The sequence below is a fragment of the Athene noctua genome, chromosome 19 (genome assembly GCF_965140245.1).
Source record: "Athene noctua chromosome 19, bAthNoc1.hap1.1, whole genome shotgun sequence".
NCBI lineage: Eukaryota > Metazoa > Chordata > Aves > Strigiformes > Strigidae > Athene > Athene noctua.
The window spans coordinates 4,067,146-4,293,767 of NC_134055.1; the positions used below are offsets into that span (position 1 = coordinate 4,067,146).

The following is a 226,622-nucleotide window of genomic DNA, read 5'->3' on the forward strand; positions in this document are numbered from 1 at the left end:
AAAATAGCAGTAATTCCCTCTAAGAAAGGGCAAATAAATAAATAAATAAATAAAATTAAGTTATGGATGAGAACCTAATGTCATTATTACCATTACAAAAGCATCATTATTTCAAACGTTTCCTCAAAGACCCAAATGGACAAGGATTGTTTTATAGGTCAGAAAAATCAAGGCTCTGGGAATTAAGGTGAGCCCCCTGAGCTCTGCCTCCTCCTGTGCCACGCAGCACCCCAAAAGCTGCCCCGCACCACTGACAGTCCACAGCTGGGCTCAAGGCCCAGCAGCACCGATGGGAGATGCTGAGCTCGTCCAGGGGTGCAGAGAGCAACCGATGACACGGGGACCAGATTAAGGGAAAAGCAAAGACAGAGCTGAAGCAGGCAAACCTCCCTGTTGTCAGGGCAGGACTGGCCCCCAAGGGAAAGCCTGTCCCTAAACCTTATAGATGGAAAGAAACAAAAACAAGTCTTGCTGCTAATAGCCCAGATGGGACTTTCTATTCTCTGAGCGAACCCAAGACTACTGAAAGCAGCTGGAGCCCTTCCCTAGTTTTTAATGAGTCCCAGAGCAGCTTGTTTTTGATAAACCACACTTCTCCTACCATCTCCCACTGCCTGAATGTTTCCTCCTAGGCTGCACAGTCCAGTATTTACTGAGGGCTCCCCAAACATGGCTGGGGCTGGCTGCACAAGCAGGCACCAAGCACTGGCAAACATGATGCACAACAACACGGAAGGTAAAAGGGACAAAAATAGAGAGGTGGGCTGGAAGACAAAAGCAGGGCTTGGAGATACAAAACCAGTTTCCAGGTAAAGCTTTTAATTCCCACCGTCTGTCTAATGCCCTGGAATGTGACTTGGTTTGATCCCTCGCTCTGCTGGGGTTATTCTGAGCTACCGCAGTGCCCACGCATGTGGCCTTCATCTTCCTGATGGGGGAATGCTGGCTTCCTCACCAGCCCTGCAAGAGGGAAGACAGACAATTTAAACATCATGTTGCTGATTTCGGCAGTGGGACCAACAGCTCTGCCTGGAAGGGAGCAGATCCACACTGCAGGGGGATACCCTATCCCTGAGGAAAGGGAGGACATCCTTCAGAGAAGGTGAAGGTGGCCATCACAGAGTCAACATCAAAGCAGGAATGAATGGGATGATGGAGAAGAGCACATTGCCCCCATCAACAGCTGCATTTCCTCCCAGCGGTGGTGGAAGTTGTGACAAGATCCTGAGCTCAGCACACGCGACATTGCACGTCAGCGGCATGTTCTGAGGTTCAACAGATTGCTCACATCTGATGAGGGCACGGGTTGGTGTGCCAAAAACATCCCATAATGTGAGCTAGGATGTGGGATGCAGAAGCCATCATTCCAACTCCAGCCCGGCTCAGAAAAGGATCCTGTCCCAGAACAGCTTAGACTTTAAATGTTGTCCTGAACAAGGGGCATAAGCAGAGACACAGGCACATCCCAAACAAAGCCTGTGCCACTAACTCACCCTGTGCCTTGAGCAGAGCCCTGCAGCAGCCCTGCTTCCTTAAGTGACCGGGGAGACATCCATGCAAACAGAACAAGTATTCCTACAGCAAACAAAACAGTAGCACGTAGATTAAACACACATCCAAAAATACAGGCTGTCCTCAGGACACACTTCCACCAAATTTGTTTCAAACGCTAAGCATCAAATTCTGCTGTCAGTTACTCCATATTTAAATTGACAAGAATGAGGGTTGATTCCAGTTTAATCAATTTCTTTCCAAGTGAAAAGTACAGCAGCAAGCAGGACTGCACATTCCCATTGCTCACCAGAGATTGGATGACTGACCCACTGGTTCTTTATGCAACGTTTTTCAGCTCAAACCCAAATGATCTCACAGAAACCCTCTGCTCTGCCAGTGCTGCTGAAGAAGACACGAGCCTGAAGAGTACATGAAGAGCTGATGCCAAATTAAAGCCTCTGTTTGGAGAAACTACCTCTGGATCTCACATAGCCTTGAACTCAGGGGGACCCACTGCAGGCTGGGAGCAGGGAGGTTTGACACTCACCCAGAGGGATGACGCACACCAGCAGCAGCCTGCACAGCCCTACCTTTCTTTTTGCTTTTTCCCAGCCATTCTGAAACCTGTGTTAAGCCACAATGAACACCCACAGCCTTAGGCACAGGAGGGTGCCAGCAGATATCACCAGCTCAACCTGGCCACAGGGGCAGGAACAGAGGATACCCACACTGCCATCCCAGCTCTGCCAGCTGCTGGAAGAGACCCCTCCATCCCTTCAGCGTGACTCAGGACCCATATTGTCTTCAGTCCACTTGGTTGGTAAGTATGAAACATATTTCTTCCTTCTTCAAATAAGCTTAGCTCCAGCATGGCTGTGTGCAAGGGAAGAGGGTTAATTGAAAAGCAACATGTGCCGTGCTCCTTGGCTCATGCAAGGCTCTGGCTGCTGCACGGTGACCAGCAATGAGGCTGCTTCCCCTGGCAGATCTCTGCCCTTGATTGCTGGGGAGGCTTGGCTGAGCCCATCGAACGTGTTGTGGACCTTACCTGGTTAAACACCCTTTGCATTTACTAAATAAAGCAATAATAATAACGATAACTAGGAAACTTGGCTAAATAATCCTAAGAGGCTTACTCCAGGCTGTGCTGATTAAGGCTCCCCAGCAGCACCAACATCCCAGTGCATGCTGGCTCCCACTGCTCCTCCGTGCAAATAATATCTGAGGTTATCTCTGCTCACATAGGCCCTGCTAACAACCATCATTTGACCAGATTTAACCAGCAATTACTAGCTGCGAACAAAATCACTGTGGTAAAATACAGCCCACACTCTATTACAAAGCAGACACAAACAAACCATTTCAGAAAGCCAGGCAGAGGGCAAATACCAGCAAGAAAGGGTCCTCTCCCCTCAAAATATTGTTTAAGGTTCCCAGAGACCTTATGAAACACCCAACTAGTGGCAAGGGTGAACGGCGTCTTCCTCACCAGCACTTTGCTACCCGCAGATGGACCTGCAAGGGAGCTTCCCAGAGGACAGGAGGAGGTAGGGAGGCATCTGCTCTCTGTGCATCTTCAGTGCCAGTCAGGATGGGCCCAGAATAGCTAAACTTTCTGTAGGGACTGATGTTTAATGTGTAGCATATGTTGCCATTTCGATGTGAATCCCAAAATAGTTGGTGTTTTGTTTTGTAATTTTAATGCACTGGTTTTTGGAGTGAAATGCCTACCCCTCCTGTTCGGGAAGTGAATGTGCTGCACATGTACACCCCAACATACAGTTTCCAACATGCTGTTCACCTGCAAATCAACCAGAGTAGATAATCAGTTGCTGTAAATATTAACGGTATGGAGAACACACTAAATACACACGAATTCACTAGGGTGGATCTGTGCGCAGTGAGAAGAAGAAGCAGGAGGAAAATCCAACCAAATGGTGCACAAGGGGAGGGTGCTCTGCCCCGGAGCGTTACTGGCCTGCACGTGTCTCTCAACACAGAGGTTGAAGCCAGTGGGGCCGGGGAGCAGCTGGGCAGCCTGCAAGCAGGGCAGCTGCCACCGAGGCACCGGGCAGCTCTGCACTGTGAAGCATGGCCCATGCACCCACTGCTCCCCAAACGCAGGGCAAGAGCAGAGGGACCCCCATCCCACATACCCATCCGACCTGCACAGGCAAACCTGCGTCCCCAGGGCTGGTCTAGCTGCTTTTGGGAGTCTCCCAGCAGCCGAGAGGGGAGGCATCATGGGCGGTCTCTGCTGGCAGGTGGCAGCACCCTGCCAGTCTGCTGGGTGAGAAACGTGGGGTGATTCAGGTTCAGCCCTCAACAGAAACCTGAGCCACGCTCCCCACTCTGATATAGCCCCTCCATTGCGCTGTCTTGCAGCCAGCACCTACCAGAGAAAGCAAAACTTGCAGGAGATAGGGGCCAGGGCAGCCCTGGGCAAAGCAGGACCCCAAGCTGCCCCAAAACACCCTCCTCTATGAACCCTTCCCCTGCCTGCCTTCAGCCTGCTTCACCCTCGCTGGCATCCCATCTTGGGACACAGCACAGTCCAGGGCCCACTCTTCAGGGATATTTTCTCAGGAATGAGCCTTTTCTGATTTTTTTCCTCTTATTTTCTTTATGTTTCTTGGGTTCCCTCTAAATCCAGAACCTTAGCAGGGGTTTGTCATCACAAGGCCAAGTAAAATCACCTTTTCACATCACGCTGGCTCTTTTCATTATGTGCCTGTAAGTTAAACGCAGTCCCAATCCCTTGCATTCAAGGGAGGGGAGAGTTCTGCATAGCATCAACTCTTATTAGGCTAATTTTATCTGCTCTCAATGCCTTTCCAAGCTGGAGTCAATGTCCTCTGAGATTATCCAGCTGACTTGTCTTAGTAGTTTTACCCTGCTTTTACCTCTTCCCTTCCCAACTGCCTCCCAGCTGCAGGAGGATGACAACATCGTTTCTCAAGACCTCCCAGGCAGCCAGGGGCAAAGCCCGATGTTTATTCTGCAGCAGCACCTCACCCTACGCGGGCTGGGCAAGCAGCGAGTGTTGGCCTGGGGAGCTGAACTCAGGCTGGGCACCGCTGCCTCCCACACACCCAGCTCTTCGGACTCCAGAGATGTCCAGAAACAGAGTTAACACCAGCATTTAGGGCCTGGCCCTGTTGCCATGGAAATTGATAAGACTTTCTGCTCACATTTTGGTGGGAGGAGGCATTTCAGGAGTCACCACTACCTTCCAGAGTTAACACACGCGAAGCCAAGAGAGGGCAGAAAGCAGCCGAGCTTGGCGGAGGCAAGGGGAAGACTGCTCCCACCCCACGCTCTGAGAATTTGGAGCTGGATGCAAGCAGAGGGAAAAGGCCACTGATAACTGGCAGCGTCAAGATGCTGCACAGTGAGCTCCGGGGATTCATGAAATAACATCTTGGTTTTGCAGAATTAAAGAGCAATTTGGCTGCATTAAGAGAGCATTATAGCTGCTCCTCTCCCACATACACATCAGGCTAACGACATCCTGTCAAAAGCAATCCAACCAAAGCCCCCGTACGGTGCTGATACTTAGTGCAGTAAATGTACCTGTCACAGCCCTGCAATGGCTGGCGGAGCTCTGTCCTGGCTGCTGCTCCTCCCAGCTGCCGCCGGCGCAGCGGGGAGTTGTCCTGCCTGTCCCTGGATCATGAAGCTCAACCAGACTGGGTGAGCTGCGAGGCCATCGGTTGCCGGGGCCGCCAGGGTGTTTTCCTGGCCCCATCCACAAACCCGGGTATCACGCCAACCCTGCAGAAAGTAACAGAAATGAAAGAGCAAAATGAAAGAGACGTGCAAGGAGAAGGGCAAATCTGTCTCTACTACGGGGTCAGGCTGCTGGAGGGGGCAAACAGCTCCAGCCTCCCTGAACCAGGCACGGCTGCTCGTGTCTGCACCACAGAGACAAACCTGTTCTTTTGAAGGCTGCAAAAAAACCCCCGTGGAGGCACCTGCAGGAGGTACCTGAGGGAGCAATCCTGCCGGCTGGGGAGGCAGCGGGGTGATGCGCTGAGCCCTTCCCCGGGGCAGCAGCTCTGAGCTCTTCGTGGCTGCCAGCCGGCACGAAGCCGCAGGAGCAGCCGGCGACGACGAAGCCCCGCAGTGCCCCGGCAAGCGGCTACACCGGCACCTGCGGGTTAGCAGCAAAGAAATTGAGGCCACAGCCGAGACAAGCAGACTCCTGCTCGGAGAGCAGCTTTACCAGCAGCGTTGAGGAAGGCAAGCCAGCCTGCAGGATCCCTCTCCTCTCAGATCTACGGGCAGTTCAGCCATCTGACCTTATGTCACCCGACCCAAAGCGATGCAGGACAAATTTTTTATTCCGTTGTGGGGAAGCCCAAGCATTATCCTGCTCTGTAGTGAACCAGGGAAAACAAAACTGCAGAAGAAAGGATAAACCACCAGCCAAAAAAAGGAGAGATGGAAGGAGAGGTGGAGAGGTATATGGTTTAAAATACAAACATTAAAATTATACCCATCTAAGAGGGGCACTTCCCAGGTCATTAAACAGCCAGAGGAGTCACTAGATGGCCCTGCTAGTCCTGTTCATCTGATCACAGCAATGGATATTAAGAAATCCTCCGTTAGCTACTCTGCAGGCTTTTGAGGACCGTGAAATCTGCTCCAAGTCAGCTTCTGGGTGGAAGGGCATCCTGAGGAGAGCGTGGCAGCCGGGTGGCACCTTGGCCAGGCATGTGGAGAGGACTTGCCAAGACATGTGGCACCTCTGGGCCTCGCTGGGGAGATGAACAGTCCTTCCCAGTCCCGCCATGACCTGGGTGTCCCCCTTCCTCTCCGAGACGGGCTCCACTTGCCAGAGACACTGCAAGTCTCTGCCTCAGCGTAATCATGTTGACAGTGATGGGTGTAAGAGTCAGGGAACCATATTAATGAACATCGTGTTGCTGGATAATCATGACATTAGCATTATTGGATTAGAACATTTGCATAATTTGGGCACGAGCGGATACCTGCACGGAGACATATGTTTACATGAATTTACATCCATTTGCATCCCAATGAAGCTCGTCCAACTGCATCCTCAGCAGCTTTCTGGGTGACCAGTCACGGCCATTGGCAGCTCAACCCCAGGGACCACCTCCTGCTGTCAGGCACAATCTCAGGCCACTCAGATGCCAACAAACCAGCAACACTTTTTCCTCAGGGTCTTACACAGGTTACACCTCAACTGGGATAGTCAAGTCCCCTGCAGGGGTCACGAGCAACACACCCCCAGCCTCAGTGTCAGGGTCACCCAGGCTAAAAGGGTCCCCTTCCCAGTGCCCATGGACTCTTTCTGGCTCTCGAGAGCCCAGTTCCTGGGTTCCAGGATAACGAGCAGTTAAGTCCATCCTATTCACAGCTGTGAAAAGAGCTCAATAACAGTCCCAGCAGGCTGCAAAGCTTGGAATTTAAGAGGCCAACAAAGAGAACTCAAAATGAACTCTTTTCTCTTTTTTAAAAAACCCACATGACCTTTGATTCAATTACTTGATTTTACAGGAAGGGGAAGAGATTCAATTACTTGATTCCTGATTTCTTAACACAAAAATACGGACTTTGCAACCGTGGGCTACAGAAAGGCAAAAACCCCTTCAAAGATGCATTGCAACAATTTGGTGGCAACATCAGATTTACACGGCTGTAAGAAATAAGCAGTTTCCCCTCCTGGCCTCCTCAGCAGAACCTGCTCCAGCATTTGAAGTAGTGCAGTCATATCTGAGCGTAGAGTCCTGCTGCCCACCCACAACATTACAGGGCGAGAGGCGTTCAGCAGGCAGCAGAGGAGCTGCCTGACTACGTGCCCCTGAGTGTTTTTCTAACACAGAGCTGCACGGGGGGTCATTGAGTCCCTCTGCAGGCCTGGTAATTCCGAGTCAGGAGGACCAGGATGTTCAGGCTCACTCCCGGGGCATCTCCAGCCCCAGAAATTACTGCTGTGCTCCTTCCAAATGCTGACATGAAGCCAGAAAAAAGGACCAGCCTGTCGGTGTCTAAAAACCATTTCCATCAAGACTCAGAGTAACCACAAGCCTCGCCACTACTGAAAGCTTTGCAAATTACAGTGACCTATCTCTGAGCGCTGGCCTGCGAGATGGAAAGAGCTCAACCTCAAAGTGCCGTTGGGATTAAACACGCCCGAACCGATCAACAGCACCAAGAGCAGCAAATGCTGCGGGGAGCTCGGTGGGAAGTTTGCTGGAACGTGGTGAGGTGGAGCAGCCCTCTCCCCCTTTAGCTGGTGCAGATAACAATGCTGCCATGGAAATAAAAGTGCTACTCGGCTCATCTGGTATTTCCAGGGTCTGTTCACCCAAACCAACTTGGTATCTTGCCACTTCCTGCAGTTAAAGAAACTGGAAAGAAAAGGAGCATCAAGCCATTGCTCGCTTGGGGGAATCAGACCCTGGGGGAGCCCCATTCTCAGCCTCATCGTGCCCAGATGAGCCTCCATCCCATTCTGCATCTGCATCTGCCACGTCCTCGCCAGCCGGGCTGCACGGCACCTCCCCAGCGAAGCAGAGCCCAACCCTGTCGCTGCAGCACAGAGGAAGGTGAGGAAGGTGGCCTGTCCCTGCCCTGCATGGCTCCCACCTGCCTCATACAGCTTCAAAGGCTGGCATTTAGCCTATCTCTGCTTTAAACACTCAGGCTATTAAATGGGGACATTTGAACTTGTAAAAACCATGTCAAGACCCTTGGCTGGAAGGCAGCTGAGAAGCTCCCAGTGGTTTTGGCAAACTTTAATCCTTTAAGTGCATTGTATTTCACCCCAAAGTGGCTCTCAGTTTCCATATCTGGAACCTTTTACACTCATAAAGCACATGAGAAATAGAAGCAAAGCTGGCAGAGAGGTCAGAGAGACTCCATCTCAATGAGAGGGAGAATTTCACCAGAATTTCTGGCTGAAAACAATCCTGCTTGGAGGAAGAATACGTTTGCACATGATTGTGTCATTACGTGCCGATGCCAACTGCTAATGCCTAATGACTCCGTGTCACAAGCAATGAAGGCAGGAGCCCAACAGGAGGAGGAAACGTGCTGGTGCGTTACTGCCAGGATATGGGCTCAGGCAGGGGCAGAGCACTTACATTATTTATGACCACGTAGATGGGACGCTGAGTCAAGGCTGCTCGAGTGTTTGATCAGCCCAAGGCTGTCAGCATGGCTCACAGCTGGAGACACCAGATAACGGGAGAAAATTAAACCCCTTTTCCTCCCTCCCCTTGCCTCTCTAGTGGGCCTCTCTCAGAAAAGAGAAAGGAGGAAGGAAAGAAAGCCCAATAGATTAGGTCTACTGCTGTACAACCCCTAGCCCTGTGCCTCCTCCTGCCTTCACAGGAGATGTTGGATCTCCAGCAAGGGCTGTCAGGCAGAGCCTGGGGCATGCGGAGATGAAGGTTCAGGGATGCAGCCCCTGGCAGAGGAAGGGAAAGAGCCCAGGGAGCAAAGTGTCTGTGATTTCCAGCTAGGGAAGAGCAAGCACAGCCCAGTTAAGCTCCTACCTTTGCCCTGATACTCCCAGACAAGCCCCACATGGAGCTGAAACAAGGCAGCACGGCAAGAGCAGAGCCAGTGCAGGGAGCGGGCAGCTGTGCCCTCGTGGCTGAACCCCGGGCGGAGGCGCAGGACCAGCCCCTGCATGGCCCTGGCTGTCCCTGCGTGGCCGTTAGCAGACCCTGACCAAGGTGGGGCTGAGCTCCCTTGGGCATCCCTGCCCTGCTGCAGGGTGGTTGTGCTTCCACAGGCTGTTCTCCCAGTGAACAAAATCCCTTTCTCTGCCTTTCCCACACTGGTGTGTCACCCCCCTCCTTAAATACATCAGGGTGGGGCCGAGCCCATGCTGCAAAAATCTGATTCCTGTATGCTTCCCTCTCCACAGAGGCAATGAAATGGACTGCATCTGATTTCTTCCCTTCCTTTCCAGTGCCTTCACCCTCCTTTCCCTATCTTCGAGGAACAGATGCACCCATTCATAACCATGCAAAAGAAAGCGCGTATTTGCCTTTCCGACTGCAGTGCAGCTGGTAAAGCACAGGAGGGAAAATTATGTTTTGTATGAATACACAAATTATCTGCACTGATCTTATTACACTTGAATGGCAAACCGACGGAAAAAGAAAACATGAAAGAGAAAGGCATTGCTTGGGCTGCGCCGATGTAGCATCATTATTGTTTATCCTCTCCAACCACTCCATCATCCTAATCCCACCGTCTCCCACAGTGACAGGTCAGTAACAGTGATCTGCTAAATAGCGTGATACAGAGGCTGCCAGAATGAATACAGGCAGGATGCAAACCCAGGGAGGCAACGCCTGGGAGACAGCAGCACTTCTGGACGTTCTGCCTGCAATTCCCAGGCAGGTCCAGGCCAAGCATCCAATAACTCACAAATACTATCAGTGTTAAAAAGATTCATGTTACAGTGGTACCAATTAGCATCAGAGTGTGGGAATACACAGGGGTGATATAGAAACAAAGGCTCAGTAACTCCCCAACCCAAATTCTCGCAGAGATATTCATCCCACGAATAAATCCCCAAAGCAGAGCGGTGCAAGAGGAGGCACAGAAGGCTCCTCCACGCCCTGACAATCATCCCTGACACAGGACCAACGCGGTGGCTCTGGGCAGCTCAGCACCTCGTGCCGTGGGTCCTGGCTCGCCGAGGCAGCACTGGAAGCAGTGCAGAGCAGCGTGAGCAGCTCACTGCCACACGACATGGAGCAGATCTTGTGTTCAACGCCTCAGAGAGGGGCTGGGTTCGTATCCCAGCCACGTGGCCAGGTCCTCTGCAGGGAACAGAGCTTGTCCTCCCTCCTTAGTCTTCCTCCAATGCAGTAGGGAGACGAGCCCTTCTTTTAAAACTTCCATGTGGTAAGTGACCTTTGTGCTCCAGGAGGACAGGAACCGAAAACCATCATTAAACACATTAACTCCAGCACACAATACTTTGTTGAAATAGCTTTGCAATCCCTTAGGCCCTAGATGCAAAGACATCCACACTCAAGCAGGACAGTGTGGGCAGCTGCTCCCCCGTGCAAGTGGCATCTGATTAGCCCAGGTGACAACAGCTAAATTCCTCATGCTACAAGACAACACAGCAGCTCCAGCAAGTACAGAAAACCCATCACAAGGTGGAAATTCCAACAGAACACAAGTCACCTACTATCAAAACAGGGAAAATTTGGCAAGTTTCCTACTTAGCACTTACTACATCAAGGCTGCTCAATGCTGCTAATTAAACAGGTACCTTCCAGACACAGCCAGAAAGATTTATATCCCTAATTTGCGTTTCTCAGTTTATTCTTCTGTCCTCTAAGGCACCATTTTAATGGCCATGGTGTGATTGCTTGGAGGAGTTTAACTCTGCATGAGTGTCATTTGAAGATGAAGGTCTGTCCCATCGGTGGCTTGACAACTGCTCACCCAGGGCCCAGATCCTGCCCCCTGCTCTCTTGCAGCGGGGCTCAGCTGTTCACTGAGATTTTCTTGGTCTCTTGAGCTTGGCTTCACCAGTAGAAAAATACATAATGCTAGGCTCAGCAACCCTCAGCAATTCAGCTGCTGTCCCCGTCCAGGAGCTGGGTACATATGAGTCTGTGGGGTCTTTAGGGAGTGAATGAGCCTCAGAAATATTCAGGGCAGAGCTAGCAGCTGAGCCGGGGACACGGTGCAGCATTGTCACGACAAAGCAGCACAGCCTTGCAAAACAAGGACCAGTTTCAGAGATGTGATCTCTCCACTCAGCTCACAAATCCAGCCCCAAAACCAAGCCCAGAAGGTAGCTGCTCCAGGGCAGCTCCCACATATAAAGGGTTGCTCCAATAGGATTGGACAGGACAGCTGGAGGGGAGGTGTGGAATTGCAAATAATTAAAAGTGGCCATAGCCCTGTGGTAATTAGTCAGAGCTACCACAGCAGAAGTCAGTCACACTCAGAAGGGGGAAGATGTCTCTGCCAGCACCCCTTGCCCAGATGGCTCTGATAAGGCCCTGATCAGCACCAAATCTCCAGCCCCAGATAATAACTGCTTACAGTGATTAGGCTGGTAGGAGAGTTGAGGAAGGGAGATGGTGATGCCTGTTTGCTGCCTTTGGTCAACTGCAAAGTCACAGGGAAGCATCTGCGAGGAAATGGCATACAGCTGGGGGCTGAGAGAGGGTCTAGAGCATAACAGTTGCTGTTAAACTCATACAGTCCACAACAAAAATACTTTAAAACCACAATCCATCCTTCCCGGCAAAATCTGAATACATCAAGCAGAGCCACTCATTCCAGAGACAAAAAAAAAAAAAAAAGGCAATAACCCCTCCAAAATTTTACAAACAGCTTCCAGTGCCAGACAGGAATCAGTGGAAGGAAAAAGAAATGCAACAGATGCCTTCAAACAAACCCACAGAACCCCTACGAAGCACGAAGGTGAATGTGTACAGCCCTCGAGGGGGTGTGAATTTGTCCCTCAAAGGTGCAGCTCCCAGGCACTGATCAGAGCAGCACCCATGGGTGCTGGGTGGGCATCTCCAGGCATGGCTCAGCAGCGTTACCCCACGGCTGGTGTAACGTGCTGCTGCCGGCCTGGCTCCTTTCATGTTTTGCTATGAAGATAATGACAGGCAATATTTCTGCAGGGAGAGAGGCGCAGGGCAGGGGTGTATGAGGCGGTGCGTGGCTGCCTGCGTGCGCTGCCACGTGCCACTGGCAGGCAGCACATACCGTGTTCCTGCCTGCATGGGATGAAGCTACACGGCGGGATCCTCCTCTCGTGCCTCTCGAGCATCGCAGGCGTTTCTAGCACTACCTGAATGTACTGCTAATAAGAGGCAAAGGTCAGGAGGGAATGTGAATGAGCAGCTCAAGATTAAAGCTTTCCACAGGATGCTTACCCATCACCTGTCATCTTGTGCCTGCTGTAAGTCTCATTATTTGATTACAGCAACAGTCCTTCACAAAAACTTCCCCGAATTCTCCATCAGTCACACTCACCTGCAGAAAGAAGGCACTCTGGCCAGAAGAGCAGTCCCCAGCATGAAGAGGACAAAGAGATGGCAGGAAGAAATGGGAGAGGAGGGCTGGGATGTCACTGCCACCAGCCCTCTCTTCTGGAAGGAAACATCTTCTGGGAGGGGCAGGGAGGAGAGAAGAGCAATTGCTGCTAAGTTTTATTTTACAAATTAACTTCAGCCATCTGCCATTTTGTGTCACTGTCCAAACACTCTGGCTGATAGTCCAGGGCCTTTGCTGTCCGATTCAGTAATGGCCAGAAACACGTTGTCTAAACACCAGCTGGTAGCCCATTTGCTTCAGCTACGTCAAACCACTACACACAGCTCCCACAGAGAAAGCATCCCCTTTCCCCCCAAACTACAGCTGTAAAAACCAAACATGGAAACTTGGCAATTCACAGCCAGTGTTTTTTGACTCAGAGAGATCCCACAACTGACTTTCCCATATATTGGTTGTTGTCATGGCAAGCGGAGGGGGGAAGGAACAACGTAAGAGGCGGTTAGTCCTTGACACGCTCCATCCTTGGACTAATGGCAGCTCCCCAGCAAAACAATCCCAACAGCAATTATAAGGTGCTTTTAAAATGGGAATAAGCAGTAACAGATTAAAAAAACATTTGAAACCTTGAAGCTGAATGCAGAGTAGAAGGCAACGCAGAGCAGCCAGGGCTGCACACGCTCAGCAAACAATGCGGAGACGCTTCTCCACAGGCAAAGCTAAGTAAGGCCCCGACCGTCAAAGTGGAGCGAGCGGTGAGCCTTGGGAGGCTGTGGGGACAGTACTTGACAGAATGACAATCAGTGCTGCTTTATGCTTAGTGGTTACAACTAAAGAAAACCTTCCACGCAGGGGCTGAGGAGCAGACCTGTGCCCCCTGCCATTGTCAGCACAAGGTACCAAAGAGGGCCAAGACAAAAGACAACTTTCAAGTGCAAAATTCAATTACGCTTCAGCCGTGTGAATCACCACGCCACTGGCTGGATTACTTTCTTTTCTTGCTGGAGCCAGCCCAAGGATTTGGAGAGTATCCGCAACCTGGGAATGGAAAAACACACTTTTTACTGTTTCAAGAATGGCAAGCAGTTGTTACTGAGCCAAAGCTTTATTGTTTCCAGTAGTAAAAAACTACATAAAAGTTGTAAGAAGACAAGAACAACCAAATAATGTAAGAAACACAAACAACCAGAGCAGACTGAGCACTATTCACTGAGCCCTTCTTGCTCACCTTGAGTCACCTCAAAAGGAAGTCAACTGGTACAGCTTTAGGATAATATTCCAATGAAAGCTAAAAAACACAACCACAAAAGACACAACAAAGGGAAAAGTGGTCTTTAATAGAAAATATGTGCACAGAGCTGCAGATGCTCCTCTATCACATTCAAACGTAGCTAGATCACATTCTCCTGGGCTAGATCCTTCCCTCAACCCAAGAGGAGTATTTCCATAGATGACTGAACAGTTCTGGTTCAAACTCAGGTGGAATTAGTCCACGGAGGCAAAATATACAGGTAAGAAAGAAAGGTTTCCAGTCTCACTGGTAGAAGAGCAGTCCCAAACTTATCTCTGAGGGTATTTTATAAAATCCAGTCTCAATTAAAAATCAAACTGATGTCTCAAAGTGGCACAGTAAGCCATCAAGGATTGCCAGGTTGTTGTGCAGAGCAGGCAACCCACAGTGTGATAAGCAGCTGTGGGAAGTGAGAGTGTGGGTGAAAATATGCCTGACCTGCCTGCACCGCCCGGGAATGAAGCACAAGAAACCCAGGAAGAGTTAAAAATGATACTCGATTTTAAAAACTCTTTCGAACTCAGTGTAGAGTTTTTGATGAGAAAGTAACAGGTTTAAAGAAAATTGAGTCAATTTTTAAGTGTCTTTTTCCTTCTTCTTCTACAGAATTAACTTAGGCTGGCAGGCCAGGCTGTCTGAGGTGCTGCAGTAATGACAACATGAGCAAGACAGCCTTGGTAGGATTGTTAAAAGCTCCAAGGCAAGACAGGACTTTTTTGGGGCAAAACACTTGTGAAATTGAAGACCCTATAGCTCTCAGAAGAAACAGCATGACTCCAGCTCCGAAATCACAGCAAAAGCTGATTTTTGAATTTACTCTTTCAGAAATGCCTAATAATTCTGGTATTGCCCCTTTCAGAGATGCATCTGGTCGAGCCAATGGCCAGGTTTAAAAAACACATACCATGACATAAAGCATCACTCAGCAGAGAACCACCTCATCCCTTGTTCTCTTCAACACTGATGTTGTAAAGCCCACGTTCAGCGGTTTCTCTTTATGCCATCTCAAAGAGCCCACATCATCCAAAGGTTTTGTTTTCATTTTTAAAAGGGCAGAAACAGATCACAGAGGAAGAGCTGGAAGGATTTTCCCAGCCATGTGCCATAGAGCGTTAGCTGGAAAAGCAGTAAGGGAATGGTCCTCTGTTGGACCATGTTCATTTAGAAAGTAAGTCAAGGATTGATTTCCGATCTCCTGTTAAGAGTGTTCCAGCACCCAACCTCATTTATCTTCATACTGCAGCCATTTGTAAGAGCATATACTACACGCACACAAAGCTCAGCAGCAAAGGAGAACGGAACAAAAGAGTAATAACCAAGGCAAAAGGCTGACATTAACAGGCACAAATTGCCTTTAAACCCATGACTTCAGAGGGAGCTTTTTGGAATCGTTTGTTTCTTCAGCAAAAGACGGGTTAGATCCAAAGCATTTAATAAAACCCGCCGACTCCTACTTGCCTAGTGTGGGTTTTGTTCAGGCCTTCAAAGATCTAATTGCTCTAGAGATACTAGGTAATTTGATTTTTCTCATCTGTCAGGCCTTGGAGGGAAATTGTCCATCCCAGAGAATAAGCAGGACCAGGGCACACAGCTTTCTACAGCCTGACTCATGAGGATACCATCAGGCAGCCAGATGTTCAAGACTTGCAGGAAAAAGGTAAAACAAAGGCCCCGTCCTCCGTGCAAGAGATGACAAGGTGTGCATGTAGGAGGAGAATCTGCAGAACTCAACAAGATAAAGTCATCTGAAAGCTTTTATCTAATTTGGCTACACAAAGGCAGCCAGATGGGCTGCAGGGTGGTGGGTGTTCTCCCACCAGGAGCTGCAGCACACACACTGCCCACAACCCCACTGCCAAAGCATCACCCTCACCACAGGACACAAACCAGTGCACAGCCAGGAGGACCAAAAAATTCATAGTACACCTCTGTGAGCGTTTCTTTACTAACTGAAGTGTCTCCCTATCACAGAGAGAGACCTCAGTAGAAACGAATGGGAGCACAACTTCACCGTCTGATTCAGGATGCCCCCACCAAACTCACACCAACTCACGACAAGAAACACAAAGGGTGACACCCTGAGCCCATGGAAGTCAAGTGCAAATCGGAGCTCCGGTCTCACGCTTGGGATTCACAGAGAGAAACACAGCCCCGGGCTGAGAAGCAGTAGAAGGGCTGTGGTCTCCTCACACCCTATTTCAGGGATATAGGGGTGAATTTCCTTTTCTTCTGAAAACTGCAAAGCCAGGACTGAGAGGCCAGGAGCTGAACCCAAGGCTAGGCTTGACAAGTCAGGAACAACAGAGGCAGCACACATTTCTTCAGCTCCGGAGAGCACTCCATGTGCCCTTTCCAACACACACAGGTCTGGACCCCACGGCAGCACCACATAGCACGGCACCCCTCTCCGAGCAGCACCCCAAACACATGTCAGTCAGCAGAAAGGGAAACCAGACCAAACCATAAACCAGGTCAGGGAGGCAGGGAGGACAGGCAGGTGCTTTCCGGGGTGCCATCATGTTGCTGCTAATGCCTGTGAAAAACCTGGCATCATAAAGTCACCACTAGCAGCAGCAGTCATCTAGAGTGAGGTCTGCAGGAGTGGGCAAGGGGCAAGTGCTAGATCCAGGCAGAGCAGCTCCATCTTCATCTGTCAGCATCGCCTTCTGGTGCGGACGTACCGTTTGCCTTCAAAATACATAAAGACAAAAAGTTTTATTTGGAAAGCAGTGAAGGGGAGAGACTTGACAAAGTTATTTTATGTTGCTTTTACATGCTCAGTGCCATTTTAAGAGCTTCCTAAAAAAATAATGAAGAGAACGCCTATGCATCATTACTCCACAGTCTGTCAGCAGTCAGGGCCCATTAAACTTTATTAAAGAAAGAAAAGACAGGGGAAAAAAAATGGGGAAAGAAGGAGAAAGAAAGAGTTGTACTTCTAGAAGTGGTCCCCTGGTACATATTTCCCTCAGAGGGCTAAGTCAGACAGAAAGCCAAGCCTCCGCTCTCAGGGGTTTCCAAACCAGGTGACAGCATCCATGTGGCATCGAGCAGGTCCTCCACGTGACCCTCCTGCCCTCCGTGTGCCTGGGCCACGGCCAGGAGCCACAGCTGAAGGTCGTCCTTGCCCGTGGATGGGGATGGGCACAAATCAGCAATGCTCTGCTGCAGAAGGCGCTCTGGCTCACGGCAACTAAACAAACCTGAGACAATCTTTTCAGCAGCCCCTGGTGAAACTCAGGCTCTGAGCACGGGACTGGCAACAGGGAGTGCTCTAGGGCAGCAGTGGGCCAGTACTAACTTCTCTCCCCCTTCTCTGAGCTGAGGGTGACTCCTGGAGAAAGAACAGGGGCTGGTTCCAGTCACTGCACTCATGTGAAACGTTCAAGGCACAGGGAGTCCTCCAAATTCCTCCCATCAGCTACTGGCCGATGTCCCAGTTGAAAGACAACCTCCCGAGCCATAAAACCTCTCAATTTGTTTACAAAGACTCCCAAAGCCAGACTTTTAAATTCTGTATTACTGACTTCCCAAGCTCTTTCCTTTATGCTTTGTGCAAAATGCTGAATAGAAGGTTGGAAGCACAAGGAGTAAATTATCACAAAGGGCAGGGAACAAGTCTAAGGCCATGAAGGCAGGAGGCCAGACAGGCTGTCTGATCAAAGACCAAAGCACAGACCTCCGCAGTGTGAAAGAAGGCACAAAAATAGGAGTTTCATCTTCAGCAGCAAACTTGTTTCCAGATATATTGAGTGAAAGAGGCAAGAGAATGAGTCTTTGTCATTCCTCTGTCTTCAAGGAAAAAGCTTTCAATTTAAAACTCCATAAAGAATTACAGAAATAGTGAAAGTAATTTATTTTTTAGGTACTCGAGCTTTTATTCACTTAACTTCAAGGCGGACTTAAAAAAGCTGAAACTGTTTTGGTTCGACCACTTGAGGACAAAAATATTTTAATTCCTTAAAACATGGAAGGGGGCATATGCTTCTTCTGAGGTTCATAGGTACAACTGCATTGTATCTAGAATGCAAACCTTGAATCATTTCCTAATGCTGTCACTACCCGAAGACATGTTTTATTTACAAATACAGGAGGACCATTCGATGCTCTGCACTACCACGAAGGCAGAGACAGCTCAAAGCTGCTCAGCCATGAAGGCACAATTCATTTTTTTCACTTTGTGGAAGAGGGACAACTCATCCTCCTTGGCAGTGGGAAAACTCAATCCCATGGCAGGAAGCTTTGAGCAAAGGGAGGCAAACTGAAGGTTGATGAGGCAGCCAGTGCAGGAGGCAGAGGCTTGGAGGGGAGAAACTGGGTGTGGGTGAGGGTCTCTCCTCCACATCTGACCCACCCCCTTTCTTTCCTACCCCATGCCCTCAGTGCAGGCAGAGCCCGAAGGCAGAGGGAGGAGGAGCAAGGATTGCAAGCACAGCTCCTTTGCACAGTCACCCACCTATTCCACCCTACTGCAAAGCCACCCCTGGAAGACTACACTGTTTGGATGCAGCTCACATGGGTGAGGGAACGAGCAGTCAGAAAACATTTAAGCAACTTTCTCACCGAGCGCAGGAAAACAGAAGTCACCTCCCCAAAGACTGCCATGAAGAAAGTAATTAAAGAAATTACTATGCCATTTGGAGCCTAATTACTGTTAGGACAGGGTTTTTTTCCTACATGGAATGAAGTAGTTAGGCCCACTGAAGCAAAATGTTACCTCCTCATCGTCCCTGAGGGAGCAAAACAGACATCTGAGAGATGGAAGGGAAGGAAAAAATAAGTTAATGCTTTAACTTCAAAGATGCCCTGAGAATTTCCTGCCACAAAAATAATGCAGAATGGATCTGCCTGTCTCATATTAACAGCTTGCATATTTATGAGCAAAAGTTGATGCCTACCCCAGCCGGGGAGGCACTGAGCCAGAGAGACTGACACCACCTCATTTCTAAATCCAGTCAATTCCTGAAAGACAGGGCATAAGTCTCCTCTGATTAAGAGAGCTGGAAGCAGCATTTCCTGCCCATCTCTCTCAGCTCCAGACCCTTTTCTCACCTCCCCTCAGCCTCTCCCAGCTACAAAGCAAGCAGCCAAGGGGAGGTGTATCCAGAAGCTGCAGCTTCAGCACGCTAGGAGAAGGGTCCAGGCTGGACTTGCTGACCTCTGGAGGTCCTGCCAGCCAGTCTCACCCTGGGACTGCAAAGCACATTTCTTATACCCCACCATCATCGTCTCAGCTCCCAGGCTCAGCAACACCACTAACACAGCTCTGTTTAACTGCCAGCTGCTGTACCACTGTTCAAATATTAATGATTTAGACAACACATTGGAAAACAAGCAGAGATGGGGAGACTGTGATTTGTGCTCAGACGTATGCTACTCACTCACTAGCTTATCACGTGGCTGTTTCTCAGACCTCCTCTTTTAAGCACAAATCAGAGCCTTCTCCAGCCCCAGAGCCCATGCCAAGCTCACTCACGTTCCCTACCAGCAAGCTCTTCAGGTGAACCACAGAATACCAAAAAGGATTGACCCGTTCCTGAGACAAGGTTCTCAGAAGACACTGAGGACCCAGTAACTGGGACGCATCAAAGTAGAACTTGCTACTGATCTGAGGAGGTGCCTTTTGCTCTTAATTTACTCCCCGCAGCAGCCAGGTCCAAGCACAAAGAAAAAGCTCTCCATGGGCTAATGAAAAATCACTGTAAGATATTGATTATTTCTTTAATTCTGTTTAATATTATTTTTCTTCATCGTTAACAATAGCAAGGATTTTGTTCTTTTTAACTGAGGCACCTCTTAACTGTACAGCCAGAACGAGGTGAGTCACCTCCCTAGCTGGGGGCAAGTAATGGGAAAAAGAAAGACTGTGCTTCTTTCTTGTGTGCAAATTTTATTCTCTTCAGAATAAAAAAAAAAAACTGTTCAGGAAAACCAGAGCATGACCTTCCTCTTAACAGCTATCATGTCAGAGTGGGCATCTCCAGGAACCAGAGTTTCAGAAGAAGAAACACCAGACCCTCAGAAAACGATGGTTTTGAAAGGGGTTTCAAAGCAGTTGGTAAAAAAAAATAATAAAATTGACAGCCTCTCAACTCACCACTCTCTTCTGCAACTTTGGCTCATGGGCTGAGGTTGCCTAAATCCCAATGCAGCTCTGACAATGAGTCATTTTATGACAAACCCCAGGCTTCATTATCTGCCTCACCAAACCCCAGCCGGAGCCAAAGCAACACACTGGAAACGTACAAATTCTTCTTAATAGCTCCTTGTTTTCCCTTGGCCACACGACCATGATGTTGTCTTGGCCTTCAGGCTTAAAGAGCTGAGGACTATGAGAGCAGGTGCATTTGCAGTACCACTCCCTAATTCCCTGTTCTGATTGTGGCTTGGGATTTAAGGATGCTAAAGTGTTCTGCAAAGTCACACTTGAGAGCAGAATTAGAGCAGACGTGAGAAAAAGAAGTAAAAAGAAAGTCACCGGTAGAACACTTGAGGTGTTAATATGAAGCAAAAATTGCTCCCAACATAGTGTTATAAAGTTGCAGAGCCTTTCAGAAAAGCTATAGCAAAATCTCCCTTTAATGCCCCCATTCTGCAGCTGAGGATCAGCAGGTTAGACATAATCTTTGCCCCTTGCTCTGTTTTTTGGGTCAGAGCAGAGCACAGGGACTGTCCTACAGGCAGGGAGATGCAGTAAAGAGTTTTGGCAGTCTTGACATACAGCACCCATTGCCTCCACCACTCTTCAAAAAGATGAGCAGCAAGAACAGCCTCTGCTTTTTGGCAAACAGTGGCATCCAGAGGGACCCATCACGAAAAGCTCCTCACAGAGAGACAAAACTCTGATCTAAAGACGGGAAGAGGCACTGCCACCTACCCCGAGGCTCCCAGCATTTGCATACCCCAGACCTCCAGCATCTCAGAGCATGTGAACCCCTCTGCAGAGCAGGACACTTCCTAGGGGACCGAAGCACTAGTTTTGCTCTTTATTTTCTGCTCTCGTCAGGCTGCTGGCAAAGCACGGGGGCATTCAGTACTGGAGCCTGTAGGATGTCTGATCAGCTCAAAGCACCTGCTACAAGAGCTGCACGGAACATGAGACCACACGAGTCGTATGGCTGTGTAATGCTGATTACTAAATACATATGTAATGGATCGTGATTGCCAATAGTTCACTGCACAGATCACATCGGGACAGCATCTCTCCAGCTGGGCACTTTAAGTGCTCTCAGAGTAAACGAATGCCAACTGTGCTTACCCCTGCTGCTCACTCGCTGCACGGAGGCAAGCCTACATCCCAAACACATTGGAAGGAAAACAACTTCCCTCTCTCCTCCCCACCTTGAAGTGCTGAAGATCACCCACACTGTGGGACAGAGCATACACCCATGGCAAACACAACGTGGCCACTTCATGTGCCTCCCACAACGTGCTCAGGTTCCAGCTTGGCCTCTTTGCAGAGACCTTTGGTAGTCTCTAACACCGCCACACTAGCCCTGGCCAGCACCCACACTGTGGAAAGGCGTAGGCTCAAAGACAGGCCAGCCTCTCTGTAGCCCGTCCAGCCGCCTCCTGCGGCCGCAGAGCCACAGCCATAGTGTCACCCAACTCCCTGTGAGCCCATAGCAGCTCAGGAGGATGGTGGCTAGTTCCCTGAGATGACACAACACAAAGAACTCTGCCCGCTGCCACCCTCCATCAGTTCCCAAGGCTGTGCCCACCATCAGCTTCATTCCCCTGCCAGCAGAAACGCTCGCTGCCACCCCCCTGCCTCCCTCCCCTGGCCGTGGAGCCCTTCCACCAAGGCACCTGCTGCTGCAAGCACCACGTCTGAAAACAGCCCCTTCTGCAGAAAGACTGGGAACCAAATGACCCCAGACATAATAAAGATCTTTACAGATACTCTCTAGTCAGGCAACCTGTCTTAACCTCCTTAGCAGGATCCTCTCTGCATCTCAGGGACTATTTTAACTGGGCTCATGAGATTGCTACAGTTTTGGGTTTTTTAAATATATCCCCACGCTGCCTGTCGTTTATAGCTCTCCCCTGCCTAGCAAGGAGAGATCGCACTGGAAAGCGCTGACCCCTTGTGCCAAGCTTTGCACAGAGGGTTTTTAGCAGGAAAAAGGCATTTTTTGCCTCTGAGATCTTGTTTGCAGAGTAATGACCAGGCAGCAGTTAGTTCAAACAGCTGGCAGGAAAGCTCCAAAATGCTAAGTGCTGTACAAACACGCCGTCTGTCCAGGTGTGCATCCATCCAGACTTCAGCATGGCCACGCAGCACCAGCGGAAGCAGCACCCAAGGGGCCACACCTGGTATCCACCACCACCACCACCCGCTTCGATGCCGCAGGACAACCTGATGCTCCACTCCGGCAGGCAGCAGAGCCCACACACAACAGGGATCAGCTGTCTCTAACGCCACAGCCAACAGGGGCTTAAAATAAACCGCCCAGGCCGGGGCAGTACTATAATCCAGAGAGAGGACAGACAGAGCCGATGTAGCACTCATCTGATTTGCTTTGCAAAAACTGAAATTCAAGAAAACTGCAAATCTCTGAAACTTGGGGAGAGAAGGAAGAGCAGAGAAACAATTTTATGCCGGCTATTTCTAGTGGGAAGTGTGGGGAGGGGGACTATGACTCCATGTTACACCAAAGGATAAACCTGAGCTCTCTAATCCAATTTATGCCTCAACATGCACAGCACAAACCAGGCTCAGGAACAAAAGGAGTGGCAGTTCACAGGGTGGCAGGAATGCTCAGGAGGGAGCGGCACTAAATGATAACTTAAGGGGTTATTGAATAGATTAGCGGGAACTGCAGAGAGAACACATTTGCATCTCTTTCAGCTGCTCCAGATCAGATGCGATAGCAGCCTCTGCTCTCAGTCACTTAATTGTTCCAAGGTTGTTGAGGGGGAAAAAGCGTCTTTTTATTTTTTTTTTTTTCCACTGCAGAGTTCTGGGAAGAGCCATGCTTGGCTTTAAGAGCCATCTAACATCAGGAAAATTTTTATTCAGTCTCATAAAGCTGCTGGACTTCTGCTTTGCTTCAGTAAAAGCTCAATCTGTTCTGCTGCCTCTGCAGGGCAGACAGGAGGCCCTGGGCCTTTGCAGAGGGGCAGACCCAAGCTACGGCTGCTCTTGGAGGTGGGTGTAGACAGCTCCCACCCCAGACAATTACTCATGTTGCAGCATAGATTCTGCATGGAAGAGGAAAGGAGCAAGCTGTAATGCTGTGACAGCATCTGCCGTGAGGAAAGCAGCAAGGAAAGGTAATCCTGGGCCGCAGCTTTGCCAGGTGTGCCTCTGAGAAAGCTGTGCTTCGAGTCAGCCCCAAAAGCATGGATCTGCCCAGAGAGGAGGTTCAGCTTACCAGGGACTCTGCTGCCCACATCGCTGTCACACCCGTCCGCCGGCTGGTCGCTCTGGCAGCTCTCCGTGGCGCTGAGGGCAGCCCCCGGCTCGCTGCCCAGGCTGCTGCGGCTCCCCGAGAGGGTAGGGGAGTGGGTGCTCCCCAGCACCCTGCTCGTGGCCTGGCTGGGTTCCCCGATGGGTGCTGCAGGGATACAACAGAGAGATGCTGCTGTGGGAGGGAGAAGTGGGTGCAGATGCTGGGCCAGGTCTTAGAAGAGCAGCAGCCTCCCCGCTCCCAGCCGGGCACCCTCAGGAGCAGGGTCAAAACCCAGTTCCTTGCTCTGCTCCTAAAGTGGCACCAGCAATTCCAGCACCACAAAGTCAGGAGTGAGGAGCTGGATGAAGACATGCTGCCAGGCGGCCAGGAGCAGCTCCCAACTGCAAGGGCAGACCCCAAAAGGCTGCAGGCAGTGGAGTGACCCACTGATACTATTCCAGTGAGAAAGGATCAGACCCTCGCCTGGCACAGCTACAGCCAGTGGGCTGCACCAGCGTAGGGCAGGTAAGTGGCTGAGCCAGAACCCACAGTACCAAGAGCCAAACATTCAAGCACTTTACACTTCCCACCCTCCAGCCACAAGGAACAGCAACTCCTCACCCAGTCCTGCTCGGTGCTTTCTGCCTTGTGAGCCTTTTGACCCCGGGGGTAATGGCTTGTCATCCAGGCTGGAGGAACTGAACTCCGAGTCACTCTCACTGTCGCTAGAAACCACTGCAGAAAAGATTGAGGGGAGGAGAGAGACAGTTACTCACAATGTTCATAACACTTACCAAAGAGGGTGCCAGATGGATCCAAATAAAACATGAACAAATGCTGACTCGCCGATCACATTCTCCCTCTCCAAAAGGAGCCCTACCTGCAGTTCCCCCACAGCTGTTCACTGTTCCTCTCAAACATGATGTGCTTTTACTTTTTACAGATGATTTATAACTCCACCGTACACTCTCCAGCGGGGCCAGCACCTGAAGCAGATGCACGCACCACCAGTGCTTCTCTCCTAAACCTGACTGGGACCATGGAGACTGCACCACTGCTTTAATGCTCAAAGCCCCCTGCTGCAAAGCCAAGAGCCCTGTGGTGGGGGAACAGGGCTCTGCTCCTGCTAACCCCCACGCCAGGACATCAGCAAGCCCCCTCCTCCTGAAGGTTGCTGTCTCCCATGCAGGAGTGACAGGCTAAGGGCTGGGCATGAGGCTGGTTCCTGCTCTGCTGCATGTGGAGGGGTCCAGGCTGCACTGTAAGAGCGTCCACGTTTGAGTGAAGTGGAGAGAGGGGCTGGCTTCCTCCAAGCCGCATTTCAAGTGCAGCAGAGCCTCTGTGGGAGCTCCAGGTTCTATGAGGAAAACACCAGATAAATACTGACCACATCAAGTAGCAATTACACAAAGAACCAGCCTTATTTGCTCATCGTCCAGTCAGCACTCATCCCTATCAGCACACTGCCCAGAACTGCATTACTCCTCTGACCCCAAGGCTTAATACACAAGGGTCGCTCCCCTTCCTCAGGGAGACTGTTGCCCCATTTCAAGGCTGCTTTTTTTTCCCCTCTCCTTCCCCCCACCCAAATCCTCGTCCTAATCTTACTGCTCCATAGTTTCCACAAGAGCTGAAGGAGCCTCATTTTGCCAGACACAACTTCCAAAACTGGCAGGTTGCTTTCACTTTTCCATGCAATTATGCAAACACCTCTCCTGCTTAAACCAGTGTAAAAGGTAATTCGACTGCCAGCTGCTGTGGGTAAAATGAGAAAGGTGTTTTTCCAACTCCTGGGCTTTTGTAATGGCCTTATCTCAGAACAGAAATGATGGGGCTGAGGAGGAAGGTAACAGGAAAACTGTCTTTTCTTTGAGGGATTGTACCTACAGCATTTCTCTGTCTGACCAAGGCAGATACCAGCTCTCCAGGCAGCTCAGAAGCCATTTTACACAGTGGGTCACAATTCCTGGTAGAAAGCAGAATAGTGGCTCATGTGGGACAGAGTAGGCAACACTGCAACCTACAGCCTCTACTGTGGGGAGCCCCCAACTATTTCTTTATATTATAAGCTTATATTCACAATATGAATTCCCCATTCTGCTACTGAATAAACCACTTCACCCTGCGCCGTGTTACTCATAACACCCAACCTCACAGTGTTGCTGGGCGCAGGAGGGACGTGGGTGCAGAGGTACAAAGTGACAATCGTGGGGTAGCAGAGAGAGCTGTCAGTTCACCTCTCTGTATCAGCCCTAAAATTCACTATACACAGCTCACAGAGCTACAAACCCTTCAACACTGCCCAGGGCAGGAGGATGGGTATCCCTCCCCTTGCACAGGTGAGCACATGCTGTCAAATATTTCCCCCAGGGGACCTCTGTAGATGCTCCCGTATTCAGGCATCAATCTGTACTACACAGAATATTAAAAAAGAATAAATTTATTAATACCTAAAATAGCACTCTTCTGGAGTTAACATCTCTGAGGATATTAAAGCTGGCTGCTGGCATTATTGCAAAGTGTTATTGAAGTTGCCTGCCTGTGCTGCCAGGAAGAGCTGTGCAGGGTAGGCTGCCAGGCCCCCTCCTCGCTGCCTGCACAGCCTTCCCTGGGGAACCGGCTCCTCCTGCGCCTGCAGCCTTTGGGACCTCCTGGCACCAGCAGAAATGGGACCTCTCAGCTGCAGGGAAAGGGGCTGTGGAGCTGAGTGAAGCCTCGTTACGAGCAGGGGGTCTGTGCTTCTGGCTGAGAGTCCTCAAAGCAAAGGTTTGGCTTTGGGCTTTGCTGTCTTAAAGACAGCTTCCCTACTTCCCCAAAACACCCTGGGAGAGGTGGGGGACTACATATAAATATTGTTAACAACAACCCATACATACCAGTATGTATTTGTTTGCTATAAAATCCAAATCTCAGCTGTGAGAATGATTCTGATGGTCCTGTTGCTCAATTCCCTCAGAAAATGCACTGCTGTCCCACTTGGTCATCATCCTTTTTTGGCCTCCTGGATTCATAAAAATCATCGCTTCAGGACAGCTCCTTCCTCCATGAATCCTTTAAAAATGTTGGAAGCCAGGATTTATTTGGAGAATACCCCAGTGAATCAGTGGAGGTGACTTTAGCTGCCTTCCCTTCTGCCATTCAGCAGTTCAGAGAGGACCAGCACAAGAGGAGGAAAATATTAATGACACGAAAGGCACTCGCACCACAGGAGCAGCCCTGTCTGCTCTCATTTCCTCTGCTGCCAATAAGAGTATATTTTACCCACTGTGCCAATGTTTCCCTTTAAGGTAATTTTTCTCCCAAAGCTCCCAGACCTTCTGCTGGCACTTTCCAGAGCCCAGAAGTCGTAAATCTGGTGTTCCAGCAGTTGCTGATATATCAATAAGAGTCGTTGGACAGCTGTACTTTCAGAGAACGTAACAGATTTATCCCTCTCCATCTCCAGCTGACGGAAAAAAAGCTCATAAAAAAAATATGCCGAGATAAAACTTGCAAGAAAAGCAGTATTCCCACAGGGAATGGGTCACTCATGGAGAGCCTGAGTCTTTACAGCTGCCGCCAGAGCCCACGATCCCTTCACCACATAGTTCAACCTCCAAACCAGAGCCCCGTGGCACAGAAAGCCACAGAGAATGATGAGGGGCTGCCGGGATGCACCTAACCCAGCAGCAGAGGATGTGGGGAGGCTCTGCAGAGGCCAAGGGGAAAGGAGCACTTGGCTGGAGTTGAGCTCTAATATTAAACACATGCATTTGGCACGGGCACACCTGCAATGGGAAGTGCCAGCCACGTTTCTGCTGCCCATCGCAGGGCAGAGCTCAATCCCTGTACACACAAAGCCTGGCACTTCTTGCAGTTGCCAAAAATACAGAAAAAGCACATGGGCACACAAGGGCACCCTGCAGCAACAGCTCTGGACATCTGCACGCACCCAGCACAGCCACGGCGTGCTGGATGAGCAGGCTGAGCATGAGCCCTTGAGCACACACCTCCCCTGCAGCACCGTGTCATCAGCCTCTGCAAACACCACCTCCGGGGAGCGGGGAGGCCGACAGCTCCTGGTCACTGTGGGTGGGAGATTAAGAGTTTTATTACAACCCAAGTGTCTCACTAAGTGCAGCTCCTATGCTAGATCTCACCCAGCATTGCCCACAGTTGCAGCGACATCTCCAAGCAGGAGGAGGGGACTGGCCCCAACCGCTCTCCCTTTCAGAAGCAGCACACGTGCAGCGTTGGCACTGCCCTGACTTGTAAAGAAGTTGGATGACCCCCTCGGTGACCTGCCTCAGCATGTTCCTCTCTGCTCCATCACTCCGGGATTTGGCCTCCAGCACACAGAAACCAGACGAACCCTCTGCATCCCCCTGCCCGGCCGCGGCTCCTGCGCCTCCGACAGCGCTGAGCCCAGCACGTCGCATTGCTTGGCAACAGGACTAGAGCACATTGCAACAGGAGAAACCACCAGAGACCGAGCAGAGCAGCAGGCAGCCCTCACGCCAAACAGTGCAATAGCTCAGGGATCACTCTTCTTTTTTCCACCCAGATGCTTTACATTTTTTTTCTGCAGAACTCAGAGTGTGAAAGAAGGAAAGCCCTGCTGCTTATTGCTCCCCACCCCCTGATGGCCCCATCCTGCCTGACCCAGTGCAGGAACCCACCCACATTCCACCACATGGAGCAGAGCTGTTCCCCAACACAAGAAATATTACTGCTATTCTCCTCACGACAATACATTTGTGCCTTAACTAATAGCAGGGTTCCCATGGCAACTGCTTGTTTATTACAGAAAAACTAAAGGCAACAGCAAATCCCAGTGTCAGCGAGAGCAAGAGAAATAATGGGTGTGTAAAAATAAAACTTCTTCCTGGTGGGTTTGGCTATTATTCCAAGAAGCATGTTCCTGTGGTCCCTTGGTCCCAACTGCCATCCCACTCTCCTGCAACAGGAGCAGCCAGTACCCAGGGCCTGGCACTGATTCCCTTCCTTCTTAGGAGGAAAAAGGGACATTTGAGTTCGTCCCATCCCTGCAGAAAGGCAGGTCCTGGCACAGAGGATGTTGAAAGGACAACCGTGGCTCCTCTCTTCCAGGCTCTCCGGGGGCTGTGCCAGGACATGGCTGTGCCTGCGCTGGTCCCACCTGACTTGAATCCCATTAATAGCAGAGAGACAGCTCCTTCAGCACCTCGGGAGGGGAGCGGTGGGGTTAGAGATGGCTGGCCAAGATAAGGGAAACCCCAGGGAAAGCAGCCTGTCAGAGTCAGGCACGTTAAATGCCAGAGCTCATTCCTGAGAACATCCTGCCAAACAAGCAACAGGGCTTTACTCCCTGCCGAAAGGATGTGTTCAAATGAGGGCGTACGAGGTGTGAGCTGACAAATGTCATCGGCCAGGAAGAGGTAAGGCAGGCTGCCTTGTCAGCCATGGCTTTGTAAAGCTCAGTCCAGCTGCAGATTCACACCAGCAATATCACAGCTACATCATCTCCACAGGGGAAGGCACTGCCCTGCACATTCAGAGGTTTCAGATGACAAGCAGCAGAAGTGCCAGCAACTGACAGGTGAAAAAAGAGTTAAACGGAGGGGTGAGATGTACAAGTTCCGAGTTTCAGGAATGAATTACAGCCCACAGTGCCCATTGAAAGCTGTCCAGAGGACAGGTGGCCTAACAAAGAAGGGCAATAAATAAAGAAAGCACCAGAAAATAAAACCATAAATTAGTATTATCCAACCCGTAAAACAACAGCCAGCCAAAAATCAGAGCACATGGAGAAAGGCAGCTCACCACCCACATCAAAGCTTACCAAAGGCCACTTTGCTGTCCTCCACCTGCTCCTTTGCTGCTCCTGCCAGTATTTAGGGGGAAGCCTTCTCCCAAAACAAAACTCAACTAAAAAGCTGAACTAAAAAGCAGGCCAGGTCTGGGCCTAACACCTTTGACTTGTAATGCTTTCTGTATCATGTGAACAGAAAATACCTCATCAATTGGTTCATTTACTAAGACAACTCCTTCCAAACGTCTCCTGGAGGGAAGTACAACCATCTATTTTGATCTAATTTGTCTTTAATTGGAAAAGTTACAGTAGGTCTGGGAGTGCTTTCCTAGCTGGGGCCTGAAAAGAGTTTGTAAACCAGACTCTCCTGAGCCCTCTTTATGAAAAGGTTATTTCCCCCTGCACTGCTGATAAGATTTATCTTGATGTGGAAGAGTGTATGCTGCTCGTACACTGAAGAGGTCTTCTCCAATTGAAGGGATCTAATAGCAAAAGACAGAAGGAGAGAGAGACCAAACAGTTCTTCTAATCCACACCAAAAAGAAATGAAGAGAAATCAAAGCAGACTGGCAGCAGCTTTAATTCTGCAGCATCCATCCATCGCTGTGCTAATGTCCCTGAGCGCTCAGCTCCTCAGTGCCAAGCTGCTGTTTCCCCCCAGCTGGCTCCGGGCACAGCGCTGAAGTGAGCACACGAGCAAGAATGGGGTGGGCAGATGGAAGGGGAGGGGGGGGGGAAACCCTACAAGGCAGTGCTGTAAATGGGAACTGATGCAGTAGCAATCCAAGATGCCACATGCGATACAATGCTCTACTTCAATCAAGGTCTACCTCAAAGAACAGGGTGACGTCGCGCCCAGAACAGGGTGACGTCGCAGGGTCACGTTACACCCAGAACAGGGTGACATAACACCCAGAAGAGGCTGACATCACACGCAGAACTGAGGGTGATGCCACAGCTGCTCAGGGGCTGAGGCACAAAAGGACACAGCTTGCTCCTGCTCACTGACTGGAGAACAGGATCTCTGCCCACTTGCTCCAGGCCCCAGGAAGACCCCAGGGAGATGCTGGTGGTGTCATTTCTGACCCAGCTCAAAGTGACCTGAGGCATCTGCTCAGTGGGGCTCTGCAGAGCAGCAGGAGCAAGCAGCCCCATGGAGGAAGTAAGACCGGCCTTTTGTCAGCCTTGGCTGCACAACAACGTTCAGCAGCAGCACCATCCTACGTAGTGCAGCGGGAGGAGCCCCTTGGGCTGCGACTGCAGACAGGTGTCTGCTTCACGGCTCATCCCTCCCTTGGCAGCCCCAGCAAAACACCAGTGGCTGCAAGGAACAGAGAGGAAAGCAAGGGGGGACTGAAGGACAGGGAGTTCAGAAGGACTGTAGCTAGTTTGGGCCACCAATGTGCACATAAGTAACAGTGAAATCTGAAAAACATACCATAGCATAAAAAAACCCAACACTGCCCACATAGGAAACACACCACATCTTGTGGGCCATCTGTGGGTGCGTATGTGGGTTGCTGAACTTTCCGCACACACTGACAATGCAAAAGTACAATCAGCATTCGGGTCAGAAGATTAACGACGTCTAAAAGCAAGAAGGCCAGAAGAAAAGAATGTGCTTGTTAAGGAAGAAACTGATAAAGAAGGGACTCTTTGGAATTACAAAAGCAGGAACTTATCTACTGGCTGCGTGCAGGTAGCAATGTTTGTGGAAAGTACCAAGGGGAGCTGTTTTTTGAAATAAGCATGCACAAGAGTAACGCAAGGTAGCAACAAGTATATAAGGGCTTGCTGCTATTTTTAGAATGCACAAGAATATATAAGGACTTGCTAATAAAGTTTGGGCTCGACTTCCAATCCTACTGATTGTCTGTGGTCTTGTCTCCGGTGGCCTGCACCGGAATTCATCCCCACAGCCATCCCTCACCTCTAACAGAGAGCCTCCCCTGTTAGCTGAATCCTGCTATCAGCAGTAGGAGCCAGGTCCTTGTCCCCACCTGCCTCCTGGGCATACAGCAGACAACCAACCTTTTCCCCTGGCCCAGGTGAAGGATCGGCTGGTCCCGACGCTCTCTGCCTCCGGCACGGCTGGCTCGCTTTGCCAAGGCTGCGAGTGCAGCTCGCTGGGTTTGCTGCTGCTCTTCAAAGGTGTGATGTACTTGGGCAGCCCTTTGTAGAACCATGCACCAGACCTCTTCCAGACCTGTTAGAGACAGACACACACCACCTTAAGCCTGGGTTTTTATAGGATGAGAGCACAGCCAGCACTAAACAGGCTCCCCACCAAGCTCAGCCCAGCTCCTGCCTCTGAGCTACCTTGATGTCACTCAAACACAACAGGGGCAAGCCTTCCAGCCCAGAGACCAGCAGTTCCCCTTCACTCTGCAGCTACCACAGCATCCCAAATTCCTCCCCATGCCTTGTCAGGCCAGCTTCACCTCGGTTCTTCTTCCACCACTTAAAAAAAAAAAAAATTTAAAAAATCACAAATTTGAATGAGCAAGAGGCACAGATTTGAGGAGGAACAGAGGGTGATCGTGCAAACCACAGAGCTTCTTATATTCTCCAGGTCAGGACTAGATGTTTCTCTGATGCTGTGCTTGAGTCAAACACGTGTTCCCAGGCTTACTACAAGGATATTGGGATGAAGTTCCCTGGCCTGCACTAAGCAGCAGGCAGTTCAGCTTCTGCATCTGTTGCTTTCCCATTGGGAATCCACAGAAAGAAAAAGCTTCCTGGAGAGAGCAGGCACGTGCCATGGGTGGCAACAGCCCCAGGCACATGCTCTGCTTAGAGTAAAACAAGTCTTGCCCTGGCTGGAGGGGCAGCAAGTCTCCTCCTGGGCCAGGTCCCTCAGCCTGGGTCACTTTACTTCTGAGAGAGAAGCTGAGGGTGCAGGCGGCAATGCCAGGACAGCAGAAACGCTGCCCCATGCTGTACCAAACGGCACAACCTCGATGTTCATTCCACAGAGCAATTCAGGCTAAGCCAGATCATTTAACAAGCGTGCCTGAAAACCCCAGAACGGGAAGAACCACACTCAAATAACCTGAATCTGCAGCAGGAAACAGACTGCGAGCGCTAAACTGCAATATCTCCTGTAAGAACACTCTCTGCTCTACAATTCAGTTTTAATGCAGCTTATGATGAAGGAGCTTTATTAAGTATATTTAATATAAAGCCTGTTGTGAGCCAGAAGAAAGGAAAAGGATGGCAGCTCAGAGAAGGAGAAATAGCCTCTAAAAACCTAATTCTTTTGTGCCTTCCAGCAGTCTACTAATGAGCTAATGAGACAGCCAGTGCAAAAATAAGTTAATATAGTAAGAATATAATTTTCAGTTTCATGTGGGGGGTGGGGGGCACAGAAAATCTGCATTTCCGTTCAGAGTGAAGGAGATAATCAGTGTTTCTACTCCAAGTTCCCAAAGCATTTTGCATATAGTATCACCATAATGACAACAGGTGCAAATGCCGATAACCCTAATTTCAGCAACACATTTGCAATTTGCATTTAGGGCTTAATCAAAGCAGAGGACAGTGACAACACCTGGCACTCATGAGAAGTTCTTACGCAGGCACAAAAAGCAGGACATCACTGTCACCATTTCACTGATGGGAGGAGATTGCTCAGCAGGTTGTCTGGTTCCTCGTCCAGAGCCATCAACAGAGAGCTAAAATCCGTGTTCGGGGTCTTGAAAGCCAAGTGAAGATGATCTGACTTCAGAGAGGAACCTGGCAGTTTGCTTTTTGAAAGAAGAGTACCCAGCAGAAGAAAGCACAGCATCGCTGTGACCCATCACACACGTCAGCTACTGTAGGAGTGCAAGACACACGCTCATGTGCACCACAGAAGGATCTAGAAACCGGGAGGTGAGAGCACCCTGCAGTTACACCAGTGTTTTCCTGCTGGGTAACAGACCAGCAGGATGGTGAGTCTCATCCACGTGAAAAGCTGGGAAGCAAGTTCTCCAAATGAGAAATGACTGCAAGTTCTCCTACAGAGGGGCCCTTGGCAGGCAGGACACTTTACCAGCTCTTTCACCAGCAGGCAAACAGCAAAAATAGTGACCCAGCCAGCCGAGACACAAGCTGACAGGGCACGTTCCGTCCCCTCTGCTAGCATGCTGGGACTCTGCAGCATTTGGTACAGCTTGTACAACAGCACACGTCAGCGCAGCACAGAGACACTGGAAGAACGTGCTCCGCTATCCCTGCAAAACCAAGAATCGGGAAACGCAAGGTACTTTTTCAATCTGGGACAGACATCTCTACCTGGAGCTTAGCCCACTGTAACTCAGGTAATCACACGCAATGGAGGAGCTGCAGGCTGGGCAAGCCCTGGTCTCCCCTGTCTCAGGAAAGCAGGAGGCCTTGGGAGCAGCAGCACAGGCAGGACACGGTGGGCAGGCCAGGGGGTCTGCGCCCTGAGCAGCACCATGGCTTGGGGAGGGCAGGTCAGCCCCTTCTGCACACTGGGTAGCTGGGCCACAAGTAGCTTCCCTGCACAAACTGCCGGGGAGGAAGCAACCTTTTCTTACAGTCATTCTCTGAACAGACCTTGCAACATCTGTAATTTAATTTGAAGCACTGAAGAGACCTATTATCTTCAGGCGAACTACAATTTAGGCACACCATAAAACCAATCAGACACAGCAAGGATTGCTGTAAGAAAAGGCTGGTCACCCCCAGGTTTCTCACTACCCCAAAGCCAGTCCAGTTACAGAAAGTGTTAACGATTTAATACATCCAGCTCTGATGTAGTAATACCAGTACAAAAGTGAGTCTATGCATACATATTCACTTTGAATTGGTGCTTCTAATAGAGTTTGGTCTCATTACAGCAGCACTGAAATTGATTTGAGATCAGCTCTAAAATAGCTGCAGCAAGATGTTCTCCCCTATAATAATTTAGTACCTCTGCTCCCCCCAGGTTAGCAGCACGCCCCATTTGAAACGACCGCAGCTCACGTTCTGTTCTGCACATGGGCACACAGGTCAGTTTTAGCATCCATGCATCAAAACAAATCGATGTTGCTGACTGCTATTGATGGTAGTTTCATTGATCGCAAGAGTGGCCTGACAGCAAAGTTCTTGCTTGATTTTAAATTAATAAATCTATAACAGGACTTCAAGAATAAAACTACTCTTTATTAGTAGGAGTTTGCTCTTTTCAAGGAGGAGTTTTGGTCCCACCAGTCCTTTTGGCACGTAAGGTGAAATGGGGCCCCCATGGCAGCCTAAACTGGAGTTTCATCACCAAGAGGGACAGCCAGCCCTTTCAGCCTCTTGCAACAACCCAATTTTAAGTAAAGTAACATTGATCATCCCTTGCTCTGAGTGCTTGACAGAGAGGAGTAAAGATCTGTATCTGCATTACACCAGATCAGGATGGGGTGGCCCAGCATGTGGCTCAGGACAGAGCTACCACACCACGGTTCGCCAGCTGCAGCTGTCCCCAGCCCACTGTACTCAAACTGGCCCAGCCAAACACAAAAAAAATCCATGCTAAATACTGACTTCCTTCAGGCTCCTGTCCTTCTGCCTCCCCTGACACCTAAACTACCCTAAAGCAAAGTGGGGGAGAACACAGGGAAGGAGAGCTACTTTAGCAACAGACTCCATTTTTATTACTTCAAACCAAATTAACAGCCATGGCCATGACAAGTCCAGAGAGCTCAATGCCTTTTATAACCCTGACAATATTCCTATTAAAGTTGCATCAAGCAGTCATTATAGCTACAGGATGAGACAGTCAGAAGCAGATGTGTATTTTTATCTAGCACGTTCAAGTGCAGCCTGTAAACGGGGCCCAGCGGAGAAACCCTGGTGAAATGCATGTTACTGCTCAAACTTCTCCCTCCTCTTTCTCCTTCTATGAATATACAAATGCTAAAACAACTCCTAAACGGAGAAAACATTAAGACTTGCCGATGAAGAGATGGATCACAGCTGAAGCAATCATAACAAACGCTTGCAGCCCCCCCCCCCCCCCCGAGTTTGCTCACCAAGCCACACGTCCCCTAAACAGAGATGCTTAGGAAGGATCTTTGCTGCAAAACCACACTTTGCTCTACCACCTATTTCTCACCACGCAGTAGCTGTTCTCATTCTGCAGCCCCTTTCCTTCAGAGCAGCCTGGGCCGGGCTGTGCGAGAGGGGAACAGTTACCTTCAGCTTCCCATGCTGACACCAGTGTTACTGGCTCAATCCCCCAGCAGCCAAAAGGCGGGGGAGCAGGTTCTCGTGGGCTACAATGCTGAATGAAGAGAAAGGCACCTGCAAACGCAACCACCCTGGGAGGACGTCATTGCCATTGCCCTCACGCAGCACATGCCCACACACTCACTTTGTCCCAGCTCTCCACCACGGCTCTGGCACGCTGCAAACCACTGGCAGGGAGAAAGAGCAAGCGCTCTTCAGCTTCGTTATTTGCATTCATCTGCTTTTCCATAACACAGAGATTTCCAATTACATTATTTACAGCAATCTGTTGTCAACTCCCACATTCAGTACTTGAGGATGAAGAAAATTAAAAGGCAGTAAAATTGCTATTCGGAGCTTTGTTTCCGGAATAGCAGAATCTATCCCACCTCTGACCCCAACGTTTCTCAAGCTGCGATGGCTGCCAGCCTTCAGCAATTTATCATTCCCCTCTCAATCAGGCCTCTTTTTTTGCCTGTGGCTCTCTTCTAGAGGACACTATTTTGAGTCTAATCACTTGCTACCACCCCCCCAAAAATAATATGGCGGGCTATTGATGAGTTCTCTGAATTGCAAACAGGTGCACATCACTTTGATTCAATCCAGAGTCACCCAAAATAAACACTCCCCTCCATCAGTATGGTTATCTCACCAAGAAATCATCATGCCAGCAGGAATAACCCTGGGCTATGTGGGGTTTTAATGTTCAAAATTGTATGAGTGTATATGTGAAAAGGGAAGCCCTGGGGGCAAAAGAGGAGGAGACAACTCTGTTCCTCCAGCACAGTAATCTTCTTCCTCTGTATGGTTTATTGTGATAAACCAAGAAATGCAGCCAGCCATGAAAATGCCGTTTAGTGAAGGAGAAGAAATTAAAGGGAAAGTGTAGCAGAGGGGGCAAATTAAAACTTTAACAGGTCCCTGATAGCTGACACTCTCTTTCATATTCAATGGGGTTTAAAAAAAGCTATCTCCCCCCACCCTACTTAAACTGTTTTCATTATCACTACAATTTTGGATGTGTCAATTCAAATGTAAATGTGCGTGAACGCTTCCAAGAGGATTTTAATTACGATGATAGCATCGCTAATTATGGATATTAAAAAAAAAAAAAAAGTGGTAGTTCAGGAAGGTGCTTTGCAGAACCTGGTGATAACAGTCAAAACAAGGCTGTGCAGAGAGGTAAACGGCTGGGCAGGGATTTGACAAACACTCCAGGTCCCATTTGCCCTTCAGGCCAGGAGGTGACAGGCCGACTTCAGCCACATGTGACTAATTTAACATGGGCATTGCTGCCCCAGCTCTTATTAGGCTCACGTGCTCTGCCAGAGGCCTGGCAGCAGAGAATCATTCCAGCTGTACACAGGCCCATCACAGCTCCTCCCAGGCAGTTTTGCTCCTCTGACAGTCACTGCAATAAGCCCATTTTGCTGGACGACTTGCTCCCTTTCTGCCCTGCACTCTCATGGCCGTGGGTGCGTCACTGCTCTTCGCTGCCAAGTCAGCGAACAGGCTCACTGCAGACCTGTGCAATCGGGGATCAGCGTCCCTGATCATGCCATGGGAGTTCATACACATGCAGAAACAGGACTGCCCCAAGGAGCATCAGCCCTCCACACTCAGTCTCCAGAAAGGCAATGCAAGATGCAAAGCCAAGAAAGGCAATGCAGCACATGGAGGAGGGAAGAAGGGAGGGAGATTCTTGCCCTCCAAAGTGAACGTGAGCTTGACTGAACTTGCCTCTACCCCTGCTTGCAGGAACGATAAAACATGATCCACTGCCGCTTTAATTCCACTGCCCTCAGAAGACATTGCAAAGGAAAACATCCACAGGATCCTGGAATAAGAAAAAGGGGTTTTCAATAGACACTTCTGCAAACAGCTGGAACAAGTGGTATCTCCTTGAGGCCAGTTCTGGCCTAAAGCAGATGAGGTCTATCTTATTTCAGGAGGAAGAGATGCACTTCAGATGCAGGAGTATCTGTTGCTCCTTGGGGATGTTCCCTTTGCCAGAGGAACACGCAGGCTCTGTCAAATCCCAGCCATGCCAGAACACAGAATGTTCCTCCCGGTGCCTCTCTGGCAGCTCAGAGACCCTCACCCCACATGCACACGTCACACTCGGCAGCTCGAGTGCTGCCAAACGCACTGGTTTGCTTCTGGATGATTGGGACGCAGGCAGAATCCATTAATCACCTCCACTCTCCAGAAATAAGACAGTGTCAGAGCAACTTGTTCCTCATTGCTATGCAGCACAGCCTTCCCAGTGGAGGTTTTCAAGGAAACAGAAAGCAGCAAAGAACACTTTTGAATGGCTGAGGCTGGGATTCCCAAAGGGCTCTATGGGCATCAAGCATTCAACTCCAGCTGAAAGACTGATGTAAACAATAGCTTGTTACTTTGGTCTTCATTTTGACCCAGGCTTATGGACAATTTAATCATAACTGAAGCCAGCACAGATTCTGTCCACACAGCAAAAGGGGGAGATGACTACCACATGTCACTAAACTTATGCTAGCTTAAATCAAGCCTACAGGGATAAATAATAACAAGGAAGATGGGGAGATGAAAGCTTTAGCATGTATGATCAATGCCACACCCTGTAGCCGTTAGCTAGTATGTGTGAATGTCCAACCGACCATCTGGCTTGAGATCCTGCTGGGCCACAAGACTCCTGTGCTCACTCAGTGCATGGCAGAGGCTAAAGGGGACAATTTTAGTCCTAGCCTCTTGTCCCAGCCCGGTGACACTTCTTAACTCTAGCCAACATCACTTAGTCCATCCAGGTTTCCAAATGACCTCCCTTTCTCACTTCAGTGCCTGACAGTCTCCCAGTAACAGAGTTCAGAGCTTCACAAATATCATGCCCGAATAGCTTGAGCAGTGGTTCAGAAAACTAGATGGCGATCAAAGTGCTGATGTGGAGGGAATCACCTCGCTTGGAAACACACCACCTCATCACTCCCGCTGGGGGGGCACTCTGGACCAGCATCAGACACTCGCCCACTAGAGCTGGCCAGGTTTAGGGGCCTGACAAGTTGGGAGGTGTTGCCAGAGCTCAGTGGCCTGGGATAAGCCTACTTCAAGCATGTGTTTCGCTGGCAGGGGCTTGAACCTTGATCAGCCACACTGTGCATTCAGAAGGGGAGAGAAGAAGGGTGATACTGGTTTGCTACAGCATCACACAACCCAAAGTGCTTCAGTGCATTCCTGAAGCTCCCAGCCTGGATCCCAGGAAATAAAACGGGGCTGATACTTACTCACCATGCAGGGGATTCAGAGGTTAGAAAAGAGGATATCTGATCCCAAACATCCATCTGCACTCACTGATAGCATATATAACCTTCAAGAAAGAGCATGGCCAAATGGGTTTGGTCCAGAGCAGATGGCAATACAAGACAGATCCAGACCACAGAAACAGAAGACAACAAGGAACTGGTCATGAACATGAGCCCATGAAAAAAACTGGTAATTTAGTGCATGTCTTGTAATACCGTGACACCTGAACCTGCTTCAGGAACTGCACTAGTACCAGCCACCAGCCTGAGGCCCAAGAGACTCTTCCTCACACAGACTCTTAGGGAAGACCTATCAAAGCCACTTTCCAGGCATTTATTCCGATATTGCCTCAACTTCCTTGCCCTGGCTGACATGACTCAAGGCTTCTAATTCTCAATGCTTCCCTGCCTTCCCCCAAAATAAAAGCAGAGCTTGTGGGAAGACAGAGGGAATGTATGACTTGATGCCTGACTGCGTGTCCACACTGTGACCTTTCCAACCTTCTCCTGGCCAGAGCACCAGCACTACTGCAAACAAGGAAGGAGACAGACCTGAACCGACCTTTAAGAGAATCAAAAAAATAAAGATGAAGCTTAGAGCTGGGAGGTAAGATGAGGCTATTTTTTAGTTAGTCTAAGAGGGGAAAGTTCCATCCATTTTCATTAGGGAAGCACTTTGGCCGTATCTCAGGTTTCACGGAGACAGTGAGCTCTGAAGGTTACTGTACCCTAGTACACTGGCCACATGTAACACTTACTGGACAGGTTAATATTATTCTGTCCAGTGACCACAGCTCCTCATTGTTTTTATAAGAAATAAGAAAAATTATACAGTGTGGGATGAGAGAAAAATACAGAAAGAACAGAATAAAAGAAATAAAGTCAATTTTAGTCCCATACCCATCTCCCTGCAGAACACAGAAAATATCTTGACCTGCCTCACTCTCCCTTTTGGGACCTTCATTTGGAATTCAAAACATCTGGATGCTTCAGTGTATCAAATTATCAGCAACATCCAAGGAGCTGGAATGCTCTCTGCCTGCCCTGCTCACCCCCACACTGCTGCTCATAAGGTAAAGGGTGGCAGTGTCCATGTACTCCCTCATCTTATCTGAAGATGAACTTTGCAAGTGCTCCCACACAAACAATCCCCTCCTATGTAAAACCGAAGCAACACTGAGTTTCCACAACTAGTATAAAAAAACTTCAGCATCTCAAACACCTGCACAAATGCTCTCATTACACTTCAAAAAAATCGATTTAGCAGAGCACCCAGGTTTCACAGTTGGTTGCAGTGGTCAGAAATAGCTGCACTGAATTGATGTCCAAGGACCACAAGCAAAAGCCCAAAATAAACTGATGGGAACAAGTGAAAATCCTTCTGTAATCACAGAACAAATTCACTGACTTCACTTCACTGTAGAGCAGAGAGCCCTGATGTTGGCAGTGCTGGCTGGCAGACAAGAATTGAGGCAGGCCATTACTTCTTGCAGTGTAAAGTTAAGGATGAAGGATATAAAAATTTAGAGACCTGCATTAGAAGTCTCACACACTGGCAAGTTACAGGATTTTGCAGGCAGGGAGGAAAACAGACTTAAAAGCTGCAATCCTAGTTATTTTTAGAGGGACAAATATTGCAGCTATGCTCTAGATCTCTCCAGCTGTATTACAGAACCAGTGTTAGCCAAGTTTATTTGCCACTGAGCTAGGAGAAAAAGACCATGGCAGCAGAACGCAATAGCCTCTTTACTACCATAACTAGAAAAATTCCACAAAGCCATACAGGCTGCAGGGTCTGGTGTGTTTCTTACCCTCCATCCCCTCACAAACCAAAGCTGTCTCCACTGTGTGTATTCACTGAGCCTGTCTGGCCTCCAGCCAAGCCTCCCAAACCCCATCCCAAGCTCCCCTCCAAGTGCCCAGCCACAGGGAAGAGCCCATGCACACTCAGCACAGACTTGGGGCAGGTAGGCGCATGCTGCCGAGCCCCATCTCTCCACAGCTGTGTTTTACCTCTCTCTGTTCACTGCAGATCTTGCACAACCAAAGAGGACGTTTCTGGGCTCCACAGGTTTCTATTCCACACTTGGTGCAAACTTTCTGAAACAAGGAGGGGGAAGAACAAAACAAAAAGTGGCGTTAGCAACTCCCCACAACATATAGCCCTTGGGAAAGAGAAGGTCAAGAAGCATCCGTCAGAATAGTTCTGGTTTGCTTTCCTAAAAAACCCTAAACATGGCACAATTTTCTTATTTATCCTGGAGAACCACTGATTGCAGGAAGCCGTTTTAGGTCTGTATGGACATGAGACAAAGGCAAATCTACAGCACAGCCCTTGACTGCAGGACAAGAAGAGAACTGGACAGGGCAAATCAAACCCCATGACCAACAGGTGTGTTTCCAGAGCTTTTTTTTTTTAGTTCTTCTAAATCATAAAACTCAATCGCTGTGGTACGGAAAGCAGCAAGTATAAAACAAGAGCAAGTTTGTGCAAGACTGGAAATCCTCTCCTCCCTTCCCTCGCATACGTAGTCTTAAACCCCATGGTTTCCCCTCCATTTCAGCATGTGCTTGGCAGCTATTGATTTGTAGCTGCTTAGGAAGTGGGTACAACCATGCCTAAGTGCACATTTCCTGAGCAGAATGCTTGATAGCACCGCACGGCCTCTATTGCTGCACAAGGGAACTTTCATGTCTCCGCTGGCATTACAAGCCATTTACAACCTGAATCACCTAATATTATATAATGAAGCTGATGTGTATCAGGCTTGGCTTACAGCTTGAATGAGAAATTGGATGAATTCTTTGATCCTCACAGAGCAAAAGCCACTCACAAGAGGGCCCTGGAGAGCAAAACCTTGCTTAGAGAGACATGTGAATTTAATCTCCCCAGCTAAGGTTTTACAAATCCCCCTAACCTGCTCCTCCTCTGAGCCAGGAGGTCTGTGTCCAGGGACGAAGGTCTCAGTGACATCAACAACACTTCCTGAGGTGATGGCTTCACTGCATGAATAAACACACCCAACTGTTTTGGTCTGTCCCTGAATCAAGCTGCACAGAAAGCAGGAGGCAGCCCCACAGAGGTTGGTGCTCCTCTCCACCTCTCTGTTCCTGTCCTTGCCCTCATCCTCCCAGAGAAACAAGGTACAACTTATTGGGTCTGGTGCACCGATACTCAACGTGGTGTCATCCAAGCCGAGGGGGATTGCAGATGCCACCTGACCTACCCCACATTCTCCCTCCCTCAGACCAAAACCTGAGGGAGAAACTCAAATACCCTCAAAGATATCAATCCCCACACATATAGCGCATTCAAACACTCCCTCTAGTGGAAGTTTCCAAGCGATTTTATTTCTAGCCATAAATTTTGAAAGTTCCAATATAAACCGGGGCTTTCCTCCTTCCCTTCTCTGTAGACTAGCTGGAAAATTGAGCATCACTCACAACCCCTCAAAAGACGACATAAAAAAAAAAAAAAAAAATCAAGGACATTAAATGCAACTCCATTTCTCATTAAATACAAGATAAAGCACTTTCTTCTACCAGTACTTCACCTCCTATACATAATACTGATACCCTCTGCATGGTAAATGACACATTATGCTTTGTCTAACTGCTGCTATTTCTAACACATCTGGATTTGCATACATCTTTGTCTTGCCATAATGTATTTATTTCTAAGGTAATAAAAACTAATATTAAAAACATTCTTCATAAAACAGAAAGGGGAACTTAGAAAATTCATGCGGCTACAAGAAATCCAGAACCTCTATTTGTCAGAAGGGACTTGCTGAAGGTTAAGTTCTTTGCTACATTTCAGATGCATCATTACAACAATTCCTGTTATTGAATCAAACAGTCTGCAATGAGATGGTAACAGAGCCACGCTAGCAAGAAAAATATGAACTTTAAAAATCCATAATTCCCTGACAAGCCATTGCTTATTGCATACAGCACTGCACGAATGATGGATATCCCTGGATGAGAGGCAAGAAACTTAAAGTAACAGTCCACTTCATGTGCTCTGCCGAAGGGTTGACTGTTCCCTGACTTCACTTCACAACATTAAAAAGCAGGAAGGGGAGAAGCCCAGGGCACCCAGTCAGCATCATCCTGAGCTTGCACGCAGCTGAAAAGTGCACCCAAGCTGAAAGCAGCTGCAAAATGCACGTTGGAAAATAGGGTCTCACCTTAAATCAACCTGGATATGAATGCTCCTGAACTGCCCAACAGACTCCAAACAAGAAAGAAATAACCATTAAAAAAAACCCAAACCAAACAGCCCTTCTCTGGGGTTTTCTGGTCCTGGCCCTCCCAGAGACTTGGTCTCACACAGCCTCCCTAGCTGGGGGGGGGGTTACTACCCACAACAGAGCAGGGAAGTGTCTGAATCGGCTTTTGCCTCCTCATTAGTGTACGGGGCTCACAGGAAGGACGTTAGAAAGCACTGTGGCAATGTGACCTAGCTGGCTTCGGACAAGGTGAGAACAGAACCACCACGGGAAGGTGGCAGGAAAACAGCACATCCTGTTATTGCACATGCTTGAAACGCAGGAAGCAGCTAATTGCCTCCTGTCTGCCATCCAGCCCTTTGCCAGCACACAGAGCCCGTGCTCCTCTCCAGGAGAGCTGCCCTGTAGCTCCCATTCAAATCAGACCTTTCACTTCCCAGCACCTTACTGCTGCTTCCTTCCCCACCTCGTCCTAAAAAGCTACTTTCTCCCTGGCTTAGGACCCAGGGGTTCAAAGATTTGCATTTACTTTCCCAGTCACTGCCTTACAAGCAGTCTTCTGCATAACCCCTGCCTCAGCCAAGCCAAGCTACTTCCAGCACTTGAAAGTTGGCTACAGGAAAGCTGGGGAGGGATTCTTTATCAGGGACTGTAGCAAGAGGACAAGGGATAATGGTTTTAAACTGAAAGGGGGTTGATTTAGATTAGGTGTAAGGAAGAAATTCCTCCCTGTGAGGGTGGTGAGACACAGGGACAGGTTGTCCAGGAAACAGAAGTGTTCAAGGCCAGGTTGGATGGGGCTTTGGGCAACCTGAGCTAGTGGAAAATGTCCCTGCCTGTGGCAGGGGTTTGGAACTGGATGATCTTTAAGGTCCCTTCCCACCCACATCATTTTGTGACTCTATACTTCTGAAAATTGGATCCAGTGGAGGAACTCACTCGACAGCAAGGGCAGCACAGCTCATAGCATGTCCCTGCCCAGCAAGCACGTATGGAGGGATGCTGGGAGCTCAGTTCTGACTGCAAGGGGCATCCACCTCCCTTCGTCTCGTACAAGACCTCTAAACCCAGCAGGGTTGTAGCCAACTGTGGACTAGTGCAGGCCCAGCCTGGCAGCCTGCTCTGCATGAAAACAGCATCTCACGAACTCCAGCAGTGCCAGCACGAAAGGTTCTCCATCACGGCCCACATGGCTGCTTCACCACAGAGGTGCCAACACTGTACGGTAAAGGAGCAGGTTTTAGTCAGCGGTGTCCTGTGGGCTCCACGGGACATCTCAGTGACAGGGTGGGTGACACTGGCAAGTGTCTCCTTGGCTCCGGTAGCCACCAGGGACGAGTCAGCACAGGCTGCTCCCTGCCACCAGCAAGTCAAGACACACTCCTGCACCCTGAAGGTACCCTCACCTCTCCCCAGGCAACACGCTGAGACAGTCACTTACAGAGGTACCTCCCCAGGGAAAAATGGGCTTCAAGTGCAGGGAAAGCAGCCTCCCAGCAGAGGGAGGATAAGGTGGTTGGTTGCCTTGGAGATCATCATCTCCACAGCAATACAGATTAACCCCTTGGCTGCAGAGTCTAGAAGCAACAGTCGTCCCCCAGGGTGCAGACAGAACAGCAGCCTCCCTGAAAATTGATGCTGCCTTTCAAACAGCACCTGTGCAGTCCTGCCAATGACATACACAAACACAGGCAGTCACTGACGCACGGGCCAATTTGTGTGTCAGTGGTTACACCTTACACTGGTGTGGAACTTGAAGATGGACTTGAGTCCTCTGAAGAGAGGCGTTACTTGAAGGTCTAAGGGCAGACCTTGCAGGAAATAGGAGTTAAGCACACAGACTCTTACGGGTTGCCTCTGATGGCTGTACATTTCTGTCCCTTCTTCCACTCTGGAAATCCAGTGGGAATTTAAGCTTGAAGAACTCAGAGAGAAAATTTATACATGGTTATTTCTCATTTCTTCTGGAAAAAGTTGTTTTTTTCTAGTACAGGTTTGTGTACACCTCTTTTGTAAGACAAACCAGAAGGGTCTCTTTGTGAAAAAAAAAAAAAAAAAAATTAAAATAACAACAATGAAAATCCAGAGTGGGAGATGAAAGGGGGGCTGATGCACCCCATCTCAGCACTAAGTGCAGTTTAAGCACTTTAGGATCCCGAGGAATAAGATAACCAGGGTGCAAGAGAAAACCTGATGGTCTGACAGCACTGACCTAGACAAGTGGGGCTAAGATAAGCTAACTCTGCAGAACAATCTAGCTTCCAAGAGGCTTGGTGGCCTTTCCTAGACAGATCTGCTAGCAGGGACAGGCAGGAAGCTGTGTGACCAAACCCACCTTTTTGCAATCCTGACAAAAGACCGACGTGCTGCCCAGCAGCCCGAGCAGTTCACCGCAGAGCAGACACTGCGAGAGGCCATTCCCCATCACGTTCTTTCTCATGTTCTCCAGCCGCTCCACCAGGCGCCTGCGGGGGAAGAGGCAGATCAGAGGTCACAGCACTCACCTTGGAAGTCAAAGCGCGTGGTCCTGAGGCATGCCAGAAACCTGCAGCCCTGTGCTCCACCTACCTTTGCTGCTTCTGTGCAGTTCTGGGCCCCTTGCTGGGACAGTATGTACCTTCACTTCAGTCTCTGCACTCGATGTTTCCTATCAGCTGCTCTTCTCTTCAGGGGATACAAACCCCTGTAAATCAATCTACCAACACTCACCAATCCCAGAATAATCAAAACTGTGAATACCACCGAGAAGCCTGACTCAGCTAGGGGGTGCAGGGCAGACAGCTCTCAAGAAGGGCCTGATCCTATACCCTTCAGAAGTTCACTGTCACTGGGGCCACGCAGACTCAGCACACTGATTTCCTGCTTGTTGAGCAGGAAAAGCCTTAAGGGCTCAGATCAGGGCAAGTCAGACAGCACCAGAAAAGAGCAGAGGAGTTAGACTTGCCAGGTCCTGCTCCATTTCTACATATACTCACTGAAAACAGCACTGCAGGCACATGACTTGCCCACATCCCACTAGAAGCAGGAAGGCCAGACTGAAGCCATCAGACCAAAATGAGCCCAGCTGCAGTACAGGAAAGCCAGTAACTGCTCCCTGCTTCATTCGACAGCCCGCTTGGAAGGCAGGAAGCACATATGTATGCACAATGTCCATAGCAGCAGGACTACGAAAGGGAAGAAAGGCAGGATAGGCAATTAGGATGCAGGATGTGGAGAGCATGCAGAGCAAGGCTGCTGTCATAAGATCACTGCTTGGCAATCCTCAGGCATCCATTTGTCGATGGCAACAGTAACAGCCAGGCCATTTATCAGAGGCACCGAGCAGCTGCAGCCATGCGTGTGCATGAGGCTCAGGGACGAAACACAATCCTGCCATCCATGCAACCCCGTTCTCATTAGTGCTAATGTCCCATCAACCAAGTCCCGTACTGAGAGGAAGGCAAGGTCTGTTTGAAAGAGGTACTACCTATGGTGATGAGGTCAGACAGCACAGCCAGGCTGAGCCATCATTAGTGGATTTATGATCCTTGACTTCAGCACAAGAGAACTCCCAGGAGTCAACGACGGCATTTCAGAGAATGCTTCAGCACAGGAACAGCAACACTAATGCTTTCTGCAGCTACACCAACAACTGCACAGGAACGCTCGGTCCCTTGGGCTCGCTGCCCGCTTCTGGGGTCTCCCATACATCACACAAACATCACTGTCAGTTCTTGTTAGCACTCACTAATGTGCACTGCACAGGGACAGAGCGAAGCTGGGCCTGCTGGACACGGGCTGGGACTCACTGGGGTTTCCTGTCTCATGAAGACAAAACACTGCTGGGAAATGGGAAGGCAGTCAGTGTGGGATGATCACAGACACTGCTGAGGCCAGAGCTCCAGCAGGACTGAAAGCAAATGGAAATCTGCAGCAGCAAAAGGATGCCCATAAATTAAGTAATTCAAGCTAGCAAACCCCTTCCAGAGGGCTCAGCCAACTAGAACATAAACTCGTTCATTGCTCCAGGCAAAATCCCATGGGGCTGTGCTGCCAGCAGCGGTTTCTAAGCCATACTGTCCACTAGCCATGGGTGCAGCTGCGCAGCTCAGCACCTTCCCCAGCCTCTTCCAGAAACACTGGGACAGCTGCCTCAGCACAGGCTGCATTTACCAGGGACTGTGTCAGCGGCTGCAACCGCAGAAAGCCCAAAGGCTCACAGAAGGCACGAGAAAGGCTTGAGAGAGAAAGAAAACATCACATCCTTCCCAATGTTCATCACCTCCAAACAAGCAACATGGGAGGGGAAAACAACTGACCTAAGGGATGCTCTGACTGATGGAGGCTGAGCTCACGCAGCCAGGAGAGCCACTCCTCTGTCTGCACTGACCTTTCCTTCTGAGGGGAGGGGACAAATGAATGTGACTGTACCCAATGCGCTGCTGCTCGGTGATGTCCAATTTCTCTGCCTTGCGGATGACTTCCAGAATGACCTCAAGTTCCTGTGGGCTCAGAGCCTGCATCTTCCTCTGCTTCTCAGTCTGGAACGTGTGCACCGACCAGCCTGTCTGGAGCCTGTGGGAGGGGGTGGAGGGAAGAATTAAGCTGTGAAAGGAAAGCACAAAACCCCTGCCCTGCCCCACAGGCCCAACCTGCCAGGAACACAGAGCCCACAACAGCTTTGCATCAGAAAAGTCTGTTCCCTGGCTAACGCCCAAAGCAGGAGTCTCTTTCTCAGTGACCAGATCACCACGTCACTCCTCCAGTAGCAGAGTGCTACACTGCCTCTCTGTCTGCCCTCTCATTCCCCTTTCTGCTCCAGTCTGTATTTTACCACTTCATGTCCTCGCTCCTGTTTGACTCTGCCCATAAGGCAAACTAGCGCACCCAGGGCTGGCTATCTTGGGGGTACCCTTACATAGATGGGTGCTGATGCCAGACACCACAAACACCAACAACAGACTCCTGAACACGGGGATTACCCGCACCCTCCTCCCTCCAGACTACATGTTTCTAAGGTCCTCAGTTCAAACACACAAATCACCAGGCACGCTCGGAAATAAAAATTTGGCAGCTTCCTCCCTTGGTCTAAGCCCCTGCACAAGGGCTTCAGCAAGTCACTTCCCTCCGTGCCTCACACACAGCAGCTGACATATCTCCTCCTTAGCTCACTTGGGAACGGGCGGGAGCTTTCACAGCTCAATTAATTACCATTCAGTAGGGGTTTAGAGGTCACTGGATAAAGTCAGGGCTGTTAGCAGAATGCAGGGCACTACCAGAACAGCTGATAATGAGGCTTTCAGGTGAAGGCTGGAGAAGTGGCAGTGGTGTGCACTGTTCACAGTCAGGCAGACCCCTCAGACACAGGGTGACCTCCTATTTTCTAACACTCTGCAGCAGGCTGACCCCAGAGTTTCAGACGAGAGCAGAGGTGGCAGTGGCATGGTGCTGGCTGCCAGAGAAGGAAAGCATCCAAGAAACAATTCTAGCGCTTGACTCATCTCCATCCCTTTTGTCTAGGTTATGCAGTAATTTAACTTCAGGGGAAAATGAGATCAAATGACAAGTTCCTAAAACAAAAGAATGCTGGCAGGTGGGGGATGCTATCAATTATATTTAGGGTGCTGCAGAGATACAAGCTTGCTTCCGAACCCCTGCTTTCACCCAGGGGAGGGCTGGTGGGATGGCCTCCCACCACACACAGCCCCACTGCAAACACCACTCAGGCTGGCAGCTCCGAGCAGCAGCCAAGCACCGAGCCCCAGCTTAGCAGGCTCCGAGCGCACCCCAAAGGCACACTTCTGGGTTACAGAGGGGTCTGTGTGACAGGCAAACCCCTGTGGATGAGGCCAGTGCTCCACACAGATCCCATGAGACCATTCAGGCCAGAGCTGAGGCTGGAAGGAGAGGAGGCGGCTGGTGAGGACTCACTTGGCACGCAGTGCCAGCTGCCGGTCGTTGGGGCACACCCACTGGCCTGTCCCGCTGCCAAAAATCGTGTCAGCCATGGCACCAGGCTGGGGAGGAGAGGCAGGGATCACACCTGTAAGAATCAAACACAGCGCTGAGCACAGCTGCCACTCCACCCTCAAGAAAGCTCAGGGCAGCACTTGGCACAGCCTTATTAACCATCCCGACAGGCCGCTCTTCTGGCAAGCAAAACAGAGGTGATCTGCTGGCACCGCACACGGTGGAAGCAGACAGACTCTCACCCACAGACAGCGATAAAAACATACCACCGTCCTCATAAAATATAAGCCAATAAATACCTTCAAATACCTTGAAGGCAAGGCTGCAAGTCTAGATTTTATGGTACTCTGAAAAAAAAAGCTAGAGACCCTTTGTCAGTTCTGATTTTTCATTTCAAACTAGAAAAAAGCACTGTTTGTAAGAATAATCTCTGCCCCATCACTTCTAGAGCCCCAGCGCTGCAGCACTGACAAAGCAAGCCACTCTAAAGGACACAAAGAAGGTACAGTTGCTTTTTTTTACCTCTTAATGGGGTAACAAACAAAAACCCACGCGACAATCAGCATGAATAGTGGCAAGTCATTTCGTTCATTAAAACTGCCTCCATAATAGCTTGATATTTATAACTACAGCCTACAATAGCAGCTTGTTTGCATTCTCTGATGTTTAAGACAGCACCTCTTGCAGCAGATCTCCTACTGTGGCTCCTGTAACCAGCATGGTCACACCACTAATTCCTTGTGTTCAATGACAATTCCCCAGTGAACTGATCAGTAGAGGCAACGAGCCAGCTTCCACACACTCGTGGGAGAAATGCAGCCCCAAGAGAGACTCTGCAACTAAGCAGTTCTGAGTCCTACCAGCAGCTCAGGTGAACAGAAAGCACCAAGGGACAGGCACAGCCAAAAGATTTCAGTGGAGGCAAAACTAGTCTTGATGTTCCAAGCTTTTCTCCAGCTGGATTTGCTCTCCAGCAGAGCAAGTGTCTCACAAGCCCTAATGCATAAATTTCCAGGTATTAATACTTACCTTCCCCAGAACAGACACTTGCCAGCTTTGAAGCCATACCTGCTGGGCAGAGATAACGTGTTTAATGCTGTTTGGCAAACACAAATCAGATACTATAGCAGGCAAGGTATATCACCTGCCAACTGTGTGGTAGTTCCCAAGAAAACACATGTTCCAGTCTCAATCCACAGCACACTTCCTCCAGCAGTGCCCATGGTGCAGCGTGCTGCACCTACGCTTGCTATCTGTCAGCACACCCAGAACTTGCTGCTCTGTGCCAGGCTCAGAGGCATCACAGCCTGCACGGCCTTGGCCCTCTTACCCAGGCAGGCACGCAGCTTGTGCAAAGCAATCTCCCTCTCCCTACGCTGAGCTCACATGTGCCACACACGCCGCACTCACCTGCCGGCACAGAAACGCTAACCTGTATTGGAGAACTGACAGCTATCTCCTGCCAAACCCCACGTCAGCCTTGAGAGTCAAAACAGTCACAACAGACCAGTTCCCTCCTCTTCGACCATCCAATTTCTTGAGAGAGTCTGAAGACAATAGGCAGGAGAGGAGGAATTCCACATGAAACACAGACTTCTGTCAGTGCAGGGGTACAGATGTATAAAAAGGGTGAAGACTCGTAACGATTGAGCATAATGCTCAGCAGCACAGTCCAACTGTACAGCAAAGCGAGGCGTAGAGGAGATGGGAGGCTGCAGCCGAGGTCTGGCAAAGAGGGTTGAGACAGCAAGGGCATACAGAAACGTCACACAAAATTTTTTAAAACCCTTACTACATTAGTTAAGGTGATTGCTTTTGAAAGGGATGGTCCCTCGAAGAAATCCTTGAACGCTGGCATCTTCAATTTACCAACTACTTTCCCTGCTCTGCTCAGTGCCATACATGCCGTGGGCTTGCATTTCCATTTTGTCCCAGAACACCTCCTGCTCTTTTCATCTTCACGATCTCAAGCGAGGAGAGGAACGCAGTCCCCGCACACGTCCCACAGCAGCTCACACGCAGGGGAGCAATCAAGCATTAACAGCAAAAGAATACGGAGGCTCCCGCCCCCGGGCCAGTGTTAAAAGCAGATAGAAACTCCAAACAGAATGGCTAACCTGGGATTTTCCAAGCCTGTGATGTGTTGCTACAGGATTATATGCACATATAGCCCCCCACACAAATGCATATATTAAATTACTCTTCAGATATACCATGTACTCTTCCCTCCCACTCTCGCACACCTGAAGGACTGCACAGCCCACACACTCAGTGTCCGCTGGCGAGGCTGAACGCACACAACCGCACCGATGCTTGGCAGCTGCAGGATGTTTAGCACAAAACCTAGAGCTGGAGGTGAGCCCCGTACCATGGTCAGGGCAGAGGAGTTTGCTTTGCCAGCAGCTGTGCTTTCCGGGTGGAAAGCAGTGCTGAATACATCTGCCCCTCCTCTGCAGAGCTTTATCTGCTCTAACAGAGCCAAAGGCAAGTCACAACAGAGCCCATCAGCTCATTCTCAGGAGAGACCTAAACACATTCTCCAGCCTCATACCACAGTGCACTTTTCTCAGCAGGACTGAAAAAAACCAAGCAATGTCATGCTCTTTTGCCTCTTGTTACTCAGCATACGCTTTCTGTTCTCCACCATTGCCTGAGCAGCATTTGCAAAGAGAGAAGCAAAACGAAACACAGCCTAGAGATCCATCATATCCCAAAACAATCCTCAAATAGATCATTCCCTAAAATATTTACAGGAGCATTTTCTTTCGGCAGCACTGGGTATCTGCTGCTCCCTCTGATGTAAACAGGCATTGCAAGTGGCTTTGCACCTTTGCCTCTGAAAAAAGCCCAGTGTGGTTTGACACAACTACCCCAGAGAAGGAAACAAGAATGACATGGGAATGCAGGCCACAGTCTACTGGGGCAGAAACAGGAGCACTAGCAGGGCTGGAGGGAAAGGAGGAATATCTTGCACAGCCATGGGAACAATGCCACAGAGAAATGGTACCAGAATCTAGAAGGCATGAAGCATCCTCCCTCTTATCTCTGTACAGGACAAGAAGTACGGTGGAATCAGCCTAATCAGAAACACCAAGATAGCAAAAATCACGCCAGCCTGGGGAGTCACTTCTACGGGCTGTGGTGAAACATCCCTCTCTTGCAGTCAGCCTCTACTGCATTCTCTCTCAAAAATACTCCAGTTAGCACCTACCTCACCGAGCCATCCCCTCCCTGTCCTCTGCTTCTCTCAACAAGCTAACAAAGGGCAGAAGGAGCCAGTCTCTAGAGGTGAGAGAGCAAGAAAAACCCACAGCTCTTGGCCTAGCTGCAAGTACAATGCATACAGAATAAAGGGGAAGCACAAGTACAGAAAGAAAAACTTCCAAGATTCTGCTTTTTACCTGAATTAAAAGGAAGCTCTTATCGATACTCTATGACCTGCTTTAAAAACACTCCACCTGTTTGTTCCTTTCCTATGATGGAGGAAGTCATGTGAAACAAAACCTCATTAAATCCGAGTCCACCTGGCTGCCCTTGGCACAGAAGGGGAGCGCTGCAAGGAAGGAGCGCTGCCCGCGGCGAGCCAGCCCTGTGCATGGGGCCAGGAGCCTTTCGGAGGAGGCATAACTGAGCACATCTCTGCCTGCAGCTCTGATGTAGCGCTGCTTCTGCTGCCTCCATGATGAGACTTTTACTCCGCAGCCAGAGAACAAGGCACCTGAGAACAGGACTTCAGCTGTGAGGGAGAAGTCTTCTGGTGGGGTCTGAGCAAAGGGAACAGCGGCAGGGTCATGCTGCTGATTTGGCCCCACATCCCTGCAGAGTCACCACAAGACAGCAAAGTGAGCAGGATCTCACAAGCAGGAAAGCTGGGGAGGGATTCTTTATCAGGGAGCGTAGCAAGAGGACAAGGGATAATGGTTTTAAACTGAAAGGTTGATTTAGATTAGGTGTAAGGAAGAAATTCTTCACTGTGAGGGTGGTGAGACACTGGAACAGGTTGCCCAGGAATGGAAGTGTTCAAGGCCAGGGTGGATGGGGCTTTGGGCAATCTGGGCTAGTGGAAGGTGTGGAACCTTACTAACAGAGCAGTCGTAACAGGCCATGCCAAAGGTCCAGTGAGCACAGTACCTGGTATCTGACCAGCTCCAAGAGCAGATGCTTAAAGAATAGTCTTGGATCATGCACTCCCCGAGCCAGGCTGTTGCTCTGTATTTAACACCCTTAACATTCTTCTGTCCCAAATTTATCAGCTTGCTTTTTCAGCTCATGGCCACTTTTAGCATCATGTTGCTACACCAAGTCCCTTCCCCACTCCTCCACCTCAAATACCTTGACTAAATCAAATTTAAAACTGAAGGGTCTTGCTGACATTGAGGTAGTCACTGTGGTAGCAAACAGCTCCTCACAGCAGCAAAAGCACAGCCTGCACAAGCCCTCCTGCAGCTGGGCTGATTAGAGGTGCCCGTAAAACATTAATTCCTCAGAGCCCTACAAACACAAAAATGTCCTGCACAGGCCCATAAGGAACTCTCCAGTCAGCGTTCATTCGCCTGGTTATTTCAGCTAAGCAGTTTGTGTTTATATTAATTTGTTTTTTATAGGAAATTAACTAGGCAATTATTTTTTTTAAATACTTCATTTAAAAAATAAAAATTACACAGTTGGCCAGAGACAAGTTCCCAATTCCCAAGCTGAGCTGTGCTGGTGTAATTAACTCACTTGCTTTGAGGAAGTCACCTCCCTCAGGACTCCCAGTTTGCACCAGGTACCACACTGTCCTGTTTATCCTTTTAGCGCTACTCCCTCCAAGAGGCAGTGTAATTACTCTCTGCTCCATGCACCAGACCCCATTATCCCTGGGAAACCTTAGCAACTAAGTGAGTGTTTGCTCTTGTTGCTATGACAGAGGATAAATGACTAGCAGAGATAGATAAGGTTAACCCAGCTTCTGCCTCCCGCCCACCACCAGCCAGTCCCTTTTCTTCCCCAACACTAGTCGCGCAGCAGGGAGACAAGTGTGAGCAGGCAGGGAAAGGCCATTTAGTCCAGACACAAGTCTTCCCCTCATGTTTTAAAGATCCTACTGCCACAGTTGTACTTCAAAGCACACGTCTATTTTGAAGCGACAGAATAACCCTTGGGGCTGTAAAAGTGTGGCAGAAGACACAAACTTGACTTTCAAGATACAGCCAAGTCTCAGAGCCAGAGGAGAGCTGGGCCTGCTGTACAAGTGGTACCCCTAATCAGGGCTTTATAAAAGTTTTTCCTCACACACAAACCACTTAGAACTGCCCCTCCACACCTACAACTAACAGTTTGTCAGCCCTTCCAGCAAAAAGGAGCCTGCATCGACATTTCACAGGGGCTAAGCAGGTGGGAAACACGAGCACAGCAGAGCAGAGCGATCCCCATCCCCTTCCTGCTCCCCACCCTCAGGAAGGGAGAGAGCTGGGCCGGCGCACAGGGGCACAGCTGAGAAACAGCCTCTTGCCATTTCCTACTGCAACAAATCCCTACAACAGCACAAGCTCTTAACAGATGGAGAGCCCGGCGACACAAGGAATTCAGTACAATCAGACTTGACTTGCAGCTCTGCAGCTTGGGCCAACAGAGACGAGGAAAGCACAATGTCCAAATAAACATCGCAAAACCTTGGCAAGCTTTGGGACAACAACTTCAGAACCCAATCAGACAGACTTTCTCCAGGCTGTCTCACCATGAAAGCTTAATCTAAGCAGTACCAGTGCCAGCAAAATAGGGAAAACCTCATTCAGCACCATGTATTTGGATGTGGTTGGCCTAGCCCAAATTAAACAGAAACCAGCCACAGTACATAGAAAGTGAGAGGTGTCATTACCACATAAAGTCAGCTTCGAAAGTGAGGATGAGGTTTGGGGGGTAAACAAAGACGGTTCCCATACACAGGAGGTGCTTCCCAATCCTAGCAGCAGTGGCAAAAAGTCTAACTGCTTTAAAGACAGAGCTTGTTAAAGACCTGATAAAATACAATGCCCTGGAGGTCCACACCAGTCCTAGGAGTGCGAAGATAAAATCAGCTCTACAGGAAAACTGACGTACAGCACCAACAATCCTGTATTAATGAGAGGCACTTATTAGCGTGGCTACTTGATATATGGGAACTTGATACAAGAACCAGGTCTTGCCCAAGCAAAGCAGTCTTCTGGCTCCCCAGCACCCTAGGATGCCGGGGAGGAAAGCCAGCACTCTTCCACCTGCCAAGGTGTACCTTTATTTATCAGACTTTGGCCTTATTTCCTTCTGATCCCCAGCCAGGCAGGTGCAGTTGTGCAAAGTGAATAATTCATGAAGACAGCAGGCTCTTTCTGACTCACTTCTGGGGCAGGTTGATCTGGCATAGGCCTAAGAGAAGCAAATTAGCATCTAAATGGCCAATTAGAGAGACTCATTTCGCTATTCTGGTATGTTAAAAAGCTCAGTAGGCCTTCTTGGGCTGGAGGTTGGCAGGGTGGAATAGGCACCTCCCAGCCTCCAGAGAAGCATCAAATTTCTTAGAAAGAACTGGACATAGGAGGGAAGTACTGAGCACGGGCCAGCCCAGCATTCGTCAAGGAATCCCTTGCCGGAGAACTGCATGCCAGCCTATTTTATGGGTAACCTCAAGTGAACCAGTAAAAGCACAGTTCATGGCCAGCAGAGAAACTCTGCTGAGCAGCCTGACCCCAGACCTTGCCAAAAACTCGCCATCCAGCACAGCTCCCAGCCACAGGCCTGCCATCACATCTGGAGAATGAACCAGCCTCTCTCAGCATCCTTAAGCTGGACTGTTGGTTTTAGGCATCCGAGGAAGCCTAAAACACCACACAAGCACAGCCAGCAGTAACTCCAAGACCTTTATCAACCTGAACGCTGTTGGTACAAGCCAAAAGAAAGCCATGGACTTTGACCAGGCAATGGGGAGTACCTGACCTGAGCTGCACCAGACTGAAAACCCCGGTGGTGGGCACAGGGCGTCGTTCCCCCTCACACGCACAGCAGCACCCATCACGCTTTGACACAGCACCCAGAAGAACTGTGACCATTCATCAGCCACGAGATGCACATGGCTGCTCCCACCCAACGCCACGCACAAGCTCTCAAGAGCACGCTGAGGCTGGGAATTTTTTCGATGGGAAACGTCACTTGCAACCCCCCCACTTCTGGCTTGCTCCTCCCTCACACTGTTACCTTCAGGGGGCTGAATTCCACCCAAATTCAGCCGTGGGCACTTCGCCTTGCTGTGTTGCTGGGCGGCTTTCAGCAGCACCCGTGGAGCTCCGGGTGTGGGTGCCCCAGAGCCGCCCCCCCCCCCCCGGGAAAGCGCAGGCCCCGGCCACCGCGGTTTACGCTGCGGGAGCCCAGGCAGCCGGTACGCGCCAACACCTCAAACTCTGCTTAAAACTCCGCACGAAGCGCCCGCCCGCCCCGCGCACCCACCTGTGCTCCGGCCTCGGCAAAACCCCCGACCGGCTCCGCCACAGCTGGGACGCGGCGCGGAGGCACCACACACACCCCCCCCGCCGCCTCCTCCGCGGGACAACGCGGAAACGGAGCGGAAAGGGCGCGCACGGGCCGCGCCCCCCCCCCCCCCGGCACCGGCCGCGCCCCCGCCGGCACGGGCGCCCCCTGGCGGCGCCGCAGCCAAAGCCCGGCCTGGAGCGTTAGGCAGAGCCCAAACCCCCTTCAAACGAACCCAAAAACTATAAACAAGGAAAGGCGGTAGCAAAAAAAAAAAAAACAAACCCAACTGAAAACAAACAAAAAACCCCACCCAAACCAACCTGACCAAACTCCCCAAATCAAGCCAAAACAACAAAAAAACCCCAAGTCCCCCCCCCCGCAACAAAACACAAATCCACCCAAACAAAACAACCGCCCCAAAATAACAAAAAAATACAAACCCAAAACAAAAAAAACCCCGCCCGAACCAAATTGCCCCCCAAAACCCCCCAAAAACCCCAAGCCTCCCCCAAACAAAACGGAAACCCACCCAAAGAAAACAACCCCCCAAAACAAAACCTCAAAGCAACGAAAAAATCCAAAGCCTAAACAATTAAAAAAACCACAAAATGCAAACACAACCAAACTGCCCACCCCCCCCAAAAAAAACCCACCCCCCAAAGCAAAACACAATTCACCCAAACAAGAAAACCAAAACAAACAAAAAACCCTCAAACCAACAAAAATTTCCAAACCCTAAACCAAAAAAGCCCACAAAATGCAAACCCAGCCAAACCAAACTGCCCCAAACCAAAAAATAAACCCAAAACAAGAAAAAAAAATCTCCTCAAAACAAAACACAAACCCACCCAAACAAAACAAACCCCCAAAGCAAAAGAAAAAAGAAACAACAAAAAACCCCAAACCAAAATCCCACAAACCCAACCAAACCAAAAAAACCCCACCTCAAAATCAAAAAAAACCCCAAATCAACATAAAAACCCCAAACTAAAATAAAACCACACACAAACCCATACAAACAAAACAAACAAACAAAACAAACCCACCCACCCCTTCAAAAAAAAACAACCTACCAACCAAACAAACAATCAAAAACCTCACAGCAAAAAACACCACCACCACAAAAAGGAATTTTGCAGGGGGGGGAAAAATAAGTAATCAAAACAGGAGCATTCCATAGCAAAGCAAGGTGACCTGATGGGATGGGGACAACCAACGGGAGCAAGTAACTTCTGAAAATTAAAGACCCAAAACCTGCAGAGTGATGGAGTAACAGACACCAGCTACAGAAGGCTGCCTGGGATCAGCTGCAAAATTTGGTGGATCCAACGTGGATCCAGCATGAACCCAACATGGGCCCAACATAGACCCAACATGGGCTCAATCTGGACCCAATGTGGACCTAACTTGGACCCAAGTGGACCCAGCGTGGACCCAACGTGGACCCAACATGAGCCCAGCGTGGACCCAACGTGGACCCAACATGAGCCCAGCGTGGACCCAACATGAGCCCAGCATGGACCCAACATGGGCTCAATCTGGACCCAACATGGACCCAAGTGGACCCAACATGGACCCAGTGTAGGCCCAGCTTGGACCCACTGTGGACCCAAGTGGAACCAAGTGGACCCAACGTGGACCTAACTTTGACCGAGTGTGGACCCAACATGTACCTAACTTTGATCCAACATGGACTCAATGTGGACCCGGAATGGACCGAGCGTGGGCCCAACGTGCCAAGATAACCCAGCCAACCTGCTTCAGCCAACTCACTGCAGGTGAGCGAGGGACCAAGACACTCTGTGACTTTTCTTCCACTTTCAACAACTGCTTGTAACCCGTTTGCTCATGCTTCATCGCAATCGGACACGTCTCGCCTTGCATTTTGTAAAGCTGTACAAATTAATTACTGTCCTGTGCAGCACAGGGAGGGTGGGGAGGGGGGAGCAAAGCCCTTGGTGAAGTGACAGCCTGGGATCATACGGTGAGTCGACAGAAAATCACAGGAAAACAATTATCCCTTTGCACTAGCCTGTGAACACAGAAATTAGGGCTCATCACTGTCTAAATGTCCAGTGGATGGAGTGAGTAAATTTGCCATGTGACAGAAAGGGAGAGAGGGAAAAAGAGAGAAGGAAAATAGAAAGGGAAAATAAATTCTCAGTCTGTGTTTTTACTGCCTGTTCAGAACCTGCTCTTGAGAAACCTGGTGGTGCTGCAAGCCCCATCACTTCCATACATCCACAAAACCTCAGGATAAGTTCAGGGACCCTAAGCTACCTTTTACCTAAATCAAATTCAAGCCTGAGTATGTATTTTTCTTTTTGTCTTAGGTAAGTGTTGAAAAATCCATCAGAGGAAGCAGCATTTGCATTAATGCAGAGCCTGTATTACTGTGAAAGAAAGCACTCGAACATGACATTTTGCACCAGGATAGTTCTCCACACAGTCAATAATATAAATAAATTAAACACACGGTTCCGCCAACTTCAGGAAAAAGATAAATTATGTTATTTAACCAGCTGCACTGGCAACAGCAAAGGACTCACATCTCAGAGCTTGTATCCATTCTGCTGTTGAATTTGCTCTTCAGGATCCCCACAGAACCACAGATGCTTTGGAGTCCAACTGCAAGGCTGGGCCTTGATAGCTAGAAGCCACAGAGAATAAATATGACATTACATTAAAAATTTAAAAAGGCTAAATATGAGTTTTATCTTGATAGCATGAAGTCAGTTTTTAATATACTCGTTTCTCAGAAAGCAGGCACTTCCACCCAAAGAACCCTTCAAAATCTCTCTTTTATCGGTGATGGGTTTCACTGAATTATTCACCAGATCACAGCTGCCAGAGATTCTAAATACACACATGACAAGGCCTGTAACGGAGAGCAACCTCCTCCTGCAGACCTATCAGGGATGCTGACAGTTGCGCCACAGATGCCCCAAGCTGATCCAGTCTCCTTCCAGCACAGCACATCACTGCATGCCGGGAAGCAGCCTTTCTGTAACCCTCAGACAGGCACATTTCTCAAGAAAGGAAAAATAAATATCACCATTTTCAGAGAGATAAACCTGTGGGCATGAAGGTGTCCTCTGGAAGAAATACAAATGCTTAAGAGCAGCCCTATTGTACAGCAAAACAATCCTAATTGTAACAGTGCTGGAGTGCTGTGGGAAGTGGTTCCCAGTTTGGACACTGGACTGGTAAACTGGAGTCTGGGCTCCCATTCCCAGCTGTGTCCTGCCAGGCAACCAGAGCTGAGGCGTTGCACTGCTGGTCTGCTTTCCACAGGGTGGCTGATGTTTCTGGTTAGGTCACAGGTTCCTTCAGGTAAGGATTCATCATCTGTCCGTTCAGCATGTGAGGTGGACAATTAGTGTTTTAATAAACAAATAGGAGTGTTAATTATAAGCAATTTTAAACACACAGAATAACCAAAGGCCAAACTGTCTGGCTGCTAATCTCTGAAAGACCATTTCCTAGGGACACGGGCTGACAGCTGGCAAGGAGCTGCCACACAGCCAGAGATGTTTGGCACTCCCTTCGCATCGCCCGACCTCTCCAGCTCAGCCTAGCTGCTTTACAATTCACAGCAAGAAAGCCAGGATTTTTCTCCAAGCTGTTATTCTGATTGCAATCCTCTACTATTTGGTCCTCAGCGATTCAATTTGTGTTCGCCCCTCTAATTATCGTTCCTCAATAAAAAGGCCAATGATTCAGTCCCTAATCTGAACCAAAAAAAAATCATTATAGAGCACACCTGCTCAAGAATATATAAGACAAAGGAAATATTTAAAGTATACTGATGTTTCATAGCAAATTAAACTGCTTTTTATCTGTTTTAAAGACAAACTCCCCATTCTGATCCACTGCTCTTTTTGCTTGTGTGAACAAGTCTCAGGTTTAATTCTGTCTTCCTTGTTCAAGGTAAGCCTACAGCATTAACTATGACGTTTCACAAGGAGATTTCCTTAGTAGACCAGTGCAGTGGTTCTACATGGAGTTTCAGTGCATCTGTGGCACAGGAAAACGATGCACATTTCAGAGTAAACTGGTTCCACATGGCAATCTAAAGGAATTTCTCAGTGTAGTTGCATTTGAAGTCAAAATGTACACCAAGAACACACCCCCCTCTCCACCAAATAAAATCCATTTGAGTTAGAACCCAGCAGTCATGGATTTTGTATTTGAGGTTTGGGCATTTCTTTGATGTCCTGATAAAAATACATATATGTATATACACTACAACCGTGAAGATCCACATTAGGTTGGGCTTTGAACTTAGGGCTTGCAAGTTGCCTTCCTTATGTCACAAGATCTGTATAACTGCTTGTAAAATGACTAATATTTCCAATCAGGATATGAGGCATGTGCACAAAGCTCCCCTCAGAGGCACCTGCCTAGTGCATTACCAGATTTTATATTGAATAAGGGGTCATCATAAGGAAACAAATACAACAGTACCTTTACTTCATTTTACACTCAAGCTAAAATGAAAGAGGACACTAGTAATATTCAAGCAAACTGAAAGACAAATCTAACAACCCTTACACATATAGATTAGCTCTACTGCTTGAATGCAATACCATTCCTGGCAAGGGTTTACAGACTGGATTTCTATTTTATGAATTCATGATATGTTTATTTTCAAAAGATGTATGCCTCCAAGACACAGTGAAACCTTCAAAGGATTGTGGAAGGTTTGTTCTTAAATTTTTACTGTGAATTGCAGGTAGAACATCCATTGAGACTGGAGTCCGGCTGCACTGGGCACGGCAGAGTTTGAGACTTCAGACTAGACAGAAAAGGGGGACAAAGAGAAAAGCGACAGAAAGCCGTAAGAGGGTAAGGGATTTGCCTGGGGACAATGCCCCTTCAGAATAAAATTTTCTGCTGCTGGGAAGCACCTCACCACCCAGCATCCTCCTGACCAGCTGCAGCAGCAGAAGGGGCAGGTTAGCCAGGCGAACATTGGTCCTACCCATCCTGGTACTCCAGGGAGAAGCTGTCAGAGGATGATTTTCTTTGCATGTAGCTCAGGCCAGACACCACCACTGGGCTCTAATTTTGGCTGGCAAGCCAGGTTTTATCATCATAAAATTAATGACAGCCACCACTAGCTACAAGTAATCCCCTTCCCTCAGCTGTTCTCCAAAAATATTATACTCACTTTTCAGTCTGGATGAATTATTTACATCCCGTCACTGCTGTTGCTGTTTTCCTTGCCTTTTTGCCCTGTGTCACCATCCCTTTCATCCACATGCAGGCTTTGGAGACCTGCTGGCTGCTGTACAGCATTAGTAATAACCATCACTGCGAAACCCCTGCTGTTGACACTTTGAAATCAGACCATTAGCAGCAGTCGGAGAAGTGCTGCCTGCAGCCCAGGGATCCGCCGTGGGAGCAGCCTCCCGGGAGCCTGATTTCATCACAACCTGTCTGAATGCAACCGCCAGCGTCTGCCAAATTTCACATCTAAAAGGATCAGGAGAGAAGGAAAGAGGCAGGCAGGGAGCGGGGAGAGAAAGCAACTGAACCAGGATTAAACCTCATGTTATTTCCAGGGAGAAGATGACAAATAAACTGTGCATTGCTTCAGCAACTGCTGCTGGAGTTCCCACAAATGCTTCTCATCCAGGCTCACCTCTGACAGAGACACACTAATCTCCCTTGCTGGCGAGGCTGTTAAAACACTCACCACCACATGCAGCAGCAAGGGCAGGAGACGTGAGGCTTGCACTGGCCCCAGAACACCCGGGAGAGCTATTGCCACCTCCAGAGTTGTTTTACGTGTACTTTTGCTGCTCTGATGTGGGGAAAGGCCGAGTGGAGGGAAGGAAGAGGGGAGTTTCCTTCAGCACCTTCATTTGCAGAGCTGAGGTCCTACAAAGGGGTGGGAAGGACCCTGATAGCTGGTCTCCCTGAAGTGGATTTGGGTTTGATTTTTCCCTCTGCAGCAGCACTGTGCCACGAACCACACAGCTCTGCAATACTTCCCCTGCTGCCAGGGCTGTACTACCTCAGACCAGCCAGTACTTTCTGGTGCGGCCATATTCCCTCGGGCAAGCCCCAACACCAAGAAATCCAAGGGACAGAGGGGAGGAAACCTGTGCTGGGCAGGGTTACTACACAGAGCAATGGCGCTGGGCCCCTGGCCAAGCAGGCAGGCCCAGGCTTGCCGCCACCATGGCTGCCCTGGAGACCTCGCTGAGGGCGGGCACGGAGGGGAGCGGAGGGGAAAGGGAAGGTGGAAGGCAGCGGTGAGATGGAGGGGAAGGTGCTGAGGGGAGGAGAGGTGAAGAGGGAAGGTGAGGTGGAAGGGAAGGTGCTGAGGGAAAGCACTGAGGGGAGGAGACATGGAGAGAAAAACCTGAGGGGAAATGGAGGGGGGAAGGCCTGCAGGGAAGAGCTGAGGGGAGGTGGAGGGGGAAGGCACTGAGGGGAAGAGCTGAGGGGAGAGGGAAGGGGAAGGCACTGAGGGGAAGAGCTGAGGGGAGAGGGAAGGGGAAGGCACTGAGGGGAAGAGCTGAGGGGAGAGGGAAGGGGAAGGCACTGAGGGGAAGAGCTGAGGGGAGAGGGAAGGGGAAGGCACTGAGGGGAAGAGCTGAGGGGAGAGGGAAGGGGAAGGCACTGAGGGAAGATGGAGCAGGGATCGTGGACAAGGAAGGAGGCTGGGTCAGGGCTGCTGACCTCCCTTCCCTTGCTCCCCGCCAGGCTCGAGGGCGGCCGAGGGAGGCCATGCCAGGCCTGCTGCAGGGCCCCGCAGGCAGGAGAGCGGGGCGGGCCGGCGTCGGGGGGCGAGGAGCTGCCCACCCCCCCCTCCACCACAGGCCCCCGGCTTGAAGCCACCACGGAGGAAGAAGCAGCAGCAGCTGCCGCGCAGGAGCGTCACCGCCGCCACCACTGCCCGGGCAGGTGAGCTGGGCCGGCCGCTGTCCCCGCAGAGCCCCTGCGCTCCCCGCAGCTCTCCCCAGACAGCCCAGGCTGGGTCGGGGCAGGCCCGGGGAGGGAAGGGGTCATCGGGTGAAGCCGCCTGTGCACCTGGCTGGTACGTGACCAGGGTTCAACGTCGCACAGACACCAAGGGACACACAGCCAGAGCAGGAAGGCAGCTCGGATTCACCTGGCCGTGCTGGCCAGAGGATACGGTGCTCAGATCTCCCTCCGTCCTGCAGGAGAACTGCTGTGGGGATGAAAAACAATGAGAACTGCCGTGGAGAGAAAAAACAATCTTCCCTAGGAAATCATCTATGGCACTTTAAAACCTTTCAGTGAACCTGTAGCCTGTTTATACATATACTTTCATATATAGCTACAAATCTATCAAAAAAAAATGATTAGGTACCTGTAACTGCACAGCATAAGCAGTAGGAGGCATAAGACATCTGTCAAGAAGTAGGAAATATCATAAACTGCCTAAGATTTAGGATGCTCTAAATATTTAGTGGTTTTCTTTTGGTGAGCTACAGTATAGTTGTTTAAATATTCACCGTTCCACGGGCATGAGTCATGGCCCCGATTTAGCTTCCCATCAGTGGGGCTGAGTTGTCATACAGTGGAGCTGTAGCTGTTATAGCTAAAGAAAGGGGAGGTTAATTTCAAAAAATCTTCTCTGTAAAGAAATAGCCATTCATTTCCAGTATCTTAGTATAAATGTCACCTGAAAGTTTCCAGAAATTGTACCATTAAGGAAAAAAAAAAAGACATTGCTTGCTGTATTAATGGGTAACAGCTTTAAAAAAAATCCTCAATAACTAATAATCCATTTCCTGCCTAAATTGAGTGAGGCAAGCACAGTGAACTTGATGCCAGTGTTGAAGTGTTATTAATGCATTAACAGCCTCAATAAATATGTTTTACAGGTGTGAGAATTGTTTTGTTAGCCAATCAAATAAATACACATTCTTCACTTAAAAATAAGATTTTTACGCCATTAATATTTTCTTACAGATGTTTTCTTATTGATGGGCACTTAAAGGCACAGCAAGCACTTCTTTCATCATCCTCTTTATGAAATAAGCAGGAAAGCCTCAGAGGCAATGCATACATTTTTGCTAACGGCATTCATTGTTTTAACAGATAAACGTCACCACAAAACCAGAAAGAAGCAGGCCCGCTCCCCTCCATTGCTTGAAATCACAAGTCTTGGGAGGAACCCTGACTCAGGTCAAAATAATGCAGGAGAGAATCAGGAGGATGCAGAAATACACAAGGTAGTAGTATCGACTTCCACCATTTGGGACTCTACTCAAACAGATGAAGGTCTTTCTGCTCAGCTTAACGAAAGCCTTCGATGGGACCGGATTCTTGAAGATCCTGTAGCAGAGGAAGAAAGGCTGCGTGTTTATAAGATGAACAGAAGGAAACGGTACGAACTGTATATCCAGCAACATTTGCCTGCTGAGCCATGCCCCACTGTTGGGCATTCCCCATCACTTGGTCGCAGGGCATCATGCACGAGCAGTGATCTCACCGTAGGTAAAGCAGATTGCTGCAGTTATTTTCCAGAGGAGCAAGCGTGAACTGCTCCTGAATGATGAGCGAGTCTCCCAGCTGCCACCAGTGGTGTCACCCAAAATCTCTCAACACGTTCTGCAGCTTAGTACTGATTACTCACTGTCTTGTATCTGTGGAGAACACAACATTTATATTTTAAAAACAAAGCAACCTGTTAGTTAAAATAGGGATGCAACTCAGACTATTTCAACAATTAAAAGTGCTCCTTTCCATACTGCCTATTTGTCCTGGAGTATCCCTAGTTGTTGCTATTAGTTTATTTCAGAATAATACTGCATTACACCAGAGATTTTCTAACCAAAATCATTGGCCAATATGAATTAAAAATCACATCAAGCAGTAGGCTGCCTTGTACTCACCTACTTCAACTTCTCATAGTAAAGGCACATCTTTCATACAGAATGTTACTACGATATCAAAGGAAAACAGCCCAGGCCACGGTAAAGGAAGTATTTGGAACTTAAGATGGCACATCTGAAAGGAGATAATTTTTCCTGAAACCTTCCTGAAAAACACTGTTCTGATTTTTAAAGTTTTTTCTTAATGGCTCTTCAAATGGACTTTTATACCAGCAACTGATGTTTATATACAGCTTTTCTCCTGCTTAATACTTTAAACACTGCACGATACTCAAATGCTTGCACAGACTTTTGCAGGAGCAGCGGCATGCTTTAGAATAGCTTCAAAGCTCCCCAGATTCCAATAATGTCATTATGTCCAAATCTAGAGCTTTTGCAAGCAGATAACCAGATGAACAATAAAAAGTAAGCAAAAAATCCCATTATGAATTAATTAACTGATGTTCAATTGCATCCATTTCTACTCTGCCAGAGATACTAACAAAATCAGCACGCCTGCAAATTCGGAAGGGTTTCGAGAACAGATTAAGAATCCAGAAAAAGACTATAGCATGTGTCTCAAAACAATAGCTTCTAACCATCTATTTTGTTTTTATGAAGTTTAATGCATAGCACATTCTAGTCTTACATTGTGTTTATTAATGTAGCATTTGAGCCTCTACATTTTTAACAAAATTAAAAAGAAATTCCTGTCTAGTTAACTACGTGTTTTATTTGAAAAGGGTAAGTGTTTCACTTGTAGGATATGCTGAAATCCATACCAGAAACTCTCTTTAAAAATAAAACTGTACCAGATGAACAACTCACACACATACTGGAGAGGATTTTCAGTTGTCTTCAAGGCACTTTTTCAGTGTCTTACTAAACTGATGAAACCACAACATTTGGTGTTGGTTTTTTCAAAACAGTTTTATGTAGGAAACGCCTTCCTAGAATATGTAAACAACAGCAACATGTGATATAAGAGAAACAAGAGGGAAGCTGGAATTGGCAGGATGTATTATGTATTTATTTCAAAGGAAATACCATAATAAACACTGAAAAGCTTTGAATGAAAAATAAGGAGACTTCCCTAGATGATGGTTTTTAGATCATTTATTACCAATAAAGTAAAAGACAAATTGAAAATTAGAAGGGAGGGTAGGAAATGTCACAAACATCAGAACACTTGCACAGAGCTAATCAGAGCTTTGCAAATGTTGGAACATAAATAATTTAAAATGTATTTCTACCAATTAAAATATTTTTAAGAGGTACATAATTAAGTTTGCTTTATAAAAATCAGGTGCTTTATCCTAAAACCATAGTGTAAGGGTCATTTCATTTCTAACTAGGGACGATTGATCATTACAACTTAAAATAATCTTCTCTTAGATGTCTGGCAAATGAACTCATCGGAAGAGCGTTGTTGGAGCAATCCAGGGCCCGTGTTCTTCCAGCATCCTGCGTCCCACAGTGGCCAGCACCAGATGTTTCAGGAGCAAGGTACACGAAACTGCGAAGCAAGCAACGATGCAAAGGGGAGTTCTGTCCGTTTGAAACCCCACACACCCCCTCAGGGGCTGAGCTGAGCCTTCTGTGGAGTATCTTGGGGTGATGTTTAGGGGAGAATCGCAACACGTATTTAAGACACACCTAAATACTCTAGTCTGAAACCAACATGTTTAATGAGAAGACCGTGCTGCTCTTAACAACTCTGGAGCAATGCCTACCTGACTTTGGCATTCTCTGGCACCCTGGAATTGTTTTGGGATCTGATTTACTGAGGCAAATACCACAGATTAAGGACGTTCTGTTCTGAGCTAATAAATAAGTAAAAAAAACAACAACAAAAAAACCAAACCACACAAACTTAAGCCTTCCTTCGTGCTGCATTTTTAGTCTCCCAAACCATTTCAGCTCACACTAGAGTGCACTTTCACACCATCCATCACACTTGCACAAACACGCACTAAGTAAGCACAGCTCAAGAACAGGCGCCCGAGTTTCTAACTCACCACAAAACTCACCCTTGGGGCTACGCACTAGCAAAGTCCTCTTCAAAAGCAGGTCCAGGGCTGATGTTGCACCAGAAGGTGACCCACAGCTCAGAGGAGTTTTGGAATACATGGAAAAGCTGTGTCCAGCTAACTCAAGTCTACCAAGTGCTTCTGAGCTGCTACACCACACTAGCCACCAACATAAGCCACACTCCCAAAAGCAGGTGCTCCCCACACTACACTGCTCTCTGTCGATATAGAAAAAACCATCTGGGTAAAGTAAGAACCCTCTCTGCGTTATTTTCATCGAAGCAGATGATGAACTAATGCATGCAAGATCCAGACGGACTTTCATAGTATCTGAAGTAATTCCCTTTGGTCCCCAAACTCATCACACACTTGGGACTGGAGGGGTTATTCAGCAGCCTACAGACAGGCAAAGGCTGCCCCATCCCAGTGACATCCTGAATGCCAAAGTCCAGAGAGGACACGGCCCTTCGCAGTGAGCTCAGTGGGGAAGCACAGCTACAGCTGGGGATTTTGTTAAACAATAATAATTTGCCCGTCCTTTGCCACCATCCACCTCTTCACAACCCCTACCACGACAGCCTCTCACGCCTGATCCCAGCATCTCCTTCTCCATTCCAGTCCCTGTACACACTGTGCATTTTCTGAAACTTTCTAGCGACAACTCCCTTAGCGCAGACAGTACAATGTCAGTAAAAAGGAGGCACCGGTGTTTTTCCACCACCACATTGTCAAGACCTGTCTTTCCATCAACACAGGGGGAATTTTTGGCCTGATACTCTTCATTACAAGTCCACTACACGCACACAAATGCTAGTGTGCTACAGACTACAGCGCTGTAGAAGTCACTGTAAGTACAGAAGAGACATCGCGCCGTTCACCTAAAGAACTCGAATGACCTGATCCTTTCTCTGCTGCCTGGCAGTTAGTTTATCTCCTGTTCTACTCAGAATTCCTCTTCTTTCCAACTCACACCTTCAAACCGGACACAAATGCCATAGGATAACATTTTTTTTAATCGGTTAAATGCAGAATTCTAGATTTTTTTTCTGCTAGCTTTTCCCAGCTATTTCCAGGAGGTGGTGGTTCTAGAGAAAACAGTCTTATGATCTAAAGTGAAACAAATGGCAGCTCTGGCTATCAGTAACCTAATGACCTGGTGGATTCTCTGCGAGAGAGTGAACTGCCCTTGTTTTTGTGCAAGACCACAAAGCATCAAGTAGATTTCCACCTGCCAGGTTCTATCCCACATTCTTTCTTATCTGTCGCTTTTTTCTTCAGGAAAATACTTCCCATTATTTTCATCTGATTGCTGCACTGCGGGGAAGGGGAGGGAATTCATGACTTTAAAGGCAAAGAAAAAGTTCCTTACTAAGTTCTGTTCCCACAGAAAACTGCGTTCAGGCCATTCTGATGCTTAAAGCAGGAATTAAGAGCCGAGAAAGAGGTGGTGACAGGTAAGGTTCCCTTAGCCTGACCAGAAAGTTGGGGTCTGTACCCGCTTTAGCTAGTGGAGAGTTAGCACAGTACGTTAGACGGGACTGGGGTGGATCAGAGCAAGAGAGACGGCTGTCAGTCAGCATCCATCCAGGACACAGTCGTTCCCAAGGTACTCCGACGTTTCCAGCTCTATGCTGGAGAGGAACCGCCGCGTGGTTTTACGACAGTTGTAATCCAGCGTGGTGGTGTACACAGTCTTGGCGTGCTTCGGGTACACGATGGTGGTGCTGGTGAAACGCTGGGGCTTGTTGCGGGGCTCGAAGTGGACCTCAGATTTGTAACTGCGCCACGTGCAGTCTGGGACACAGATGATTGTCTGACTGCAAGAGGAAACGCTTAAGCCCACTGGCATATAGATGTCATCGATGAAGTGCTTCTCCGAGTCGTATTTAACTGAGGATGTGTACCTGAAATACAAGAGAGACGTGCCTGAGCTCTGCTCTGGAACAGCGGGTGGCATTTTCTGGCAAGCAGAGCTGTCGCGTACTGGGATGGCTCCTCAGCCTTGTATCTGCCACCTCAACACAGGAACAGCCACACCACACAAAAATGGTCTGCTGATGTCTTACTCACTCCTTTATGGGAAGAAGAAGCCTTACATCAGCAACAGCCCCAGCGTGTCACTGCTCTATCCAGCTGCCAGCACTACTAAACATCTTCTCGATCCTTGTGGCCCTCATTTTTAAGCCTGAGCTCTGGGAACCTAAGACCCTCCTGCAAACTCCAGTGCTTAAACCCAGAGGCCTAGATCCACATTTAGGCTTTGCACATAAGCATCCTAATTCCTCAGAGTGCCAAGTCCATGGAAGAACACGTTATTTTCTCAGTGCCTGGATTGCAAAAGAAAGTTTTCATCTCCTTCACACTGTGACAACTTGTGTGTTAGCTTTTCCACAGTGCTAATGACTCTAATCTCACTAACTGCCTTCAATTCCAGCCACGGCGCTGGCTCCTTCCCCACACCAGGGCATTGACTCTTTCTACCTTCCTTAGGCTTCTGTTTGATTGTATCAGCCTATCTCTGCTTGCACAGTAATCAACGACAAGCCCTCATTTCTCTCCTGCAAATCACGATGTTCGAAGGAATAGTTCACAGGCTGTGATGCAGTCCATTAGAAAAAATAATTACGCGCTCTCTGAATACTAAATTTTCTTTTAGTTCACACAAGCAGCCAGAGATGATAAGATAGACAGCGCTTATTATAAAACCGTGAGGTTATGAGAGCAAAATTCCTTTTCCCTAATAAAACAGTCCTAGGAAGATGGCTGCTTTGAAGATCTTCCCTCATGATTACCTTCTGGTTAATCAGTTAAAAGGCAACATTTTGGAGCACTGCAATGAGGTAAAAGCAGGAGAGTAAAATACAGGAAAGTCTTCCTGGAAAAAACCCATATGGGATTAAAAGAGGCTGAACACTCCTTCAGCCTGTACAAATGTCCAGGTCCAGGAATGTACAGCTGTGTGGAACAATAGCTCTGCAAATAAATTAACTTGACTCACAGGCACTGATAAGGCCTAACTACTCCTTTACGTGCTAACTCCTTCAAAACTGGCTGACTGTAACACAATATTTACCTTATTTCCTTTGGTGGTAAAGGGTCAAACTCAACTCCTTCGCCAAAGGATAAAGGACACAGTCTTGGAGGGCAGCTGGAGAGAACGGGGCTGGGGGAGAACACAGAATTCTGCAAAAAATTAAAAAACAATCCCTTTTATGTTACAATTCAGTATATTGTCAAGAAAATGCATTTATTTAGCCCCTGGTACAGAGCTGCTGAGGTTCACATCTACATGCAAGAGGATCTGCTGGTCCAAGACACAACTGCAGGTTGCACCTGCAGGTCTGAATTCACACGGGTCTACAGCATCAAAGATGTGGCAAGGTGTCTTTTTTGAAGACAAAGTCCTTCCTCCAGGAGCTTACTTCAGAGGAGCCACTCTGGGAAGTGAGAAATACAGCCCCTCGGTGCAGCGTAGCTTTCCGCAGCATGAACTATAGTTCATTTGCCGTATGAATTCACGTTCAATTTATAGGTAACGTTAAGGGAGCGTATGGGAGAGCTCTCCTTGCTGGATTTATCAGATATGCCCACGGGCAGATCACAGCAGGAAATTATTGCAGGGTGTCTCTCACCATGAGCAACCTCCTTGTTTTTGACAGCTACTATTTCAAGGCATTAAATCCAACCTGTCCAGTTCACACTCAACCTGTTGGGAAGGATTAACTCCTTCCCACGGAGCATCCCTGTGCTCCTCTGCTGGACAGGCAGCACCACAAGCCCACTCTGGCCCGGCAGTGTCCCACAGCCAGAAGGAAACCAAAGTGGCCCCGGAGGGAAACAAGTTGCTTGTGTTTTCGAAGCCTTTGCACGTGTGCTTCGCTCTCCAGGGGCGAGGGGGCTGTGAGCATCTCTCCTGTTCAACACACGGTTCTGCTACGGCCTTTTCCAGCTTCACAGCAGCCCCCCTGGAGAAAAGGGACCTTTCCTCTAGATTTGCAGTTTACAAAGTATTTGTGCCAACAGCTCAGCATCAATGTTCAGAAATAATTTTGAAAAAAAATAGAGCATCTCTATCGAATACCATTAACTGAAACCATAGTTTCATATACAGACTTTGGGTCGCTCTCTGGAATAACTAGGGTTCATTTTCCACGGGGCTCTTCAAAGTCGTGCTGCGACACCGGCCCAACCCCTACCTGGGGCAGGAGAGACAGAGGCTTCCCTCGCATCGGCGAGAACCGACCCCAAAGCCGGCGGCTTTTTAAAAGCCCCCCTGACCCCCGGCGGCCGGTTCCCCGCCCGGTGTGGGCACGGTACAGGACACGGCAGCAGCCGGAGACGTCGGTGGAAGGGAGGGAAACGGGGGTCGGTTGTTTCCGACCTGTCCCCACGCCGGCCGCCCCGGTGCCAGCCCCCCCCTCCCTCCCGGGCTGGTTTCCCACCCTCCCTCCCTCCCTCCAAGGATGCTGCGGGGCGGAGAAGCCCGCGGGGAAGCCCCGGCCGAGGCATCGCGGCCGGCTCCGACGGGCAGCGAGCGGCTTCTGCCGAGGGACCGGGCCGGGGCCCCGCGGGCTGCAGCCCCGGGCGGAGGGTCCCGCCGGCCCCGCCGCGCTCCCGGGGCGGCAGCGGCTGCATGGGAGCGGCGGGGAGGGGGAGTCGGTGCCGGTACTCACCGCGGCGGCGGGCGCGGGCGGGTCGGGCTCCGGTAGCCCGTTAGTGGCGGCGCGGTCGGGGCTGCCCGAGAGGAGCCAGGGCGGGGGGGCGGGCCCGGGGCTGGGGGGCAGCCCGGAGTCGGGGCTGTCGAGCCCCGCGTCGCCCCGCTTCCTCATGTCCGGGAGGTCGGGCACCTCCCGCAGGCTGAGCCGACCCACCATGGCGGAACCGCCCGGCCCGGCCCGGCCCCGGTCCCGGCCCGTCGCTCCGCGCCCTGCGGCGGCTGCGCCCGGGCGGCGGCGGGAGGGGCGTGGCCGGCGGCGGGGAGGGGCGTGGCCAAGGCAGGGGGCGTGGCCGCTCCCCAGCGCCCCATCCCTTACCCCACCAGTGCCCCCATCGCCTCCCAGTAACCCCCAGCCACCCCCGTATCCCCGCACGGCGGCGGGCAAACCGGCTCCCGGCCCCGGCCCCGCGCGGTTTGCGGGGGGCCCTGAACGAGCCGGTCCCGCCGGGCTCTGCCCACCGCCGACACGCGGATTCCCCGCTGGGTGTTTTGGCAGCCGGGTTAAACCCGCCCAGCCCGCGGGCGGGGGGGTACAGAAAAGCGACTGGGAGTTACGAACAGCGTCCCCGCACAGCCACCAGATTTATTAAATAAAGCGGGTTTGTTGAGACCGGGCCTGACCCCGCTGCCTGCCTGGCTGCTCCCGGCGGGCGAGGGCCTGGCCGCGGGGGCTAACGGCAGCGCAGGCGCCCGCTGGGGATGAGAGCGGGGACTGGGGAGGGAACGGGGGACACCGTGGGTCGGGGTACAACCACCCGCTCCCATTGCTCAACCTCGGCAGCCCCGGCTTCCTCGGAGAGCGGAAACAGAGGCCTCGCGGCGGCCGCGCAGCAGCAGCTCTTGCGCACAGGCTTCGCTCACCCCGGGAGTTTAACAGCACCCTTCAACTCCCGCTCACAGGGAGTTTAACAGCACCCTTCAACTCCCGCTCACAGGGAGTTTAACAGCACCCTTCAACTCCCGCTCACAGGGAGTTTAACAGCACCCTTCAACTCCCGCTCACAGGGAGTTTAACAGCACCCTTCAACTCCCGCTCACAGGGAGTTTAACAGCACCCTTCAACTCCCGCTCACAGGGAGTCTAACAGCACCCTTCAACTCCCGCTCACAGGGAGTTTAACAGCACCCTTCAAAACTCACGGCTTTCCCTCCAGGCTGCTTTTTCTCACTCCGTCACCCCGAGGATTCGGACTCCGGCAGCAGCGCTGCCACCCTTAATTGCATTTTTTAGGCAAAGCCGCTGAAGCTGAAACAAGAAAACAAAGGCAAAAGGTCTTTCTAGCACTAGAGGAGACGGAGGGAACGTTTTTTGGAAAATCCTAATGAAGTAATTACGCCATGTCATCAGATTCAGTGGGGGAATACTCTTGTGGAGGGAAAGCAACTGTCTGCAGGCAGCCAAAGTCAACACTCCCCTGTGCAGTAACAAGCAGTCTGGTCTGATGGGCCCAGCACAAGTGAACCCAAACCCCTGAAAAGAATTCCTTCCCTGCCCCAAAATTAAAAGCAGAGCAGAACTTTCAGCCGTAGGCGTCTGTGGTTTGCAGCTATGTGGTGCTGGGAACTCCGGAGACTTCCTCAAGGAATTTACATTCCTTTGAAGAAATACTATGAGGCTGTTTGTCTTTGCTGAAAAATGCAGATGGAAAGAAAAAGAACATTAAAAATTGTGATTGAAATCTTTGGGGTCTGAGCAAATGTGCTGGACAGGTGTTTTCTTCCTTTTGATTTAAACACATCCCAAAAAAGAGAGATTCTGGTCTCCTCGAGCAATGGGAAAAGTGATCGTTCCTTGCTCTAAAATCTCCCATAAAAGCCCTTTATGAAATCAGACGCCTTAGAAGGCGCTGGAGCAGTTTCCAGATGAACATGATCATTATTTCAGAGCTGCCGTGCAGCTCCTGGGCTACAAACCACGCTGCCAATAGCCGAGTTAGTGCAATCTGGGGGGGGGGGGGGGGGGGGGGGGGGGCAGGGGGGGAACCTGTGGCACCTCCCAGCAGCCGCCCCTGAGGGCTGAGGGTGCCCCCACGGCCGCTCCTGTGGGATCAGGGTCCGAGCCCAAGGGGTCTCGGTGCCTGGGCAGCGGTGCGAGGCTGCAGCCGGCCGTGCCTGGGATAAGCAGAGCTGCACCGGCTTCTGGAAATCTTGCTGCCCTTTATTTACTGACAAAAAAAACCCCTCCCACTCTGGCCCGGCCTGACACAAGTGATGATTTTTTTTGCGCCCTTCTAGGCTCTCGTTTCTGGGCTTGGCAGGGGAAATGGAGGTGTTTGAGCAGCCAAGGGGGCTCTGCAGCCCACCCTGCCTTGCACCAGCCTCAGACCCAAGGTTCTGCTGCAGCACCAACACCCAGAGCTGCAAATTCTCCTGCTAGGATGAAAAGGAAGTGTTCAACCAGAATTTTAACTGCTCTATAACTACAACACTATCGATAGCCACTGTACTCTGCCCTCTCAGAAAGCCTGTCTATTTTTAAGCCTCTCAAACCGTACCGATCTGTGCAGTCCCCGATGGCATTGAAAATCTTTTCCCATGCCTGTACATCACAGCCTGTTTGTCCACATTATTTACTTTTTAACTGCCTGCACACAGCCGGGACAAAGCAGATAGGAGTATCTTATCAAGATCCTCCTTCCATAAAGGACTTTCCACCAGGCCGGGTGTGCTTGGGTTAATCAACAACTGAACAATAGGCACATTGATGTGTTGGGGGGGGGCCAGGGCTGCGGGCAGGGGGAAGCAAATCAGAAGGATCCCATGATATTTGGTGACGATAGAAAATGATTTCCAAACGATGGGAAATGCCAGGCTGCTCCCCACAGAGCAAACCACGAATTCACCGGGCACGGGAGTCACGCTCACGGTGACGCTTCTGTGCGACGGGATCAACAAGGAGCCCTGGGAACGGTCCGGGGGGGTTGGCTGCAGGGATGAGCGCTGACAGCACGTGGCTGAAGTCGCCGAGTTTTGATCAGATTTTACAGCCCTGCTGCTGCCGCCCTCCATAAACCGCTGAGCCACAAGCCGAGGTTTTCCCATGTGCTGCAACTGGCACAGGCTGATTTTTCCCCTCCCCGTGGGATCCAGACGCCGACAGCAGCCCCGTGAGGTCCCCGTGTTGGGAGAGGGAGGGCCCCACCACTTCCCAGAGGCCTGAGCACAGGGAAACCTGTGTACTCTGGTCCTGGTGACCCCATATCCCAGGCAGAGTCCCAGCAGGGTCCCCCCCACCAGCTCACCACCACCCCCAGACACACCCCCTGTGCTCTCAAAGGCAAGCTCAGACAGGTACTGGAGCCCATGTGCTCCCACCCAGACCGTGGCTCAGGACTGGCGGAGCTGCTCGGGTTTCGAGAAGGGAATGAACACAAGCTTTAACCTAGAAATTTTTGGGTGATGGTAGCACTAGCTGGTGTAATCGGCCCCAGCGGAGCAGGCACGCGGAGGAACGCCTTCTGCCAAAGCCTTTTCTGACACAGCCCAAAGACAAACACTTCAGCTCGTTTTCCTAAGCACAGCAGAGCTGCGGCCTGATGCTGCCGAACAGCATCCACGTCTGCCACCCACCCAGCTGCAGCCAAGAAAAGGCTTGTGGAGACTTGGACATCATCACTCCAACGCTCAAACTCACGGCTGTAAATCTGGTGAAAGAAATAAACATCCGCGTGGCCTGGCGCGGGCTGCTCCTGCCCAAGGGCGGAGGGGGCAGAGCGGTAGGAGAAAAGCAAATGAGTCATTAATTCTCCAAGCGAAAGAAACTCCTCCAACGTCACGCATCGTGTGGAAAAAAGGCACTACCTCTTAATTAATTTCAAAGGAAAAATTAGGCTCTCTCCAGCTGTTAAAATCATCAGAAACGATCTGATTATTTAGGGGCACAAGGTCAGCTCAGCGCAAGGGCACAGAGCGGGACCCCGCTGTGAATGCAGCCGCTGCCTGTGGAGAGTTACTTGCAGAAGCAGCTGAAGTTGGAAAAGCCAGAAAAGAGAGAAGCTGTAGGAGAGAGCAGTGGAGATGGACAGCACAGAGCCCTGGGTCCGGCGTGTTTTGGGTGAGGTCCGTCCCAGCCCTGGGGTTTGCTGCGTGGCAGTTGTACAGAAAACACCCAGCAGATGGACAGCAGTAACCATTTAATTCATTTTAGTGTCACACTCCAACACACAGCCAGAACTACACCTTAGCCAAAAAACATAAAAAGTGGCATTTTATACAGAAAAGAAAAAAAAAAAAATCGTCCTTTATTCCCAGAGATGTAAACCCCAAACAGCTAACATACACATACAGACGTGCCAAATCTGATAAATACCCAAGAGCCAGGGGACTAAACCTTTACACTCAAAGTAAAAAAATGTGGACTTGCTCTCTATAAGTGGAACGAACTGCGAACACCCAGACCTGTAGCATTCTTCAAAGGCCCAAAATAAAAATTCGGTTTTCCTTTTATCTCCAGAATGAAATGTGGAGAATGAAACAGGGGAAGCCTTTGGGGAAAGACACGTGATGATAACTTGAACATCGCCTTCAGTTATTCATAATTTAGAGTCAATCCATAGAGTAAAGAAAAATTAATCTATAAATTATTCATCCCTCCATGGGAATAATGAATCTCTGCAAACCCGTGTTACCCCTCCCCAGCTATTGCATTTGATAACGTGTGAACCATCCTGCACATGCACCTCAAGATAATCTGTCCTTGGGGAAGGGCTGTTTGTAATCCCAACGTACTTTGAACCACCGTTCAGGAGAGGAAATAAATGAAGCAGCAGCGGACTCGGGAAGATTTGTAACACTGGAGTAAACGTCCCTCCCCACAGCTGTTGCTGCTGCTCCGCAATGGACATCACCCCTACAGCTCTCTGCACGCCACAGCCAGCCCCTAAGCCTGAAAATACATCCTCAGGAGTCGGTGTTAGCATACCTGTTAGTGCACACCTTGCTGCAGCAGCAGGGTGCACAGAGCAGCAGTAGAGAACCTGACCAGTGAGGACTGAATCTCTGCAGATTTATCCTTTCTGCTCGAATCCTGTGATCAACTCCTGCCTGTTCAAGTGCAGGCTGACCTGCCGGTGGTGCAAAGAGAAAACAGGATTTTACCAACCAAGCATCAAATTTGCCCTCCCACAGCCCTGGGGCTGAGGAGAGGGAAGGGGACCAGCCTGCACCCGAGAGGGGAGAGTGCTGAAGCATGAACAGGCAGAGACAGCGTGAGTCCAGGTTCTGCCTCAGCCAAGGATTTCTCATTTCACCCTCCCTGGTCCCAGCGAAGCTCTGGGTTTGGGTAGATGCAGCTCATTTTGCTGGAGCGTGGCTGATCCCCCCCTCCCCAGTCCCACACTCCCTGGTGAGCACAGCCCCTATAAATATAGTCCTGAGGCCCAAACCTGACCTGGTGGGGATCACGACCCTCCCAAGAAGGCATCTGACAGCATGATTGCTCCTCACCTGCCAAACTGGTACAGGACTTCTTTTTCCTGCACATGCAAGTGAAGCTCGAGTTAAAATAAAGCAGGCACAACTGGTTGATCTGCCCCTAAACCCATACAGGATTCAATTGTTCATGGTTGGGCATATGCCTTCAAAGTCCCCCAAAAAGGGTACAGAGGAGTTTGGGAAGAAATCCAGCGTTGCTAACGACGAGGTGATGTCTCCCTGCACTGCAGCTCCTTGGGGAAGCTCACACATCCACCAACCCCAACCCTGCTCCACGCTGGCTCTGTGGTTGGGCACCAGCAGGAGCTGGTCCCCCAGGAAGGGGAGCCTGGACTACCTGAAAGACTTTACCTCTGGTTCTCCTCCTCTCTGCACAGCTGAAGGTCAGAGGAGGAGGAGGAAGAGAGGAAGGCTCTCAAAATCTGAGGCTGGTACAAGCATTCTGGGAAGAAGCCCAGGCTCCCCGTTAAAGCCAACGTTTCCAGCATCTCTCCTGCCAAAGGGGCACACCCCTGCTCGGGCCATGCCGGCTGGCGCGAGAACGAGGGGCTGGTGCTGTTTGACACTTGCTCCATGAACAGCCCTTTGTGGAGAGAGGGCGAGAGGCGGTGTGGGCACTCCCATCGGGGACAGCGGCCGAGTCCAGCACACGCGAGAGGAAAAACAAGCAGCTGGAGATGGGCTCTGCAGATGTCCAGGGTTTGGCCTTTAAGCTGTAACAGCGACTGAGGCTGCCGGCTTGTTGGCAGGAGATTTGCCAAGGTGCGGAAGGGAGGAATTCAGCCCTTCCCTCCTGTTTTGAAAAGGATTTGCCTTGCTGTTTTACTGGTGGTTTATGCAGGCCACTCTTGGGAGCAGGGGAGAAATCTGCTTTGGGGTTCTCTCACAGGCATCTCATTAATTCAGTGGAGCTCCAGATGCCTGGATCCCAGCTGTGAAAAGGCTGGGGTGGTTTTGGTGGTGGTGATGGGGTTATTTCCCCCCCTACCTCTCCCCCCCCACCTCCAATATATAATGAAAAAGAGGAACAGCTCTGCAACAGGGAGCGAGCAGTAACACCAAACTCTCAGGCAAAATCCTCAGTGCTGCAGCAGGAGCTCAGCCAGGCTGGATATCACAGCCAGATATTCTCTGAATCCACCTCAACTGTTTTTGTAGCTGCTGACTTCCAAGCACCTCTATTTTCTCCACCACGTGGACCCAGAAATGTCCTGGGTTTCACTCCTGCCAAGCTGCCCAAGGGCAAACACCCTGGTCAGATTGTCCCTCGGTCTGAACGACGACGCAGCACCACGGTGTACGATGGCTGAGATCACAGGGCAGGGGAGCGACGGGACAGGGATTTTTCAGCAGCGCACTGTAAATCGTTAAGTCTGACGAGCTTTGATCCCAGTCACTGCAGCAGTCCTGAGCAACAGAATTTCCTTCTGCTCACTTAGAGCCTTTTTTTGATGAGTTTCTCCAGTTTCCGTATGCGAGAGGACTCCTGCTCAGGCGTAGGAGCGCTCAGCGAGAGGGAGCCGGCGTTCTCCGCTCCGGAGGGGGGGGCCGGGAGGCGCTGGCGGAAGAGGTCCAACATGCTGCTCTGCTCGCTCCTCTTCAGGCCCTGTGGGAGCACACAAGCAAAGCAAGACAGTTAAACTTCACTGATCTGGGAGCAGGTGTGCATGAGACCACCCATTTCAAACCTCAACCTTTTGTTAACCCACCAAGACCTGTATGTAACCCTCTGGATGATCCCGAGACAACCGAGCTCAGCCCCAGGAGCCAGAGCAGCTCTGAGCATGTGAAGTGAACCAAAAAGCTATTCTTCAGTAGCAACTCTACACAGTAGAGAGGATACATTTGCTTTAGGGTGCTCTTCCCACTCCCAAACCCCTCTTCTATATTTCTACTGAAAAAAAGTCACCAATAATCTCAATGCAGTGCTAGTGGACGACCAGAAACTCTGTGGGACAGGTTCTAACCTTCATGTCTAGTATCTTCTGGAAAGTGTCAGTGCTGCAGTCAGCAAGGAGCTTGATGTAATTGTCGACAAACACAACTGGGGGCTCGTGTGGAGCCATAACCACCTGCCGAGAAAAGAAAAAAAGAGATCAGACAAATTCTATGAGTCAAAGCCAGTGCTCAGTCAACTCAGGCACACACGTGACAGCAGGACTGGCTTCTAAAATAAAATGCTTAAGGAACGAGGAGGCTGTATGAGCTGCTAGTAACCGAGAGGTAAAGGTGAGTGAAGTAAAATAAGGAGCAGGAGGAGGACGAGGTCTCTCCACACAGCACTGGTGCTCGGACCCAAGGGGCTGCATGTCATGTTTCAAAGAGCACAGGACTTTGTGCACCCGTGGGCTGGCAGGCACCAGCACATTGTCAAAGCTCAAGATTTTATCTTGTGTGGAGAGTAGTCGAGGAGTCGCTTCAGGGACAAAGGCAGTGCTGGTGGTGGTGGGGACACTTAGAAATTCCCCAGTGGATCAGATCAGGCAGCCTGGATGCAGTCCAGACCCTCACTTGACTTGTGCATCCCTCTGGCTCCTGCTGCCCGCAGGCAGGGCGGAGGCAGCGCGTCGCAGGGGCATCTGACAACACTCTGCAGTGGCTCCCTCCGTCCCAGGGACAGCGTGGCTCAAGCAATCTGCTGAGCACTCCTCCGGCTTCGGACATGGAACCTGACAGGCGAGCGGTGCCACAGGAAGCTGCTCTGTCCTTTGGGGGCAGCTCCTCTTGTACTCTCCTCTGGGGAGAGCGGGATGCAGCAGGTGAACCCCGCCGACATCTGCCCCGGAGCTCACACCCTCTTAGTCCCAGCAATGGTCAGGTCAGGAAAAAAAATTAAAATAGCCTTGAAGCTGGAAAGATGATTATTCATTGTTATATTTTCCTTACAGAAGCAGAGTGCTCCACAGAGAACACATTTTTGATAATGCTGGGCAGCGAACCCATCTTTCTGGGGAAGGGTGTGTGTGTGTGTGAACGTGTGCCTGCACACAGGGCAGAAGCAGCACAGGACCAGACTCTTCCCTGTCTTTGAAAACATTTCCATATGTTTCCATCGACCCAGCTCACCCCACACTGTAGTCTGTCACTGAGACATTTCTTTCTTTCCCTGCATTTCAGACCAATGAAACATCATAGCCATGTATACACTTATAAATCCTTAATTTACAGCCCTTGTAAAAATCTTCTGCCAAGATGAAAAGCTGGAACTTCAGACAGTGAAGCCAGAGGAGAAAGGAAACAGCTCTGCAGGACGTGCGTGCCCTGACACCCTCCTCCCTGCTTGCACCTGCACTTTTGTAGGGCTTAGCTGAATTAATTTCTTCGTGCCATCTACAGGCACAATGATATTCCTACTGGAGTAGCTGCACTGGTATGAGCCCAGGCATGCTACTTACTGTGTGGTGGGATGGTTGTAGGCAGCAGAGGCACCACTTCTGAACCATCTCAGTATGAGGCAGGAGAGCCCTGAAAACACCAAGGACTGTATTAGCCTGTACTTCTGATGGGGTGAAATAGCTCTTAGGGAAAGGACTCTTTAATGTGCAACTTGGAAACAGCAGAGAGAGTCTGAGCACTGATAAAAAGAGACAATCCACAAGGCAAACAGAATGGCTGGAGGTGACCAACAAGATCTGGGCTCCTGCAAGGAAACCTTCCTACAGAAATATGGTGCCAGGCACTTCCGAGAGCCTTTTTTTCTCTCCCAAACCCAAGAGATGGGTACTGACACCAGCCCCAAATGCTGTGTGGGTTACCTAGACTCAGGGGGATCTATTCAGGCACCACGATTAACCAACCTGCCCCTTCCAACCAGTCAGCCCCATCACCCGCTGATTACACGGGGCACTATTTTGTCAAACAGCTCTGCGGAGCGCTGCGTGCCATAAGCGTGTCGCTGTTCAATTCCTAGTTACAGTGACACGGAGCCCTCGACTGAGGCCAGCAGAAGGACTTTATGCAGCAGCACAGCAGGCATGGGATGCCTGAAAAAGCAGTTGTGCTGCTGCTGCACAGCCTGCAGAGCTCCCCGCCCGGGGCACGGGGCTCAAAACCCATCCTTCTCCCATTCTGCTTTCATCTCAATCCCGATGAAGCCAATGTGGTAAATTAACTCCATTACTTTTCCGATTCACATATATGCTCTTTCTGCATGCAACAGGCACCAATCTTCCCTGCTCCTCTGTGAGCAGTACCAGGGTCGTCTTCTTCATGACATTTCTAAGAAAATTTAGACTTGCTTTAATGTATCTACTAACATCTCAGTCACCTTACACCAAAAGCACGGACTTGCAGAACTAATTCTGAATTCAGAATGCAAACTCAGCCATGTCATTACCTTGGGCATGGGAGCAAAGCCACACTGAGCAGCAGGCAAGCACGGAGAGCCCGGGCTCTGCACCCCCTCCCTGCCTTGGCCGTGGTTCACAGGAGGCTCTGCCTGGCAGCTGCCCGTCCTGCCTGACCCCAGGTCCCACTAATTCACTCACAGGAACATCCTCACAGCATTGTTGGTGAGCAGGGGACAATCCCATCACCCAGGAGGGTACAACTGCACAGCTCCCATGGCTTCTCCAGGGATCAAACTTAACTTCTTACTCCAGCCACACAGGGGAAGGGGAGATGGCTTTGCTTGTTACTTTTTATGAAGACAACACACTGCTTTTGGGTCATTTTCCAGGCACCGGGTCTGGAAAATGAAAAAGGACTCTGGTGAATACAGTAACCCAGACATGTTTGCACTGGCTGTTACACTAGACAGTAAACAGGTGACTCAAGCACGGCTTGGCTCCCCGGCACGATGGAGTCTGCACAAAGGCCTGGAGTAACCTGAACTGGAGGGTTTGCCCTGCACCAGACACTTACGGATGCTAGCTCTGATTTTCACAAGCTCCCGAGGGAATCCGGTGCCCCAGCTCTCCTAGTAAGCAGAACTCGAGCCCTCGGTTACCTTGAAAAATGAGGATGAAAACTCAAATGCAATGTTAAAAGAGAGTGGGGGCAAAACCAAGGCGAATAAGCCAGTTCTGTAGAACAGCTGGCAGCACACCCGGAGAGGCTCGCATACGTTCATGTGCAATAGCAGATTGCTGCATTCAAAGGAAGGGCCCCCTGGAATTTGCTCGCTCTGATTCCCAGTCCAGCAGTCTGGCTGGCAGGTTATCAAAAGTCTTGAGTTACCTTCAGGATCATTTCAGCCCGAGTCATGCCTTTCACCACTATCTTTGTGTAGCTGGCAGGAGCCTTCCTCACCACCTGGGACCCAATGGAGGGCAGATCCAGGAGAACCATCTTCAGAGAGTGAGTGTCCAGCAGTAGCTGCAATAATGAATCACACCCTGTTATTCAGGTCTCTTTTACCAAGCTCCATTAGCTCCTATAATCCAACATCCTTAAAAGTTTAACACTTCCCACACTGGAAAAAGCCCTGGGAATTGGACTGTGGGAACAGGAGGGACTGACCAAGGTAACGACACTTCAAGGAGACACAATCACTCGTGGCTACGTATCAACACCACTGGTTAACTGTAACAGAGCACTGTTCTGCTGACTTGAAATGACTTATAGCAGCTCAACATCTGGCACATAAGGCATGGATTTGCCTTTCCAGTCCTCTTCCCCTTGACAGGATACAGTGAAACAATCTCGATTACCTGGAGCTGTATCATTATTTGGATACTGAGGTCAAATGAATTAACACCATGCTTCCTCCTGCACCCAACCACCCATTACGTCAGGTTTTCTGCATTTACTCAACCACTTTTTTTATCTTTAAAAAGAAAACCACAAGGCAATACAACTACACTGCGAACTGCTCAATATCCTGCGCTCACTGGTACATTGAGACTCACAGCCTGTATGTTGGTTTTTACTAGAGCAGCGACTAAATAAGCAGCAGCCACGAAATTCAGCCCATCAGACAAGCACTGTCTGATGACAAAATGCTGTGGGGGTTAGAGTTTCTTAGAGCAAAATCGCCCCAAATACTGCACTCTTCTGATTGCACAAGGTATATTTAAAGAGGTGAGACAAGACTAGTGAAGGACAGAAATCTGAAATCAAGCTAGATGAAGAAGAGCACAATTTATTTCCACAGCAGCGAGTGTGAAAGCCTGCCGGACTGTCGGCATACCAGTATTTCCTGCTGAAGGGCTTTCAGGAGCAGGTGGAAGCCTGTTCTGGAGTGACACACGTTACAGAACCCTCCCAGTCACCGTGACCAAATGAACATTTATGGTACGGCTTCCAGCACACGTGGGAATTCACTTCAGATAGAAAGGACTGAGCTGAGGAGGCGGCCTGGGTCACACCAGCTCAAATCTGGACCCTGTTATCTGCGGCAGCGTATCGTTGCTGTGTGCTGCCGGTTTCAGGGTTTGCATGAGATGAACTGATGCCATCAATCTCCTCCTGGGAAGCCAGGAAACCACAGCACAAACGGGCAGCTCTGTGCACCCCAGAGCCTGGTGTCAGCTCAGGCTGTCATAGCTGGATTCCTGCTGGATCCCATAGATGGGAAGATTTTTCCATGGTTCCCAGGTAAATTCACTCATGTTTTGTGCGCTCTGCAGCCTTTGCACAGATGCAGCACTCGCAGGCTCTATCCCCTCACCCTATTTCCCCCTGTTACCCATTCGAGGTCCCTGGCATTGCTAACTCACTGCCAAAGCTTGCCAAGATGGAAAATTGTTGTTAAGGCAGAGACACAAACACAGAAAGTGAAACTCCACTGAACACCTTGGTAAATGCCACCCTAGTGTCCAGATTTCAAACATGATTATTAGCAAACAGCAGGAAAAGCTGTGTTTTGGGCCAGGAAAGCATATTCCACAGCAACATTTGCACCAGGGGAGAAAAACTGGTATGGAAAGATGCTGGTGGGTGACCAGAGAGGTGTTCAAAAGATGCTAAGGCAACCGAGGACCTACATGCTGCAGAGAGAGATCAGCTTCTGAAGGCCTCTGTACATCTAACCCCAGGAAGGTATGTCCCACTTATAATGAGATATATTCACTGTGAATCAGGCTAACAAAAACCTTCCCAGTCTGCTTTAAAGAAGCAAATTGGGCCTGTTATTCCAACACAGTAATATTAAAACCTTTTAACATTAAAGACAAGCCCACTGCTGGCAATGGGCTAATCACTTTAGATGCTTATTTAAAAGAAGACTTCATTTAATCACTCTCAGGTTATTGCTCATCGCACAAGACGAGCAGGACCCACGCTTCACTCATTTGCTTTTCATTAAGAAAGAGGAAGGTTTTGATGTAAAGCTCCTGTTTCATTTTGCAGACACACACTGCTCAGAACCCATCTTTGATGCTTAAAACCCAATCAGCTTTCAAGGGACCAATTTGAAGCTCACAGTAGTCCCATTAGGGATGATTCTGATTTTTTTTTTAATTTTTAATTAGCCCACAGGGGAGCAGCTGTACGTGCAGGGGACAGCTGAAAGCCTGCTTCATCCAAACCTTGTCCTCATAGTGGGGTCCCAGCCCCAGGCAGGGGTGGGACATGGAGGATCACAGCCCTGCAGCTGCACCCATGGTCTCAAGGCAATAAATACCCTGAGCTGCCCACAGGCAATAAATACCCACTCATGGGCAACTTGGAGACAGCAATTTTTGGGGACAGAATAGAGAAAACACTGCCCTACACCTCCACAACCCCATCCTTCCCGCATGCCTCAAGCCCCCATCACAGACATGTGGAGGAACCAACCTGCACTCAGCATACACGCTGCCATGGGAAACCAAACACTCTGGGTGTTACATATTCAACACTTAAAAAAGAAAAAAAAAAGCCTTGGTTGTTTAAACTACATGAGTTGAGAAACTGCCTGGATACCTGGTGTTTCGGGTCACAGGTTTTATTTTTTTGTTGTTTTTTTTTCTGGTAAAGTTTTCCTGTGGTCTCACTTCCCCTCCAAATAATGCTCCCTACATCAATTCCTTTTAATGAGCAGACATATGTATGAATAAAGGATTAAAGCTATTACTGCACAGGCCCTTTCATGGTCCACCCTCCACCCTGGCACTTCTTGAAGGGGAGAAAAGTGTAAGCACATCTCATCCAGCAACTACAGGTTGACCATACCCCAGCTCTTCTGAGCAGAGAAGCAACAGCTTGAGTTTAACCCTGGGAGAAGGCACAGTAGCAGCAGAGGGAGATTTGGGAAAGGACGGGACAGAAAAACAACAGTCTTCTAAGAAGGACACAGAAGCTTCTTGCAAGAGTTTCTACCATGAGCAAGCACACCGAAGACTGAATCTCATTGTGACACCTTAAGAGGTTTGTTGTTCCTGTGCTACTGTTAATTTGACTGACAAAGAGCTCACGCTCTTGGGAAGGTGCCCAGGACCCCTCTCCCAGGACAGGTTTAATTGTGACAGGATCACTGTAAACCTGCTTCCACTCTGCCCTGTACCAGAGTGTATCCCTGCTGCCTCAGCTGTACCAGAATTTAGGACACATAACTCAGCTCTCTGTTCCTTTTTAAGAAAAACTGCCTCAACTTCTTGGAACACATATGTGATAAATATTACAGCCAATGCAACTACTTTTTCTTACCTGTTCTGCGCCCACCATGCTAATAGGTTTGCACTTGAAGAGATGGTTAATGAACTTGGGAATGAAGGAGCTGCAGAGAAGAGACAGAAAATGACACATATATATGTCAGTATTTGGAGTCTTCTGTGGTAACAAAGCATGCAAAAACAAACCAGGATGGCTTTCCAAAAAGACACTGTAAGTGTCTGGTTCTCAAGCTGACTCCAGCCACATCAAGTCCACTAAACAACAAACCAACGCTGGGTACAATTCTTTTGCTTTAATCCACGCTGATCTCTAAATTAACTGAGAAGCTGCACACATACTCCATGTAAATAAACTGCTATAAACTATATATGAAGTGTTACAGTACAAGGTCAAGAACAAGCAAACAAGCTGTTGTACCTAATAAAACCAGCCACACGCCAGGATTAGTATAGTATTCATGGAGTGGAAGTATCTTGACTGTATCCAGAATCTACATTTTACTGCATACTAGTAATTCTGTAACATGCATATTACACACCGAACTTGGGGTCCAGCCAAGGCTGGAGGTCTGCTGGGCCCTGGACATTCACACAGAAAGGCACTCTTCCAGAAAGCTTCTGGCCAACACAATCAAAGACAAGAAAAAGTTTTGTGAAAAGGAGAACATCATTACCCTATTCTAGTAACGTGGACTTCAGGCTCAGAAAAGCGACTAAGTTATGTACACTCAACCAGGGAGAATCTGGCAAAGATGGAAGCCCAATATTTGTCACCTTGGACAATGTACTCCAGAGGGTCAGCTTTGGTCTTTTTGCTTCTTGACTTGAGGCTTTGTGGTAGTTTCATTCTTCGGTGGAGCAGCAGATGCTCCCTTCCTGCAGAAGCACTGGCTGAGCACCTGCAAGCCAAGCTCCTGCCCCACCTACTCTACCAACACACAGCAAAACTCATGCTCAGGACAGGAACAAAACTCAGGAAAACTCAGGAGGCAAACGCGAGGAGAGTGGCCAGTGCGAGCAACACAAACTCCATCTGTCAGGACCACACCACCCATACTCCTGTCTTCATTTTGCTGCCTGGTATTTTAATGTACTCTGCTTCTTTCACATGGCCTTCTTTGGCTGAATGCCTACAAGGCTCATGTTTCCGGGACCTTCTCCACGACCTGGTGGCAGGTCTAAGATTTTAATGGTTCTGTCCTAAGTTCATATAAGTCGGTCTGCTTTCTGTCCTTTTGAATGAGGTGCTGTTTACGCTGATGATCTAAATTCAGTGTGGTTTCCCCCTTGCATCTGTCAAGCTATTTCTTTCCTTCCCACGAAGCAAGGAGCATGGACAGCATCTTGTTTGTCCTGCCACCTGTTTTCCAAGCCAGGACATTTATTTTTTGCCCTTTCTCATGGAAGAATGACAAAAGCGTAACTCAGGCACAGAGCATGCCAAGCTGCTGAGCAAATTGAAAGAAATGGTTGAAGGAAAGAGTCCTTCCAAGCGAAGGCTCCTTCCTTTCCCCTTCCCTCAGACACAGCCACGACCTTTCTCAGTGAATCATCTTTTCCTGGAGAGGCGTCAAGGAGAACAATTTCAAACTACTAGTGAGAACCAGCTACTGGGCTGCCCCAAACAGCTTTGAATTTGGCCACCAGAGAAACAACCTTGGCAACAAAATGCAAATATGAAGAGGAAAACAAGCCCTGTCTCCTCCTGCGCAAAAGCATTACAGCAGAGATGTAACTTATCTGTTTTAGAAGTCCATTTTTCAGGTGTATAAGTAATTCCCAGAGGGCAATTAGAGCATGCCAAGTACAGCTGGAGCTTAGGTGATCCTATAAAGTGATCAGTCAGTAGCAGCTCTGGGTGCAGCAGCGCTCTGCAAGTGGAAGAGTGCAAGAGATTAATTGCACCTTTGATCTTGCATGTAGGTCCAACTCTCCCACCTTCTGCGAGGTCAGACGTGGAGCTTAATGCTCATGTTGTGGATGAGAAACAGGGCGAGCCTTTCTTTCTGCAAGGTGGCAGATCAGGAGCCAGAGGAACCCCTCCCCTTTTTTTAATCTTCTCTTCTATATAACCACATGGTCTCCCCTAGACAGCATTCTGTCTTGCATGAAACAATTCCCAGGCCCCTTAGGATGGCCACCCACAATCAGTGCAGAAGGGTAAAGCGACCTTCCATCCCCACATGCCTGTTATTTCACGCTGCCTTATTGGAAACAGCTTCTCAATTCCAGCAGGATAGACAAGACAAACTGTAAGATCCAAGGGCTGCTCTGGTACTTTTTTTTTTTTTTTTTTGACTAGCAGAGACCATCAAGAGCAGTTAACTGAAAAATTCACTCGAGTCTCTTGCCTAGGCTGGACTCAGTGCTTGGCTCTCTTTGCATACAGCAGGCAATCCTCATGCGAATAATACGTGCGTATTCAATGGTAATGCTCTGCACGAGGTTTCGTACTCTAAATGCCTTTACTCCCTGCACATCCACAGAGCTAGACTGGATGCCAGAATTCATTTACAGTTTCAGCTATAAAAATGAATCCAGCAAACCCTCCATAGAAGCAGACAAGTCCCCCGTGTAATAATAAAGCAGTGCAAGACAGATTAGGAACCTAAAGCACAGAAACCACAGCATCTGAGAGGCTCCCATCCAAGAGGAGTGGCTCTGCCAAAGCCAGTGTTTTCCTAATCCCCTGCACTGGTGATGCATCAAACACAATGCCTTGCTAAGCGAGGCAGACAGAGATGCAACCACAGTCTGTCGTCTGATGGGAGACGAGCTACTGCAGGACATCATCCAAAGCGTCCGGGTGTCACTGAGTCACTGCAGCTGAGAAGGGTTTTGCTTTACGCCACCCTCCGAGGTGGTGACCAGCCCTTGCAGGCTCGCCCAGGCTTAGCTCAGCTCATTGCTTCGAAACCTCCAAAAGTCTCCTCGTCACGATCGTCTTCCACCTAACAGCTCCCGCTAAAAGCACGATGCAAAGGCCAGAGCAACCGGGAGGATGCCTGCTGCAGCTACCCACCACGCCTGGCTGTTCGTGACGGACGAGCCGCGTTTCTGGCGAGGGGGAGAGCTGTTTGTTTTTCCTGTCTCTCGGTTCTAATCTCTTCCTCATTGAGGTCAGGTCACAGACTTCCCAAACACATCTCGGCCTAGCAGCCACGGCTCCACCGCTGTGGTTTTTGATTTCAAAGGATACAGACCAAGGTGCAGGGAGAACAGAGCCCCTCACCCTGCCTGCGAGTGCCTCCTGGAAAGCTTCTCACTATTTCAAGGGAGTGAGGGTTGCATATTGGTCAAAACAAAGCAAAAATGACAAATTAGGTTAAAGGATTGATGCAATTTCTGATGGCCATTTTTCTTCTTCCAGACTTGGCTCAGATCCCTCAGTTTTAAATTTAGTGACTTTAGATGCCTTCTCCCCTGTGGTCCTGTAACTCAACACGAGCGCTTTATACAATCCATTAGAGCTGAGAAGTGGCTGGCAGCTCAAAAAGACACAGGCATTACCATACAGAGAAGCACAATGCCTGTTAAAAGGTTTTTCAGCATTGCAGAGCACACAAAAGGCCAGGTATTTATATCGGGCAGGCCAGTATATTCCATAAGAATTCAGAGCTTCAAAAATATAAATGTTTGTACACGTTAAAGTGTCATAAGCATTTTAAGGTCAGTGCACCCTTACTACTGGGCTAGTTCTCCTTAAAACAGAGTTGTACAGAAGGACTCTAAATATGATCCAGCAAAAACAATCTTGAGGAACCAAATTTTCACTTCTACATCCGATCCATGGAACAGTGAATTCAGGACTGTCTCTTAGTTTTAATGTGCTGTAGATCAGAGCTGTAGTTGTCTTTAAAAAGGTTTTGAAGTGGAGCAGTAGTTTTGCAGTTTCTCTGCTCTTCTGTGGAACAAGCTGTGATGAAGGCACCCAGCTCAGATGTGAACTTTTCTCAAATGTGAGAGCTGGGTATTTTATCCAGAGTTTACTTGGTATGTGCTTAGCAATAAAGTTAAAAGGGAGGCAAATAAGCTGAGGTATTAAGAGTGTGCTGTGAACAGCTGAGTAAATGGGGTTTTTTATTTATCACCATGTTAGCGATTATAAAATTCAAGCGTAACCACATAGAAAGCTTAAGTGCAATAAATTTTCACTGAGACAGCATTTCAAACAGTGATTATGGGCAACGTCATAATATGATTTATCAGTAACTGCTCCTTAATGCAAACTAATGAGTACCTTGAGATAGAAAGGGGGAACGAAACTCTCAGGCCAGCCTCCTGGCTGTGAAGGCTGACAGTTCTCAGGGGAGGCTGCTGCATCCTTCCCTGCTGAGGCAAGAGCTGAAGCTCCAGTCTCAAACCCACACAGTAACTGCCAGGCCATACAGTTTATTTCAGGATGATTAGCTTATTATAGATGAATGAAACGTTAAGGTATTTTAGTGCGACACACGATACGCACGGTCCCGCTCCCAAGTCTACCAGCATAGTCACATGCAACACCAAAAGCAGAAGCTACAATTGGCAGAGTCCTCCTGAGGGTTTTTCTTGGGGCACTGGTATGTAAAGCTCAGCTGGCCACAGGCAAGCAAGGAAGAGTTCAAAATATCTTCCCAAAGAACTGAATTTTTGTTTCGGACACACAGCTACCAAGTTTGGATGCCCAAGAGATGCTGGAGAGCTGCACCCTCAACCCTGAATCCAGAGGCAAGGGGCATTTCTGTCTCATCTTCCAGTTCTTCCACGCTGCTCGACTTTAAGTGATTTACCAGGAAGACACTCATAATATCCTCCAAAATCTGAATGTATATTTCCCCTCTGGAATGAAATGTTTTTACACAGAAAAGCAGCTTTTAGACTGTGAAGGTAGAACATACTCATCACACATGCCCTCCTTACAGTGCTATAGCTATTTTAAAAGTTATTTTGAGGCACGTGATACACCAGATCTCTCAGTACCTGCAAGCATCGCAGCCTCTTCTCACTGGAAGGAAAGTAAGTCCCCATAGCAAGAGTCATGTCTACATTCAAAACTTCTTAAAGACATCCAACCCAAACCCTTCTGCTGGCTAACAGTAGACAGGGATCACCACAATATTTTATGGGGTGGTTCAGGCACGTGAGGAGGAACCAATCAATACAAATACCTGAGAAAATTTGCCTCTGCAGAAAACTTGACAAGATATTGAAGTATCTTTTAACCTTTCCAGCAGCTGCTGGTATTTGCTGTTCTACTCCACCTCCCTCTGTGGTCTCCTTGGATGGAGAGGGTCTTCACCTAGACATGAACAGCCACTGATGCTGCACGCTAGAAATAGTTTATCATGTAGAAACAGGCTACTGGGAAGCAGAGACCTCGACAAACTCTGTGCCACATCGGTAACTTACTTTGCAAATTTTATGCAGAACTGAGTGAAATACTTTCTCGTGGAGGCCAGATTGTCACGGATGATAGGGACATTCTGCTTAATGTGGAGAATCACTGAGGTGACATAAGGACTCTGGTCACCGACGTGTTCCACGTTCTGCCACTGCATCTGCACAAAGGGGAAAAAACAACCAAAAAGACTGTTTAACTCTAAGATTCAAGCAATAGGTAAGGAAAACTGCACAAACTTCCTGCCAAAAGATCTCTAAGGAATCATCAAGAGACTGCGTCTGCAATTCACCACCAAGGTCAAGTTCTTCGTCACTACACTGACTGAGCAAAGCCTTTCCACAAGAAGATACAAAGAAAACCCAGAACAGCCCTTTTTGCACCAGAGCAGAGAGTGATCGTGACCAGTAACCTACACAGACGAGGACCACTAGGATTCAAAAAGCTTTTGGAGCATGCCAGACTGCCTTAATATTTAACAGTTTCCAGTTTGCTGGGATGAAGTGCCCATATAAATCCTGATTACAGGCATTTGAGAAAATATCTGCAAGCTTGCAAAGTCTGGATTCCTGTATGGCAGCCAAGACTTTAATACTGGTGAGACTGATGACAGATAGATGGAAGAGGTAGAAATAGTCTTAAAGTCCAAAGCACTCTACACCAGTGTGGCTCACACTGAAAACAATTCTGGTGTATAAGCTAGGATGCCAACTTCAGCTCATCCCAAATACACGTCAAAAATACAAACCAAGAAGAGTTACTCAACCTCCCATTTTGTTTTCATTTACTGTCAGCAGAAAGGCAACAGAATAGCCCCTGTGAGCCAGATGTGCGATTCCCTTGACTTTCTCTGAGCCTTATTTGCAGTACAGAGGGAGTACACAGTGTAAGTTATGTGAAAAACAAAGAGGTAATTGGGTAAGGCCTGGCCAAGCGTCCATGTGTATAACAAAGTCTCACTGAGGAAAACAAGCATCCAGAAAAGCACTCTTAGCTCTGCTGATGGTCAGAGACTACTGCCATGTGCTCCAACTGACTGTTTGGAGATACCGTTCCTCACTCTGAAGATGAAACAGGAGGAAAACAGCTATGAAATCGGGGTAGGAAACTGGGTACGTGCAGAAGACAATTTTTTTCCTTTGAGGGGGTGTTTGTCCTCAAACTTGTTTTCTCAAGTTCTAGATTTTGCATGTAATTTTTTTTTTATTCCTGGTTTTCACTTAATTACTGCTACTTTGTCCACTGCAACCCAGCTGATTCAATTCCATCCAGACAACATGCAGCCTCAGTGACTTAATGGGCAAGAGAAGCCAAATTCTTTGCAAAACCACAGTGTCTGAGAGAGTCTGCATGTGTCCTACCAAAGCTGCCTTTATTTAAACCAACCAACTAACCCCCAACCTCTCACATCACCGGGGTAGCTAGAAGGAATATCTCTCATCACCTGCTCTACAGGTTTTTCATTCCGTCTTACTTCCATTTGGAAGGTTGCTCAAGAAAGAACTGCTTTTCTGCTCCTCATGGTACTTGTCATACCTGAGAAAAATACTTTGTGCCTGTCTCCCCAGTGGACTCACACATTCCCAGTGCTGTCCCTTCTTGACAGACAGCAATCCTCAACCAACAGACCATCCCCACGTAGTGGGAACGGCCAGAAAGTGGGATGGGACTGCTGAGCTGAATTATTGAAACAACAATAAAAAAGTAGCTTTTTCATTTGGTTGGTCTTCATTCCAAAAGCAGTGCTGTACAACCAAACCTTTAAAGCCTAACAGTAAAAATAACCCTTTGTGTGTGTGTGTTTCACCCCCCCAAAAAAACCCGGTAGCTGCACTGAAAGACATAGTAGACATACTGAAAAGTCATCAAAAGAAATACGAGCCCAACTCTTCTGGTAAAGCTTTGTTCCTGTCATTTTAAATTTATTCCTCTTTTTCCCTTGTCCTATGTTTTTCTTGGGATATCCACATCGTTTACATGCACAAGCTGAAAATGAGCCTGAAGAACAGGAGCAGCAAGGCCTCGCACTCACCGGCGAAAGGGAGAACCCAGCACGGGGGGTGGCCAGGTGCTACCTTCAGAGCTGGTTTTCACACCAAAATCCACAGGATCCTCAAGATTTTAGGGCGCTTTCTTAAAAAGGGGAGGAGAAAGGAGAAACCCTGAGGAGAACTGGGGTGGTGTGGCTAAGAGCTGCACTAACTTCTGGGCATAGTGGGGGGCTCCAGGGCTCTGCCCGGCTGGTGGTGCCCATGTCCCCACATGTCCCTGTGTCCCCAGAGAGCTGCAAGTGGGGTGGCAAGGCCAAACCAGGAACCACCAGGTCCCTCCCTCCATGTTCAGCACGGACATGGGTCTCTACCGAAGGGGTTGTTTCATGATTTAATGGAGGACAAACCAGCCTCCACGGCTCCTCGTGCTCAGCAGCATCCCACTGCTGGCTTATCGTTACAGGCTCCGGACGGGGCACGGGGAGCATCCAGGACCTTCCCCCCTGACCTCGTGTTGCTCATGCAGGAAGAGGTGGGAGGGGAGAGGAAAGCCAGTGGGTGTTGCAGGCAGCAGATATTGCTGCCTTTGAAACTGCCTCCCTCGTTTTCTGACACGAGTTTTGGGTTGCACTGTTGCACGCTGCACCTTGTTTGAGGGCTAAAATGCACTCACGCTGACTTTTAATTAGCGGCTGGCAGCTCTGATTGCTCTGCTTTTGGGGTTTTCCTTGTATGTATTGGAGAGATTATTAGAGCTCTGTGTTTAAGGGCTTGCTGTTGTCCACTCAATTGTAAGGAAGTAGGAAACTGTAGCTGTGCCAAAAGGTTTTAGCAAAATATAAAAAACCAGCAAGCGATCAATATGAGTCACTAAAATGTCCCCCAGCCCCACTTACAAGCACAGTTTTACATATAAATCGACGTTTAATTTAGCAAGTAAATCAAACCTTATCCAGTGCAATCCATAAACTTAATTGGGGCAAAAATATCCCATGCAGATTAGCAGTTCCCTCAACCCAACAATTAAAAAAAAAAAGCACCCCAGGCAATTTAAGCACCTGCTACAGATCAGTACAACACATTCACAGCACTTTGTTCTCCAGAGTATGACAACAGGGGTTTAGGGCAAATTCCTCTCCCACCCCACACCCCAGCTCCCCGTCCTACAGCCGTATTTAATCATTCTACACCTGCTGTAAAGTTTGAGTAAAGATTATCACCTACAAATTTTGTAATATGGGGCCTTCTCATCATTTACCATTTTTTTCCAGAACACACAAGGTAAAGAATCAGTGAAACTGAGCCCCATTCCCAGCTGAAAGCAATATTCACGATACCATTTTCTGTGTTAAATCTCTCAAAGTGGCCGGCAGCCAAAGTGGATTTAGAGGTTTAAGTATTTCTTAATTTACCTCTATACTTACCGAACATTTTTGCAAGGACAAAAAAAAAAAAAAAAAAAGTCAGACTCCAACAAAGGACTGAGAATGTTGAATCTTGGAGGACACCAGAGTGAAGTAAATGAAAAGAAGCGAAAAAAAGAAGAGCCCTAATGGAGTAGGGGTGTTGAGACACACATGCCTTTCCCAGTGCAGGAAAATTGGAATGGATCAGGCACACAGTCTATTCCTTTAATAAAGACTGAAATTTTACACATCCTAATACTAACGCTGTGTTTAAATAATTATATCCATTTCTTATTCAACTGTCAGAGTAATAACCCAGCCCTGAAGGAAACGGAGGAGGAGGGTGAAGGAAAAAAAAACCTCTCGCACCAAACCCAGGTCTAGTAAAAAAATCACATAAAAGCGACCGTGTCTGATGCAAATAGTGGAATGTGTGCACGAGTGACAAGTATTTATTTAGCTAATTTCATAACACTTAACTTGTTTATATATCATCAGTCCCATCACATGTGTTGCATTTTACCAGTGTTCCAAAGACAAAAATAAATGGCCTACCAGCTGCTGCTTTCTCAAGGTTGTGGTTTACTTGGGTATAAACAGTCAGAGCTAAGTGATTCAAATACTACTATGCTACGTAGGTTCAGGAGATCTAAGGAACTGACATGGCACACACACAACACCTGAAGTGCCGAGCCCTTCCTAATGGTGCTATTTTACTGGGGGGGGGCGGGAAAAAATCCCCTTTTCATTTGGAACATGTACAAGCTCTATTACCAGCTGCATTCCACTTCAAATATTAGCTGGGGGTGGTGGGGCTAGTTACAGCTGGAACACATCATAAAGCAGAAAGCTATTAAAATTCATGGCAGCAAGACAGTGTGTTGATCCTACAGAAATGGAGCTCTATGTTTAATATTTCTAATTAAAAAAATAGTTCAATCCACTTTTGTTGTCTTCACCTCTGTCTAAAGCAGTCTGGGTTTTTACAATACTTTGGCAAGAAAACACAGCTCTGCGTTTCAAACGTATAAAAGCCAGCAGTGTAACTGCAACAAAATCCTTAAGCACAAATCATATGGGCCTCTCTAGGAACAGCTCCATATGTCCTTGAGAGGATCACAGAAGCAATAGGGCTCAATCTCAATTCCATATTACCCTTTGAGTACCTCCATTTAACAGCCACAAACAAGCTGGCTAGTACAACTCCTTGTCAAAAAAAAAAGAGGATAGAAAATGAGAAGGTGTATTTGAAATTTCATGCTAACAAAACTTTTCCCAATTTTAAAGGCTCTCACTGGCATTAGGTGCGAAAAGAGAAAGCTCTGTGTACATGCAGAAAGTATTTCATTGTCTGTGTGTTTTAATGAGCTGCAAAAGAGGAAAAGCTCTAATCTGAACGACAGGAGGTTTTGGGGTGAAGGATGTATTTATAACTACAGCAACTGCTGCTCTAAGAAGCAAGAAGAAATCAATAGACAGCTAAGTCTCAAGGCAGCATAAAAGGAAATGTCAATAGTGAAATCAAGCAATCAAAGCAAACAAGAACTCCACGTGGATCTTAAAGCTCCCTCTTCCCAAAACAAATCCATCCCCTACCTTGCTCATAGCAGTCAGGGCAGGGTCACAGGCTGCATCCAGGTCCTGCACTAACAGCTGTATGCTGTTGGAGATCACACTGCAAAAAACATCAAGCGCAAGTTTTAGAATTGTACTCAGCAACACAGTGCCAGAACTGGCTTATTTCACTGTGAAAGGAGGAAAATCATCTACGAGCTGACGGTAGCGTTATGCTGTGAGTACACACGGCTAAAACTTGTACTGAAAAGAAGCTGTGAAGTTCTGCATGCTGCTCATCAGGGAGCTGCACAAAGGGCTTTAGTGTAGAGAGGACATTGTTACCGTTGAGCTTTCTCTGTTTTGACACATAGAGGGGCTGGAGATCAAAGGTGTCAGATGGGGTAACCCCTCCACCTTTGCATCAGGAAGGGGAGAAACCCCTGAGTATCGAGCCCAGACTGAGATTTGGCTTCACACTTAATCCAGTCTGCATAAAACTAACATTTTATCATCTCTCTACTCATTCACAGGCAGTGCTCTAGTTTTCACAGAAACTTGCAAAGAGGATTTTAAGAAGTACATCTGTATGAGTTCTGAATGTGTCTCCCATCTGAGAAGATCAAGGCAGATGTCTTATTTACACTACATCTAGGACTGCCGCCATCCATTGTTTGAGTTTCTCAGAGACATATACCAGACTAAAACACACATAAGTCAAACACATTTCCTTCCCTCTTTTTTTTTTTTTTTCCCCCAAACAGCATGATATTGCTTAGAGACATATTTGATGGCACCATATTACAATGTGCATAAAGGTGCAAATGATCCTAAAACAACAGCTGAGAAACACTGTCTGCAGCATCTCAGACCACCCTCAAGGGCACATAACCCAGTACTCACATTACAGACAACTTCTAGAAGTAATAAGGGACTGTGTTTCACTAAGTAAGTGCAGTTTTAAAAACAATGTAAACTTTAAATCTGCCACAGATGCCTGTTTACAACTTTGGGATTATATATGTAAGGACTGGATTTTACTTTTGGTCTTTCTCATGATGGTGGCACTGATGGAAATCGTAGATCTACAAGAAATCTGACCAATGCTTCCTCAAACCATCCTTCCTCCCCCTCATCTTCTTTGTGAAGTTCTGGGTACTAGTCTGGAGTTCATTATTCAAAATATTTTTAAGTGTCCACCTCCTTATCGAGATACGGTATCACCTCCTCTGAATTCTGCTGCTGGGCTGTGGGTGTTGTTCTTCACAGAGGTTGTCTAGACCCTTTCCTACAGCTCTAGCACATAAAGACTGGAATGGGATGCCAAGTAAAAGACTGTTCCTTCAAAGCAATTAATTTGTTTGTAAAGGCAAACTCATCCAAAATTAGTTGGAAAAATTAGCATGGAAGGTGAAGTGACTACAGGCTTCAAGTTACGTGATCCGAAACTTGCATTGGGATAAAAAAAAGCCTGTGACCACTTCTGCTGGTGCCTCTGCTTCTGCTGGGCACTACAGGATTTAGTCCCTCGGGGGATTCCACCAGCTCAAGCAAGGCCAAGGGAGCCGAACTTGAATAACCATCTCTTGGGCACGGCTGACTGCTGCAGGGTGGCTGCTGTCAGTGACCCGTAGGAAAGATTTGTGGTTCAGCACCAAAACGAAACACAACCCTCTCAGTGGAAGGAAAGCAACTTTATCACTAGTCCCCACACGTCAGGAGTCTGTCTGAAGCTGGGTCACCACGTACAGCTCTCACCTAAGAGCCACAAGACTGCAAACAGAGAGAGAAACCCATCTGTCTACAAATTATTCAAAAGAAATACCTGCTGTAGAGGGGTAATGGTGCAGCAAGAGGCGCGTTGCAAACACAAAGCATTATGACATGCCAAGAGGGCTTGGATCCTCACACAGAATAATCTAGGTTGGAAAAGACCTTGAAGATCATCCAGTCCAACCATCTACCTAACATTTGACAGTTCCTCAAATCTTTGCCCCAGGCAGCACCTAACAGTACTTCAGCAGCAGTTAATGAATCCTCATACAGTCCCTGACAGATGCACAGAAGGTGACAGACTGAGCAGCTGAGGCTGTAAATGAGCAGTATAGTTCTAGTATGGCAAGTTCTTACTATAGTAACCTCAATGCTTCAGGCCTTCAAGGGGTCTCTGAACACTGCCCATAATCTCACAACAGATCTACAGGGCAGGGGGTGGGAATCATGAATTTCTGGATTTACATAACAATATTCCTTCTGTTGAGCTTCAGGAAGAGCTCATTATTTTTCCCACATTTCCTAAAGACAATGCTTAGTCACCCCAGGGGTAAACCCCTTCCGAGTCGATTGCATTATACACATTCGGGGTGGTTGTGTGCTCTCTGTGAAGGAAGAAACACTTTCCAGAGTGTGTAGGCAGCAACGTTTTATCACTTTCCTTATGACCGCACCGAACAAGACATCAAATCCCAGAAGAAACAACTTGTTTGATGTTGAATGAGCAAATGCCAGAGAGGTTTATAGCTACAACTTACACTGACAGAAGACTGGACAAAGCTCTACACTGGAACAGACTGAAAGTCAATTAAAAAGCCTTTGTTACAAGATACATCAGGCCTGTCAGTTTAACTTTAAAGCTGTCAAAAACAGCAAATGTGAACTATACATTTAAACAATTTCCAAAACACATCATATTGGCTGCCTACGACCAACCACCTCGTCAGTCAGCCACTGTGGAAACTGAGCAGCAACTCAGGGTCGCTGGCTCCTGCCAGACAGGTCACAAGAAAACACAAAGCTCACCCTCAACCTGTCCATGTCAAGTAATTCCCATCATATGGCGTATTTTATTTCTACGCCCTAGCTACCTTGCTTGCTTTGGCTTAGCAGATACAGCAACCCTAGCTTTTGGTCAGGGACTCACTCTTAAAAAGGCCTGAGAAATATCTACAAGGAAGGGAGTCTCTGCAGCCTGGAATGGAGCCTGAGACCATGTGAAAAACCTGGATGGAGATTCAGTGGGATCCTGCCCACTGGAGCAAGAGAGAAGGAATCACAGGAAGGAAGCCTTCTGAAAAAAATCTTATTGCTATCTGGGCTGAATCTTAGTTTTAGGGAGAAGGAGAGCTGGTGATAAGGATTATTTTCACAGCTTTGCCAAGGTTTTCTTTTGTCTGATGTGAGGTGAAACAATTATTCTTTTTGCCTCGATTTCCTTCTCAAAAAAATATTCAATCTGTCAGTGGTGGAGAGGATGTTAGAGGGGAATATTTTTAGCATCATTATGTGAAAAGTTATTTTAATGAATGATAATCTTCTCTCAATTATAATCCCCAAATATAAGATTGGATCAGTCTTTTATGTCATCTGAAATGGGGTTTGATCATACTGACAAGGCTGCTGATTAACAGTGGGAAGTTAAAGCAGGAAGGAACGTACTGAAATAGCTTCCTTTCTTGAAATGTAACAGCCACCTCACAGAGCTGCCAAGATGCAAATGATGTTTCAAATGGAAACTCACTATTTCCTTTCCCCTTTCCAGTGCTCTTGTTCCTTTGGCTAGGACGATGGGGAACAACTACATTTAAAGTCTGTACTAGTGCTGCTCTTGGACTAGCTGAAGGATGACCATTCCTTCACCAGGGAAATGCCTATGCCTAGGCTGCGTATCTGGGTGGGTCCTACTGCTGGCTGGGTCCTAAGACACTGGGATCTTGGACTTGCATTACTCCAGCACCATCTGGCTGACAAATTAGGATGTTTGATATATTCTGGGAGGATACATCTGCTGAACATACATGCTGAAAGTGTCCATCTCTCCTGTCAAGTTGATTCGCTCCACTAGACTTGCATCCACTTTTTCTTTGAGTTTCTCTTCCAACTGTTAGGAAACAAAACAAGCAGCAGAAAGATCAGATTTCTTACTTGAAATGACAGTTCTTGAAAACTTATGTCCTGTAAAAGTCAACTTCTTAAAACCTAATCTGTGCCTAGGCTATATCCAAAACTCAGCCAGTGAACGCTGGAAATCTCTCCCTGTCGGACACCGTAGATATCCTGATCTGCCAGGACGGCCTATGGTGACACAGTGTCCTCAAACAAGTAACCTCCAAGGTCATATATGTAACTCCAGTATGACATGCTAATGTACTAGCTCAACACCCTGGCACCTGTCCTGCTAATAAAGACATTTTCTAACACCCTGTCTGTGCCCAAACTGCAGAGGAGGATTGTCAGTTCTAGTGGTGGAGAGGTCTTGTTGGCCAAACGTCACAGCACATCTCCTAACCCATGGCGTCTGAAAAGCACCTGAACGTAAGGGGCACTGTGGCTGAAAAGCACATCAGCATAAACACCTTCTCTCCTCACTCCACCTTTGCCCCAATATTTCATGCAAGTGTTTTTCAAAACCTATTCTGAATTACCGTTTTTCTTGTTTTTATAAAAGGGAGATCATGAACCATGAGAAGAATATTTTTCCTTTTTTTTTTTTTTTTAAATAAAAAATTTGGCTCCAAATCCAAAACAAATTGCATAACAAGTATAAAAGGACAGCATCCAAAACTGATGCTGCAAAGCAGGATTTATAAGCAAATTACTTTTCTCAGAAGTTAGAAACAGCAAAATCAATACTTCTCTTTTCTTGAAATATAGATTTAATAATGTAGAGCTCAATAATCAACGGGACACTATGAGTAGCAGACACTACTATGGATGTTTCAGTACTTCTGACTCTTCCATCCTGCACAGCAGCCCACCCCTGGAGAGGGAGCAGCACAGCATCTCGTGACAGAAGAGGGGCCACTGCTGGGTGCCCCCTCAGAGGTGCAGTAGAGGAGAACTCACCTGCTGGGTGGTCGCCAAGCAATACTCTGCAGTACTAAGGATGCTGCAAATGAGGCAGAGTTCTTCTAAAGTAAACTTAGCCACTTCAGAGCCTTCCTTTTCTTTCAGCAAACTAGTGATGGTGAGTCCACCACTGCTACTAGTGGTCCTGGAAAAAAACAGACAAAACCCCTAAGGTTTTCAGGTGTACAGACACTGCAAAATGACTGCTACATTTCAATGCCATAAAGAGCCTTTATGACCACAAAGTCCAATGCCCTGTGCAACACAGGTCAGTGTCATTCTACATCAAGCACACAACTGCTATTCTGGTTAAGGGATATCTTCTAGAAAGACAAACAGAACTTTGTATCACATCTTCAGGCAAAGGATAACTCACTTATGCACAACGTGGTAGATTAGGATGCAAGTGGAATGCAGCCTTCCCCAGCTAGCTTCACCTTCACTGCCAGTTACTCAAAATCTAATTAAAGATTACAGACAAATCTCTGTAACTATCAGGCAGCTTGTCATATTTATCTTCTCAGTCTTAAACAGATGTCAACATGCGTTGGAAACTTTGCTAACCTGTTTGAAAAACTGATCATATCAACGCAGTAAATTATAGAAGATGTGGCTGCTTTCCACCGTCTTCCAGTGATTAACGACTGTGTATCAACAAAGGACTCAGAACAGTTTAGAGTCAGGAAATTCCCTACCTCTCAAGTCTTTATAATCCAAATCCATTAAAAAAATAGGACAGTGATATTTATCTTGGACAGCAAAAATGGAGCACACAAAAAAAATGTGTATAAAGAATGCAACTGAGGTCTGATGGAGAATGCACATTAAATTTATCTTTCCACTTGTCTGGATGGAACCCTCTCCCCTTCCATCTGTAAAAGATTTTACTGGTTTCAGAAATTCATTCTGCTGCTCCCAGGTTTACAGGGGAAACAAACAGCATACAAAATTACCTGTAGTTAAGGCTGGCAAAGTAAGGAGCTCCTTTAGCCTGTATGCTTACCCACACTGGTGTAAAACCAGAATGATTTCCTTTATTTTCACTGCATTTACTTCTACGTATTTTATTCATACATACATAAAATGTTACAGAGCAGGGGAAGATGCAGGTAAGCACTTCAGCATCACACAAATAAACCACCTTTGTTATAAATAATTATATGTATAACGTTGAGCCAAGGCAGCTAAGAAACACAGTATGACCGTTACCCAAGTGGCAGGGTAAGTGCAATTTTGAAAGCCAGACCTCTCTGAAGAGACTTGGGCTGGCATTTCAAATGGAACTTCAAGAAACTGTAAATCTGACTGCTAACCAAAGCCAAATATGAAGCTATCCTCCAGGGGCCCTTAAAAGAAAAACAATGCCGTGACTGTCTATTTGTTTCTCACTGCCACGAACTGAACTTTTGAGAAAATCGTGAAGTAAATGCACTCATATTGCTGCTACGTGGTTCCTTTGACAGTGAAACATAAGTGTTCACAAATATATATTTATTAATTATCTTTACAAAGCATCTGCTCCTCATTGGAATGTCTCACCAGACAGCGCTGCAGCATTTGGGAAGCAAAACTCACTTGGGCAGGTTTCCAGAGAGAATTTTCCAGGCGTATTCCCGAAGGTACTTCTGGAATATGGTGGTCAGGGCTATCATCGGCTCGCCGGTGCTGAGCTGGGAGCACTGCACCATGCACTTTTTGTAGTACACAAAAAGGTCAGCACAGCTGGGCAGGACGGCTCCTCCCTCATCCACGTTGGGCTTGGGAGGACCTTGAGCCTTGAAGTCAGCCACAAACCTGTCAATCAGTTCACCGAGATTTCTGATGGCAGAAACAATAGAAAGATATTTTAGTATGTTGGGGGAGGAAATGGAGGGAAGAGAGAGAATAATGCTTAAAACCAGATGCCCTGTCTTGTGACACCAGCAAACACATTCATATTTTAGCAGTTGGGTATTCCAGCCTTTTCTTATCTCCGCCCTCTTAGCACAAATCTCATACAATAACGAGGACTGGACCAATCAGTAACGACCTTTCGTACTCAAGACTTTTAGTGGCAGCTTCAATCTGTTCTCCAGTCACATATAAAAGCTTGCAAGTCTGCCAGGACTAGGTTCAGCACATTTGATGCAAGTGCATAAAGCGTATGCTCAAATTTCATTCCTGGCACCAGCAGAAGTAACAGTCGGGCTTCCCATATCAGCGGCCTCCGGAGCAGACCTCGGGGAATATGGCTTTTAAAGGGATGTGCTCAAAATGCTGTGCCATTTGCCATTTCTTGGTCCCATTTGGATACCACCTGGTTTTGCACAACTTCACACATCCTTTAAAGAAGTTTTATTTAGCATGAGCGCAAAGTGCACTTCCTACTTAAACTCTTTTTAAAAGCACAAAAAGCCCTCCTATTGTCTCTAGTGATTCATTATAACCTGGTCTTTACTCAAATATTTCAGTCTTTAGGCAACAATAAACTTCACTCCACCGTTCCATCACGACAAAAAGGCTTTTTAGCATGGCAGAGAGCCAGAACCATCAATACAGAACCAAAGAAGTTCTTGATCTTGGGGAGTTCCTCTGGTCCTACTCCTCCTGAGACAGCACATCCGTGTCAGGAACCAAAACCAGCTCTCATGACACTGGAGCTCAGCTAAGTGGAATAACCTTTGCCAGATGGACTAAATTACAGCAATAAACCTCCTCCCCCAGACACACAAATACACACAACCTTCCACAAGGAAGTTCAGCTTTTGAGGAATATATAGGCATTTCAGCTGACAGAAGGGCACTCTGCTGACCAAAAGGAGTTATGAAATTCCTGAATTTTATACTCCCGTTTTCACTACGGACTTCTCCCAGCTTCGCCCCTCCCTCGGTACGGCCTTCACCTCTCTCACTACTGAGGGTGTAACGGCTGTGCCATGCCATGATTCAGGGTCCTTAAGTGGAAAGACAAATCTTAGAAGGAGAACGGGAGAAGAAAGAACTTGAACTGTTACTCCAGCAAGAAACTGAACTATCATTAAAAAAAATAAGGCATTACTTTATAGTTAATATATTATTTTTCAGGAACAGACTTATTTGACAGAATTGCAATGCTGTCCATACAAAGAAAAAAAAAAAAGAAAATCTTCTTTAAAAGCCCATCAAAGAGTTTCAACTTGAAATGTTCTGCTGCTCTTAGGCCAGCTCACAGGGTACCCAGCATGACACGAGAGTTCACACAGGGACTGCATGCGGGTCTCCTGGGATGGGTACAGCCAGCACAGTGGCTGAGACTCTTCAGTGCGTCCTCATTTACCTCTGCCAGTGAAAGGGGAAAAAGCCCCACCAACAATGAATACTTTGCCCCAGTTTCTGTCCTTTCTTTCTTTTCCTCTCGTGAAAAAGAAAAACCACTCTGATTCCAGTTTACCAAAGAACCCACAACACCTCGCAAGTGGAGAAGTGACCTGGCTCTTTCCTGATAAACTTACAGATGGCTGCACCAAAATGGATGAGCTGCTACCGTGGATGATCCACCAGGCCAAACTAATCTACAGAAACGTGCTTGCAATATCAGGGCTTTAAATCACGAAGCAAAGCTCTTTGGCTTAAGCTAGGCACATAGGTTATTGCAAAGACAAGTAGCCCCTTTCTTCATGCCTATTGCTCGCTGCTTTGAGTATTTTACATAGCTCTGATTCCACAGATACAAACAATTCCTCGGCTTTATTACAAGGACTGTAAAAACATCAGGCTGCTCAACTGATGTGATAAATCTCTACACTGGCACGAGCAATTGAACGCTGAACCGAAGCATTGATTGTATTTGACCACAGTGAAGCAAAATACACCAATACACCTCTCCCCGAAGCTGCAGGAGAGCCAAACAGATGGCTGCTGCAGGAGGGCTCACACGCGCTGCAAGCTGCGGTGTTCCTTCAGCTTCTCAAGTAAAGTAGATGTGGACGTGGCTTCCTCCATGTCAAAAGTCCCACTAAATTAAGCAGCTGCATTTCCATCTGCGCTTTGCACCATCTGGGCAACAAAGTGGAGCTTTCTTAGCATTCACCAGCCACTTTTTTTTTTTTTCCATTCTCTCAAGTCTCAGGACACAGTGAGGAATGTCAACGGCTTTTGTTTCTTTATGCTTACTCCACATGTTCTCCTCTTCTCCGAGGCAAAGTGAAACGCATCCACATTTTCCTGGCCCCCCCAAGGTCCATGCAGCTGGGATGCATGAACAAATGCAGCTGTCCAAAAGAGGTGGGAGAGCAGCACTACAGCTTCATGCTCGTCCTGATCCTAACCCGGACAAACTGCCCGTCACAGGCAGGCTGTGAGGCTGCTCGTATTTCAGCACGGAACTGATACAAGCAAAACATCAGGATATTGTGCACTAAGGCAACTAATATATTATTAAAGTACACCTCCACTGATGTCAATCAAATTTTCACAGTGGTCTCAGCTGGCCCAAATACAACATGAAGGCTAACAACCTTTGTGTGGTACAATGGGAGCACAAAGAATTCGGCAGAAAAAGCTACTGGGAGATGAAACATGAAGAAGGCAGGAGAACTACAGAAAATGAACATTTTCTCTATGGACTCTGCAAAAAAAAATCCAAGAAAATTCTCTGGTAGTGCAGATGTCGTATCTCCTAACAGTAGTATTTATTGGGAGCAAGAACTCTCCAAATCTAACCAAGAGAAAATATGAAATGAAATCATATAAAGGGAATTTTATTCTGGTTCTGGAATCCTTTCATTCCTATATTCCTCTTCCTTTTTTCTTTCACTCAACCTGTTCAGTGTTTTTTTTCTGCATCTTGGCAATCACGAGAGGAACTAGACAACTCCTCAGCAGTGTGAGAGAAGAACACGGTGCTTAGTAAGTCAGCCTGTTTAGTGATGTGAACAGTTGGTATCTGTTGGGCACTGGGGAAGGGCAATGGCACTGAGACACCGGGACACTGTAGGATAATTTCCATGGACTTCAGGGAAGCCACAGACACAAAGAGAAAGTGTCAGTTTTCAGAACAATCTGAACGCACATGTGAATTTTAGCACACTTAACCACGGCTCTGCATGATCTCAGAACTGCAGACCTGACAGAGGTCTTCCTTCGCTCCAGCAGAACAGCTTAGCTCACACATGTATGCTCCCGTTGCTCCAACGGACCACAAAGAAGAGCTCAAGACATATCCCAAAGGGGCAGAAATGAAATCTGCTTCGCTGTTAAGAAATCCGTTATTTACACTGCAGCTAAGGGTGGAAAGCAGCATCTTTAAAGTCTTTCTTTCAGGTGTCTCCTCTTAAATTGCTACAGATTTTGGCACTGTGTCTCTTTAAATGGGTATGGAAACAATTTTTCAGGAGAAAAGGTCCAGGCTGCTTTCTGCCACAGACTTAAGGCAATGATGTGCAAAACCGTCATGTTAATCTTCCTATTCAGAGCCCAAACATACAATTAATTATCTAAGCAACTCCTCATTTTCAGACATCAGCAACAGATTACTCAAAAGTTCAATCAAAGGGGGAAGAGGAGAGAAAATCATAAAGGAAAGCAATTTTTGGCAGACAGGGGCAGCATGGGGAATACTGTGGCAGTTTTTCTTTGAACTCCTTGCAGCTTGTGGCTATAAAGCTAATATAAAACATCTCAGGATTGTAAAGGGAAAGGAAAAAAAAAAAGCAACTGAAAGGGCTAGGAGCACAGTGGGGTAGAATTACCAAAACGGGGATTAAAATGGCCCCCAGTGAGAAGGGGAGAAATATTCAAACAAGTTAGTGCTCAGTTGGCTGAGGGCAGGGGGGGAAATCTGCTTCCCTTTGTTACACTGCAGAGCAGAACCTAAACCCAGCGTGACAGACCATTGTGCAAGGTTTAATTTATTTATTTTTCTTTAAGCGTAAAAGGTCGATGGGACATGGGAAAGCTTTTCCAAGGTGGCTATCTTGGAGTTTGGACAAAATCAGGACACCAGGAGTTATGCACTCTCTGCTGTGTAAGTCTTTGGAAGACAGAAAGGCATAGACAGATGAGTTACACGAGGCAGGTACCTCTTTCTCCTTTCTAGCCACTAACCTGCACTAAAAGACTGTATTGAACCTTTTTCAACTATCTCCTCTCCCAGCTGGCACTGCAGTTGATAGAAAGATGTTATTTAAACCCTGGTGTGAAACAAGATGCACAAGAAAGTATGGCAAGAGCTCTAAAAACTTCTCAGAGCAATAAGCTGAAAGCTCCTTTCATTTAAGTTATTTTGCTGCAAGTCAAAGAAGGGTTCCAGGGATTAAAGCCCCTGACAAAGCCCCAATCTGTGAGCGATGATAATGTTATCTTACAGCCAGCTCATCTACAGCAGCTTTCATCTAAGGATCTCAAATAACTTATTTCTACAAAGCAATCTTGAAACTCCTCTGCCATGAAGCCACATGTGTATTTTACAGAAAAAGCAAACCTACTATTTGTGGAAGACATGAGACGAAGGAAAGACATCCGTCTGCAGTGGGAATTGCAGAGGCAACAGAAGCAATTTCAGAAACACTAAGCCTCTTCCACAGAACGGCATCGGGCATCATTCCTGCAGGCCTTTGCAATTACAGATGAAACCAGCACCCACAGCCCTCAACACTCATTTTTGCCCAAGCAAAGGTCCCACTCATTCTAACTTTCCCGAACCATGAATACTCCTGATGAAATGAGACAGCAGACTTTCAAGAAATTAATTTTCAGCAGCTCGAGTACAGAATCTAGCACAACCCAACTGTAATACACATTCAAAAGCAAACGAACCCAAAAGAGCATGCTGGTTACTCACTTGTCCTGGGACTCAATATACACATAAAGGTGAGGCTCAAAGCACTTGGAAACAATGCCATGAAAAGGATTGTCAGGGACCTTTGGCTTCTTTGGCTGTAAGAAAATATTTAGAGTGTTGGTTTCACTGTAAGACCTAGAAGAAACAGTAATGCAACAGCACAGAAGGATCTAAGTCTTTAGAAATATTACAACACAAAAATTTTGCTGTCAAATAATTGAAGGCTTATAATTGACAGTATATAGGGGGTCAGTATGTCTGAGTCTTCCGTTCCTCTTACAGAGCTGTTAGTATTCCAAGGAATTATCTTTTCACACATAAAATATTCTTATCCTTAAAGAGAAGGCCGCTCCACACTAACAGATTTCAGTAAAAGAATCTTAATGCAGTTTGTAAATAAAACCTTGCTGAACCCTTTGAACATTAACAAGACTCCACTAGTCACCTCTGAAATGAAATGCAGTAGTTATTTAGAAGCAACATTGAAAAATCCCTACGTTTTAGAACATTAAAGATAATAACTCAAAGTTACAGACTTCATCTGGATGATTTTTATTAAGATAAACAGCATGTAATTACTGGAGGAGCTGGAATTATACAGAAAACATTACAGGACTGCTTTCACTGAGAGACATGTTTCTGGGGATGCAAAGACTTCTATTTTAAAATCACATTTAGAGCATTAAGCACATATGCCATTGGAGAGTCATCCTGTTTACTCTCATTTTAATTTGGTACTGCACTCCGTGCAGTGGCCAAGCACATCTCACTGAAGCCACTAGGACTACTGAAATGCTTAAATTTTTGCACGTTTAAGTACTAGGCTGGGTGAGGCCTTCAAGCTCATCTTTGTCCTACAGTTAGATTTTAAATATTACTTTTTTTTACTGACAGACAGTATTTCTTGTTGCTTGCCGGCAAGCTGACAATTTTTCACTGCCTGCAAAGAGGGCTGCAGTGACTCTGGAATGGAATTCTTGCCTCTCTCTGCAAAAAGCCAGGATCAGCTCCCAGCCAATAAAGATATGAATTTTTCCAGTTGAATTTTTTTTTTTTAGCATAAGAAAAGCAAAACAAGAGAGCCTAAAGGACATACTCTCCTAAATGACAGAGGAGGTGGCACAAAGTCATTTGCAGAAATAGCAAAGAATGACAAGGCAAGCATTTCTGAAGTGTTCTCAGAAATAATTAAGACTTAAAGACACAATGAATACTAACATACGGCTGCAAACCTAAAGCGAGCAAACGGTTTTATGGAGACCAGACCACCTCTACGAGACTGGCTTCATTAACCTTCTAAGAGCATGACTGGAGAATGTAAGTTTTTACAGCTTTGGGAGAGAGCCACTACCCAGCATTCTCCATCCCAGCCCCTTTGCCAGCGCTGCCCTTTTCTGCCGGATGCACACGCTCATCGGAGCTGGGAGGAAAACAATAGGTGGTAATTACAGAAACCTTCCAGTGGCCAAGTCTCCGGGATGGCAGCACCAACACAAGGTTGCAGATTCATGATGTTTACGATTTACCAGGCTGGAAGAGCCAGCTCCTAACACAGGACTGGTTTTCTGTGTGTGCGCGTGTGTCTTTGCATCATGCTGCTCCCAGCATGTCTGGTGGAGGGAATACTAAATCTTTTAACAGTAGCACTGAAGCTGTATTTCTGAGTGTGCAATCCTGTCCAAAAGCTGCAGATGTTTAAGCTATTTCCTCCTTGAGTTTGATGGAAATAATAAAAGGTTACTGTTGTCACAGTAAGGAGGTCTGCAGCTGGCCCAGTTTCCTTTCATTACTATCCAAAGTAAACAGATTAAAATGAACTGCTAGGATCACTAAAAGAGGTTCTTTTTTAACATGGATTCCCTCCCACCCCAACTCTTGTGCTCCCTCTTACACTCACAAGTGCTTGAATTCTCAGGACTAGTGCCTTGGAAGAGCTTTATCACTCAAAACTCTTCATCTTCAACCTTCCTGTCCTCTCTCTTCTTCAGCTAGTGACAGAAGATGAGATCTCCAACATGAACTTGTTGGCACCTGAAACTGAAATACTGGGGCTTGCGGGGCTCCCATTTGGCAGACAGGTGCCTGCAGGGCAGCTGCCCTTGAAGCAGATCCCAGCACCGCGTTGTGAGCCTAACAGAGGGTGTAGCCAGAGAGGGCAACCTCACCACAAACAGCATTTCAAGGGGTAGCTCAATGATGGCTTCGTACCAGCCTCCCCACGTACAAGGAGCAGAGCTGTTTCTTTCTCAGAAGCGCCTGAACTGTTTCTGGTCAGGGCAGTGCATGCTACTGTTCACTAAAACCAGCCCTAAACAGCCTAAAAAGGCTTTGCCATTTATTCCTTCACCTGCCTCCCAGCACTACTGACTTCTCCAAGGGTGTCCTCTCAGCCCAGCACTGCACACCAGATCCAACCTTCCCCCAGCCATTAGAGAGAGGGGAAAGCAAGCTCTTCACAAAAAATACACTACACAGGATGTCCCCGCAAGTTCCCAAGTCTTTGTCTTCTAGATCACTGATAAAGTCCGGCCAAAACCAACTGTCCGAGTCGAATTTTAATGGAAAGAGCAAAACTTTGCTTAATCATTCTATTTTGGGACTTTTGCTGTGGGTGGAAGGCAGAGGGCTGCCCTGCTCGTGTGAAAATCCGGAGGGGATGCAGCGCACCAAACTGCACTGGTGGAGAGCAACCACCCCACAAACTCCACAGGGCCCTGGTCACCCCTCAGGATACCACCCGTAAACGGCCCATGTACCAGGCTGCAAACTCACTGAACAAAGAGAGGGTAGTTCCCTCTTCAAGACACTTACAACAAAATGCTTAGAAAACATCCGTCTGGTGAGTAAAAAATACAGGGCTCACAGGCTTTGATATGGGTGCCAATTAAAACAATTGTGTTTATTCTTCACTCCTTCAGTGTTTGCAGAGAGCTTTGGAAACCCAGTGCTTTTACAAGTGGTTAGGTGTTGCCTCCTTTGCAGAGGCAATGGATGAAAAGCACTATAGAGATAAAAATCCCAGAAGTAATATATTTGGAGTGAAAATCTAAAACTGACACTTGAAAGTTCAATGAGCTGCCTGGTGACTCCAGACTTAGCTTGCTCGGCTGACAAGGTAAAAAATATGAATTGCAACTGCTTGCGGTGGGAGCTTCTTCTGGGATCTGAAAACCCAACTAAGCTAGTTCATCTTTCTTTGACAGAAATCCTTTAGTTACTTTTGAGCTGTTGCTGCATGGGCTAGAACAGAATCCAACTCACTCTCACGTGGCAGGATTGTCTCCGCACTATTAACTGAAATAAAGATTGCTTTGGTTTCAGTGAAGTGAGCCAGAGCAAACCACGGTTGTACTGGGAGCCTGTATGCTGCACAGAGGATCAAAACGGCACTAAATTAATTGCTGTGAAAACAAACCTTTCAAATCAACATGATGGGAAAAGCTTAAGCACCACCAGAGATTCTGACACAGAGCCTGCCTCACTGACAACTGGAGAACTTCAAAGACTTACTTTGTCTGTGTCACTTTTCTCGATCACAATCTCATCTGTCTCTGTCCCAGCTTCATCCTCCAGAAATGGGTTGGTGGAGGGAAGTGCCACTTCTGGCTTTTTCTGTTAAAAAAAGAGGAAGCTCCTTAGAGAACAGTCTGCTTTGTCCCCTCTGGCACACAGCTGCATCCATGTTTTGCTTTACTAAGCCCTTCAAAGCACTGCACAGCAGTTTGTCCTCTCCAGGCACAGAGGTGACTGCAGAGTGCCCGGTGGTGCCTCTCCATCAGGGTGAGAGCACATTCCCTCCTACTATGCTCTCGAGTCTGGTTCCCTCTCCACCAGCACACTCCATCTTCAGCACCCTCTCACAGCCTGCTCTGCTTGCACCCGGGCCCACCCGCTCTGCCTGAACCAGCCCTGGAAGGGGCTTTTTGATTAGTGCCAAATTTCCACCCTCTCAAACCACACATCCCCAAGCATGTGGTCTCCACCGAGAGGACCCGTGACAGCACAGCCCAGAAGTCTGCTGCTGCAGTGAATCCTGCATTGCTGCTCCCACCAGACTGCTTGTCCTCACCATGCACTCACCAGATTGCCACTTATAATTACAGCCTTCGTTTTGTGTATAAAACGGGTCAGATGACACCTAGAATGTTGTAGTCTCTGGACAGCTCAGAAAGGGGGAGACGATTTTCTTTTATTTCAAGCCACACCCTCCCCTTCTGATTTTTTTTTCATTTATAACAGATCCTGTGCCTACCTCTTCCAAAGCTAAAACAGCTCAGTGAAGTCAATTTCATTAAAGCTGCAAATTTCATATGAAATTTGTCAGAAAAATAAAGCCATATTCTTAAGAGATCTAAATTCAGCCAGGAGGAAAACCTTACAGGACTTCCCTTTTTAATTAGCAGCATCTACTGATCCACAGCAAATTATGAATGGGTCCATCAGGCTTGCCTCGTTGGGTGAATTATCACATCCAAGTAGGCTTCAAGACACCAACTGGACAGAGAAGCCAACCTTAAACCAGTGGCTTCTGAGCCACACGTGGACTTTGTGCTCCCAGGGCACTTAGCTGGCAGGGCTCCTGGCTGAGATTTCAGGCACAAAAAGCACAGAGATGATTCCAGAGATATTAACTGAGCTTTTGTCTTGGCTCTGCCTTTACAATCTACCAAATGAGACACTGAGAAGTAGAAGCTACCAACGCTCCTGCAAGTAAGACTAACCCAACAAACAATGTGGGATTGAAAGATGGTACCATGCGGTGAACGTGTGGTAATGAGAAATGAAGAGAAAAGAGGACTTTTAGTTAAAATGTGTCATCGACATGCAGAGACCAAACATTATAATGCAGTCACCATGCCATAATTACTTTGTGGTTCTCCGTAGCAATGTGGCTTCAGTTGCAAACAGCACAGGGCGAGGAGAACCCAAAAAGTACACAATCAGTGTTCTTTCCTTCCTGTGAGCCCTGTGCCATCCTCTCTACCGCAGCCTGCAAGAGCAAGAATCACTATCCCAACTACAAGCCACCAAGCACAGTCGCACTAAACACCCCGACCTGACAGAGAGGAGGCTGCAGGTGACACCTTTGCAGTCTCCCTTTTCCGTAGCTGTGTGTGAGGGCTTTTTTCTCCCAAAGAAGCTGCCGAGTAAAGGTCTGCTCTTTAGAAATCCCCTTACCACTGTTCCATCAGCTAGAGTGCAACCTGAGAAGCGTTTAGCCAGAAGTCCTTCAAAGTTGGTTGTCCTCTGGATTGCAAATAAAAGCAATTTCACCTCAATCTCCTTTGCTCTTGTGCGCATTATCTTAGCGAGCTCTGTCCTGAAAGAGAGAGGGAGGGGAATAAAAAAAAAACCAAACCCAAATGTGGTTTTCTATAAAGAGAAAGCTCTGAAACCTAACACTGGTAATTCAGTCTATGCCCCAGAGAGACTTCCATCACAAGATTCAAGCTAATTCCTAAGATGCTCTCTAACATCAAACTCCTTTACGGATCACGTTTCAAACACAACCACAGTTGTTTAGAGCTTTGTGGGTAACAGGACCCCAACTCCTAACAGCCAGCACACCACTGCAGCCAGGAAAGCCCGCAGTATGAAACCTTGGGAAGCTCAGTGTCTCTGAACAGGGTCCCAGAACAAAGGCAATGGTGCTCCTGGGACTGCAGCTGGCACCTCCCTCTGGTCCCCTGCCTCTGGTCAGAGACAGTCACACCACAGTCAGCCCATGCTGTTACAACTGGCCTCTAACATTACTGATTTCCACCTCTGTTACATTGAAAATGGATTTCCACATTATCTCACTCTCTCAAAAGTACACGTGGTTTTAGTGATACTTCTCAGGGTTTTCACTCTTTGCTTTTAATCATGGACAATTCTACACAGATATTTGAAGACTGCTGAAAGTCCTACGGATATACAAACAATTTGGCAAAAAGACAAGCCAACCTTTTGTTTTAAGGAAGGGGGCTCTGCTGGGAGGCATCGCGAGCTCCCCAGAGGCTCACCTCGTGACGTGGCAGAACTCCACAGCGATGCGCTCCGTCATGCACCACTCCTGGGGGAACATGCGCCCGTACTTCTCCTCGTAGTCCACCAGCTGACGCTTTATCCAAGCGTAGCGCCTGTCGATCTTATCCAGCCAGGCCACCTGAGGAAGATGGAGAACAACATCTTTAACAGCAGCAGCTGCTAATATTCAGCCTGACTGCTTAACTGTGCTGCTGTAGCTTCGCAGAGCGGCTTGGGCTATCGATCAAAGCCAACCTGACCACTATTAATAATACTCTGAATGCTAACAGTCATTCTTCAAAGTGCTTAAACACATGCCAGACTGAAAACCCTATCTTTTAAGAGCGAGTTCTGTTGAAAATGAGGATAACAGTACTCCTAAATCATGTAGATACTATTGAAAACTCGATCCAATAATAACTCATTTGATCCCACCCTCTTTGTTTCGCAGAAAGAGAAATTAAAGTCAACAGTGAGACGAGAATGCAGGAATTCCTGAATTCTCACATTCAGCTGGTTTTCACACTCTGGGGGTTGTGGACCCACAAACTTCTACAAGAATTCTTACAACATGAGCAGGATGGGATTTGTCCACCCAGTATTAATGTTTTCTGATAAAAAAGTAGAAAGGTTAATCCAAAAAACTGTGATGGAAAAATGCTATTCAGAATGAAGCATTTTAGCCTTTCTCTCCTCTTTGTCACAAACTGTCAAAATAAATTTTGATCCAAAGTTGGTTTTGTTTGGTTGTTGGCTTATTTTTTTTTTTCCAAATCCAAGATGATTACAGTAAATTTTGAAAAAACCTGTTAGCATCAGGACAGGAAGTTTAAAAATTAGCTACAAAGATTAATGCACTTCCTGGAAATCCTTTTTCCATTTTAGTGGTTTTTTTTTTTTTTTTTTTCGCCTGGGGGAAGGTTTTGTTGTTTTTCAAAGTTTTTGGGTTTGCAATTTTCAGAGTTTAATTTTTCAACTCTTTACAGGGCAAAAAGTATATCTAACATGAATTTATTTATTTACTCTGTGAGGGAAAAACATTTCCAGTGCCGATATCTGAAACTGAGATCCAAAATGGAAGGGAAGTTGTCCTGGCAGAGACAACACTGGCTCCCAACTCATCAGCCAGTCACCGCTCCTGAGCCCTCGGGTTAGAAACTCTTCACCACAGGAACCTGTGGAAACGTGAACTTTGTGAACATAGCAGAGCAAAATGCAAAATCCAAATGTAACTTGCTGAGCTTCCCTTACATCTTGATTTTCCTGGAAAAGGACCAGATACTCCGAGAGGTGTTGTTTAATAAATTTCTTGATGATTTCCTGTTTGATTCTGGGATCCAGGACATTGGCGACTAGACACGCATCACGTAGGACATTGCTGGGTCCACCAGGCCTCTGTCAAAATAAACAGGAACAAATAATTTAAGGTTAAATAGCTGAATGGGTGATTGGAAATTTTACTGCATCCAGGTTATCTTGTTTTTATCCTTTCCCATCATTCTCTTTGTGATGCTTCTGCTGCTACTTTTTATTATCACTTAGGCATCTGTTGGATGTAAACTGAGCTGCTTCTGTTTCACTGGCTGTAAAGTTGTTTTGTAGCTCAAGAGCCAGGAAGCTCCCTACCACAGAAGAGCAGGCAGCTCCATCTGCAGAAAGAGCTGTTGTCCCACCACTCCTGCAAGGCCTTTCATCAGCTCAGATATCCTGAGGAACAGCTAAGAGAAGCGGCTGACAAGCAGGACAAGCAAACCCCTTTTCTGCAAACCTGAGGGCCAAATTAACGGGGGGGAAAAAAGCAGTCTAGAGATGATCAATCTGCAACACTTTAAAGTAGCATCTGTTGGTCTCTATTGGTACAAACCGTGATATTAACAGAAAAGATGGGAAATTTAGAAACGTTTTAAAAAAGATGCTCTTTTGATGATGCTGCATGTGGACAGAGATTTGCCCTTCACCAAGGATCTGTTCCAAACAGTTTCCTCATTTCTGTACTTGACAGTTTTATGAAGAAACCTGCAGAGCTGGCACTCTGCAAGACAGAACTAGTGTTTTCTTTCAAGTAAATTCAAATTCACACCTCCTCCCTATATTGTTTGCAAACATTTGGATGCGTAATTTTGGGGAAGCACATTTGCTGCCTTAGCCCTAGCCCAGATTTGTATCTGTGCTGTCTGAGTAAACCAGAGACAGACTTGGTAGCAGCGTGTCAACACACAGCCTATGCCTGGCTTTCCCTAAACACAACACAAAGCTTCTGTGTCCAACAAATAACCAGAAACCTGGTGGAGATGCCAAGGGAAGCCCCCTCCGGTCTGTCAGACTGGGTGAGCAGTGCTTGGGGCATTCCCCACCCGCCCTGCAGACCTCACTGCAATAGATGTGCAGTGTGACAGACGAAGGGTGTCATTTCTCTCCCACATTCACTTGACAGAAACAGTGAGAAATATACCTAGCATCCTACAGCTTGGGAGACTTGTTTGCTTTCTAAAATAACTCCTGAAACAGAGAGAGAGAGATCAAATCTAGAAGTAAAATGAGATAAAAGCGGATGACAGTTACGTCAGTTTTCAGCAACACTTTTCAACAGGAGGAAGAAGAGAGGTGAGAACCTTACCTTTGTACCTTGAGAAGGAAAGGCTTCCTCAAAGTCAGCCAGGATCTGCTGTCCCAACTCATTCTGCGCTGCCTTCACCCTGAGGAGGACAGAGGACACAAGGGCTTTGTTGGTGGTACAACCACCTCTTTGTTTCATTGCAAACGTTACTACAAAGTAGACTGAAACACCAACAGCTACGTGAAGGCTCTTAAGGGACAAAAAAGGCAGCTAAAGAGAAAACATCCACACTAAGAAGGCCTGTATGTCAAAACTGGGAGAGCATTCGCTCCCTGACTGACACGGGATGACAAGCCCAGCTCAAGAGCATTGATCCCTGAGCTGCAGCACAACACACCCTAGATGCTCTTGCCTTGCTGCAATTTAGTATTTCAACGAGGGCCAGTTATTCAGCTGAGAAATCAGCAGGGTTCCTGTAATGCCAACGTGATCAAGTTATCTTTACATTCGTGTACGTTGGTCACACTTCAACAAAAGTATGTTTCTAACCCATAAAAAAACTTCACAATGTCTCAATCTCCATCGTGAACCTTTCACAGATCCAGGTGCACTGACCCACTTTTAAATGAATCCCTGTGAATGCTGTTGGCTGCGGTTTTATTCTATAAATCCTCTGTGTCTTAAGAAGCATAAAAGAGCAAAGGTACGAAATGGGGAAAAAAAAGTTCCGAACAAACCACAATCTTGCTCTTTATTTCGCTGAGAGAATAAAGCTTCCAATTTCCAGAAATAAAAGTCAATACAGTTTAATTGATACTTCTAGGGAAATGGAAATGCCTACACATACTAGAAAGAGCCAAAACAAACAGTTAGGCACTTAGATCCCTCTGCAGCCCTTGAATTCTTCCATCACTTTTTATTATACTGGAAATGCTTTAAGGTCTAAAATTGATCATTCAAAGCAGTGGATTTTTCCACTGAGATTGATATGTTAGAAAGAGTGGCTACATTTACTTTTGTGAAAATGTTTGTTCAGACTGTGGGGAGAAGACTTTGGATTTTTATTGTTGTTTAAGACTCCTCAACCTTATCAAGGAATGATCTGCTGCTTTAATCTTCCCATTTGAGGTCCATTAGTAGTGAAACACTACAAGATGACCTGACAATGCTCGAGAACAGGCTGGATTCTTTAATGGTGCCAAATGCAGAAAACTCTAATCCTTTAAAAGTGACAGCTGAAATAAAACTTTGTATCTGTGATTTAACTGTATGTATGACCCGCCTTATCCAGGATTTATTTATGGGGATTTTGTTGGAAAAGCTTCCTGCCTGCAATGTCAAACATAATTCTCACTTAAGCTCTCTGCTTCACAGGAATGTTTAGAAACTCCTCTTCCAGGTATAGATTCCCCATTAATACCTTCACAACTGTGAAACAAAAGGGATTCACTAATATGTTGAAATAGAAGGAGTGAGAAATTTAAGCAGTAAGGACGAACCCAGCCCCGCAGCCACAACTACAGGTATATCCTGCTTAATTTGTACAAGTAAGCACTAGCAGTTCATGTGAGAAAGCATCACAGAACCAAACCCTTTGATCCTTAAGAAAAAGGAGGGGAAAAAAAAAAAAAGAAGAAAAAAGACACTAAACATGGATTGCAAAATTTTATCTTTTAACTCATCAAGAAACAATAAGTCTTTAGTATTAGGAGTCACAGAAATTAATGAGTTTGTATAAACAGCTGGAAGTTACTAGCTGTGGCACTACTTTTCTTATGACCAGCTACAGGGACCTTCCTATTTGACAACAGCTGCAGCACAAGCACAGTGGAAGCACTGAAAAGAGCAGCAGCCAGATTCCTAAAGACTCAACAAATTTAAAAGAGGCTCTGTCAAGCAGTTAAAAGCCCTGTCCACAGGCTTTGTTGTTTTAGGCTCCGATTCAGGAAAGTGCTTAAGGATAGTCTTAATGGGGATTCTCATATCCTTAAATTAAGAAACTTGCAAGAATGCCTTGCTGAACTGGGATGTTAAAAAATAAATATTTTTAAAAATCTGTCCTGCTTAAAAATGTCTCAAATGTAAACAGGGAAAATGAGTTTCAGCTTTTTTTTTTTTTTTAAAATATTTTGTAAGATAGGGATAGGACAGAGACATCAAAGTAGCCAAAGGTTTAGGTATGTGTGCACAGTGAGAGGGACCCTCACTGCCCCCCCAGTAACAATCGTTTACAAAAGCAAACACACAAACAAGCACAATTATTTTTTTTCCACGAGTGTGCACCCTGAAACACAAAAACTTTTATGTCACCCCTTTACAAAGTGATTGCTTTAGGCAGAGAACACAGGAAAGCACTCGCTGTAGCCTCTAGAGATGACTGCTCCCCATGGAAAGCTGTGAGCCTTTCAATAATTCAGAATAATCTTTATGCAATGGAAAGTGCAGCGGTAAAAGCCTCGACCCCGTGCCTGGCTTCACTTGCGTTCGCCGCTGAAGGACCATTTCTGCACGTGTGTGTTTAACCACTTGCAGAAAGAGAATTGCCCGCCAAAGCTCAGCAACCCCAGGTCCTCTCAGCTGATAACAGATTTAGGATCTCTTCTCAGGTCGGATTGATAAGGGTATCTCTCCCCGACTAGATTCCCCTCAGCAGCACGCTGGGGTATCGCAGCAGGCGCCCTGGCTTCCCGCAGCAGGGAACTGCCTTTTCCTGGGGTTGCCAAAGCCTTTGGTTACCCAAGTATTAGTGATTTTTGTTTCTCTGACTTTTGTTGTATTATTAGTGGCTTTTGTTCTCCGTTTCCCCCACCTTTAAAAAAATAAAAACAAGAAAACCCACTGTTATGTTTCAAATGACATTAAATTACTAGAAACCACAATTCCTTTAGCCAAAGCTACCAGAAATCTTAAACTACGCCTGGCAGCTTACTGAGATAAAAAGAGGCTGAACTAGCCTGTTTTTCTGTGGCAAACTTATAATCATCTTTCTCCTAAATACTTTCCAGGCTTTTTTCCACTATCCACAAGGCTTTCTCGACCACTTTCATGGGTGGGTTTGTGACCACTAATGGTATGCTCCCTCCACAGACAAAAAAACAGAAGAGGATTGAGAGATAACAAAATATTGCTATTTACTACAACAAACAACTGTCCAATGCACCATATAAGAAACTGTTTTAGGAACACGATTACGAAAATATTTACATTTGGATGCGAATTGTGACATTTTCACATCAATACTCAACAGGATCAGCACAAGAAGCCAATTAATTGAGAGTTCAGTCAGGTTTCCAATGAATACTTAGAGTGGGATTTTGTTTAGTTATTTTCAAAAGGACAGAACAGGTGGAAAGCAAGATTAAAACCACACCATTAGTTTTCACAGCATCTAGGAGCTGGAACCTAAACTGAATACCCCACAACAAAGAGCACACCCAACACCACCGAGCAGGCACTTTTCCTTCCCATGGCTTCCTATTCATATTTGGCTTGACTCCATTCCCGCCAAGAATGAGAGGCTCTTTATTAAAGAAAGTAACAGAATCTGCTTGTTTAGCAGTGTATATAATAGACTTACTGTATATAATAGACTTTGGTTACTGTCACTGGCCTGTGCCAATATCTACTAAAGCATTTCTGGCCTTTGCAAACATCCAAGAGGCTTCACTTGTACCATTAAACCAAATTCATGAGATATCAAACCCCAGCAATTTCACAGTCTAAAAAAAACACTGCAAGAAGCCAGGCAAACTTCCTTTGATGTTTCATGAATCACAAAAGTATTTCCAAGCAAAGAGAGATAAAAGTCAACTCCAAATTGGGCACTAATATGTACATGTGTAGTCAAACTCCAAAGCAGATATTCCTGTGCCGTAGACCTCCCTGCAGTAATTTGCTGCCTGGATGTCAAAGCAGTAACGAGATCCCAGCAACACCCTGGGTGCAGCTCTCCTTTCGCCCCACAAGCAGCCACTTCTATCGCTACCAGATGGTGCAGCTCTCCCTGTGTAAACACTGGAAGGAAAACCCTGCCGAGGCAATTCTAAAAATAGGAGGAACAGGCTTTCTTGAGCTTTCCAGATCCTTATCTTGAAGGGAGACTAAAACAAAAGAAGTTTTCCTCCATGTCCTTGCCAGTCTCTCTGGCGTGACTCAAAACCACTGTGCCTTTTAGCAGCAGCATGAAGTGTTTTTGTATAGTTATCAGCAACTACAAAAGTATTAAATCATCATCCATCAGAAGGGAAAAAACAGCCAGAATTCTGGACCAAGGCTTAAATTATATTTGGCCTTACAGTGGCCAGTGACAGCACGTTTCTGCCCAAGGGCATTGCCACTCTGGAAGAAAATGAAGGCAGCTATCTTTCCGAGCATGAGGTTGGAATAATCGACAGCCTAAATCCAGAAAAGCACTGACATATGTTTTTATTTCCTCAATGTTCATGTTCATTTAAGCAAGTGCTTATGGTCAAATGCTTTGTTAAAACAAGGCCCCATCTCTCTCTCTAGCTTTAGGGTGGATTTTTCTTTTGCTCTGTTTCATGGATTCCATCTGGGTTTTCTGGAAGAGGTTATCTATACCATAAAGTCCGACAGATTTACATGAAAATATTACAAACAAATCATTCAAATGTGATTCCCATTGCTAAACAGCACAGACATCCAGCTGCTGTCTTAGCAAAGGGAGTAACCAAAAAAATTAATTACTGTGTCTGGAAGGTTTCTTCAAGCACCTCTGTAATGAGCAAAGTCATCTCAGGCATCAAGAAGATGGTGGTGATAGAGTTAGCATTTATTTTCTGTTTGAAAATTGCATCAGATATGGTTGTATCATTAAGAAGGTGCATCCCTAACATTAATAGGCTGTTTTCACCTCTGAGCTGTGCTCAGCACTACTACAGGCTGTTAAGCAAACATCATGTGTGTGATGTGAGAGAAATAAATCCCACTGTAAAGCAGGAAGAGTAGGTTTTGGCCAGGGACAGGGAGGGCCTTGTTCCCTCAACACCCAGCTGTCACGTCCCAAATGAGCCTCAGGAGGGCTGGTGGCTTTGTCACCACCAAGTCACCTGCTGCTGCTGAGAAGAGTTGGCACCTGCTGCTGGAGCTGTACCAAAACTCACCAAATTTAACTGTGGTAACTCCACATTAGAAAATCAAGACTGTACGAGCTCAGCATAAACATTTAGAGCAGTCAGGTGTGCTATATGTGATTTTGGGAAGACAAGTCTCAACTCTCAGCAAAACTGGGCAAAGGGAGCAGGTTTTGGTGAAAGAAACCCAAGGTGCTCAGAATAACTAAGTTTGGCAAATGCACAAAAAGAAATCCCGCCTGCCTAAACCCTTGGGCAGCTAAGCAGCCTGACAGCGATTTGGCAGCAGTAGGGCACATGTCTGGGCAGAAAGGGGCCCCAAGCACCACCACGTTGGTGTGTGTATTTCTGCTTCATGCCAGGCTGCTGAACTGTATCACAGAGGTAGAGGAAGAGGGAGGAAGCTTCACCTCAGGGTTCACCACAAACACCTACACATGGAGATCACATAAACCAATTTGCACTTCCACAGATTACTCCAGGTAAGTAAATTAAAAGCCAGTCATTGAGAAGCACAGATCATTCGTGGATTGCATCTGTACTAACCATTGTTAATTAACAGAATAGGCTGCTCAAGACTTGAGCAAACCGTGTCCAGTTTTAACCTGTTTGTTCTGACTAGAAAGAAGCTCAAAGGACCATGTCCAGCCTTCCCATCCTTGAGAAAGTGATTTTCTGCCTAATGCATTTTCTAACCTTCATTCCCAGCAGGCATGCGAGTGCTCAGGGTTTGATCGTTTTACCTTTCAGAAAGCTGTCGAATCTGAGGAATCCCCATGTATTTGTTGAAGTGCTCCAACACATTCACAACACCTTGGAGAAGGTTGGCAACTTCCCCATATTGTCTCCTCCTGGTCATAGCCCTGTAGAGGAAATTAAAGATTTACAAAAGCAGGTTCAACAAAAATCCTGGGTGGTAATTTCACAGGTTACCTCATCCCCAGTGGGTCATGCTGGTCCCTTTTGACATTTATTTTTCTAAAATACACAACTCTTCATTAACATTCCAATGTAGCATTAAAATTTCACTTAACTGATGCTAAAATAAACCAATCCAGCACACACCTAACAATGCCTCAAAAACCCCTAAATGTCAAAAGCAACACTTGGCAAAGAACATGTAAACTACTGAATGCATCCGCTTCCCAGTATGGGTCCGGAGGCAGTAAATGTTATTTCACTATAATGACCTGAGTCAAGCCATTCATCATCACACACAAAGTGTGAGTTAAAGCTTCATAGGGAGGAGAATCATTATGTTGAAAAGCTATTAGCCTTGACTTTTCTGTTAATAACTTTCACAGGGAACTGACAGAAAAAAAAATCAAGTTTATTTATTTTTATTTCATCCTTCAGGATCATTCAAATGGATACAGCAGCTTAAGTAAAATTTTATTCTGAACACTTAACAGCCCAGTGTTCATGCAGAATTTGCTACAAGCCAAGAATAGGCTGTGCCTGGGTCTTGCAACTTCACAGATGCAACATGTAAAAAACTGAATTGTCCTAGCCTGTGTGTTCCCCAAGCACATTAAAAAATCCACAAAGTATTATTAGAAACTCCTAACCTCCCTTCATACACAGTACAAGCTCTAAGGCTTCTTTAAATTTATTTTCAGAATTAGAGTAGATCTTTCCAAAAGAGAACTCATTCCAGTTTAAGACTTGAGATTGATAAAAATCTCCCCAAATCCCTGAAGAGCACATCCCTAATGAGGATACCTAACTGCATAGACTGTCACGCTTTAATGAAGCCAGACTCACTCCTTACCACCAAGAATCAACACAGCAATTCAAGCAATCAATGCTGCAAACCCTTAAATACAGCAACAGAACTTGCGGGTCACTCAGAACAACACAGAAAGGATCTGCCAGCAAAAATCAAGACTGCAACCTATTAAGAAAACTTCCTTCCAGAAGAACAAGCAGCTGCTGTCACAGCCCTATTCAGACCACTGAACCAAACTTAAGAGCTCAGCAGTGGCATCAAAGTACCACTAAAAATTCACACACTTACTCCAGGGAATCCACACCCCCCGCCAGCATGTGCAGGTGATTGAGGGTGGTGATGGAGGTGGTCAGATGGCGCTTGGCATGATCTAGCTGCTTGATATCCCGTGTGATTTCTTTAACCTAGTGAATGAAAAAAAACAAGAGTCTGGTTAAATATCAAGCCACAGCAACAAAATTTTAAGGAGATAAAAAAGGCGCTCTCCCCCCTTTGGAACTCCAAGCATGTTAGCTCTACAGCCACGTTAACACAAGGACAAGGGTACAGATTCAACACATGGTTGGCAGAAAATTACCAGGTCAGCAGGACCAAAGACAAAAATGTTCCCTCTTTAGCAAGAACTGGAAGCAAAAGTTAGTCTCCTCCACCTTTTCAAAGGCTAGAATGAAACTGCTGCTCACCATTTGTTCTGATTTTTCAGCCTTGTCTTTAATATCCTTAATTTTACCAAAGAGCTGTTGAATGGCTTTCTGGGCTTCCTCCAGGGCCTGGAAAAGAAACAAAGTCAGACTGGAAAGAAAACCTGCATCCAGTTTTCACCTTCTAAGAAATACATAGTTGCTCCCTACAGCCCCCGGGCTGGGGCAGTGGAGGGGAGCAATTTTCTTACAAAGAAAATATCATCAGCACATCAAAAGTCAATGTACCATGCTGGGATTTTTAATGTGAGTTGACCAGGGTTTCAGTATCCACTTTACAATAAAGCTCTGGCAAAATCTGATCGAGATATTCTATGAGAGCACCTCCACAATATGAACTATGAATAGGTTTAAGGTTACTGCAATAAATGTTGATGCACCAAGTGTGGAAAAAATACATAGAACTTACTCCTGATCAGTACGTATTTAGAGCAGGAAAATGAAACCTCCAGAAAACCTCTATGTTCATCATTAATTATAAATAAAAAACCCACAATGTTACATATAGAACACTGAGTGCTTGCCTAAACCCCTCATTGAATTAGCAGGATATCATCCTGTTGGAAAACATGATGCATATTTTGCTGATTCCTTGGGGTGAGCAGCTCAGCCTCCCACCCAGCCGTAGGAGAGGCTCCTTCTAGGCACAGAAGAGAGGGCACAGGTTTAGCAGGTAAAGAGGGTCGAGCCTGGGAAAGAGACATCACCTGGATTTTTCTGCTATTTTCCTGCAAGCTTCTTGGGGCATCTGGTGCCCTTCATACACCATGGTGCATCCTGACCTCACACAACCAGTGTGAACTTCACGTGGATTCAATGAGTGAAGCCACATGTCCAAAATCACATGTCCAAAATCTGACTTCTGAAGTAATTCAACACATTTTGCCTTCCCAGTCTGATAACATTTCCAGCTCCAGCTCCACTTTGCTTCCCGCTGTTAAGTGGGCTTCTATCCCTCTGGTTTTATATCCAGTCCCATGACCAAGGTTACGGCGCAAGCTACAAGCTCCTTCAGCAAATAAATTTAACACATCTTCATTTGGAAATGTATGAGCAGACTATCTGCCAGGAGCTTTTGCTGGAACATAGCTGCATTATAATAGAAGTATAAAAGTTGGAAATGTTTTATAATTCATTTTCCAGAGGGGGGAAAAAAAGTCTCCTCTGAAATATCTTCTGAATCATGCGAAAGTTAACACTTTATCTATTAGTGTCACAGAGCTATCACATCGCATGTTCACTGAGGGAAATGAACACACCAGAGTGCTGCAGGAACACCCGTATCAGAAATGAACACCATCACCTACCTCCTCATTTGGCTCCAGCCTAGCCACCCTTTAGAATACAGTTTTCTCTTCCATTTAAAGATATGTGGATTAAGTGCAAACCAAAGAACTAAAAAATGTTCCTTTCAACATATTCAGTGATAGTCTCTGTACTCAGTCCCAGACCACGGCTGCAGCACATTACTCAAGTGGGCTATTAAGCAAGCAGCAGCTGTCCTGCGTAGTCTGAGATTTGGATAGGTCTGTATAAAAAAAAGTCAACCTGAAATTCCTCACAGATGCCAAATGCTATGTTTCCCTTTGCTTCAGCACTAATGTTAAATGCTAATTTCTCTGCATGACTCCAGAGAAGTGAGAGCTGCTGATCTCTCCAAAAGAAAGATGATTTATCCTGCCAATTAAAAAGATTCTCCAAAAAGAGACATTGTCCTCTTTCATATCCAAAGCCAAGGCAATCTCAAAACCTACTCAAGGTTTGAATCATCTCGAACCAACCTGCAGGGACAGGTATTTGTTGGGGTCTCAGGCACACAGAACCACCCAGAGGCAAGGTAGGGAAGATCAGCACGAGGAGCCTGGGGAGGCCCGACACACCACACAGCCCCACCGAGCAATGCAGACACACAGCAGGGCCACCCCAAATTCCCAACCAGTCGTAGGTTTCTTAGATGCATCTCTGATCCCACTCCCTTCTCCTAGGGCTAATTTTTCAGAGTTAGGCTTGGACAACAGCCACGGCAGCTCAATACCTCCAGCCATCCACCATAATCCTTTCACTTGGGGGTGGCACCTCCAATCCACTCTCCAAGGAAAAGCGTGTGAGTTGCTACTTCAAGCATCAATACGTAGCTCAAAGCCATTTGTTCTCAACAGCCTTCAGCAACCAAGTTCAGAGTAAACAATATGGGGAGTGAGGATTTCCATCTCAGGTCTTACAGGTTTTACATTAAAATCCCTATCCACAAAGGGAAAACTGTCTTACCTGCTTTCCTCCTGAGTCAGAAGATCATCTGCTTGAGTACAGGGACCTTTTCTGAAGTTGCTGCCCATAATTCACCCTCAGATAATGGCCCAGACAAGGATTCCTAGCTGCCCACATATCAGCGGTTTCTCTTTTGCTCACTGTTAAGAAACCACACTCCGTCTGTTTCTCTAACAGGTCACAGTGCTATTTAATAATACTGCAACAAAAACCAGCAGAGATAATTTACAGGAACCTGGTTTACACCTGAAGAACATGTTCCTGCTGCTCACTGCTCTGTGCCCAGTGGAAACCAGCACACATAGCAGTGGAACTCTGACCAAAGTAAAGTGGGATTCTGTTCTGTACATTTAAAACTGCCAAAAATGAGGTGAACTGGTGTCGTCACCTGGTCCTGACACTTGTAGCTTTTACCTCCTTACAGACTCTGGAAAAACACAAGACAATGTGTGCTTTGCCCCCATCCAATGAGTTAAAGAACTGTGGTCTCCTGCTGCTGTGAAAAATAACATGGCTGGGATGTGGGGAGAGACCCAACAGCAGTTGCTATTCTCGTCAAGCTCTGTATCGCATCTCTGAGAGAAGGGCTATGTTTCCATAACTGGTAAAAATAACCAGATAACTCAACAGCAAACTTAACAGACTTGAGTAAATCAGAATTGCTCGTTTCATTTCTTTAAACTTGCTTCCAAATATTTGCTTAGCCATTAAGACATAAATCTTTAGCTACTCTCTTAAAAAAAGAGCTGCATATTCCTTATTTGAGTCAGAACACACTAACTCATCAACATGCTTCGTTTTTAAAGAATTTGCATTTAGAGATTAAAACATTTCTTCAAACAAATTGCTGAAAGTAACACTGCGTGAATTTATTTTTTTTGTTAAAAGACAGGAGGGCACCGTCAGACAGATCTGATGGGAAATTTGGAACAAAATTAAGTGTTACTTCTTGCACAAAGCCTACAATTAAACTTTCTTATGGTTCTTTTTAAAGAAACCAATAAAACCTTTTTGGCTGTAACATTCTAACTACAGCATGTGAAAGTAAAATACTGCATGTAGACAAAGGAAATAAAGAAAACTAACCAATAATGGAGAAAAACCTTCACTTTGCTGGTCACCATAAAGATAAAAAGCCTAAACACTCTAAAGCAAAGAGCAAAACCAAGGAAAAACAAACTTCGATTATAAGAAAACACCTCGTATTTCATAAATGGTGTTTATTATTAAGAGATAAGAAACTGACATCTAGGGCATGAAAGTCAGTCTAATTGTTCAAGGTGTAATATAGAAATTTATTAATGTATCTGATGGTTATTCTTTCACCTGTAAAAGAAGAGAGGAGAAGCTGCAGCCACATTGAAGGCTACACTGTGTATCGCAGAGAATGCATTTCCCTTCACACTTTGCTCCTGTTAAGACACAGAATCATGACTTTTAAAAGCATTTTCTTACTGCTTTTGTTATTATTTCATAAATAGCAGGTTTATTTTGGATAGAAATTCTAAAACCAAAACAGTATCAAGAGAATAGGAATTGCTCTTATTTCAGCATAACTGGTTTACACGATGACCAACATCCAGTAATCTTCCATCTGCGGCTTGACGCAGGGTTCACCTTGCATTACTAATTTATTGGTTTCCTTGCCAGTGCAACTGGGAAACATGTAAACGTACGCACCCCCAGACAGCATACAGAAGTTAAGTTATTGTGTTTCCTTCCCTACAACAGCAGTTCATTTCAGGGGCAGAGGACCACGAATAAATAAAGAGACTGGATACATAATCTGTTGTGGTTATGTGAAACAAGGATGTTGAAATTAAGGTTGCGATGTACTGGAAAAACACCATATGACTCTAATCAACAACTGAGCCTGCAAGCTACAATTAACCCATCAGAATTATTTATTAAACTTTATGCAACCTCTGACGTTGCAATGCCAGGCACCAGCTGAGAAATACGGCCCGGACAGGGCTCGACTGCCTGAGAGAGGCAGAGCCATCGCTCAGCAGCGTCTCAAGCTTTTTCTGTAATGTTTGTCCCCGGGGTACCCCGGCTGCTCTGACAACAGTAAATTTAGCAAAGAGGGCAGGACCAGCAACGGAGCCAGAGACTCTAGACAGAGCACTCGATACAAGACAGACCTGGGCTCCGTATCGCTTTCCTCCTTCTCCGACGCAGCGTGTCTGATCTCCTGCCCTGACACGGGTTCAGCAGCACGTCCTGGCTGCAGGGGGAAGCAGGTGACAGCAGGGCACGATGGCAGGGCACAGCGGTGTGATGGCTGGCAGGGTGCCTCTGCAGGGCAGTGCCCAGCTCCGTGTGTAGCACCTGGGGAGGTACAGCCCCAGCACCCGCAGAAGCAGGGACACAAAACACGTTTTTTTGGGGGGGGGAAACACCCAGGGGGAACTTCCAGTCCAAGATCACAATGTCTTTTTAGCCATCCCCATTTCTCAGCCAGCCTGTATTTATGCAGTGGAAGCTCCCCTGCTCTTGTGTTACTAGCAGAGATGAAATGCAGAGGACTGAGAAACCACACATGGGAGATGGAAGACTCAACTCTGCAGCACACAGCCAGACCCCAGGTAAGCTGGGCAGGCAGCGAGCTACACGGGTTTTCATCAAATTCTCCAAAGCTGAAGGGAAAAACGTAGCACGTGAATCAGCTAAAGCTCTCCAACCTTCACCTTGAGATGCAACAGGAAAAGAATCCAAACACACCAGTATAAAACAATAGGGAGCTGAGTTAAACCATGAATCACTAAGAAAAAGACTGCCTAAAATATAGCTTTACTTGGCATTATCCCAAGCAACTTCTAAGGTCAGTCTGCAGATCATCACTTGTGTCACACCTTTTCACATGGGATCTTCCAAGCAGCAAAAGGAGGAAAGAAAATAACCCAAGTGAGAGGTGGGACAAGACCATGTCTAAATCATTAGATTTAGAAGTGAAGCATCATTTAAAAGGTTACGTCCCAGCAACTTCCAGTACCAGACTGACATTAACACCCACAAAAGCAGTGTTAGCAACAATATTCAAGCCAAAAAAACAGTGCAGTGAATTATAGCCAGTCTCTCCAAATCCCCACAGCTGCTGTTGATGGACACAGCCTCCTCCTCCCCTCCCCAGCCGAGGTACAGCGCTGTCACATCGCTCCCATCAAGCAGCAGTGTCTCATCAGTGGGTGTGTTGACTTCTAAATCCCTCTTTATTCATCCTATCAAGACTCCTGTGCAAACAAATACTGAAATACTAGGAAATATGCAAACAGGAATTGAGAGGCCCGTGGGTTACTACAAAATGATGGTGAACTGGGGAAAGAGGAAAATTTTCAGAGGAAGTTTGCTTGCTTGGGAAACCCTGAGCATGGGGACTAACTGAATTAACACTGTTCTGTCCTCAGTAATGGTTAAAATACCTCAATGGTTTCCATATGCTCACTGGTGTTGTGCTAGAAACGTGCTAGTTTTATTTGATTCTAGCCAATATATATTTCAATTGGATGTTATAACTCACATCAGAAAGTTGCCCTCTGCTAAGTATTTTATAGACACTTGACATATCTGCCAAATTCACAGCATCCAAATGTATTTTTAATGTTACAAATTGGGCTGTGGTCAGGATGCTGAGAATTTAATGCTCCTGGATCAGTCTCCACTCTTGAATACAGAGCGTTAATGCTTCTTTCATTTGTTGCCACACTTACAACCCAGATTGATGAAAATCCAGACCATGACTAAAAATAAGTTCCCATCCCCAATTCTCCAAGGAGCCTCAGCTGCAGAGATTTCAAAGAAACCCTTGCACACTGTGACCAGCCTAACAATTTCTGCCACTAAAACCTCATACAAATGAGTCCCTCCAGATCGAGAAAGGGTGGAAATATACTTTGATTCTCAGTCCAATTTCATTTTAGAGAAGACTCTTAAGTTTTACAGCTAGGGATAAACCACTGCAGCTGAAGCTGAGAGGTCTTGTCCATCAGAGCAGGATGACACTGCACCACAGCTCTGCCAGCACACTTCCCTGAGCAGACAAACCTGAAGGGCTCATCACCCTTGGTTTTGATTTTAGCAGATTTCTACACGAGGAGTTCATCAAATACTACATAACTACTACAACTGTCACTAAAGAATAGAGTTTTGTGTCATCAGCTCCAATCCTAACCACTAAGGCTGCTCAGGACACTTTAAATCAACAAAGCAGATTATGTCCAACACTGCACCAAGCTTAAAACTGCTACTGCTGCCCCTTCACTTAAGCCCCCAAACTGTGCTCAGAAATCAAACCCCATGTTCTGAACAGCTGCACAAACACCAACAGACACAGGGGGTGAAGCGAGAGGTGACTTCCAGGTTGTGCTGGTTGAAACCTTGCAGCTTAACTCCCAAACTGCACTCCTGTGTTAGTCCAACGCCCTTCTGAGCTGCCATTTTTTATGGCATCGCCCAGCCCTGCACACCAGTGCCTGCCCCATGAAGAAAGGTGGTGATGTGCTGTAAGTGACAGAGGTTTTAGCGGTCTTGCTTGAGTGAGTAATTTTACATGAGTTTCAGTCATGCATCTAATTTACACCACAGTGGCATGGCCATTTAAACGTTAATTGTGGGAGTTGCACAACCTTCCAGCAAAACCTTTGGCTTCATCATGCTCATGCCTCAAGGTGGGTTACTACAGCTTCATCACATGGCTCCACAGTGGGTTACTACAGCTTCATCACATGGCTCCACAGTGGGTTACTACAGCTTCATCACATGGCTCCACAGTGGGTTACTACAGCTTCATCACATGGCTCCACAGTGGGTTACTACAGCTTCATCACATGGCTCCACGGTAGCAGGTGAACGGCCACAGCCTTCCCCCACACCCAGCCCAACACATTAAACACTATTATCATGCAGTATAAACTCCTCCATGCTGACACTTATTATTTCCCTTATCGTTCTTCTTTATTTCAGAATACCAAAGCTGTGAGTCTCCACCCTTCACATCATTTCTGTTTACACCCTGATGCAGCTGTTTCCTGCACCTCTCCATGCCCATGACCCACCTCTTCTCCAGCACAAAAGAACTGACTGCCCTGGGCTGCCACAGGCACACCCGCTCCTGGCTTACCCTCTGCTCCAGCACCCAGCTGCCTGTGTTGGTTTCATCAGGAGTGCTGCACACTTAAATTTGTCTGGGAAGTCTGTAAGTGACTGAGGGATTCCAGTGAATTTGTCTGCTGACAAGTTTGCATACTACAGGCAGCGTTTCAGTTGTATTTGCAATCTTGGAGCCACGCTTGACTTCTGTGGGGAGCACATTTAGTGACCACTCGAGTTGCATCAGATTTTGCAAGATGAATTCATGTTCAGGTTGAGACCTTCGAAGCAAAATATAGATGGGGGAATGGCCAACTATACCATGAATCCTACAAGTAGGGATTTCTGAGGGGAAACGCTGACAGTTCACCTGCTGTAAGCACAGCTGGAATAAACATTACTACGCACCGAAAATGCGAGACGACAAAAAAAGAGAAAGAAAAGAAAAAAATGAGATCTACATTCAGAAAAAAATCTCCTGCCTGTTGTCAGGATTTCTATTTTCAGGCTGGGCTTCTCGCTTTGCTGGCATCAGAGCCACTGGCTGTGGAACAGCCTGGTTTCGCTTTGCAGCTTGTGCTGCCTTCGACACCACCAGCGTGGAAGCGCGTCCTCCGCCAGCACAACACGCGACCCGGCTCCCAGCCCCGGGCTGCGGGACAGCGAGAGGCTGCGCCCGCCCTCCCGGACAGAACCACACGGCGAGGTCAAGCTCAGACTCGCTGCTGCCTTGAACCAGGCTTTGCAGCAGATGGCAAAAGTTATGCCTGACCTCTTCATACAGTTGCAGATGCCAGTGCTCATGGCCAGTAGCCAGAAGGATAATAAACAGGGCTATTTCTTCTTGGCATGCCATTCACCTGAAAGCCTTTTCAATAAACATGTTCGAGGCTAGAAAAAGCTCACTGGGTCTCTTACACGGCAAGGACATTGTTCAACTGTCATAACCCACTAGGGAAATGACTCTAAATGAAACACTTTTGATTTATTTTGGCAGCTCAACTTCTGTTTAATATTCTTTTGTAACCAATGAATAATATGGGACTTTAATCACTCGTCTGGAGTCTTACAGAATCTGTGGCATGACCTTTTTTTACAATACATAAAATGACATAGCTTAAGACACAATATTTAACTCTCATCCATTCACCATCTTAAAACATATTGAAATCTAAAACTAGTCTGTTCCTATTTCAGAATAATGACCCGTTCATCAAAAAAAACAGGAGATAATGCTTAGCCATGCAGGAGACAATGAATATAATCGACAGACAGTGCCTGCAACATCAGGGATTGTGACACAAAAAAGCTCACAAATATTTTAGAGACTTAGGCTTAATTAGTTATTAAAAGCTTAGGGTGATTTTCCTCATCTGGTCTTAGGGCTCAGGCGAAGGCTGTCAGTGCTATCCCAGCAGCAGAGTCACATCACTGCCAACCACGTGAGCCGAGCCTGGGCACGGCGGCCAAGAAAGCAGCACACAATTTGATGTCTGGAAGTGAGCATATATTTAAGTAACTAAAACAATGAGACAAAAGTGCCTGCGGTAGATCTGAAAGCACTGACTACCTTGGTTTAGTGTGAAACACAACCTGCAGCCAAACAAGCCACCTCCACACAAACAGGTGGAGGTAAGGAGAGAGGCTGAAGCAACAGTGCTGCTTATTAAGTGTGTTTGTGCAAACGACACAAAATCACCTCCCTGCCTGCCGGGCTGGTGCTGCCTGTAACCCAGCACTTGCAGAGCTGAGGAGGACACGAGCTGCCAACTCCAGTGGCACCACCCGTAGCTCAGGACACCCACCGGTAGCTAAAGGGGCACTCGAGCAGCCGGGATGGCCCCTCGGCAGGGCAGTACCCTACTGCCCACTGCTCCTGCCACATGCAGCACCCACACCACTCTCCCGTGCTCACCATCCATCTTCACCCCTTTCTTCCTCCCTATATTGATTCTGCAAAGTGTTTCCTGATCTCTATCTAAGTAAAAAAACCCACAAACTATTTCACAGACTTCCATCTACGACCTTGTCAAACCCAATAACCTGTGGGCATTTTTCTATGCCAGACACATTCTCCTCCTTTCACAGACTTAAACACTGCCAGACAGGGCAGCACACACGCAGGGCAGGGCCAGGCCAGCAGTCTGAGCCTCCCCACAGCCGCAGAGCTGAGATGTTTATTTTTACATGCAACGAGAAAGGACAGCGCTGGTTACCGAAGGATGGGATGGCTAATTGAACTGTCTACTGCTGTGCTGGGTTCAGGCTGGGCAGCAAGGATATATTTGTATTCTTTAAGCACAGCAGCTGCTGTCCCTTTTCTTGCACTGCTGTAGTTATGAAAAAAAAAAAAATAAAAATTACTGTTCTCACGGAGCAAAGAAGCAGGAGCCAACCAAAGCAAACCAAGTTATCAACCCATATCTTCAGCCATGAGAAATACACAAGGTTTTCCCCAGACCAGAAAACATCCTTTTTCTCTTCTCATTGACACTTATCTTTGTTCTAGCACTAACTGAACCAGATCATAATATAGTAGGAGATACTAAGCGATAAGCCAAGCTTTTCTTTAAAACACAGTCTCTACTCATTCAGTTTCAGTCACCTACTTTACACATGTGTGTGCACACGGCAGGAAGGGTAAGATGGACCAGAGAGAACAGAAAGAAGTTTATTTTTTTTAGATTCAAACTATAAAGCCACAAATCCATTGAGGATCTTGGGATTCCTCTGGAATTCTCAGTTTCTTCCAAAATGGATTTTGTATGAAGCTGCCTCACCTTTACTGACCTGAGCACCCCCATCCTGGTTGCACAGATAGCGTCCAGGGTTAAACTAGACTGCAGACACAGAGAATACTTTATTACAAGGACAACAGACTGACAGGTGAAGCAGCTTCAGCCAAACAACCAGTAAAGGCATGTCAGCAACTGTCAAAAAAATTACAGCTAGTCCACGCATAAGGTTTAGCAATAAACACAACGAAAGAGCGACAAATAAAACCGCACGGGGTGCGTTAAACACTCAGTGGAAAAATCTATGGGAACTTTTTATACTACACCCTAGGGCAGAGAGGAAATTATGCCACAACTGGACTGCAGCTCTTGGCAAGGTCAGCCCAGACTCCAGTTCAGCAGCAGCTTTGAGAAAAACCTTAGAGCGGAAAATTCGGATAGCACTGGCTCCCCAGAAACAGCAGGCGCAGCTTGAAGCGCGTATTGTTACAACTGAACCACGGCAGTTCCTGCACTCCCAGCCTCTCCCAAGGCAGCCGAAACAGCCCAAGTCTGGGACTCCCAAGGAAAATTTTGTTACGCCCTGCAGAGGAATGTTCCACCCACAACTGTTGTTTCCTCCCATAAAAGGATCATTAGTGAGATAATTTCTGAGGTTCATGGTATTGTCTACAGATTTTACTGAAATATCGCACCAGGAAGGGGAAGCCAAATGAGCCAGACTATTTTAAGGCTTTTGCATTTGGAGGAAATTCTAGGGCAAAATTTCAAAAAGGCAGATGCTTTGAACTGGGAAACGTTACGCTTTGTGGAGAAGGGAGCATTCCTGTCTTTAGAGCTGCTTCAATAACTCTTTTGGGGCCACATCTACTTGGTTGACTTTATTTTTAGATTCAGAATCTGCTTTTTCAGACACCTAGATACTATTTTATATGAACACGTGTATGTGATCAAGACTATTTGGGAAACAGTTTAGAAGTTAAAGACTGACTATAAAAAGCTGCTCTTACATCCCTCTCATACCTACAATTCACTTCAAAGACCTGCTCAACCATCTCAGCACCCAGGCAGGGCACAGAGGTGTTCACCCCAACATTACCACTGTCAGATTGCCAGTCAGGCAGGACAGGAGACTCGATCACAGGGAGTACAGAGGCTGGATCTGCAATTTTTGAACTTGCTATCCTCAGGGTCTCCTCTTCCTTAAGGAGCACGGAGAGCACATTCCCATAGCTGCATACTACGTACTCCCCACTGGGTCCGATGGGGGTTTAGATTGCTCTAACTGGGAGAATAACATGCAGCACTATTCAGACACGTCTCCGCTGGCAGCACTCCCTCGCCATCAACGATCAGTAAAACGTCGCCCTAGTCTCAAAACCGAGGCTGGGCTCCCCTCTCCTGGACGGCTGCAAAGGTGCAGCTCTCCACAAGGCTCCACACCAGAGGGAAAATTGCTTTGCTGGGCTCCGGTGGTAAATGATCCCTTCCCCAAAGAGAAAGCAAGCTGTTAAAGGCTGAATACCCTTAGCTTGTCTTCTAGGATCTTCCCTGGTATCAGTGGCCTCCAACACGCTACCAAAAAAAGAAATTAGATGGGTCTGTGGCAGGTGCCAGGTCCTGGTGATTTGAACCAATGGTCTACATGAGATTCCCAACCCCACGTTTGGCAGTTAAGGCTGACGGGAGGTGGGAAAGCCAAAGAATCAGCTTCTGCACCCACAGCACACGGTGCTCCCTCACCTGCAAGGGCAGTAGGGATGGCGACCGCGCGTGCGGGCAGCTCTGCCTCCCCACACTAACCTGAGGCGGGCAGGGCACAGCGAACACGGACAACTGAGAGCAGGGGCTCAGCGGGGGACACCCTCCTGGCTTCCTTTGACTTAAACAGAATTATTTATTTTTTCTTCTACCACTGCATCTGAGGTTTACGTTTCCTTTGGAAGGAAGTCAGAGATTGAAAAGATGTTTAGGGAAACTTATTTACTCTCCAGACACGAATGGCTCCTCTCACTCTGACACCATGCAGTCAGGCAATTCTGGCAAATGTTGATTATAGTTTGTACCACGAGTCGTTAAGACACCGTGACTGAAGGAAAGAGGCTTTTGCACAACACCTGCCAGGTCCAGTCTTGCAATAAACACACAGGATCCTGAGCTCCCACTGAAATTCAAGCAGCTACAACATCAGCATTCACATGCATTTTTATCTACAGCACACACTTTCAAGGACACGACAGACTGCATCGTTCCTCTCGGGTCTCAGTGTGTCAAGGGATGGAAGTCAGTCAGAAGACAATAATTGCTTTTTCAAAAGCTAGTCTGATGCAAGTACTGCACACCGCAGGCTACAGGCATCCCACACGGGAAGAAAGTGTTATAAATGGGAAAAGGTTCAACTTTTCACTGCGGTTGGTTCTAAGCTTTGTTTCAAACCTATTGCACAAGCTGGTTGCCAACTGTTTCTTAATTAATCAAGGGTGGTTTGCAGTTGTGGTTACTATGATAAGACGTAATAACGATCTTCAGCCTAGGCTTCCTCAGGGAGAAGTTCACAGGATGATATTATCTATTCATGTGTATACTTCAATCAAATTTTGCAAGGAAATAATTTGTCTTGAGGATACAAATCTCCTACAAATTTAATAAGAATAGAAGATCAGTAGAACCTAATTTTATTGTGGGACCAAACTACAAACTACTACCAGAAAAAGTAAAGAAAGAAAAAAGCCCTCTTCAGTAGCACTGACTCCCTTCCTAGCAGAGTGCTGACTTGTCTTAAAGGCACCTTGCTTTCAGTTGTTTCAAAACAATGTCTTACCATACACTGGAAAATCAAACCCTTTCTCTCCAAGCAGGAGAAGCCAGGCCTCTTGTTCTATAAAAAGTTAACATTTCTAAGCGTCCTTGATTCCACTGAGAATGCACTGGTAAAACAAAGGCATTCTTTGGCATGGGAACTGGTGGCTGAAGCTGAAAAGCAAGGTTTTCGCCCCCACAATCGGGTATCAGCAGGGTGGTCATGTGCAAAAAGCTGCCTCACTCCCCCAGCTAGCACACAAGATATGCTCAAAGAAAGCAGCACGGGGGGTGATAGGAACAGCAAATGTTTCTTCTAGGTTTCCTCTGGTTCTGGGGAGACAAATATAAAATTTCATCTCAAACTGAAATGCAATTCAAGCACTCCCCAGCGCTGCCAGATGACCCCTTACACTGCGCGTCCCTCTGACCAGCTAACGTGCCAGGTCTGAGCTTGCTGATGCTCCTTTACTGCTTTAAACATCAAGACCCAGCCACGTCCTGTTGCTCAGGCAGTCTGGTTCCAGTGATTCACAGACGAAATCCACATACAAGCATGAAAGGGCAGGTGTGGATTAAAAACACAGAAAGGAAAAAGCTCACAGCATTTTAGATTCAAACAGATTTTTTCTTACCAGCGAACTAACACTTTCCATAACTGAGTGGTTTCAGTATTTGTTAGAATCTCTTAAAGTAAGAAACAACCGTTAAGAGACTGTGTGGCCTTAGGTGATGCAGTCTGTGCAACTGCCAGCTCTGACATCTGCCTTAAAGTCCGCTGCTGCTACCTTGCAAAGCAGCAAAATGAGGGAAAATGGGAAAATTCACAGCTAAATATAGGGATATTTGTGATGAACTGCTGCTCCAGGCCACTTGAACAATGCCCTGCAGAGTCATGCCACACACACGTGCATGTTTGAAGGTTTTTACTTGGACAGGAGTTTAACTGGTTCCTTTACAACCAAACTAAACGAAAGGCAGCACAGATGGATCTGCCTCCCCAGCACCTCAGAGCAGGGTGCTGCCCGTGTCAGTCTGGACACGCTTGGGAGAACTTCAGAGGGATTAAGAAGTGAGAAAGCACAGACAAAAGACAAAGCTCTAAACAAAGCTCACTGAATCTCCACAGCACAGAGACACTTTTGTTATCCTGCAAGCACAGCTGACCTTGTTCATCCCACACCACGTTCATCCTTGGGACCTGCAAGTCCTGAGGCACTCGGGGCAATTCTCAGGCGCAGCTGAGAATTTGAATTTGTCACCTTGAATGGGTCCAAAAGGCTACAACATCACCAGCTTCCCAATCATATCCAAACTCTGTAAGTACTGCACTAGCTTCCACTCCCTCCTCAATTTCTGCAGTTGCCTTCCCACTTGATTTCTTGTCTCATCCCTGCACAGTGATTACAGGCAGCACCACTCCCAGGTATGCCACATCCCAAGCATGTCCCCAGTTTAACAGTAGTATTCAGGCAATCCTGCAAGCTTAAAACTAGTTCTGCTAGGAGAGGTAAGCATCTGACATTTTTATGAAAGCAATACAAAGGCACAGATAAGTTGAATAATTTGCTAAAGGCCACAGACTCTGTGGCAGAGAAATTAGAGAGATTAAAAATATACACCAATGGCTACTGCAGCAAGAAGTAGAAAACACAGCCAGTGCTGGTGAGGAGATGACTACCCCACCCCAGCAAACTAGTCTTAAATCTAGTGTTAAAAAGATGAGTCAGTGTTGACACTGAGAAAAGCAGCATGACTGACAATTCAGGGCAGTAATCCTCCTGGTCCAAAACAGAACAGACACAGGGGCAACACCTCAAAATCAGGTGGCCCAGGCTCAGCATTCACAAACACGGCGTGCTGCTCAGAGCTGCACTCCCAGCAAACACTTCTGTCAAGCAACAGACAAAAGAAAACCTGACAGCTAAATAAGACGTGCGGGATGGACAGGCAGCCAGTCAGCAGGCTCAGTCCCTAGCAGCTCAGGATACTAATAAAGGCTAAATAGCCTTTTATGGATCCTTACTCAGCAGCAAATGGGCTTGTACCCGTTTAACCCTGTTTGTTTTATCATTAGCTTCAGATTGGCACAAACGCAAGCCTCCTGGTTTTGCTTTTGATTTTTATATTGATTTCTCATTCCCTTCCCTTTGGAGGGTGACCAGACAGCAGGTTAAAACAGCTGTTCAGCTCACCAAACTGTTAAGTGTCAGAGGGAGCAGAAACACCTCCCTAACGACAGGCACAAGTTTCTGCCCACCAGAGCTGCTTCTCACTTCAGCATGGCAAGAGGAGAACCTCTATTGGTTTTACTGGAAATGAGACACACGTACCTGGCGGCCATCCTGTCCCACGTTGGTCTGTCCTCTCACTACTGTTCGGATGTTGTCATCCAACCTCCTGGAGAAAAGAATCTGTAATGTCAAACTCATTCTCTACGCGTCCGACCCAAACAGCCGTGAGATCCTTAAGAGCTACAGAATGGATTTAAAATAAAATGCTGATGCTACCAATGCTAAACTCACCTTTTTTTTCCCCCCTCTCTCCGTAGGACATCACTATCTTACATGATTTAAAACTCCTGATGCAAAACCAAAAATTAATTTCTTAATTTAATCGGGGCTTCTTGCATTTCTCTTCCCTTAAGCAATATTGTCCATTTTCCCTTCTCTGCTTTCATTTCTACTTTCCACATGTTAAAGCGTTGTCTCAATCATTTGGTAAAGGTTGGCAATGCCAGGCTACACAGAAAATGTAAGTATTTCCTGCACATTTGTATTGATTTTGTACTTTTAGTATCAATAATGACAATTAAAAAAAACCCGAGAGATTTTACAATTGCTATTTTGACCTCACAAATAATAAATTTTCAGCAACCAAATCTTCTGGGTAGTTTGTTCTCTCAGCCTTCAGACTGTACTAAAATTTGGTATTCGTTGATTCTTACTTCATTGTTTCTTCAAAACTCTACTTTGAAATCCATCAGCTAAAATAACCTGAAAGGCACATATTAGACAATAGGGGCAAAGTATAAAAAATAATTATAATTAAAGGGAGCCATTCTCCTCTCTGTCCTACTACTGGACTCGAGACTGACACTATTCACATCTTTTAAGATACTGGCGATAGCGCAAAGGATGTATTTATGAAGCCTCGGTGACAACCAGACTGCCTGCCACCTGAGATGCAATGAAATGAAGAAATATTTACCTTATTTTCAATCTGATTTTGTTCACCACTTCATCGATGTTTGCCAAAGACTACAACATGAAAAAAAGAAAGAGAAGTGAAACAGGGAACCTTTTGCCGCTGATACACATCAGCTGTGATACCTAACACTTTCCCATGTGTGACACTTCACAAAGAGGAGAGAAAAACTTTGTTCTAGAGATGGAGAAACAGAGACACACAGAATTGCCCCTGAAACGCTGTAGTGACAGTGACCTCCCACAGGCAACAGGGACAGAGCCTTGGCCTTCCTGGGGCAGAGACCCTCCCGCAGAGCCCAGACACTCGGGGTGGAGGAGGCCTGTATGGGGGCACTGCAGGGGAAACAGCTCTCCACTGCTGGCAAAGGGAAAAAAAAATCAAGCCAGCACCACCAGCAAACTAACCAGAAACAGCCAAAAGTTAGAAAGAAGCTGGTGCTGCAGCAGATCTTAAACATGGTAAACATTGAAGCTGGCTCACAACCCAACCTTCAGCTGCAGAAACACCTCCTTTTTGCAATAGATTAGTCCAAAACTGTCCCTGGGGGTGATGAGGGGAAGACAAAGTAGGGATATGAGCCCATAGGAATCTCATTCTTTAAATCTCAAAAGAAACAATAGGTTTCAAACACAGACAACTTTCCAGTGACATTCCACAGGCAACACCTGCCTTATTTCGCTGAAACCCCTGAGGATTCACCAATGATTAAAGCACAGCAAGTTAGCAAATTTACTGCCAGAGAAACCTCTATATAGAAAACTAATTTATTTCTATAGAACAAAGCAGGACTTTTACTGCAGCAAGCATTTTGGGGGAAAAGAAACGCCATAATGACAGCAAAATCTCATGAGACGCAAATTTAAGAAGTGATTATTCTTGTAGCCCTACTACCCATGCTGCTGTTTAAAAGAAGGAGCTTGGGTACAGGTTTAAACACACCCTCAGCCATTTACTATCAGGTTACCCCTCATGCTGAGAGCGTGACTTACTTGCTCAGTGGGAAAGAGAGTATTGATATACTCCACAGCATTGAAATCTGCTCTGTCCAGTGGATCTTGGCTTGGAAATACCTGAAGAGAGGGAGGAAAACAAATCAAAAATCCATCACTTAATTTCTGTAACTTTACACAGCATCTACTACTTCTGAGCAATGTTTCACAGCATTGTCCCAACAAGAGTGCACAGAGAGCAGTGAGGCCTCTGTGCAGGAGTCGAGCACCACAAGCTCTGCAGGTCTCTGATCTATTCAAATTCCTGTGGGTATCAGCGTGGGTAAACACAGATAATAGACACGTGGGCTTCCAGAGACAGCCCCAGCACAACCGATCACGTGCAAGGAATTCCCGAGACACACGAGCCATTAATTATGCATCCCAAACCACTGGGATGCTTTTGCCACTGTCTGTAAACGAACCCCTGCACTGAGGTATCGCCCTTCTCTCTGCCGGGACTCTGCACAGCCCTGCGGTGAGAGATGGAGGAGTTGCTTTCCACAGCTGTGTAATAGGAAACATGATGAATTAAGAAATGGTTGTACAAGTTCTCGGGAGACTTGGGTTTGCCACTTTCACGTGAAAAACATGGAGAAACAGAATCTGCTGAATGATTACTCCTACCCACGGGAAAGGGAAAAGAACAGCTGTGGTGCAAACAGATTTCATCTCTCCTCAGAAGTAGCTCAAACAATACAAATGCGGCTGCCAGGCTTTGCTTTTTGTTCCCACAGACTAAAATATGCTGCTTTCCCTCCTCTGCTACCGTATTCATTCCACATTTATACAGCCATCAGCTCGCGGTCCAAACTGAGCCTAGCAAATGTGTAGCTCACCCCGCAGATCATCCTGGTCACTGAAAGCCTTCACAGAAACCTGCATTAACTGGGTACATGCAGCATTTACACTGTTTTACACATTTCTGCAGCATAAAAGCAGTGGTTTGGGGAGACTACTTAAATAAAAGCACATTCTCCCTGAAACAGGCCTCTTTGGCAGCTTTCCCAACATTACTCCCGTGGCCAGGAAGAAGCAGGGAGCAGTGAAACATGCCTGAGGTCGTGCCCGAGTGAGGAAGATGCTCTGACATTGGCCCATCTCATGGGTGCAGCTGCAGTATCACAACCAGCCTGTCCTGCTCCGGGCTCACAACTCCTGCAGGTCCAATTAACCCCACCGCAACAAGCACTAAGCGCAGCTGAAGCAAGGGGCAGGATAGCAGATAAAGGCTCACTCAGGAACCTCCACTCAAAGTGCTGATAGAGATCAACGCTGCAGGCAGCTGCACCCGGTTGCTACTCCTGGGTCTTTGTCACAACCCATTAAGCAGAGATGAACACCCAGTGTTTGGTGGGGCACCCAGCTGGGTGTGCTCCCTGCCCTGCTCCAGGCAGAAGTCAGCTGAGCCAGTTCTGCTCATTCAACCAGAACCTGGTAGGTTTTGCCCAAAGCTAATTAAGGAACACTCAAATGAACCACAGGATTATTGGGTTGGGAAGTGCCAGTAAGGAATTGAGGGAAGGGAGGAGGCAGCATCATCCTGAACATCTCCCCTTGTTCGGGACGTGAATATCTGCCTATAGCCTTACCATCCATTAAAATAATTCAGCTACGGATGTGGTGGATTCTCCACTGCTCAAACTCCCAAGTCAAGACTGTCTCTAAAAGACATGTTTTACCTTGAAGAGATGTTTTGTGCTTGATGAAAATGTCATTAGGTAACTTTCTTTAGTTGTACAATGTTAGAAGTCACACCAGGCTTCTCTGGCTTTCAAACATACAGGCTCTATAAAGCTCAGAGGATTCTTTTTTCTGGGCTAGTTCCAGGTAAAAGGTGGCAATTATTTTAGCAATTTGCAAGATTTCAGCAAAAATTACTTAATGGTTTACTGCCAGGTGTGCCAACCTCATGCCAAGACAGAGTACCTGGGGCATCTCTTTCTTTGGAACAATAATATTCCAAAGCTGGCCCAGCACCCACAGAGAAACTGCATGACCCTCCTCACCTTCTGGTGCTGGGCTCAGCTGAGATACTGCCCCACCTACCATGGTCCACCCTAGTTTTGAGGAGAAACACCAAAAGCCATCTGCAAGCCCCAACACTCAAGAAAGTGAGGAAACATTTGAGTGATACTTTGAGAGACAGTTCCTGTTGCTGACCACAGCCTTCTACTATAAGAAAGAGCTCTTTGGGCTGACGGGGTGGCTGAAGTCAGCACCAGCTCGCTCACAGACTCCACCAGACAGATGATTTCACCCTGAGTGCTTGTGGAGTTTTGTTGGGCTCCCAGCACCACAGAGGCTTTCAGGGAACACTGGAGGACTCGGGCTGGAACATATCGATCACAGAAATGCAGCCACGGCATTTAGATTATCCTGACTCCAACCGAGCCACAGCCCGCTTGACTCCATTAAGAGGCTTTTACAGAGCCAGTGACAATGTTGAGTTAAAGACAGAAAACAGCCAGTGCCCTGCGGCCACCAGAGATGGGGAAGCGATTAATGGGAGACGCTCGGCTGCGGCCCAACCGCAGGACCGGCCCCTGCGTGGCGGGGGAAGGCGACGACCCCCCAGCACTAACGCGGCCCGGGCCGGCGGCCAGCTCAGCCCCGGGACACCTCGGGGCGGCAAAGGGACTCGTTCCCCCCACGCCAGACAGGGAGGGCGCATCCGCCCCCAGCACGGTCAGCTCGGGGCTTTCCGGGGCCCGGCAGCGGGAGGCCCGGAGCAAACCGGGGGACACCGCCAGCCCGGGGCCCTCACACAGCCGGCACCGGGCCGCGCCCACACCGGCCCCTCACCGGAGGGGTCGGGCCCGCCCCGCCCGTCCCCGCGGCAGGCCGCCCCGGCGCACCTGCTCGATGGCGGCCTGCACGGCGGGGGCCAGCTCCAGCGCCGCCTCCAGCCCGGCCGCCAGCTCCGGCTCGTCCTCCTCCATGGCGGCCGCCACTTCCGGGCCGCGCGGCACGCCGGGATGCTGGAGGACGGACACACACATACACGGCACCGGGGGCGGGGTTTGCCGGGGGCGGGGTGTCCCGGGGCGGGGTTTGCACCGGGCGGGGGCGGGGCCTGCCGCCCGGCGGGGCCGAGCCGAGCCGGGCCGAGCCGAGCCGAGCCTGGCCGAGCCGAGCCGAGCCGAGCCGCGCCGAGCCGGGCCCTCCCGCCGCCCGGCCCCGCTGTTGACAGCGCGGCGGCGGCCGTCCCCATGTGGCGGACGCTGGCCCTCGCCTCCGCCTTCTTCCCGGGGCTCTTCGCCCTCGGCATCCGGTTGCTGGGATGGGCCGCCCCGGGACGGAGCCTCAAGGACCGCATCCTCCTCAGCGGCAGGTACGGGCGGGAACGGCGGGAGGCCCCGGCGTACCCCCCCCGCTCCTCGTTGTGGCGGGTACCCGGTGGGGGAGCGGGGATGCCCCGGTGCGGCTCTGCCCGGGCAGGGCCGCCGCTGATCCACGCGGCTGGAAGGGGCGAGACCTGGAAACGCCCCCCCGCCGTGTCCCCGGGGGGGCAGCCCCGTGGCACAGCCACCCCGGCCTCGTCCCACGCCCGGGCGGGGGGCAGAGCCCCCCCCTCGCCCCGACGAGGCTCTGGGGGTGCCACGGAAAGGGCGTCCTGAGCCCCAGCAGCGCTCCCGCTGCAACCGCGCCGTGGCCGCCGGCCCCGCTCCTCGGCCCTTCTGGGGTGACGTTGGGGTTGACCCATTTCCACTCTCTCTCGGTTTCAGGTTGGTGTCGACAGTCCAAGCCACGATGGCGACGGTATCGGGGATCACGGTTGTCCTTAACTGCAAGGATGTGGTGCACGACAGGTAATTGTCCGGCGGCCTCGCTGTCCCCCCAGGAGCCCACAGGGGCTGCGCCCCACCAGCTCGTGGCCGGAGGGTTTTATGCCAAAGGCTTGCATGTACAAAGGAGAGAGGAAAAACAGCTTCACGTTCCTTTTTCCTCCGCTTTGGGTTAAGGGTTGGGCAATGCGCTGGCCACACGTGCCCCCCGAAAGGCGCTGGCTTGCTGAGACCTGGGGCTGCTCTGCCAGCACGGTGGGCTGTAACATGGGCCCGTAGCTGAGCAAAAAAACAAAGACATCATCACTCCTAACGGGGTAGGGAGTGTCCTTGCTGGAAGCTGAAATTGTTGACAAGTCAAGCCGACCTAGTGAGAACTGATATTAGAGGTGTATTGCCTTCTTCATGCCAAATGGATTCTGAAGGAGTCCAGAAACAAGAAAATCAGGATGGAGTTTGCTCTGAAGGAAAATCACATTGCCTTGTCCTCGATGCTCCGAGATAAACTGCCCCAGAAGTGGCTTTTGGCAGGAGTGATAGCACAATCTGTGTCAGAAGACTCAAAAACAGAGCTATTATCCAGAATAGCAGAGAAAAATTGTGGGAGGGAAGAATATAATTATGCTGAGCTGGAATTTGACCATCGCACACCACATTTTAGGGTAAATTTTAGGGAGGGCTGCCCTCTCAGCCATTGCAGACTTGCCTTCAATACAGTCATGTGAAATGTCCTGTCTTGCTCTAGATAGTGAGATCTATCTGAATTGCTCAGTCCCATTCAACCCAGACAGTCTAAGAAGTTACCCTTTTTGCTCTTAAATAAAGTATCTGCTCTATGGATAGGGTAGATGCTAGATCCCAGACCCCTGTGGATGGAAGGTGCTGCCAGCAGCCCTCCTTCTCCCCGGAGCTGTGTGTTCTCCCGGCCAGCAGCTCCATGCAAACACTTTGTGGCCAGAGACCTTGATTTTCTTTGAATCTGGAGGAAATACAGCCCAGTGCTCAGCAGGGAAGGCCTTGGAGAATGACAGCAAGACCGAAAGCCAGGAAGCATCACAAAGGTTGCAGTAAAATTTGCCAATTTATTTACACAGGCAGACAATCATTCTATTGCTGGCACTATAATTGCCCTCCAAAGCCCTGGGCAAGTTTTGCAAACACAATAGCTGGCCACTTCCCCTCCCTGCTTTACGTTACTTACATCTTCCTACCAAAATAGGAACACGGACAACAACATTTTTCTTGAGATGGCAGGACAGCATGAGTGGATTTATTTAGGCCCCAAGCTACCTTTCTTTAAGCCGCAGCAGAGGGTGGTAGTTTTTTCTTTGTGGTTTGGTGTTTTTTTTATCAGTGTGATTTCACTCAGGACTTTTTAAGGAGCCTGGTGTCCCTGCAGAGCAAGGCTTGCAGCTGCCTGGATTGTGCAACTGGAATTATGACCTGCTTTGGGAACAGGCAGCTGCCTGCAATTATTTCCCAACAGAAAAATGTCTTGCGGGTGTTTATTGCCTATATTAAATATTCTGCACTTCACTCTCCAAAGTCCAGACCTGGCATCTTTAAATAACTCCCAGGTCTCCAGGTGCCTTCTGAGCACTCCCTGGGTTAGGCAGCCAGAAAAGACACAGTTTTGGAGCTTTTCTCCTACCAAGCATCAGCTCTGGGTGTCCCAGGGCTTAGGGGAGAAGATTACCTGCTGCAAAGGTGTGGGATTGGTGCTGAATTCTGAGCAGTGCTGTGCCCCCAGCCCGCAGGGCACACACCTGCCTGCGGGGCTAATCAAGATCCTCCCGTCAGCGCCGTGTTTGCGCTCGGCTGGGCTGAGCCCGGTGCCCGGCACAGCCAAGCACAAAGCGGCAGCAGCGCCGAGGAGGCGTCCTCTGCCCGTACCAGGTGCCTTTTCTCTGGCGAGCCAAACCAAGTTAAATGTGAACACCTCTCAGCTTACCATCAGCTTCAAAATCCGCTCCTTCCGTTTCTGACCTAGAGACTCTCTTCTGGCTTCTAGAACACCGTGAGGTGCTCAGAGCCGTTGTGATGCCTCTGCGTGTGCTGCCTCCCCCTCAGGCACTGGCTGGCTGTAGAGTACATCTGGGTCCTCGTTCCCTACATGACCTACGACATTTACGTCATGTACCTCTGCCACTGGCACAAGAGCCTGGAGAGGGGAGTCGCAGAGACGAAGCACTCGCTGGCCAGCGTGCGGAGCTTCCTCCTGCAGGAGCGGCTGATGGTGACCCACCACCTCTTCATCCTCATTGTGCTCACCCCCGTCACCCAGGTAAGGGCTGGGCACAACTGCTGTGAAACCTGGCCCGTGAGGAGCCCCATGTAGCTACAAGGGCTTGTGTCTGGCAAAGCATCTCTGCTGGTCAGGAGCCCGTGACCCCCTGTGGATGCTCAGGGGTGGCTCCCGGCCACCTCTCGAGGGTTCACCGCTGGCTTTCTTTGCAGCACTTCAGGGGAGAGCTGGGGGACTTCTTTGTGGGCTGCATCTTCATAGCAGAGCTGAGCACCCCTTTTGTATCGCTGGGCAAAATCCTCGTGCAGGTAGGTGAGGGGGTCACAGGGCTCAGCTCTGGGGACCCCGCAGTAGTTCATACCCTTTCCCTGCCGCAGGCTGCCCTTCTCCATCAGCCCCTGTTCAGGGGGTCTCAAAGCGGGGCAGCCCCACAGCTGCCCCGAGCTCCCCACCAGTGCTGCCTTCCTTCCTGCCTCCTGTTAGCTTCCCATCCCTTTCCCCCAGTAAGCAGCATGCCCAGTGGCATCCCCGAACCGTGCTGTGTCCTGGTGCTGCCCCCTCCTGTCGGTACCTCCCCCTGCACCACGCTCCCTCCTGCCCCAGCCCTCTGCCCCTGACACTTCCCTTCTCCCTACCCTCCTCCATCCCTTCCCACCCCACTTTCCTGCTCCCTCCAGAATTCCTCCCCTCATCCCTACCTCCTGGGTGCTCATCCCCATGCTCCCAGCACAGTCAGTGCCCAGGGGAGCGATAAGGGTGCTGCTCACCCCCTGTTCACCTTCTTCCTTCCCCAGCTCAAAATGCAGGACACCCTCCTGCACAAGGTGAACGGGATCCTCATCCTGGTGACCTTCTTCCTCTGCCGGATTCTCCTCTTCCCCTTCATGTACGCGGCCTACGCCAGGCAGGTGGGAATCCCCATTTACATGGTGCCTTTCCGCATCCCCCTGCACTGCAACATCGCCAACGCCTCCCTCATCGCCCCACAGCTCTACTGGTTCAGGCTCATCTGCCGTAAAGCCGCCCGACTCTACGGTGGCTCGCCTGCCGACAAAAGCAGATAACGCCTGGCCGTGGCAGCCCAGCACGGGGGCTGGAAAAGGGTCAGTCCCCCTGCCCCCCCGGCTCCTCCGCCCTCACTGCCAGCGCGGGAGCAGAGCGGCAGCAGCGATGCCACCGGGCTGGGTTAGCTGGAAGCAGCCTCACCGTTCCCATCGCCGTGCCCGGCAGTGCCAGCCTTGGGCTAGGAGGGCTTCCTCCCCACGCCGCTCCCGTGCCGTGTATCCTCCCACCCCTGGGAGCCGGGGCAGGAGCCAGCGAGGAGATCTGCCCGTAAGCACAACATTCCTTCTGGGATCCAGCGCTGCGGCACCCAACTAACGGTTACACGAGAGGGGTTTGTTACAAACGGCCCCCCCGCCCCGCATCTTTCAGGGCTGACACCAGACACCAGCACCCAGCTTGGCGAGGCAGAAGGAACCTGCAGCCCTGAGGCCGCAGCCGAGGCGATGCTGGAGCGTGCGCAGCCCCCCACAGCAGCGCTGGGGATGGGGGGGCCATGTGCCAGGCCTGCTGCAGCCCCAACTCGCCCCTCCGGCTCTGGTTTACTGCTGAGAGCAGAGGCAGGCCCTGGGGCTGTGGCACAGCTCTGCGCAGCCTGTTCCTGACCTTTACCGACTCCACCTCTACACTACATCTGCGTTCAGCCTCTTACCCCGCGCTGCTGCTGGGCTCAGACTCATGTAAGACTCCACTTAACCCAAAGGTGCTTTTCACTACAACTACCTGGTGTCTGTGGGTGACAGTCCCTGGGGAGGGTGGCTCTGGTGTCCCCAGCAGGCTGGATGGGCGAGAAGCTTGTGCCAGGATAGAGGAACGGTGACGCTGTCTCGGTGCAACGCTGTCAGGGCAGAGCACCCGTGGCTGAAGGGCAGGATGGGGACTGGAGAGTGCTGAGTCCCTGTCTCTGGGCACCACACAGAGCCCTTTGTTGGCAGGGGATGCATCTTTCAAACCCCCTCCCCTAACTGCAGTTGCTTTTATCCACACCACATCCCCACAGTGGGGATTGGAAAGCTCAGCTGGCACACCCTGCCCTGCTCCCACTCCGGCCAACACCAGCAGCCCTGGCAGCACCCTGGGTACCGGTACAGCCCCAGCTCCGGTCGCACAGTCCGTCCCTCCTGCCCCAGCCCAGTGCCCTGCCAGGTGAGGTCTGCCAAGGAGGGAACTGGGTCAGTGCAGGAGGAACCAAAACCCCAGAGCAGGGCACTGAGCTGTGTCCTTCAAGCCCATTTCCACCTTCAGTCACAGCAAAATGGGTCCAGGTGTCGCGGCCCTCCCTGCACCGTGGGGTTCGTGAGCCTTGTGGGTGTGCACCGGTCAGAGGGCAGCAGCTCAGTTCCTTCCCTGCAGCCAACAGGAGCCAGGGCAGCCCCTTCCTCCTTGCAGCCCCCTGCATTTGCCTGGGGGGCCCTGCTCCACAGCAGGTATCACACCAGCATAGACCCAGCATCGCCCCCCTGCCCCGTGCCTGGAGACCTGAAGCCACTCTGTGCCTTTCATTCTGTTTAAAAACAACAGCTGAGCTCTGGGAGACCTGGTTTGGGTGTCAGATCTTGGGACGAACAGGGTCAAATGGGACCCCCCTGCCGCTGAGGTCTTCTCTGCCCCAGGGCCAGGCATGGTGCTCTGCCCTGCCAGGACGTGGCGACCTTCCAGGCAGAGATGTTTTGCCTGGGCATCAGTCCCTGACAGGTTGGTACCCACGGATGCAGCCAGCACAGGGACCCTGCCGTAACACCCCGGCTCCTGGCACTTCAGCTAAGGAAGAAGAGGCCAGAATCCTCAAAGGCCACCCCAACACCCAAGAGGGGCCGGCTGTGAGGGCAGCGGGAGGGCCAGCCAGACCTGGGGAGAGAGACTCCAGGCTGCAGCCACACTGGCCCTTGGCAACAGCCCCGAGGAGGACACGGTGACACTGTTCTCACCAAGATGGGCCTCGGACAAGGAGCAGCTGGCCCTGAGACAGGCTGAGCCCTGATGGCAACCAGGTGGATGAAGGCTGCTCAAAACTGCCCAAAAGCATCTGTGCTTTCAATTTCTTCTTGTCTTTAAGAAAATAAAACTGACATGAGTGACAGGCCTGCTCTGGTCCCATTGCCTTCCTTTGCCATCCCCATTGCCGATGGGCTCGAGGGGCTGTGGGAGGGTTTTCCCCAAGAGATGAGGCAATTCCCAGGGACCTGGAGCTCCCCGGCCCGAGCTGGGTCACCCCCACGGGTGCCCATCTCCCAGGTGCAGCTGAGGCTGAAGAAAACTGCTAAACCTCCCAGCACCTCTCCTCCTGCAGCCAACCCCTGATACATGCCAGCGGGTTGGGCCAAAGAGGGGCTGATGAAGGGGGCTTCTACAGCTTCCTCTTCCCTGACACCCAGTAGAAGCTGCAGTGGGTGGCACAGAAGGTGAGGCTGGGGGACATGAGTCCCCATCATGGTCCCCATGCCCAGTGTTCTGGCACTGCCCAGGCCAGCAACTCCCCAGGGATGCTCTGACAACTGCTGGAAGCAACCGCCAGATCCTCCTCGATCTAAAAAGGCCCATTTCTGTGGGAATTGAAGATCTGGAGAGCCCAGGTGGTTTTCTTGTGATCCCACATGGCCCACCGACACGTGTGGGTCTGGAACCAGGGATCCCCGGGGCTGTGGGGCACTGACACCCTCTGCCTTCAAGCTGTCCCCAGAGGTGCCACATCTACTGGCTGCGGGTCACCTCAGTCACCTGCTGGGGACGGAGTTCCCCCCAAATCTTCCACTTCCCCTGCAGCAGCGAGTGGGGCTGTGTCTCCCAGTTCTTCGGGAGTTCATGGGCCTCTTCCAAGATAAGGTCAGTTATTGCAGAAACACAACTGTTACACTAACAATCACCACCAGCTGATGTTAGGAACCACTCGCAACCCGATACCGGTGTTTGTATCTTGCTGTTTTCATTGCAAATAATGTGCCTTATGTAAGGACCAAAAAAAAAAAGTGGCCAACAAGGCATCTCAGTTTGCACTAACACTGCCCCGTTTACTATCAGGAGACCAATAAAGATTTATTTTCTGAGTTACACCACTGGCAGTCTCTCCCACATGCTGCACATTTCTGGACTTGGGGTGTTAATACATGGAGTTACCACTGCACCCCCACCTCTGGGGGGAAGCAACACACACACATATTCCCCAAGGTTCCTGCCTGTCCTGAACTCACCCACCTCACTTCCTGGCCTCCAGCAGCACGTGGCAAACCCAGCTACCCACTTGGGACTAGGAGAGGGCTGGCAACAGGGGAGCCAGAGGGAACTGATTTCCCTGATGCTGGAGGCTGATGGGCTCTCTGTATAAATCCAGACTGCCAGCAGGCAAGGCTGGAGTCAGGGGACCCGCAGCTCACCCCGGGAACAGCTGTGTCTGCAGCTACTCCTGCTGGGAAATTAGAGAGTGGTTGTTCCTACCCATCTTTACACAGCCCCTTCACTGCTTAGACAGGTTGAAAGAAAACACAGCAGGAAGAAAATCAGTTCAAAAGAGAAAAATCAACAGGGTTTGTTACAGATCTTACAGCTTTCCATGTCAGGGGTCCCCTGAAACAGGGTCAGTGCTCTCCTCTGTCATCTCTCCAGCTTCTCAGGCCGAGCAGGCTCCCAGCTTGCTGAGCTTCTGCAGGAGGGTGCTCCGCAGCGCCTCGTCCCCAACGTTGTCCGTGATGGACTCCAGGAAGTGCCTCTCGTTGGCTCTCCGCAGCGTGTTGCTGGGGGCCATATCGGCGCTGCTGAACGTCTCGTACTGCGAGAGGATCTCCAATGCCACCACCACCAGTGGCTCGCAGCAGCCCTTGTCCGGCAGCATGGCAGCGACGTGCAGCAGGTGACAGAACATCTGGATGCAGACAAAGGACACCTCCTGTGTGGGGGTCCTGTCCTCGGTGGGGGGCCCCGCTGCACTCTTGACGCAGCCCAGCAGGGCGGTGAGGCTGCCGCAGTACAGCTGGACCACGTGGAGCCAAGCCTCTGCCGGCAGCCAGGTGGAACAGCTGGAGCTGCAGAGGAGCTGGAAGCCCCGCAGGAAGAGCACGGAGAACTGGAGGGAGCAGGCGAACGGCCTGAGGTTGAGCAGGGGCATGTACTGCACGTACTCCAGCGTGTACGGCACGTGCAAGACTTGTCTCTGCAGCAGGTTTTCAACGACGGGTATGAGCCTCTTCCATTCGCTGTGGCTGCACCAAGGGAGGACCTGAACGAGGGCCACCAGGAACCCTTTGCTGAAAAGATTCACTTCTTCGGGGTTGTCCGCGTTGACCGTGAGGAGCGTCAGCATCGTCTCCCTGAGCGCTGTGGACACGCAGCAGCACTCCATCCACGCCAGGAGCCCGCTGCCCGGTCCGTAAGCTGGCACAGCCCGGGACGTCCACTCGTCCTCAGGAAGTGTGCAGATCTCAAACAGCGTCGCTGGGACCTCGTTCTTGAAGTGGTCTCCGTAAAGTTTCTTCAGCCGGAGACCGACGGTCCAGTCCAGCGAGGCCACCCTCCTGTGAAGCCAAGCCAGTGACTGGACCCACAGCTCAGGGGAGGGGGCAGTTTCTGGTCTCACCACCTCGCAGAGCTGGCAGAGGATGTTCAGGATCAAGTCTTTGGTCTCCAGGGAAGGAAAGAGCTGGTCCCTGGGCTGATGCCAGTACTTTGAGTAACCATCTAGAAGCTTGCAGAGGCTGAGGAGAAGCGGGAACGGGTGACAGGACTTGATCCAGTGCTCTTCCAAGCAGGACTGTACCCCCAAAACCTTACTGAGGATCTGCAGGCTCAGCTCAATTTGAGCAGAGTCAGATTTCAAATAGGGAAGGACAAACACTTTGGTCACCTCTGCAGGGGACACAAGTGGGGTGGCTGAGTTTGGCTGCATGAGAAAGGACAGGAACTCGAGGAACTGCTCCTCTTCCCTCGCAGTGGAGAGCCTCCCCCACACCGCCTCCTCCAGACACCTCCCCACCAGGCTGCGTGGCCTGCCTGGATCATTGCAGGTCTCCAGGAAGCTCAGTGCTGGGAAGGAGCAGAGGATTTGCGCCAGGAATGGGTGTGCTCCACGGTTGACTACAGCAAGGTTACAAACCTGCTTCACTGTGGCCTCGGGGTACAGCAGCGTGAGCCTGGCCACAGCTGCCACAGCCCTGGTCAGGCCTTCATCAGACACACTCTTCGTGATCTGGTTGAAAGTCACGTTCAGATCCTCCTGGAAGCCCTCCGTGACACTCTGCAAGTTCAGGGACAGACCTGCTCCGCCCCAGGATGCCAGGACACTTGAGATCACTTTGTTTTTGTCGGTTAGAGACAGCTCAGTGTAACACTCCACAATGGCTTGGGTCACTTGCATCTCCAGCTCTCGGCCCTCCTTGTCTTGGTGGGACACAGCAAAGTCCACCAGCGTCTCCAGCAATTTCAAAACTAGTTCTGGTTTCTGGAAGAGAGCTTTATTTTTCATGAGGCAGCTAACCCAGTCCTTTGAAAAGGCCCAGGTCTTCTCAGAAGCAAAAATGAAGCACATCTCCATGTGCCTGTCCAGCTTTTGCTCAATGATTGTCATGGCAACTGAAGACACCAGGCTGGTGTCTGAATCCTTGCTCTTCAGGCCGGCACTGGTCTCTGTGAGAAAGTCCTTGGTGATCTGTGTCAGCTCTAATACTACACGTGTCTCATCCTTAGCCAGGTCTCTAGTCTCCGAGAAGCAAACCAGGTTCTTCCCAAAGGTGGTAAGCGTGTCCAGGAGCCGGTAGCTCTCGTAGCAGAGCAGCTCAGAGCTGTTCAGGGTGCCCTGCAGCTCTTCTCCCCAGGCACAAAACAAGCTGTGGAGGAAGCCCAAGCCAACAAAGAGCTCCTCACGAGAGAGCTTGGCTGTGGACATGAAGCTCAGGCTTCTCTCTGCTTCCTTCACCTTCTCGCTCAGCCCCATGTGGTGGAACTGGCTTTCAGTGTTGCTGGTCCAGAGGCCAACCACAGAGCTGACCTTGTCCAGGTACTCTGCAGCCGGGAGGGCACTGCTCTCCGGCTCTAGCTCAGTGAACAGGGACAGCAGCTCCACCATGTTGGCCAAGCCATAGCACCTCAGGGCAGGCAGGGTGATGCTCCCGTAGGTTTGCTTTAACCCCTCCATCAGGACTGTGAGCAGGCTGGTGACAGCGGGGGGGTCATTCAGAGCGCCAGGGTCACCCTTGAACCTCTTTGGGGGCTGGAGACCATCATCCAGACAGGATTCACACCCGTGCTGATGTATGAGAGCGCTGAACGCAGAGACTATTGCGTCTTCCTGGCCCTCCTTGTGTTTCATCACCTCCCACCACACGTCCAGGAACAACCTGATGTCCGACAGGGACGTCTCGCTGGCGACATACTCCACTAAGTGCTCCAGCTGGCTCCGGCCCACATCCCGCGGCAGCGCGAGCAGCAGCTGCACGAAGAGCTGGGGCACATCGAGGGCCTTGACCAGCTCAAAGAGGATGGTGTGGTTAACGTCGGGGATCATCCTGCCCATGGAGAAGAAGCCGTCCTCCTTCCACCCCTCATCCAGCGAGGTGGCCGACGGGCCTGGGATCAGGACTTTAGCCCAGACGATGGCCACCGCCTCTTTCTTCCAGAGGCCGTGCTGCAGCGGCGAAGGGCAGCGGGCCCCGATCTCCCGCAGCGCGTCAGTGATGGGGGGTCCCACGCGTGGCCAGTCGGCTTTGCTCAGCTCCCGCAGCGGCCGCGGCTGGGTCAGCCGGGCGGCCAGCAGGAACCCGCCGTGCAGGATGGCCGTCTCCTCGCACACACCCCACGGCCCTGCGCGGAGACACCGTTACCGCGGCTCGCCCCGGCCCCGCTCCCGCGCCCACCGGGCTCCGTTCCCACCGCTCGCCCCGGCCCCGCAGCCACCGGGCTCCACGTCCCGGCGCCGCTCCGGCCCCGCAGCCACCGGGCTCCACGTCCCGGCGCCGCTCCCGCCCCGCAGCCACCGGGCTCCACGTCCCGGCGCCGCTCCCGCCCCGCAGCCACCGGGCTCCACGTCCCGGCGCCGCTCCCGCCCCGCACCCACCGGGCTCCACGTCCCGGCGCCGCTCCCGCCCCGCACCCACCGGGCTCCACGTCCCGGCGCCGCTCCCGCCCCGCACCCACCGGGCTCCACGTCCCGGCGCCGCTCCCGCACCCACCGGGCTCCACGTCCCGGCGCCGCTCCCGCACCCACCGGGCTCCATGGCGGCAGCGTGGCCGACCCGCGCCTGGCGCGCTCTGACGTCACGACGGGTAGCCCCGCCCCTCCCCGCAGCGCCCCCTGGCGACCCGGGGGTGGCGCCGCCCGCCGCGCCCAGCCCTGCCCCCAGGACCCATGACCGGGAGTCCAATTACGCGAGCCCAATTAAAAAGGGAGGGGAAAAACTCGGGTGCTGTGGGGCGCAGCCGAAGGCAGGCACTCCGACAGCCCGTCCGAATCACGCCGGGGCGCTGAAGGGTGACAGTGGCGAGTGCACGGACTCGGTCAGTGCACCAGGCAAAACCCTGCCCCCGGGCCCAAGAGGTCAAACAGGCCCACAGGGAGGAATTTTCCCTGTTTAAACTCAGAATATTCACTACAAGCACCGACGTGCCTCAGCAACTGCCAACGCTGCTGATTTCGCCCCTTTTTCTCTGTGAAACTTATTTAAGGTTTTCATCAAAGAACACAACCCAGGCGGCGTGCCCAACCCGGGCCCTGGTGGTAATTACTCCCAGTATTCCCAGCTTATTCCACTAGCAAAAGCAGACTGACTTCATTCCAGCAGAATAAACCCCGAGCTGTTACTTCTAAAGGCAGCTTCTCATCAAAAGCTAATTGCAAAACCATCAGATGCTTATTCCAAGCTGCCTCATGGCAGCCCAGCGCTGAAGCACTGACCCAGCTCCCTCCTGGAACGTGGAGGCTCCATGTGCTGCCACCACTGCTTGGGACAGCGTGGAAACCACCACATCCATAATGTGGCCTCAGTGAGAAACACACCACGGGCATCTCCAGTGAAAACCTCACCTCGACAGCTGGGGAGACATCTGGAGTGAAAACAGGGCTCGTTCCAGGCTGGAATATTCAGGTAGTTTAGCAAGCCAACTTCTCTATTCCCAAGAAACAGGCCCGCACTGCGGCTGCAGAGCTGCTCGAGTTCCCCATACGGGTCCCCCTTCCCCTCAGCCCAACACTTCACCACCGAAGCAGGGCACCCACGATACTCAGAGCCACCTGGAAATCTCTAAGCTGAAAATCAGGGACAGTTAGAATCAATTCCTTTTAAAATTAGACACTGTGATTAATCTAGCAACCTCTTTTTCAAGTATAACACCACCAGAGAATTGTGATGTTTTCATCTTAACTGATGAATCCTGGTTTTGAAGCCATGTGCCCAAACCTGCTCCTTACTGCACAGCCTGTTTTTTTGCAGGGAAGCATGTTATTTGCTTGGAAGGACAGAGCAGCAGTAAGAGACTGAAGCTTAAATCAAACAAGCCAACCAGCACAGGACATTACAGCAGCCTCTTACTGGAAGGGACAACGCAACACGTTACATGGAACTGGCAGTTCTCCAGACAAAAACCAAGGCACGAGGGAGCAGTCCAGTCCTTTTCTCCAGCTAAGCAGAAGCTTTCTTCATTTTCTGCGCAGCAAACCACTTGTCACTGCCGTCCGCCGCCATGGCCTGCACAGAGAAAAGCGTTAACGTGTTCGGAACAGCAGCCACGTCACCCCACGCCTGGTTGCTCCCGCTCACCAGCTGCCCCAAAAACCTGGCCTCATCTCAGGGACACTTTCCAACTTGGAGGAAAGCTACGCTGATGGATAAATTATTTTTTCACACACTAGTAAAGGAAAACGGACACAGAAAACCAATGTTCTCTGCTGCAGCAGACAGAGATTATCCGGTAACACACGAGCGAGGCAGGACAGTTTAAACACGACCTTCCCCACAGAGCTCCCACCCCACAGCAGAGCCCCTCAGCCATGGGAGGGTGTGTGGCTGCGCTGGCGGCACCGCAGCTCACAGGGAACTGTCTGGAGTAACTTACAGGTAACTGTCAGTAGTAACTTACACCAAAGCGCTGCTGAGGTGCCCAGCCAGACACACCAGCACCCAGCTGCCCCGAGAGCAAGGCTGGAAAACTCCAGCCAGGGTACCAAGTGAACTTTAAGAACTGACGTGTTTTCCTGAGCAAGATGGCACGACTGGCTCCTCAGAAAAACTCCACATGGAATTAAAATTGGATTCTGCGGGTGTCTGTGATCAGGAAGACAGCAAACGCGTGGCCAGCATTACTTACATCATCCAACAGTTTGTCACCGTTGGGGTCCACCTTGGAGAGATCTCTGAATGCTTCATCTCCCACGAAACAGATTTCATGCCCATCCTAAACCAAATTCAAGAACAGGTAAGTTAGATACCTGGGAGAGGAGAAAATGAAATCTAATTGAATCACCATTGCCAGTATCACTCACAGGATCAGCCAAAATAATCACTTGCACTGTGGCCTTGCCAGGTGTGTCCAAGCTAACCAGAGGTGTTAAAATTTTCTGATTCTCCTTTTTCATCAGGGCTTCAATGTGTGGCAACTTAAACAGAAAACAAATAAAAATCAACCCTAGTCAGACAAAGGTCAGATGTGTTCAAGCTATTCCCATTTACAGCTCCCCATTACCCACAACTCCACTGCATTCCCACTGCAAGAAATATAAAGTGTCTGCTCAGTACTTTTTTGTTCACATTCAAGATATTTTGTCAATACTAGAAATGAACCGAACCCCTCCCCAGCTAGCCCTGGGCAATGAAAGGGTTGAGGGAAATGTGGGTGTTACCTCTTCCTTTGCACAGGAGAAGGCAATCCGCCCAAACGCTGTCCCGTGATCCACAGCTCCTCCAACTGTCTTCAACTCCAACTTGCACTGAGAGAGGAAAAAAGCAAGCCTGACTTGCAAGGACACTGTTCTCACTGTCACGTTCACTCCGGCTTTTACTAATGTGGGTCATTTCAAAATCACCCCCACACAGATTTCCCAACAAGACAGAATTACCAGAGCAAACCACAGCTTTTAAAAAAAAAAAAAAAATACAATCAAGTGTATGCAAGCTTTAACTTAAGTACACAGAACTAAGTGCACAGTTGCTTTAATGAAGATCTTTTTTCTACTTTAAGATTTTGTTCTCACGAAACGAGAGGTTTCCATGATGAGATGCAACTCTTCAAGATCAGAACTGGAAAGTTTTCTAAGGACTAACCTGATTATCCGCATAGCCCAGCAAAACCCTTTGTTTTTCCTCATCCTTCTCATATATTTTCATCCCCAGCAAATCAGACCAGTAGTTAACAGACTTCTGCAGATTGGAGACACCCAAGGTTACCTTTAGCACAGGATCTGTAGAATTGCAATAATTTAAAGTTACAAATACACTGTAGTTTTAAACTCAGTTGTACGTTCTTGAGAAGGAAAGTAACAAAGCCATAGCAGAAACATGTTCTCTCTCATAAAAGGCCACTGAGACAGACACTTCCCATTCCAATATCCCACATTTCGAACACCAGTAAGAGCAAACACGGACACTTCACCTTGCCTGAGCTCTTCCTTGTCTTCCAAGTAGAATTTGTATCCCCCTGGGGCTTCAGCTTCAAAAATGCCAGCTGTGACTTCCTTGAGGGGCCACCCCATCTTCTTTGCATTGCTCACAGCCTGGCTGGACACCAGTGTCAGGCCCTGGTGAGAACAGAACAGACACACACAATTCACAGGGTGGAATTACAGCTGTCTGAGTCCTGCCTTCCAGCAGTCTGCTCCCGCAATGGCCAGAAACAAACGGGGTTGCTTGTTATAACAGATCGGCCATATGATCTCCTGACAATCAGGTATCTTGCTCCTATAAAATAAGCTCAGTCTTACCGTGCATCCCACATGCATTTGGAATGCACTAACCCACCCTTCTTTCACACCAAAGGGAAAGGAAAAGCAAAAGGCATTTACAATTGTGACTCAGTGCACTGTACAGAAAAGGAAAACCGAGTTCCCAACTGTTCTCCCAGGTGGCTCCACACAGCTGTTCCCTGACACCCCCAAACTGAGGGAAGAACATTAGCTCAGGGGAAACAACAAGAAAACACAATGAGATGTACTCAGAGATGAAACCTGAGATCTTCACTAGTTGTCAGCTAGTAAATAACAAAGAAATAAGTAATAACAAATAAAGGAGTGTTTTCCTACAGCAAGATCCCTCCTAGGTAACCATTCCATGTTGGATCTGGCAGCAAGCACCGGCCATCCCACACACACAGCAGCTAAGAGGTAGAGCTCCAGGATGCGTTTCCTGGATCCTAAGTGAGCAAAAAGCTGCTCTAATTTCTGCTCTTCCAACTTGGAGACAGCTCTACCAAGAATTCTAAGCAAGAAGTGCTTCAGGAACCAAACAGCATAAAAAAGCAACTGGTACAACCTATGTGCCTTTTTAATCATCAAAGTAACACAGCCTGCCACAGAATTCTGTGGCTATGTGTGGTACTTACCAGAAAGTCATTGCCCAGGCGATATTCTCCAACACCATAATTGTAAGTCAATTCTGCAACAAAGTGGTTGTCTTCTGGCCCATAGCCCACCATTGTTTTGCTCCATTTTCCATCATAAGGGCTGGAACATCCATATTTAATTGTTACGAATATTAGAAGTAAACATAAAAAACTTCAAGTATTAGTGTTTCAAGGACAAATTGCATTTCTAGAGGAAACAAATGGCACAGGTAATCCAGTAACCTCCCACCAAATAGTAGCTGATACCAGTGAGGAATTTTCATTGCAACTCGGCAGATGGGCACCCCCCAGCCAGTAGCTCTGACTGTGGTTTGTCATCCATGACCAAGAGTTCTAGCCCTTAACAGTTCACATCTGACAAGCGTAAACTGCTCATTAGCGGGAATTAGGTGACCATTTCCTTATTGCAAAATAGGAAAAGTCCACGCTTGGGCACCAGATTGTAAGATTTCTTTCACTCATGAAGATGAGAGTCTTTGGAGCTACCAGGAGGGATTTTTAACACAAGACCCCAGATAGCCCCATGTCTGCAAAAGCCGATGTAACGGAATGCAATTCCAGGGAAGCTTACAGAACATTTTATAAAGTTTAGTATCAGCCTGTGGGTGTAACACAGCAATACCTGTGTTTCAGTGTAAACATCATACCTGCGCACAGAGGGAAACTGCTGATTCCAAGGGAAGGAGTTAAAAAATACAAACCCAAACTGCCCGGTTTAGCTCCGGCAGACGCTGGCGGGTGTGTTATGAGACGCAACAGCCCGGGGAGCGCGGACACGGCACTCACCCGTTGCAGGTGGCCTTGCAGCCCTCATCGAACTCCTCGTGCCTCAGCACCTGGCGAACGGGATGGGAAAGGGGGGTCAGCACCGGGGAGAGCCGCCCCCTCCCTCCCCGCGGCCCCTACCGGTCTCTTCCGGCCGGCTGCCGGGGGTGACGCCCGCCGGAGGAGCCGCCCGCCCTCCTGCCGGCCCGGGGGAGCCCCGGGCCCTCCGCCCGCCCGGCCCGGCCCCGCCGCTCACGCTCATGCCCAGCAGTTCGCGGTAGAACCGCGCGCTCCGGCCGCGGTCGCCCACTTTGAAGACGAAGTGCAGCGCGCGCCGGGCCGCCATGGCGGAGCGGTGACGTCACGCGGCGCGCCCGTCGCTGCGGCGGTGACGACACAAGATGGCGGCTCTGGGGCGGCTGGGCCGGGCGCTGCTGCGGCCCGGTGGGACGGGGGAGGCGGCGGGGCGGCGCGGGGTGCGGGCGCTGCGGCGGAGCCCCGTGCGGGTGCTGCCGCCGCAGAAGGAGCGGGGTGGGGCGGCCGGGGCGCAGCGGAGCCCCCGGGAGCGCCCTCCCACCCTCCCCCCGCCGCCGCCGCCGCCAGCGGTGGAGTGGAGCCTGGCCGGGCTGGGGCTGCGGTACGAGAAGGCGGGACCTGGCGACAGGAGGCTGGGGTGAGGCGCGGGCAGCACCGCGGCGGGAGGGGGACGGGCCCGGGAGGGTGCGGGGTGGCCCCGCTCTGGAGCTGCCCGGTGTCACATGGGCAGAAGCTGAGGCGAATTCCGACGCTTGGGGGTTCCGGGTAGAGACTGGATACCGCAGCGCCTCCTGCAACCGGACTAAAGATACCGGGGGGACTCAGAAACAACCACGGGATGGTTTGGGTTGGAAGGGACCTTAAAGCTCATTCAGTTCCAGCCCCCCCGGCCCGGGCAGGGCCACCTTCCACTAGCCCAGGTTGCCCAAAGCCCCGTCCAACCTGGCCTTGAGCCCTTCCAGGGAGGGGGCAGCCACAGCTTCTCTGGGCAGCCTGTGCCAGGGCCTCACCCCCCTCACAGGGAAGAATTTCTAATCTAAATCTACCCTCTGTCAGTTTAAAACCATCACCCTTCATCCTATCCCTACACCCCGCTGATCAAGAGTCCCTCCCCACTTTTCCCGCAGCCCCTTTCAGTCCTGGGAGGCCACTCTAAGGTCTCCCTGGAGCCTTCTCTTCTCCAGCTGAACCCCCCCAACTCCCTCAGCCTGTCCTCACTCACTTCCAAGTGAAGTTCTCAGTGGTTGGCAAACATCAGATTGAAGGCATCCTTAGCATCCCACCTATTTTCTCTGATTAATTTCTCCTCAGAAAAGTGGTGACCATTGCCAAGTCAAAGAAGTTCCGGGATCATCACAGGAAGGTTCTGCTGGAGGGTCACAGGCTGATCAAGGATGCGCTGGAGACAGGAGCTGTGCTGCAGACTCTCTTCTTCAGCACCGTGGAGCACCTGAAGGAGCTGCCTGAGGCAGAGCTAAAACGAGCCAACTTAGTTAAGGTGAAATTCCAAGACATTAAGAGCTGGTCTGACCTCGTAACTCCTCAGGGGCTTATAGGTAAGTTGCCTTAGAAACAGTCACAACACTGCTCAAAAGGAAACTTCCTTCATACTTAATAAGTGGATAATAACTCTCTCTTCATAACCTTCCCCTAGACATTGGCAGTGTGTCAAGAGTGCAATAGTTTGAGAGAATTCCCTTTTATTTGGCCTGCTGTGGTAACTGTAAAAGTGGCTCCTAGAGTACACTGAAGGTGATCATGCTCATTTTTAATAGCAGGTTGCTTCAGTTCTGCTGGAAAATAGTTCTCCTTGACAAGTGACAAACTCTTCTCTTAAGCGTTGCTTTTCCCAGTGCTGTCTCCAGCACCTCTTCAGTGAAATGTGGGCCAACTAAATGAGAGACAGCCCTCTCCTTGGGGTGTGTTGGTCAGAAGCCTGTCAGCACTTTGTATCCTCAGGGATCTTTTCCAAGCCTGACCATGCCAAGATGTCTTACCCTGCTGCTCAGCTAACCAACTCCTTGCCCCTGCTCCTCATCTGCGACAATATCCGAGATCCAGGAAACCTTGGGACGATTCTGAGATCTGCAGCAGGAGCAGGCTGTGAGAAAGTGCTGCTCACCAAAGGTAAGAGCCTTTCCCTGGGGAAAACAACATGAGTTGGAGTAGTTTGGGGGTAAGGCAGGAAATAAGAGGTGCTTGGAAATGTTGCCAAGAGCTTGTAAGCAGTGTCTGGCCCAGACACGATTTGCACGTGTCTTACAGGGAGCAGCTGAGGGAACTGGGGGGGTTTAGTCTGGAGAAGAGGAGGCTGAGGGGAGACCTCCTGGCCCTTACAGCTCCCTGAAACGAGGGTGCAGAGAGGGGGGATGAGTCTCTTGAGCCAAGGAACCAGTGCCAGGCCCAGAGGGAATGGCCTCAAGCTGCACCAGGGCAGGGTCAGGCTGGCTCTGAGGAAGGATTTCTGTGCAGAAGGGGCTGTTGGGCGTTGGAATGGGCTGCCCAGGGCAGGGGGGGAGTCCCCGGAATCCCTGGAGGGGTTGAAGAGTCGGGCTGAGCCAGCGCTGAGGGATCTGGGGGAGTTGGGAAGGATCAGGGTGAGGTTCATGGTTGGGCTGGAAGAGCTGCAAGGGCTTTTCCAACCCAGGTGATTATGTGATTCTGCTGCGGCTGCTGAATCCCATCTTTTTGGGAGCCGCTGCAGCATCACTGTTTCCCTCCCGTCCGTCCCAGGCTGTGTGGATCCCTGGGAGCCAAAGGTGCTCCGCGCAGGCATGGGTGCTCACTTCCGCATGCCCATCATTGACAGCCTGGACTGGGAATCTGTTCCCAGCAACCTTCCCGCCGGCATCCGGGTCTGCGTGGCCGACAACAAAGACCCCGGAGCTCAGGCTGAGGTCGCGCCTGCGCTGGGGGGAGCTGACAGGGCCGGCTCAGCTCCCGGCAACCCGAGGGCTCCTGCGGAATCCAAACCCAAGGCTGCTCCTGAGCGTGAGGATGAGGAGGGAGCAGCGAGTGTCTGCGTCCCGGAGCTGGCTGCGCAGCATTACTACGAGAGCTGGCCACGGACTCCAGTGGCGGTGGTGATCGGTGGAGAGACCCAGGGGCTGAGCCCAGATGCGCTTCACCTCGCGGCCAGCACAGGGGGGACGAGACTGCTCATCCCCGTGGTGCCGGGTGTGGACAGCCTGAACGCTGCCGTCGCTGCCGGCATCGTGCTGTTTGAGGGGAAGAGACAGTTGCTGCGGAGGCACAAGCAGGAAGATGAAAGGCAGCAATTCCCTGTAGCGGGCTAAACTGCTGCGGTTTGGGTGCTGAAGAAGCATCTCCTCCCTTTGGCATGCTGTACTGGTAATAAAGGTGCAGCTTGGGCTCTTTGGTTGGCAGTAAATGAGGATGAGACAGCTGTGGCAGTGCTGGAGCTGCGCTGGGATGAGTGGGTGGTGCCTGGCTGAGCCCATGGGTGCTCTGGCTGCACCGTGATCCCCAATCTGGGGAGGCCTCGGCTCCCTCGCTGTGGGGTCAGGGCGCAGCTGCCGCGGCAGCGTTCGGGCCAGGATGCTGCCGCCAGCCTGTGTCCTTCCTCCCACAGCCCTGGGCTGCGTGACCTCCCCACAGAATGGGTCCTGCCTGGGCTCACCCAAACCCCGTGCTGTACGGAGCGGTGGGAGCAGCACACCAACCCTGCTGTGGGCGTCTGTCACCACACAGGTGCCTCAGCAGAGAGGGACTAGCAACGAGAGAGGGGAAGGATGGAGCCACAGCCATCCCTCGGTGGGGAATGGGTGCTGGGCCCTAGGGAACGAGGCCCCAGCACCTTTCCATGTCTCCCCAAGGGCAACAAGTCAGCTTGCAGCAACCCACCCCCGTGGATCCGGGCTGGGCCGCAGCCCTGGTGGCACTGGCGTGTCGACGGACGGCTCCTGGGGTGGCGTCGGCTGCCACCCGGCTTTCTGTGCGCTTAAAAATGCCTCTGCGCTGGCTGAGGCACACAACCAGGGGCTTACTGCCAGCCCCCTCTCTGCTGGCGCTGGTTTCCATTACCACATTGAAACTGGTTCTGTCATTGGCTTGAGAAACACCCAGAGCTGGAGATTCTGCCTCTTGCATGCCCAAGCCCTCGTATCCCAGTGCTGCCTGGGCTGGGTGTGTGCTCTGCTTGGCAGCAGCGCTACCTGGAGCCTGAAATGTCTCCCGCTGAGCAATTCTCCCTCCAGAGCCTATTTCCAGATCCCGTCTCATCAAATTGACCTCAAAAGACCGAGTTTTCAGGCAGAAAATTGCTGCTTTGCTCTGGTTCTCACTGGGCAGCTACAGCAGTGCTGAATTCACAGCCTGAACCACAACATCCAGTGGGGAACATGGGTTCTCCCCCTCTAAAGAAATCTACTGTCGCTATATGACCAAATACCACAGACCCTGGGGTCTTTCAAACCACAAACCTGTCGCAATTTCCCCCAAACCAGCCAGCATCCCTCAAGCACCAGCAGTGGGCGAGCTGGTTGGCAGTGGGCACTGCTCAGCCGTGTCCATGCAGCTCGTCCAGCGAGCTCTTAACCCACCAGCGGAGAACAACTCACTGAAAAGGGTATTTCCTCAGACAGTCTGCAGTAAAGAGGATAGGAGTTAACTGAGGGTTAATTTAGGAGGGGTTGCTTGAAGCCCAGCACCTGGGGGGAGGCACAGCAAGCAGTGGCTCCCAGCATTGCCGTGCTGTTGCCACATCAGGCTCGGCCAGCCCCAGCCCCTGGCCCAGGCACACACGCTCCTGGGCTCAGGGGCCAGTGGGGTGGGCAACGCCGTGGCTCCTCCAGGAGCTCACCAATCCATCACCACCACACACGAGAGCCCCTGAAACGTGCAAAATAAAGCAGGGATTGATCCGGTGCCGGGCTGGCGGCTTTCCCCAGCTCCTGCCGGGGTGGGCTGCTGCAGCACCGATGTAAGGGGGGTGGTAGAGGCCTGATCCTGCCACGGCCGAGCTGAAAGGGAAGCACGGTGGCTCGCCCGGCACCCGCTGTTGAGCCTCACCACACCACCCCGTGACGCCGGCAGAGACCACTGTGGCCGGGCGAGAGCCAGGGGAGACCCTCGGCTGGGGTGGGGTGGGGGGGTGTGCGAGCAGAGCCCGTGGGACAGGTGGGTGCAGCGTGGGGTGGTGAGACCACGCTCCCCCCTCCACGGTGGCTCCGAGCAGCTCACGGCAGTCAGCCAGCCACAACCCCGGCCGAGCCACCGCAGCGCCGGGAGGTACCGACCCCAACCCCACGGGGTCTGGTTCGGGGGCTCCTTCCCCCCTGTGGGCTCCCTCTCCCTGACGGCGGGACGCGGCAGTTGGCAGCTCCAGGGACCAGGTTATTCTAACAGTTTTATTACAAAGTTCCAATCACCATGTACAGTTTTTACAATGTTACTTTGCGGGGGCTGGGCTGTGCTGCTTGGGTTAGGGAGGTGGGGGTTTTTTTGTCAGATTTTTTTTGGTTATTTTTTAAAGAACAGCACCATGAACGTTGGGTTTGGGACACACCTACGCAAAACAGCTCAATCAACTAACATAGAGGGGAAAGGACGAGTCATACCAGAGAGAGGGGCAAGAGGGGATGGGGAGAGCACAGGGGAGAGACAAGAGGTGAGGGCAGCGCGGTGGTGGTCCTCCTCCTGGCTCAGAGCGGGAGGCAGGGAGGGAGGGAACACCCACCCGTGGCAGGCAGGCGACCCCCCAACACGCACAGCCAGCGCTGCCTAAGGCTGTCGGTGCTTGGGGTGGGAGGTGGGAAACCCACCCGGAAGGGTCTCACCCCCAGGAGGAAAAGCTCGGCTGCGCCGTGGTCTTTCAGAGGTTGTCAGCAGTTAAGACTTTGTCTCGGCCTCGTCGGGGCACTGGTACTCAGGTGGGAAAGGAGGATGGGGCGGGGGTGAAGGGGACAGGTTCCTTATTGCTTCCTTAAAGTCATTTAGTCAGCAGGGGTGGTAGGAGGGAAGGGGGAGAAGGAGAAATAAAGAGCCCCGAGAACCCCATCCACTGCCTGATGCATACGTTGGGAAGATCACCATGCAAAAAGATTTGCCTGCTAGCTAGTGCTGTGTATAAAATAATGATACGGTAACAGTTCTGGCCTGGTTATTAGAGAATATATCACCATGAAGCACAAGCGAAGTCTCCAAACGCCAACGACTCCCTGCTGAAAGTGCATCTCGAGGAGTTTGCTCAGGAGAAGGATTCACTGCGTAAAACAAGGCACCACAAGAAGGTTGGATACTGGGTCGGGCGTGAGGACACGCTGGAGAATCCACAAGCGGTGGAAGAGAGACCTAGTTTTAAATAATGTCTGTTGGCGCAGAAGCCCCCTTAGATGGGCTCGGGTTTTAGCTTGTCTGCTAGAAAGTCGCTGACAAAAGCTTCCACAATTTCGGGCGTGATCTCCTCCACATCCATCACGTACTTGGCCCGGGCTGACATGTCCAGGATGGTGAGCAGGGGCGCAGCTTCGGGCAGGTTGGTGTAATCCCGCAGGGAGTCGGTCATGTCGTCCTGGGGGCCAAAACAAGACAGAGAGAGGAGCCATCAGCAGGGCCAGGGCAATCGGGAACAGTTTGCTGCTTCCCCGCCATGGTCTGCAAACACCTCCCGAGCGCTTGGGCCTTGCACCGGCACTGCCGGGCCGCGAGCGCAGCCCCCGCCCTGCTCATGCTTTGTGTCAGAACCAACCCGGGCCGATTCATCCCCGGCTGGGATGGGACCATGCGCTAAACCAACTCGCTCCGCACGGGACACGGCCCCCAGCACCCCCAGGCTCTCCCAGCCACCTCAGAGTTCTGGGGCAGGGGCGGTTTTGGCATCAGCAGCTCGGGAGGTGAATGTGGGGACTCGCCAGCCCTCTGCCAGCACAGCCATGGCCTCGCCGCTCCCCAGGCCAACAAGGCCCGGGCGCATGCCCGGAGCAAACCAGAAAACAGGAATGGGACAACAAATGCCTTGAGCTGACGCCGAGGCCCCACCGGCAGGTCCCCAGGGCCCGCACGGGAGCCATGGGGCTCCCTGGCAGCAGGCTGCTGGCGGGGAGGGAAGAGTTTGTCCCTGCCAAGGCTGTGCAGTGGCAAAGCTGGCGCCGGGGCGATTCACCTCCCGCCCCTGGCCAAGCCCACCATGTGCAGCATCCCAAGGGGGACGGTTCCTCCGAGCCCATTTCCAAGGGCAGTCATAGAAAAGAACCGATCGGGGGAGCAGCTGATGGCAGCACAGCTTCCCCTTCCACTGCAGCCAGAGAGCGAGGCGGGAAGGGGGAGCAGGGCTGTGCCCTCGGGCCAGGGTGCTCAGCCAGCCCCCACCCTTCCCGCTCCCAGCCCAGGTGTTGGGACGCCTCATCCTTTATCTTATCCCTGCAAAGGGACCAAACCCCGTTTTTAATCAATACAAAACCAGCCCAGATGGTGCTGGGAGAGGAACGGGAAGCGCTTGCTCTGGCTATGGCTGGGGGGGGCTGGGGGGGACCCGGGGCCATCAAGGTGACGGATGAAGGGGACGTGCCGGGCACTCCCCACTTTTCGGCCCGGCCGCCGCAGGGATGTCGGGAGCGGGATGAATAGCAGCAATGTTTCAGCTACAGTTGGCGAGCCGGAGGAAAACACTTCACAGGCTCCGGGGGAGGGGGGCAGGTCCTGGACCCTCCTAAAATAGCCTTTCCAACAAGGGGCTTATTCAGGGGCGCGGGGCCGAGCCGGGATGCTCAGAGACCCGTTACAGTGGTGGGAGCAGGGGTGCCTGTCCGGAGGGGGATGGTGGGGCCTCGCTTGGCCAAGGAGGGGGGCCGGGGTGCGGCAGTGGGGACCCTTTTGTGCACAGGGCGGCTCTGGAGGGCCCCGCTGGCGGTGGTGACATAAGTGTGGAGGGACGGAGTGGCAGCTGCCACCCGCCCAGACCCCCAGCAGCACCTCGGGAGGTCTGGGGGCAGGGGACTAGGAGCTTTGTTGACCTTTACACAAAATCTTCCTCATTTGCAAGCCTGCAGCAGGGCAAAGTGCCAGCATGGGGAAAAGGGAGGCCAGAAGCCCCATTTTCTCCAGCAGATCCCTGGCTCTGAGCACTGCAGCCTGCTCATGCCCTAAATACCACTCCAGCCCCCAACAGCATGGCCAGCTCAGGAAACCACCCTCATCTGTGATGAGGTGCCTGACCAAACCCCAGGCAGAGCGGAGCTGGGACGCAGCAGGGCAACCACAGCCCCAGGGCCAGCCTCCTCCTGCCCCGCTCCCGCTCCCACCGTGGGGTTTGTCCAGCATCACCCGCATGGCACCAAAATGGGCCCAGCTCACAGGATCGGGGTGGATTCCCAGTCACCCCTTAGGGACGAGGCTGGAGCAGCTCCTGGGGTGGGAGGGCAGGCAGCACCACCCCAGCGAGGGCAGCACTGCCTGGGCCAGCCTGAAACACAAAGCCCAGCTCCTGGCCACAGCCCAGCCAGCTTTCCTGCCCGCAGAGCCTTGGGGTGTGAGGGGGGAGCGGGCAGCTCCCTCCTGCCCCCCCAGCCCCTCTCTGCCTGTCCCCAGCATCTCCCTTGCCCACTCTCAGGCTTCTCCACCTCTGAGAAAACGCAGGTGGAAGCCTTTCACCACAAATAACATTCAGCAACAAGAGAAAGGGACTGAGCCAGGACTCAGTCTGGTTTTGCTCCATAGTCCCTGGCTAGCTGCAGTAGCTCTGTGCCTCAGTTTACCCCCCTGAAAGGCAGTGACAGTGGTACCCAACCCAGCTCAGTCCTTGTACAGAAACACAGCAGGATGCAGCCCCGTGCTCTCTTCACGCTTACCTCACCCGCCACGAAGAAGAGCAATGGTGCCTCCTCTTCTTTGGCTTTGTACTTGGCAATGATTTTTTCAGCTATGGGCTGAATCAGTTGTTTCGCTGCCTCTGACTCTCCGTCATCCTCTGAATCTGTAGGGCACAGGGGTGGGGAGACAAAACAGAAGAGGCAAGGCAAAAAGGAGGTCAGGATCAAACGGATGCAAACCGGCTGGGCGCAGGCAGCTCTATCCCACAGCACCACCAGGCAGGAAACCGGAGCCGGGATGTGCAGCACGAACTTCAAAGCTGCGCAGCTCCATAGCAATTAGGGAGCAGCTGAAATGTGCTTTTCATGTGAGACAGGGAAACACGTAACAGAGGAGCAGCTCCTGCTCCCCAGACACTTCACCACTCACTCCCCTGGTGCTGCTGCTGAAGCGCAGGGACAAACAGGCGCAAAAAAAGCTGCTCTGCAGTTTGAGAAGCGTCAGCATGTTTTGAAGACCAAACGAATGCGCTGATCTGAGGCTGCCTGCCGCCCCTGCCTGCCACCCACCATCCCTCCGCCTCAGGACGGCTGCTCAGCAGCTTTTCTGCTCACGTCTCTGCAGCAGCAGCACTGTGAAGGCAGCTTTGATTTGACAGAGGTAAAGTAGAAAGAGATGGCAACATCAATCAAACGCCAGCCACCACTGAAGTTCAAATACTGAGCTGGAAAGAGGAGAGACTGCGTCCTTGAACAGCGCTGAGATGAAACAATTTCAATTCGGGGACAACTTTTAGCATTAAAAAAAAAAAAAAAAAGTAAGGAAGCAGAATAGAGGCCCCTGGTCTCCTGGTCGCGTGCAGCTCCCGTGGTCCCTGATGTAACTGCCCAGTATGGCCAGTTCAGCCCCAAGCTGGGACAGGCACTGCCCACACCCGAAGCGCTCTGCCCTTGCTGCGCACTTCCCCGCCCTCTTCTCTGCCTTCTCCAAGCAGAGGAAGGGATGCCAGAGACACTGCACGCTGCATTTTGGGGTCTGTCCTGCGTGAGAGACAGTGATAAATACACAGAGTTTGGGGGGTGTCTGCAGGGATTGATTTTTCTACAAACAACGGCTGCTGGCAGCACTCCAGGCAGCCCTGCACACTCTGGCTGACCCAGCCCTACACTCTCCCGGGGCAGATGTAGAGTGGTTGGGATTTATTCACAACCAGCTCTTGCTCAGCCTGCCTTCTCCTGCAGCTGCCTTCTCCTGGGGGTGCTGCTGCCCGCACAGCACAGGCACTGGTCTGCCAGGGGGGCGTCTCCAGCAGGACACAGGCTGGCCAGGAGCCCCCATCCCCAGCGCTTGCCTTGGTGCAGCACCGGCCTCATCTCCACCGCCAGGAGATTTCCCCGAGGCTGCACGTCTCAGTGCCGAGAGACAACCCCAGCCACTGGCCTGAGAGCGCTCTGCTTGCAGCAAGGTGACAGAAAAACTTCGCTCAGAACAAGATAAAAATAACTCTTTCCAGAGACCTGCAGTGCCGGCCTCAATCAATCACCCTCGGTGTGGCCGGCCGGTCCTCCCCATGTGAGGAGAGTATTTTTGGCTCTGTGCTCACATCCCCTGCGGGGCTCTGCTGAATAAATAATCAGGGTCAAAAGGAAATCTGAAAGGGAAGAAGTGAAAGAGCGAGAGCCATGTTATCAGTGCTGCACGGAAGGGTGTGCGAGGGTGTGCGAGGAAGTGGGACACGAGCCCTGCCCTGGGCCAGGCCCCCCTGACTGATACCAGCACGCTTGGGGAAAGGGGGGTTCTTCTTCAGCAAACCCCCACCACCACTCCACAGAGTACTCAAGGGACAGACATGCTCCCCCTGTGAGTCCATGACCGCTGGGCTCGCTCCCTGAGATGCTGTGTGCCCCCCTCTGCCTCCCCCCTGCCCGGCTGGGGCTCAGCCTGCAGTACGGCTCATCCTGGCCACAGCCCTCACCCGATTTAACGCCCGTGGCTGGCAGGGAGGCAATGAGGAGGGGGCCAGCCGTGCCCTGGGTGAGCACCAGGGCTGTGTCCCTATCAGGGAAGCTGGGGGAGCATCCTGTGTGGGTGAGCCATGCAAGAGGGACACGGACTTTGGGGAGACACCCCACAGGGAGAACACTGAAGTACCAGCAGAGCACGGAAGAGGCTCCTCTGACTGTCACGGCCCCACTCAGCTCAGGGATTCAAGCCCCAAGCTGTGGCTTCCAGCACGGAGCTCTAACCCCATTCAGAGACGCTCCCTCCGCCTCTTCTGGCGCGTCACGTGTGCCCGAGGTCCCTGCTCCGGAGCGGCTTTTCCCGTCTCTACCACCACCACTGGCTGTGACAGTGTATTTCTCATACTCCCCAACACCCTGTCAGCATTCCCCTCCACCGCTGCCACTAAAGCAGCTTTGATAGGACAGCTCCTCTCCGCTGCAACTCGCCGCTCTGACACATCCCTCGGGTGGCTGGGCAGGAGCTGTGGCAGAGCCGTGGCATGGGCAGGCTCCGGCAGAGCCCCGCGAGCCGCAGCAGCCCGCTCCCCTGGTACGGACATGGCTCCGGGTTTGTCCGACCCCTTGCACCCCTCGAGGGGACTCCACAGGGACCTCTCTTTCCCTCCCTTGTGGACATGTGAGGACGTAGCACTGCTCTTGGCGATGGAAACAGGCTGACATCCCTTCCCACAGACACCATTGCCATCAGAGGCAGGTTCTCAGCCCTGTGGCCAGCTCTAGCCAAGCTGGCAGTGGCCCGTCTCCCTTCCCAGGCTCTGCTCTCAGAGCAGCGACGCTCCGTACCCACAAAGAGGACGAGGCAGGGGCCCTCGTTCAGCTGCACGGCGTTGGAGTCTGTCAGCTCCAGCACGGGCTTGGGGTGCCAGGGGAACTCGCGGCATTCGATGTCGTTCAGCACCTCCACCCGCCCCTGCCGCGTGATCACGTCTCCCTTGGAGTCCAGGACGATGAGAGTCGGGATGCCTGTGATGGAAGAAAAACAGGGCGGGGGTCAGACAAAACGTGAACCGGCCAGAGACAGAGCGTGGGGAGAAGGGCCTTTTCCCACCGCCTCCAGCTCTGGCAGGAGCCCAGCAAGCACGCTGCCTCTCCGCAGCTCGTCCACATGCAGGAACTGGGGTCGCTGGATCCTGTTTCCTTCCCAGCAGAGGCTGTAATTCAGCAGCCAGAGCAGGACACTGAGAGACCAGCTGTGGCACTGCCGGCACCCCCCTGCCTGAGCAGAGGCAGGGGTCACTGCGGCCGACGCTCCTGGACGCAAACCCCACCACACCTTGCAAGCTCCCTCCTGCAGCGCTCGGACAGGACAGACGTACCTCCTGCATGCGAGGCAGAGCTTCACTGCCCCGTGGGCACCACCGCCCCGGCCCTGGGAGGCAGCTGCCGCGTGTCCCCTGTTTGCAGGAACACACTCAGACCTTTCTGCAGACAGACCGCAGGCAATGGCAGTCAGGAAGCGGGGTGTGTTCCTTCCCAGAAGGAAGGCCGTATGCTTTAGCAGCCACAAACTCCTCTGTGAACCCCCACACCCCTCCAGCACCCATCACTAACCACCCAGCCATCTCCAGAGCACAGGGACGTGTCTGATCGGTCATGAGCATTATTACCTGGTTCAGACACGGATTCACAGCACCCGACACTGCCAGGGGAGGAAAGGCCCCTGGACCGAGCAGCAGCTGCACGGCACCAACCACGGTGATTTGGTGCTCAGGGGCACGGCTCACCCCTGGGACACCCAATACCCACGGCCTCTGCAAGTGGAGATGGAGGAGGATCATACTGATCATAAGCATTAACACCAGCAGACTCTGCCACGTGGCCAAATTGCACACGGATGAACCCAGCCGCTGTCCTCGCCACGGTCTGACAGTGGCCGTGGTGTGGGTCCTGCCTCCACACTCAGCTGCCAGTTTCCAGATCCTGCAGGACCAAACCGTGGCTACAAGTGATTCTACTGTGGCAGAGCAACCCTGCCCTTGGCCACCCCGGAATACCCTCAAGGATCCCAGCAGACTGCCGCGCGGAGAGGCTGGGATGGACACAGGTCAAGGTCTGTCAGGGAACAGCATGTGCGGAAAAGGAGACTCCCTTGCACGCTGGTGCCAGCTTGTGGATCTCGAGACAAAACCAGCTTAATTTCCTCAGCTGGAGCCTGGAGCTGCTTGTTACCAAGCACAACACACCTCTGCCAGCCCTGGCACAGCACCGAACAGGCACCCACGGGATGGAGGTCCCAGGTTATTTCTTTCTGCAGTTTGGATCCTTGGGAAAGGGAGTAACACATGCATTTTGCTTCATTTGGGGGGGGGAAAACCAAATGAGATAATCTGTTAAATACGTCACTTTATACAAAGAGGGACAGTACAGATCTGCCACAACACATCCTTCCTGAGACTAATGAAGCTGTTCAGGAACATCCAGGTCTACTGGATCACAGCACTGGGCAGGATGGGGCTCGGAGGACATCTGATGAGGTTCTGACCCTTGGGACAAAGCAGCGTTTCATCCCGAGCTACAGGGCTGGAAAGCCCTGTCAAAAAGGAGAAGCCTTTGTAAGAGAGGCGAGCAGACCTGCAGGAAAGGTCGAGCACAGGTCACCCATTCAGATCGGCCCAGGTGACACCAGCTGGTGACCATCCCATCTGATAAAGCACCAACTAGGCTTTCCCACCACAGAAGAGTCACAGGCGAATCAAGAGGAGCTGCTCACGTTGGCGACTTCACCTGGAAAGCACACCATTCCTCTCTCATCAAGGAGACAAAGAAACATCCCACAAGGAAGGAAGAGGGGAGAGTTTGGGATTAGGCCCTGAGAGATGGGTGAAGGGACCAGTGCCAGGCACTGCCATCTGCTTCTCATCACCCAGGTCTCAATCCACTTGCTATTTGGCCTCTCCTCCTTCACCCAGCAACATCCCCCAGACCACAACCAGCAAACCAAAGCAGCTCAAATCCTCCTGCCCTCATCCAAAGGCTCCTTTTAGATCTCATTCACTAGAAATACCCTGCAGAGCCATTCTCTGAGCAGGGGGGACCCAAGGTGCTTGTCCCTGCCGGTCTCCTGGCACCGCACTCCCAACTTTTGTGCAACGGCGGGTTACTCACAAGCCCTCTGAATTCTAGGCATTTCTCTAGGAAATACACAGCATCTGTCTGTCCCACCCCTGCCTGCAGGTCCGGGCGAGCGGCCGCATTCCCCTCATTCCAGCCTGGCCCCGTGCACTGGGGCTGTGAGCACAGAGCTGGTGTAAGAGCAGCAGTGAAGGAACGTGCCCGATGGCTGGGCTTGCAAATCCTAAGGGTATGCCAAGAAAACCATTTTGTATCACAAAAAGGCTTATTCATTACCTGCTGGTATTCAAAATAGCTCTAGGGCAGGGACGGGTTAAACAGACTGGAAGGAATGGGGAAATCTCTGGCCCTCCCCTTCGAGGCACAAAGTACTGCTGAAGCCAGGAGAAGCCCTCGGTGATTGGCATCCCACATGATTCTGATCTTTATCCACTTACAATCCCCAGCCCTGTCCCAAACGCCTGCTTCCCCATCCTCTCCAGACCTGTGTTATACACGAGGGACAGGCTAGAAACGTGGGTTCAGCTGGGTACCCCATCGCGATGCGGCACACGGAGGCTGAGAGCTCAGATAAACTTTGCTGATTTGGGCAATTTAAGGGCCCTTGTTTAGACACAGATCATTGTGCGTGTGATCCCACAGCTATGGGGACCTCAAAGCATTCTACCTGATCTGTGTATGCGGACACACACCCAACAAAGCACCCAGCCCCTAAAACCTCCAACTGCAAGTACAAAACTGAGTCAGAAAACAGTCTTTAAGATACTTCATCCTGGGTTTAGCATGTTTGGGGAATACAAGTAACACATCAGAAAACTTGGGGATGGGTTTTCAGTCTGTTAGGAGGCGCGTGACACGCACTGGGTCAATTCCTGCAGCCCTTCCCCTGCATCAGAGGTTTCTCACCAGTCCCAAAGCTCTGGTTTCCCGTCTGGACCCGTCGGGTGAAGGCTGAGGCTGCCACCACCCATCTGCTCTGGACCCCGAGCAGTGCTGCCTTGTCTCCTCAGTTCCTTCCTGCACATCCCTGGCCAGGTCCCTGGGGTTGGGACACAGCCTGACCAGGCTCACAGTGGCACCCTGCAGGATCAGCCTCATTTTCCCAGGTGAACCCTGTCACTGCTCCCCCGGCAAACACGTCCCCCCCTGCACAGGGCACAGACCGGCAGCACCAACAGAACCATCTTTCACCTTCCTCACAGCCACTAACCCCAGTACTTCCCCCCCCTGCTCCCCCCCTCCACGCTCCCCCCAGCCACTATTTGTTATTTTAGTGCCTTTTGGGGGCTTTGGTAATTGCCATGAGTCATAACACCAGAATTTACTTATCAAGAAGAATCACAGATCAGACGCTCTGCAATGAATATTGTATAAGCTTGGAAGAAAATTAGCATAGACGGGCTCAGTTTGACTTTATGCATTAGAAAATGGATTTGGTTCCCACGGGGCTAGCATTTTATGAAAATGCAGGGGCCAAATGATTTGTTATCGAACATGGCAATATATTTACTTATTTATATATTAAAACCCATATCCGATATGGAAATCTCATCTGCATTGAGTCTGTTGGGTGAGTAATCAAAAGCAACATGAAGCAAACACTCAGAATACATCCACCGCAGGACAGGGGGTGGGTTTTATTGATTTTTTTTTTTCACCTTTTCAGAAGAAAGCTCCAGAAGCTTCGTACAAGAAACCTCCCATAACAGTGACTTCCAGGCTGCTCCCACCAGTCGGGCTGTGAGAGTGACCTGGGGGTGTCTGGGCTAAAGCGTGGGGCAGGGGGAAACAATAGTTTTTTGGCAGTTCCCCCAAGGGACTGCGAATCCCAAAGAGGCAACACAGAGTGCTCAGGGAACATCCAGGAACCCAAGAGGTCTCATAAGATATACAACAACAAGGGGCGATTCCTACCCAAGCTTAGAATTTAACACTGCTCTCCATCCCACTGGAAGGAGAGCTAACATCAGGGGATTCCACCTAAGGCAGGACCACGCAGACTGGGAGCTGCCCACACAACAGAGAATTGTTTCTAAGCAGCCACCACACAGGAGATGACTCTTTCTCAAGATAGTGCTGCACCCAGAAGCAATTTAATCTATAGGTGAGTATGGTACAGCCCACTGGCTGCGCATGGGCTATGAATAGAGGCATTCAAGTAAACCCAAATAAAGGCCAATAACTCAACTTACATTTTACACTGAGTTTTTGAACACTGTAGGGGCCAACACAGGACTAAAACAACAAGAGACTTGACTCTCTTGCTGCTTTCCACTGCTCAGGAACTTAAAGCAGTCAGGGAAGACAAGCTCTTCTGTTGTTTCAGCTCCTGGACTTACAAAAACCAGTGGAAACTCTCAGCCACATGTGTGCTGTGCTCACAACCCAGGGCACCACCAGCATGGTAACCTGGGCACAAAAGAGGCTACGTGCTCTTGCTGGTGCAGAGCTGCAGCCCCAAAGGGGGCTTGGGAGATGTGTCTGGGGGAAGGTAGGTCAGATTACACGGGTCCGGTTTTTCACTCGGGTGGAATCAGCACCAGTGGCGATGAGCTGAGCCCACGACATCCAGCTCTGTTTGCAGAAAGCTTTTTTCTACAGCCTGTGCAGCAGCCTGCTGCGGAAGCCTGACTGCAAACCCCAAAGTCGGCAGGGAGGGTCCCAAGCTGCTGCCTGTGCAACCTGGAGCCCCTGGGAGCAGCAGGAGGGTTCACCCCCAGCCCCTCCCTCACCTCCCAAGTGCCCTGGCCTCTCTGCAACACCCTGCTCCACCCCAGACTGCGGTGGGATAACAGCCCAGCCCAGCCTTGCAAAGCCTGCGTGGCACCTGGGGAGAAGGGAGGTGGGATGGCGATGCCTCCCGCGCAGGGTGTAAATCAGCCTGCCTCCACATTTTGATGTGACTTTGCGGGATTGTAGTTCATCCTTGTGGAGGGAGAGGTTGCCTCTTTACAGGAAAGTCACGATAGATAAGCAGAGGGTTCATGCTCAAACATGCCCAAATCCCAGGGCCGGCACCCCTGGGAGAGCAGCTGAAATGCCAGGGTAACATGGGAGCTTCCCAGCCAGAGGAAGGGGTCAGGGTGCAGGGGAGCAGCACATGTTTACACTGCAGGTCAGTACACAATGAGGAGAGAGACATTCAAGGACCCAGTGCCTGGAGTTAGAGGGAAAGCTGTTGTCCCTGTTTCCCTGGCAACAGCATGCCTGGTGCCCAAGTACACACAGCCAGACACCTTATTTACAGAAAGTCCCAGTGAAACTGGCAGCAGTCCTGCAGCGCTCGGCCGAAACCAGCACTGGAGAGGTCTGTGAGCAGGCCGGAGAAAAGATGGATTAATTTGGAAAGCTCTTGCCTCCTGGGAAGGTAATTAAGCAGCAAAGTGATGGCTATTTAAAGCAGGCAAATAGTTGTTCTTGGTTTAAGGTCAGGGAACAACAGCTGAGCGACAGCACCTGAGCTTACCCCAAAAGGGGTGCTTGGAGAGGACCCCGAAGAGGAATTATTTCTCCTGCTACTCTCTCCAGGTCCCTTTGGCAACTCTCCATCTCCCCTGCAGATTGCATTAACCCTCTGCCAGCCTGTGCCCACCTCACTGATGCCACATCAAGATGGGTTAGGCACAGGCACATTGCAGCAAGACCCTTCAAACACAGGGAGAAACTCTACATACATCCAGAAGACCTCCTGGCGAGCTAGTCACCTTGCACATCCCTGTGCTGCAGTTTATCCCCTGCAGGTACAAGGTGCCAGTCCCCAGGAGGGCTGCTGTGAGCTTTTATCATCTTCATGACTCTTTGAAGCCACCCCGACAGACAAAGTCTCTCCCCTGCCCCTGTGAGAAGCCAGGGCTGCTGGAATTCTGGCACTGGCACGTACAGTAAAAGCAAAGCCATGGTTTACATCAAACATGCACTCTTCTCTAATTCATGTCACTAACATAAACCAGATGCCATCTTCCTCAGGCTCTGCAGAGAACGATGGCCTGCCTTTGAGTTACATAAAACAGCAAGAAAATGAAATTTAAACCTTCAAGAAAAAGCAAAATAAATAAATCAGTAATTAGGCAAAAAACATCCAAGCCAAAAACAGCTTCCAAGTTTCCAGGAAGAATTAGGTTGTTTATGGAAGTCCTGTTTCAACTAACAGCCTGCCTGGCAGGTGGTAGGAATGTGAGTTTGCGGAGAGCAGAAACATGAAGCGGCTCTGCCTGGGGCACTGTGCTTTGCTTTGCTGTTTTCTTGTTTTAGTTAAACAAGAGGAGACATTACAAATATTCAACAAAAGGAGCAGAAAGGAGAGCTGTGCCTCAGCGCAGCCTTTCCTACCTTGTATGCCGTAGAGCCGATTCAGGCGCGACCGTCTGGCCTCGTCGGCGTATGGCACAGCTACCCAGGGCATCTCGCTGAAATACTGCTTGAAGGAGTCCTCTGACCTGCACAAGGAGAACAGGGCATGGGATCCAGAGTACAGCCCCTCCGCCTGACAGCCTCCTTCCTCTTCTCATTAAAAACCTGTCCTGCAAAGCCCTTTATCCCTTCTGCCAAAGGCCACCAGTAAGGGCTGCTGGGAGACGCAACCTGTGGAGAGCCAGACTGAATTTAAAGCCCCCAGTTCCTCAAGAAAGGGTCCACGGTGCATTTTTTCCCCCATTAAAATATTTTTAACTCTCCAGGGCATCTGAATGTCAACCAATGGTGACAGCAGCACCTTGAGCACCCTCCAGACCTGAGACCCACGAGCCACAAAGCGGAATAGAGCTGCTCCATGGACAGAGCCCGCTCTCAGCCCACTGCTGTCCTTGCCAACCCCCAACCTGCTCTACCCCAAATCAAATTTCCTCCTCAAATCAAACCAGCAACGCTCCCAGCTTGGGGGCAGCCAGCTCTGCCTGCACAGGGCGTTTGTTAGCGCTTCCTTACCTGTCTGCACTAACAAAGAGTATCTCAAACTTCTGGCCTGCCTCCTTGATTTTTCGGTAGGACTCCACCAGGACCCTTGTGAGGCTTCGGCACGGTGGACACTGCAAGACACAACACGTGCACAGGGGCATCACCTCCTGCACGGGAGGCCCACAGACGGCAGGCCTGGGTGATCAAGGGACTGAAAGGACAGGCTGAAGTGCCAGGCAGTAGCCCTGAACATGGCCAAGGCTTATGGCCCATAATTTGCCAACAAAACCTCTTTAGTTTTTAAAATCTGACCACTCTTCCTCTTCTGAAAGTCGCTGAGGATGACAGGCCACTGCAATGCTACAGCTTCTTCCAAAACAGGAGCATCTCAACCGCTTCAACACCAGCTGGCCCAAGGTCTTTACTCTCCCACAGAACTCCAAAGCTCGTGGGGGGATCCCCAGAGCACCCCCAGCTCATCCAACTGCTCTGCAAAGCAGCTACTACTCACCCAGTGTGCGGAGAAATAGACCCCAACGTGTGAGCCCTCCAGGGCGCTGCTGTCTAGTGTCTGGCCGTTGTTCCTTAGCAGAGGCCCTGCAACAACTTCACTGAAGGGTTTTGGCCCCCAGGGGAACTCCAGACCTGGAGGAGTGGGGATGGGGGTGGAAAGAAGACAGAACAGCAAGATGTACATGCAGCATTTACAGTTGCCAAAGGTTCCACAAAAAAATAACCTGCCTTCTGCAGAGATATGGGGGAAGTGGGGAAGGCAAGCTCTGCAGTGAAGGCATTTTTTCCCAGTTAGGCTGCACCCTCCCACGAGTCGCAGCACCTTCGGCTTGACAAAGCCTGCTCTCGTTTGTGCGTGATGAGGCACCTTTTCCTTACCAAGACTGTTTGCTTTAACAACAGAGGGCAAAGTGGTACGTGCCCAGGAATGCAGCAAACTATTTGCCTTACACTGATACTAACCATATATTTTTATATATGTAAGTACACTTCTTTATTTATATAACCTTTTATATACATGTAAAAGATGGGGGGTTTATATATATATATATTAAAAACTATATACAAACTAAACTTCCACTAACCCTCTGCACCCCAAAGCAAGCATGTGTGTGTACACAAAAAACACATGCTCTGAATCATCCGCTGCCAGCTCCCACAGAAATCGCTCTGGGTATTCAGCCAGTGAGGAGGAAACATCACAGATGGCTCAGGCCACAACGTGTCCCTGCTGCACAGTTTCTGCCACCTGAATTAAAGACTCAGTCGCTGTGCTCAGTATCTACTGCATAAAGAAATGACGGGTCAGTAATATGTGTGCATGGACAGACTGTAGCAGTGGAATGATGGGTCTGCAGAGTCCATGAGTAAGGGCACACATTTTGCTCATTTTGTTTTTTGCAAATTGGAAGAAGATGGATTTAACATCAACCCTCAGCACAGTAAACCTCAGAAACAGAGAATGGTAGCATTTTACTGTTGCATATGTAAATAGTGGGGAATTTATTACCCTAACAGAGTGTGATAAAGTCAGTGATAAAGTCCCACTCAGTATTTTGGAAGGATTCTGCTCCCAAGGTATGGACAGTCTGGGCCCTCAGTCTGTCTCCCCATGTGCCTCCAGCAGGGAAAAATCCAAACTTAATGTTTCAGTTAGCCTAGCTTTTTCCTCATTAGCACTTCAGACAAAATTCCTAGAGGGGAAATCTTTGTTCTTTTCAACAAGCAAAACCAAAACACAAGATCTGGCAGGAACGACGCAGAAAATTTTATGCTGAAAATAATACAGTGCCTCGATTAGTTAAGTATGACAATAGTTGTTTGTTTCCTTCTTCCCTCCCCCCCGCTCCCCGCCCCACCAAGGCAATTCAGAATGAGCTGAAATGAGAAGGCAGCTGCGTGCCCATGTTTCTGTGGCTCACAGGACTCCAGGTCTTACCTTCTGGGTCATCTCTGATTACCAGGAGGCCATTCCTGCAAACCACCTTCCCGCTGGAGGCATCGATAAATATCAGGGAAGGAATGTTGGAGACTCTGTACTTGTTCCACAGCTTCAGCTGTAAAAGAGATCAGGAGCAGAGAGGTAAACTTGGCAGCGTAAAGAGGAAGATGTTTGAATGTTAGCATCTTTCAGATCAGAAGTCGGAGCTAAGCAAAGAAACAGAGCTGGTGCTTTGGCAACGCGTGTGAAGGCACACGAGGGCATCTCTCCAGAGCTGCTGGGCCAGCCTGGACCTCCAACACCCAGAGAGACCCCCCACCCTCCACACCGTCCCCTCAGTGCCACAGGCAACAACACCATTTGTCTCACATCTGCTGTGGGCTTGCCTGTGAGCGCAGGTAAAGCTTCTTCTCCTGCCGCATCTGCCTCTTTGCAAGTAAAACGGGGATAAGTATCTACTGTACTTTGAGGCCTTAATTTACAAGGCATGGTCAGCACAAATATTTTTAATGCCACTGCTCTGAAGCAATTTGTAACGCTTCCCTGGCTGTTTCCTCCCCTCCCATTTCAGTGTTCATTAAACAAACCAGCAACCCCTGCCAAGACACAGCCACGCTGAAAACAAGGCCAACGCACAGAAAAACGATTCTTCGCCACAGGGGCTTCCCGGGTTTGTACCCAGGAGCTGATTAACAGGTTTGACACCACCCCGCACTGCCAGCCTCACAGCGGTCCCCCCAGCCAGGGGCAGAAGCCGTGCAGGCTGTGATAGCCACGGTTTGAGCGTCCTGGTCAAGACGTTGCTGTCTGCTGGTCGTGACATTTTGCAGTGAGCTCGGCTTCACACCACGCCGGTGACTGAGTGCTCTGGGTGTCACACGGTCCCGGGTTGACGTTTCTCAGCGTATGCTTCTGGCACAGGATAATTTGGAGCTTATCCCACGTACAGAAGCTCACTGGGACGGGGAGGATGGAGATGGTGACAGCTGCTGGCACAGCCCAGCCTGCTGGTGTGGGCTGGCTGCAGCCGGAGGAGCGGGTCGTCCCCCCCAGCAGTCACCACATTTACTTACATTTCTCCAAGCATTTCAACCTGAACAGCCCAGCAGTGAATTATCAAACTCTTAAACAAAAGCCAAACCATAGCAGAGAGCCAGAGGGGAAGGAAATGAATCACCACGTTCCCCTAAGCTCTGCTCTGTAAAGCCCCTCAGGCTCCGGGTGTTTACAGCTCGCTTGGGTTTGGAGAATAAAACCCAGAAACAGGAGAAGGGCGGGAGGGGACCCAGAATCCCACCCCGTCCCAGCAAGGGTTCAAGCACAAGAGCCAGAGAAACCCTCACACAACGTGCTGCTGCTTCCAGCAGCATCTCACACAGAAACTTGACCCAAGTTTTTTCCCAAAGAATGAAGCTACGGCCCTGCAGATCACCGGCCCCGATTTCCGAATAGAGGCGATCCCACTTCCCGAGACGAGAACGATCTGGGGAAGTAGGAAAACGAGGGCAGGAAAGGGATGCAATGTGCAGGCAGAGCAAACCATGTCCCTTGGCTTGCTCATCAGAGATCTAGCTGACAGGAAAGTCACATCTACATTCAAGTTTTAATGGCACTGTATTAAATATTTCTTTCAACACCTTTTCACAAAAGGTACACTTGAATGATTGACATAAGCCAGCCTGCTTGCAGTGGGGTTTTAGCAAAACCCTCTTGGGTCTGATGGAAAGCATTAATACTGATCTAAAAAGACTATTAACCTCCATCTACTAGAACCAAGAGAAAGGCAACGCTTTGTGTCCTGCCCCCCAGCTTCCACTTTCCAATAGACGTATTTCTTGGGACAAGCAGACTCATTCATAATGCCAATTCACAAACCACAGAAGGTAAAATCCACTTCTGTGAAGTTTAAAGGGTGGGGAAAAGCTCTTTATAAGGATCACAAGCATTTAAGAGGGTGTTGCAAACAATGAGGAAATTACAACTAGCAATTGGATCGTTCTCTTTAAATAGCTGCTTACATTACACTTCATTTTGCCAAGCCCTTTGCATAAGGGCAGCACTCCCCTTGGGGCACTACGGCGGGTCGTGGCAGTTTTGCTTGGCTGGGAAAGCAGCAGGGTCTGCACTTCAGAGCCAAGAGGCTGCATCAATTCCTTGTGCTCACAGGACAGGGCTGGGAAACCCCAGATAAGAGGGTAAGACCAAACCCAACCCACTCTTGCTGGAAGCACTGGCTGGCTGGCTCCAGGCAGGCTACGGGGTCCAGCAGACCTGGCAGTTCTTGCTAACAACTAGCCCTGGGTCTTCTCAGGATGTGTTATGCCATCGGGCCTCAAAGGGCCCCAACTGCAGAGACCAGTCTTGGCTGCCCAGACATCTGTGGCACAGGAAATTTGCAATCCAGATACTCTGTCCCCATCACATGGAGGGTTGTCGCTTCTAACTCATCACTGAGTGTCTACAGAATGCCTCAAGCAAGGCATTGAAGCTAGAGGTCTGTGTCAAAAGGGTCAAAAAGCATCAAAAAAGGTCAGCGTGACATCTGCTGCTGTTGGGAGCAGTTTGGTTTCTCCCGTTCACTGGAAAAGCTGATGGGGAATGAGAAACGCATACACTGCAGGACGAGTGCCAGAATCTACCACCGCTCCCACCGCCCTGGCCCTCTCCAGCCAGACTGGGCTTTCCAAAGCCTATCGGGCACTTCTGAAGGAAGCCTGATGGCTCCTTCTGCTGCAGGTCTGACCTGAAAGAGCAGAACCTCGATAGGAAATGGGCTGGTTCATTTTAGCTGGGCTTTTTGGGTAAGATAGCTCCCTGTGAGATTCTCACCCCACACCACGATGTTGCAGCTGAACTGCAGCTTCCAAAGACACCCAACCTCCACCTAAAGCCTCTAAACACCAGGATGACTTCACCTGTCTTGTGGCAAACTATTGTACCCGTTACTTTTTCTCAAGGTAAAATATCAAGGGTTTGCTCACACACAGGTTCTGGAAAGGAGACCAGTTCCTCCCCGGTCCTGCCCGGTGTACAGCCCCTGGTTGTGGTCCACGCAGGAAGAGGAGGCCAGAAGAAAAAAGCTGACAAGTACCTGCACAACCACGCACCTCGCAAGGGATCCTGTGTCAGGCTGGGCGTGGGATGTGGAAAGCAAATTACGACTTGCTCTGAAACCGCAGCACGATGGGATGATAGCTCCGGCAGCAGGGCAGAGTGCTGCCTCAGCAACTTTTAAAAGCTGTTTTTCCTGCCGTGAAGAGGATGACATAGAAATAACATACTCCACACTCTGAGGATTTGATCAACCATTTAAAGAGGGGATCTCTGCTCCACTTCCCAACAGCTGTTGCAAATCTGTGGGATCAAGCCAAAGCTAACACAGATGTTGAAATAAACTACGGACTATTCAGCCTGAAAGCAGCTGATCCTCTCAGAGCACCCTTCGCTCCTGGATCAGGCTGCACGCTTGCTAAACTCAATACTCACTCCAGGATGCCCACTAGAGAAGGAGCAAGGGAATATACCCCCTCGCAAGATGCTGTACAGCCTGATCAGCTTTACAAAAACCTCTCTGGCTCCTGTGCCAGTGGTTAAGTGCAGCAGTCCAGTGGAAAAAACAGAGTCACTGAATTCCTCCAGTAACCTTATCCCTACACAAAGCACCACCACGCTGTTCTGGAGGACCTGGAAACCGCAGCCCTAGGCTCCCTCTGCGACTCCATCCACCGCTGGCCACAAGAGGCTTTAAAACGATCACTTATGATTTGAGGTCTGAGGTGATCCCAAGACGTCAGGCCAGGCAGCAGCACTCAGCATCGGTCGCAAAGCTGCTCTCTGTGCTGGCGGCTGGCTCAGTTATCTCCCCCACCCTGCTGACTGGGAAATGCCCGTCCGAGACGCACACTGGAGAGAAGTCTGCAGCCAGCCGCAGTCATTTTTCCAGATCAAGGTGTCAGACAATAGGTCTCCCCAGCAGCCCACAGCTGTTTCTGCACAGGGCTGGCACCCAGCCGGGGAAGATGAAATCCCCTCCTGCTCTGTGCATACTGTGGGGAAGGGATCCCCCACTTCAAGCAGCTGCCAGGCGCTATTTTTGGTTGTGCTGATTGATTTAGCAGCCCTGCTTGCCTTCACTTACTATCATAAATCCTGAGCTGCAGTGGTTAATGCTGGCGAAGATAAAGCACAACTGCTTGCAGTGAAAGGAGCCCTGGCGGGTGGGAAAGCGGCCCTCCCGCCCTCGCTGGGGGCTGCATTTCTCCACTGTTGTGTGAACCTGGACCGTAAAAGCTCTCACGCCTCCATCTTCCATGGGATATGGAGCTGCCAGGAGACACAGAGGTTTCGGAGCCACCTGCCTGTGCCAGCAGCAGGGCAGACGCTGCCTCTGCTCACCTTGCAACCCACATGTCCGCCCTGACCAGAGACAGTCAGAGTGAGCTGGTTTAAAAGCTCAAAAGCAAATCCCTCAGCAATACGAACATGTCCCCAACGCAGACGGCTGCTGCTTTCTGCTAAACGAAATGCAAAGCCACTTCTAAAAATTCACTCTTGGAGGCAACACCCTCAGGGTCTGGGCAATTCCTCCGGTGAGAGGTTGGCAAGACCCCGCTTTTCCAACTGCCCCCTGAGTGCTCACACAACAGCGCAGCAGGGCTTCCAGTACAGGAACCAGCTCGGCTCTTGCCAGTCTCTTGTTCCCGAGCCATAGGCTGAAACACACAGTCGAAGGAGCTCAGGAGTAGTGCTCAGGTGGAAAATCACCCTTGGTGAAGGGCTGCAGGGACCGGCAGAGCCCATTTCCCAGCTCTGCCTCCAGCTGTGCCACACAGACGGGCTCCAGGCTGGCCAGCCAGCCACAGCCATCCCCACCACTCCCCTGCCACGGTCTGGCTCTGTGCAGGACCTCTCTGTCCCCACTCGCAATGTTAAATTGCAGCTTTTACATTGTCCCTCAAAGGGTTTACAAGCACCAGGGGCCACCCAGGCTCTGCAGGCAGCAGGCATGGGGTTGCAGAACAACAGACTGCTCCCTCACCCTGTTGATTTAAATCCAGTTCACGCCTGTCCCTGTGATTCAAGCTCAGCTCGGGTGAAGGCTCCTCTTCCAGCCTTCCCTCGCTGCTCCTGTCCCTCTGTGTTTAAGGGAACCCTCGTAGCAGAAGGGAGATGCAGTGTGGGAACGACACGCAGCCAAATAGCAGGGGGAGGTGTCGAGGGCAGATGGTGCACGCCAAGGTCTGACCTTGTGACACAGAGGAGACCGAGTGAGGCTTGGGGTAAATCAATGTGTATTGTGCTGTTGTTCCTCTCCGAAAGCAAATCAAAATCTAATTACAAAATACAATGGTGAGAGAGATGTCTGTGCCGAGAACATTAATGAGCTGAGGAGGGAGGATTTGGAATTGCAGTGAACAAGATGGATGTGAACGGCTGAGACCGACAGTGCTGGGCACCGGGGCTACTGGTGCACAGGGACTGGTGGGCAGCCAGGCTACCACGTTATTGTTCCTCTCCATCCCCACACTGTCCGCGATGGGAGAAAGCCCAGTTAAAAGGAACCTTAGGACCAGCTTCCCCCAGCACTCAGCCCAGCAGCGCCTGCTGTGGATGCTCCCCTGACAGTCATGTTCCAACAATATGACACATTGTGAGCAAAAAATTAAAAAATAAACCTGAAAGTCCTGCTTGTCACTTCCATCCTGTCCTTGCTGCAGCTCTGTGGTGGGAGAGTGGCCCAGCCTGGTCCAGCTTGCGGCTGCCCGTGTCGTTCCACAGCTAGTGGGGAGGCAGGGGAGACCCTGGCAGGAGCCAGCCTGCAAGCCCAGGCTTTTGTTTTTCCCGACTGTGAAACACAATGGCAAAAGCTTTGGAGCCAAAGTGGGAGGAAATCCTCTCCGTGGGGTTTTCTGGCAAGGTGGCCGCCAGCAAAGGGCTACTCTTTGTTCCCCTGAGGAGCTCCAGAGCCAAAGCCCCGGGGTGAGGGACCTGGGCCAGTCCAAGCTTGTGTCCCGCACCCCTCACTTCCTCCTGTTTTCGTCCTCTAACCCCCTGCTCACCCAGTGCTGGCAGCGCTGCTCTTTGCAGTCTCCCGGGCTCAGCTGTCCAACCGACTGTGAGCTGAGCATTTAATTTGAGGGCAAAGCAGCATATGGCTGGCGCACGCCCGGCTCGGAGCACAAGCTGCATCCTTCTCCTCCTGACGTACATGCAGGCTGACAGCCTGGATCCTCCGCAGCCCACATCTGATAGGAAAACATTTAATTTGAGCAGCACTGAAGAGTGGTTAACATGATCTATGGAGAGCAAAGCCCCAGGGCCCGGAGCAGATACAGAGGTGGCCTGGTTGTTTTACATGTGCAAGTTTCAAAGAAGCGCTGGGCTGGCAGCTTGGTTTGATCCCAGGATCAGGACAAAGTATCATTTGTCTAAGCATACAGATAACAACGTAGGCAGCAAATCATGCAGGGAGGATGCTACGAGACAGGCTGGTCTATCAACACTACAAGGATGTCTTTCATAAACCTCTTTTTTTCCAGACATTCCTCAAATTTTACTCAACAGCCCAAATACGATGCAGAATTTAAGGATGCAGCATCCTACCCAGGACTAGGAAATACACCTCTGCGCATTTCCAAGAAATGTTTTTACCTCCATGTGCACGCCTTGCTTCACTTCTTAAAAGGAGGCTTGCACGTGAGCACCTCAAGATATTTCATTAACGATTTTCTCCCTGCAGTTTTGCTTTGAGGCAAGCAGTCTCCCTTCACCTCCAGGAGAATGGGGGCACAGAGCTTGTACACAGACGAGTGCAGAACCCAGGGGATCTGATAGCACCTTGAACCCACCTTCTGTTACCTGTTTTCATCAGAGTTTTTTCACTTTCCTGGTAGGTAAGTATGACAGCAAGACAAACACATAAAAAGCACTGAGGACAGAGAGAGTTAAAGTGTTTGTGGGAAAAATTTAAGACACATGTATCATACATGGCCCCTATAAATTATGCTCCCAAATGACTAGCACTGAGTAAGAAACAGCTATGTAAACACAAAGGTAATAAGAAAAAATAATAATTTTTCTCTCTCTATAGGGAAGGGATATTTTTCCATCTGTTTATAGGAAAGGCGAGGGGTGGAGTGGCAGTCTGGGATATTGACTCGGAGTTCAGGGTCTCTCTTGGTCCCAAGTCTCATCCGTCATTGGAAGCGGGACAGCTGCCAGCAGCGCCGCACGTCACAGCCTGGGTTTCCTACCCACTGCCTTTGCTTTTGCTGCTACGGAGCACTGGTGGTAATCTCCAGGTCAAACGCCTTGCAATCCCGGATCATTAAGAAACAAACACTTCTGAAAAGCCCTGAGTTTAGAGTGAGTTCCCACCAAACACAAAAGCCTTTTAAATCTGCAGGGAAATCGGGGTGGGTTTTTTGTTTTTCGGTGTTTTTTTAATGCATACAATGAGGTGTTAGTGTGGTTTCTGTTTTGTTTTCAGCAGTTAATCCGAAAGGGAACTGTACACAATCAGACCAACAAAATGCTGGAAAACAATAGAATGTTTGTTAGCACTGTAACGCACCCAGGGGAGCGAGGGCTGCAGGATGCTGCAGTGCCGGGAGCCCAGCGAGCCGTGACCTCCCCAGGACACACCAGCACTGGGGCATCCCCCTGACCAGCAACATGGGAGACCCTTTTAAAACTACCGAGACATCTGCAAACACCCTCTTGTGCCCACTGCTGCTGAGGCACCCACTAGATTGGCACACAGCATCTTTTGAAATTAAATAGCTCATCCATAGCATCACTGCTGATGCCTTCACCACAAAAACCTCCACTCAACACAGCACTTGCATCGCTGCAAATGCTCAGACTATTTCAAAACAACCACTTTCCTCCAGTTGCTCCAGCTGATTTCAGGAGAGGGTGAACTGGTTGGCCTGGCCCTCCCTACAGCCGCATCCACCTCGGTGTCTCTGAGCTGTCGGCGCTGAATCGCCGTCTGGCAGCGCTCCTGGTCTGCAACCCAAAGAGGATTTTCATGCAAAGGTTACAGAGCTGCAGCGCTGGAAAGGCCATAACCACAGCCCCAGCTCGCAGCCCACGCTACTGGGGCAGCTCCGGGCTTCGTACGCAAGACAGGCGACAGGCTCTGCTTGCTGCTTGGGAGGGCAGCACAGCTTGAGGGGTTCACTCCATAAACGCACACAGGCCAAAATACAGCGGGAGCTAACCAGACCCAGGCGCTCTCAAGCTCCAGCTGGAACGAGCCATCCCCACCAGCAACAGCTCAGAGTTATCCTGCTCCTCCTCGGCTCCTGGGGTCACAGGGGGTCCACAGCCTGTGCTGACCCAGCAGAGCCGCGGCCCTCACAGGAGATTTCTCCTCTGGAGCCATTGAAGTCTATCCTGTGCAAACATCCCACTGTCGAAACTGCTCTGGGCTAAACAAACTGACGATGACACGTCTCGGGGCCTCCGTGCCTTCCTGACAGACTTCACAAGGATGGCTGAGCCCCAGAGCCGCAGTGGCCTGAGCCAGCGCTGGGTGCCCTGCGGGGAAGACCATCAGACCAACTCGTGACACAGGCAGGACAGATGGAACGGGTCAGGCTGCCTGGAAAATTCTCTCCTGTCAAACATTTCTCCTCTTCCTCCTGCTCCCCAAATCAAAACTCAGCTCCTCCGCAGAGAGGCTGCAGAGGCTGGAAACATAAACCTGCCCGACGTTGAGCCACTGCCCTCTGAACGGGAAACCCCCACTGTGAGTCCCATGTTTGCAATCAATCACCTGCACACACTAAAAACCAGAGCAGAACCAAGCTGAGCACAGCTCAGATGCACTCACATCTCAACCCAGCACAAGCCCGTGCGTGGGAATTTGAGGAGCCATCTCCACACCCAGCTGCTCTTTGCAGAGGGGTTTTCCATCGAGCTGTGCTCCAGCATGGCTGGAGGCATCACTTGTGAGGAGAGGGCGAAGGGCAGGGAAATCAGGAGGGGAAGGAGAAGAGACAGGGTACAGGCTGGGCACAGAGGCAGACGAGGGATCGCCAGGGCCTGGTGAGCCCGGAGGGGGCCAGGCAGACAGGGCTGAGGGGACACGGGGTCTACGACACACACACACAGCGTGTTGGGTGCAGGGCAAGCGAGGGAACCTGATCCATCCCCCGAGACGCAGCACAGAGACACAAGAGGCCCCAGCTCCAGAGCCATCAACCAGCAAGGAATGAGACAGCAGGCTGGGGTTCCCACCTCTTTATTTTCAGGCTTGAGCAGCGTGTCTTGCAACTGCCAAGCCAATTAAAAAGACGAACAGGGATGGCGATAAATCAGCATCAAGGTCAAAAAGCTCCAACTACACCCCGACTTGACTGATGGAAGTCACAACATATACAGTTTCTCAAAGGGGCAAGAGCCTGTGAGTCAGCACACGGATGAAATACAGCACCGGGAAGGCAGGACCGACCCCTGGTGCACGCAAGCCTCGGGCATGGCCTCCCTCCTGCTGCCTGAGCACGGCACGACGGCAGCCACAGTGAAACGAGGGGCTGCTGCCAGGAACCAATGACAAAGCAAATCCCACGGGGGCATTCAAAATGTCAGATAAGATGCAGCGTATTAATTCCCTCCACTGACAGCCAGCCCCAGCTGGAGGGGGAGGCTTGGAAATCACAGGCTTCAGCGAGGTGAGGATGCCCAGCACCTTGCTCTGCCACAGGGGCTTCCAGACAACAGCAAACCAGGAGGTGGCACAGAGGGCTGGATGGCAGGAGTGCTACCTCAGTCTTTTGGGTGGGAATAAGGGAGATTCTATGCAAAAGGAAGAGCCGATGGTGTGTTCTTTTATAAAACACTGAAGACTGCTGTGCGCTGGCAAGCGACCTTCCTCAGATGTGGCTGTATTTCAGCTGTTACTATATTCAGAGTTTGTAAAATGCTCTGGGATGATAAAAATTACTCCAGAAAGAGTTATTAAAACTGTTTCCAGGCAATCGATCTATGGAGACAGAGAAAGTCTGGTCTTTTTACAAGAATTTCAACTGACCAAAGGTAAGGAGGAAGTTTTGCTTCCTCGGCTCTTCAGCAATAAAAAGAGGCTAAATCAGAGGTTTATTCAATTGTGCAACACATGTAACAAACATCAGTCGCTTCCTCAGAGGCGAGCCAGACCTGAAGCAGGCAGAAAATACCCCTCGAGTCATCTGGAGTTGAATGCTTTTCTGCTTTAGACAAGATCTGCGTTTGTTTGTTTGCGTTCTTGTTTTATCCTGTTGCTTACTGTGACTAATGACCATCCAGAAGATCATCCCAGGCTAACAAAACGCACGCTGCAGGAACAGAGATTTTATCCAGGAAAAGAGCACAGAGCGTGGGAGCACGCCCGGCCTTCCCACCCCCACTCCAGCCTCAATGCTAGGAAGCAACATGTTTGGAGTTGGACGAGCCACGGGAAACGCCAAGCACATCCTCCACTTGCATCCAAGCAGCTTTTTCCAAGGATCTGCCACAAAGTTTCAGGCTCAGTCACCCCTTCCCCACCCCTGGGTCAGAACTGACTGAATGCAGCCACCAAGTCAAACTCCAACATATTCATCTCATTTGGCAGCCCTGCGGTTCGGCTTCGAGCTCCAAGCTTTTTCCTCCCCTCTCCCTCCTCCTTGTTCAATTATCTTGCTTCATCTTTATTCCGTTTCCAGGAACACTTAGCAACAGGCTCTTGCAATCAGCCACCGGCAGGCAAGGATCTGAGGAGGAGACTCTGCAGTTACCATGACCTTTTACTACACTCATGCAAATTTTAAAGAAAGTATGTGAACAATTTGCCTTTTAAGTATCCTACGGTTACATTCTCCAGGAGTTAATTCTCATTCTATCCTTAGAGACATCAGAAACACCAGATTTTATGATTTTACACTAATGAGAATAAAATCTGCAGCTTAATTCCAGTTTGCTTCACGGAACTTTTTTCTGTATTTTTTTCACGCAGTGTGCAGACCCCCGACAGGCAAAAATTAACCTGCAACATTTACCCTTGGCCAAAACTGCAGGTCTGCTTGGACACCACATGCTCATGCCCCCGACAGCCAAGCGTGGGCTTTGGTGTCTGTCCCAGCAGCCGGCCAAACTCTTCCCCGAGATGGACAAGATGTTGTTCCCTTCCTTCTCTTAGCGAGCGGCTTTTACAGATCGCCATCAGAAAGTCTCATCCCAGGCCAGCTGAAGGGTATGCCAGGAGCCAAGCGTAGCCATAGCATCCCAAGGAAAACAGCAGTTGTGATCTTGGTAACTAAAGCTCATCAGCCAAGGCAGCAAATAAGAAAGTGGCGCAGCAGTGAAGGACTCTCATTCCCCTGGGACGCATGGTGGTGACACAGGGAGAGCTCCTGCCAAACCCAGGGAATTCAGCAACATCAGGCTCTCCCAGGGCCTCTCCACCTCTGAAACAACACACCGACCACCGCGAGGCTCTGAAACAGGCAGCATTGATGTCCCTATAGATGGAAATGGATAAATAACAAGCCTGGCTTTGGGAAACCACAGCGGCAAACTCACAGCAGCCGTTTTCGCAGCCGCCTCAATGGGTGCTGGCAGCTAACATGCCGACCAGGCACTGAGTGCCCTTGCATTTTCATCAGATTTTAAACCAAACCCATAAAGCTTTCCAGCACTTTCCCTGTTGCTCAGTAATTTTCCCACATACACACACAACGTTGGAGATGCCCAGAAAGCGCACCCCTGGACAGCCTGTGCAGCTTGTGGGGCACAGGGGCGTTACTCCTTGAAATGAATGCTTTGTGTTTGGAATCAAAAAATCCTGTATTTCTTGCAGTGACTAGAAGCTGGGAGGAGGGAATGGGTGAATATTAAGACACCAAGGCAGGCAGCTCACTCCCCTCTGCTTTCTGAGCGGTGTTCATAAATACGGAAATAATTTGCAGTGCCATACTCTGGGGAAAAAACAAACAAACAAACAAACAAAAAAACCCCTTACAGATCCTTGATACTTCAGATGATCTTAAAAAGTGTAATTACTTTTTTTTAAAAAAAACCAAAAGTCTGAATAAGCATGTCATTGATCCAATTGATGGGAACAGCATCTGGAACATCAATCTCTGCCCGAGACTGCAGGAGAGCTCAAAGCAGCCAAGGTTGCCCTTGAACCAGATGCCACCCGCTTTTACAGAAACGCCTGTGGATCTGTGTGAAAATGATTAAGCAAAACTGGTCCCTTTTTTCAGCTTTATAACTCAAATCTGTTTTCTCTTAGAGGGCAGATGCTCATTACATACCCCGCAGCACATCAAAGGGCAGGAAAGGCAGGAAGGGCCAGTGCCCCACGTCCTGCCTGCACCCCCTGGCTCCTCCCCACCCCGAAGCTTTTGGCTCAGGTTAAATTGCTGAGAGAATAAAAAGGCCTCCTCAAGCTTTGGTCCCCTCTCAGCGACACTGAGGATGCCATCCAGGGCTATTTGAGCAGCAGCAGCAAGTGGCAGTGATGTGTTTCTGTAGGGAATTCTCTTGGTCCTTCAGAAACCTCCAGCTACCGCAGCACCCCAGGGAGCCCCGTTTGTGGGGTGCAAAGCTAGAACACGCAGGCCTGGCAATCCCCACATGCACCCAGGTCCAGCCAGCATCTTCCTCAGACGCTTGTTAACAAAATGAGAACATTAAGAGAGCGCTGTGCGAGGCCAGGGGTGCCAGGAGCCTCTCCATCATCCAGGAAAGTCTGACGGAGGAGCAGGAGAGGGAGGACTTGCTTGGGCAGGGCTGCTCCGGGGCAGGGACAGGAGCTGCTGCAGGCAGAGCAGAGCTGGCCCAGCTCCTGATCTGCCCCAGCACAGCAGCTTCACGTCTGCCATGTCAAGTGAGTCCTAACTACACTGTGCGTGGGTGCCAAACAGCAACACCTTCCACCCTGCCTCAAACAGGGTTTTTTTCTCATGAACAGGGCAAAATATCAGGGCTCCGACACAACCACTTCCCCTCTCCAAGGCTCTCGCATCTTCAATCCCGCAGGGACTTTTGGTGATGAACTGACTCCACTTCTACAAACAGGATTCACTCAACACCTGAAGTGTGATGAGGCTGTACTACACTCCTCACCGCAGTGCCTTTGCTCCCACAGGTCAGCCCCAAAATCCCACGTCCCAGCAGGACACCCCTCCTGTGCCCTCCCAAAACAGGATTTAATATCATCAAAGTTTCCTTGAAACTCTTCCCTGCAGGTCTGAATCTGGGATGCAGATAATATACAGTCCTGTTTGTGAAAAACTGCACAAAGATGACAAACAAAGGCCCTGAAATCCCAGAGGCTGAACCCAAATACCATGCTGCCTCTTACCTATAGCCTCCTTCATCCTTTCTTGACTGTTAAACTCTATGGGATGATGCCTGGATCTGTAATGCTTGGTTTTGCAGATCTGTGCCAGCTACAGCAAACACCCAGCAGCTTGGGCAGGCTTAGCAGGATGTGACCTAAGGGGCACCAAACCCTCTGCATTTAATGCCACACTTGATGCAAACCCCTGTTCTCAGAGGTGAAAGGAGAGTGACCGAAGAGAGGCCTCACCCCCAGAGCCCTTCTCATTTATGCTAGTTCAAAGAGCTCAGAAACTCACGGCAATCACCCACCAGTTCAGATAAGGGAAGCAGGAAGCATGAAGCCAGCTTCATCCAAGACGCAGGAGAAGGGGGGACACAGCCAGGCTCTTACTTAACAGCCCACTGCCTCATTCATCTTAATCTTTGACCACCAAGAGATGAAAACAATTTATCCTCATTCCCTGCTCTTACTGAGAAGTCATAAAAAAATAAAAGTAAAACCAAAACAAAGATCAATGTTATACCCCTTCTTAGACAATCTCCGCCTGACCTGGACTTTCTCAGCATCCCTTTTATCTAGTGGAGTGTTTTGGCTAAAGCTCTGCAGAGGAAAGCCATGTGAGCAAGCCAGTTAAAAACCTGGTACTTTCATGTTTACACAGCCAGCTAAGCAGCATACTACAAAGCCTTTTATTCCCGGTCTCTGCTGACAAGCTAGCACTGAGAAATTACGGAAATCACCCATGAATTAGGATGCACAGGGGAAAAAAAAAAAAACAAAACACAATTCCCTAGGTGGGAAATAAGGACTCGAGGAAAAGTCTGTAGAAAAATCATCCAAGATTAGAGGGCAGTTTGTTTGTACTAAAAGGGGAGAGTAAAACCACTTGAAGGTGCAGACAGCCTCCCTCCCCACAGTTTCCAATTCACCAGATCCAGAGGTGAAGACAGAGATACCCCAACAGTATCTCTTCTCCCAAATGCCCCTAATTTCAGAAAAAGCCATCCGAAAGGAACCCCTGTGTGTTGGCGAGCAGCACAAGTGGCTACAAGCATGAGCAGAGACGTGCTTCTCGGTCACAGAGGTGAACACAGACACTGAGCAACGAGTTGATGTTGACAGGGCACTCCAAAGAACAGCCCAAGTTCCCCCGTCACAGCAGGCTTCCTGCACTGCGTCGTGTTGGTTTACACACTGTGCGTGCAAGAGCCAGGAAAAATCCATCTTCTGTGTCATAACAAACCCTAAGGTAAACAAAAAGGCAAGGCCATGCATATTATACAATTAAACAGGCACGTAAAGGAGAAAACAAGCGCTGGACGTCCGCTTGCTCCTGCTTTTCGCTGTTTCTCAGTGAGCACACACGGAAACGGGCTGCAGTAAGCCCTGCACAAAGGGGATGTGGGAAGCGAGGTGTGCTCCCCCCTCCAGGAACAAACCTGCTCCTCCTGAATAAAAAGCAGAAGAGTTTTGTAAGAGAAACCAGCATTTCACAGTCTTTGTGTTGCTCTCCTCCACTGCAGAGCAGACAAAGAGCTCGCCTTGGCCCCCGTGCAGACACACACCCCAGGGGCTGCTTGGGGCTGGGCAGCTGGATTAAACACCTCAACCCAGGAAATTCCCAAGCCCAGAGAAACCAAACCAGAGCCAGGTGGTCTGTAAATCTGCACCCCTACACAAAAACTTTTCTTGTCCTTAATTCATGAAGTTCATGGCATTTGCTCTGGGTGTTACAAACTACACACGTGGTTTTGCAAGGTGGTGGGCAGACAAAGGGGTGTCTGAGGGTCCAGGTGCTTGGTCCTTGGTGGTACTGCTCGCCAGGATGAAACCAAGGGAAGAGGTCCACCTGCACCTGCACCCGCACCCTTCTACAGCACCCTAATAGAAAATACAGCTGGACTGGGTCTTCTAATGGTTGGGGACCTCTTCTCTCCACCGGGCAGAGTTGGAGGCTGAAAGGTTAAACTCTGTGCACACATACAAAGCGCTTTGGATTACTGACAATTTCAAAAGAGAAGAAAAGCCCTTCTCGGGTAAATTCTTGCTGCCCAGTTTGCTGAAGGGCATCAGGACAGCCTGAGCCAGCAGCTCTGCAGAAGGCTTCCAGGCTGCATCTGATACACTGGCACCCAGCCCGCTCCTCTGCTCCCGAGCCAACAGGGACACCCGGGTACGTGGGACCTGAGTTTGTAAAGACCATTACAACGCAGGAGGGAAAGACTTACTTAGCAACTTCTGCAGAAAGACGCTTCTACAGATAGTACAAAATAATTAATACTTTCCAAGTCTGCACTTGTTTACAAAAGGAGAGATTTAAAGCTCCAAACCCAGCCCACTTAAAAAAAAGCCAAAACAAAACCATGAGTCCCAGATCCCAGATTCTGTTCTGAATCTCAGGGAATCAGCAGGTGGCAGATTGTTAAAACCTTAACAACATTATCTCAGATCTGCAAGCTGAAGTATCTCGCCCCATTCCCCCCTCCCCCCCTACAGGAGGGCCGCAGGGAAGATTTAGCATGTGCAGCACTGGGTTGTTGTGGTTACCTTTTAGTCGACTGAAAAGAATATTACAACATATTCCCCAAGGGAGTCCATAAATAGCAGAGGATTTTGGTTTAATCCCCTATCTATTCCTATCTGGATAACATGGCATTTGGGCAAGCACTGCCAAAACACAGATTTATGGCAAAGCTGAGAGTTTGCATGGCCAACATATGCCTTCCAACCTCCAGATTCCAAGGAATAAATAAAAGCCTCTTCTAGGATACAGACAGCTCTCCAGGTACAGAAGCTTCATGGAGATACAAACCTGTTTTCAGGATTTCTGCCTCCCTCTCCCACCCGAGGTGAAAGGCATGTATACACAGACCTTCCTCAACACTAAAATCAACCGCTTTCATGGGGTGTTCCTGCTGGTACCACCACTGTATTCTGCTCGCTTTTCATTCCTTTACTAATACTTTATATTATTTATCAGCTATTACCTATCAGAGCAGCTTCAAACGTCTTTGCTGACAATGACCAAAATAAAAGGGAAAGAACTATAGAAACTGTTGACCAAAGGGAAAAGGACTATAAAAAGTACAGCTGACGAGAGCTACAGTCGTCACTACTGCACTGGAGACACCAGGGAGTCATCTGTTCTTAAAAGCTCCTCAGAGAACAACAGTGTATTAAAAAAAACCCAAAGCCAAATAGCAGCAGACAATTTAGTGCTGCTGAATCTAGTTTTCGTAATAGAAATGCTGAGAAGTACCCGAACAACAGAGTCACTGTGACACACGCACGTGTGGATGTGAGAGGCTGAGCACAGCCTGCTGCCCGCCCTGGCAAAGCTGCTGTTCCTGGATAAAACAGCCCTCCTGGATCCCAGCTCCTCACGGGCAAGGCAGGGCAGTCTGGAGAGGCTGTGCTGGGTGTGCCATCGAAGGGAGGGCTGCCTGCATCTCTGGGGCACATGTCAGCAGCAGAGCAGTGGGCAGAGACACTCACCTTCCTGCCAGAAACCTGGCAGGGTGGCAAGGGAGAGCGGCAGCAGAGGAAGCGCAGGGAGGTTGTATTACAAAAGCCATCCTGGAAAGGAAATAAAGGGAAGGTGGGGATCAAAAGGACAGTGCTGCATCCTGACAAATTATCTTCTGCTGCGGGAGCCACATCTTAAAAGCAGGTACAGAAGTGAAAAGGGAACCGGTGGAGGCAGAAAACTCAGTGCAAATGTGTGCTAAGTGCAAGCAAATGCTATTATCCCCAGCTGAAAAGCCAACCCTGTAAAGATGCATCCATTCCCAGAGGCACCAGGAAGAATTGTTTCCGACTCCATATTCCCCAGGTGTAATTTTAAATTACTCACTGGTGGGACTGCCACATATCTCCTTTGGGAGCCTGCACCACAGCCCCACGCAAAGGCACGTGTCCTGCCTGCTGCAGTGCATCAGAACAGCCAGGCGCAGCCGCAGGGTCGGCGGGTTACAAAAAGAAATACAAAGGCATTTCTGACAAAGGGGAAATGCTGCATCCTCGCCGAATCGCTGTTGTTGGCTACACACCCTTTGGATACTGGCTACTTGCAGGCAAAACATAAAGCCAACGATATTTGTTTAAAACCCACAGGCGGACACTGTGATTCTATTAAAAAAAAAAAAATACAACTGGCATTAATTCTAAAAACTTCCCACCACTGGGACTGGGATTCAAAACCAGCACTGGGCAGCGAGGCCAAAACACACTCAAGCACAGACGCCTGCAAAAGATTCCAAGGGAAACTAGTTATGTGGGTTTTATAAAAATAATAAAATAAAATGCAATGTTTATAAAGGAGGGAAAAAAAAAAAAAAAAAAAGGCAAATTCCCTAGGAGACAGTGCTGCGAACACCCTTTGCAGGTAATTTAAGTCCTGTCCAAATCCAAGGCTTCCTCAGTTCCCTGTGCCGGTGGGCGAAAGGCAAACGTGAACCCCAACTGGGCAGCAGCTGCCTCCTCCCATCCTCAGAGCTGGCACGGAAGGGGCTGTCTTGCCTCAACTCACAAGCCAGAGCCACTCCAGCTCCCAGGCTGGGCCCTGGCTCTCATGTGGTGGTGGAAAGGAAACTCTCCATCCATCCATCCATCCATCCATCCCCTGCCACAGCACCAGGATGGGACAAGACCCTGGGCTCTGACCACTCTGCTTCTCTTGTCACCGATCTCCAGATATGGACACAGTGGGCTAAAGCTGGGTGACCAGTGGGATTTACAGAAAGGCCCGGCTTCCCTTCTTCTGTGCTAAAGTCAGACTTATGTCATAAACTTATTTTTTTCATAAGTAGTTTTTTTGTAGCTGACTCACAGGGAGCTTCTGCCAGGAATTTTTATAATTAGTGAATTAGAGCAAGGTTTTGCCTGTGCATGCCTGACAACATCTGCTCATTTAAGTGCGCTGTGTTCAAAACCTTGCACAGCCCTTCCTCCCAGCGGCACGGTGGATGGGGCTCTTCTTGCCAGGCTGGTACAAAACACACCGCTCCTTCTGCAGAGAGCTCTGCAGCTCCTAATCTGTGTTTGGAGAGGAAGGAGATACATTGGAACAAAGTCCAAAGGGTACCAGAGAAGGGACAGGGACGCTAGCTGCCTCTCAAATTCACAAACCTCGCGCTGGAGCACCCCCGGGGCAGCATCCGCAGCTCTGCGCCTCTCCATCGAGCTGCATAGCTGCAAAGCCACCGTGCGTCACATCTTCCTTAGAGACAGACAACGGTATAGAGTTCCATAAAACCACAGAAAAAATAACTTCCTCAACCTCTTTCTTCTATGGACCCAGGAGCTATTTTGCCAGTGAGGCTCCAACACACAACAGTGGTCCAACCTAAAGATCAAACGCAACCCACGTTCAAATACACCAAAAGCAGACGTCTGGCGTTAGCAGCCTGAACTACACACAAGGTCCTTCCTGGATGATCCAAAAACCCCCCATTTGCTGCTACAGGTCAGAAACGCAAACAAATTACCACCTTCAGGATCGAGCTGTTCAACCTCCTCCCTGTAAGGTTTGCTACAGAGCAATGCCTGTACCCTCTGCACAGCTACTCACTCGCCCAGTCCTTTAATTTATATCATATTACATCTGAAGGGCTGCATTAAGAAAATATTGCAGTTGCCAAGCCCTGAAAAGCTAGGATGTGCTGGAAATAAGTTTTCTCTGTAGCTTCGATCTGGTCCACTTGCATAGGGTCTTTACAGCATGGCCACATACCACGTGTGCATGCTGTCCTGACACAGTTAGTACCGAGAATAGAAGATGCTCAACAAGCGAGGAATTCTTCCATTTTGGTTTTCCACTCGTCGTTCATGTGCAGCACTCGACCCTCATCACTTCACACTTTTCATGTGCTGCTCTGAGGCAGAAATGAAGGCGTCTTGCCACTGCAGACTGGGACACTTCTCAAACGATCATGAATTTATTTTCATGAAATCCGAGAGAACTACATTCACAACACCTCTGGTTTGGTTTATAGCTGAAGAAAAGAGGTACAGAGAAGCTCTGGGCATCCAGTTCCAGAATCAGCCTACAGCTCTCTTTTTAAAAATAAATAGCACCAAGCGGCATTTTAAATGTTTGACGTGCAACTTCCCATGAGATCATCCACAGCAGCGGCACTTCTGCAACTCAACCCTCAGCCTGGGGACCCGGGAAATCAAGTCCCTCGTTGTGCATGAAAAGCAATTTACCCGGCGCCATACACGAGCCCTGAGGCAGAAGCAGAGCAGGAAACCCGCCTCCTTTGCCATCACTTTACCCTTGCTGGTTTTCCATGACTTGCCTCACTCCCCTCCAAATCCTGCACCACACGGGGCAGAGGCCCTACACACGCAGCCCCATCCTTCACCGGGCCGCCCGCCCTGAGCAGCGAGGGCAGGGGGACCATGGAAAAAACCCTACGTGAGCCTGTCCTTAGAAACTGCATCGTAACGCATAGGGGGCTGAATTAAGGTTGCAGAGGAATACTGTAAATTGGATGCACATTTCTTGTTCCATTTTACTGCTTTTTTTTTTTTTTTTTTTGTCCTCCCCCTTATTTGGCTTTGGCTGCACTTCAGATTAAGCTCCTAATAAGGGCTGGAGTTGGACGAGATTTTTCAGCCCATCAGATTGCAGACTTCCAAACCATTGAAATGAGATTCAAGCTGAACTTGAATTTTCAATAGTTTGGCCTAAAGGCAAGGGTGTTAACAACAGACCTGCCAACACCTTCGCTATGAGAAATGTCTGAAAACATGTCTGCACATCAAATACTGCTCAGGCTCTGGTAGACAAAAGCCACAAAGTTAACATCTCAAATCCACTGCTGACTTGCTCGGCCGGTTCTCCTGTCAGTAAAGCTCAGACATTTTCTCTGCAAATCCAACAAACCTCTATATTCTCTCTAGGAAAACGGGTTTTCCCCCCAACAACCCTAATTCCTGTTGTAGTTTCATTATGACAAGGCAAGACAGGGGATGAGGAGAGATCTGGTAAATCAGCTGGACATATAGGCAGCAGACACACACCAGTTCACTCAACAGAGTCTACTTAAATGATACACATCACCAAGATTAAAGGTATCGCACTGACATACACAGAGCAGCAATCAGAAAACAGCCTGTCCTGTAGCCAGCTCCTCCTACAACCAGCAGAAAGCTACACTTAGGCTTTCTTTTCATTCTTAAACATATTTCTCTTTTTTATTTTTTTTTAGTTCTAACAAACGATTTTTTTTAATTTACACACTATGATCATGTGAAAGAGTTAGCCCGAACACTAAAAGCAAGGCAGGTATGATAAAACTGGAACACATCCCCAGTGCCAGAGGAAGCAGACTGTGCCCAAGCAGAGGGCAGATAACTGCATCCTGCCTCGGGGTACCCGGCAGACCCCAAACCACCCCAATTTTGAAGATACCGCAAGGTTATTTTAGCTAAAACCTCTGTTCTCAGCAGCCTTTACTAAAATAAAACTGTCATACTATGAGTCTCTCAGAAGTCCTTAGGCCACTCCTGCCTAAATGTACAAACCTAAAGCACATCATGCCTTTCACCTCCAGATTGCTGCACTGGTGGACAAGGGCTTTAACCAAGACCTTTGCCAGTACCCTGAGCAGATTTTGGTTTGGGGTTTTTTTAAGCCTTGAAGTATATTTCCTTGAGGACATGAATGCTTCAGCTTCCCCGCCACTCAAATCTTTCCTAGTCCACATTTCTAGCATGGTGGGTCTGCAGAGCAGCGTGGCCATCTACTCTTGCCGGCGCTGGGGGCAGCAGGACAGTGCAGGGAAGGTGCTCCCCTCCCTTTGATAACAAACAATAGAGAAAAGGAACGATGGTTTCTTGAACTGTATCCAAGGGAAAGCAGCCCCGTGAGAGTGCCTGACAGGGCATCAACAGCAATGGAAATTTCAGCTTTCAAAGAACAGAAGTAAATCTGAAAAAGGGGGTGGGGAGATCCTGCAGGAGCCAAGGTGCTACTAATCCCATGGATTCTTTTACAAACTCCCGCTTTTCTCTGATGAAATTATATCCTCTGCAGAAAAATCATCTGGCTCCAACCTCTTTTGGTAAGTGGAGCATAAACAGAATGTAAAAGAGCTCAAACCTGAGCAGAAATCGGGCTCAGACAGGCTGTGACAGGCAGGAGAGTGGAGGGATGGCAGCCAGACAACTGGGGCTTTGCTCTTTTCTTCAGATGGCCGCTGTGGGGTCTCTGAACCCCACGAAGCAAATCTGGCCCTTCCAACAGAATGGGAGAGCACTGACCGAGCCAGCACGGTGCTTGCTGCGAGGGGAAGAAGAGCATGGCAATTCCTGCAAAAAGGTCTGGACTTGATTATAAACTTAATATCTTTAGTAACATTTAGTTAAGCAAGAGGGAGAAAAACCCTGTGGTGTTTTTCAGCAGCTCTTAACAGGGAAGATGGAGTGAGACTGTTTTGGTATTTAGTTTTGGTCTTTCTCTTGAATTTCTGAATGAAGCAAATGCTGTTAGTAATGATAGAGAAAAATAAAAATTGCAAGAAAAGTGACTGCCCAAGCTCACGTGAGGAAGGGATTTTTCCTCTTCTACCTCTGTGGCACAGTGTCTCATTTGCTCAGCTGCAGAACAAGTTTCCTTTCTTTTCACAAGGTTCCTGTTCTCAGCACCCCTCCGGCGATGAGCCCACTGCACCGACACCCCACGTGTCACCAGTGGGCTCCGGCCAGTCTTCAGCAAGGCTGATTGTAATTATTTAACAAGCAGAGGGAAAACAGCAGGCACAGCTTGCCTCGGTCCCTCGTCTGTACGTCACTGAGCAGCTGTAGGTGGACACGGGCAAAGCACCATCCTGTGCACTGGCTGCTGGGAGCTGGGAACCGTCTCGCCGGCTGCAAAGGTTTGGCACAAACATCCCCACGGATGGTGATTCACGTCCACACACCGACGCCTCTTCAGTGCCAGCATGCACTTCTGCATGAGGTTGGTCTATCCTCAGGGCCAGCAAATGCCATGTGAGAAGCACATGCAGAACAGCAAAGGCAAGACACAATCTGTAAGTGCGCTAATTGCTGGAGTAATTAAAAAGTAAAAGCCCAAACTAAATATCAGGAGTCTGAGCATCAGCAAAGAACCACTTTCCTTCCCAGGAGCTGGCCTCACAAATGACCTTTCCCACCAAGAACCACCTCCATAGGCCTGGGCAGCTGTTTGAGCAGATGACGAAAAAGTGTAAGGAATTTTTCTTTTCAACAGATTTGACCTTATTTTCTCTTCAGTGTGGCAAAATGAAAAGATATTTCTATTGAGCAATTGAGTTTTCCCCACAACAGACACGAGCTGGCACGTTCTGAGCATTTGGTATTTCAATCCCAATTAAGTAAAAAACTAATTGCTGCACCTACGGGTTTCTCAGCTTCCTAAGAGGAAACGCTTTATACATACACAGATTTTCCTAGCTTTACCACTGCATACTTAAGACGTGGATTGAGGGATGAATCACAACTTCAAATTCTTCACTACTAAGCCTGGCAATCAACACCACCACTTTCTGGCAAAGAAACCCTAAAAATCCCTGATCTTCACCCCTGATGTTATCTGCAAATAGCGATATGATTTACGTCCCGCAGGGCACTCCTGCCCTGTGAATCCTTCACTGTGGAGAGCGCTGGGGCAAGGAGAGACCTGCCTGTGCCTGGCAGGTCTCCGCCACAGAAGCAGCTGTGTAACAGGGTTTGCTCTGCATAATCCCCGCTCCAGCTCTTAGGAGCTGAGGGGAGCAAGCAGCCAGAAATGCGCTCAGACAGAGATGATAGCCACCGCAGGTAACCACAGGCTTTTATACAACTTACTCTCCCCCAGCCACGGGCCAGGTGTAAATCACATCTCCAGTTCCAAGGCGCAAGAAGAAAAGGCACCATCATGAAGTCAGGAAGGAGGCACGCGAACGCTGTGCACTGACATCTGGGTGATGGGCACCCCTGAAACCAGACAGGCGAATCTCCAGCTGGCCCCGAGCGTTCTCGTGTTTTAACACTGACCCAACCCCGTCAGTTGGTTTGGGACAGAGACTGAATCCACGGGACAAACTTCTGCCCGTTTGCTTTGGTCCTCTCTCATCCAAGCAGCCCAACACATACCAGCTGCATGAGCTCCATCAGAATAAGTCCTTTTGTGTAAAAGAAGTGAAGTTCTCAAACCTCAGTGCGAAGGCCGCCAGCACACCTTCACATCTCTTGGACGGACCTCTGGCTGCTGCTGAAAAGAGATGGGCAGCTGTGGCAGCCACAAGGCAAACGTGACCAGGGCTCCTGCCAAGCCACTGGGCAGAAGCGGCTACAAGGAGACAACTAAGGACCAGCCACTCGCAGGGAAAAAAGAGCTCTGCAAGCTTGTGGCCACACAAAGCCACACATCGTGTAAGGCACAGCCATGGAGGGGTCTCAGCTTCCCCTCCCCATCTCAAACCTCCGTGCCAGCCCGGCCTGTCGCTGCACGTGGGGCAGCCACCCTCTGCCCATGGCACGAGGGGGACACCTCCTTAGATAACCAGCTGTTATCCATCTGTTAAGGACCATCCATTTCTCGTGTGGTTGTCCAAACAAGGCCCACCACAACAGACCCTGAGCCGCTGGCACGGCTGTAAGCTCTGCCTGGGGTTATTGTTTAATAACTAGAGGGGTGACCACAGACAGAGGTGGTATTTGGTGGCCTCTTAACCTAGAGATTTACTGGGTTTTATGTAGACGACCTCACTTTTCAGCTGTGAAGACTGCAGCAAATCCTCGTGGAGGCAAACATCAAAACCAGAACGCTGGATGCGGCCCAGCACAGGGCCGCCGTTCGGCCAGCCCGAGCCAAAAAGCAACATAAAACATGCAGGGCTCACAGGGCGTTTCATTTTTAAAACAGAGTAAAATCTGGAGCATTCCTGTGAATCAAAGCTGGGCTGTCTGGAGCAAAGTGACTTTCCAGTCAAGGAACCGCTCCCCACTCCAGCCTGGTCCTTGTGCTCCTTCCACCCACCCATCCCTCTCCCTCCCCATCTCTCCATCTGCTCCTCCCACACTCACTGTCCCTCTGCCAGACGGCTCTTCCCAGCCCAGGAGGTTCTCCCCAACCCACCACACCACCATCCTTCCACCTCAGGAGCCTCTGGCCCCACGCAGCGACAGGGACATGCCTGCTGGGAAGGGCAGGGACAGCCACCCACCCTTCTGCTTCACAACATGGCAATTAACTGGCTTGAAAACTGCCTCTCTAGGCAAAAACCCGTCCTGGGAGGAACCAGGCCAGCAGACATCTACTTTGTGCACCACCTCAGTGATAAACACCTTCTGTCGAGAAGGGCCCTGGATGGTCCTGTCACACACAATAATTAAGCCATCAGTCGGGAGACACAGCAAATTAACGCAGATGGAGGTAGGTAAAGGAATGAAATTGTTCCACTTGAATCCCCACAGCTAAACAACACCTAAACCAGGTCAGATCTAATGAGGAAAAAACTTATAAAGATTCAAGAAATCTCATTTAACAGTCAGCTTTCCCAGCATTTGCCAGGGAAGAAGAAAACCAAAGACAGAGAGCACCCAAGCACACACTGAGCCAGGACGGACCAGGCTCACGAGAGGACAGAAAGTCAGGGGGGGCATCACTGTGCTGGCGTGCAGGGGCACACACAGGATGCTCCTTTCTTGACCATCAAGAAAGAATTGCAGTAGAGGTGGCCTGAGGGTCTTTGAAGACAAAGGGGAGACAAAATTGCTGGTACAGCAGCCCACAGCTTTTTCCATTCCTTTAAAAAAGATGGGAGTCAAAGCTGTGGCAGACATAGGCAGTCCCTGCCCTTAGTATCCCACCATCTGTACTACTCTCTGAAACTCCCCTACTCATTTAATTTATTGCTGTGCGTCTCTGCCAAAATCAAAGACCTAAATATCAGTAATCTTGATGAGAGGCATCCAGCTGCTACAACCCATTGTGGGAATAAAGCTTATTTGTGCAAACTTGCATTGAGAAAGCTGGGCAGCAAATTTTTCTACAAAAAGCTTCCCATGCTTTCAGATTAGCAGATCAAGCTGCAGGCGTTAAGACTTTTCCTCTTCTCTATCTGTGAAATCCAGCGCTTAGGACACAAAAATGGGTCTTTTCTAACCGTGGAACGAACCAATTTTGGGAGTGCACGGCAGGACGGCGGCAGCAGCAGGGGGCAATGGCTGCAGCGGGCAGGGATGCTGAGCACAATCCAGGGCTCCAGTTCACGTGCTGGATAGGGCTGGTGAGATGGGGCTGGTGAGATGGGACCAGGAAATCCCAGAGGTGGCTGCTGAGCCCTGCTCTGGTCACACGTCCAGCCCCCTCCCGCCTCAGTTTCCCTGCCCGTGGGACGAAGAGAGCAGGACTGCCCTGTACTGCCTGCAGCCATTTGCAAAGCTCCTGAGCTCCCAGACTGCAGGGAAGAGCTCGTTAGAAGCAGTCTGTAATGTAACAGCGATGTGACATCTGCCTTATAGCCACAAACCAGAATTTAAAAGGGAGCACCCTAAAAAATAAGCTTGGGGAGTCATCAACCTCTCAGAAGGAAATAAGCATATCTCCCTGCCCTCTTAAAACACCAGCTATCAGTTGATAAAAGAAGTGCATTCCTGCAAGCTAAACACCCAAGCAGTACTTGCAAGGCAGGATTTGTAGCCTGGTTGCCCTTCAGTTCCCTTTGAGAGTGACAGAACAGCAGCCAGAAAAACCTGGGGAAAATATAAACAACATTTCTAACGCCCTGGTGATCTGTCCGGTGCCAAAATCCCGCCAGACCCAAGTACCTGTGCAAGGATCACAGGGCTGCTGTCACCCAGGCCCTGGGCTGCATTTGGAGTGGTGAATGGAAGGGTGGGGGGGGTCCCTCAGTGGGACTGGAGGCACCTGCAGCTCTGAGACTCCCTTACTTCTCAGGGGCTGAAGTAGTCACGCAAAGGAAATTTCATTTGCTTCACGGCTCCAACAGCAACCCTGGAAACTGTCTTCCTCCTGCCCCATTACCTGGCTTAGTTCATTTGAAACCAGTTTTACCCTTGCTGTCTCCCTCCTGGTTGAGTTCTAGTTGTCTTACTCCTGCACACAACAGCTGCAGCCAAGCAAAGAGAACAGCCTGGGACTCACCCCTTACCCGGGACCCCCAGCGAGGGGCCGGGCAAGTGGATGCTGAACCATGAACACGACAGCACAGCCTACACCAAAACTTCCCACGCACACCCCCAGCCCAGTGTGCAACCTCCTAACCAGCAGCGAGCAAGAGGGGATGGAGCTGAGATATGGGGGATGGCAACACTGATAAAATCACTGCGTTTCTCCTCCTTTTCTTTGGGAAAGGCAGAATCTGAGCGACTAAAGATGGGGAGAACCAGCAGCTGTTCAGATTCAACTGCTTGGGTCTCGCTGTTGTAGCTCCAACTCTTTCCCGACGGGTGGAAAAGATCTCTAGCTTTTATTCAAAGGCATTGCCCTTATGGATCTGCTGAAAGGCCCTGCATTCAGAACAGATCCAGAGCATCTTACCGACATTTAACTAAAACTCACAGCCCACCCTGGTGGGGGAGGGATTATGAACAGCCAGTCCACTGGCTCAACCAGCAGCTCACCAGCACAGGCATCTCTTTCTCCCGTCCAACCGAGGCGTTCAGCTTTGTTGAGGAGCACAGCAGTCCCAGCCTCACCAAGCTACTAAACACACCCCAAAAAGCACGGAGCCTGTGGGGAGCCATCGGAGCAGAGGGGAGAGACCGGCAGCACACTCCAATGGGATGGGACAGGCAGGCAGGGGCTCCTCTCCACCAACAGAGCCACGGCAATGAGATGGGTTCAGCTTGTGCCAGAGACGCAAAACCATGGTTTGTTACCCCTCTGCAATTTAAACAGCATATATTTCCAAAGCACAGCATTACTGGGGACCAGTTCATACATCTGACAGCCCGGGGAAGTAGATACAATGGAAAACCACTTTTTGGTTTTTTTCTCCCCCTGCTTACCTATGGGGTGAAACTTTTGCTGGCTGAATTAAATCATTTTAAACAAAAGTAAGTTCAGACATCTGCCTTTGCACAGTGTCAGCTGCAAGAAATGAGCTAACATCCAGATGCAGTGGCATGTCAGGATTAGCCCAGGCTGGGGCAGGAATGCTTCCATGTATGGAAAAATATTGGAGCAGTGAAACCATAAGCTCGGAGCAGAGCAAAGTGAGAGGCCCTGTCAATGAAGTCGCGGGCTCAGGTTTAGAGGATTTAGCAGCTCAGATCCGCCACAAGATCCTCAGCATGTATTACAATAAATTTCACACTTTTTCCAAGAGGGACTCCCACAGCAGTGCTATGAGTTGCGAGGGTGAGATCCTACGCCCGTCTGTTTGCTCTGGAAGCGGGGCTCGGGCCGCTGGGTACCATTAACGCTCTCCACTTGGGGCAGGGGCTGGGGTGTTGATGGAGAGGTTCTGGCGAGCACAAGGCTGCCACTCGCACTTGCCTGCCCACCCATCCCTTGGCAGCTGCCTTCTGCACAGCAGTATTTATAAAAGCCAGCTTTGGAGCTGGCACACGGGACCAACCGGTGGTAGTTCAAAAGAAAACGCTGAGCTGAATCAGCGCGCGCTTCTGCCAACGCCGCGGCAAGGGCAGCGACTGCCGAGGCACGGGCAAGAGCCAGGGCAGTGTTCTCTTCAACCAGCCCGGCACAAATCTGGAGGGCTCGTTTGTCAGCATCCTGAGTTAACACTAATGAAGTAATGGCTATGACTTCATCTCTCCAGTGGGAATCTCTCAGGAACGAGGGAGAACTAGAATTTCCCTCTCCAGCTTGCTCACGCAGTTGCAATTCGTTTCAGTTGCCTTCTACTCTCTTCTGCAAACATTACCTAACTCTCATCCAGATTCTTACATCTTTTCTGTGAAACATAAAACAATGCCCCTTTCTCAGCTGTCAAAGCCCAGCCTTGTAAAGATCCCTCCCAGCAGGATCTGACCCCGCACAGTGGCTGCCACCCCCTCCCCAGAGGCCAGCCTCACCGAGCCCCTCCTCACGCCTGAGGATGCCACCAGCTATTTTTTAAAATAAAAATCTTGGCAAATTCATTTTAAATAGGGACCTTTGCGCTTTTTCTCCACTGAAATATTTTAAAGTCAGGTTGGATTTAGCCACAGTGGCAGAGACAGACAGGAGTTTCTCCCCTTGGCTGGGCAGGACAGCTTCAGCCGCTGCAGATCTCCATGGGTGCAGAACACACAGAGCAACGTCTCACACCGCCCTGCTGCCACAGTGCTTTGTCTGCCTGGGGAGCTGCCGAGCCGTGGCCCCCTGCAGCCCCGCTGCCCTCCTCACAACAAGCCTCGGGCTGCCAGCTTTGCCCTGCGCTGGGTTTGCTTCCCCGCTGAAGTCGCTCTCCCTCCCGCACACCGTTCCAGTCTCGGCAGTGGCCATGGCACCCATCATTTGAAGCTCATCCTCTAGGGAGCAGATTCCCCCGCAGGCTCTGTGCCCAGCGCTCCCCACCCCACGCTCTCCCGTGCCCCATCGGGGGCTCCCACCTCTTTGTTCTGAGGCCAGAGAGGGGCTCGCTGGGCTGCAGGCAGAGGCTGATCAGATTGCAAAAGCTCAGCTAACGCCCTGACGCAACCGAAGCAGCCAGTCACTCACACTAAATAAAGACCACAAATTCTTTACATATTAATTGTTGGTTGCAATTGTTTGCGGTGTTGAAAGACAGACATGAGAATATGCAGAAACCATTCCTGCATCTTTTTAGTTCCACCCTTCCATTAACTGTGTGTGCTCTAAGCCAAATCAATAAGACACTACATTTTCTTTGGAAAACTGAGATGATGAAAATCAGCTATCATACCAGACAGTCATGCTGTAATCTGAAACACTTCTATAATTCACTTTCCCACAAGAGAATTTAATGTCTATTTGCTTACTTCTCAATCCATCCTGCTCCATTTCTCCACTGAACATGTCTTTAACTTACGACCTACGGGTTTAACTCTAATTGTGTTTTTCACCCACACAGCATCAGCAGAGAAGCAGCAGTTCCAGACAGCAGAGAGGAAGCTGCCCTGTAGAGCTACATCAAGGCAGGATGGGGGGAAAGCCCTCTCTCCCCACTAAGCACCCCAGTCCCCAGCTGGGGCTCCTGACCCAGGAACGGAGAGGAATTAATGTGCACAAAGCCCAAGTCGTAATGAATCCGAGCACCCTCCCCGTGCTGGCACTACTCCCCACTCTCCTAATCATTATTATCTGGAGATGGCATGAGCACAAAGTGATCTGTCTAGAAAAATGTTTCAAATCTATCGTACATTATGTGCCATGGAACCAGTTTAGAGAATGCACACAGCTATAAAGTCGTGATTATTCAGTACTCAACCCAGGCTGAAAGCTCAGGAGTCAGCTTGTTATTTGCTGAAAGCGGGGGGCCTGAAATTATCCATGAATAGTTCAAAGCTGCAGTTAATTCAACATCTCTGCTTTCAAAAGCATAAAAATCAGATTCCTGGAGTGTGTAAGCTTTTTAAAAATGACAAACTACTAACTGTCAAATCAAAGCAGCAAACAGAAATCCACATGGCTGATAAGACAAATAGTTGCATTTTAAAGAGTAATTAAATATCACTTTGGAATATTTTGCTTGGAACTTGTTTCGCTGATAAAAAAATGGGGAGGAGAAGGAGGAGGAAGCAATCAGCACACACCAACGAGCTTCTCACCAAGCAAACGCTCAGGCACAGGCGGCTCAAACTTGTTTTCTTGAATTCAGAGTTCAGCTCACTGTATCACAGCCTCCCATACCCTCTCACTTTCCCTATATCCCTACATTTCACATGAAAACTCTTATCAATAAGGAGCAGGCAATTGCTATGCTGAATCTGGCTTGCTGGGGAGGGGGGTGTGTGGGGCTGGGGCAAGAATCCCCTTGGTCTGATCCCCAAGAAGCACAATATCTTCTGACTTGACTTAGATTAAAACCATACCCCAACTTCCATGCTGCGAGCGTTGCTGAAAAAAACAGGAATGCAAAACAGAGAGCTCTACCCAGATGCAATTCAGGAGAAGTGAAACCCTACCCCGGCCGCATGAGCTAACCCCACCATACGCCGCTGTGAAACATTAAAAGTATGTCCATGTGAAAGGAACAAAAAACTCCCAAACCCTCTGGACTCTCTCAAAACCCATACCTGCTAACGGTGACCTGGCAATGAATTTCACGCAAACCTCCTCAGGACTAAGAAATACCTGTAGGCAATGGTACAAAAGGATCGGTTTGAGTATTAAACGAGGAGACGCTTTCCTGCATTTCAAAGTAAAACGTTATCAACCCACTTGAAGAAGCCACCGTCCAAAGGCAATGCAAACCTGATGTCAGTTTTTGGGATGAGACCTGCAGAATTTGGTCCAAGACTCAACTGTGTGTGACCAGCAGAAGCTCCCACTGCTTCCCCCCACCATGGAGCCAGGAGGATCTGATAATGAAAAGATGTCCAAGGACCTTCAGAGCAGGCCCTCAAACGTGACCGAAGGGTGCAATGAACAGTGCAGCAGATGACACATCCACAAGACATTTAAAACACCAATTCTCCCCCAGGAAAAGTGCTCGGGCAGGCCACCCTTTGGGTACAGAGGAAAATCTAACCTTCAAGGACACCAGTGATTTTTTTGCAACTATTGCAGGACCAGGACCCAGCCCCCAGACTTGCTGTCTACCGGCAGCAGTGGATGCTTACAGCAATTTCACCAAAGGATGAAGATCTCGGCAAGGAGAAACTGTTAGTTGCATGGAGGGTCACTGCAAAGCTGTATAAAACACACTCAGAAATAATCTGGAAAAGTGGCATCAACAACAACAAGAATTAGGCGATGTTTTCGCTTCGATGTCATCCGCACGATGTGGAAATACTGAATAGTTTATTCCTCAGTCATAAATAAAGTTCACTGTTGTACTTCTGCAAAATCACACTGAAAAACGCTCCATTGTTTTTGCACTTTCTTTTGTAAAGCTGTTACATTTTCAGCCCCTAAAAGAATGTATTTTCGGAGAACCGTGCACTGATTACTTTAAAAAGTGAAGTTACTCTGCTTAGTTCTGCAACCTGAGAGCAACAAATGAAATTGTCAACCATGCATTTTTAAATGAACGTTTTCATTTCAACATCTGGATTAAGATGCCACAATGAAAAACAGCACACAGGCTTCTCTCTCTTCTCTCCTTTCATACATCTCCCAATCTTACATTTCAGAACCAGCGAGTTTCAAAGCAAACAAAGAATCAGTTGGTGCTGCTAATGCCTCGCTTCTTACTCAATACCCTTATGTCATGAGAAGACCATATTTTTCAAATCTACGTCTCCATGAGCCAAAGATTTCATATACATTCCCACCCCAGAAATATAAAGTCAGGAATACAGCTGAAAGTGATTACCTAGATGTTTTTATATGATGAAACTCAAAAGCTGCTTCAAGTGATTTACAAAATTTTCTGTTAGACAAATCCCACATCTGTGCTGACCACTTGCCTCCCAGATCTCAGCAGATGGTGATTTCAAACAGAAAAGTTACGAGTCACTGAAAATCAGGGCATACCTTAAACTGTAATCAAGGGTTTGAGGGTTTTTTCCCCCCTGGAAAAATGTGTATAGTCTGATTTAATTACATGTCTACCTCCTTTCCACTGTTTCTTGCAAAAACTCTACCTACAAAACTATAGTAGCCAGTGTCTTATTAGGGGAGATCCCCACAGCAGACAACCTTTTTCAGTAGAGGGAAAGAAAGTGCCATTTTCTTGGGAAGGGGGGGGTGGAAATAACATAATTTAAATTAAAAAAAAAAAAAAAAGAATGAGTGGGTTATTTGTTGTAAAAGACTGGACAGGGATATCTGCAAGCAAGCAAGAGGTTTGTCACATTTTACCCATCGATTTAAGACCGCTGCTTTATTGGCGGTGCTGAGGTAGACGTACTCCCAGCACAGAAGGGGTGTTCTGTCCGTGTCCAACTGGGATCACCTACCACAGTAGTCAAGCTACTAAAACAACAAAATTCAAAACTACCAACTTGTTCCTTTTCCCCTCCTTAGGACGAGGCAGAACAGACGTCTTCTTCACATGCAGAGAAAGACCACATGCCTCTGCCACACAATTCAGCAACAGACACATTTCATGTGAACATGGGAGAAAAAATACATACAGCAGGGTATACAAATCCAACATTATAAGATAGAGGAAAACCACTCCATCCCAACCAAAGTGTATTTACCAGCGTGAGCAAAGAGAGCTTCAAAGTGTTTTCAGATACTCGACTGAATAATCTCAGAAACATAATCAACATGTTTTGCATTTATTTAAAACCAGAGCATAAGTATTTCAGCTCCAGTGGAAACGGGTTTGCGTTCCCAAGAAGAATGTGGGCAACACTCAAGCTGATGCATAAAACCAGCAGAAAGCAAACACAAAGCAAGAGGCAAAGCACAGACCCTATGCCACTGCAGCGCTGCATGGATGCACCAAGTAAGCATAATTAGAAAAGACAAGATTAGAAAGAATGAGGAACGTGACTGGGCCAAGTAAGCAACAAGTAAAAACAAAAGCAAAGGCGAATAAACAACAGCAAAAGATAAATGGCTTCCCTCCCAGTATGGACTCGCTTGCAGCATTTTCTCCTCCACCACCCCAACCCTCCTTTCTCCCACTCCTATGTGGAACATGTGAGAGGACCTACTCATCAGAGAATGTGGCCAATATTTTTTTTTTTTTTTTTTTTTTTAGCAGAAATGACCAACATGTCCCACAGCAACACAGTGCAGCAGGACAGCGTACTCCTGCTCTCCTCCAAACGCCTGCGAGCTGTAAGCGTTCGAGGGACACCCAAATTCACCCCGAGTGTGGGTGGACTTTGCAGCAGGGATGGTCTGGAGCCGGCCAGGAGAAGGCTGGGATCCTCTCGGCAGCAGGGAGGGTGCTGCCCCGTCGCGGGTGCCGACAGACACCAGAGCACGTAGACAGATGGGGGCTGTTTACATTACCGAGATTCTCAGTAGCAATCAGGAATTAAAGCTGTTATTAAATCAACCCTCCAGAACTCGAGCAGATGTTCGTGCAAACAGATAACAACAGGGTGATGTTAAACCAAAACCCCAACCGAAACAAAGACATGGAGCAGCATCTCTCCCCCATGTTCTGCTCAGCAACGCCAGGCATTATCGGAAGACAAATCAATTATCAACAGCTACGTATAGCTACCCAAATCCGGGGCTGAACAGCTTAATTGAGGGATGTGTATCACGAGTTAAAGGCCTCCAATCTCATTTGGCACGTTACGGTTTTGTTCTTGAAAAGAAGCCCAATAATAGGGCTGGCTGTGGCTCAGACGGAGGCATAATGCCATCCTCCTCATTAATCAAAGGCTTTCCCCATGTCCAGATGTTTGCTGACTTGTACTGCTTTCTTTTATTACTGGTTTGGAGACAGAAATTGCTCTACGCTAAAGTTACTCAAATTCAACTGGTTGTTGCAAGACACGCAGGCTGTTAGTCCCCGGTAACTGCACCCCGACATTATTGAGTTACCGAGGCATTCAACAAAGAGTGGTTAATTTCTTCGACAACTCATACTAGTTTCAGCAATAACCATATGAGTAAGATGCTGTTTTACTTTTGGGTCTGGGAATTTTACTGCAAGCCCAGAAATGAGCCTGGTTTTTAAGACCTATCAATGTTTGATGCCCAGGGTTTGGAAGAAGGAAAAATCTAAAAAAAAAAAAAAAAAAGCAGAATACACCAGAGAAAGGCAATGTGCACACTGATAGATGTTTCAGCAGGAAACCAGGACTGTAATAGCCACGTTATTTAATAATTCTGAGTAACAACAGTGATGTTACAGCCAATATGGGATAGGAAGCCATCTCTCCCCAAAGCTTTCATGACCTCAGCAGATAAAGTCACCAACCCACAATGGGAAGGCGCTGGCTGGAAGGGACCTCTGGGGGCGTTTGAGCCCTGCAGTCCCCGGCACTAGACCCTGCCCAGCACAGCTTCGCCCAGCCAAGCCTGACACCTCTAAGGACAGGGTCTCCACAGCCTCCGGGGGCTGAGGCTGACAGCTCAGCTCCCTGCCTGACATTCCCATCTCTCTCTCATCTCTGCTCTGTATCTGTAAGATCCCTTTTTTCCCATAAATCTATATAATTCTCTGGGGGTTGTCTCACAGAGAGTTTAGGAGTAGCCTTTAGTGCAAAGGAACCATAACTCAAAAGGACTGCCCAGATTTTTCTAATGCTGTTGTTTTTAAACAAATTAAGCCCGCGAGGTACTGAACATATGCTCGACATCCCCAGCTCTTGCTGGCATGTTTTTGAAAAACAGAAAGTTTGTGCTTTTCTGGAGAGTCAGGTCATTAACCCGACTATTTAAAAATCAGCCTATTTTACAAGGAAACTTCTAACTGCCTGAACTACAGGTTATAAACCTCCTGTTTAGAAATCTGATATCCTGACATAATTGCCCTTATAACTTACAAATAGGTTCTCTGTTATCCATAGATTAAGCTTCCTCCAAAGCCACATCACATCTGCTTAGTTTTGAAAATATACAGCATGAGCTTCAATTACTTAACACTCCGCACAAAAATAATCCTGAACTTAACTCAGGGCTTCTTGGAATAAGAGTTTAAGACCCCATAATCTTTTTACTTCATGTTTTCTTGCAATCTAATAGATGGAAGTATTGGCCGACATGTAAAATTAATGCCACCCTCCACTTCTACAATTTCCCAACTATTTAACTACATTGCAGTGGAATTTTTAAAGCAAATACGGCAAGCAAAAGTCCTACCACCTAAATAATCTGAAACGTCCTGTAGGGAAATGGCCAGCTACTAATTGGAACCACAATCTTTTCACGTCCCTGTAGAAAGAGGGCTTGGTTTTCAAGAAACCAGAATTAAGCTGTAATTTCTCTGAAGGATGAAGCTTCTGCTGCAACTCTCCTCGTTAATGAAACTGATCTCAGACCCCGATCTGTGACCACTCATGCAAGCTCCCAGTTAGAAGAGTCTGGATTTCAAAGGGGCAAACTGGGGGCCTTCAGCAGCAGCATCCAGGCGCACGGCGTCCAACACCCGAGAGGTTTTGCAGAACTGGGGGCTTAGTGACAAAAACCCGCAGCAAACGAGGGGAAAAAACAAATCTGGGCTCCGAAGCAGCTACGCCTGTTCTCAGGAGAAGGGACAGCACAAGGCGCAGGCAGGCAACAACCAACTTTTCATTAAACGCCTCCTTCGCCTGACGAACAGCGCGAAGTGCCGGCAGAGGACGGTTCAGAGACCCACCCGGGGAAAACTCAGCCCTCTCACCCCGGCACAGCCTGGCAGAGCCCAAACGCGGGGGGTGCCCCACGGGGCCCAGCCGCTCCCCGGCCCTGCCGGTACCGGCGTTACCCCGGCCCCCACGGCCGAGGGACGGCGCCTCGAGAGCCAACGCCTGCCCGCTGCTTCCCGCCGGCAGCCGCAACCACTCGCCGGAGAGATGTTTAGAAATGGCACTGTGGGGCACCATCTTTTTAATCCTTACTCAATAGCTTCCAGAGATTGGATTTGTAAAGAGGTTTGGGTTTTTTTTTTTTCAAACGTTGCGAGGTTGTTGGGATCTGGAAGCCCAGCCATTGCCTTCCTGCCCCTCACAGCCTTCCCTGTCTGGTCTGACAGAGCGGTTTTTGTCCGTGGTCTGTCTCTCGGATCAAACTCTCCGGATGAGGGGCTGTAGCTCGTGGAGTACCGAACACGCCAGCTCCCAAATGACACCAACAGCGACGGCCACCCCGCCGACTCGCCCGGCAGCTCCCGGCCGAGCCGGGCTCCAACTCGCTCCCCGACCACCGAACGCCCCCCCCCAACACGGCGGCGGGGGCCGCGGCCCCTTTCCGCGCCCAGACCCCCGGAGCAGCCCGCGGGGGCCGTGCCGGCGGCCCGTGCCGAGGCCCTGCCTCCCCCCGGCTGACCGCGGCCGCCCGAGCGGGGCCCTGGCCCCCGGTTCGGGCTCCTCACCCGCCCCGCCCGCCAGCCCCGCTGCTCGCGGGGAGCCCTCGGGATCCGACCGCCCCCCCCCCCTTGAAACCGCGACCCCCAGACCGGGGTTTCCCCCCTCCCCGTCTCGCACGGAGCCCGCGGGGTTTCCCCGCCCGCTGCGGCAGGCAGGCCCCGGCAACCGGAGGAGCCGGGCGAGGCGGCGGCGCCCCGCGGGACGGCAGCCGACCCCCCCTCCCTCCCCCCAACCCCGCCGCCTTCCCCCGGTTCCCCCCCGGGAACTTTCTGGAAGGCGCCCACCCCACGCCACGCGCCCGCCGACACGCGAGAGCCGCCCCGGTGCCGCGGGGGGGCCCCGGCCGAGCCCCGCCGCCCCCAGACAAAGCCCGGGGCGCGCCCCCCCCCGGCCCCGGCCTCACCTTGCGGTGCTTGTCGGCGAAGGGCAGCGCCAGCCAGGGCATGGCCCGCACCGCCTCCTGCCACTGCTGCTGCTCCTGCTCCGCCGACACGAAGACGATCTCGAGGCGCTGCCCGCCGGCCGCCGCCGCCTCCCCCCTGAAGCGCCCGTAGAAGGCGGCCAGGCTGGCGCCCAGCTGCGCGCAGGGGCCGCCGAGGCTGCAGCCGAAGTAGAGCCCCACCAGCGAGACCCCGCGGGCGGCCAGCGCCGACACGGCCACCTCCTCCCCGTCCGCCGCCACCAGCACCTCTCCCAGCACCTCCGACAAGGCGCCCGCCATCCCGCTCCGCTCCCCGCGCTCCGCTCCGCTCCGCTCCGCGCCCCGCTCCGCCCGCGGCGACACCGGCCCCGCCCCGCCCCGCCAGGGGGCGCTGCCGCCCCGCGCGGCCCCGCGCCCGCCTCCGCCAGCACCGCCCCCCGCCCCGCCCCGCCCCGGCCCCCCGGGGTCCCCGCGCGTGGGGTGCGATAACCCGGCCCCGGAGAAAACCGACCGCAAGGCCGAGGCCCCTCCAAGGTCCGGTTGCTCCGAGGAGCGGGGAGCAGCGAGGGATGGCCGTGCCCCCCCTTCCCCCGCGCTCCGCCCCGCTGCAGGGAGCCCGGTCACTGCCGAGGGTCGCCCCGAGGCGCAGACCCCGAGACTCAGACCCCGAGACACAGACCCCGAGTTGCAGACCCCGAGTTGCAGACCCTACCTCAGACCCCGAGTCACAGACCCCGAGTCGCAGACCCCACCTCAGACCCCGAGTCTCAGACCCTGAGTTGCAGACCCCGAGTTGCAGACCGCACCTCAGACCCCAAGTCTCAGACCCCGAGTCTCAGACCCCGAGTTGCAGACCCCGAGTTGCAGACCCTACCTCAGACCCCGAGTCACAGACCCCGAGTCACAGACCCCGCCTGAGCCCCCACTCCCCGTGCAAGTGTCCCCTTCTGCACACCAGGCCCTCCAAATGGGCGGCTGCAGCCGGGGGCCGTGAGGGTGCGGGCAGCTCTCCCAAGGCCCACAGAACCAGAGCCTTTCCCTGCCTTCAAAATCTGGGTCAATGTGTGATTACCCTTGGCAATGGCGAGTGGGAGAGCCTGAAAGCCAAACCAGACAGGTAAATGGGGGCACCCCGCACTGCACCGTCTGTCTGGGTGCAATACAGAAAGGAAAGCGAGCGTGGACAGCAGCACGCAAACCAGGCTTGAAAATGTACTCGCTCTTTGTAACCATCACCCGCAATCTGCGAGCCCGCAGAATCCACCGCAGCACGGACCCGCAGCCGCTTCGGCCTGACGTCCGCGTGTCCGAGCTGCAGACCCTGACCCGCCTGCCCTCCCCGCCAAACCCCCCGCACACGACCTCCCGCCCTCCGCTCACACCTGCCGGTGAAGCAAAATAAACGTGGGAGCGTGTGCGAGGGCCCAGAGGACGGGGCTGAAGGGATGAGGTTTGGAGGCTTTTGGTTTGGAGCGTCTGCAGGTCCTCTCCACGGAAACACACGGGGAGCGACGTGTGCGCAGGCTGGACACCTCCTCTATTTTACCTTTTGAACCCCAAACCAGCACTCTTAAATCTTACTAGCTACTGTAAAAGGTACTTTTTATTTTTACAACACTTCCTTATTTGGCTTCTCATTTGGCTGCTTATTATTGCTGCTTTCAATTGTATTTAAAATCACTGTATAGCATCCAGAGACATTGGGGGATGCCTTATAAATACAATTAATTATCATTATTATTATTACAGCTTTACAATCTCTCTTTTCTTTTGCCAAGACCTGCTCCCTAGAGGTGGTTCAAAGCAAGCGGAGTTTTGTCTTGTTTTTATTTGTCCTGCCTTATCTGCCTTAATTAAGTATTTGGGTTCTTCAGGGCAGGGAAGCTGTTTTTTTAAGTCTGCAGCCCTGAACTTGACCAACCCGTGTGGCAATATAAATATTTTGTTGTAAAAATAATATTTACGACTGCATTTAATTTGTCTGGCCCCATTTTTAGCGAACAAAGCAGAAGGAAGATGGTCTGAAATACAGAACAAGTAAAAGACATTTGTCTCTCTTGAACATTAAAATAAAATCAGGAAATAGCTGTGCTTACCAAACGCATGAGGAGTGACTAAACCGAGGTCAAGCCATGTAAATGCTTGCAAGGGTTCCCGTTACAGGTGGATGTCTGCCCATGCGCAGGCTCCGCAGCAAAATGATGGATTCAGGATGCCCATCTGAGAACCAGCTTGAAACACGGGAACTCAAGAGGCAGGACGACATCACAGGGCTTTGAATAAGCAGATTCTTGTCTAGAGAGCGATGGTGCCAGCCAGCACTTCCTTAACCCCTATTAGTTTTTTTTAAGTACACTTTTTTACACTGCATCCCCTCTGACTAGCATATATTGTTTTTTTCACTAAAGTATTTAGCAAATATTTTGCCAAATCTTGCCAAATATTGGCCAAACACTTGCATTTGCCTGGATTTGTTTCCCCCACAACCAGTGCTCATTAGGGTCTTGTCAGCAAGAGAAAGAAGTCCCCAAATACTGGTGAAATGCGGCAGGGTGAAAGTGCGGAGCCCGAGGGTGCTGCCAGGCAAAGAAAAGAATGGCTGGAAAAGGGGGTCCCCTCCCACTCCTGGCCTCCCCCCCGCTGGTGCTGGCCCTGCCAGGAGCGGGTGCAGGTGCCTGGGCTGTGGGCAGGCCGGGGGGTCTGTGGGGCCCCCCCAGCACCACCCAGGGCAGCCGTGCCTGGCGAGGTCGGAGCTGCTGAGGGGCTGGAGCTGCCCCCCCGAGCTCCTCCCTGTGCCAGCTGCAGGTGCCCATGGAGCCGGGCCAGCAGGCGAGCCCCAGCCCGACCGCTTGGGAGCAGAAGTGGCAAATTGAGTTGAGTTCACACTCGCTGTTTCAATTGAGGAAACTCATCGGGCTTTGTGGCTTCTGCCCAAGGCCGATGATACCGAGCTGTGGGGATATACACTCATCAGCTTGAGCAAATTAAACCCGTGGCAGCAAAAAGAAGAAAAGAAGGGTAAGCTCAGGGTGGTTTTTAAACAGCAGTAGCGGAGTTACCCTAAAGACACAGTGTAAAAGAAGCCATCAAAGAAAACTCCTATTTAGCAACAGCAGAGAGCGACAATCCTTGGGCAGGCAGCTTTCCAGGTCACAAAAGGCAGCCCCGGGCTAGTTCCCAACACACGCAGCGCTTGGAGGACGCGGCAAGGCAGCAGCACTCGGATGCCCGGCAGATGCACAGCAATGCAGAGGCACGGAGGCCGTGCCAGGCTTGCAGGTGCCAGTGAGATGCCAAATCTCTCATTGCTTTTTTCTGAACAAGCTACAGCCTTTGGACAAATTCCATCCACTGTAAACATCAGTTTTGAGCTTCTCTATAACCCCTCTTACAGAGGCATGTCTGCAATAGCAAGCTGGGACAAACAATGGGGTGAATAGTCCTGTTTATACGACTGTCCACGCCAAAAAATAGCAGTTATGGGCAATAAACACACCCAGGATGATTAGAGACCACTGAGAGCTGCCCACCCCCAAGGCCAACCTTTTTGGCAGCCATGTAACTGCAAGTCCTGTAACCGCATCAGTGCAGCAGCTGCATCACCAGCCAGCGCCATTTAAAACGTTATTAGACATTACATTTTTTGAGATTATTGAACATTAATTACACCTTGGAGATGCAGGCAGCAGTGCAACACCAGTTCTGCTGGGTCTGAGGAAGCCTCATCAGTCTGCAGGATGGACTTGAGAACACTTAGGTGGGGTTAAACAAAAAAAACATCCCTGTGTACCCAGTAAAGAGGCTACCCTGTAGAAGAGTCACTATGGTCTAAGATCATTAGCATGTTTTGCTCATGCACTCATTACTCCAGAACACAGTAACTTTCTTCGCAGCTGGCTCATCATGCAAGGGGACCTATCTGAAGACAGCTGTTCTGGTTTGATCTCTGTGTTGACAAGCCCCAAATCCATGTGTTGTACCCACTGACAGCTCTGATCATCTGATCCTATCGCGCAGTGCTTAAATAAAAACTAATTTGTTTGCAAAAGGCCATTTACTTTTTAATTTAGCTGCATTCTGAAGTCCACGTTGCACAGAGGGGAGTGGATTTTCCATGTTATCTGGCCACCAGCCAGTAGCAAGGTCTCTTAAAAGAAAGGGACACTCTTCAAACAGTTGAGTGTTTGACATAAATCCATTGTGTTCTGACATTTTTCTTATTTGGTAGCTCTTAATCGCAATGGTTCCAGACACGGTACATTTGTGGGGTTTATTTTAGAAGTGGGATGTTGGCTGCATTTCAGAATATGGACATACATATCTAGAGAAAGCCCTGGGTAGTCATCCTGCTGGAAATCTTCAGAAAAAAAAGGCCTAATTCTGCTCTGCAGATGATGCAAGCAACTTCAATCCTTCTCCCCTCAGCTGCTGTCTTCTGAATTCACATCAGCATCGCTGAGAACTGCCCAGAGTCCCAGCTGCCGAAACCAGCTCCAGCAGGGCAGCCATCTGCCCGCTCCAGATGGTTTGTAGCCGGTCACACATTAACTTCTTTAAACAGGTCTGTGTTAAGGTATCGGCCTTCCAAAATGCTGCTCCAAATTCGTTGGAGGTCTAAAACGACTGAGTTCAACGATGTTACACTCCAAAGGAATTTGACCCTTCAAATTCTTCTAACTGGTGTTGCAATACTGTTAATATCCGGATCGCTGAGGGCAGCTCTGTGAGGGACCTTTGACCCTCCCCATCTGTCTGGGAGCTCCGGCAGATGAGTCCCAGCAATCTCACCCAGCAGCTGGCAAGGTCCTTGTCCCCATCACAGAAAGGGAAGGAGCCAACGTGCCAGCACCCAGTGCCAGGCTCAGCCTGCAAGTTTGCCCCGACCCACGACCCCCTCGGCAGCTCACAGGCTAATCGGAGAGCGCGGAGGCTGAAGCAGCGCCAGGTCTGTCGTGACAGTGACAGGGGAGACCTCAGGGCATCTCCGCTCGCCAGACCACCCCATTCTGCTGCTTTCCAGTGAAACTGGGCTCCATGTGGCACCACGGAAACACAAAACAGCTCTTCTGAAAGCAGTTATAGTCGATTCCAAATAGCGGCAGCAAAACACAAGAAGGGAGGTTTCAATCACAGCTCTTCTCTGTGTGTTTGATTCTCTAGGGGCTGGTCCTGTACCTGGGGCTGGGAGGTAACTTTTCTCCCCTAAGTCTGAAGAGACACAGCTGACTATTTTCAAAGTCCTTTTTCCCAGGTTTCTGCCTGATTCTCTCCCTCCTCTTTGCCAGCCCAGGGTATTGATCTCAGCAGGGTCACAAGGAAACTTCAAAGGGACTCACACTTGTGCTGCTTGTTGAGGACCAGGAATAGCACCATCTGAGCCTTATCATTTCCCCTCCGGCCTCCCCAGGAGATAACGGCCCCACAGGAACCCTCTGCCCATCACACAACCGAGCTGCAAACAGTATTCACCCCACCAGCCAGGACACACATACTTCGCTGCTCACTGCTTCTATTTCTTCATAGCTGCCTCGGCCCCAGCCCACGGGCGGCACAGGCTCTGGCACACCCCCCCCCCCCCCACTGCCCGCCGCTCTGCCGGCTGCAGGGGAGGGATGGATCGGGGAGAGAAGCAGCCACCCCAGCTCGCCAAGCCCTGCACGAAGCCGTGCCCTTGGGACCAACACCAGTAGCACTTGTTGCCTTTTACCTAGCACGAGGCTGCAGTGTCACCTCCTCTTTCGTTTCTTCGGTCCACTTCCACCCTCAGAAGATGTGGTGGAGGTTTGCACCCTGGCTGTCTTCACACGAGCATAAAAATCTCTATTTAGCCTCTTTTCAGCGGTGCTGAGCAGTCCTATCTGCAGCTGTGTGCATGCACTGGCTGGTGGGAGCGCTGAGCACCCCAGGCAAGAAAGTCTCTGAAACTAAGAATCTGACTTGAAGTGTCTGTGCCTGTGTTTTGCTGATTAAGGATACCAATTAAACTCAGACACCAGAGTGAAACGAGTAGGTGTGTTTTACTGGTGATAACCAAATAATGTAACAGCGTAATACAGAAAACAGGCAGTAAGAAAAGGCAGAATAGTTCACCTAAAGCAACAAACAGGAAAATATACCCAAAAATCAGCAAGCCAGGATAGCTGGCACCTTTGTTTTAAGCAGAAATATTTGGTTTCAATCTCACATTAGATTCCCCCAGAGCCTGGCCAGGGCTCAGGCAGGGGGGGCGAGACCAAGGGAGTTTCTAACAAGGCCAAATACGTGGGTTCTCAGCCTTGAACAAGGCTAAACAAGGGAAGTTGGATACATTCCCTCAGCATTTTATCCTCACTACTTATTATATTCTAGGCCGCATCTTTCACTAGCAAGCTTACATAGTTTGTTAATGATTACAGACTAAGTTAGCAGCTTCAGCTTGGGGCCTGTTCAGGCTGCAGTATTTCAATGCTTTAGCACTTTCTACATCAGCGTAAGTGGGTTGTTATAACTTAGTACAATACCTACTAGCACAATGGTTTTCAGTTATAAAATATACACGATTCCTCTATAGGTCAGCTCTGGCTAGGGCTGGTTGTCCAAGCCTTAGCACTTCAGCCTGAAAACTTTGGCCCAGGACATTTCCATTCTGCAAGTCAATTTGTTCCTCTCCTTTCCTCCATGGGAGAGGAGCAAAGTGTTTACCTGAGCTCAGCCCGTGCCCGCTGCGAGGCTGTCGGGGTGCCCCGTGTCACCCAGGGTGGGTCATGGTGATGTGACCACCACCTGAAGAGGAAGAAACTGTTACGAAGTTAAAAATATGCTCCCAAACTCCACATTGAACTTTACATTGGGTTTTGTTGGTTTTTTTTTTTTCATTCGTGAAAAGGTTTTGGTGATCGGTGAAGAAAATCCTGTAGCTATATGGAAACGTGTGTTTCTTGAAGAAACAACTTCAGGTAAATTTTGCAAGTTGGTCTTTCCCCCTCGACTACCACCAAAATCTGGAGGAACTCAAGACCAGACTATAGCAGCATCAGGCACTCTTTTGTCCTGAGATACCCTGATTTCATCATCTCACATAAAATCAGGGTGGCTACGACTCACCTCTGCTACTACGACATTTTTCATGATGTCACATTATACCTGAAAGAGCAAGGGGGTAAATTAAATATTAATGGGACTTTACATTTCTGGGTGATGATGTCACAGCTACAAGGCACCGGGGCAGCATCTCAACAGCTGTAAAACCAAGCCCCACTCTCCACGGCCATTTTCTGTGCATTAGAAATAGATTTGGTTACAGCTACTCGGTTACAAGCACCTGCACCTGGGTAGAATTTCACTCCCGTAACAGCCCAAGCTCCCACCCAAAGCAAAGTTCCTTCTTGCCAAGTGCCAGGCAAACCCAAGCACGGGCAGCCCAGCCCAGACGTGGGGTCCCCTTCAAACCTTCGCACCCCATACCTGCATCGCCAGCCTGCTGGGTGGGAATCCCTGGTTTGGGGGGTGACCCCCAGGTCATGAGAGACTGGTGGGTGGATGGAGGAGAAGGGGAACTATCTAGAGCCCCGTTATCATAACGCTGACGGCAGAGGGAACATCCCTTATGTCCTGGAGAATGTGCTGAGATGTCCCTGCCTTTGACAGGCCCCTCTGTTGGGGGACCCAGCCCGCAGCCAGCACATGGGGGGTCCCAAGCCAGCGCCCCACAAGCAGGTCCCAAGTCCGTAGCCGCCAGCTGGAGTGGGGGTCCCTGGGCCGCTGGTGAACCTCTGGTCAATGTTTGGGGGGTCCCCAGGGGGTCCCCATCCCATAGCCCACGAGCGGGAGGGCTCTAGACATCGGTTACCAGATACGGGGGTCCCCTGCTCGCCACGCCCTGCAAGCCCCTCGCCAACACACGTGGGGGGTCCCCAGCCCATGGCTCTCACACGGGGGTGTCCCCACATCCCCCAGCCTCCCGCAGCGAGCTCCGGCCAACACGGGGGTGGGGGGTGGGGGGTGGGGGTTGTCCCCAGCTCCTGCCTCCCGGGAGGGTTCCCCGACCCGGCAGTTGGGGGGTCCCGCTCCTTGGCCGGCGGAGGGACCCTGCCGGTGCCGCTCCGGCCCGCACCGCCCACAGCCCCGCGGCCCCGGGGGCGGGGAGCCGGCCCCGGCCGTGCCCATAACCCGGGCGGGCGGCGGCCGGACCGGCAGCGGCGGCGGTTGGGCCCATGGCGGCGGCGGGAGCGGCGGCGGCGGCGGCGCGGTGCCTGCGGGGCGCCCGGCGCCTCCTGCCCGCGGCCGCCCGGCGGGAGAGCTGCGAGCTGGCCCGGCTGGCGGGGCCCGTGGTGAGAGCGCGGCGGGGGGAGGCACCGGGGGGGACCGGGCGCGCTCCCGCCGGTGCGGCGCCAGCCCGGGGAGGGCGGGGGGGGGGACCCGGCCGCGGCGTTGAGGTGGGGGCGGCCCGGCCCGGCCGCGGGGCTCGGATGCCCGGGGCCTGGCAGCGTGCCCCGGTAACCCCGGGCTGCGGAGGAGACCCGGGGCACCGGCCCAGCCCGGCCCCGCCGCTGCGGCTCCTCCAGCCCCTGGGCACGGCTCGGCGGCCCGGGGCTGCGCCTGCCCTCTCCTGCCCGGGAGTCAGCCCGGTCCCCCCTCGGGCAGTCCGTGCCCGCTGCCCTGTGGAGGGTACAGCCAGAATTACACCAGCACCCCCCCACCCCCCAATCTTTTCCTTCATTGCCACCCTTACGGGGCTTGTTCTTGGCCACAGAAATTCCTGTTGCTGTCCAGCTGGTCCATGAGCCCTGCTCCAGCTGCAGGGTGGTGGACTTGGGGAGGGGGGATGAGCTGCTAAATTGCTCTGGGGAACCAGTCTGCAGCCCTGGCTCT

At 49.7% G+C, this 226,622-nt stretch overlaps 9 protein-coding genes across 19 annotated transcripts; 3 read left to right on the forward strand and 6 right to left on the reverse strand.

The window, feature by feature from the left end:
* Nucleotides 1–15,888: 15,888 nt before the first annotated feature.
* On the reverse strand, nt 15,889–56,163 carry RPH3AL (rabphilin 3A like (without C2 domains)). Of its 2 annotated transcripts, XM_074923135.1 has the most exons (9): nt 56,097–56,163; nt 48,600–48,711; nt 47,100–47,243; nt 45,025–45,154; nt 40,471–40,557; nt 31,007–31,181; nt 23,827–23,940; nt 23,188–23,370; nt 15,889–16,498 (listed from the first exon to the last, which is right to left on the reverse strand). In XM_074923135.1, exons 2-9 carry the CDS (start codon nt 48,674–48,676, stop codon nt 16,464–16,466), a joined length of 945 nt encoding a protein of 314 aa, XP_074779236.1. In that variant the 5' UTR covers nt 48,677–48,711; nt 56,097–56,163; the 3' UTR covers nt 15,889–16,463. The 2 variants fall into 2 exon arrangements, with proteins under 2 accessions (XP_074779236.1, XP_074779235.1); XM_074923134.1 differs by lacking the exon at nt 15,889–16,498 and having other exon boundaries at nt 22,506–23,370.
* Nucleotides 56,164–62,388: 6,225 nt separating this feature from the next.
* On the forward strand, nt 62,389–64,656 carry LIAT1 (ligand of ATE1). The gene is given in 4 exon segments (XM_074923236.1): nt 62,389–62,431; nt 62,838–63,038; nt 64,203–64,628; nt 64,631–64,656. Coding segments are annotated over 4 exon segments (696 nt in total).
* Nucleotides 64,657–65,995: 1,339 nt separating this feature from the next.
* Nucleotides 65,996–72,023, reverse strand: RFLNB (refilin B). 2 transcript variants are annotated; one of them, XM_074923063.1, is made up of 5 exons: nt 71,682–72,023; nt 71,562–71,580; nt 70,274–70,280; nt 70,082–70,171; nt 65,996–68,912 (listed from the first exon to the last, which is right to left on the reverse strand). In XM_074923063.1, exons 1-5 carry the CDS (start codon nt 71,880–71,882, stop codon nt 68,582–68,584), a joined length of 648 nt encoding a protein of 215 aa, XP_074779164.1. In that variant the 5' UTR covers nt 71,883–72,023; the 3' UTR covers nt 65,996–68,581. The 2 variants fall into 2 exon arrangements, with proteins under 2 accessions (XP_074779164.1, XP_074779163.1); XM_074923062.1 differs by lacking the exons at nt 70,274–70,280; nt 71,562–71,580 and having other exon boundaries at nt 70,082–70,191; nt 71,682–72,011.
* Nucleotides 72,024–75,840: 3,817 nt separating this feature from the next.
* On the reverse strand, nt 75,841–143,810 carry VPS53 (VPS53 subunit of GARP complex). Its single transcript, XM_074922948.1, has 22 exons — nt 143,703–143,810; nt 140,845–140,925; nt 139,856–139,905; nt 138,979–139,045; nt 123,738–123,824; nt 123,343–123,458; nt 122,069–122,188; nt 116,293–116,371; nt 114,927–115,070; nt 113,672–113,814; nt 112,845–112,986; nt 111,177–111,278; nt 107,667–107,761; nt 102,443–102,685; nt 100,865–101,012; nt 99,817–99,899; nt 96,065–96,143; nt 91,083–91,231; nt 85,726–85,795; nt 82,336–82,473; nt 79,125–79,229; nt 75,841–78,763 (listed from the first exon to the last, which is right to left on the reverse strand). The coding sequence occupies exons 1-22, from the start codon at nt 143,784–143,786 to the stop codon at nt 78,593–78,595; spliced, it is 2,496 nt and encodes an 831-aa protein (XP_074779049.1). The 5' UTR covers nt 143,787–143,810; the 3' UTR covers nt 75,841–78,592.
* Nucleotides 143,811–143,957: 147 nt separating this feature from the next.
* TLCD3A (TLC domain containing 3A) lies at nt 143,958–151,285 on the forward strand. Of its 3 annotated transcripts, XM_074922567.1 has the most exons (6): nt 143,958–144,178; nt 144,573–144,656; nt 146,703–146,916; nt 147,090–147,185; nt 147,672–147,785; nt 147,867–151,285. In XM_074922567.1, the coding sequence occupies exons 1-6, from the start codon at nt 144,057–144,059 to the stop codon at nt 147,939–147,941; spliced, it is 705 nt and encodes a 234-aa protein (XP_074778668.1). In that variant the 5' UTR covers nt 143,958–144,056; the 3' UTR covers nt 147,942–151,285. The 3 variants fall into 3 exon arrangements, with proteins under 3 accessions (XP_074778668.1, XP_074778667.1, XP_074778665.1); XM_074922566.1 differs by having other exon boundaries at nt 147,672–151,285; XM_074922564.1 differs by lacking the exon at nt 147,867–151,285 and having other exon boundaries at nt 147,090–147,790.
* Nucleotides 151,286–151,433: 148 nt separating this feature from the next.
* Nucleotides 151,434–155,155, reverse strand: GEMIN4 (gem nuclear organelle associated protein 4). Its single transcript, XM_074922563.1, has 2 exons — nt 155,129–155,155; nt 151,434–154,725 (listed from the first exon to the last, which is right to left on the reverse strand). The coding sequence occupies exons 1-2, from the start codon at nt 155,136–155,138 to the stop codon at nt 151,544–151,546; spliced, it is 3,192 nt and encodes a 1,063-aa protein (XP_074778664.1). The 5' UTR covers nt 155,139–155,155; the 3' UTR covers nt 151,434–151,543.
* A 1,251-nt stretch (nt 155,156–156,406) lies between these two features.
* Nucleotides 156,407–160,602, reverse strand: GLOD4 (glyoxalase domain containing 4). Of its 7 annotated transcripts, none has more exons than XM_074922762.1 (9): nt 160,493–160,602; nt 160,258–160,307; nt 159,451–159,571; nt 158,506–158,650; nt 158,178–158,314; nt 157,757–157,843; nt 157,400–157,474; nt 157,225–157,311; nt 156,407–156,605 (listed from the first exon to the last, which is right to left on the reverse strand). In XM_074922762.1, the coding sequence occupies exons 1-9, from the start codon at nt 160,580–160,582 to the stop codon at nt 156,540–156,542; spliced, it is 858 nt and encodes a 285-aa protein (XP_074778863.1). In that variant the 5' UTR covers nt 160,583–160,602; the 3' UTR covers nt 156,407–156,539. The 7 variants fall into 7 exon arrangements, with proteins under 7 accessions (XP_074778863.1, XP_074778865.1, XP_074778864.1 ...); XM_074922764.1 differs by having other exon boundaries at nt 157,457–157,513; XM_074922763.1 differs by having other exon boundaries at nt 157,225–157,257; nt 157,400–157,513.
* A 35-nt stretch (nt 160,603–160,637) lies between these two features.
* MRM3 (mitochondrial rRNA methyltransferase 3) lies at nt 160,638–163,643 on the forward strand. Its single transcript, XM_074922837.1, has 4 exons — nt 160,638–160,909; nt 161,584–161,828; nt 162,232–162,399; nt 163,006–163,643. Exons 1-4 carry the CDS (start codon nt 160,638–160,640, stop codon nt 163,566–163,568), a joined length of 1,248 nt encoding a protein of 415 aa, XP_074778938.1. The 3' UTR covers nt 163,569–163,643.
* Nucleotides 163,644–165,629: 1,986 nt separating this feature from the next.
* NXN (nucleoredoxin) lies at nt 165,630–218,110 on the reverse strand. Its single transcript, XM_074923021.1, has 8 exons — nt 217,755–218,110; nt 180,982–181,099; nt 179,542–179,675; nt 179,061–179,161; nt 178,467–178,573; nt 171,849–172,028; nt 169,080–169,204; nt 165,630–166,804 (listed from the first exon to the last, which is right to left on the reverse strand). The coding sequence occupies exons 1-8, from the start codon at nt 218,070–218,072 to the stop codon at nt 166,622–166,624; spliced, it is 1,266 nt and encodes a 421-aa protein (XP_074779122.1). The 5' UTR covers nt 218,073–218,110; the 3' UTR covers nt 165,630–166,621.
* Between the last annotated feature and the right edge of the window lie 8,512 nt (nt 218,111–226,622).

What these genes read in the sequence shown, in the direction of transcription:
- RPH3AL (XM_074923134.1), bottom strand. Translation starts at nt 48,676, where the DNA reads ATGGCTGACACGATTTTTGGCAGCGGGACAGGCCAGTGGGTGTGCCCC. An exon ending in CAGCTGGCACTGCGTGCCAA is followed by an intron (nt 47,244 to 48,599) that starts GTGAGTCCTCAC and finishes CCCCTCCCACAG; the next exon opens with GCTCCAGACAGGCTGGTCGG. An exon ending in TTTGTCAGGATTGCAAAAAG is followed by an intron (nt 40,558 to 45,024) that starts GTGGGTTTGGTC and finishes TCCTTGTTTCAG; the next exon opens with AAAGTTTGCACCAAGTGTGG.
- RFLNB (XM_074923063.1), bottom strand. Translation starts at nt 71,882, where the DNA reads ATGGTGGGTCGGCTCAGCCTGCGGGAGGTGCCCGACCTCCCGGACATG. An exon ending in TTACCACCAAAGGAAATAAG is followed by an intron (nt 68,913 to 70,081) that starts GTAAATATTGTG and finishes CTTGTATTTCAG; the next exon opens with GTACACATCCTCAGTTAAAT.
- VPS53 (XM_074922948.1), bottom strand. Translation starts at nt 143,786, where the DNA reads ATGGAGGAGGACGAGCCGGAGCTGGCGGCCGGGCTGGAGGCGGCGCTG. An exon ending in TTCCTTCTCAAGGTACAAAG is followed by an intron (nt 115,071 to 116,292) that starts GTAAGGTTCTCA and finishes TTATTTTGACAG; the next exon opens with AGGCCTGGTGGACCCAGCAA. An exon ending in TATATTGAGTCCCAGGACAA is followed by an intron (nt 102,686 to 107,666) that starts GTGAGTAACCAG and finishes TTCTGCCATCAG; the next exon opens with AAATCTCGGTGAACTGATTG.
- TLCD3A (XM_074922564.1), top strand. Translation starts at nt 144,057, where the DNA reads ATGTGGCGGACGCTGGCCCTCGCCTCCGCCTTCTTCCCGGGGCTCTTC. An exon ending in CGCATCCTCCTCAGCGGCAG is followed by an intron (nt 144,179 to 144,572) that starts GTACGGGCGGGA and finishes TCTCGGTTTCAG; the next exon opens with GTTGGTGTCGACAGTCCAAG. An exon ending in TGCTCACCCCCGTCACCCAG is followed by an intron (nt 146,917 to 147,089) that starts GTAAGGGCTGGG and finishes CTTTCTTTGCAG; the next exon opens with CACTTCAGGGGAGAGCTGGG.
- GLOD4 (XM_074922761.1), bottom strand. Translation starts at nt 160,582, where the DNA reads ATGGCGGCCCGGCGCGCGCTGCACTTCGTCTTCAAAGTGGGCGACCGC. An exon ending in TGGGCTATGCGGATAATCAG is followed by an intron (nt 157,844 to 158,177) that starts GTTAGTCCTTAG and finishes TTCCTCTCTCAG; the next exon opens with TGCAAGTTGGAGTTGAAGAC. An exon ending in TCTCCTGTGCAAAGGAAGAG is followed by an intron (nt 157,514 to 157,756) that starts GTAACACCCACA and finishes TTTCTGTTTAAG; the next exon opens with TTGCCACACATTGAAGCCCT.
- MRM3 (XM_074922837.1), top strand. Translation starts at nt 160,638, where the DNA reads ATGGCGGCTCTGGGGCGGCTGGGCCGGGCGCTGCTGCGGCCCGGTGGG. An exon ending in AACTCCTCAGGGGCTTATAG is followed by an intron (nt 161,829 to 162,231) that starts GTAAGTTGCCTT and finishes TTGTATCCTCAG; the next exon opens with GGATCTTTTCCAAGCCTGAC. An exon ending in GAAAGTGCTGCTCACCAAAG is followed by an intron (nt 162,400 to 163,005) that starts GTAAGAGCCTTT and finishes CGTCCGTCCCAG; the next exon opens with GCTGTGTGGATCCCTGGGAG.
- NXN (XM_074923021.1), bottom strand. Translation starts at nt 218,072, where the DNA reads ATGGCGGGCGCCTTGTCGGAGGTGCTGGGAGAGGTGCTGGTGGCGGCG. An exon ending in TCGGCTCTACGGCATACAAG is followed by an intron (nt 172,029 to 178,466) that starts GTAGGAAAGGCT and finishes CTTCCATCACAG; the next exon opens with GCATCCCGACTCTCATCGTC. An exon ending in TCTTCTTCGTGGCGGGTGAG is followed by an intron (nt 166,805 to 169,079) that starts GTAAGCGTGAAG and finishes TTTGGCCCCCAG; the next exon opens with GACGACATGACCGACTCCCT.